The 288358-nt window shown below is 41.4% G+C and overlaps 1 protein-coding gene and 1 long non-coding RNA gene across 2 annotated transcripts; both read right to left on the bottom strand.

The window, feature by feature from the left end:
- Positions 1 to 27100: 27100 nt before the first annotated feature.
- LOC149462201 (uncharacterized) lies at positions 27101 to 27645 on the bottom strand. The gene is made up of 2 exons (XR_016312702.1): positions 27528 to 27645; positions 27101 to 27368 (listed from the first exon to the last, which is right to left on the bottom strand). It is a non-coding gene; the product is annotated as an uncharacterized LOC149462201 (long non-coding RNA).
- Positions 27646 to 99296: 71651 nt separating this feature from the next.
- Positions 99297 to 268704, bottom strand: PLPPR4 (phospholipid phosphatase related 4). Its single transcript, XM_089677287.1, has 7 exons — positions 268207 to 268704; positions 213038 to 213223; positions 172074 to 172203; positions 137644 to 137839; positions 135570 to 135627; positions 112551 to 112724; positions 99297 to 105004 (listed from the first exon to the last, which is right to left on the bottom strand). Exons 1-7 carry the CDS (start codon positions 268282 to 268284, stop codon positions 103661 to 103663), a joined length of 2166 nt encoding a protein of 721 aa, XP_089533413.1. The 5' UTR covers positions 268285 to 268704; the 3' UTR covers positions 99297 to 103660.
- Between the last annotated feature and the right edge of the window lie 19654 nt (positions 268705 to 288358).

The following is a 288358-nucleotide window of genomic DNA, read 5'->3' as shown; positions in this document are numbered from 1 at the left end:
CCGCCAGCCGGCGTGTAAATGGATTTAACTCTTTGAACGTACAATAGTGGTTGTGAAGCAGAAAGTCAGTTTATTTAGCACAATCGGTCAATTGCAGCTTGCCGTTGGCTGGCAACTGTACGTTTATGTCACTGGAATGCACTAATCACCCAAAAAATATTACCGCCACCCGGCGTGTATATGGATTTAACTCTTTGAACGTACAATAGTGGTTGTGAAGCAGAAAGTCAGTTTATTTAGCACAATCGGTCAATTGCAGCTTGCCGTTGGCTGGAAACTGTACGTTTATGTCACTGGAATGCACTAATCACCCAAAAAATATTACCGCCACCCGGCGTGTATATGGATTTAACTCTTTGAACGTACAATAGTGGTTGTGAAGCAGAAAGTCAGTTTATTTAGCACAATCGGTCAATTGCAGCTTGCCGTTGGCTGGAAACTGTACGTTTATGTCACTGGAATGCACTAATCACCTAAAAAATATTACCGCCACCCGGCGTGTAAATGGATCTAACTCTTTGAACGTACAATAGTGGTTGTGAAGCAAAAAGTCAGTTTATTGTACACAGTCGGTCAATTGCAGCTTGCCGTTGGCTGGAAACTGTACGTTTATGTCACTGGAATGCACTAATCACCCAAAAAATATTACCGCCACCCGGCGTGTAAATGGATCTAACTCTTTGAACGTACAATAGTGGTTGTGAAGCAGAAAGTCAGTTTATTGTACACAATCGGTCAATTGCAGCTTGCCGTTGGCTGGAAACTGTACGTTTATGTCACTGGAATGCACTAATCACCCAAAAAATATTATCGCCACGCGGCGTGTAAATGGATCTAACTCTTTGAACGTACAATAGTGGTTGTGAAGCAGAAAGTCAGTTTATTTAGCACAATCGGTCAATTGCAGCTTGCCGTTGGCTGGAAACTGTACGTTTATGTCACTGGAATGCACTAATCACCCAAAAAATATTACCGCCACCCGGCGTGTATATGGATTTAACTCTTTGAACGTACAATAGTGGTTGTGAAGCAGAAAGTCAGTTTATTTAGCACAATCGGTCAATTGCAGCTTGCCGTTGGCTGGAAACTGTACGTTTATGTCACTGGAATGCACTAATCACCCAAAAAATATTACCGCCACCCGGCGTGTATATGGATTTAACTCTTTGAACGTACAATAGTGGTTGTGAAGCAGAAAGTCAGTTTATTTAGCACAATCGGTCAATTGCAGCTTGCCGTTGGCTGGAAACTGTACGTTTATGTCACTGGAATGCACTAATCACCCAAAAAATATTACCGCCACCCGGCGTGTAAATGGATCTAACTCTTTGAACGTACAATAGTGGTTGTGAAGCAGAAAGTCAGTTTATTGTACACAATCGGTCAATTGCAGCTTGCTGTTGGCTGGAAACTGTACGTTTATGTCACTGGAATGCACTAATCACCCAAAAAATATTACCGCCACCCGGCGTGTATATGGATTTAACTCTTTGAACGTACAATAGTGGTTGTGAAGCAGAAAGTCAGTTTATTTAGCACAATCGGTCAATTGCAGCTTGCCGTTGGCTGGAAACTGTACGTTTATGTCACTGGAATGCACTAATCACCCAAAAAATATTACCGCCACCCGGCGTGTAAATGGATCTAACTCTTTGAACGTACAATAGTGGTTGTGAAGCAGAAAGTCAGTTTATTTAGCACAATCGGTCAATTGCAGCTTGCCGTTGGCTGGAAACTGTACGTTTATGTCACTGGAATGCACTAATCACCCAAAAAATATTACGCCACCCGGCGTGTATATGGATTTAACTCTTTGAACGTACAATAGTGGTTGTGAAGCAGAAAGTCAGTTTATTTAGCACAATCGGTCAATTGCAGCTTGCCGTTGGCTGGAAACTGTACGTTTATGTCACTGGAATGCACTAATCACCCAAAAAATATTACCGCCACCCGGCGTGTAAATGGATCTAACTCTTTGAACGTACAATAGTGGTTGTGAAGCAGAAAGTCAGTTTATTTAGCACAATCGGTCAATTGCAGCTTGCCGTTGGCTGGAAACTGTACGTTTGTGTCACTGGAATGCACTAATCACCCAAAAAATATTACCGCCAGCCGGCGTGTAAATGGATTTAACTCTTTGAACGTACAATAGTGGTTGTGAAGCAGAAAGTCAGTTTATTTAGCCCAATCGGTCAATTGCAGCTTGCCGTTGGCTGGAAACTGTACGTTTATGTCACTGGAATGCACTAATCACCCAAAAAATATTACCGCCACCTGGCGTGTAAATGGATCTAACTCTTTGAACGTACAATAGTGGTTGTGAAGCAGAAAGTCAGTTTATTTAGCACAATCGGTCAATTGCAGCTTGCCGTTGGCTGGAAACTGTACGTTTATGTCACTGGAATGCACTAATCACCCAAAAAATATTACCGCCACGCGGCGTGTATATGGATTTAACTCTTTGAACGTACAATAGTGGTTGTGAAGCAGAAAGTCAGTTTATTTAGCACAATCGGTCAATTTCAGCTTGCCGTTGGCTGGAAACTGTACGTTTATGTCACTGGAATGCACTAATCACCCAAAAAATATTACCGCCACCCGGCGTGTAAATGGATCTAACTCTTTGAACGTACAATAGTGGTTGTGAAGCAGAAAGTCAGTTTATTGTACACAATCGGTCAATTGCAGCTTGCCGTTGGCTGGAAACTGTACGTTTATGTCACTGGAATGCACTAATCACCCAAAAAATATTACCGCCAGCCGGCGTGTAAATGGATTTAACTCTTTGAACGTACAATAGTGGTTGTGAAGCAGAAAGTCAGTTTATTTAGCACAATCGGTCAATTGCAGCTTGCCGTTGGCTGGAAACTGTACGTTTATGTCACTGGAATGCACTAATCACCCAAAAAATATTACCGCCACCCGGCGTGTAAATGGATCTAACTCTTTGAACGTACAATAGTGGTTGTGAAGCAGAAAGTCAGTTTATTTAGCACAATCGGTCAATTGCAGCTTGCCGTTGGCTGGAAACTGTACGTTTATGTGACTGGAATGCACTAATCACCCAAAAAATATTACCGCCACCCGGCATGTAAATGGATTTAACTCTTTGAACGTACAATAGTGGTTGTGAAGCAGAAAGTCAGTTTATTTAGCACAATCGGTCAATTGCAGCTTGCCGTTGGCTGGAAACTGTACGTTTATGTCACTGGAATGCACTAATCACCCAAAAAATATTACCGACACCCGGCGTGTATATGGATTTAACTCTTTGAACGTATAATAGTGGTTGTGAAGCAGAAAGTCAGTTTATTTAGCACAATCGGTCAATTGCAGCTTGCCGTTGGCTGGAAACTGTACGTTTATGTCACTGGAATGCACTAATCACCCAAAAAGTATTACCGCCACCCGGCGTGTATATGGATTTAACTCTTTGAACGTACAATAGTGGTTGTGAAGCAGAAAGTCAGTTTATTTAGCACAATCGGTCAATTGCAGCTTGCCGTTGGCTGGAAACTGTACGTTTATGTCACTGGAATGCACTAATCACCCAAAAAATATTACCGCCACCCGGCGTGTAAATGGATCTAACTCTTTGAACGTACAATAGTGGTTGTGAAGCAGAAAGTCCGTTTATTTAGCACAATCGGTCAATTGCAGCTTGCCGTTGGCTGGAAACTGTACGTTTATGTCACTGGAATGCACTAATCACCCAAAAAATATTACCGCCACCCGGAGTGTAAATGGATCTAACTCTTTGAACGTACAATAGTGGTTGTGAAGCAGAAAGTCAGTTTATTTAGCACAATCGGTCAATAGCAGTTTGCCGTTGGCTGGAAACTGTACGTTTATGTCACTGGAATGCACTAATCACCCAAAAAATATTACCGCCACCCGGCGTGTAAATGGATCTAACTCTTTGAACGTACAATAGTGGTTGTGAAGCAGAAAGTCAGTTTATTTAGCACAATCGGTCAATTGCAGCTTGCCGTTGGCTGGAAACTGTACGTTTATGTCACTGGAATGCACTAATCACCCAAAAAATATTACCGCCACCCGGCATGTATATGGATTTAACTCTTTGAACGTACAATAGTGGTTGTGAAGCAGAAAGTCAGTTTATTTAGCACAATCGGTCAATTGCAGCTTGCCGTTGGCTGGAAACTGTACGTTTATGTCACTGGAATGCACTAATCACCCAAAAAATATTACCGCCACGCGGCGTGTATATGGATTTAACTCTTTGAACGTACAATAGTGGTTGTGAAGCAGAAAGTCAGTTTATTTAGCACAATCGGTCAATTGCAGCTTGCCGTTGGCTGGAAACTGTACGTTTATGTCACTGGAATGCACTAATCACCCAAAAAATATTACCGCCACCCGGCGTGTAAATGGATCTAACTCTTTGAACGTACAATAGTGGTTGTGAAGCAGAAAGTCAGTTTATTGTACACAATCGGTCAATTGCAGCTTGCCGTTGGCTGGAAACTGTACGTTTGTGTCACTGGAATGCACTAATCACCCAAAAAATATTACCGCCAGCCGGCGTGTAAATGGATTTAACTCTTTGAACGTACAATAGTGGTTGTGAAGCAGAAAGTCAGTTTATTTAGCCCAATCGGTCAATTGCAGCTTGTCGTTGGCTGGAAACTGTACGTTTATGTCACTGGAATGCACTAATCACCCAAAATAATATTACCGCCACCCGGCGTGTAAATGGATCTAACTCTTTGAACGTACAATAGTGGTTGTGAAGCAGAAAGTCAGTTTATTTAGCACAATCGGTCAATTGCAGCTTGCCGTTGGCTGGAAACTGTACGTTTATGTCACTGGAATGCACTAATCACCCAAAAAATATTACCGCCACCCGGCGTGTATATGGATTTAACTCTTTGAACGTACAATAGTGGTTGTGAAGCAGAAAGTCAGTTTATTTAGCACAATCGGTCAATTTCAGCTTGCCGTTGGCTGGAAACTGTACGTTTATGTCACTGGAATGCACTAATCACCCCAAAAATATTACCGCCACCCGGCGTGTAAATGGATTTAACTCTTTGAACGTACAATAGTGGTTGTGAAGCAGAAAGTCAGTTTATTTTGCACAATCGGCAAACTGCAGCACCAACTGTGCACGACAGCCACCAAAAAAAAAAAAGGTGTATGTCACTTTAAATTTTCGATTCTTTGATAGCTGTGGCCCTAAGTAACGATTCTGTGTCCCTGAGTAACGATTCTGTGTCCCTGAGTAACGATTCTGTTTCCCTGAGTAACAATTCTGTGTCCCTGAGTAACGATTCTGTGTCCCTGAGTAACGATTCTGTGTCCCTGAGTAATGATTCTGTGTCCCTGAGTAACAATTCTGTGTCCCTGAGTAACGATTCTGTGTCCCTGAGTAACAATTCTGTGTCCCTGAGTAACAATTCTGTGTCCCTGAGTAACGATTCTGTGGCCCTAAAGTCTCTGTGGCCCTAACTCTGTCCCTCAATACACAGAGGTCTGTCTCTCTTGAATGACCGGAGGCTAATGGAGAATTCTAAGATGGCCGCGATTTATAGCTCCACCATTACACAGTGCTGGCTGCTGATTGGCTAATGCGATCACATGTCATGATTCATAACTCATGAATGCATTATGGGTCAGCGCGCCTTGTCTGCGCGCCTTCCCAGAGATCCCCGCCCCATCTTCTCTGTCCATTTTCTCCTGTCGCCACACATGTCGCCGCCATTTTTGGGAAAATTCGATTCGTGCATCCGAAGTTTGCTAATCTTCGGATTTGTCGCAAATAGAATTTTTCCAAATCTTCGGAACGAATTCCACTTCGTCATGTTCGATTCGCTCATCTCTATTTGCCACACTCGGTGTGCATCTTGCCCCAATGGCTACACCCTTAAATTGATTATAGAATTTTCCCTGATTCCAGAAGTAGTTGTTCGACATGGCGGAGCTGAGCCCCTCCAACAAGATCCTAATATGTGATTTTTTCAGGTCAGTATATTTTTCAAATGCCCATTGCACTGCATTCAAAGCGTTCACTGTCACCAGTAGGGTAGTCATTCCCTGAAATATTTTGCAACACTGAGATAACATCCTTACTATCCTTCAGGAAGGACCTCCCCTTTTCCGCCAATGGATGGAGATAGATATCCAGATACTCTCCTGAATGGAAGTATAGGGAATCTATCCCACTTATCATGGGTCTGCCTGTAGGTTTATCTTTATTTATGAGCATTTTTGGCAGATAATAGATTACTGGAATTTTAGAAGCCTTCAAAGTAAGATACCTAGCTTCCTTCTTATCAAGGATACCTTTCTTTAGTCCGTTGTATCCCCCATAAGCTTTCTACAAGTATTGACAACATTCAAAATCCTCTGCATTTCGACCTCATAGTCACTTATTATCACAATAATAATTCTGTGTGGATGTTTTTATATTAATTGCCCTCTAGGTGGCAGCCACATGAGTATCCAGTATCTGGTATCTGGTGTGTCTGCTGGTATATTGCTAGCCACTAGATGGCAATAGACTCCTTTTTTTGTTTTAAATAGTTTTTATATATTAAAAACGTTTTTTAAAATGTTACTAAACCCACAATAATAAAATAAGTCTGTATATGCAGTAAAGCATGCTTTTTATACTCACCGTGGAACCTAAGGTGTTAATTCTCCGCATTGTGTAAAAAGGCTGTTTGATCCTGTCTTCTCTCTTCTTCTACTGTCCCCACTCCATCTGCTGATAGTACTGAGCTCTAAGAGTCATTCGGCACATGCTCAGTTTGGTGTATTTTGCTGGAGAGTTTTTTTTTTCTTTGGGAGAGTGCATGTGATCAGCACACGGCCAATCAGCACTGTCCAGACAGAGGATCAGGGATCATGCAGTCTCATAGGACAGTCAGAGGGGAATGAAAACTCCTGCAAGCTTTAACCTGCTCTCAGTGGGACACTGATAGAATTTACAAAACTGCTATATACTGCTGATGAGAAAAGGTATTTAGCAGTTTATATTTACTAGAAAATTGCATTTCCATGTTCTGTATACTGTGGAAGACCAGATAGAGTGAATGCAGGGTCCTTGGTTTAGTAACACTTTAAGCTTTGATAGTAAAAGCATGTTCACTGATATGGTTTTGTTAGTATATGTGAAGCAATGGGGGAATCCAATACAAGATTGCCACTCTCATATCATATCTATCTATTGGATCGATTGGGCATTTTGTAAATTTAAGACATCCCCTTTTGATGTATCGGTATTAAAAGGCTTTCCAAGATGGCCACGGCTGAGCTTCCTGATGACGCAATTCCACAAAATGCGTTGAGGCCCAGCCGTTGCCATCACTTCCAGTTCCTTTTGTATGTTACTTCTGGTGGTTAGATCTTGTCCGACTCAGATACAGCAAGCAGCAGTGCGCAGTATTTGGTTCATCCCATGCCAATTGAAAGTGCCACTGGCACTGTAGCATGCGAGTGCATTATATATCCTTTTTATGCTTTACTGGATTTTAAATAAACTTGCTGCACTAAAGCAGCCTTTCTTTCTTTCTTTGAGTGTTTGTGCTGTTATACCCTGCTTGCAAGACATTGCCATAGAGAAAACTGTGGTGAAGCTGGTCACTCTGATAGAGCTGATTATGATTTGCCTTCTGATATTAAATATTTGGTGAGTTATTACTCTCACTGCACATGGTGAACATATTTGGATTATTGGATCATTCAGTCTTTGCTGGCTTATTTGGGCAGTTACTGTGTGGAATTACTACATGGACTTCTTTCTTTTTTGGACACTTTAACATTTATCTTCTGATGTTGAATATTGTTTATTTTATTAGAATTATTTATGTAATATTTATTGCAACATTTGACACGAGTAGCGCCTTTTCTGAAATTAATATATTCATAGTGTTATCACACTTTTAAGGTGGCTTCTCTGTTTTACCATTGTGGTATTTGAGGTGATGCCTCCGCTTTGTTTGTTTGATTAGGTTAATAATTTCATTTCTTCGGTATTTGTTTCATAAATTGTTATGCCAGATGAATTCAAATTTTAACAGGGATCCAAATTCATTGTGAATAGTTGTGGTTGTTAAGGAGCGGGGGGGTCCGGCTACCTTAGCAACCATGACTCATCTGCTGTCAGTGGGGAATCCTACTGAAAAGTGCCAGTTAAAAAAAAACAATGTCTCCCCATCCTTCGGGTCTGGTATGGATTTTTAAAGGAATTTAAAAAAAATGATATAGGGGCCCCCCCAAATCCATACCAGACCTAAGGGGTCCAAGCAGACTTTTCATATGCCTTTCTTGTGTCTGGCGGTCAAAGGTGTTTACTTGTGACTGCAGATAGAGGTAAATCAGAAAAAAAGGAAACAGAATAAAGTCTGTATGTCTGTAAGTAAAGCCTGAGGAAATCTGTATGCAAAGATATGTATGTATATGGGTATAGGATTATAACTTTATTTTTTTTTAATGGTTGAACTGGATGGACTTTTGTCTTTTTTCAGCCAGACTAACTATGTAACTATGTGTGTGTATAGCTACTTTAAAGCATATCTAAACCCAAAGTAAAACATGTAACATATTGAGGCTTAGCAGTCCCTAGATGAGGTAGCTGAATTAGTTTTCTTTTTCCACGCCATTTCTATTTATTATTAACAAGTCGTTCTGAGAATAACATATTTCCTGTTCATGACTAGGGTACTGCAGAGGGAACACATTACTATTACCACTAGGCCAATATTCTCCCTACCCCTTGTATTCTCCACAATAAGTGTAGACCACGCGGGGTGGAATTTAATGTTCATAGATTCCCTTAATTACGATATTACACCAAAAAATAACAGTAAATAACAATAAATAATAGGAATGAACCAAAGATAAGTTAATGATGCCTGAAAATAAACATCCAACCAGAACACTGTATCAATGGCCAAAATCTATTGATTGCTAGGCCCCAAGAGGAATTAAACCTGCTGAAGAATACCCAATTGTACATCAAACTTGGGTCACAGCAACTAAAGTAGGATGCTATTTTTTAGAAGGACCAAAAACCTCCACGACAGTCAAAACAAAAGAAATAGTAAATGAAGAAAATGCAGGGAGGGTGGGTGGGAAACTCTTTGATTGCTAGTTAAGCTGAGAATGCCCCACCTTGCTCCTCCCCACCGATCAGTTCAGAAGAACATCGCCTTGATGCTTCATTCACCATTAGGTAAGAAGCCATTTTTCTGTTTTTTATTTCCAGAACCCTCTAGTTGCCAGACAACCCTGTCATGTGGCCTCACACACATTATAGGGTGCATGTCCTTTGTCTTTTTGGTCCTGTCCCACCTTTACATAGGGGATTTTGAGATCGGTAGTTTACAGATGAAAGATAACTTTACTTTTTCAGCGCAGCTCTTAGGACGTGACCAAGGGCACTGTATATCATGCAGCTATCAACATGTATTTTTGATACTACTTGAAAATATCCTAGGCTGAAAAATGAAATCTAATGCAGCCACAATCTAATGAATGGTAAGCTGAAATATATTACCTTTCTGTTCTTTGGTTTAGTTAGCCTTTAACCTTTCTAGTAAACAGTAAATACATTATTTATGAGAAAACGCAGTTTGCCTTCTTTGGATTACAATGCACTACATTTATAAAAATGTCTAAAAGATAAACTGTGTTTGCCAAAGGAGCCAAATTCCCACTTTTATTCACTCCCTAAGTGTAAGAAAATGATCATGTGGTTGCCATGGCTAGCACAGGCACTTCTGTCCACACATACTTTGATAAATGAGGCTCATTGTCCTTCATGGTAGTAAGCATGAACAAGATATGATATTATACTTTGTGCTTCAGTTCTTTACACCTACCTTTAGTATGAATAGGAGTGTCATTGTGATATTGTTAAGATCATTCCAGTTATTACCAAGTATTAATGATATTCATTTATACACCCCCAGATGATAGGTTAGCGCTTTCCATGGGAGCTGAAAAAAAGAAAAACTTATAGCCCACTTACTTACAAACCTGTGTGTCTGCTACATAAAGCAAATACAAACCATTCATAATTTACAGGTCAACATTTTACTAGCAAAACTACAATTATTTGCTATAAGGATCTATAGAATGAGGCTTATATAACAAAGAAAGATAAAATTACATGTGCTAGCTAACTTGCAGCCCAGTTCACGGGATACAATTCAAAATGTGTCTCTATGTGCACGCCCTTTACTCCGTTGAGATGGATAAAGGCTGTAACACTGGCAGTCTGCACTGTACCGCAGAGGCGGAACTTTGTGCGGTAAAAATGTAACCACCATAAGACAAAAGTTTGTTCTTCTCCATAGTGCCCTTACAAGGGAATCATAAATAGAAAGTTCTCTCACAGAAAGTATTGAATATGTAAAATAATCATGTGGATGTGTTATATGGCTTATATATCCATATAATATCCAGTTCAATTTTTGTATTGCATTTTCAAATTGATTAGAGAACATTGTCTCGTGTCCCTCTGAAGATCAGTGTTCTCCACAGTAGCACAGTAATCACAGTGAAGGACCACTTACATTGTAAGCCAAAAACAATTCTTGAGCCCATTTATCATTGTGTAAAAAAATGCTATCTTATTCACTGTAATTTAGAAAAATGGATATATTTACACTCTTATGAACCGGAAGAATGTCTAGTCTGATATAGATTTTGGGGGGACCACACGCCATTTTTAAAAACAATTGTGGGGTGGGTTTCCCCTTAAAATCCATACCCAAAGGGCCTGGTATGGATTGGGGGGGGGGGACCTTACACTGTGTGTTTTTTCCCCACTTACAGCAGGTCATGGTTGTTAAGGACTCAGTGACTTCCCACTTCACAAAGTCTGAATGAACTGAATCTCACATATCTAATAGTGTAGTTTATTACCAGAAGCACAAAGTTTGGAAAGATACATGCAATGGTTTTCTCCATGACACATGAATGGTGTTAGCTGTTGTAAATTTTTAGGATTACAGATATTGATCAAGAATGTTAATAGGTTGTTGGCACATGGTTAATACTGCTGTCACTTTTATTTTTTATAATCAAGTACCAGCTGGCGATATAGTGCTATGTCTATAATCTAGAAAAATTTATATATTTAGACTTTTATGAACCAGATGAATGTCTAGTCTGGTATCATTTTTTTTTGGGGGGGGGACCCCACGCCATTTAAAAAAAAAAAAGTGTGGGTTTTCCCTTAAAATCCATACCAAACCCAAAGGGCCTAGTTTGGATTGGGGGGGGGGGGACGGGGGACCTTACACTGTGTTTTTTTTTTTTCTCACTTACAGCAGGTGAGTCATGGTTGTTAAGGATGTAATGGCTGCCCACTTCTCAAAGTCTAAATGAACTGAATCGCACATGTCTAATAGTGTAGTTTATTACTAGAATCACAAAGTTTGGAAAGATACATACTACGGTTTTCTCCCTGACACATGACTAGTGTTAGTTGTTGTAAATTTGTAGGGGTACAGATATTGATCAAGAATGTTAATAGGTTATTGGCACATGGTTAATCAAGTACCAGCTGGTGATATTGTTCTAGGTCTTCAAAAACAAGTGTTGTCCAATAACATTTGTGAGCCCAGATCATTATCTGTAAATGCTAAACTATTACAACAGCTAATGTCATTTATGTGTGACCGGGATAAAACAGTTGTATTTATTGTATGTATTTGTTGTTCCATGCATAAATCTGTTGTAAATAGATTCTGTTGAAAAGTGCTTTAAATATTTCATAATGATAAATAAGAAATGTACAAATTCTTGCAAGGACATTTAGGGTGTCACTGAAGATCTGAATGTAGAGTTTTGCAGGTGGATATAGCCTGAGTGCTCCATCATGTAAATAGTACCCTGGTGGCTTTCTAGAAACCTGACCTTCTCTGACAGAATTCTTATGGAATGGCATTATATACACGGCTCAAAAAAATAAAGGAACACTTTGAAAACACATCAGATCTCAATGGGGAAAAATATCATGCTGGATATCTATCGTGACATGGATTGGGTAATGTGTTAGGAACGTAAGAATGCCCCATCGCTTGATGGAAATGAAAATTATCAACCTACAGAGGACTGAATTCAAAGACACCTGAAAATCAAAGTAAAAAAATGATGCAGCAGGCTAGTCCATTTTACTGAAATTTCATTGCAACAACTCAAAATGGTACTCAGTAGTTTGTATGGCCCCCACGTGCTAGTATGCACGCTTGGCAACGTTGAGGCATGCTCCTAATGAGACAATGGATGGTGTCCAGGGGTATTCCCTCCCAGATGTGGACCAGGGCATCACTGAGCTCCTGGACAGTCTGAGGTGCAACCTGATGGACCGAAATATGATATCCCAGAGGTGTTTTATTGGATTTAGGTCAGGCAAGCATGGGGCCATTCAATGGCATCAATTTATTCATTCTCCAGGAACTGCCTGCATACTCTCGCCACATGAAGCTGGGCATTGTGGTGCACCAGGAGGAACCCAGGACCCATTGCACCAGCATAGGGTCTGACAATGGTCCAAGGATTTCATCCCGATACCTAATGGCAGTCAGAGTGCCATTGTCTAGCCTGTAGAGGTCTGTGTGTCCCTCCATGGATATGCCTCCCCAGACCATCACTGACCCACCACCAAAACCATCATGCTGAACAATGTTACAGGCAGCATAACATTCTCCACAGCGTCTCCAGACCCCTTCATGTCTGTCACATGTGCCCAGGGTGAACCTGCTCTCATCTTTGAAAAGCACAGGGCACTAGTGGCAGACCTGCTAATTCTGTTGTTTAATGGCAAATGCCAATCAAGCTCTATGGTGCCAGGCAGTGCATGCAGGGCCCACTAGAGGATGTTCGGCCCTAAGGCTACCCTCATGAAGTCTGTTTCTGATAGATTAGAGACATTCACACCAGTGGCCTGCTGGAGATCATTTTGTAGGGCTCTGGCAGTGCTCATCCTGTTTCTCCTTGCACAATGGAGCAGATACTGGCCCTGATGATGAGTTAAGGACCTTCTACGGCCCCGTCCAGCTCTCCTACAGTAACTGCGTGTCTCCTAGAATCTCCTCCATGCTCTTCAGACTGTGCTGGGAGACACAGCAAACCTTCTGGCATTGGCACGTATTTATGTGCCATCCTGGAGGAGTTGGACTGCCTGTGCAAACTCTGTAGGGTCCAGGTATCGCCTCATGCTACCAGTAGTGACACTGACCCTAGCCAAATGCAAAACTAGTGAAAAACATTCAGAAAAAATGAATAGGGAAAAAAAAATCAGTGTCCTCCACCTGTAAAATCTTTCCTGTTGTGGGGGTCATCTCATTGTTCCACCCTGTTTATTAGACAATAAATCTGCACCATTACTTCTGTCCGATGGCCAGGTAGTAGCTGACTCAAAAAGCAGTCATGCTAAACTAGAAAGAAGCAGAGTGGTCTTCCTGATCAGTAAAGGTGTATGTATCACAACAGTGGCCGTCCCAGATTACAAATACATTGCTAGGTGAAACAGTGAACATATGTATGAGCATTGTGCACTGTGCATTTAGCTGACTGTAGTTTCACTTTCATGCTGTTGTAAATCTTCACATAATTGGTTGTGACAGGATAGCACTATGTTATGGTGAGAAAATGCAGTTTGAAAGCAGTTTATCATGCGAGAAATCCCTAATTAAGCATGAGACTGGCTGTCAGGGTTGTGGATGGCAATTGTGCCATCTAGATTTCACCCATGGAGGGTGAGGGGCTTGAAGATGTGTGTTTTGCATGTAGAAAACAAACTTTTTGGTCTTCTCAGAGCTTGATAAGTTTTGGTCTGGGGTCCTGTTGTCTGGAGGCTTTGTAGAATTTTAGGTGGGATGTTGTTTTATTGCAGCCTTTTTATTTTCGTATGCTTCACATTTTCTCTTTTAGTGTTCATGGTTTATTTTTGGAAGGGAAGTAGTAGTCCGACAGCACCATCTAGATGCAGGGCATGTCTGCCTTTTCTTTCTTAGGCTACATTCACACTTGAGTGATTTGTAGCTGAAAGCTCCTAAAACGCTCAAACTTAAAAAATCAATTGTTCTCTATGGTGCCTGTTCACACCTGATTGCGCAAACAGGACCATAAAGAACAATTCATTTTTTTTAAGTTTGAGCATTTTTGAGCTTTGAGATTCAAGCTACAATTCGCTCAAGTGTGAATGCAGCCTTAGAGTGGCTGTGCTACGCATTCGAATCATGCGGAAGAGGTAGTTGAGTAGCTGACAAAGCCTTTCTCTTCTTCCTCCTCCCAGGTGCAAGGCAGCAAGTTGTCTGCAACTGCTGCTAATGCTTCTCTACTTCCTCTTCACTCTTTTCTTCTTCTGCTTATCTTGCCATTGCCCTGCAAACTGTCATAGAAGGGTCAGCGGAATCATTTCATCACATGATCAGTCTCTTGTTGCAGGGAGGCGATCTTGATCACGAGTAGAGATGACGTTCACCTGGGTTCAGTGCAAGGCAAATTTGCAGAACATGACTAAAACTCAGGTGCTGAATTCAAACCCCAAATCAATGGGAGCCAAATGTTGAAAAACAGTAATGGCCATTTTCTAGGCTAATAGGCAAGAAATTGTCAAACAAAACAGCTGGGGATTCCTGTGTTCTATCAGACTCCTATTTGGGGTATTATTCTAGATGAGGGAAGTGGTGTATTTTGGTTTTGTGCTGCCCTAGGCAACACTAACATCTGCCCCCCCCCCCATCTAAATTGGAGGGGAGAGAGTGAAGTATAGATAAAGAGGGAGAGAAAGATAAACAGAGAGAGAGAAAAAGGGAGGGAGAAAAAGAGAGGTATAAAAAGAGAGATGGAGTGAAAAACAGATAGAGAAGGAAAGAGAGAGAGATAAGGAGCGAGTGATAAAGAGGGAGGGAGAGAGAAAAAGGAAGGGAGAGAAAGAGCTTTAAAGAGAGAGAAAGATAAAGAGAGAGGGAAAGAGGAAGGGAGATAGATATAAAGATAACAAGAAAGAGAGAGAGAAAGAGATCAATAGAGAGATAGAAAGATAGAGGGAGAGAAATAGAAAGAGAGAAAAAAAGGGAGATAAAGAGGGAGAGAAAGAGATCAATAGAGAAAGATACAGAGGGAGAGAGAGAAAGATAAAGATGAAGAGAGGGAGAGAAAGAGAGATAAAAAGAGAGATAGAAAGAGATAAAGAGGGAGAGAGAAAGATAAAGTAGGAGATAACGACGGAGAGAGAGAGAGACAGAGAGAGAGAGAGTGCGAGAGAGAGAGAGAGAGAGAGAGAGAGAGGGGGGGGTAAAGAGGGAGGGAGAAAGAGAGAGATCTAAAAAGAGAGAGGGAGAGAAAGATTAAGAGGGAGAGAGAAGGGATAAAGAGGGAGAGAGAAAGATAAAGTAGGAGAGAAAGATGGAGAGATAAAGAGAGAGAGAGATAAATAAAGAGGGAGGGAGACAGAGAGAGATCTAAAAAGAGAGAGGGAGAGAGAGAGAAAGAGATAGAGAGGGAGGGAGAGAGATAAATAGAGAAAGATAAAGTAAAGAGGGAGGGAGAAAAAGAGAGATAGATAGAAAGATAGAGGGAGAGAGATATAAAGAGAGAGAAGGAGAGAGATAAAGAGGGAGGGAGTGAAAGAGAGATATATTGATACATAAAAAGAGATAGGGATAAAGAGGGGAAGAGGGGGGGAGAGAGAGAGGGAGGAAGAGAGATAAAGAGAGAGAGGTAAAGAAAGAGAGACTAGGCTGATCAGATAGGATCCCCAGTGAAGCTGGTACTTGTAGTTCCCCAGGCTATATAGATCTGCTCATTATAACAGTATATAACAGCAGTAGGTGTAATATGTGTGTAGTACAATTACAGATCTGTGACTCCATAGTCAGAGCAGACAGGATCCTGGATACAGTTGGTTCTTGTAGTCCACACTGGCTGTGAGCTCCCCAAACTCTATGGAGTAGCAGATCTCATTCTTTTATCTCTCCTCCTTCTTTTCCTTGCTGTGCTGTCTCCTGGTGACGTGTCTAGAAATTCTGAAGTACCCTCTGCACACTGGTATATACCCTTTCAAGCAGATTGTGCAATAAATAGGGATATTTAGTTCACACATATTGCAATACATGCTTAAGCTGGCCAACTGCGTCAAAGTAATCCCTCTATGGTCAGTCCTACTCTGCTCTGCCTATGCAAATGCTACTGTGGACACAATGCTAACATAGGGGAAAAGACACAATGGGGGAGAGCAAGCATTGTGTCCACAGTCAGTGGTGTATTTTGGTTTTGTGCTGCCCTAGGCAAGACTAAAATCGGGCACCCCCCTACATCTAAATTTGTCCCACCCCTTCCTGTTTAAGATCCACCCTTCATCTGTAAACTCTACCCCTTCATATTTAGGCTCCACCTCTTCCTATTAGAGTTCTGCCCACTGACAACAACAATGGGGCGCTATTCCTCTCACTGACACCAATGATGGGGCACTAGTCCTCTCACTGACACCAACGATGGGGTACTATTACTTCCACACTAACACCAATGATGGGGCACTATCCCTCCCACACTGTCACTAATGATGGGGCACTATTCCTCCCACTGACAACAATGACGGGGCACTATTCCTCCCACTGACACCAATGATTGGGCACTATTCCTCCCACTGACACCAACGATGGTGCCCCATCATTGGTATCAGTGGGAGGAATAGTGCCCCGTCATTAGTGTCAGTGGGAGGAATAGTGCCCCATCGTTGGTGTCAGTGTGGAAGTAATAGTATCCCATCGTTGGTGTCAGTGTAGAAGTAATAGTACCCCATCATTGGTGTCAGTGGGGGGAATAGCGCCCCATCATTGGTGTCAGTGGGGGGAATAGTGCCCCATCATTGGTGTCAGTGGGAGGAATAGTGCCCCGTCATTACACCGTGTTCCAAATTATTATGCAAATTCTATTTAAGTGTCACAAAGATTAAATATTTTGTTTTTCAGTTTAACTCATGGATGGCATTGTGTCTCAGGGCTCTTTTGATCACTGAAAACAATCTCGGACACCTGTGATAATTAGATTGGCCGGAGAGCCCAATTTAAGGAAAAACTACTAAAGGAGGGTGTTCCACATTATTAAGCAGAGCACCATTTTCAAGCAATATGGGGAAGAAAAAGGATCTCTCTGCTGCCGAAAAGAGTGAAATAGTTCAATGCCTTGGATGAGGTATGAAAACATTAGATATTTCGCGAAAACCTAAGCGTGATCATCGCACTATTAAGAGATTTGTGGCCGATTCAGAGCACAGATGGGTTCGTGGGGATAAAGGCACATTGAGGAAGATTTCTGCCAGATCCATGCATCGGATCAAGAGAGCAGCTGCTAAAATACCATTACATAGCAGCAAACAGATATTTGAAGCTGCTGGTGCCTCTGGAGTCCCACGGACATCAAGGTGTAGAGTCCTCCAGAGTCTTGCAACTGTGCATAAACCTTCTATTTGGCCACCAATAACCAATGCTCACAAGCAGAAATGGCTGCATTGGTCAGAAAAATACATGAAGACTAATTTTCAAACAGTCCTGTTCACTGATGAGTGCCGTGCAACCCTGGATGGTCCAGATGGACAGAGTAGTGGATGGTTGGTGGACGGCCACCCTGTTCCAACAAGGCTGCGATGTCAGCGAGGCGGTGGTGGAGTCATGTTTTGGGCCGGAATCATGGGAACAGAGCTGGTCGGCCCCTTTAGGGTCCCCGAAGGTGTAAAGATGACCTCTGCAAAGTATGTGGAGTTTATGACTGACCACTTTCTTCCCTGGTACAGAAGGAAGAACTATGCTTTCCGTAATAAAATCATCTTCATGCATGACAATGCACCATCTCATGCTGCAAAGAATACCTCTGCATCAATGGCTGCTATGGGGATAACAGGAGAGAAAGTCATGATGTGGCCTCCATCCTCCCCTGACCTTAATCCTATTGAGAACCTTTGGAGCATCCTCAAGCAAAAGATCTATGAGGGTGGGAGGCATTTTACATCCAAACAGCAGCTCTGGGAGGCTATTCTGACATCTTGAAACAAATTCAAGCAGAAACTGTCCAAAAACTCACAAGTTCAATGGATGCAAGACTTGTGAAGCTGCTATCAAATAAGGGGTCCTATGTTAAAATGTAACGTGACCTGTTAAAATGTTTAAAAAGTTAAAATGTTGTTAAAAGTTTGATTGAAATAGCTTTTGATTTTAGTAAATATGCTGCAAACACAACAAATGACAATTTTCAGTTCTTTACAACCTATAAAGTGTTTTGAAACTTACTGTGCGTAATAATTTGGAACAGAGCATTGGAAGTGTTTTATGTTTAAAAAAAATATTGTTATCATTAGGAGGTTTGTTCAATAAAATGTGAATTGTACTCTTAATAGTTGATAACATGAGAATTATGCTGACTGTTATTTACATCAATTATTTAGGTAAATGAGAAAAATATAATTTACATAATAATTTGGAACACGGTGTAGTGTCAGTGTGGGAGGAACAGTACCCCATCATTGGTGTTAGTGGGGGCAGGGGATTAGTCCCCCGTCATTGGTGTCTGTGGGGGGGGGGGGGAGGGAATAGTGCCTCATCATTGGTGTCAGTGGCGGGGGGAAATAGTGCCCCATCATTGTTTCAGTGGGAGGAATAGTGCTCCATCATTGGTGTCAGTGGGAGGAATAGTGCCCCATCAGTGGTGTCAGTGGGGGGATAGCATCCCATCGTTGGTGTCAGTGGGGGGAGGAATAGTGCCCCATCGTTGGTGTCAGTGGGAGAGGAATAGTGCCCCATTGTTGGTGTCAGTGGGGGGAGCAATAGTGCCCCATCGTTGGTGTCAGTGGGGGGAGGAATAGTGCCCCATCATTGGTGTCAGTGGAGGGAGGAATAGTGCCCCATCGTTGGTGTCAGTGGGGGGGGGAAATAGTGCCCCATCATTTGGGTCAGTGGAAGGAATAGTGCCCCATCATTGGTGTCAGTGGGGGGGAAATAGTGCCCCATCATTGGTGTCAGTAGGGGGAAATAGTGCCCCATCATTGGTGTCAGTGGGAGGAATAGTGCCCCATTATTGGTGTCAGTGGGAGGAATAGTACCCATCATTGGTATTAGTGACACCAATGATGGGGCACTATTCCTCCCACTGACATCAATGATACTTACCTTGCTGACCCCTGCTCCAACCTGGGCTCCCTCCCTCCCTCTCCCATCCACAGCCAGCATACCTGGCTGCAGCAGCACCATTTGAACAGCACAGACACTTACCAGTCAGCTGTCTTCCTTCTCCAGCTGCTCTCCTCCTCTTTACTCGCTCCGGCTCGATCTTCTTTGATCTTCGCGCTGCAGCTCGGCTCCTCCTCTCCAAGCTCCGCCTCCTCACCGGCGATTGTCCGCGTGTGTGCCTTTCCTGAGCTACAGTTCTGGCGGCCAATCACCGACGAGGGAGCGGAGCTTGCAGAGTGAGGGACAAGGCTTTTGAGTGATCCGGGGGTGTGGCCAGATGACAGGGACGGCATGTCATCCCGCTCACAAATCGCGATCCAGGGAAATGAAGACGCTGGACCCGCTGACCGGACAACCTCTCTACCCCTCCTCCAGCAGCACCTCGTGGACCGGATTGACGTGGGACTGGGACTCTGAGTCACAGACCCAGGTAAGTAACAGCAGCCCGCCCCTGTACTAAGTGTCCCTTCCATGGGAAAGGGGGGGGTGGCGTTGCCGCTCCCCTAAAAAGTGCCGCCCTAGGCAAACGCCTTGTTTGCCTCGCGGCAAATATGCCCCTGTCCACAGTAGCATTTGCATAGGCAGAGCAGAGTAGGACTGGCCATACAGGGATTACTTTGACGCAGTTGGCCAGCTTAAGCATGTATTGCAATATGTGTGAACTAAATATCCCTATTTATTGCATAGTCTGCTTGATAGGGTATATACCAGTGTGCAGAGGGTCCTTCAGAATTTCTAGTGTTAATATGTGGTTACACCCCTTTAGCACCTGATAGATAAATGCATGCACTAGCTGTTGGGATATGAGCACAGGTATCTCTTGTCTGCTGACATGTCTGTCTCTCTCTGTTCATACTCCTTTCCCTCCATACACACAACACTGCCACCCAGCAACTGTCATAGCTGCAGCTAGCTGGTCCCTTTCTCTGCTGCTGCGGATCACTCATCGGTCACTCGGGTCAGCCCAGGAGCAAACCTTCTCTGACACCAAGCTCTGTGCTGATCCAAAGTGTAGCAGTGAGTGAGATCAAGCAGTGCCGGCCCTCACCTGGTCCCCATCGTCAGTCACATGCCAGTTGCCTTGCGTGTCCCTTCTTCCCGGGGTCGGCGCTTCCCCCATAAAAAATGCTGCCCTAGGCAAACGCCTTGTTTGCCTTGCGGTGGATACACCCCTGGATGAGGGTCTGATATAGATGTTAATGGGAGACCGCCACACAAAAAAATAGTGTGTAGTTCCCCCAAAAATGATGAAGGCATGATAATTGATGGCAGTATGGAAAGGATGTCAAGAGAGAACCCCGGCAAACAGCCTGGAGCCCTTTAGGTCTAGTATGAATTTTAAAGGGGAGGAAGCCCACCCAGAAAACAAGAATAAAAAAGCGTGCCCCACCCCCCCAGAAATCAATGAGACAGTTATGTGAGCATGCAGCCTAGCAGACCAGAACAGGGGAGGATGAGAAGGTCTCACCCCCCTCCTGAACCATACCCAGCTGCATATCCTCGACATATTGGGGGGGGGTACCTTGCCCATGCAAAGAAATACAAGGGTCTCTCCCCCACAACCCTGGCCTCGTGGTTGTGAGGATCTGTAGATGGGTATCTGGAAGCCCCTTTTAACAATAAGGGGGAACCCAGATATTGCCCCCCCCATGTGAATAAGTAAGGAGTACATAGTACCACTACTCGTTCACAAAAATGTAAACAGTAAATAATAACACCATACCTTTTTACAACTCTTCGCTACAAAAAAATAAAGTAAACCCCCAAAAGTGTCATTATTAATTACACTGTCCATTACGAATGATGCCCACCAAAAGAAAAAATCCTGCTGACTAACACATCTGATCCCATTGCTGACCAGAGCTGACTCACATCTTCTGGACCCTGCCACTAAAAGTAAACCTCCCTGGTGAGGACATTGGCCAAATATGACCACGGTCATGTGGCCATATTTGGTCAGTGATGTCACACTATCTCTGTCATTTTGTATAAATAGACAAGGATTCCCTGCCAGCAAATGAATGAGGCCTGGTGATGTCACTAAGGATGAAGTGGGTGCTGGTATTCGCCTCATCCTAGGCAACCATTGACAGATATAAATGGTAGAAATGCTGCTACTATATATGATGTTGAGTTCTAGCCGAATGGGCTAAAAGTCTGGTGTTCAAGGGAAAGCCCAAAAAGCCAGTGTTCAGTTCTAACTTGTGTATGGACCGACCTTGAACTTACCCCTATTCATGAACAAGAATTCCTCATTTCAAATGTGGAGAATGAGAAAGAGAGAGCTAGGACCATAGAGGTAGTGGACATCAGGCAGGGGAGCAAGCGACAGTGATTTTCCTGCAGCTGTGGTTGACTGCCAAGTGGACTTCAGTAATAGGAATGAGGAAAAGTGACAAGGTGGCAGACCAGCATTATTCATTTCCTGTAACTGCTAAATAACAAAGTCACAGAAATAGTGTAATAAAAGCTGATTGAGGACCTTTTCTTTGTTTATCTCTCCCATTTCCCTTTCATACCACAATTCCAGATTTTTCCAGCAGTTGGCAAGGATTTTTAGATCTATAAAGGCTCCTATCTTCCTGAAGAAATGTTGGAACGTGTGGGTAGAAGGATTTGTTAATACTCCTTCAAATACAAAGATAATTTCCATTTTCGTTGTAAATACCCTTTAAATAAACATAAACGTAAAACAAAATAATTTTATGACACTTTTTAATTTATTCACTACAACAAAACAAAAAAAAAGGGCGCACCAGTCTAGTGCACAATTGAGAAACCATTCCCTGTAAAAATATATAAATCCAGTATACTCACAAAAGAATAAAACTGCAAGCATAAAATCAATGAAGCCCAATGCTGAGCAAATTCCCGTGCAGAACGGTGTGGCTTACACGTTACAAGGGAAATGTCCTCTTCATCAGAGCTCCGTAGGTATACTGGCTTTATATATTTTTACAATATATAGTTTCATGATAATGCACTAGAATTGTGCGCCCTCTCTTTGCTTTTGTTGTAGTTGGTGGTCTATGGATTCCCCTATTTCAAGTGGGTGGCAAGGCCAATGTGTTACAGAATCCCCTGTGGTCAGCTCCTTAATTGGTCTGGCAAAACAGAGGAGGAACAGTACCTGAGATTGTCTTTGTTATATCGAGCTGGTTCAAATATGGCTGTAGTGTGATTTGTAAAAGAGTCCTATGCCGTTTTCTGTTCGGTTCAGGTGAAATTTCCAATGTCATACACTTTAACAATTTGCACTGGAATTGCACACGAACTACTGAGTGAAAGTGTACCGAAGACTTTTACAAATCGCATTGCAAATTACATTGCAAACCGTCCCTGCACATATGTGAACCCAAGCTCAGTTATATTTGTACTTTTTACTCTACTTTACAACTATAGTGCTAACAAGGAATGCCAAACAAGCGTACTTTCATTTAGGAAAGTAAAAAAAACTGGAAGTAGAGATCAATATATTTCAATTAATTTTAGGTTGGGTGACAAGTCCTAGTTAGAGTTTCTGACCATAAATAAAATGTGTGAATGAACCATGAAATTAAAACCAAATGTGGAAAATGGAATAAAGGCCGTGGAAATTCAGTAGGATGCTGTATTGCTAGTTCTAACTGTATATTCTGTACTTGGGGGCCTGTGTGGATGTATACATATATTTCATAAAGAACCTCAGTATATTTAATAAGACTTAGGACTCATTCACATCTCATTTTTTTTGCATGTTTTTCATGCAACATGTATAGGGCAGCCCATTGATTTCATTGGCCTGCCCTACATTTGATAAACGAGACAAGGTAACTGATGGAGATGTTTGGCACATTTCTGGTTTGCATGCTTTTTACTGTGTGTTTTGCAGTATTTGTTGTCTTTTCACATGGCAGAAATGCACATTTGCTTCCTGTGTTTGGGGTCCCATTAACAATTAATTGCTGTGCAACTGCAGCTCACATGTTTGCATGTTTTGGGAACGCATGAAAATCGCATTATCTGCGCATGTTCCTGGAACCCCCCCCAGTTGTCAATAGAGGCTTACAGAGTACATAACAATGAACTTCTCTTATTTGCACCCCCAGCCACCTGTCAGACCTGTAGCACAGAGCCAAGGAGTTTTAGAGCACCACTCCTGGCTCTATTGTAAAGGTTTGACTGGCAGTGGGTGGGTAAGCAGACAAGGACAGAAGATAGCAGCTGCATAAGTGTAATACTGAGGAAACAAAATGGGCTGTGCTTAAATTGGCTTGACTTTCTCCTTCTGCAGGGACACACAACCCATTTGCCCTGAAGACCACTGGCAATCAGGGCAGAGGCCAACTGTTCCTATGTGCTTGCTGGAACAAGGCCTCTTATTTATACTTTTGGATTGATGATCGCCACATGTGCTCACGTTGGCAGGCATTTTTGCATGAAGGGATGGCAGACAAGGTGTACTTCACAAAATTATGACTAATAGCACAAGAATGACTACTGAGCAGATGTTCCATTTAGACACTATGGCAAGCTGGTATTTACTGTAAATAAATGTAATAATATGATAAGTGATTACTGATTTACAGTGGGAATAGTGTGGATATCCTGTCACTTAGTATGATAATGCATAGTATATGATAGGTATATGTGTACGAAGAGATGTGTTATTGCTGCTTATCAATCTCAAACAGATCTTTGTGCACAATGTATGTCATTATTGACTTATGTGTGTTAATTACTCCTGACCCTTGCACACTATGCTGTAACTACTCCTGACCCCTGTATTCTTTGCGTTGATTACTGTTGACCTCTGCAATCTGTCCATTATTTATTCTTGACCCTAGCACTCTGCACTTTTAACTCCCACACAGAGAAGGCTCTTTTTTAACCACATCCCTTTTTATCATGATAATGCACAGTATATGATAGATATATAAGTACAAGAAGATCTCTTATTATTGCTTATAAAATTTAATATAGACGTGTGCACCGTGCATACCCTTACTGACCCCTACAATCTGGGTGTTACTTTTTCTTGACCTCTGCACTCTGTGTGTTACTTATTCCTGACCCCCGGATTCTGTGTGTTACTTATTCTTGACTGTGCAATCTGTGCATTAGGTGCCCTTAACCCTTGAACTGTGTGTTATGCAATTCTGACCCTTGCATTCTGTGTGTTATGCACTCTTGACAAAGAGCAGGGTAGGCACAGGTTTTATTTAACTATACCCCTTTAAACCCTTGCCACCATTACCACCATTTGACCACCCCCACAATTAATTTCGCCATGCTATGTGCGCCACATAATTCTTCTATTCAGGGTGCCTAAAGCATTTTGACTTTATAACTTGAATGCCTGCTTCTTGTTTCAATAGTCTGTAACCAGTGAGGGCATCAGGGTATGAATTTGTGGGTATGGCTGCAAATGGGGGGGGGGTGGTAATTTTGTGGGTGTGGTTAAATGAGCATGGTCAAGTAGGGTGCTCATTTTGAAAATATGGTAGTCTTAGCTTGGGGCTACATGAATGATTAAAACAGAACTAAACTTTCCTCTTCCTTACAGCCAAGGAAGCTACCATCTTAGCCTCTGTTTGATCTGCAGTTACCATGGTGCTGCATATGTGATCAGTTAGAACACCAGCCATTTGATGGTTTGGCAGTTCAGTTAAGAGAACAAGAAAATGTGACAGTTAGCATTTGTGGCTTGCCTTGAATGTAATTGTTTTGGGAAACAGGTAAATGATGGGTTCAGTTCAGTTTTAAATCTCCCAATTACTGAGAGATTGAACTACTTCTTCACAGTTCTTTCATTAGCATCACATTGATTTCAGTGTTTTGCAAATAGATAACTTCCAGCAAATGGCTTCATTTCTTTGTAGCAAGAAACTCCTGTTGCCACTAAAGGGTTAATAGCATTATTAAAAATAACCATTTAATACAGGGTGCATCCAGGACATGCATGACAGTTTTCCGACATACTTGTCTTTCTTAAAAAACAAACACTGAAATAACTATCCATTTTTTATTAAAATCATATTGCACATAGGGTACTGAAAACTTTTTTTTTTTTTAAATGTAATTGAATGGTCTTCTTAGCCCAGGAGTTTCCTACAGTGTAACTAAGAGCAATGAGAACAAACTGCGGGTGCAGCCACATGAACTGAACAAAAACAATATTATTCATTGTTACCATGGAAACTACTTTTAGCTCTGAATTATTTCCTTTATATACTTTGAAAAATTAGGCACAAGAGGTGGGATGGATCTGAGGAAATATACAAAGCTTGGAAAAATAACAGACATGTTTCTTCACCAGACTGGTGGGATAAAAGGAGAAAACTGGGGTTTCTTCATTAATATATAAAAAGAACAATTTATAAACATTAAGATAGAATATTTCAAGTACACAACTAAGCAAGTTCACCTGGGCTCTTAAGCCCTTGTCCTGAATTCACTAGTTCCCTTGTTTATTTTTATTGCTTTTAATACTCCTATTGTTTGTTCAGTGCAGCTTTCATGACAGCTTTCAGAGCTGGAGACCAAACAAACTCTGTTTACCACATTGGTTTATCCATATTGTTGTAGCACTTACCTCCGAAAGGGCCCGTTGTTCTGCTCCGGGTTTTTTTCCCAAGTGCAGCAGCAGCCAGGCATACAGTAACAGTCAGTCTTCTAGCTCAATGAACAGTCTAGAGGTATCTTTTTGATGCTTTATTGAAGGTTGAACTTGGATAGGGTACAGAGAGCTTTTTAGTACTGTTCCTCTAGCAATAATTAAGAGATTGAACAACAAGAAACCATAGAAAATGTCCCAATTTAAGCAACCTCTGGCATTGATGCACAAGGGATAGTAGCAGTACACACTAGGTTCCTACACACAAGTATGTCCTCTCTATGCCCTTGGATACTTGGATGCCTCCTTCCAATTTCAGCTAGACATTTCTCCCATGAACTCTCCAGACTAGGTCCACAGTAAAATTCCTTTTCAGTTCCATTAAGTTTCAACAGATCAGGCCCCCTGGTTATAGCATAGCCAGGACCTCAATGAGTGCATATAGAAGAACAGCTGGACTGGCCAGAAGGGCAGTAGCTATTCAGGCTGGGAATTATCCTCCTGGACAAGAACAGGGCTTATTAAGGCCCCAGACTATTTATGCATTCCTCAGTCACCTACTGGAACCCTCCCCCCAGGGACTGGCCACGTCTGCATATACAGGCTGTGGGTCTGCTTCTTCCAGCCCACCACATTCTAGATTTGTAAAGAAGACAGGGGGAAGCAGTAAAACCCATAGCCAGTGAAGCCTAGAACAGTCCAAAGCAATCACAAACTGCTTCGTTGATTACAGGGAAGCCAAAAAAATCCTAAATTTACCTAGCCTATCTGGCAGCCTATCTAGGAGGGTGCTACACTTCAATATGGTGAAATTTCTTGTTTATCAAAACTGTCAATGGTTTGATATTTGCACTCCAAATCTATATTTCCTCATTTTTTTAGCTTTGGACATTACATTATATAATATTTTTGGAAGGTGAATTTCCATATCTCCCAACAGGTCTTGAATTCTGCTGGACTCTCCCAGGATTTTAACATAATACCAACATTCCGCATATCTGGGTTATGTACAGAAACAGGAGCACTTATTCCAGTCTCCTATCACTTCTCTTTTTTAGCATCTAATGTGTTCCTATTGGAGATTGTCCTGCACCCTGTTGGCACCAGTCTTCCTCTGCAGTGCATAGATAGCACTGAGAGCTGTGCCTCTTTCCCTGCAAGATGTGCAGACACATTTTTGTGCCTTCCTATTATCTCTTAATGCCAAGACTAGATTATAACTTAACAAAGAAATAAAAATGTATTTGGGATTTTTAAGGTGCTAGTAATACCCTCAGGAAAGAATACTCGGACATACATGTATATAAAAATATCAAATTTTATTACAAAAAGTAAAACATAAAAACACAAATGTGCAAGTCCTCCCCTAAAATAATTTGATGATAAGGACAACCCTTCCGTACAGTGGACCCCAAAACACCTCTCCTATGATTTTATCTGTGTAATGTCCATGACAACCAATCAATTGTATGCAGAAGATGATAGAAGTTGGAGAGGCGATATGATGATCAATCCCAATGAGTTTCGCCGGGAAGGCTTCTTTAGGGGCTCAAAAAGGGGGCAAAACACTGTAAATACAGAAGGTGTAAAAAGATATAATCTATACATATTGTCATATGTATTTAACTGTTTCAAACATCCAAAATATTATGTTATTCTATAGTAAATTACATACTATCTATTAAGAATATATACTACATTTATGAATAAATCATAAATCAAATTACCTGGACTGATGATTGTCAACAATTCTGCACCAATCCCAAGGAGGAATAAATGGGTGTACATGGAAAAGATGTGACCGGGAAGCCCGCAAGCAGAGGTATGTGTGGAAATCAAGGAACAGCACAAACGTAAGGGGGGAAGGGTTTAACTCATCACTCACATATCTCAAATAACGACACCTCCTTCCTGAACATTGAAACAGGGGTGACTACTTCACATTACATTTGAAATGATGTTATAACCCATAGATACATGTGCCTAATACAGTAAATGTGGTCCCAGGATCAGCCCATACAAAAAGTAACAGATCTAATATATATATATACCTCAGTAGGTGACAGAGAAAAGGAGATGTCCCTCAAAGATATTGACCAATCCACACTTTAACCCTGAGATGAGGAAATTAACATATAATTATCTCTCCAAAAATCACTGCTCTCTCTGTCATAAATACCAAACCAAAACACCTCCTAATCAAACAACAGTAAAAAAACAACAAACAGAAATCATGTTACCACTATTGATTTAGCAACCAGTCAATCACATAAAGATGAGTGATAAGGCTGTCAGCAGATAGAAGTCGCAGGAGGCGCATCAACAATTAAATTGTTAGATTACAATTTAACAATAATCCTCCACACATTCTTCTGTGCATTTCTGAGATGTAGGAGGGAGTCGGGGCAGCACGGGAATCAGTTAGAAGTTGTGTCTGGCTGTCTTCTATCATGTTGCTTAAGTCCTGTCCCTGTCAATTATTAATCCCCCATCCAGCAGCCCTGTCCTGGAGCACTGAGCTGCCTCTTGGTCCTGCATCATGTTGACTGCTGAAAGTTCTGTTCCCCCACTGTGTGTGGTGCTTGGTATTCTGGATATCTCCAGAATCTTTCCTTCCATCTCCACTCCCTTCATTGACTGGGACTATGGACAAGCAACCCACTAAACACCCCACCCCCAATGTCCCCCACCCTAAGCCCATCAAGCTCCAGTGCCCTTTCCCTCAACAGAGCATCAGTGGCCCCCTCTCCCCCCACAGAGTACCAGTGCCCCCCCTCCTTCTGCAGAGTATCAGTGAACCTTCTGTCCCCCACAGAGTACCTTTCTTCCCACAGAGAATCAATACTCACACCCTCCAGACTAAGCACCCGTACCACCCCCCTCCCCCCCCCCCCGGAGCATTTCTTCTCCCTTTGACCACCTTTGACACCAAGCATTTTCTTCCTCCCACAGACCACTGACTCCAGGCATTTTTCCTTTCATTAACCACCAATGCCAGGTATTTTTTCCTCCCACTGACCACTGCTACTGCCCTTTTTTTCCCTCCTGCTGACCACAGATACTAGGTATTCTCCTCCCTTTGACCACCAACACATTTTTTTTCTCCTCCTGACCACTGACACTAGATATATTTCTACACCCCAATCATCAATGCTTGGCATTTTTCAATCCTGCTGACCACCGAAATCAGTCATTTCTTTTCTTCCATTGATCACAGACACCAGGCATGTTTTCCACCTTTTGACCAGCAATTTAAGAAGAACTATGGAAGATACTGCTGACCAGGGGCGGACTGACAACTCATTGGGCCCCCGGGCAATAGGGGATCATGGGGCCCCTGTGTCCTTGCCCAAACTCAGAAAAGCCTATGAAAAAGGTACCAGGGGCATCTCATGGGGCCCCCTACTGACCCTGGGCCCTCGGGCAGTGCCCGAGTTTCCAAATGGTCAGTCCGCCCTTGCTGCTGACCATTACATTCTAAATAATACGTACGCAACAAAATACTTACCACCATACATTACATATTCCTGACCAAAGTGTTTATTGTCTCAACAGTTGCTGGTTGCTAAGTAGTTTCCAATTTTTTTAATGAGGTTCTTCTTTAAGGTAGACTCAGACAAAGTGTCAGTTCTTCACCCATATTCTGTTTTTTTTTTTAAGACGATCCATTTCCTTTAGGCCATACCCATTATCCAGTGCTGTTTAACTACACCCAATCTTTACTGGGGTGAATATAGAATGCGTCCCTCTTTCTTATGTTGAGAGGTATGGAAATCCATTGTTAAAGTGTAGATGAAATTAAAACGTATTTTCTAACAGCAGAACTGTTTATATTTCTGTCTGTAGCTTACTTTATAAACAATTTTGTCTCTGTTTCTGAAGGTTTAGGAGCTGCTTTATTTCCATTCTATTCCTATCTCCTATTCAGAAATCTATATTCTCTGTTACCTAGGCTTTCACTGCTGAGTCTGTTCACACTGCACTGCATGTGGTAATGCTCTGCAATCAGCGATGAAATGTATTATGAAAAATAATGCAGGACCTATTGTCTGTGCAGTGAAGCATGATTTTAATTTACTCTGTATTTCTACATAATGTGGACCCATTCTTAATGCAGCATATTTTAGTGCAGAAGAACACTTGGGCTTTAATGCTTGCTTGGTGTCAAAGGGCCCTTAAGATTGGTTGGAGCCTAGAGAATTCAATCTAGGGCTAAACATGAAGTATGTGCCAACTGGAAACTGATTGTTGACTGTTTGTTGATTGTAGTAATCAATCAGGATCCTAGCTTTATTTTCAAACCTGGACTGCAAGAAAGACAGTGAGAGGTTATTTAGTTGCTGTGGGCAGCGAGAATATTTCCTGTAAGCACATTATTCACCCATCCCACTTTCACCACTGTATCAATATGACTATGAAGCATATGAAGGAAAGTTTTTCTTAGTGAATGTTTTGTTCCTTATTAAAACTTAGTCAACTGTTCCATGTTGGGGAGGAATGGCCACATGGAAGCTCTATTTTTTAAATTGTATTCATGGGTTTGTAAATACACTATTGAATAGGAATCTCAATCTACCCTAAATAAATCATTACCATAGTACCATAATATAACACACATATTTCACACCCAAGTGAAACTTGGAAACCTATATGTACCAAGTTTAGGAATATGTCACATGCTGACACTCATACAGCCAGAGGCAGAATGGCAGAATGGCATCCAAATGGTAGTTGCTAGGCTTGGCATGACTGGCCTTGGTGCTTAACTGCATAACTTTTGTAGCCGCATAAATATATATTAACCACTTTACAAATGTTAACAGTAGATCTTAATAATAAAGAATAACCTTATCATGACACACATATGCCGTATACAGGATATATGCAGTATACACATGTATAGTATGTCACTCTGTACTTCCAGGTCGGCTTGTGACTGTGGCAGTCCTACAATAATGGTTTTGATGAAAAACAATTGTGTAGTTTCCTAGTAACATGATCACTGTGACAACCAAAGTGCTCAGATTTTCCTTTTTTGAATGTTTTTTTTTATCTGGAAAAAAAGACATACTTGCTACATTAAATTAAAAGTAAAAACTCAGAGGTTGCATAGCTGCTGCAGATATTGATTTTGCCAGTAAAGATGGTGATGGACACATGGCTGAGTCCTTTTTGTTATATTGGAAAACAACAGGAACACAGAGAGAAACCGTACCTGTACGTCAGCCCTCATTGATGGCTCCTGTGCAGCTCACAGATCGGTGTGTTGCTAGTACACAGCAGATAACATTACAGCTGTGTCTGGGTGATCACATGGGGTTTTACCATGTGACCGCTGTGAGCAATCACAGCACTCACATATTAAACAATGGAAAATGAAAGTAAAGATCACTTCTCTCTGCTCTCAGTGTGAGTGTGAGCAGAGAGAAGCAATCCTGCAGTGTGTGAGTCAGGCTGCTTGTACGTTCACAGACTGCTGTACCAACCACTCCAGTGTCCCTGATCATTGCCCCAATAAATACATAATAAACAATGCAGCCAACCCCTGTCACCTGTCCCAGTGTGCACAAAAACACTCCCATACACATTACCAATGTTCTGGTCACCACTGTACCAGTGTCCTGATCACTGTCATACCCCAAATCAACACCATGGTCACTACCATATGCTATATTAGCACCCTGATTACCACTATACCCCATACCAGCGACCTGATCACTGCCATACACCATACCAGCGCCTTGATCACCACCATACCAGCATCCTGATCACCACCATACTCTATACCAGTGCCCTGATCACCCCAATACCCCATACCAGCATCCTGGTCACCACATATGCCATACCAGTGTCCTGATCACCATCATGCTTCATAGCAGCATCCTGATCACCCCATATGCCATACCAGCGTCCTGATCACTGCCATGCCCCATACCAGCATCCTGATCACCCCATATGCCATACCAGAGTCTTGATGACTGCCATACCAGCATCCTGATCACCACCATATCCCATACCAGCATTCTGATCACTGCCATACCTCATACCAGCTTTCTGGTCACCGCCATACCCTATACCAGCATCCTGATCATGGCTATATCCCATACCAGCATTCCGATCACCCTCATACCCCATACCAGCGTCCTGGCTACTGCCATACCAGCATTCTGATCACTGCCATACCCCATACTAGCATCTTGATTACTGCCATGCGCCATACCGGCGTCCAGAATTTTAGGGTCCCAATGTTCTGATCAATGTTCAAATATATATCTCATAGTTTGTAGATACTATAGTTTTCGCACAGGCTAAATATGCACTGTTTTGGGTTATTTTTACCCCCAAAATGTAGCAGAATACATTTTGGCCTAAATTTATGAAGAAAAATGATTTATTTGCAAAATTTTATAACAAAAACTAAGCAAAAAATTATTTTTTTCCCCAAAATTTTCAGTATTTTTTAATTTATATAGCAAAAAATAAAAAACCTAGCGGTGCTCAAATACCACCAATAGAAAGCTCTATCTGTCTCAAAAAATGAATAAAAAAATTTCATATGGGTACAGGGTTGAATTACTGAGTAATTGTCACTCAAAGTGTGATAGTGTTGAAAGCTGAAAAATGGCCTTGACTAGAAGGGGGTGAAAGTGTCCGGAGTTGAAGTGGTTAAGGGGCAACTCCCAACCCCAACCAGCACTTCCTTTACTTCCTATTAGTGATGGGCCGAACACCCGCATGTTTGGTTTGTGGTCCGCCGCCGAAATTTTAAAAAAACCCTCTGCTAGCTGACCTGTCTGCACCCGCCGAGCACTCTCCACAATTTCACATTTGCTGGTCAGATGTAAACAATTGGGCAGAGCTAGCAGTGACGCCATAATGTCCAATTGTGCTGTGACTGGCCAAAGTATTGCACCTGACTTGCGGTCAGGTGCATTGTTTTGGGCAATCACAATGAACTATGAAAGCACAGTGCATTGTGGGGTGCATCTGGTGAGCACATGAACGGCCGATGTTTGAGTCGAACTTATGTTCTAATTGAACATCCAGACCATCTTCTTATTGCACAGATTCTTTGATAGCAACAATGGATACAAGGAACACACACACTTTGCTGAGATACTTTTACACAAACTTCTCAAAGCAGAACACAACTTCTTGATTAGCACTTCCACATGTAGCAGTCTTTCTCCTCAAGGATCTCTGATACAGAAATTAATTGAGAGAAACCATCCTTACTCTACCTTCCTGGGACAGGACTCTGAAGAAAGATTTTCTCAAATCATAATGGAAAAAATGGGGACAAAATATGTACAGTTGCAAGAAAAGGTATGTGAACCCCTTGGGATTACGTGGAGTTTTGCATGAATTGGACATAAAATGTGCTCTGAACGTCATCTAAGTCACAACAATAGAAGAACACAGTCTGCTGAACATAATACTACACAAACATTAGATGTTGCCATGGTTTAATTGCACATAACATGTAAACATTCACAGTGCAGGGAGGAAAAAGTATGTGAGCCCTAGCTTAATGACTTCTCCCAGAGCTAATTGGAGCCAGGAGTGAGCCAACCTTGACTCCAATCAGTGTGATGATATTGGATGTGTTGCTGACAGCTGTCCTGCCCTTAAAAAACACACACCTGTTTTGGGTTTACTGGTTTCAAGAAGCACTGTCTGATGTGAACCATGCCTCGCAGAAAAGAGCTGTCAGAAGACCTACGATCAAGAATTGTTGACTTGCATGAAGCTTGGAAAGGGTTACAAAAGTATCTCCAAAAGCCTTGATGTTCATGTGTCCACGGTAAGACAGACTGTCTACAAATGGAGAAATTTTTGCACTGTTGCCACTCTCCCTAGGCGTGGTCGTCCTGTAAAAATGACTGCAAGAGCACAGCGCAGAATGCTGCATGAGGTAAAGAAGAATCCCAGAGTGTCATCCAAAGACCTACAGAAATCTCTGGCACATGCTAACATTTTTGTTGACACATCTACAATAAGGAAAACATTAAACAAGAATGGAGTACATGGGAGGACACCACGGAGGAAGCCATTGCTGTCCAAAAAGAAGATTGCAGCACGTTTGAAGTTTGCAAAAGAGCACCTGGATGTTCCACAGCACTACTGGCAAAATATACTGTGGACAGATGAAACCAAGATTGAGTTGTTTGGGAAGAACACACAACACTATGTGTGGAGAAAAAAAGGCACAGCACACCAACATCAAAACCTCATCCCCACTGTGAAACAATGCGGAGGGAGCATCATGGTTTGGGGCTGCTTTGATGCCTCAGGGCCTGGACGGATTGTTGTCATTGATGGGAAAATTAATTCCAGAGTTTATCAAGACATTTTGCAGGAAAACGTACGACCATCTGTCCGCCAACTGAAGCTCCGCAGAGGATGGCTGATGCAACAGGACAATGACCCAAAGCATACAAGTAATTCAACAAAACAATGGCTGCAACAGCACAGAATATGCCTTCTGGAGTGGCCCAGTCACAGTCCTGACCTCAACCCCATTGAAATGCTGTGGCATGACCTTAAGAGAGCGATTCACACCAGACATCCCAAGAATATTGCTACACTGAAACAGTTTTGTGAAGAGGAGTGGTCCAAAATGACTCCAGATCATTGTGCAGGTCTGATCTGCAACTACAGGAAACGTTTGGTTGAGGTTATTGCTGCCAAAGGAGGGTCAACCAGTTATTAAGTCCAAAGGTTCACATACTTTTTCCTCCCTGCAGTGTGAATGTTTACATGTTATGTACAATTAAACCATGGCAACATCTAATGTTTGTGTAGTATTATGTTCAGCAGACTGTGTTCTTCTATTGTGACTTAGATGACGTTCAGAGCACATTTTATGCCCAATTCATGCAAAACTCCACGGAATCCCAAGGGGTTCACATACTTTTTCTTGCAACTGTAAGTACCCCTTACTTGACAGTCTCCAAGGAACTTAAGGATAGTGAGGGCTCAGGCACATAAGAACATCCCAGAAGCAGGCGATGCTCTTCTAGGTCCATTTTTAGAAATATGGCATCATTCTACCGTATTATTTCATTATAAAATGTATTTTGTAAGCTCTTGAAGTCACATTTAACCCATTTATATTGTGTTTCTCTGAAGAAATCCATTCCCCTTTCTGAAGTGCCTTTAAATCTTCATTCAAATAAAGAACTGTTACAGCATGTTTTTTACAATAGAACACCAGTGATTCAATATTCAAGAGCATGCTCTCATAATTCATTGCATTTTTTATTGTCTCTATGGGAACAAACATTATACTCAGGATCAGAAATTCCTAACTGTTTACTTCTGAAAGACATAATGACACCTAATAGGATGCTCTCCCTAAAATGTGCTTTTAAATGGAATTGCATACCCTTTACAAAAGACTAGTCAAATTTAAATCACTGAGCTCTTTCTTTAAATACATTGTACTGCCTTTGTTGGTTACTGCCTCTACATATAAAATCATACAGATTTATGTAGTTTATTTTGTTACTTTCAATGTTAGCATGTGCCAGAGATTTCTGTAGGTCTTTAGCTGACACTCTGGGATTCTTCTTTACCTCATGCAGCATTCCGCGCTGTGCTCTTGCAGTCATTTTTACAGGATGACCACGCCTAGGGAGAGTAGCAACAGTGCTAAACTTTCTCCATTTGTAGACAGTCTGTCTTACCGTGGGCACATGAACATCAAGGCATTTGGAGATACTTTTGTAACCCTTTCGTTCTTCATGCAAGTCAACAATTCTTGATCGTAGGTCTTCTGAGAGCTCTTTTCTGTGAGGCATGGTTCACATCAGACAGTGCTTCTTGAAACCAGTAAACCCAAAACAGGTGGGTGTTTTTTAAGGGCAGGACAGCTGTCATTAACACATCCAATATCATCACACTGATTGGAATAAAGGTTGGCTCACTCCTAGCTCCAATTAGCTCTGGGAGAAGTCATTAAGCTAGGGCCTCACTTACTTTTTCCTCCCTGCACTGTGAATGTTTACATGTTATGTGCTATTAAACCATTGCAACATCTAATGTTTGTGTAGTATTATGTTCAGCAGACTGTGTTCTTCTATTGTTGTGACTTAGATGACGTTCAGAGCACATTTTATGCCCAATTCAGGGCATAAAATCCCAAGGGGTTCACATACTTTTTCTTGCAACTGTGTATATATATATATATATATATGTACATATATGCGTCTTCTTAAAGTGCTCCATGCTCAAACAATACCATTAGTGACTGGTGTTCTTTAAAGTGCTCTTCAATCTGTGATCCCCCTTTTTTGGCCACACACACCAAATTAGATGGACCCTTTGTTCTCGCAACAAGGTCAAACAATGCTTTGCCTGGTGGTGGATAATGGTATCTCCCTTCTTTTCTTTACTTCAGATCATGCACTGAACATATGCTACTGTCTTAAGGAAATCAAAAGGAAAGAGGAGGCTCCCATAGTGTAATACTGCTTTTATTATAAGATTAATTTAAAAGTAATGCACTTACAATATATCATAAACAATGCACTTCAACTTGCTGGACAATAAGGACAACCTTGGAAGGCCGCTACTTGCGTGCATGCCATCGGACAGGACATGACGTCAACGGAAATCGGAAGCTCCGTCTAATGGAGCCAGGAGCATCAGCGGGGGACCTGAAAAGAGGAGCTTTGGGGTCACTGTGTGCAAAACTATTGCACAGAGCAGGTATGTCATGTCTGTTATTTTACAAAAAAATTACCTTTAGAATCACTTTAAGTAAATGTGTTTGTCAGAAAAGGATTATGGGACACTGCTCCAAAAATGTTGTAGCTCTCTTCTCCTTCAGCGCAAATGGTGTCTTGCTCTAACTATTGAACATTTGATTATAACAATAGAGCAGATTATTTTTTTCAGAGTGTAGCCAGTCTACCATCTAATGCCTATCCTGGATCTAGCCTATGGTTGTTATGAGGCCTTGAGTTAAAACTAGCTATAGAATCTCAGACAAGAAGGGAAAGGGTTAACTAAAATACCAAAAGCTGCATATAAACTATATTGCAATAAACAGGTTCACCTACTAATATACTGGAAGGTGACCACTGCATACACTACATACATACATACATACATACAGTATCACAGACCTGGCTATCTGACACTGTGCATGTGAGATATTAAGAATAGGACATAATAAATCTGTCACAAGGATTTAGATACACAATCAAGAAACTACAGGCAGTGAAACATTTAGATCGTAGGAATATTTGCTGAATATTCTGCTGCAGGTCTGGGTGACAATACAGCAGCATCTGTGTGTATAAGGTCAAGTGGCTCAGTTCTCTTTGCGCCACCATTTTGCTAGGCATGTGGGTGGATTTTCTGGGGAGCTCCCTCTCTTTATGCAGTTGAATAGTTGAATTTCAGGGATTGCCATGGAGGTGATCTCTCAGATTTTAGGTTCGGTGGTATAGAGAGGCTTTCTCATTCACCTAGAGGGGGTGTGTCAGGGAGCGAGGAGCTAGACACACAAGGAGGTGCAATTAAAGGTAGGTTTATTGTACAAAAACAAGACAGAGTCTATGCAAGTCCAACAGCAACAATGGATGACTTAGTAGGACAGAAGCCAGGAAGGATGGTCGCCAGAGCCGGGGTCTGAAGCCAGGAAGGATGGTCGCCAGAGCCGGGGTCAGAAGCCAGGAAGGATGGTCGCCAGAGCCGGGGTCAGAAGCCAGGGAGGAGTCTTGCCAAAGCCGAGTTGGTATTCAGGAGAGCAATGAGAACTAAACAGGAGCTTGCTGCTGTGCAACAGACAGGACACGAATGCAATGGACAGCTACAAACAGCAGACTTATATGTGATAAGCCGCCACGTCCTGGGGGAGGAGCCGCAGAGGCTGAAAGCATAAAGGATCCCACAATACTTTGCAGACACCTAAAATGGATGCCAGCACATGGAGCAGCACAAGCCCTGAGGAAAGGTAGGACCTTGACAGGGTGATAGGGAGAGGAAGCTTCTTAGTAGAGAGGCTTGGTGGATTCTTAAATTACAGGGGTTAAATGTAAGATGGGACTTGGATTTACATCTGCATTAGATTCCTTTCTGCCATTTTGTAGATCTACATTTGTTGTTAATATTTCAAGGTAACCTCTTTTTTCTCTATCTTTCTATGGAATTTTGCCCTTCAGCCCTCTGTTTTATGTTATTTGCTAGTGCATTTATGAGTTTGGATTTATTTTAAAGTTTTTTGTTGAGCATGGTGGTTTGGATATGATCTGTGGGCCGTGGAGTTCAGCTGTTGGCATTTTCCATCATTATTTGCTTGATTGGCAAATTGGCGGGTGGAGCCTGTTTCCCTGCCAACATATATATGTTTCATCTTACTGTATAGGTTATGACTAAGGCAGCCTACTGTACTTGTGATGTTTTTACTGTGGTCGATATACTAAAAAGAAGATTTTAGAGCAGTGGTGGTAGTGCAGATCAATTTTTCCATTGATCTTTGAACAGATGAGCAACTGTGGATTATGCACCTGCCCAGATCTTGAGATCAGTATTAGACAGGTAGCAGCAACCTTTTCCTTTTTTGCAACCGTAGTTGAATGGTCCCTACACCATATTTGGCACACTGAAGAGTGGCTCTCTCCTGCCAGTTTTGCTCTTATATTCTCTTGTCTTTATATGCTGGGCAACTGGCTGGCTCTCTTATGAGGGTCTGTGCCTTTGTAGGTCATCTAGGCCCTGATCTATTCAATGTTATTCTTCTGACATTGATATCTTGGATGCTTATCTGCATGGTGTGAACATAATCTGCTGGTTGGCTGCATACTTTTGCTACTCTTTATGTTTTGTATTTTGGCTACAATATTATAAAAATGTGCAAAACAAAGTGGATCTTGCGGAAGCTCTCTCTGGGGGAAATGCATCAATGCATCTGCTCTTCGTTTTTCTCTATTTGAAGCACATGTACCTTTTAATTGTACTGTTTTTACAAAAAAAACTTTCAACTCGTATAATAAAAAGAGTTTCTATATTTATACTGAGTGTCTGAGTGCACCTTAAAAATCCCCATCGTTCCATGGTCTCCTTCCTTCTTTCTTGGGGGTGGTTATTATGGAAATTATTTTCTCACTCAATTATCTTTGTGTTCTTCCTGGAATCTCTCCTTTATATAATATCACAGTCCTTCAATCGGGCTTCTGACCCAGTTAACAGGGACAGGAAGTACCTGTCTGTAACCAACTAACTCTCTGTCAATTAATAAGTAAAAGTTATTATTAAATACCAACTGTAGATAGCAGAAGATCCTACAACATAAAACTGCCTAAATCAGTCTATATACTGCCTGACACTTTTTTAAGACATACAGATGCCTAGGGTAATTTGGATCTGGATGTAAAAAAGCAGGAAACCAGAAAATCAGATGTGGGAGGAAGGTCACAAATGTTATAAATTTTTTTTCCAGATTTTAATTACAGCTATTAAAGCAGAACTTCAGTCCACTGCCCTTGGTGGCTCCACCCCCTCTCAGGTGCCACCATTATGGCAGAGCCCATTGGCACATCTGTGCATCTGCAAGTGATTTTTTGTAGTTCCCTGCTATCCATTATTACACATGTGCTTCTACTATGGAGGCATTCAAAATTTATAGAGTTAGGACTGAAGAATACTGGGGTGTCAAGAAGAGGCTCATGCATGTATTTGCAAATGTGTGCAAACTAAACCCCTGTTTTTAACATGAACTGTTACACAGGACAATTAGGTTGGTTGCAGGCTGGTTGGTAAGTTGAGATGGGAATTGTTCTTTGTTGTTGTTTAACATGTGTCGCCCTTCAATATATTCCTGGCTGCGAAGGTCAGTTATAGGTTGGGGTAATTGCCGTTTGTTTGCACTGTTGGTATATTGGTGAGGGATGCACTGGAACACCTTGGCTGCCATTGTGCTATGTGCTGGGTGTCCAGTGCACCCCTGTGCCTTTAAGGAGGGGTGGGCTTCCTCCAGGCTTACCTGTCCTCAATCTATCCGTTATTATATATGTGCTTCTACTATGTAGGCTCTGCAGCTTCCCCATGTATTTACAAATGTGTGCAAACTAAACCCCTGTGTTTAATGTGAACTGTTAGACAGGACTATTTGGTTGGTTGCAGGTTGGTTGGTAAGTTAAGCTGGTAATTTTTCTATGTTGTTAGTCAGGATGTGAGAAGAAATCTCCCATAATGGGGTCATGAAAAGAAATAAAAACCTGGCAGAAATTTTAACCCTACTCTATCAAGAAATTCTGCTTTAAAAACAATTTCACCCTGCAGAGCATAATTCATGTACATCAATTAGCACACTGTATGCTCTTGTATGTCATCAATGAAAAATAAACATTCCATATACAACATATGTTTAGTAAAAGTGCTTTGATATGCATGGAAGCTCTATACACTGTATATAATCTCCGAACTGTTATACTTCAATATTGTCCCCTGTTATGACTAAATAAAAATGGGGGTTAAATCCAGTTTCCTAAAATACCTTCAAGTAGTTTCCCATATTCCTTTTTATCAATAAGGCACAGCTTGCCAGGAAGTGCGGATAATAACACAATGCACAGCTACACAGCATGAATTCCTTTGTAGTTCGTGTCCAGTACACTTTATCAAAAGTGCCATAAGTGTTGTAAACAGCATGACAGCTGCTCCTTAAAAGTGCTGATATACTCCATCAGATGATAGCAATGTAGCATGAATAGTGTATAGGGGTACTGTAGACTATAAATAATATATCTTTCTCTGTCTTAAAGAGTATGTTGACCTTTTACAAAAAAAATTATCAATGCAAATTGTTTTGCAGGTACATTTTTTTTTACACTGCAGTCTGTAGGGCATTGCACCCATGATCAGCAGATCGTGGATGCAATACCTGGATCCTGCAGACACTCAGTAAGTTGTCTGCCCATACCTTGTACTGACAGGCAGTTACTGAATGGCAGGAAGAATCAATGGACTACAAGAGCGCTCCAGTAGAAACAGAAACAACACCTCCTGCGCTCTAGGACTCAGAACAAGGGTGGAAGGGTGGAAGAGAACCTTGAAACAGTTCCACCAATGCATGGAAAGTTGTGCAGCTCTAGAACAAGGCCGGGGAAGCCCGACCGATACTGTAAAGTCAAGCAAAAAGAGAGCGCACCAAACTTGCACATTACCTCAGTAAACTGTGATTTTATTGAATAAAATATATACTCACAAACAAGGAAGTACAACAAGCATTACAGATCCTCAAAGGAACTTGGAAGTGTAGACCCAGTGCAAGTCACATCACGAGGGTAGATTCTGAAAGTGAGTTGACACGTTTCGAAGTTTCGAAGTTTCGAAGTTACTGAGGTAATGCACAAGGTTGGTGCGCTCTCTTTTTGCTTCACTTTACACTACAAGATGCTCACCAGTGCCCTCTCCTCTCCTTGAAAACTACAAGGTGTCAGGCAGAACGACCGATGGTACTTGTAGGCATTCATTTCCAAGAAACTGTGACTGAATGAACTGGCAGTGTAAGCAGAGCCCCACATAACCATGATGTTTTTAAATTGTGTCAGCAGGTGTGGGGAGAAGATCTCCCATCCTCTGTCACAGGGAGAGGAGATCAGGAGGAGAGGAGGCAGGAACTGGAGCATGTTACATGTTCCACCCTAAACACGGGCCTTTAATTCCTTTGTATATAATTCCCTGTATAAGTTCCACCCACAAGAAAGGAAGAACCTAAATGCATACCTTTTACACATGCCCACTGTAGCACATAGTAAACCTTAGCAACCACACCAAGACCCTTGAGTCAAATGTAATATTCATGCAAATGTACATGGAAAAAGGAAAGTATCCTTTGCGATGCCCCATTCCCTCTTTGGCAATGGGGGCAGGTGTTGTTACCCCAAAACAATATGAGGCTATATATTTCATATGTCTTAGGAGGACAATACCCTTGAATGTTCAAAACTCACTTCTGAAACAGCCGTCAGTGACTGGCAAATCCAGATGGGTTTCCTCTTGTAATTGGCAACTCTATCAAATGATACTTTTTTAAAAATATACAGTGAAATGGCTAATCTGTTGCAGTCACAGATTTAGGCAGGGAAAGCAAGGTAACTGGATACTGAAATACGGAATCATAAGCAGGTATGCAACAATATCTATAATTGGTCATACAGAATGACATATGACAGAAATATACTGTATATAAAGATGGTTTCTTATGCAATGTCAACTGGGGAATCTCTTATTTAACCACTTCAAGTCCGGACACTTTCACCCCCTTCCTGCCCAGGCCAATTTTCAGCTTTCAGCACTATCACACTTTGAATGACACTTGTGCGGTCATGCAACACTGTACCCATATGAATTTTTTTAGCATTTTTTTTAGACAGATAAAACTTTATTTTGGTGGTATTTATTCACCACTGGGATTTGAAATGTTTTGCTTTATAAATGAAAAAGTCCAAACATTTTGAAAAAAAAGTGTTTTTCTTATAAAATTTTGCAAATAAATAATCTTTATTCATAAATCTTGGCCAAAATGTATTCAACTATCTTTTTAGTAAAAAAAAATAACCCAAATTAGTTTTTAACCAAAAATTATAATTTTTAAAAAAATTTTTTACAATTGTGTTTTATTTTTTATATTATTATTTATGTTTTTTTTTTTAACATACTGTCACCCTAGCAGTATAGTGTCACCATAGTGACACTGTACTACTTGTGGGGGGTGATGAAGATTTTTTTTCACACTGATTGCTTTTATACCCATAAAGGCTGTAAAAGCAATAATTTATCCTTCTCTGGCTGCATTATTGCAGCCACTGAGAAATACTGTGAGAGCTGTGATTGGTCACAGCTTGTCACATGGTACAAGGCTGTTGTGAATAGCCTTGTACCATGTGACCTCTGTGTTTATTCACAGATTTCACAAGTAGTAAGCAATGATGTCAGGAAGTGACATCTTGTTTACTACTGTTCATGTGATTGGGACCTCACACAGAGGTCCCATACAGCGATCTGTGGGAGTGTGCACAGGCATTGAATGCAGGGGCCATTTATAAACGGCCACCCACTTTGACACTGCTCCCTTCAGGCCGTTTATGTACATGGGCCTATATATAATTGTAGGCGTATATATAATTGTTTTATTTACATCTTATTACTCTGATCTGGTCAGGGCTGCTGAAAATTATTGTATGTGTAGGCCTTCTTAAAGTATAACTACAGGCATTTTTTTAGTTTTGGATAGAGTGGAGAGGAATTAGACCTCCTGTCAGTTTCTATTGCTGTCTGTGCCCACGTTAGGGAGAGTCACCTTCTTTATTTGTCCTGTTTATCATTATCATTGAAAGTGAAAGTAAAAGAAAATCCCAAATTTTGGGTTGTCCCCAGAAAAGTAATAGAGGGGAAATCTCACAATGGGACATTAGTTCTGGTGACCTGGGGGTCCCCAAGGGATTCCCTTAACTTTCAGGGATTTCCGCTCACTTCCTGTTTGGCTATGGGACAGGAAGTGAAGGGAAATCTCCGCAATGGGGCACAGATAGTGAAAAAACAATCTGACAGGAGTTATAACCTTCCTTACTCTATCCAAAATGAAAAACATGTTTTTCCTATAGTTCTACTTTAGTGCTGCAGTCCTATATCAAACTCCTCTGTGGCAGCGGCATGTTAAAGATCTGCTGGTCTCACACAAAATATATCAGTCCAGATTTCTGGTGGGTGGATATAAGCTCTGTAGAATGCTCCAATCAGCATCTTGACTGCATTAGAGTAATAAAAGAAAAGGGATCATTTGGGCATTAACCCCATCTCAGATTGCTTTAATCCAGAACACAGGAACCACATCTCTTTCTTTTACATTATAATCATTAATTTATCTTCGCCATAAATGGCTTCTTTTTTTGTTATTCTCAAATGAAACCTTACACAACCTCGCAATTACTGTATCACTTATCAGAAGCTACTGAGTGGTAATTTTCCTGAAATTGCTTAATCATTTAATGTCCTTGTGACAAGTTAAAATGACCTGTGCACAAAACCTTGGTTGATTGTAAAATGTAAAAATACCAGATGGAAATAAAAATACAGCAAGTGTTACGCTTTAGTGGCTTGACCTTTATGTAAAAGTCCCAGCTACTTTCAGCCCATATAAAGTGCCAAGTCTTCCAACCTAATCCCTGGGATATCCGAGACACTACTGCACAACACTGCATCGAGAGGGGGCTTAGGTTGTACACAGTTACTTCTGAGTGTATTGTGCCGGATGACATCACTTCCTGGCCTGATTCCAAATTTTGCTGGGACATTGCAGCACCTTGACTTTCTCTTAGGGATTGGGGACAAGTGAACACACATATATGGAGTAAAAAGTTTGAAAGGAGCCAAGAGACCTCCTAGTGGGAAGAGGAATAACTCCATCCATACAGAGGAAAAGGATCTCTGGATAATGGCGTGACCCCCTGCTGGAAAAAAGAAAAAAAACTCCATTTATCCATCCAACCATCTTGGATACAGGGATTTATCCATATGTCCAAATCTGAGCCCAATTAAAGACACAAGCTTGTATGACCTCACTTAACGGTTTGGTCATATACATCAGGTGAGAGCACAACTGAAGAAGCACAGCATATATATATAAATTTGGTGGACTATATTTTATTTATTTTTCAATATGCTATAGAAGACACTATAAGATCACAGATTGTTTTGAGGATTTTTTCTGAGGACTTGATATCTGAAGATATGTATGCAGCACTAGCTGCATACATATAAATGGAAATTTATTAAAGACTCATTATATGGTCTTGCACTTATTGATTTGTGTATATTGTTAGTGGAGCGCGACACATATTGTTTTTTTAATTTGTTAAAGACACATTGGTATGGGTATGTGTAAGGTGTAGGCGAACCACTGATTCAATTTATAAATTTATTTATGTATTAAATTAGTCACATAATAATATATTTTAAAAATAATTTTAATTTATTTTTACACACTTAATTAAATTTATCAGTTAATTTAAAATACACCATAGTAGCTCACAAGAATCACACAATTGTAAAGTCTTCCAACCTGATTTCATTCATGTCAGTGTTCCAATACACTTGTATAGCCCACCCCCCGGGCCATAATAGAGCTAAATTGCACAAATTGCACAAAACAAATTTTGACTGATGTTTTTTTCATGGGCCAAAGCCATTTCTTTCCAAAGGACAGTGCCTTCATAAAGGATCTTCTCAATTATACTCACCATACTAATGCACCTGTGCAGCTCCTGCCTCTGTTGCAGCCCGTACAGAAATACAAGTTGTTGGCTGATGTTGAAGCACTTATGGGAGCAATGGTGTCACTCTTGTGGTCATGTGATAATGATCAGACCTAGCAGTGGGCCGCTAGACCCAAGCACTGTCACATGGGAGGAGATCACATGCATCACTAGACCAAGAAGCAACAAAAGCAGGATGCAATGGAAACAGAGGCAGCAATGTGCACTGGTAGGGTGAGTGCCCTTTACAAAGTCATTGTCACTTTGTCCTGAATGGCAAAGTAAGAGTGTCTCTTAAAAGTGAACTTGTCAGTGTCTAAAAGTATTCCAGCTAACAATGCTGCTGAAAAACATGCACTTTGTAGAGCCTGCAAGTAATTCTTTGAGTCTTTCAATTATTTTCTGTGTGCTTGGGAAGCACTTACATTCCACATCTGGACTATATATTGTGCCTTGTCTCCATGTTGGCACTGGCCCATAGATGAGTCAGTTTTTTTTTGTTCAGCCAGTGTGTTGAGTTAGAAAAAGGTTCACAATTTCCCCATCCACACATTCCAGGTAGATAAGGGGATCCTTCCCACTGAGCTATTGTATTCTGACAGCTGGGAGTCTTTCCTGCCATCAGAATATACATATCATTATTGCAGGCTAAAAAAACAACAGTGCCCACTGCTCATACATGAATTGAAATTCAACTGGTCCAGCAGGGACCGGATGAATTTCTATCTGTGTATGGCTGGCTTTAGACACAGAAATGGATTTGAAGATTAACTGAGGCTCTTGCATTCGCTACGTTCACCCTTCAGCAGTATTGTTAGCTTAGTCAATTTTAAGACCTTGACAATGCTATTTTAAAACAGGCATAAACCCAACTCCAAACATAGTTTACATTCCACAGCTGCCTTATCAACTGATATACTAGGAAACATTGCTCAATACTAATCTATCAGAAGCTCTGGGTTTCCTTAATCCAGCCATATGCTAGAATTTTGTGCAAAAAAGTTAATTTCATTAAATTTTTCTTTGGTGGGGTAAAATCAACTTTTGCTTTCAACTCTAGTGATGAGAAAAATCAGAGTAGCAGGATGGAAAATTCTTCTTGAACAAATGAATTTCTAAGAGTGTATTTGGTTTTTGGTCAGAAAATGGCATGGGATTGTACACCTCATTAATGTGATTTTTCACCATGATGAATTGACTTGGTACCATAAGGTGCTATTTTTGTAGGGGGCATGGTGTTATACCTGTTCCCCTGTTTGTTACTGTTGTCCCCCCTTCTTTAGGGCTTGGATGTATAATTAGTTTGGGGAGTAGGGGTGTAATTTGGAATGCCCTGGGACACCTTAAATTCTGTGATTTTTTGATGATGTTTCAACTTCTCATTATGGATTGATGATTTTACCTGACTGGCGGATACTGATATCTTTGGTTGAGGGGTCTCCTCCATCTATGTCTGAATCAGATGCTCGTGTATTTTCATTGGCCTTATATGAAATCACTAATATCACCAACCGTAAATGCTAATAATGTTCATATCATATCTATGTAATATCATTGTAATGTGTTATACACTTATGGTATGTTTTGGGCCTACTTTTGTTTCATTTCAGAAATACATACTTTGTCTCCCTGAGGAAGTGGGCTGTGTCCCGTGCAACACATCAGAGTAACCAACAAAGTATTAATTTGTACAAGGCTATGTCAATTTGATGTATGTGTCAGTAGGCCCTTTTCAGTAGTATTTTCTGTCAATTTTGTCTCAAGCATGGTATGCTTTTTTAAAAGTAATATGTCTATATGTTATGTTCCACCATTCTGGTGGCTCCTTTTTATTAACCTCCCTGGCGGTAAAGTTTCAGTACCAAAAGCGGTAACCCCAAACTACACTCGAGAATACCTTGCAGAGTTGCTAAGGGATTCCCTGCAGCACTTACCTTGTCCTGCACTCCCGCAATGTGTCCCCTGCAGCGTCCCTGACCATCTCCTCCGGCCGATGCCGGCATCTGTCTTCTGGGTTCCGGTCCCTGCGAGCGTCGGGACGTACGGGACGTACGGGGGTCGGAAAAGACGGGAGATTTAAAAATTTTAAAAAGTGACATTCAAAAATACACTAAAATCACATAGTAAAACATTACTAATTCAAAGCATTTCACATACATTTTGTCCCTAGTGCTTTGTCCTGTGCTCTGCCTGCATTTTTACTGTTCTTTCTGTCTGGAAACTGAGAAACGTCCATGGCGTCCAAAAAGCGTCCATTTAGGTCAAAAGCAGTTTTAGACCAGCTAGAGAACAGCGATAGTAAATCAGAACCACTTGCAGAATTGAGTGATAATGATTTGTGGGGAAATTCGTCATCAGACATTGAAAACGATTCTGCGACTGAGCTCAGCGATGTGCAAACTTGGCGCTATATTTCAAATTTCAGTGTTTTTGGTTTGATTATATTATTGAATTAAATTTATTATTTTTTAATGATTATTTATTATATTATAATTTATGATTTCGTTTTTCAAGTTTTATTATACCCGGGATGTTTACTAATGGACAGATTTCAGTGAGTTATTCCTAAAAATTACAGGCCTACAATAAAAAACAACACATTTCCATGCAAAAAAATGTACCGCTTCAGTACAGAAATATTGACAAATATCATACCATTAGGGAGGTTAACCATTAACAGACCAACATGCTTAGTCACCCAGACTCAAGCAGCAATATATTATACCAACCAAATAACAGCGTACCAACCACTGTCCACCCACAGACTGGGCGTCATTACCCCACATAAAGGTAGACCGCAACGAGGGAAAAATTAACAAAGAGGAAGGAGGGTGGGAGAGCCAAAAGATCCAGAGGCTGAGGAGAACCCAGAGGTGAGTCCAGCTGACAGACCTGAGGTAAATGCTGACTCCGCCCAGTGACAGGAGAGGAAATAAATGAAAACAATATTTTTGACTTTTTGCTATTAAACATGTCCAGTAAAATAAAAAAAAAATCAAATTTCGTCATACATTTAGGCCAAAATGTATTCTGCTACATGTCTTTGCTAAAAAAAAAAATCCCAATACATGTACATTAATTGGTTTATGCGAAAGTTATAGTGTTTAAAAATGGCGGTATATATACTGGAATTTGTAATGGCGATGATCAACAACTTATAGGGGGCATTCTGACACTGGGGGGAACTGACTTGATGTCACTGACATCCCCAGTGACACCAATAAAGTGATCAGTGCTAATAAAAAGCATTGACACTGTACTAATGACATTGGGCAGGAAGGGGTTAACGTGGGGTGATCAGAGGGTTAACTGTGTGCTGTTTTACTGTGTGCTGTGTATGTGCTTTCCACTGTAAGAACACTAATTTGTATGGCTGTTGTATGCAGAGCCATACAAAGCAGTGTGCAGGAGCTGACAGGAGAGAGATCTATGTTGTTTATAAACAGGTCTCTTCCCCTTCAGTAATTCTCGGAGATTGCTGGATGGTAGCAGGGGAATCACCAGCCAGGACCGGTAATTGACAGCCGAGGCCGCGAACGGCGGCAGGTATATATATACATGATTTTGCGCACCAGTGCCGCCCTGTAGCAGTATTTCTGCTATAGGGCGGCGTGGAATCGGTTAAAATCAAATTAAGTTTAGAAGTACTTTTAAAATAACGTCAAGTCCCTGTAGATACGATCAAATGTACTTACAAGATTTTCGTACGAATGTTGGTATGGAAATCTACCAGTGGAAGGCCAGCTTTAAATACTTAGGGCCAGTTCACACCACAAAAACACACTTCGGACGAATTCTGGATACATTTTTGTTTACAGTTCACACTGCACTCCATTCCAGTGAAATTTCGATGCTGTTTGCTATGTTCCAGTACAGTTCTGTGCAGAACAAATGCAGCATGTTCTACTTTATTTTTTGCACTGGAAACTGACTGGAACTGACTGCACTGGTGTTAACTAGGGTCATTGGAATATATGGAAAATACAGTGCATGCATTTTTGGATGCAGAAAAAATGCATTGGACTGCGTCTAGTGTGAAATAGCCCTTAGGGCTGGTTCACACCAGTGAAACGCGGTCCAGATGCATTCTAGATGAGTTTCTGCATGTGAGTTTTTGATACGTTCCTGTGCATTTTTTATGCATTTTTTACATGTTCCAGTGTGTTTTTGATGCTTTTAGGTTAATTTTTTCCCATCTCTTTTTCTGCAATTTAAATAGGGACATGTGTGTTCCAGTGCCTTTTTGGTGCCTTTTTGGTGCGTTCCGGTGCATTTTTTATGTTACTGCAGTCCAGTACAGTTCTGTGCAGGAAAAATGCAGCCTGTACTACTTTATTTTCTGCAACTGGAACGCACTGGAACTGCAAGCACTGATGTGAACTATGACATCCATATAACCTACTTTCTGTGCATTTGGATACAGAAAAAAAGCACGCGGAAATGCATGTAGTGTGAACTTGCCCTTTAGCTTTTGAAGAGGTTACCCCCTTTATGACCAGACCATTTTCTGCTATTTAGCACTGTGCTACTTTGACTGGTAATTGTGTGATCATGCAACGCTGTACCGAAATATAATTTCTATATTTTTTTAAATAAGCAGAGCTTTATTTTGGTGGTATTTGATCACCACTGGGTTTTTATTTTTTGTGATATAAATGAAAAAAGACCAATAATTTTGAAAGAAAACCAAAATGTTGTTCTTTCTACTATAAAACATAGCCAATAAAAAAAAAATCTATTTTCTTCATAAAAGTTGGCCAAAATGTAAATCCCAATAAGTGTATATTGATTGGTTTGTGTGAAAGTTATAGCATTTACAAACTACAGTGTATATACTGGAATTTTTTTATACTACTAATGGTGGTGATCAGCGACTTATAATGGGACTGCGAAAGTACGGCGGGAAATTTAACACTAAGTAGCGCTGGGGGAACTGGCTAGCTGCCACTGACATCAACAGTGACATTAATACAGTGATCAGTAAGATTACAATACACTGTCACTGTACTAATGACATTGGCTAGGAAGAGGTTAACATTTAGATCAATAAAAAGAGTTAAATGTGTGCCTACCAATGTGTAATATGTATAAAGTGGGCTGTTTTTTATTAATCGATATCTTAGTTTCTTGTCTGAGTTTTGCAGGGATGAGAAACAGAGAGATTGTTACCTCTGTACAGAGCTCTGTGTTGATTGTCAGCACAGAGCCCTGGGCTGTGACTGTACAGTAGCAGGTTCGGACCATGAATCATTGGCCGGGACTTGCTGACCGGCTCCTGCTTTGCCTGTGCGGGCTGCCCATCCGCAGGTGGGTTGTCCGTAAGCGGTTAACCTGAGCAATGATATGTTACCTGAGCCTTTGCCAAAGGAAGACATTCAAGTAGAGCCAGCCAAGTAGCAGTTCTGGCTGAACACAGATCCCACATTTTGTCAATGATTACCTGTTCTGTTGCCTTGGCTGTGCTTGGGTACCACTAGATGATGGGCGCCTGTAACTCTTGGAAGGTTGGAATTGGACTAGTTTCTCCAATAATAATGAGTAGATCAACATTCATCCATCTTATGAAACCTAATTTAATTAGTTATACAATATCAACACAATTGGCAGCGCTAATGCAAAACTATATACACCTCCTAAACGCAAAATATTAAAAAGTCACAATAATTCATACACTCATGTGGCTGAATGAATAGATGAAAAAAAATATCAAGTATTTCATTGAACACGTTCCACTGACAATCTTTAGAAAGTAGCAGACTCTTCAAAAAACACGTGCAGAGAACAACAGGAACTAGATCTATTCTACAGAAGACGGATGACGAAACGCGTCTGAGTTGGACCGCATGGCAACCGGAAGTGAACTCATACCTACACACACACAGCCAACTACACCCCTTCCCCCACGCACCAGAAGTGACGTTCCACACACAGTCAGCGAGGGGAGCTGGTGAGACACCATGTATGCGGCATACTGGCAGTATGCAGGGGCAAGTTTCATTGCATTGATGGGCTGTTTTTATTCATGATTTTGTGAGTAGTATTTATGAAATATAAGCCATGTATTTTTAGCAATATTATACTATTGGTCACTTAGTTTTTTTTTGTGGAGATCCTATGCTGCATACATTGGTTTATGAGCGTCCTTCTGCTTCTATGTGTGAATAACACATTACACGGGACAAATTGGAGCATAAGGGAAAGAGTGGCTGTGACAGTAGGCAGGTGAAATCACCTGGTTGCGTCCTGGATGGACGATATATTTGTCCAAGGTTCAGGCTTTATGGGGATTTGTACCACTAGAGGGAAGTGCTGAGTCCTTCAGCACTGAGGTAATGAGCCCAGCTGAAGGTAGTGGGCTCATTAAACACCTCTATAAAACCTCCCAGAGTGCTTAGGGAGTTGCTCCACCCTGGAACCAGATCTGTGCCTGAACTGTCTGGGGAGCTGACCTGTTACCTGTGTGCAGAGAGACCAAAGCCTGTGTGGCTAGCCTCCAAGTACTAGCAACTAGGTATAGCAGCAGGCTGTACCTAGTGGGTAGCTAGGGAGAAGCTGTTGTTGCAGTAAGTAGCCAAGTTGGCCAGGATTTATTTTGATGTTTCTTTTTTGTTTATCATTTTTTCTGTAAATATTGTAAATAAATTGCACCTGTTTGTTTTCACCTCCACTATTGTTGTGCTGTGCCTATTTTTTTGTGTGTTGTGCACCCATCCAGGGGGTCACACACACCCGCTGCCGAGCTAACCCTGTTACATATGGTGGAGGACGGCGGGCAGTTGTGGTAACTAAAGGCCAGCATGGAGGAGATAATCAGACAGTTGGCTCTGGCAAATGCCAATCAACAGCAGGCAAATGCAAGTTTCCAGCAGAGCATTGCAGCCCAGCAGAAGGCCTTGGAACAAGCAGAGGTCCGCCATAGGGAATTGCTGGTGCAACAGGACCAGAAACACCAGCAACAAATGGAGGCTGTTTTGAAGCAGCTCCAGCAGAGGCAGCAGACTGAGGCTGATTCTGGTAAAACACCATCATTTTCTGTGGGCCGTTTATTGCCAAAAATGACGGGAGAGGATGATCCGGAGGTGTTTCTAACCACCTTTGAAAGGACTGCTGAAAGGGAAAAGTGGCCTAAAGAACAGTGGGCTGGATTGATGGCCCCATTATTAACTGGAGAGTCGCAAAAAGCTTACTATGACCTAGAGCCGGACCAAGCCAAAAACTATGATGTGCTAAAAGTGGAAATTTTGGCCCGGTTGGGTGTTACCCTCGCTGTCCGTGCTCAGCGGGTACATAATTGGACTTTTCGGCTTGGGAAACCTCCCAGGTCACAGATGTATGATCTCATTCACCTGAGCAGGAAGTGGCTGCAGCCAGAGACTTTGACCGCCCCAAAAATTGTGGAACGTGTCGTCATGGATCGGTTCCTAAGGTCTCTGCCTAATACTATTCAAAAGTGGGTCAGCCATGGAGACCCAGAAACTGCAGACAAGCTGGTGGATCTAGTGGAGAGATACTTGGCTACTTGGCTACTGAGAACCTGACCTCCTCTTCCAGAGACTCACGGACTTTCCACCCTAAGACCAGACCATCCCCAGCGGCGGGTAAGATGACTACAAGGGGTGAGGGTGGAGAGAGTGAGAGGGTGGGAGTATTACCCAATGTCTGGCAAGAGCGGCCAGGAAGGCCAAGGCTGCAAGAAGCGGTGAAAAAACAGTTTGTTACCGCTGCCGGCAAGAGGGACACATTGCAGCTAATTGCCCAGTGGTGGATGAGCCTATGCAGTGTGACTTTCTGAGCAATAGACGTCAGTCGCTGTTTGCGACAGTGGTATGCACGGCCAGCCCGGGCACTGAGAAACATTTGTGCAAAATGACTGTTAATGGAAATAATATTGTGGGGTTGCTGGATTCAGGTAGCCTGGTAACCTTGATAAGAGAGGAGATGGTCACTACAAAGGTCTCTGGGCATAAAAAGGTGGCGGTGATTTGTGTGCATGGGGACACTAGGGAGTATCCCGTGGCTACTGTGTTTTTTGAGACCCCCAAAGGTAACCTGTCTCATCAGGTAGGATTGGTACCTCATTTACCACATGATGCCATTGTGGGGAGGGATTTTCCAAAATTCTGGGAACTCTGGGATTGTTCTGACCCCCCCACTGTCTCCCCTGCAGACCAGGAAGGTGAATCCCAGAAAGCGTCTGAGTGTGGTGAGGTCTCTCCCAAGTTCCCCTTGTCGGTACTAGCTGGGGAGACCCAAGGAACTGAGGAGGAGCCCGCCTCCTCAGATGAAAATCTGCCGGTTGTGGAGTTCTCGGACTTAGAGGTGCATAGGGAAAATTTTGCAACCGAACAGCTGAAAGACCCCACACTGATAAAAGCCCGGGAAAATGTAGTAAAAGTAGATGGTCAACTAGTGAGTCCTGAGAAAACTGCTGCTTATCCATACTTCCTTGTGGAAAGGGACCTACTCTATCGAGTTGCTCAAGGGGCAGAAGAAACCATTGAGCAACTGGTGGTGCCCAGACCTTACAGGAAGTTGGTGTTGGAGTTGGCCCATGGACACATCCTTGGGGGTCATTTGGGGGCGGAGAAAACACGGGAAAGAGTACTGCAGCGGTTCTATTGGCCTGGGGTCATTAAGGAGGTGGAAAATTACTGTTCCTCTTGCCCTGTGTGTCAGAAGTCGGCCCCTATGCCCCATTTCCGTAGTCCACTGGTACCTCTTCCCATCATTGAGGTCCCCTTTGAAAGGATTGCCATGGATTTGGTAGGTCCGCTGGTGAAATCCGCTAGGGGGCATCAGTACCTGTTGGTCATACTCGACTATGCCACCCGCTATCCAGAAGCAATTCCACTCCGAAATACCTCTGCCAAGACAATAGCTAAGGAGCTATTCCTCGTTTTCAGCCGAGTGGGTATTTCAAAGGAACTGCTGACGGATCAGGGAACCCCCTTTATGTCCCGGGTGATGAAAGAGCTGTGCAAACTGTTCAAGGTCAAACAGTTGCGCACCTCTGTGTATCATCCCCAAACTGACGGGTTGGTGGAAAGGTTCAACAAAACCCTGAAACAAATGCTAAGGAAGGTGGTAGATAAGGATGGAAAGGGTTGGGATTATTTAGTACCCTATTTGATGTTTTCCATCCGGGAGGTACCCCAGTCCTCCACAGGGTTTTCACCATTTGAGTTGCTCTATGGGAGACACCCAAGGGGGCTGTTAGATATCGCCAAGGAAACTTGGGAAAGTGAGAGTTCTCCCCACCGGAGTGTGATTGAGCACGTCGCCCAAATGCAAGATAGAATTGCCCAGGTCATGCCTATCGTAAAGGAACATTTGTCCCAAGCACAGTTAGCGCAGCAGAGGGTGTACAATCGGGGGGCCCAGACCAGGTCATTTGCTGAAGGAGATAGAGTGCTAGTGCTAATCCCTACGGTTGAAAGCAAATTCCTGGCCAAATGGCATGGCCCCTACGAGGTGATTGAGAAAGTGAGTGAAGTGAATTACAGGGTCAGACAACCAGGAAGGCGGAAACCGGAGCAGATCTACCACATTAATCTGCTAAAGGCCTGGAGGGACAGGGAATCCCTAGTTGCTGAGGGTTTGTCACCAGCGCCATCTAACTGCTTGGTTCCGGAGGTTGGAATAGCAGTCACGCTGTCTACAGTTCAAAAACAGGAGGCTAAAGAGTTTGTGCTCCGCAACACAGATGTTTTTTCTGAGCTGCCGGGACAAACCTCGGGGGTGGAGCATGACATTATCACCCCACCGGGTGAAAGAGTAAAACTGAAACCCTATAGAATCCCAGAGGCTCGACGGGAGGCAATACGTGGGGAAGTACAGAGAATGCTAGATTTGGGGGTGATAGAGGAGTCCCAAAGTGACTGGTCCAGCCCCATAGTGTTGGTGCCCAAACCAGATGGGAGCTGGCGATTTTGTAACGACTTTCGACAGTTGAATAAAGTTACAAAATTTGACACCTACCCCATGCCAAGGATAGATGAACTAATCGACCGACTGGGAGCAGCCCGGTACATGACAACGCTAGACTTGACAAAAGGTTATTGGCAAATTCCCCTAGCTAAGTCGGCAAAGGAGAAGACTGCATTTGTAACCCCAGAAGGGTCATTCCAGTATAAAAGAATGCCGTTCGGGTTACAGAATGCACCGGCCACCTTTCAGCGAAAAATGGATCAGATTCTTCGTCCCCATCAGAAGTATGCTGCAGCGTACTTGGACGATGTGATTATCCATAGCGCAGACTGGGCCTCACATTTGCCAAAAGTTCAGGCTGTGCTAGACTCAATACGGAAAGCTGGGTTTACGGCCAACCCAAAGAAGTGTACGATTGGACAGGAGGAGGCCAGGTACCTGGGGTACACTATTGGGAGAGGGGTAATAAAACCTCAGATAAACAAAGTGGAAGCAATACAGAATTGGCCACGCCCAAATAACAAAAAGCAGGTACAGGCTTTTCTAGGAATTGCTGGCTACTATCGGCGATTCATTCCCCATTTTGCTTCTATGGCAGTACCCCTAACCAACCTGACAAAAGGGAAGGAGCCTGTCATGGTTAAGTGGTCCCCTGATGCTGAAGCAGCCTTCCAGTCTTTAAAAAGGGCCTTATGTAGCCAGCCAGTCCTATACTCCCCAGACTTCTAAAAAGACTTTGTGGTCCAGACGGATGCATCCAATGTTGGCTTAGGAGCAGTGCTGTCCCAGGTTTGGCAGGGGGAGGAGCACCCAGTAATCTATCTCAGCCGAAAGCTAAAGTCTCACGAGGAAAATTACGCCACGATTGAGAAGGAGTGTTTAGCGGTGAAGTGGGCCCTAGATTCCCTTCGGTACTATCTGCTGGGCAGACATTTTGACCTGATCACAGATCACGCTCCCTTGAAATGGATGGCTCAAAATAAGGAGACCAATAGAAGGGTAAATAGGTGGTTTCTGGCCCTACAGGAATTTACCTTCACGGTGAAGCATCGCCCTGGTGTTCAGATGGGAAATGTGGATGCTTTATCCCGGGTACATGCCTGCCTGGCTACTGGTGTTACAACCCCAAGGTTGAAACAAGAGGGGGGGGTATGTGACAGTAGGCAGGTGAAATCACCTGGTTGCGTCCTGGATGGACGATATATTTGTCCAAGGTTCAGGCTTTATGGGGATTTGTACCACTAGAGGGAAGTGCTGAGTCCTTCAGCACTGAGGTAATGAGCCCAGCTGAAGGTAGTGGGCTCATTAAACACCTCTATAAAACCTCCCAGAGTGCTTAGGGAGTTGCTCCACCCTGGAACCAGATCTGTGCCTGAACTGTCTGGGGAGCTGACCTGTTACCTGTGTGCAGAGAGACCAAAGCCTGTGTGGCTAGCCTCCAAGTACTAGCAACTAGGTATAGCAGCAGGCTGTACCTAGTGGGTAGCTAGGGAGAAGCTGTTGTTGCAGTAAGTAGCCAAGTTGGCCAGGATTTATTTTGATGTTTCTTTTTTGTTTATCATTTTTTCTGTAAATATTGTAAATAAATTGCACCTGTTTGTTTTCACCTCCACTATTGTTGTGCTGTGCCTATTTTTTTTGTGTTGTGCACCCATCCAGGGGGTCACACACACCCGCTGCCGAGCTAACCCTGTTACAGTGGCCTACACATGCGCTTATCGATTTGTAGATACGCCATACCATCTGGTGAGTGCGGATAAGGGGTCTTTCACCACGTGGTGTCTTTCGAGAATTTCTGCATGTGTCCATCCATATTTTAGAGTGCTGTGGATTCACCTGGTATTTATTGGTGCCACAGACTTTATTATTTGTTTATGGAATTATTTCTGTATACAACTAATTTAATTAGTGCTTTTAATATTGGAAATGATTGCATTATTATTGCACCATGAGGTAGCCCTTAATGACCAGGGTAGAGTTTCAGTTTGAAATTCATTACAGTTTCAGTCTGAAAACCACCTAAATGTACAAATAGTCTAATAAGGTGTACCTGCATCTAATATAACAATGTGCTAGGTAATGTTCTATTATGTACTATTATTGTTATTTTATAGTACGTTGTATATGTCATCAGTATTTAATTTCCATAGACTATCCCACCATGGTAATCTCCATATTTATATATAATAATAAAAGAAAAAAAAACTACAAAAGACATAAGATTTATACATGCTAACTTACTACATATACTGATAACACTATTTTCATCTGGCTAATCACAATCAAATAAATCTGGAAAAAACATACAAAGCTTGACAAAGTATATGGATGGACTTTTGTCTTTTTTCAGCCAGACTAACTATGTAACTATTAGAGATGAGCGAATCGAACTTGGCGAAGTGGAATTCGTTTCGAATATTAGGAAAATTTCGATTCGCGACGAATCCAAAGATTAGCAGACTTCGGATGCGCGAATCGAAATTTTTCCAAAAATGGCGGCGACATGTGCGGCGACGGAGCGGGGATCTCTGGGAAGGCGCGCAGACAAGGCGCGCTGACCCATAATGCATTCATTCATGACATGTGATTGCATTAGCCAATCAGCAGCCAGCCAGCCAGCACTGTGTAATGGTTGAGCTATAAATTGCGGCCATTTTAGAATTCTCCATTTGCCTCCAGTCATTCAAGAGAGGCAGACCTGGCTGTATTGAGGGAGAGAGTTAGGGACACAGAAACGTTACTTAGGGCCAGAGAAACATTACTTAGGGACACAGAATCGTTACTTAGGGACACAGAATCGTTACTTAGGGACACAGAATCGTTACTTAGGGACACAGAAACGTTACTTAGGGCCACAGAATCGTTACTTAGGGCCACAGAATCGTTACTTAGGGCCACAGAATCGTTACTTAGGGCCACAGAATCGTTACTTAGGGCCACAGAATCGTTACTTAGGGCCACAGAATCGTTACTTAGGGCCACAGAAACGTTACTTAGGGCCACAGAAACGTTACTTAGGGCCACAGAAACGTTACTTAGGGCCACAGAAATGTTACTTAGGGCCACAGAAACGTTACTTAGGGCCACACACAGAATTGTTACTGAGGGACACAGAATTGTTACTGAGGGACACAGAATTGTTACTGAGGGACAGACACAGAATTGTTACTGAGGGACAGACACAGAATTGTTACTGAGGGACAGACACAGAATTGTTACTGAGGGACAGACACAGAATTGTTACTGAGGGACAGACACAGAATTGTTACTCAGGGACAGACACAGAATTGTTACTCAGGGACAGACACAGAATTGTTACTGAGGGACACAGAATTGTTACTGAGGGACAGACACAGAATTGTTACTGAGGGACACAGAATTGTTACTGAGGGACACAGAATTGTTACTGAGGGACACAGAATTGTTACTGAGGGACACAGAATTGTTACTGAGGGACACAGAATTGTTACTCAGGGACAGACACAGAATTGTTACTGAGGGACACAGAATTGTTACTGAGGGACACAGAATTGTTACTGAGGGACACAGAATTGTTACTGAGGGACACAGAATTGTTACTGAGGGACACAGAATTGTTACTGAGGGACACACACAGAATTGTTACTGAGGGACACAGAATTGTTACTGAGGGACACAGAATTGTTACTGAGGGACACAGAATTGTTACTGAGGGACACAGAATTGTTACTGAGGGACACAGAATTGTTACTGAGGGACACAGAATTGTTACTCAGGGACACAGAATTGTTACTGAGGGACAGACACAGAATTGTTACTGAGGGACACAGAATTGTTACTGAGGGACACAGAATTGTTACTCAGGGACAGACACAGAATTGTTACTGAGGGACACAGAATTGTTACTGAGGGACACAGAATTGTTACTGAGGGACAGACACAGAATTGTTACTGAGGGACACAGAATTGTTACTGAGGGACACAGAATTGTTACTGAGGGACACAGAATTGTTACTCAGGGACAGACACAGAATTGTTACTGAGGGACACAGAATTGTTACTCAGGGACACAGAATTGTTACTCAGGGACACAGAATCGTTGAATTAAAGAGTATGTCAGACAACATGCAGAGGAGTGGCAGAGGAGGCAATGTTTTAGGAGCGAGCAGACATGGCAGCAGAGGAAGGGGTCAAGGCAGCACTAGTCGCAGCCAGAGGCCAGTGCTCCCGGTGTCATCCAGCGGTCGTGTCTCCACCGACAACCCTGCCGTCATCGATTGGTTGGCTCGGTCGTCTTCCTCTTCCCAGGTCACCTCTGACACCTACAGCCAACGGTCGGTGGGTACGTCAGACACAACCGTTAGTTGGCATGGCCCGGGAGCAAGCCCACTGAAATCACGTGTCCTCTACCTGCCCCTGTCCTTTGGTGTTCCCTCACCAAGCGAAGTATCGCATGCTGTGGGCTCAGCCCCACTGTACAGTGAGGAAGAGCTAACAGAGGGCGGTCAGGAACGGGGGGAGACATCCGCCTCTTCAGCAGCCAGGCGAAGAAGTAGTGGCGAGGAGAGTGGCTCGGTAGCCGGTCTAGAGACAGGTCTGTCTCCTGACCCACACGCAGCCGAGGGGGCTAGTAGTGAGGCGGAGACCCTAATTGATGATGATGAGGCTGATCGCACTTGGCAGCCTCGTCGTCATCAGGCTATTGCTTCCGCATCATCAGGAGAAGAGGGTGGCAGCTTGGCAGCGAGCAAAACAGTCGGTGGGTTGCCCAGGAGGCAGCAGGGTCGCAGCAGTGTCAGTGGAGGCAAACGGCCACGGAGTAGAGCACCAGCTCCACTGCAGCCTACCACCACGGCCAGTAGTGGTGCCGGTGTGCATGGAGGAAGTAGCAGTCAGCCAGTGAGGAGTATCGGGGGCAAAGTTTCCTACTCGGCGGTGTGGCAATTTTTCGTCAAGCCGCCCGAGGAAGTAAACGTAGCCGTATGTCGACTATGTGGCCAGAAAGTCAAGCGTGGCCTGGGGGCCCATGTTGGGACTACAGCGTTGCGTCAGCATATGCAGTGTCGCCATTTGGTGGCCTGGGAAAACCGTGATAAAGATACGGCGGTTCTGCCTGCCCCAGCCCCCGCTCCATCACCCGCTCCGTTACTTGCTCCGTCACCCGACGTCAATCGCCCTCTATCAGCCAGTCAAGGCTCCAACACCTCTGCTGAGGGGAGTGGTCGCTCGTTGGCATCTTCCGCTCGTTCAGATGCTCCTTCTCCTGCTACTCCTCTTCACGGATTCCGTCAACAGTCTTTCTTGGAATCCGTTTCCAAGAGACAACAGTTTGCGAGCACGCACCCGACGGTGCAAAAGCTGAACGTCCTCCTGTCCAAGTTGCTGGTGCTGCAGTCCCTCCCTTTCCAAGTGGTGGACTCAGCACCTTTCCGAGAAATGATGGCTTGTGCCGCGCCGCGGTGGAGAGTGCCAAGCCGTCATTTCTTCGCCAAAAAGGCAGTGCCAGCCCTGCATTCACATGTAGAAGAGATGGTGGGCCAGTCTTTGAGCATGTCGGTCTCTGCCAAAGTGCACGGCAGCGCCGACGTGTGGAGCTGTAACTACGGTCAGGGACAGTACATGTCATTTACGGCCCACTGGGTGAACGTGGTGCCGGCACAGCCGCACCAGCAACTTGGACAGGTCACGCTGCTTTTGCCTCCACGTTTGCACGTCCTTGGTCCACAAAAAATGTCCGCCTCTACCACCTCTTCTTCCGCCGTGTCCTCAGCCGCCACCCCCGTGCCAAGTCCCATTACCCGACCGGCATATCACATGTGCAGGGCGCAACGGTGTCATGCTGTGCTGCACCTGGTATGCCTTGGCGAACGTAGTCACACAGGGGAGGAACTTCTGAGTGTAATGAACAGAGAAATCGACAGATGGCTGTCTCCGCGCAAACTGAAAATCGGAACCATGTTGACCGACAACGGAAAGAACATGGTGTCTGCTCTGCGTCAAGGAAGGTTGTGCCATGCGCCATGCATGGCTCACGTGTTCAATCTGGTTGTCAAGCGGTTCCTAAAATCCACCATCCCACTGCAAGACATCCTTAAAATGTCACGTAAACTTTGCATGCATTTCAGCCATTCCTACACCGCAAAGCACACCCTCCTTGAGCGGCAGCGGCAGAACGGAATTCCACAGCATCGCCTGATCTGCGACGTTGAAACAAGGTGGAATTCAACCCTACACATGTTAGACCGCCTTTACGAACAGCGAAAGGCCATCACCGATTTCCTGATGTTACAAGCGGATAAAGGTACTCCCCTGTGTAACTTCGATGTCAGCCATTGGCAGCTCATGCGTGACACCTGCCGCTTGCTCAGGCCCTTTGAGGAGGCCACGCTATTCGTGAGTCGGCAGGACTATGGGATGAATGACGTCATTCCTCTGTTGCACGTCCTTGAACAAATGCTGTTAACAATGGCTGGTCAGGGTGTGGTAGACGTGGCGCACAGATCTCAACGCCACATGACCCCTGTGGGGGCAGGACAGGAAGAAGAGGAGGAGGTAGAGGAGGACATTTGTGCTCAGGAATTATTGAGTGAAATGGGTGGTTTTTCCATTCAGCGGACAGGAGTGGAGGAGCAGGAGCATCTGGTAGAGGAGGAGGAGGAGGAGACAGAGGACCCAGACGCACCGTGGCAGTATGCTGTGGAGATGGAGGCAGCGAGTCCCTCGCATTCCTTGGCACAAATGGCCCATAGCATGCCCGGTTGCTTGCGTAGCGACAGCCGAATAATAACCATCAGACAGAGGGATGACTTTTGGCTGTCCACCTTGTTGGACCCTCGCTACCGTTCAAAAACGGTGGCCTTTTTCACACCTGCTGAGAGGGAGGCCAAAATAACGTACTATAAAAACCACCTATGTAGTCAGTTGGTCTCTGCCTTTCTGCGCCAACGTCCATCCTCAGACACTGTGGGCCCTGTGCGCTCGCGTTCCGCTGCCATGGCAGCAGGGGAGGGGTGAGGTGGTAGGAGCATTGGCAGCTCCACCAGCAGCGGCTGCCTCAGTCTGCAGTCGATGATGAGTAGCTTTCTTCACCAGCACAGTGAGGAAACTACTAACCAGCCGCAGCAGCAGCAGCAGCATCAGGTGGACCTGGAGCAGGACCTCAAACAACAGGCTTGGGCCTACTTGGACAGCACCCTGCCAACCGAGGTAGACAATCCCCTTGACTACTGGGCAACGAAACTTGACCTTTGGCCCCAACTAGCTGAATTTGCCCTTGAAAGGCTGTCATGCCCGGCCAGTAGCGTGGCATCGGAGCGCGTGTTTAGTGCGGCAGGAGGTATTGTAACTCCGCGGAGGACACGACTGTCCACCCAAAGTGTGGAGAGACTCACGTTTGTGAAAATGAATCAGGCGTGGATTAGTCTGGATTTCAAACCACCAGTTCCTGACACAACTGACTAAATCCGCCATGAATCATGCCCCAAACATGTGCCACTTTCAGGTCTCCTCACACTGCTGGTGTGTTCCATTTTTTGTCATAGGGTGCTGGCAGATTACGGGCCTCCCATTGCTGCTGCCAGGCCCGTAATCTGCCTTGGGCCCCTGTACCGCCTCCTCATGCTGCTGCCAGGTCCACAGTGTCTCATGGGTCCCTGTACGGCCTCCCATTGCTGCTGTCTCCATCGCCACACTCTGCCATGTGCCACTTTCAGGTCTCCTCACACTGCTGGTGTGTTCCATTTTTTGTCATAGGGTGCTGGCAGATTACGGGCCTCCCATTGCTGCTGCCAGGCCCATAATCTGCCATGGGCCCCAGTACCGCCTCTTCATGCTGCTGCCAGGTCCAGAGTCTCTCATGGGTCCCTGTACGGCCTCCCATTGCTGCTGTCTCCATCGCCACACTCTGCCATGTGCCACTTTCAGGTCTCCTCACACTGCTGGTGTGTTCCATTTTGTCATAGGGTGCTGGCAGATTACGGGCCTCCCATTGCTGCTGCCAGGCCCGTAATCTGCCATGGGCCCCCGTACCGCCTCCTCATGCTGCTGCCAGGTCCAGAGTGTTTCATGGGTCCCTGTACGGCCTCCCATTGCTGCTGTCTCCATCGCCACACTCTGCCATGTGCCACTTTCAGGTCTCCTCACACTGCTGGTGTGTTCCATTTTTTGTCATAGGGTGCTGGCAGATTACGGGCCTCCCATTGCTGCTGCCAGGCAGTAATCTGCCATGGGCCCCTGTACCGCCTCTTCATGCTGCTGCCAGGTCCAGAGTGTCTCATGGGTCCCTGTACGGCCTCCCATTGCTGCTGTCTCCATCGCCACACTCTGCCATGTGCCACTTTCAGGTCTCCTCACACTGCTGGTGTGTTCCATTTTGTCATAGGGTGCTGGCAGATTACGGGCCTCCCATTGCTGCTGCCAGGCCCGTAATCTGCCATGGGCCCCTGTACCGCCTCCTCATGCTGCTGCCAGGTCCAGAGTCTCTCATGGGTCCCTGTACGGCCTCCCATTGCTGCTGTCTCCATCGCCACACTCTGCCATGTGCCACTTTCAGGTCTCCTCACACTGCTGGTGTGTTCCATTTTGTCATAGGGTGCTGGCAGATTACGGGCCTCCCATTGCTGCTGCCAGGCAGTAATCTGCCATGGGCCCCAGTACCGCCTCCTCATGCTGCTGCCAGGTCCACAGTGTCTCATGGGTCCCTGTACGGCCTCCCATTGCTGCTGTCTCCATCGCCACACTCTGCCATGTGCCACTTTCAGGTCTCCTCACACTGCTGGTGTGTTCCATTTTTTGTCATAGGGTGCTGGCAGATTACGGGCCTCCCATTGCTGCTGCCAGGCCCGTAATCTGCCATGGGCCCCTGTACCGCCTCTTCATGCTGCTGCCAGGTCCAGAGTCTCTCATGGGTCCCTGTACGGCCTCCCATTGCTGCTGTCTCCATCGCCACACTCTGCCATGTGCCACTTTCAGGTCTCCTCACACTGCTGGTGTGTTCCATTTTGTCATAGGGTGCTGGCAGATTACGGGCCTCCCATTGCTGCTGCCAGGCCCATAATCTGCCATGGGCCCCCGTACCGCCTCCTCATGCTGCTGCCAGGTCTAGAGTCTCTCATGGGTCCCTGTACGGCCTCCCATTGCTGCTGTCTCCATCGCCACACTCTGCCATGTGCCACTTTCAGGTCTCCTCACACTGCTGGTGTGTTCCATTTTTTGTCATAGGGTGCTGGCAGATTACGGGCCTCCCATTGCTGCTGCCAGGCCCGTAATCTGCCATGGGCCCCTGTACCGCCTCTTCATGCTGCTGCCAGGTCCAGAGTCTCTCATGGGTCCCTGTACGGCCTCCCATTGCTGCTGTCTCCATCGCCACACTCTGCCATGTGCCACTTTCAGGTCTCCTCACACTGCTGGTGTGTTCCATTTTGTCATAGGGTGCTGGCAGATTACGGGCCTCCCATTGCTGCTGCCAGGCCCGTAATCTGCCATGGGCCCCCGTACCGCCTCCTCATGCTGCTGCCAGGTCCAGAGTCTCTCATGGGTCCCTGTACGGCCTCCCATTGCTGCTGTCTCCATCGCCACACTCTGCCATGTGCCACTTTCAGGTCTCCTCACACTGCTGGTGTGTTCCATTTTTTTTCATAGGGTGCTGGCAGATTACGGGCCTCCCATTGCTGCTGCCAGGCCCGTAATCTGCCATGGGCCCCAGTACCGCCTCCTCATGCTGCTGCCAGGTCCACAGTGTCTCATGGGTCCCTGTACGGCCTCCCATTGCTGCTGTCTCCATCGCCACACTCTGCCATGTGCCACTTTCAGGTCTCCTCACACTGCTGGTGTGTTCCATTTTTTGTCATAGGGTGCTGGCAGATTACGGGCCTCCCATTGCTGCTGCCAGGCCCGTAATCTGCCATGGGCCCTTGTACCGCCTCTTCATGCTGCTGCCAGGTCCAGAGTCTCTCATGGGTCCCTGTACGGCCTCCCATTGCTGCTGTCTCCATCGCCACACTCTGCCATGTGCCACTTTCAGGTCTCCTCACACTGCTGGTGTGTTCCATTTTTTGTCATAGGGTGCTGGCAGATTACGTGTCTCCCATAGCTGCTGCCAGGTCCGTAATCTGCCATGGGCCCCTGTACCATCTCTTCATGCTGCTGCCAGGTCCAGAGTGTCTCATGGGTCCCTGTACGGCCTCCCATTGCTGCTGTCTCCATCGCCACACTCTGCCATGTGCCACTTTCAGGTCTCCTCACACTGCTGGTGTGTTCCATTTTGTCATAGTGTGCTGGCAGATTACGGGCCTCCCATTGCTGCTGCCAGGCCCGTAATCTGCCATGGGCCCCAGTACCGCCTCCTCATGCTGCTGCCAGGTCCACAGTGTCTCATGGGTCCCTGTACGGCCTCCCATTGCTGCTGTCTCCATCGCCACACTCTGCCATGTGCCACTTTCAGGTCTCCTCACACTGCTGGTGTGTTCCATTTTTTGTCATAGGGTGCTGGCAGATTACGGGCCTCCCATTGCTGCTGCCAGGCCCGTAATCTGCCATGGGCCCCTGTACCGCCTCTTCATGCTGCTGCCAGGTCCAGAGTCTCTCATGGGTCCCTGTACGGCCCCCCATTGCTGCTGTCTTCATCGCCACACTCTGCCATGTGCCACTTTCAGGTCTCCTCACACTGCTGGTGTTTTCCATTTTTTGTCATAGGGTGCTGGCAGATTACGGGCCTCCCATTGCTGCTGCCAGGCCTGTAATCTGCCATGGGCCCCTGTACCGCCTCTTCATGCTGCTGCCAGGTCCAGAGTGTCTCATGGGTCCCTGTACGGCCTCCCATTTCTGCTGTCTCCATCGCCACACTCTATGTGCCACTTTCAGGTCTCCTCACACTGCTGGTGTGTTCCATTTTGTCATAGGGTGCTGGCAGATTACGAGCCTCCCATTGCTGCTGCCAGGCCCGTAATCTGCCTTGGGCCCCCGTACCGCCTCCTCATGCTGCTGCCAGGTCCAGAGTGTCTCATGGGTCCCTGTACGGCCTCCCATTGCTGCTGTCTCCATCGCCACACTCTGCCATGTGCCACTTTCAGGTCTCCTCACACTGCTGGTGTGTTCCATTTTTTGTCATAGGGTGCTGGCAGATTACGGGCCTCCCATTGCTGCTGCCAGGCCCGTAATCTGCCATGGGCCCCTGTACCATCTCTTCATGCTGCTGCCAGGTCCAGAGTGTCTCATGGGTCCCTGTACGGCCTCCCATTGCTGCTGTCTCCATCGCCACACTCTGCCATGTGCCACTTTCAGGTCTCCTCACACTGCTGGTGTGTTCCATTTTGTCATAGGGTGCTGGCAGATTACGGGCCTCCCATTGCTGCTGCCAGGCCCGTAACCTGCCATGGGCCCCCGTACCGCCTCCTCATGCTGCTGCCAGGTCCAGAGTCTCTCATGGGTCCCTGTACGGCCTCCCATTGCTGCTGTCTCCATCGCCACACTCTGCCATGTGCCACTTTCAGGTCTCCTCACACTGCTGGTGTGTTCCATTTTTTGTCATAGGGTGCTGGCAGATTACGGGCTTCCCATTGCTGCTGCCAGGCCCGTAATCTGCCATGGGCCCCCGTACCGACTCCTCATGCTGTGACGTTGCAACAAGGTGGAATTCAACCCTACATATGTTAGACCGCCTTTACGAACAGCGAAAGGCCATCACAGATTCCTGATGTTACAAGCGGATAAAGGTACTCCCCTGTGTAACTTAGATGTCAGCCATTGGCAGCTCATGCGTGACACCCTCCGCTTGCTCAGGCCCTTTGTGGAGGCCACGCTATTCGTGAGTCGGCAGTACTATGGGATTAACGACGTCATTCCTCTGTTGCACGTCCTGGAACAAATGCTGTTAACAATGGCTGGTCAGGATGCGGTAGACGTGGCGCACAGATCTCAACACCACATGACCCCTGTGGGGGCAGGACAGGAAGAAGAGGAGGAGGTAGAGGAGGACATTGGTGCTCAGGAATTATTGAGTGAAATGGGTGGTTTTTCCACTCAGCGGACAGGAGTGGAGGAGCAGGAGCATCTGGTAGAGGAGGAGGAGGAGGAGACAGAGGACCCAGACGCACCGTGGCAGTATGCTGTGGAGATGGAGGCAGGGAGTCCCTCGCATTCCTTGGCACAAATGGCCCATAGCATGCTCGGTTGCTTGCGTAGCGACAGCCGAATAATAACCATCAGACAGAGGGATGACTTTTGGCTGTCCACCTTGTTGGACCCTCGCTACCGTTCAAAAATGGTGGCCTTTTTCACACCTGCTGAGAGGGAGGCCAAAATAACGTACTATAAAAACCACCTATGTAGTCAGTTGGTCTCTGCCTTTCTGCGCCAACGTCCATCCTCAGACACTGTGGGCCCTGTGCGCTCGCGTTCCGCTGCCATGGCAGCAGGGGAGGGGTGGGGTGGTAGGAGCAGTGGCAGCTCCACCAGCAGCGGCTGCCTCAGTCTGCAGTCGATGATGAGTAGCTTTCTTCACCAGCACAGTGAGGAAACTACTAACCAGCCGCAGCAGCAGCAGCAGCATCAGGTGGACCTGGAGCAGGACCTCAAACAACAGGCTTGGGCCTACTTGGACAGCACCCTGCCAACCGAGGTAGACAATCCCCTTGACTACTGGGCAACGAAACTTGACCTTTGGCCCCAACTAGCTGAATTTGCCCTTGAAAGGCTGTCATGCCCGACCAGTAGCGTGGCATCGGAGCGCGTGTTTAGTGCGGCAGGAGGTATTGTAACTCCGCGGAGGACTCGACTGTCCACCCAAAGTGTGGAGAGACTCACGTTTGTGAAAATGAATCAGGCGTGGATTAGTCTGGATTTCAAACCACCAGTTCCTGACACAACTGACTAAATCCGCCATGAATCATGCCCCAAACATGTGCCACTTTCAGGTCTCCTCACACTGCTGGTGTGTTCCATTTTTTGTCATAGGGTGCTGGCAGATTACGGGCCTCCCATTGCTGCTGCCAGGCCCGTAATCTGCCATGGGCCCCCGTACTGCCTCCTCATGCTGCTGCCAGGTCCAGAGTCTCTCATGGGTCCCTGTACAGCCTCCCATTGCTGCTGTCTCCATCGCCACACTCTGCCATGTGCCACTTTCAGGTCTCCTCACACTGCTGGTGGGTTCCATTTTTGTCATAGGGTGCTGTATGGCCTCCCATTGCTGCTGCCTCCACCGCCACACTGTGGCTCCACACTCTGGTTTTGGCCCCGTGACTGCCCAAATGAGTGAAGTGTGCGGTGATTCTAAGATCGACGGCACTCATCTGCATGTCATACTGACTGACAGTATTATTTCTCTTCCCCAGCAGACTCCAAGGGCATTTAAATTAAAGGTACAGTGTTCTGCACTAATATAAAGGCTCTCTGAAGCCTAGAAACACCCTTTTATAAGTTAAATTCGCAGCGAATATATTCGCATCGAATCGAATTTATTCCTCGAATTCGCCGAATCAGCCGAATCGAATTTTTGAATACGTCGCTCATCTCTAGTAACTATATTAAGAATATATATTCTTAATAAAATATCCATGTCTTTATAGACCTTGCTTTGTGCACTGGTGCGCAATCATGTTGGAACAGGAAGGGGCCATCCCCAAACTCTTCCCACAAATTGGGAGCATGAAATTGTCCAAAATGTCTTGGTATGCTGATGACTTAAGAGTTCCCTTCACTGGAACTAAGGGGCCAAGCCCAACCCCTGAAAAACAACCACACACCATAATACCCCCTCCACCAAGCTTTACACTTGGTACAATGCAGTCAGGAAAGTACCGTTCTCCTGGCAACCTCCATACCCAGACATGTCCATCAGATTTCCAGACAGAAAAGCATGATTCATTACTCCAGAGTACACTCTACTTCTCTAGATTCCAGTGGCGGAGTGCTTTACACCACTGTACCCGACACTTTACATTGCATTTGGTGATGTAAGGATTGGATGCAGCTGCTCAGCCATGGAAACCCATTCCTTGAAGCTCTCTACACACTGTTGTTGTGCTAATCTGAAGGCCACATGAAGTTTGGAGGTCTTTAGCTATTGTCTCTGCAGACAGCTGGTGACTTCTGCTCACTGTGCGCTTCAGCATGCGCTAATCTCTCTCTGTCATTTTATGTAGCCTACCACTTCGTGGCTCAGTTGCCGTTATTCCCAGCTGTTTCCACTTTATTATAATACCACTAACAGCTGACCATGAAATATTTAGTAGTAGGTAAATTTCACGGATGGACTTATTGCACAGGTGGCAACCTATCACGATATCACGCTTGAATTCACTGAGCTCCTGAGAGCGACCCACTCTTTCACAAATGTTTGTAGAAGCAGCCTGTATGCCTAGCTGCTTGATGTTATACACTTGTGGCCATGGAGGTGATTGGAACACCTGAATCCAATGATTTGGAGGGCTGTCCCAAATACGTTTAGCAATATATAAACAATGGGTTGCAACATTATACCTTACTAGAAGATCTTATTATTTTAGAATTTATATTGAGACCATGGCTTTTCCAACAACTGTATCCACATAACAAGATCATTTTTTTTTGCAAGGTCAAGCAGTAAGTTTGTTTTGATTTCTGAATCTCTTTTATGAATATGAAAGCAAAATGTGCATATGTGACTGAAATCTACCCAGGCAAATACCGACCAGGATAGCTAATTAAATGCTTGTAATGGGACAAAGAGGAAGAGGTAAATTATTTTATTTTTACAAGGATAGAATATTTCTGGAAAGATCTTAGACATTCTGTATCCTTTTACTAAATGTGTGATGACTCTGTGAAGAGATTCTGCATGCAACAGACTTCTCTTGACTATTCAGGAGTTTGTATGTTGGGGAAAGACAATTGACAGGAAGGGAATTGCTCACAAGGTGATAAGTGCCTCAATTTGTTGAAAATAACCAGCAGTGATTTTTTTTTCATCTCCGCTGCTTTTTTATGCACATCTAATATTGAAAATGTTTAGGTATATCAGCATCTTGCACCTCAATGTATTACTGTCAACATGAAAGAGCACAAGAGTTAAAGTGATGTTAAATGTTTGTTTTTTTTTTCTGGTGTAATTTTGATTGAAATTTTACAAAATAAAAAAAAAAAATAGTTAAAGCAAAAATGGCTACAAAAGAACTAACAGTGGTGGAAATACAATATAAGTATTGCACCAAATTTTACATAGACAGATCAAGTAATTCTCTTGTAGGTGTGAATAAAGGTCAGTGAATTCAGTTTTGGTAGACTAGGTGTTTACAGATGAATGAAAAATTATTTATTGATATCAACATATAAACTTACATCCTTTAAAAATGTTGAACATACAGAGAAAGGAAGACATCAGACATTGCGTCTTAGAAATTAAAAAAAAAAGTGAATGAAAGAAAAGAGAGAAAAAAGTGACCTGTACTATAAACTAGACAAAAGATGAATGGCTAAGTTTTGTAAGGAGAAGAGGCATAACAATTAGGTAAGCCAAAGATTGAGTTGTCCCATACAGCCCATTTTTTATAAAAGGATTCAATATTGTCACATGAAATAGTGGTTAAGTGTTCCATAACTCTAATTTCAGCTATGACTGAAATTAGTTGTCTTTGCGGAGGTGTCTCTGTGGATTTCCAGTAACGAGGAATCAGCCTCCTGGCTGCCGTTAAGATGCGTGTACTAAGCTTTTTAGAGTGTTTAGATATTCCAGAGAAAGGTAATCCCAGGAGATAGTGTAGAGGATCTATAGGTAGAGATACCTCTAGAACTAGCTCCAGGACCTTTTGTCCTGAGGCCCAGAATCTCTTGATTTGAGGGCAGAACTAGAATATATGAGTTAACATTTCTTTTTCATCCATACATCTCCAACAGGTCTCCGGAATCACCGCATTATGTGAATGTAATACAGTAGGGGTTTTATTACAATACATCATAACTTTATATATGTTTTCTTTATGTGTAATACAGCGAGATGTTTTAGAAGGAGCTTCCCATATTTTATGCCAGCAAGTTAGTGGAATAGGGCGTTGAAGGGTATCAGCCCATTTTCGCATATATAAATGGGTTTCCTCAGTCAAGGGTGAGGCCTCATGTAATATCTTATATAAAATGCAAATTAAGTGTGTCTGAGCTGGAGTTAATATACAGGTAAGTTCAAAACTAGTAGGTTGATCTAAGCATAGTAAGGGCCTTAAAGTGGAAAAGAAGTGTCGGAATTGTAAACATGTGTAAAAAACTTTAGAAGATATAGTTTCCAGGAACGTCCGGGTTACTGGATGGGTTAAATGGCGCATTTAAAATACACCAGTTTGTGCCTAAGGGAGCATTTGAGAACAAATTAAGCTATCAGGATTATATAATTTATTAGTAAGATGGGAACATGAGGAAGTAGAGCATATTTTTCATTGCCAGTGTACCAGATTTTTCCGTAAATGACATAGGATTTAATAGTTGAGTGTGAGCTTTACTTGTGCTGCAAGTGAAGAGTATAATGCTGTAATAAAAATTAAAAAAACACAGCGCAAAAAAATTTATAAATATAAATAAATAATTTCACAAAACTTAAATGAGAAATATATAAAATAATATTTAAATTAGTCCAAATAAAAGTGCAAAAAATAAGTCCCAATCCAAAAAAATGAAGAGACTTTTATTGTTTGCACTTTTATTTGGACATTATTTTATATATTATTTGATATATTTCTCATTTAAGTTTTGTGAATTAATTTATATTTATAAATTATTCTGCACTGTTTTTTTAATTTTTATTCATTGAAAGAGCAGCAGCATTGGTTTAGGAATTTAATATTTTTGGTACAGGTTTTTTTTTGATTAACAATGCTGTAATAGCTTTGAAAAACGGACCTCGTAGGCCAATGTGGCAGAAGGTTGCTAACATATAAGGCCAGCTCAGTCTATCGAATGCCTTTTGGGCATATAGACTCAGGGGCAGAGCAGGTTTAGCAGATAGATTTACTACATCAACTAAGTCTATCGTCCTTCTCATATTATTGCCTGCTTGCCTGACCAGTACAAAGCCAACTTGGTCTTGGTGAATAAGTTTAGGTAGAATAGGAGCTAATCTGTTTGCCAAAAGTTTCGTAAAAATTTTGCAATCCAAATTAAAAAGAGCAATGGGTCTGTAATTAGCTGGTGCTGCAGGATTTTTCCCAGGTTTCAGAATGAAGGTTATATAGAAATGTAAAAATTGTGAATTGGAAATTTCTCAGGTAAGTAAAGATTTATAGAGAGCCAACAATGAGGGAACTAAGTTAGAAAGAAATAATAAGAATAGGTAAACCCATCACGAACGGGAGACTTATGTAGAGGGAGATCTTTAACTGCTTTTTCTAACTCTTTATAAGTTATGTCACCATTAAGAATAATGAGGTTGGCAGGTTTGAGTTTAGGCAGGGAAAGACTGGACATATAAGTTTCAAAGGCTTTAGCATTAAAAGGTGGATGGAGTTCTGGAGAGCAGCAATTATATCATTTACTATAGAAGGGGCCACAGGTTTTACCTATATTATGAGGGCAGTAAGTAAGGGTTCCATCTGCCTGAAAAGGTAAATCAGAGGTCAAGTGGGGTGGGTTTGCTGGTAGCCTATTCACAAGCAATCTATGGGGTTTATTAGCAAACTCTTAAAACTTTTGTTTTGTTCACAGCATGCTTTTTGCCAAACCATCAACAGCTATTGCCTTAGGCTGATTCTGCAACAGAACTACTTTTCACAGCTTGGAAGTTGAAGGAAAATTCAAGAGACTAGGTTCCGCTTTAGTGCGTTGTTGCAGTCAGTTCTTAATTTTGCGCAATCTATTTTGGAGGAACGAACCTGGAGCGGGCATGTCCGCCTAATTAGGATGGCAACTCCCGCTTTTCCTGTTGAGTCTGAGGCCATATGTACTGAAGAATAATACTTAAGGGCAAAGCTAAAAAACCTACCTTTCTGGAAATGTGTTTCCTGTATCAAAATGATGTCAGCATGAAAGTGTCTAAATTCCTTCAGAGCTTGCAACCTCTTCTTCACAGAATTCAAACCCTTTACGTTACAAGATAAAATATGTAAAGGCATTGTACCATGAAGTAGAATAATAACATATTAATGCAGGCAGGTCCGGTGCCTAGACTATTTTGCACCCTAGGCAAGATCAGATACCTGTTCCCCCCCCCCCCCCAAAAAAAAAAAAAAAATTGAAAAAACAGATATTAAATCAACAAAACATGAAATTGCTAAATTTCTTTTAATTTGCAAAAATAAGTGCCATGAGATGCCTCTAGCACCAATATTAAACACAGACTGTATCTGTGGATGGCAGTGGCATGGTGACAGTTGCAGTGAGTGGAGGATGATGCATCCACATTCTGACAGATCCCAGGCTAGAATTTCCAAGGCAATGGGGGGAGATAAAATGCTGTGACAGCAGGCAGCTCAGCCCATACACACACAGAGAACACCTGAATTGAGTGATCCCACACAATGACAGATCTGACACAACACACCACCTCCAACACTGACACGTATCAGCAGGCCCAGCAGGCACTAGAAGATCAGGCTTTGTGATCGTGATGATGTCATTATTGACTGACAGTTTTCACATGTGGTGGATGGCCAGCCAGCTGGGTCACACTTGCACAGACAGGAGACATCAGAGTCAGACATTACTTTCCTCCACAGGTGCAGCTCCGCCCCTGCTGATGAATAGGAAAAGAATAACTGGAATTCCACAGTGATCAGCAGCTGCCAGCCACCTTGCAGTAAGGGATTGAGTCTGAGAGGAACCCTGGAAGGAGCGGCAGCTCAGCTGCTACACTGGCCCCAGACACCTTGCATCTTTCTCTGTCCTTTCTTCCTCCCCTCTGTCACCCCTCCTCTCAGCTGAATCATTCATGATGTGGCAGCATTACACACAGAGAGAGTGCCAGCCTGTGCTGTGCCCAGGCGCCCCTAGGTGTCAGTCTGCCCTAGGCAGCTACCTAGCTTGCCTAGTGGAAGCACCAGCCCTGAGTGTAGGTCAAATAAACAAATAAAACAAAAACAGGGTGTAGCATACATGAAGAGCATACAGTATGTAAAAAAAGAGAGAAGTCTTGAAGTAAAAACATAAAGAAAGTCTCATCGTACATGAGGGGCCTAGGGGAGATCATTAGTATGATTAATAAGAAACCTGAGAGCCATAGCCTTCACAGGTGTCAATGGCATAAGCTATAGGTAGTAGGAGGGAACATGGGGATATAAAAAAAAAGTGGGGAATCTCCCGGGCCTTCCCCAATTCCAACAGGGTTTCAGTGGGTGTAATCAGTAGAGAGTTCTGTAGAGTGATCCACAAGGGAAAACAAAGGTATCCAATTAAGGATATGAAAAAAGAAGAAATTAAGAAATTACCATGGTAGAGTCCCAGAAGAGAACTCAGAACAGCAGTAAACTCTCACAGACCAGAGAATAGTCAAGAAGTTGATGTGTGATGAGGGACCAGGATACTGGTCTTCATCTTGGACTTAGCTGGGGTCCAAATTTTGCTTGGAGTAGCCTTCCGACTAGGTCTGGGGATTGGCACTGACAGGGCCTTTTCTGGTAATGGGAAAAGTCCCAAATTCTTCAGAAAGGCCTCCCCTTCCTGAAGATCTCGGATTCTAAGCTGAATTCCATCTTTAGCGACTGTAAGTTTGAAGGGGAACTCCCAGTGATAGGTGACACAGTGTTTTTGGAGGTGACGTGTCAGTGGGCATAGGTATCTCCTCTTCGCCAAAGTAATAGGAGAAAGGTTGCTAAAAATGTGTGTTTTCTCTCCCTTATATTCAATTTTGGAGCTGTTCTGGGTGGAGTTTAACGATTTCTTGCTATCATAGTAGTGAAAGCGAACTATGACGTTGCATGGCCGAGCCCCCATTTGGGGTTTGGGATCTAATGAGCGGTGAGCTCCGTCCATTCACCAGTCAATATCAATGATATTTGGGGTCAATTTATTGAAGAGACCTCTCAGGTAAGGTTGCAGATCTACATCTCCCAGTGTTTAAGGAACTTCTCTAATATGATTATTTTGATGCCTTTCTTGGTTTTCTAAGTCCTCCTGTTGGGCCTGTAGCTGTGACATTTGTTGTTTGCGAATATGGTTGTCTTCCTCCAGTACTTGGACATATTGCAGTAAATTGTTAAGTTTAGACTCTAATTGGTCTGTGTGTTCCTCTATGAGAGCAATTTCTCTCCTTAACTCCTGTGCTATTTTTCCCACCTCAGATGATATAGTGTGAGAAATGTTTTGTAACAGGGTGTGTAGTTTATCATCTAGAACATCTGCTGTTAGGTAAAGTGGTGGGGAGTAAGTGGAAACAGCATGATATGACATTACAACCTCTGCTAGTACTGCTGAGCCATCCACATTCGCTGCTGGGGAAGCCACTCCACTAGAGGCTGGGGATGCAGCGCGTGACAGAAATTGCTCCATATTTGTAGACCGAAAGTCTTTGGCTGGCAAGGAAGAGGACTGTTGATGCCCAATTTTACCAATGGGGATCCAGGATGGCACTGTGGGGGGGTCCAGTGCTGGTGCCCCCTGCTGGTTATTGCTGCTAATCGCTGCAGAGGAGCCAGGGAAGATGGTGGTGTGCTCACCAGATTTTTTTCTTAATAATTTACCTGCTCTGTGCAGTGGTTTACAAAGAGCAGCCAAGATCCTCTTCTGCTTGGGTCCCTTGCCGGTGCTCTTGGCTCCTCTTCTTTGATCAGTGCCCCCAATAGAAAGCAGCTTGCTATTGTACACTGGTCCCTGCTCACTCCTGAGCCTTGCTCTATGCATCCATAAGACACATAGAGCCACGGCTCGCCACCCCACACTCTTTCCTCATTAGCTCATTGGCTGTGATTGACAGCAGTGGGAGCCAATGGCTTCCACTGCTATCTCAGCCAATGAGGAGAGGGAGACCCAGAACAGCTGAGGCTCCTGTGCACATTGTTAGATTGAGAGGGGGCTCAGGTGAGTATTAAGGGGCTGTGGGGGGAGCAGCAGAAAGAAGGTTTTTTTTATCTTCATGTATATAATGCAAGAAGGTAAAAACCTTCACTCTTTTCAACCACTTTAAGGGTGCACTGAAGAGAGATATAGAGAGACATGTGAGCAGGGGCAGACTGACAACTCATGGGGCCCCCGGGCAATTGAGGATCATGGGGCCCATGTATCCTTGCCCACACTCGAAACACACCCAAAAAAGCCTATAAAAGGTACCAGGGGCATTTTATGGGGCCCCCTACTGACCCCGGGCCCTCAGGCAGCGCCCGAGAGCTCGAATGGTCAGTCCGCCCCTGCATGTGAGCAAAGACCAGCTGAAACTGTGAACATGAAGCTAGTAAGGAGTTATGTCTGTCTTCTGAGAAGATGGAGCTCTCTTGAAAGTCTTGAAGAGAGGTAGAGTGAGAAAATCTAAACTCTGTATATACTGTTCATATATTTAATTTTACATGCTTCATCTGCTGCAGCCAATGTCCTTGGTATCCTACTAACTCTTCTGCCACAGAGCTGTGCCTGTCTGCAGTTCTCTCCCCTCTCTCTGCTCTTACAAGCTTGGTTGGGAGCACCGGGAACCACTGGCTCCTGCTGCTGTCAGTCAAGTCCTGTTAGGTGGGAGCTGGGGCCAGTCACACACTGTCTATGTCCATGGACACACACAGCCCAGCTTGAGATCATGGCTGCACAAGTGCCCACATAGGAAGTGCTGGAGGAGGAGCTGAGAATACCCCTGAAGAGGATGTTCAGAGCTGCTTTTTGCAATACTCTTGCACAGAGCACGTAAGAATAACATATTTTTTATTTTAGTTACATAAAAAGACTTCACAACCTCCATAAGACCCTGATAGGAAACTGGCCTGTCTATGTACTGCTTACAATTGTAATATTAATGTAATACCTACATAAACATAGTTGTAAAAAAACATCAAATGTGCCCAATAAACAACAGTTATTCAGAAAGATGCTGGATGTATTTTTGATGTATTTTTTTGTATTTGTTCCCTACTGCAGTAGTTATTATTAATTTGGAACCATTGATGATTATTAGGGAAGGAGTTGCCTATTTCTAACATTTCCAATACAAGGTTAGGCGTATATTCCCCTGGGGTTATAAACATAAACTGGGGAAAGGGTAGGGAGTCCTGTTGTTAGAACATGAAGAGATTGTAAAGATGGCCATAGATTATTATTATTATTTTTTTTTAGATTGCCAGACAAGTTTTGGGTACAGCCGATGATCATCAAATGTTTTCCAACATTACTGTTCAACAGAAATTGACCTAACAACTGACCTCTGTCAAATGGGGACTGCCATACATGGATGGAAATTTGTCCCTGCTGAACCACCTATAGCTAGTAATTCTAAAGGTTAGACACAATCTTTGCATTAAGTTAAAAAATGTCCCACTAGTTCTATTGCCCCCTCACCTCCGATCTTGATCCAGCTTGGTCTCTCTTTTTCCCCTCACAGGCTCAGAGACAGCAGTGGGAGCCATTGAGAGGAGTACCAAGGCAGAAAGTTGGGATTTTTTTCTAACAGCCATGATATGCCTACATTGCATAGAGAAGCACAGAGACTCAGTTATGCCATTACTGCATCTACAAAAGGTATGTAATGAAAACAGAAAATGTTATTGGCATGTTGATGAGGAGGTGGGGATGGGGTGGGACCAGAAAAGGCATATGTAAACAAATTGAGCTTCAGGTCTAATGAAGTGCACTATTATGGAAACAAGGAGGGATGAAAATGTTAACAATTGTTTGTATGACCACAGAACTGCAATCATTTATGTTTTTTGTATCTGTCTTGAATTCAGCTTTAAAAGAGGACAATGTTCTCTGCTTTCTCTGAAAAAAGGAAATAATACTTGTACTCTATAAAGTCCCACAGGGGTAAAAACCATGAATTGCAATAGATAGCCACTCCTTAAAATAGCAGAGCAGACTTTAAATAGATTGATGATCTCTAGCTAATAATAATTTTGTGGTTTAATACTACCAGAATATGACTTTCACAGCTTTATGTCCTATATTAAATCATTAACCATATAAATATTTATATGAGTTTTCTCTCATTCATTTCTGTATGTTGGACATTTTTATCAACATCTGTCTTGTATGATTGCTGCAAAAAAATAAATTACTTGGCAAGCTACCTAAAAAGAAAGTTATTTTTAATGAAAGATTGCACAGGACCGCTAGCTGAGGCAGGCTATAGATAATTACATTTTCTTTCCTTCCACCACTGTGCTGCCATGCAAATGCTTCCGCACACCCCAGGTAACCCCCCCTGTGCACCCCTCCCATGTATTATGAGCTACACTTGCCCATCTGTGGGTGCCACCAGGTAGGGGGGAGAGAGCAGGGTGGACCAGGGGCGGACTGACCATTTGCGGACTGACCATTTGCCCGAGGGCCCGGGGTCAGTAGGGGGCCCCATGAGATGCTCCTGGTACCTTTTTCATAGGCTTTTTTGAGTTTGGGCAAGGACACAGGGGCACCATGATCCCCTATTGCCCGGGGGCCCTATGGGTTGTCAGTCCACCCCTGGGGTGGACACACATCAACGCTCTCCACTTCACTGCTGTGGTTACCCGGAAGCGACATGTAAAACGTTACTTGTGGGTCCCCCTGTCAGTGTCCCTGGCCAGCATGAGCAAACAATATAATGCAATGCAATCTGTATTACATTACGTTTAGTGAATCACAGGGGAGACACAGAGGGTCATTGAGACCCCAGATGTCACATTAACCTCTTGCCGACCGCGCATAGCCGAATGACGGCTTCACCGCGGCCGGCCAGTTCTGAGTGGACGTCATATGACGTCCTCCCAGAACGCGCTCTCCTGCGCGCCCCAGGGGGCGCGCACCCGGCGATCTCCGTGATCGCTGTGTCCTACGGACACAGCTGATCACGTGATGTGGTGAAAGGCCGATCCCACCGGCCTTTTACCACGTGATCAGCGGTGTCCAATGACACGCTGATCACAGGGAAATGCAAGTGCCGGTTCTCGGCTGCACTTTCCTCACGCTGTCAGATTGTGAGGAAAGTACTGCCGAGAACCGGCAGTTGTCAGAGCGGGGATCGGCACCGATCATCAGGGCACTGATGATCAGTGCCCTGATGATCAGTGCCCAGCAGTGACACCCGCAAGTTCCGCCCAGCAGTGCGCCCACTAGCCCCGCCCACCCGTTCCCAGCAGTGCCCCCACCTGTGCCCAGCAGTGCCCCCACCTGTGCCCAGCAGTGCACCCACCTGTGCCACTCTGCAGTGCCACCTACATGTGCCCAGCAGTGCCACCCACCTGTGCCCACCCACCTGTGCCCACCAGTGCCACCCACCTGTGCCCACCAGTGCCACCCACCTGTGCCCACCCACCAGTGCTGCCCACCAGTGCCACCCACCAGTGCAGCCCAGCAGTGCTGCCAGTCAGTGCCACCAGTCAGTGCCCAGGGGTTGTGCCAGTCAGTGCCGCCAGTCAGTGCCCAGAAGTGATGCCAGTCAGTGCCGTCTATCAGTACCCATCATCAGTGTCACCTATCAGTGCCGCCTATCAGTGCTGCATATCAGTGCCGCCTATCCGTGACCCCTAATTAGTGCTGTCTATCAGTGCCGCCTATCCGTGCCACCTCATTAGTACTGCCTATCAGTGCCCTTTAGTGCTGCCTATCAGTGCCCATCAGTGCCGCCTATCAGTGCCCATCAGTGCCGCCTCATCAACGCAAATCAGTGAAGGAGAAAAAATACCTGTTTGAAAAATTTTATAAAAGAAACAACTAAACTTTTTTTTTTTTTTCAAATTTTTTGCACTTTTTTTAATTTATAGCGCAAAAAGTAAAGCGCCCAGTGGCGATTAAATACCACCAAAAGAAAGCTCTATTTGTAAGAAACAAATGATCAAAATTTCATATGGGTACAATGTTGCATGACCGCGCAATTGTCAATCAAAATGCGGCAGCGCTGAAAGCTGAAAATTGGCCTGGTAAGGAAGGGGGTATAAGTGCCTGGTAGGCAAGTGGTTAAAGAGAACCTGTCACCAAAAAAAAATCATCACTTAGGGGACTTTTTTTAATTGTAAAAAATTAAAGATGTACGCAAACATATGACCCCCCCCCCAATTTTTGATCCCCCCCCTACATGTATGCACATATGAACGTAAACGAGCTTGTCGGGGGTGCCTACGCATGAAAACGTAGATTGCATTATTGCATTACACACGTTACATATTGCCACGCATGCCAGAATAGGAGCAATATTTTTATCACCAGACCTCCTCTGTAACTCTAAACTGTTGACCTATAGGGGGCTTTTAAAGCATCACCTTAGGAAATATAGAGTACTGAACTTTGTCACCAGTTCACGGACGCATACAAATTTAGGGTTTGACATGTTGGGTATCTATTTACTCAGTGCAACCTCGTCTTTTATATTTTACCAAAAGATTGGGTAATGTATTGCGTTTGTGTGCCCTAAAATTAACTTTAGTGTATTTTTTACTGAAATTTTGCATTTCCTAGAACTTTGTGGTAATATTATGTGACAGAAAAATATGGAACTACCATTTTATTCTCTACAGTGTCTACTTTCAGAAAACAATACAGTGTTTGGGGGTTTTATGTAATCCTCAGGCCTAAAATGCTTTTTTAAACATGTGTGCAAATAAAATTGCAAAAATGTCTCTGGCAGCAAAAGGGTTAAAGTGCGTGTTTAGGAAAAGTTTTGAGTAGTATTGGATAGAGTAGGGAAAGATTAGAAACACCGTATTGCTGTCTATGTCATCCTCTCTGGATGTCCTGGTGACCACTGCCGCTGGGAATGAAAAGAGAGAGACAATATAAAATTTTGGCTTGTTACAGGAACGAGACACCACCTATGGGAACAGTTGTCTAATGGAATTGTCCTTTTGTAGATTTCCTCTAGCTATCTATTCCATCTCTAGATTAGGAAGTGAAGGGCAATCTCCCCAATGAGATGTAACCAGCAAAAAATAAACTAATAGGAGTTTTGACCCTTCTCTACTGAAATAGTAAAAAAGTTTTTTTTTCTATAAATACATTTTAAATGTGGCTGCCTTCATGTAAACGTATCAGCTATAAGTGCACATTTTGGTTTAAAAGCCAATGTCTATATCTGAGATGAAATTTCATGCATACTAAAGTGTTTTTTCATTGTCTCAGCAACAATCATACTGTCCTTGGCTCAGTTAGTAAATATAGATCTGCATTTTAGCCGTTATGCAAATTGTTTCAGTAGATGGACTTTGGAATTAATGGCTTTCACAAGTAATTGTATCCTGCGTGTCCTGTGTTGTGAAGATGGGGAATCTATTCATAAAGCCATTACTGTATTTCATTTTGTTTTATAAGGTCACGCAATGTCTTTTAAATGTGAGGCTTGTGTTATGCTGCAAATTCATCTATCAGAATTATTGTTACTTCCTTTTCACTGAAAAAAAAACATTGGGAAAAGGAAACTAAAAGGATAAAGCTAACAGATCAATGTATTTTGATTTTTTTTGAGGTCTTAAAAATGACTTCAAAGTTAATTTAAAGTTAATTTTGTTGAAAGCCCATCTCTGGGCAAAAAAAAAAGTTTTCCCATGCAGTGGGGCTGTGTCTACACTGCACAGGTTAACTGCACATTTTTGTCTAGGGGAGAGGAGAAAGGAGATCTACTTACCTAATATTGCTATCCTCATCCAATTGCAAAAGACCCATCCGGCTCCCTCAAGCTCTCGTGGTCTTGTGGAGTTGTGGACTGGTCCCGACGTCATTAGGCCAAAAGAAGGCTCCATAGACCAGCTCCGTTTTCCAGTAGAAGGGAGGATCTGGTGAATATAAGCCTTCTCCTCACCCCTATACAAAATGAGAAGTTGACCCGTGCAGTACAGGCATAGCCACACTGCATTGGAGAACTTTATTTTGCCCAGAGATGAGCTTTAAATTTGGGGTAGAGTACAGAATGCATAAAATTACCATCACATTGTTTTAATCATCTTTGTCCCATTGGTGAGATTTTCATTAACTTCGTCCCGTAGAGACAATGGGAAGTAAGAGAAAATCTCTCATAAGTGAGGGGACACTTCTTAGATAGTTGCCACCGGAACAAGTATCCCCATCTAAAGATGTTCATTCCAGTCCTGTTCTGGTGACAACTCAGAATTTAGCATTTTATTTTTCTTTCAGTTCCTATGACAATGGTCACCAGGACAAATAGAGATCATGAATCATCTCAACAAAGACCCATACAGAAATAAGAACTAGAGGCTCTACCCTTTCCACACTCTATTCAATGCTAACAAAAATATGATATATCCTGGCTGACCACAGGATGTGTAGTAGTTTACCTGGGAGCTGTTATTATTCCTCACCGGCTGTCTGGACAAAGATTAGGAGGTGCATGCATTCGCTTTTGGCTGTGTCCGGGCTTCATGATGTAAGCACCTGCTGGTCATTGATTTGTGGATATCCTGTGAATCACCCTTCCAGCTTATGCTGACTTATGAGTGGGAGATGAGGAGGAAATGCCGACTTGCTCTTGGACAGAGATGCATGTGTGTTGGTAAGAACTTGTCTGTATTGTGAGCTGATCCTGTTGTAATTTAGGTTTGGGGCACTAAACAATAATGTGACAGACTGTGAGTAAAATGTAAACATTTACAGAATGTACTGTTGGAGAATTTTATAGTTATTTATGGTTGTACATGAGTGGTTATAATGGTTTATATTTATATAGTGCTGTTGGTGTTGGTTGTTGTTGGTGTTGTTGCTTCTTATATAACATTTTTTCATTTTCTAAGTATTTCTTTCTTTATGCTATGGATGCAGAGTGATAGGGCCTATTTTACTTCTACACAGGGCCCTATCTAGCCTGTCCGATGTGGGGGTGCAGTAAAAAATGTCAGGGGGGCAGGGGATCAGAGGTCAACAGGGGAGAGGACAGGGGTCAATGCTGGCAGGGCAAAAGACAGGGGCACAGCCCCTTCTCCCATACAACACACAGGGCAGTATAGTGTCAGGTTAGAGAAATATAGTGGCAATATAGTGGCAGGTTAAGGTTGGCTTGGAGTGGGGAGCACAACTAAAATATGGGGGGGCATAGCCTGCCCCAGCACCCCCCTAGATCCAGCCATGCTTCTACATCTTATTGGCTGTGCCTCCAGGTGTTCAGTAAGCTAGGCAATGCATTTTTCTTTCTGATACCTTCAAGGCATCTCTCCTAACTATGCATGTACTGTATATCTTGGTGTCTCCAATTTGAAATCTCTTTACGTTGTCTTTATGTTGTCTTTACGTTGTCTTTATACCATGAATGTCTGCCTCTTGCTCTAAACATGTCCAATTGTTTGAGGGTATATAGGGTAAATAGGGGCGTAATTTTGTGGGTGTTGTTAAAAGTGAGCATGGTCAGTAGGGTATTCTTGGTTTTTTTTAGCAAATCTGGTCATCTTGCTGTAAAAATTTTAATCTCCATCTGTAAAGTGTTTGTAAACCTACGAAGTGACTAGCAACAGATTATGCACAAAGCTGAAACAAATTCTCCCACATAAGTTGTACCTGTTTACATGCAGCTCTCTCCTCAACAGCCTTCACACAGATCAAAGGGTTTTTCTCAGCTTCAGAAGGCAGAGTTCAGGGATCTGATATCACACACTGCATAGCCCAGAGAGGAGATCTCAGTGTAATCTGAGATCTGAGTAAATGGAAAAGACACCCCCCATGCACACACTCAAATGGAAATATGCACAGCTGAGGCTGAAAATCACCTGCTGTGTGCTGGGAAAGGGGGGGCATCTCCCAGGATTGCTTAGTTGTGAGTTAGGCTGTAAGAAGTGATTCGTGTAGATTGCAAAGGTAGAAGAGATCAGATAGCAACCACATTAGGTGCTTTGGATTGGGGATAGCACACACTTTATAGGTATATGCTTTGTTCATTTTTCATTTCAGAGGTTTACAACTACTTTAAAGCCTAACTTTGAGAAGCTAAGTAATAATAAAATGTTCTATACTTTGGTGAAAAATTATTTAGTGTTCCTTTTTGCTAGAGAATGTGAAATGTTTACCTGACTATTCTGAGCTGTTCTGTTGAAAAATATCTTGCTGTTTAAATAGCTATAGTATATAGTATTAGCTTATCTGCTCAGTATAATCAACCAGCACCCATGTGACCCATTACAGCTTGAGGTTTGTAAGTAGTGGTCAATGCTGTGACGTTAGAATAGCAATCTAGATAGTGGCAGCCAGATGTACAGTATGGGGTTGTACTGATACTTCCTAAAACCTCTTTCTATAGATTTGAAACAGATGTGCATCCAACAGGAGGCTTAATCTATCTATAGAAAATCTGCAGCTTATAGCAAACTATACATAAAGTCTTATAGTATTCACTTTAAATAACCATATCTTTTTTAAGAAGCTATTAAAGAGCTATCGTGGGAGTTATAGCTTATGATTCAATTTATATTCTGTATAAATTACTAGATTCTATTTATATTCAGCCTACAGACCATGGTTATAGGAATATATAAAATGTATCCACCATGACCCACTGTCTGTCATTGGATATCTTTGCACTCTCTCTGTTTAGCTAAGAAAAATATTTTTTTTCTATAACAGGCTTTGGTGATCTGCTGCACTTTGATGAGGCTGATTCTCAGATTAGGGGCTTAGTCATAGATCACTGGACTATTGCCAGCCTTTACAAAATTTCTGCAAGCTGATTAATTGATTTTTCCTCTTTTTATATGCGATGCAGCCTAGCTCCAACACTGCATGCTTTGTTCTTTGTTCCTGTCAGCTCTGTACAATCATGTTATGTAACTTTCCTAATTATTTTGTGCTGTATCCTCTTCACATTATTCTCTTTTTTTGCTGCTACAGTGTACTGTTTGAGCTCAGTATAACTGATGAATAGATAATAGACTCATTTGACAAAGCTACAAAACTAAACAACCAAATGTTTGTGGACACCTGACCATCACACCTGCTATATTGCCTATGTGGACATCCCTCTAAATTCTTGAGTTCAAATATTTTCAGGGAAGGGTACTGTTAATGCTGCAGCATACAAAGACATGTAAGACAGTTGCATTATTTCAACATTGTGTCATCAGTTTTGAAAAAGCCCTTTTTGGAACTCAAGTAGACTGCACAAGGACCTAACATCAACTCTACTGAACACATTTGAGGAATGTTAGACAATTGCATTTTTCCAACCCTATGCCAACAGTTTTGGAAATGCCTCTTCTTGTCTCATCATGACTATGTGCCTGTACACAATGGCAGCTTTGCAAAGACATAGTTTGATGAGTTTGGTGTGGAGGGAATTGAGTGTCCTGCACAAAGATCTAACCTCATATTGGAACACCTTTGAGATGAATTGGAATATCGATTGTGATCCAGGCCTTCTAATATAAATAAAGCTTTAGCTAAAGGGGCAAATGTTTCCACAGACATGCTCCTAAATCTTGTGTAAAGCCTTCCCAGAAGAATGGAGGCCATTATTATTATTATTATTATTATTATACAGTATTTATATAGCGCCGAAGGGTGTGCTCAGCGTTGTACATTATAGTGGGGGACAGAACATGAGACAATACAGTACAATACAATACACGAGGGGTTCAAAGGCCCTGCTCTTTCAAGCTTACAATCTAGGAGGGAGGGGATAGTGGTACAGGAGGAAGTGGCTGTGGGGGATGGAGTGGTAGGAGGAGTGGAGGAGATTGGTTGTTAGGGGAGGGTGGGGTAGGCTTCCTTGAAGAGATGGGTTTTTAGGGTGCGCCTGAAGGTGAGGAGGGTAGGTGACAGTCTGATAGATTGGGGTAGGGAGTTCCAGAGGATGGCGGAAGTCCTGGAGAAGTCCTGCAGTCGGGCGTGGGAGGAGGAGACCAGGGAGCTGGAGAGTAGGAGGTCCTGTGAGGAGTGAAGGGCACGGGTGGGGTGGTATTTGGGTATCAGGTAGGTTAGGTAGTTTGGGACAGCTTTGTGAATGGCTTTGTATGTCAGTGTTAGTAATTTGAATTTAATGCGTTGGGCAATCGGGAGCCAGTGAAGGTATTGGCAGAGGGGGCTGGTAGATGTGGAGCGGTTGGTGAGGTGGATGAGTCTGGCTGCTGAGTTCAGGATAGACTGAAGCAGGGATAGCATTGAGAATTGAGCATTGAGATAGAGTGAGAAGGGAGTTGCAGTAGTCCAGGCGTGAGATAATGAGGGAGTGTACGAGTTGTTTAGTAGTGTGTGGGGTGAGGAACGTGCGTATCTTGGAGATGTTGCGGATGTGGAGCCTGCATGACTTTGATAGTGATTGGACATGAGGTTGGAAGGAAAGGTTTGAGTCCAGGGCGACACCCAGGACTTTGGCGTGTGGGGTGGGATTGATGGTGGCGTTGCTAGTTGTGATGGAGAGGATGTGGGGGGGGGGGCGCAGGCTGGGGGGAAGACTAGGAGCTCGGTTTTGGACAGGTTTATCTTGAGGAAATGGAGCGACATCCAGTCTGATATGTCATTCAGGAGGTGGGCGATGCGGGCGGAGAGTGAGGGGCTGAGGTGAGGAGAGGTAAATTTGTGTGCCGTCGGCATAGAGGTGATAGTTGAAGCCGTGGGAGTGTATCAGTTTGCCAAGGGAGAAGGTGTAGATGGAGAAAAGGAGGGGTCCGAGGACAGAACCTTGAGGGACTCCAACAGAGAGGGGGAGAGAGGGGGAGGTGGCAGCGTTGTAGGTGATGCTGACGGAGCGTTGGGATAGGTAGGAGGAGAACCAGGAGAGAGCAGTGCCCCATTATGGCTGAAAAGGTGGGGAAACACCAAATAAATGCCTATGGGTTTAAAAATTGATATCCAGCAAGCTCATATACTAGTGATAGCCAGGTGTCCACATACTTTTGGCCATGCAGTATATGCACAAGGATATGTTTTTATTTTTTAACATGTCACTTTTTTGAATATAAGGATCCTTAATATGATGTTTTAGCTTTGTGAATTCAGCCTAATAATTGGGACATAAACCCCTTCTCCAACAACAGGACTGTGTCCAGTATTAAGAAATGCACTACCAAAGTACTGCATATAGTACAGTATATCACAAATACATAATATCCTTCATACTTGCCTTCGGTAGTCACCTTCCAGCAGCAGAGCTGAAAGTGGTGGCAAACGAAGGACTATTTAGACTCATCACAATGCTCTCTGCAGCTCAAATAACTTGCCAACATTTTGTCACGTTTCTACAGGATATTGTGTGAAGAAATGTTCAGTCAAAACATAGCTATGTAAAACAAACAGCATGCTATCACCCATGACATTCTACTGTGTCTTAATAGGAATTGACTAAAATGGTCTAATGTGACATTTTTACATTTGCCTATGGTTTTCTTTAATACATAATAATGACAATACATATATCTGGAAAAAAAAATATGTTGCACCAAGTAACCAACTGTTGGAAATAGAAATAGACCTGTTTGGAACAGGAGTTGTTCATATTCATGTCCATTGTTGGTAAGCTCCAGGCCATGTGGCCCTGACACAGGAGTCTGTAAATGCTATTTTCTTGCAATAGAACTTGAGAGATAAAAATACATTTTCCCATCTTGGTTGCCATCTGTTCCATCAAATACTCTTACAGATTATGCAATTAAAAATATAATGAACCATCACTTATTGCTTAAATAGCTGATTGGAGTGCTGCAGCACAATATTTAACTTGTTCTTGTATCTAATGCATCAGTAAACAAGGCCCTAGTAGCTCAAAATTCAAAACTGATAACCCTTTAGCTTGAGTGTCAGAGGGAATTACTGGCCTGTCAACTGTCTGACCTCACACACTGTGAAATCACTTCAGCATTGTAATTTTTACATGGAGTAATTGAAAAACAAATTACAGATGAACTCTTCCTAACATTTTTAAAGCAGTTACAGTAAAAGTTTTTTTGGGGGACATGGAGGGGGAGGGGGGTTGGTTAGGTTGAACGAATATAAGGTGATGGTTGTAAGTATAATAGTTTGCCCTAACCCCTGTAACTCCTGCCAGACAACCTGGTCTGCAAGTAAATGTGGAGAAAAATATAAAGGCTTGTAACATAGAAATGGATTTAATATACCGAATGCTATTATTACAAGGAGTAACTACATACATTTACCAGAATACAATATTCTTTTGCTATAGTGAACTTTATGCACACTTGGGGGAATTCAATAAATCAATAATAGGAGGCAGCTTTGTCCAGAGCCGCTGCTTGCCTACACAATGTGGCAGCCGGCAAGTAGTTAAAAAAGATCCTTAAAAAAATTATCAATACATTATTTTTTATTTTATTTTTTACATTTTATTTTTTAATTAATTTTTTTTAAATTCTTTCATCAGAGTAGTACAATGTTACCATAGTAACAATGTACAACTCTAGTGGGGGGGTGATTAGGGATTTTTTTTTTCACAATTTGCTTTGCAGGAGCAAGAAAGATTATTATTCTTGCAATGCAAAGCTTGCTTTGAACTTTCACAAATGAGTTAAGTTCATGACAGTTCAAAATAATAGTGATCTGTGGTTGGCTAGAGCTGATCACATGGATTATGGTGCTGTGAGAGCTGTGGGTCAATCACAACTCACCATGAAGAGAGACAGAGCTGTTATGAATCAGACTGATTCATAACAGCTTTGCTAACACTGTGATCATGTGACCGCATAACAATCACATGATCACCGGGTCCTGTTCACCGGGATCTTCATTCTGGACACAGCGGTTGTGGGTGGGGAGCTAAGGCACTCAGCGCCCCCCTGTTCTTGCACAGCCAGAGCTACGTCGCTTTGCCTGTAGCTGTAGTCCGTTCACAGTACATTGTGGGCGGGTGGGCAGCAAGTGGTTAAAGCAATGTTTTATGTGAGTGCATTTTTGTGCTTTGATAAAATTTTAATCTTTTAATATGGTAAAACACAATGATGGCCTTTTTTTAATTCTATTTGAGCCTTGTTTGCTGAAGGATCCATCTTATTGAAGCAGAGTCAGCTGGTGAAACAAATGATATACTATACTAGTGGATTTTCCCCCAGGGTGGGGAAGGCGTGCAGTGACCCTCTGAGGTCTAACATGGAGGTGAGTGCATAGGATCACTGGAGGTGGATTTTACATGGTGCAGTGTTATTGGATACGTATTCATATGAGCAGCACAATTTCAGACGTACTGTTTTTCATGATACAGAGTTTATGTTATCACATTTTACAGTTGGGGAGACATTTTTTATATTGACACAACTGAGGTTCTCACCATCATTCACTATATGCTATATACACTATATTACCAAATGTATTGGGACACCCCTCCAAATCATTGCATTCAGATGTTCCAATCATATCCATGGCCACAGGTGTATAAAATCAAGCACCTAGGCATGCTTTCTACAAACATTTGTGAAAGAATGCGTCGCTCTCAGGAGCTCAGTGAATTCAAGCATGGTACCGTGGTAGGTTGCCACCTGTGCAATAAGTCCATCTGTGAAATTTCCCTACTACTAAACATTCCACGTTCACCTGTTAGTGGTATTATAACAAAGTGGAAGCAACTGGGAACATCAGCAACTCAGCCACAAAGTGGTAGGCCATGTAAAATGACAGAGCGGGGCAGCACATGCTAAAGCGCACAATGCGCAGAAGTCACCAACTGTCTGCAGAGTCAATAGCTAAAGATCTCCAAACTTCATGTGGCCTTCAGATTAGCAGAACAACAGTGCATAGAGAGCTTCATGGAATGGGTTTCCATGGCTGAGGAATACATTGAGGTGCAAGATGCTGATAAACCTGAACAGTTTCAATATTAGATGTGCATTTGTACATCTGTAGGTCAATTTGTAGGTCAAACTTAAAGGGGAGAAGGGAGAGTATCTTGAGCACAAGCACATCTTCTGGAAAGTGATTGTTAAATGCACTAATTTGGACATTCTGTGATTTGGGAGTTGGACTTTTATTGTGGATTTATCTTGCGTGGGATTACTGGAGGATTATTTGATTTGATTTATAAATGTCTGGATGAGGAGTTAGCTCACTACATATTCTTGGTCTATATACATTTTACCTGAGAGTACACTTTGTGGGTGGGTGCAGCAATCTTCCTTTGTTTATTTTTATTTAGGGTGTAGCAGTGCACAAATGTGAGCCTTTTCACAAATTGAGGCACTTATCACCTTGTGAACAATCCCCTTCCTGTCAGTTATTCATTCCCCCACATACAAACTCTTGAATGGTCAGGAGAAGTCTGTTGCATGCAGAATCTCTTCAAAGAGTCATCACGCATTTAGTAAAAGGATACAGAATGGCTAAGATCTTTCAAGAAATATTCTGTCCTTGTAGAAATAAAATAATTTACCCCTTCATTTTTGTCCCATTACAAGCATATGAAATTTAATTAGCTATCCTGGTCAGTATTTGCCTGGGTAGATTTCAGTCACATATGCACATTTTGCTTTCATATTCATAAAAGATATTCAGTAATCAAAACAAACTTACTGCTTGACCTTGCAAAAAAATTATCTTGTTATGTGGATACAGTTGTTAGAAAAGCCATGGTCTGAATATAAATTCTAAAATAATACGTTTTTCTAGTAAGGTATAATGTTACAACCCGCTGTTTATATATATATATCTATATATATCTATATATATATATATATATATACAGTTGTGTTCAAAATAATAGCAGTGTGTTGAAAAAAGTGAATAAAGCTCAAAATCCTTCTAATAGCTTTTATTTCCATGCACACAAATGCATTGGGAACACTGCACATTCTATTCCAAATCAAAACATGAAGAAAAATATATCAAATTTGTGTTGTTCCTCTAAAAAATTGAATAAAAGCGAATATTAGACTGTTCAAAAAAAATAGCAGTTTGTATTCTTCTTTACAAACTCAAACATTTGCTATATAAACTGAAAAATGTTTGAAGATTTTGCTTTCCTTTGAATCACTTAATGAATATTTAGTTGTATAACCACTGTTTCTGAAAACTGCTGTACATCTGTGTTGCATGGAGTCAACCAACTTTTGGCACCTGTGAACAGGTATTCCAGCCCAGGATGATTGGTCTACATTCCACAGTTCTTCTCTTTTCCTTGGTTTTGCCTCAGAAACTGCATTTTTGATGTCGCCCCACAAGTTTTCTATTGGATTAAGATCCGGGGATTGGGCTGGCCACTCCATAACGTCAATCTTGTTGGTCTGGAACCAAGATGTTGCACGTTTACTGGTGTGTTTGGGGTCGTTGTCTTGTTGGAACACCCATTTCAAGGGCATTTCCTCTTCAGCATAAGGCAGCATGACCTCTTCAAGTATTCTGATGTATTCAAAGTGATCCATGATCCCTGGTATGCGATAAATAGGCCCAACACCGTAGTATGAGAAACATCCCCATATCATGATGCTTGCGCAAACATGCTTCACTGTCTTCACAGTGTACTGTGGCTTGAATTCAGTGTTTGGGGGTCGTCTGACAAACTGTCTCCGGCCACTAGACCCAAAAAGAGCAATCTTACTTTCATCAGTCCACAAAATGTTGCGCCATTTCTTTTTAGGCCAGTCAATGTGCTCGTTGGCAAATTGTAACCTCTTCAGCACATGTCTTTTTTTCAACAGTGGGACTTTGCGGGGGCTTCTTGCAGATAGCTTGGCTTCACATAGGCGTCTTCTAATTGTAACAGTACTCACAGGTAACTTTACACCTTCTTTGATCTTCCTGGAGCTGATTGTTGGCTGGGTCCTTGCCATTTTGGCTATTCTTCTATCCATTCGAATGGTAGTTTTTCACTTTCTTCCACGTCTTACAGGTTTTGGTTGCCATTTTAAAGCATTTGCGATCATTTTACCTGAGCATCCTATCATTTTCTGCACTTCTTTATATGTCTTCCCCTCTCCAATCAACTTTTTAATCAAGGTACGCTGTTCTTCTGAACAATGTCTGGAACGACCCATTTTCCTCAGAATTTCAGAGAGAAATGCACTGTAACCAGCATGTACAACATTTGCTGCCTTCCTTCCTTAAATAAGGGCAATAATTGCCACCTGTTTTTCAAAGAATGTATGACCTCACTAATAGAACTCCACACTGCTATTATTTTGAACATGCCCCTTTCAATTAGTGATTCAATTACACAGAATCAGCAGCATGCATGTCATGACTGTTGGGTCTGTTGGATTTCTATTACTCTACTACACCTGCTAGTAAATTATTTGCCATGTAGAAATATCATTTCTACCAAAAACAGTGATTGATCAGGTTAGTGATGTCTGACTGCTATTATTTTGAACACAACTGTATATATAAATAAATAAAAGTCCATATGAGAGTAATATTATATCCTCAATTGGTGATATTAAGTGAAGATCCTGTGCTCAAGTAAAATTACATTCCATGTGATACTTATTCCATTCGGTGAAGTGCAAGGAATATGGTAAAAATGCACACACCAGATGCGCATTTTAAATACAAATAAATATCAAACACATAGGCATGCAGACTGCTTTTAGAAACATTTGTGGAAGAATGAGTCGCTCTCAGGAGCTCAGTGAATTCAAGCGTTGTACCGTGATAGGTTGCCACCTGTGCAATAAGTCCATCCATGACATTTACCTACTACTACAGTTGCAAGAAAAAGTATGTGAACCCCTTGGGATTACGTGGAGTTTTACATGAATGGGCATAAAATGTGCTCTGAACATCATGTAAGTGACAACAATAGAAGAACACAGTCTGCTGAACATAATACTACACAAACATTAGATGTTGCCATGGTTTAATTGCACATAAAATGTAAACATTCACAGTGCAGGGAGGAAAAAGTATGCGAGGCCCTAGCTTAATGACTTCTCCCAGAGCTAACTGGAGCCAGGAGTGAGCCAACCTTGACTCCAATCAGTGTGATGATATTGGATATGTTGCTGACAGCTGTCCTGCCCTTAAAAAACACACACCTGTTTTGGGTTTACTGGTTTCAAGAAGCACTGTCTGATGTCCATGCCTCGCAGAAAAGAGCTCTCAGAAGACCTACGATCAAGAATTGTTGACTTGCATGAAGCTGGAAAGGGTTACAAAAGTATCTCCAAAAGCCTTGATGTTCATGTGTCCACGGTAAGACAGACTGACTACAAATGGAGAAAGTTTAGCACTGTTGCTACTCTCCCTAGGCGTGGTCGTCCTGTAAAAATGACTGCAAGAGAACAGCGCAGAATGCTGCATGAGGTAAAGAAGAATCCCAGAGTGTCAGCTAAAGACCTACAGAAATCTCTGGCACATGCTAACATTTTTGTTGACACATCTACAATAAGGAAAACATTAAACAAAAATGGAGTACATGGGAGGACACCACGGAGGAAGCCATTGCTGTCCAAAAAGAATATTGCAGCACATTTGAAGTTTGCAAAAGAGCACCTGGATGTTCCACAGCACTACTGGCAAAATATACTGTGGACAGATGAAACCAAAATTGAGTTGTTTGGGAAGAACACACAACACTGTGTGGAGAAAAAAAGGCCCAGCACACCAACATCAAAACCTCATCCCCACTGTAAAACATGGCGGAGGGAGCATCATGGTTTGGGGCTGCTTTGCTGCCTCAGGGCCTGGACGGATTGTTGTCATTGATGGGAAAATGAATTCCAGAGTTTATCAAGACATTTTGCAGGAAAACGTACGACCATCTGTGCGCCAACTGAAGCTCCGCAGAGGATGGGTGATGCAACAGGACAATGACCCAAAGCATACAAGTAATTCAACAAAACAGTGGCTGCAACAGCATAGAATACGCCTTCTGGAGTGGCCCAGTCAGAGTCCTGACCTCAACCCAATTGAAATGCTATGGCATGACCTTAAGAGAACGATTCACACCAGACATCCCAAGAATATTGCTACACTGAAACAGTTTTGTGAAGAGGAGTGGTCCAAAATGACTCCAGATCGTTGTGCAGGTCTGAACTGCAACTACAGGAAACGTTTGGTTGAGGTTATTGCTGCCAAAGGAGGGTCAACCAGTTATTAAGTCCAAAGGTTCACATACTTTTTCCTCCCTGCACTGTGAATGTTTACATGTTATGTGCAATTAAACCATGGCAACATCTAATGTTTGTGTAGTATTATGTTCAGCAGACTGTGTTCTTCTATTGTTGTGACTTAGATGACTTTCAGAGCACATTTTATGCCCAATTCATGCAAAACTCCACGTAATCCCAAGGGGTTCACATACTTTTTCTTGCAACTGTAAATATTTAATGGTCAGCTGTTAGTGATATTATAACAAAGTGGAAGCAACTGGGAATAATGGCAACTCAACCACAAAGTGGTAGGCCACATAAAATGACAGAGCGGGGTCAGCACATGCTGAAGTGCACAGTCTGCAGAAGTCACCAGCTGTCTGCAGAGTCAATAGCTAAAGACCTCCAAACTTCATGAGACCTTCAGATTAGCACAACAACAGTGTGTAGAGAGCTTCATGGAATGGGTTTCCATGGCCGAGCAGCTGCATCCAAGCCTTAAATCACCAAGTGCAATGCAAAGAGTTGGATGCAGTGATGTAAACCACACTGCCACTGGACTCTAGAGCAGTGGAGATGTGTTCTCTGCAGTGAATCATGCTTCTATGTCTGGCAATGGACATTTCTAGGTTTGGCAGCTGCCAGGAGAACAGTACTTTCCTGACTGCATTGGGCCAAGTGTAAAGTTTGGTGGAGGGGGGATTATGATGTGGGGCTGTTTTTCAGGGGTTGGGCTTGGCCCCTTAGTTCCAGTGAAGGGAACTCTTAAGGCATCAGCATACCAAGACGTTTTGGACAGTTTCATGCTCCCAACTTTGCGGGCACAGTTTGGGGATGGCCCCTTCCTGTTCCAACATGACTGCGCACCAGTGCACAAAGCAAGGTCCATAAAGACATGGATGAGCGAGTTTTGGTGGAGGAACTTGATTGGCCTGCACAGAGTCCTGACCTCAACCCAATAGAACACCTTTGGGGTGAATTAGAGTGCAGACTTAGAGCCAGGTCTTCTCGTCCAACATCAGTGCCTGACCTCACAAATGCGCTTCTGGAAGAATGGTCAAACATTCCAATAGACACACTCATAAACCTTGTGGACAAGCCTTTCCAGAAGAGTTGAAGCTGTTATAGCTGCAAAGGGTGGGCCAACTCAATATTGAACCCTACAGACGGAGACTGGGATGCCATTAAAGTTCATGTGCGTGTAAAGGCAGGTGTCCCAATTCTTTTGGCAATATAATGTATGTATAAGAAATTGTTTTGAAGTACTGTTTGTTATTACATGTAATAAGTTTATTTCATATTGCACATATGGCACTTTGCAGTTTTATGGTGTTCCTTTATGCATGAAATATATACTGTAGATTTATTTATGTGCTATATATCATATTTACAGCACACATACTTATTTCATTTGAGTTCTATACCAGTTATTAAGGTTTCAGCAGTATACGTTGGATACAACATTCTGCTGATTCATGTTCACATAGGGAGTTTTCACCACTATTCACATATGTTAGTTTTCTAAGGGGGTAGCACTACGCTTATTGATTATTCACTTTTATTATAGTACGACTCCTTCTTCTAATTCATGAAAGCTGTTCACCAGGTTTGGTAACGGTACAAAAACAAACCCCAGATTCAGGTTGTTCTTGCTACTCTCAATCTTAGAATCTGTTGTAATTCCTGCAAGAGATTCAAGAATTACATCTAGCTTATAGTTTACAGTTAGGCAGACTGGTCATAATAATACAATTTTCTTATACAATTTTTCTTTAGATTTACCAAAAACCATATAATATGAGGTCAAACCTAAAAAGCCGGAAGTATGAGGTAGCTTGTTGGCTGACATCATTACAGTGACCATATTTGAACAATGACATTGATTGCCACTGCTAGCTGCACAGCTGACAATGTCCTAGCTAGCCACGGTCTGAACACTGAGAATGGAGTAACTGTGGTATGAACACTCCAAGCTCAATGCTGCCTGTAAAGCCAGGAACCATGAGAAAAACAGGAGAGCTGAAAATGCTGGCTGCTGCAGCAGGAGGAAGGAAGAACTAAATGTAGATACGTTGGGGTGGTTCCAAGAGATTGTAAACTGTACTGCAACTTGCTGTTATCTTATTTGTATTTCTAAAATCATAGATTGGATTGGGAACCCTATTCCACACTGACATATCAGTGGGAAAACTTCTGTCTCAATTATGTGCAATTTTTCTGTGTTATATTGAACTGCATCAGGTTATTATAGTTCTTTAGCATGCTAATATCTAGTGGTGGTTAAGAGCCATTACAACTGGTTTACATATATGATTTGGTATCTCCCTCTGTTCTCCCCTCCTGTTTGGTGCTAGTTAGCTCAGCCCTAGCTAGCTGTAAAACATCCTCCGTATAGCAGTGATTTGAAGTAAAATTATGTCAGTCTACTTCTATGTTTTACTGAAGAGTTAAAGTGGAGTTCCACCCAAAAGGCGAAGTTTCACTTTATGGCTTTGTCCCCCGCTCCCCGTTAAGGATTGACATCTTTGGGGAGCGGGGGGTACCTGAATTTGACAGGTACCTGCTCCCACTTCCACTGTGACCACCTAGCAATCAGAAGTGGATGCTGTCTCCCCCTGTAGTCTTCTGGGACACATGACAGGTCCCAGAAGACTACGGGACCATTCTCAAAGCGCAGTGCTATTCGTGCATGTGCAGTGAGCACCCCGGCTGTTAAGCCTCAAGCTGTCACAGCTGGGGGCCCACACTGAAGATGCCAGCACCAGGGATACAGGATGGCTGGTGAACCTGGTCAGCGCGAACACACCATAGGATTGAGGGACAGATAAGTGTCTGTTTTTTTTAAAGTCAGCAGCTACAGTTTTTGTAGCTGCTGGTTTTTATTTTTTTTATTTTGCCTGGACAACCACGTTAAGCTCCCTGTGGATGGTGTCAAGTTGGCAGATGATCATACTGTCTGGAGAAACTGGATCTAAGGAGGTATGCAAATGCATACGACAGCATTTGAAACACAACAGAGACGTGTATACTATGAGAACAGTGATGATTTCAAAAGCTATTGAGTATGTGTTTGTGATGACTCCACTAACATCCCTTTCATGCTTTTGAGTTATAAATTGCCTAGCCATGTTGCCATATAGTTTAAAGGGATAATGTTTTCACTGGGTTCAAGTATATGTGTATATTTGAGTGTTATAACACTACCTTTGGTGAGAGGTACATTGCTTTCATTAGAAGTAAAGTTAAGGTGTAATAAGAGGTGGTGTGAAGAGTGATCACTGGTAAATAATTGCTTGATAGTGTTTAATGTGTACACATCTAGTAGTGCTGGTTATTAAACCCAGTTTTTAAAATTAAAATGCATTGTCACATTGTGCGTATGCATTTTCAATGAATGCAAAGGATCATGGGACTTGTAGTCCCGATGTCAGCTGTGAAAGAGAAAGAATGTGTGTGTTCCCTCACTGGAAGTTAGCAGGAAGTACTACACATGGAAAGGCCATCAGCATCAATCTTATTAAGATAAACCATAGATTTAAAAATAAGTACTTTTTTATTGCAAGTGTATAAGTAGAGATCTTACTTGAAATATTAGGGTTTAATACCTTAAAGACTAAAAAAATTAAATGATATGCAAGATATTTTCCTTTTAGCTAGATAATTGATAGATATTGAATATCATATTTGATAGTTACATTTCAACCAGCAGATGGAGCTTCAGGCTCCTTTTTTTCATGTTAACCTGTCAATTTTTAGCTGTTTTTTTTAAAGGTTGTTATTTACAGCCGCCAGGGCCGGGTTTAATGCAACTGATGTCCTAAGCCCATCCCAACAATGGAGCCCCCCTTGTCCCCTTCATTGCTTAACTGACAAGACGTCAAGTGATTGATTTTTTTAATAGACAAATAGGCTGCTCACTTTGCAAAGGAGTTTTAACTTGCTGAAAATGCATTTTGCCAAGAATACTCAACCACATTCAAGGAGAATAAAAAAAAAAAAAAACACTACTTTTGTTTGTACATGATTGGATGATGGAAGTCAGCAGAGCTTTTCCATATTGAATAAGCTAATGCAAAATTCCCTTGAAATGTGAATAGCCTGTTTACCTTTAGTATATTAACCCCCGAGGCTCAATAAATGCTCAAAATGAAATAAAAATTTGAAAATTTCTAAGCCTCTTTACTGACAAATTTGCCACAAATCCAACTCAAGCAACTTACAGTATTGTATTTAGAAATGATGAGGGAAATCACTATTTTGATAAATGGTAATTCAAAATAATTATTTTTTTTCACACTTTGTTGTTAACAAACAACAAAAAATTTGCACAAAACCCCTTTATACAAAAAAACTCACTTTCATGTTAATAATTTTTCACTTTAACCTTAGAAACTGTAAGCAAATTATATACTTAGATATATATTTTTTTCATTTTTAAAATTTTTTCTGCTGGATTTTTATCAAGCTCTCAAAGTTAATTCTGCTAAACAAATCTGCTTCCACATTTAGCAGTTGTCTTGTTGCATAGTTTTTCTATTGAGATTTTCAATATGCTTGAGTTGAGATGCTCAGCTGTGCATTTTAGCCAGGAGAAAAACTCTGCAGTAACCCTTTTCCTTGGTGTGCTAAGCTAGTGCTTATTTTGCTTAATGGTTAATCCAGCCCTGTCAGAACCCAATAGCTTAAAGTGGAGCTCCACCTTACCCCCTCCGTCCCCACAGTCTTCTGGGACATGGCCCAGGTCCCAGAAGACTGTGTGATCCATCACAATGCGCAGCGTGGCTCACACATGCGCAGTGGTCACCCAGCTGTGTAGCTGCAAGTGTCCATAGTTAGGATGCCGGGGACCGAAGGTGGTTCCCGTCGCCCCCTCAAGTGAGCTCAGCATTGGATCCAGGGACAGATAAGTGTCTTTTTATTAAAAGTCAGCAGCTAAAGTTTTTGTAATTGCTGAGTTTTAATTTTTATAAGAACTGGTGCTCCACTTTAAATGTATATTTACATACAGTATATAACTAAATTTAGAGCATGGACTTATCTTACTCCATCCCTGCTCTGGTCAGCCAAACTTATGATCATTTCAATCAGAGAATGAGTGTCTAAAGAAAAACAGCTCCTAATCTTCTCAATGACACCAATGTCATAGGTGTGCCCTGTATTTTCTGTTAAGCACATAATAATCTAGAACATGAGTTTAAAAACATAAAATTACCCAAATACTATAATTCTTCTTTAGCTATGGATATTGGTAAATGTGTCTTGAAATACAAGTTTTTTTTCTTGCAATTTTACAGATGGGAGCACGAAAATATATTGGAGATTGTATCTTTATTTTTTGTGATGTTTTACACAATAACTCACACAGTAGCATTGATTTTTACTTAGATAAAATACATTTATAGCAATTTACAAATTTTTCGGTCTTGAAAACATTTGCATAACATTTTATTAAACACAATACTTTACATCCAAGTTTTCTTCTTTTTGAAAAAAACATAGTTGTATTTTATAGTCTTTTTTCAATAAAGCACAGCCTCACAAAGAAATGAGTGCCCATTTTAGCAAGTAAGAAAATTAGAAATTTAAAAAGATGTCATCTGGTACTTGATTGTTTTGAAATTAAGGTATTAGTATAATGTAAACAAATGTCACATTTACAAAAGGCATTTTATTTGTATCATTATCAAATATTCATGCAGATGTTCATTTCAAACATGTGATGTCCTTTTAAATTGGTGTTTTACAATATACTATTATTATATTATATACTCTACAAAATAAAAAAAGAAGTCAGTTTTGGCACTTTAAGTATAAAATGACTTACACGAACAAAGTCCATGTAAAGAGCACAGTTTCAGGGATTACTGAAACAATCAGAAATCTTGTTTAAGACTTTGGAAAGTTTGAGTAGAAAAAAGTCACATACCTGTACTAAGTTTTCATATCTGTGAAATGTTATAATATTTAACTGTTAGCTTTCCAAAAAATATGTGAGTGTAAAGCATTGATGAGAAATGGGAACTTGACAAATAGGTATACAGGGGTGAGGATATAGTTTTTGTTAGTCTTAAGATGGCACAGATGGGATAATTTTTCCAGCCTGTGTGTGAAAGTTGTGAACCTCACTTAGGTGGTTAGCAAATATAAATTACATGATGCTTTGTGAAATAGAGCTTTTCTTAAAGTCTAACTTCAAGCAAAACCTTGGTTTGGAGAGAACAGAGTAGGGTTACAAGCTCTGTCAGATTTGGTCTGGGTGCCCCTGCTAGGGAGATTTTCTCTCGAATATCTCCAGTAGGGGAACTGACAAAAAACACAGACACAATTTAAGTAGAGTGGGGAAGAGTTAAAACTTCTGCCAATGCTTTTATTGCTTTCCATGCCTTCCTGTCCTGGTAAAAAAGATGCATCCCATATTTCATGTACGGTTGTCACCAGGACAGGACGTAAGGAGATGCAGTCACAGATAGAAAAAACCTAGTAGACATTTAAACATTTCCTCACACTATCCAAAACTAAAAAGAATTCCGGCTGAAACTAGGCTTTAACATTTGCAGATAAATATGAAAAGTTATAAATCAGCCAAGCTTTACAAGTGATTTTGAGCACCAATTTCGATTAGCTGTCTTTTTCAGGCCACTTGGGTGACGATGACAAGATGCTCGTTATCATGCAAGGGAAATCTCTGGTTGGAAAATTTAAGAGTGGCCCCAATGTTTTTTTCTATAGAGATCATCAAAACACACCATCTTGGCCACTGTGACCATCTTGTAAGTATTGCAGTGGGTTCTGAAACTCCGATAACTGTGCAAGGATGGCCAGATATTTCACTGTGTGTCATTTTCAGAGATATATCTGTATGTTGCCCAGATTAGGGACCTATTAGAACTTAGGTGGAACTAAAAGCTTCAAAAAAACAATTACAAACAGGCAGGCTGTTTATTGCAGAAGAGACATGCAGTGTCTCTTCTCCAATACAATATCCTTACCTGCCTGTTCACAATTTTCTGTAAGACGTACATGGTGAATTGTTTATATTCTGATACAGTGCCTGTGTGCTGGGATGACTGCTCTTCAGCACATGTGTGGGAATTACATCATTCCACACCAGCCAAGTAAGATGACCAAAGACTGGTACCTGGAAGATGCTGGGGAGAAGACGCTGGCACCAGCAAGAGACCTCGTGGGCATTGGCCCTTTGGAGCATAGGTGAGTGTTCCTGCCTTTAATTCCACTTTAATATATCTGAAATAAAGTTTGCATTTTTGTAGGTGTTGGTTGCTGAATTTACGCAGCTGACTTGCAACAACTTGTTAGATGAATATTGCTGGTTGTATACAATGTCAACTATCTCAATGCATAAACATGGGTCTCCACACACATATCTGTAAATGTTAATAGCTATTTTTATTGAGTAGATAGAATTTTAAAGTTTTATATAAACCCTATATATAAGGCTGAGTCACTGTTCCATAATTATTAGCAGCATTGTCAACTTGCAGTACGTGCTTCTTTATTTTGCGATTTGACTGCCTATGAGGACTATCAGATAGACAGCCAACTGAAGGACTATGCACAGCCAGCTGAGAATGCTGCTGCTGTTCAAGAGTTTGTAGCTTAATGTTGTCAGCCTGCAACAGGAAGAGCTAATGATGGCAGGATCTCTAAACAAGAAACTTTGCAGTAGATTTACAAATTGAAAACTGTATACAGTAAAACATACTGAAAATTAGATTTTGGGTTTACATACACTTAAGTTGATTGATGCAGCAAAAGAGAGAGACCTAAAATATTTCTAGCTATACCAAAATGTAGTGGAGACATTTCCACTACTTTTGCAGTTCACTTCAGTGGTCTCCGACATCCAAATAATATTTCCAGTGGTGAGCATACTGGTTGAACTACTTACTGTGTATCTAATTATACTTTACAATATGAACATTTTTCGTTACTGGCAAATAGGAGACAGGCCTATTATATTGCTTTAGGAGCTGCTTTTCCAACTAATAGAGACCATGAATATTTGTTGTATGCCTCAACCACACCTGTGAACCTTGTAGAGGAAACAGTGGACTGGGTATAGGTGATTTCTTTGAGAAGAAAAGGAAATATTGGTAATTTTAATTTATTGGAAGAAAAAATATAATTCCCATATGTATTTCAGCCCTCCTAATTTATCCTGTAAAAAGCCACTGTGTACGCAATACTTGGTGATAAGAAAGAGAAAAGTGTGTTGAACAATTCACACTGCTTTGGCACAGGTTTGCTGGTTATGTATCTCCAACTATGACATCAGTAAAGATTTTATTATTTGATGGTAAGTGCCAAGGATGCCTTATCAAGAGGCATCCTCAATACAAATGCAGTCTATGTAACAAGTTGATTGAAACACAAAAAGTTTAAAAAAATGAAACTCTTATTAGATAAAATATTTCTTCTTTCTGTTAAAAGCATATTTCATTTGACTTTCCATTGGGATCTAAATATGATCCAAACCACTAAACTCAGACAGTCTATAAAGTTGCTCCAGTTTCATATATACTATGGATTACAAACTATTCTTCTTTAAACCTCTGTATGTTTGCTATAATCCTCTGATCATAATGGCTGTGCCACCATTTTCAATATGCCATGCCATATTTCTCAATAAAAACTTTGTATGGAAAATAAAATCACATATTCACATCTTCGCATTTCTTTTTTTTTGGTCCGGCAGTGTTGTACATAATAATTTTTAGTACCCAATAGACCTGTAGCCATATCTACTCTAACACACATTAAACCCTGTTCAGTGTTAATGAAATTATGAAAAAAGAACAATCATGGAAAGGTGGATGAGACATCCATAAATCTTGGATGCCCCCACCACTTGAGCACCTTTTCTTTAGTACAATCTGCACTTTTAGTTAGAACAAAATAATGATCAAATTACAGAAGTACTAACTAACAAAATGAAACAGTTATATCATTGTAAGTGAATTACACCCACATTTTGTCAAAGTTGACTGTGAGGACAGATCTGCACTAAATTATGGCAAGTCAAGTGCAATTATTTCACAATAACAGAGCTGAATGTCATAATCTGTACAAGGGCAGTCACTGTTGTCCTAGCAGAAGCAACTGGACTGTTGAAAAAACTATTATATTATAAAGTATTATGTGCTTGTGCAGATATGTTTTTTAGATTTGGACCAAGCATCACCTCTTCATGTGTGCATAAGCTGCAAATGTAAATATTTTACATGAAAGAAATTTTTCCTATTTTTTTTTAGGTGGAACTCATAATTTCATAGGTTAAGGAGAAGGAAATGTTGATGTTGGCACATTCATCAAATCAAGTGTCTAAGTTCCTTTGTTCCATTGTATTGTTCCTAACAGTATCTCTTTTTTTTCTTGTTAGCCACTTTTGCTTAAAGAAACTGATTGTATGATGCTTTTTGTGTTATTCGCATTGGTTAGAATTCTTTGCATTGTGCTTTTAGTTTAGTCCCATTCTGCACAAGTTAGTAATGTTCTATTGTCCATACTGGTAAATAAAACTGCAAACCATCTGATCATGTCTAATTTTGGCACATTTAAGGTTGTTTTCTGCTTCATCTCCAAACTAATAAGAGCACAAGCTGTATGAAATTAGAACTGTTTCTGGTAGAAACTAATGGAAACAGAATATTGTTTTCATTCTTTGTAGGTACGTGTTGGTGATGTTCCTTTGTAGAAGATATTCCGAGTGCTTTCTGGACTGTTACTTCTCTCTGGGATTAAGATGATGTTACCCTTTCTTCTTAGAGTAGAGTCACGGCTTGATGAAATAGATACAGTCTCTGAGCCAATTTCACTGCCCTCTACTGGTGTCACCCGTATTGTGGTTATTCCATGAAGGAGGTGATCATTATCAATGTTGCTTCGTTTTCTTTCAGTAGTCCCAAAAGTGTCTTTTAATGACTCACAGCTTTCTGAGTCTCTGTTGAGGTCATTCAGCTCATAAGCTTGACGCAACGTTCCTTTCTCAGGAGCTTTCCATTTCCAGGATCCACTCCCTTCTCCTTCTAATGGCATCTGGATAATCGGCCTGTTGTTTTCAGGATGGGCCTCAATCCGTACTATATTTGTGGGTTCGTGTTCTGTCAGGGCCTTGTATCTGATGGATCCAGTGCAACTAACTGTACTTCCTTCTGAGCTTTTAGGGCTACCCTGCAGCATTCCTTGCTGTTTTGACATAGCTATGACCTGCATAATCCTTGGCTGACTATTACTTCTACAGGAAACACTTTTCTCTGCGACCTTGAGCCACTTTGATCTAGCAGAACTGCATTTGGGTGAAGTAGATATGATATTCTCATGGGTTTCCTCTGGGATATGTACCAACTGAGAAGATCCAGGACGTGACTGTATAGACACTCTGGGTCCACCAGGAATACCTGTGTTGTTACAACCTGGCATACTGCCAGGCTGTAATTTAATATATGGGTTGCCAGGGCCAATATGGTCTCCATTAACACCAACCCTAACAGGCTCAGAGCTTGATCTCATTTCTATTACTCTTTGTGGAGAAAGACCAGACTCTGTCTCAATTACCTGCAAAGACAGCTTTCGACTTTCATTTTTAGTCTTCCACTGAGAAAGAAGTTGCTTTGACCGAGCTGAATCCATTGAAGCATGGATTGTAGCATTCCTCCTAGCTGAATCTTCCATTGAAGGAGTATGTACTCTGGGAAGAGTATTGCTAAATGTGACCATGTTTTCCTTGCCCATGGGGCTTCGAGGGGTTATTACTTCTACATCAGTACTTGCTCTTTTTATATTGGTAAGAGAGCTTGATTCTCTATTGTTTCTGTTCAAGATATTTTCAGAGGGATGAGATGAAATACCATCATTGCTGCTGCCATTTTTTCCTGGTAGTATCCTACTGGTGTCTTGGCTAATGTCTGTTAAAGACCTTAATGGCTCTCTGAGAGGTGGAGGAGGCTTCTGTGGGATGTTGTCCTCGCTGGGCTGAAAGTTTCCAACAGCATAAAGGCCCTAGAGTATAAAGATATATGATAAAAATAATGACACAGAGGCTTTTAGCAAAAACATCCTCACAAGTATGCTATTAAACTATATTCAGTTATGGAGTAATGGTATTGCTTATACTTTAATTTCCTCCTTCTCCTTTATATACTCATACATGTAGGCTTCTAACTCTTCCATCAACAACCATATAATAGTTTTTTTTATCTGACACACGGACTCTCTGGATATGTCAAATGACCCTTTTGCAGACAGGCCTTGAAAGTAGTTGGGACAAGACTTTATATCAAATGATTGTTGTGAGTGCAATTTACATAGATGACCCATCCCAATCTGTTGAGTGGGCTTACTTTTAAAAGAATAGCTGTCAGGAACAATCTTGACAGCTGTACTGAGACCGGTGCCTATAATGACAGTATTTTGGTCATGGATTTAAATTTTTAAAATGTAAATGCCTTTACTGTCTTTGTCTTTTTCCATAAATATAAGAACATGTCAAGAACCTGTCAGTATAAGTGATAGAATTTGAGACAAATCTTTACATTGCAGCAGGGCTTTCCTTTATTTACTTTCCTTTATTTACATGGCTTTAACCAGCTTTTAAGAAAACACATTTTAATTCATTGAAATACTGTATCTGCATGGTGCCATTATAATTAGTTTATAATCATGCTGTATATGGACTTCATGCTACCCTGGATATACCAGATGCTTGTTTGCACAAGTTCCACTCCTTTGTGATTATTTAAAATAATTCTAGGAAGTGCTTCTTGTGGTGTTTGTTTTATAGGTAAAGATTTAATTAATTGCACAGACCACCAAAGAAGAGAAAGGAGAGATGTTTCATGTTTCCTATACTCCTAAGAAGCTTGTGACTTTCTTTTGGTGTTCGTTGTATACCATATAGCTCCCTTGATACATTAGGTCATAAAAGGCATATAGAAATGGGAAATAAAACAAGGAAAACCTTGTCACAATTTATGTGTTTTGAGGCTTAGGCAGGCCATAGACGGGCCATTTATTGGCCAAATTTTTGCCACCCATGTCCGTGAAAATCGGGAGTTTTTCGCAGATTTTCCAGCATGACCGATAAAAAATAAACGAGGAGATCCGCGAAAAACAGCCGACGGGCTGGCCCCACTAACGGCATGATTATCGGCCGATATTTCATGCGGACGAAAATTCGGCCAATAAGTGACCCGTCTATGGCCTGCATTAGTGTGGCTTACATTAAGTTTGCTGCCCTAGGCAGTAGCCTTTGGTTACCGTTATTTAAAAAAAAAACCCTGCTTATAATAAGTATTTTACTATCTTACAGCCAGGGATGAGCCAATGCTTTAGTTCAAACCCAATTCTAGACCAGACCTGGATGTTCCGTCCCTTAGTCAGTGGGAGCTGAACATCATAGATATAGTCAGGTCCATAAATATTGGAACATCGACACAATTCTAACATTTTTGGCTCTATACACCACCACAATGGATTTGAAATGAAACGAACAAGATGTGCTTTAACTGCAGACTGTCAGCTTTAATTTGAGGGTATTTACATCCAAATCAGGTGAACGGTGTAGGAATTACAGCAGTTTGCATATGTGCCTCCCACTTGTTAAGGGACCAAAAGTAATGCGACAGAATAATAATCATGAATCAAACTTTCACTTTTTAATACTTGGTTGCAAATCCTTTGCAGTCAATTACAGCCTGAAGTCTGGAACGCATAGACATCACCAGATGCTGGGTTTCATCCCTGGTGATGCTCTGCCAGGCCTCTACTGCAACTGTCTTCAGTTCCTGCTTGTTCTTGGGGCATTTTCCCTTCAGTTTTGTCTTTAGCAAGTGAAATGCATGCTCAATTCTTCTTCACTTCTTTCCCTTAAAAAACTCTTTGGTTGCTTTTGCAGTATGCTTTGGGTCATTGTCCATCTGCACTGTGAAGCGGCGTCCAATGAGTTCTGAAGCATTTGGCTGAATATGAGCAGATAATATTGCCCAAAACACTTCAGAATTCATCCTGCTGCTTTTTTCAGCAGTCACATCATCAATAAATACAAGAGAACCAGTTCCATTGGCAGCCATACATGCCCACGCCATGACACTACCACCACCATGCTTCACTGATGAGGTGGTATGCTTAGGATCATTAGCAGTTCCTTTCCTTCTCCATACTCTTCTCTTCCCATCACTCTGGTACAAGTTGATCTTGGTCTCATCTGTCCATAGGATGTTGTTCAAGAACTGTGAAGGCTTTTTTAGATGTCGTTTGGCAAACTCTAATCTGGCCTTCTTGTTTTTGAGGCTCACCAATGGTTTACATCTTGTGGTGAACCCTGTGTATTCACTCTAGTGAAGTCTTCTCTTGATTGTTGACTTTGACACATATACACCTACCTCCTGGAGAGTGTTCTTGCTCTGGCCAACTGTTGTGAAGGGTGTTTTCTTCATCAGGGAAAGAATTCTTCGGTCATCCACCACAGTTGTTTTCCGTGGTCTTCCGGGCCTTTTGGTGTTGCTGAGCTCACCGGTGCGTTCCTTCTTTTTAAGAATGTTCCAAACAGTTGTTTTGGCCATGCCTAATGTTTTTGCTATCTCTCTGATGGGTTTGTTTTGTTTTTTCAGGCTAATGATGCCTTGCTTCACTAATAGTGACAGCTCTTTGGATCTCAGCTTGAGAGTTGACAGCAACAGATTCCAAATGCAAATAGCACACTTGAAATGAACTCTGGACCTTTTATCTGCTCATTGTAATTGGGATAATGAGGGAATAACACACACCTGGCCATGGAACAGCTGAGAAGCCAATTGTCCCATTAAGTTTGGTCCCTTAATAAGTGGGAGGCACATATGCAAACTGTTGTAATTACTACACCGTTCACCTGATTTGGATGTAAATACCCTCAAATTAAAGTCGACAGTCTGCAGTTAAAGCACATCTTGTTCGTTTCATTTCAAATCCATTGTGGTGGTGTATAGAGCCAAAAATGTTAGAATTGTGTCGATGTCCCAATATTTATGGACCTGACTGTAGGAGTGCTACTTTTACCACTTCTGTATATGGCAGCTTCCATTGATTATGGTTGCTACAGAAGGGGTGGGCGCTGGCATTTGTAAAAAAAAAAATTGTAAGAAAAAGATTTTTTTTTTATTAAATTGTAAAAAAAAAAAAGTGCTTTATTTGTTATTTGGGATATGTAAATTATTACACATTTCATGAGCAATTTAAAGGGGCAGCGCACCTATTTTTGTGTTTAAATTACATTTAATTGCTGACCCTTATAAAGGTCCCCAGAAATCAAATGAGACTGTGCTGTATTTTATTTTTTCAGCCAACAGGAAAATGTACTTTGCCAACAATTTAAATCACATTTTTCCTTTGTAAGTGTCAGTGCTTTTGTAGAACTTTTAGTACATCACAAAGATTTACCCCTTCACAGGCAGAATTTGCACCCCACCCCACACCCTCTAGGTTTTGGGTCCAGCATCTGAACTTCTTAATGTTTTACAAACCCAATTTGAGCCGAATTCCGAGCTGTTTGGTTCATACCTGCTCTACATTAATATGATGCAATCTCCATCTTTTCACAAACAGTCTGTTGAAATAATTCTACCACCACAGATCAGTCTCTCAGGACTATATGTGAATAAGAACTGCCCTTCACACTTCTCGACTGGCCTAAAAAGTGCTGAGAGTAGCAGTCAGGATATATGTGTGTGCATCAGGGGCGGACTGACCATTTGGAAACTCGGGCACTGCCCGAGGGCCCGGGGTCAGTAGGGGGCCCCATGAGATGCCCCTGGTACCTTTTTCATAGGCTTTTTTGAGTTTGGGCAAGAACACAGGGGCCCCATGATCCCCTATTGCCCGGGGGCCCCATGAGTTGTCAGTCCGCCCCTGGTGTGCATACTTTATTTAACTACGAATGGAGTGCTCATATCTGGTTATTTGTTAGGTGCTGATTTACTTTCAGCCTTTTACTGTAGTAGGCTGCTCAGTGATATGTCAGGATGGCTGGTATTTATGGATCACCGCATGGGAGTGAACCAGACTGATCTACAGCAGAACAATTATGTTGGCTGGCTGCAATGGGAGCATGTAGAGATTGGAAACACATGATAACATTAAACAGGCTTTAAAACATTAAAAAAGACTAATTATAGGCTAATAATAATATTGGCATGTAGGTATTTTCATTAATCGAAGACTGTGCTGATTTCAGTTTGTTTTTTTCTTAAAAGGAGGTCTAAGCTATCGAAATAAAAGAAAGCAACCTGCAGTATACTAAATTGACTAAAATGGCATCAACTGTCACTTTCTCTGGACAGTTTAGTGTGCACCTAAATGGAAATGAACATAAAATTAAAAATGTTTAAGAACGCAATGCATGTTTTGAACAATTCATTTTTCTTACATAAAATATAGGTAGCTGGAAATTTTCATTTCATATGTTCTGCAATAGTTGTCTTTTAATGCATATCCAAAGTACAACCTTTTTGTATATGGTTTAAACCTATGTTAAGATTTTTTTTTTGCCATCTGTGTCCCAGTAGGGAGATCATCATTGACTTTTTGTCTCAAGATGAAGGAAGTGAAAGGAAAGCACACCAAAGTAAGTGAAATCTACTCTAAGATAGTTGTCATAGTAACAGCTGTCCTCATTGGAAGATTTCAACTGTTCCAATGATAAAATGGCGGATTTTCCTTCACTTTTAGAGCTCATGTACACGGGGCATTTGGAAAACTCTTCTGAATGATGGAAACTGACTGCTGGAAAATGTAGGGTAAAAACGTCAGTTTAACCGCATTTGCATACCGTGTTTATGTGCGTTTGCATTTAGAAGCGGTTTTAAAAGATAACCTCAGGAGACCTTCCCAAATGCCCAGAATGCACTGAAAAACAGTAAAAAATTAACTATTTCAGACATTTTGAGAGAAATAGAGCAGAAGCAGAGAGAGCAGTATGTGTTTAGATTACCTATCTTTTCTGGTTGTAGTCACTATGGATCCCATCATGAGCATAATGCAGCGTGTTCTACCATTTTTTCCTTCACGCGAAACCTGGAACTGACTGCACTGGTGTACTAGGTCCATATGAATACATAGAAAATGCTTTGCATGCATTTCCGATGATGAAAAAAGACTCCGGACAGCAGCTGGACATAAAACAGTTAAAAAACAAACGCTTATAAACGTGGTTAACAACATTTATAAGCGTTTACACGTGTTTACAAGCATTTGGCGTTTGAAACGCCAGTAAAGTCTACTCCCGAACGCAAGTTTGGTGAGTTCAAAAAAACAACTGTAAACTCAACTGCCTGTAAACGACTGTAAACGATGATATGTACATGGACACATAGGAAAACATTAGGGAGAGTTCAGGGGCTGCTGAAAAAAACACAGAAAAGCTCCCGAATGTCAGTTTAGCAGCTGCAGTGTACAAGAGCCATTAGTCTTGAAGACTGTGGTAACTGAGCCAAATAGAAGGCTGAATCTCCCTAGTGGGGACACAGACAACAATAACAGTCTTACAAAGGTACTAACCCTTCTATACTATTTAAGAAATGCCTTTAGATATTTGTAATAATAAGTGTTAAAAAAAAGATACACCTTAAGATTATGGAAACATGTTCACTGCAAACAAAATTGTTCCTGATGCATGTGGCTTCTTTATTGCTTCCCAATCTGCTGTCAGACATATTCTCACCAGTGTGGACCTTCCAGGGAGATCCATCAAAATTTACAGGACTACGTCTTTAATTTTTGTTTGATTGAGGTGGAGCATTTGACTCAGGCTGGAAGGAAACGTTTGCTAAGTGCTTGTGTGTGTTGAACGATTCATCCAAAACCCTCTTTCTGGCCCTGGTTTTTAACTACTTTAATACTGGGCACTTTCAGCTCCTTCCTACCCGTGCCAGTTTCCTCATTCAGTGCTGTTGCACTTTGACAATTGCATGGTCATGCAACACTGTACCCATATGAATATTTTATACTTTTTTGAGATTTCTTTTGGTGTTATTTAATCACCACTGGGGGTTTTATTTTTCTGCTAAACAAACATAAAAAGACAGAAAATTTTGAAAAAATCCCTTTATCTTAGTTTCTGTTATAAAATGTTACAAATAAGTATATTTTCTTCTTCACTAAAGTGTGCTGATGAGGCTACACTGATGGGCGCTGATGGACTGCACTGATGAGGCTGCACTGATGGGCACTCATGAGGATGCACTATTGAGGCTGCACTGCTGGGTGCTAATGGGCACTGTTGAGGATGCACTGATGCCCACACTGATGGCCACTGCATTAAGGTAAAAATTTCACAGTTGCAGTATTGCCCCCCTCCCCCAAATACTTATGTGAGTCCTCACTTGATCCTCCAGTACTGTGCCCATGTGTAGCGACTGTAGCTGGATCTGCCTAGGGGAGTATGTAGATTTATTTTTTTAAAATCCCACTCCTCTCTATTATAGTGTTACTAAACCCACAACAGTAATATCAGTCTGTATATGCAGTAAAGCATGTTTGTTATACTCACTGTGGAATCTAAGGGGTTAATCCTCTGCATTGTTTAAAAAGGCCGTTTGATCCTGACTTCTCTGCCCCTCCTCTTGTTCAAATGTCCATGTCTTATCTCCTGATAAGACAGACTGAACCGTAGCCATTCTGCACATGCTCAGTATAGTTTGTATGGATAGAGAGGTTGTTTTTTTTTTTTGGTAGAGTACATGTGATCAGTACAGGGCCAATCAGCACTGTCCAGACAGAGGTCAGGGATTTTGCATCCTCCTAGAGCATAAAGAAAACTCCTACTACAAACTTTAACCAGTGCTCTGCTGAACACTGATAGAAGTCACAAGACTGATCTAACTGCTGATGAGAAATGGTATTTAGCAGTTTCTGTTTACTAAAATAATTGCATTTCCATGCTTTGTGTACCGTGGGAGAACAAATATAATGAATGCAGGGTCCTAGGTTTAGTAACACTCTAACTATCTGTTTAACTGCTTGGCGGGAGCTCTGCTTTTCTATAATAAAAAAAATCTCCCCCCCCCAACACACATAAACACTAATGTAAAACAAGTTTCAAAGAAATACATGTGGCTGATACATGACACATGAAACATGTACACATGGGTGATAAATGACACATAAAATCCTGTACATATGGCTGTGTACATGGGGATAATAGATGCACTTTTAAACCGTACCTGTCAATAATAAATGACAGATGAAAGCTTGTAGACATGGCTGATAAGATAGGACACAGGCCCTGCACATGTGGCTGATAAATGACACATACAAGCCTGTACATACAGCTGATAAATGCTGCAGAAAATCTGGCACCTGTGGATGACAAATTTCACATGGACACCTGTACACATACACTGCCTTTTTATAATATCTGCTACTTTCTTATGATATGAAACAGTCTATGGGACTGAGGGTACTGGTTACAATTTGGTAAAATGGCGCATGTTATCATAGAATAAACATTAGTCTGTCTTTTTCTACATGTTGGGTTATGTTAGCAAAAGGTATGTGAAAGGCCAATTCAACTTACCAGATAAATGGCTATTCCTCCTCCCAACAGAAATCCGCTGTAAACATCAATGGGATGATTCTTGTACTGAGTTATACGGGTGAGGCCACATATTATTCCACATATGATAAAGGAGAACACCAGCAGTGGTTTCAGTAACTTAGATGAATCTGTCAATGTTGAATTGAAATACATCTGTAAAGCAAAGAATGTTTTACATGAGTGTTATAGCTGCTCCAATCAAATTTGAGTATAGTCAGAGTACACAGGGATCATTGTTCAAACTAAACTAAATATGTCATACCATACAATTGCTTCATTCAATGGAAAGGATGGTTCTTTTCCATTGTTTTTCCCTTGATCACATAACTGACTGCTGAAAAGTCAAAACTAAAGCTGGTCATACCAATAATTTTTTTCAGCCCTATGAATAAACAAAAAAAAAAACAGATTCACAATGTAAGTGGATGGAGGAATCCCCTCTGCTTGGACCTTGTACACTGGTCAGCAGCTGTAGCTGACTGGCTCCAGTCACTGACCAATAGAAAATTTTCCAACATATCCTTTCAACAAAAGTTGATTAAACAAGCAGGGAAGTCCACACATTGATCAACATTTTGGCTGGTCCCTGCTGGCAGAATTTCGATCAGTGTATGGCTAGCATGGATTGGAAACTCCATCAGCTTTAACTACATTCTGTGTCCCAGCTGGGGAGGCTACCCCTCATTAGCTGGGAGGTACAAAGTGAAGGGAAGTTATTTAACTAGGACACTAATGGCAGTAAATGATCTTTTGTTTAGTAAGTTGGGAAGGTCTAACATCTGTGTCAGACTTTTACTGCTGTTTACACCATCACTGGAATTCCTCCTACTTCCTGTGTGATCACTAAGACGGGAAATTAGTCTAAATTGTCACAAACACCAATAAGAAAAATCCACAGGAGGTTCTAATCCATGGACACTCTAACAAAAATGTTTTCGAATGTTCTACTTTAATTGCATTAGATTAGAATTGTCACTGAGTTATGCTGACAACAAATACATGGTTTTAATTTCAGCCAGTTATAGATGGTCCTATCAGCACTACCTGGCTGGACAGAAAAACATTGATCTGAAAATCAAAGGAGCTGGGCAAAAACTTATCAGCTGAAAAGTGTCTGCAGCCAATCAGATACATTTTCCTGTTCAGGAATTCTGACAGCTGCAGGAGCAGTGGCTGCCAGGATACAGTAGCTGGAAGGAGATGTCCTTTCATTCATTATCTATAGAGTTGACAGGAAAATTGATTGATTTTTCTTGTTCAGTCTATGGAGCTGAGTATGAGAAATCCTCTAGTGACCTGCAAAGGAACCATAGAGCACAGCAAGAGACAAGCAGTGGTGCCCCCAGCTTACAATGGACATTTTAGTGAAAATGGTTTCGTAACATATTACAATAGATGACTATGAGTTTCAGCTCATAGAAATCCTACTCTGTATAGATAGTCTTCTTGTATAAGGCTAGCCATACAGAGTAGGATTTCTATGAGCTAAAACTCATAGTAATCTAATGTAATATGTTAGGAAAACATTTTCACTAAATTGTTCACTGTAAGCTTTGGGTTCCACTGCTTGTCTCTTGTTGTGCTCTATGGTTCCTTTGCAGGTCCCTAGAGAACACAGTTGTAAAGTAAAGGCTGACAGGAGGAACCACAGCACTCAACAGGGTACATACTATCTAAGTGGCATCCAGAGGATTTGACACACCACCCACCAAAAAGGTAAGTATTAAGCTTCTTCCTTTACAGGGTGCCTTTGTTTTACTTTTTTTTCTTTGGCAACAAAGTCACTTTGAAATTGATATGTATTAACTAAGGTTAGGGAAGCCTGATTTCCAGTAACGCAATGAGGAATGCTTGATTAGATGCATCAACAATTAGTTTCCATATGAAGACTCATTTCAGCTCTCCTGGAGTAATAATCAATGGCTGGAATAGTACAGGTTTATTTCTCATTAACATTGCCTTTACTGTGGACTTGCTAATTAAGGAAAGAGATTTACTCCACATATATACATGGCTGAGTTTATAAAAAAAGTATTCTGATTAAAAAAATATGACTTTTAATGTTCTCCCAAAGGATGTGTTAATCATCTACTCTAACTGGGTTAATCATCTACTAACTGAGTAAAGTTAATAGCTCTTGACATATGATTAATGTACATTGTAAGATATCATAGCATGTAATTGTTTCTCCTAGATATTTTGTGGCTTAATATCTAGAGTCTGTCTAATAACAGTATTAGGTGTTATGTCATCAATACTATTTCTTTAAAGGCTGAATTTCAAGGAGATATAAGGAAAACACAGGGATATATTTATAAAGACTTTGAACTACAGACATAGTGAATGTGCCATCAATCCAGAGCTCTGTGCTGCGACTGTGACTCCCCTGTGCACGCCGTTTAAACAGCCAGAGCCCACAACCCCAGAAGGAAGACCGGGTGAACATGGAAGTTGATGCATACTAGCGCATTATGACATTAACCTGCAGGGGGGCCAGATTTGTTTTTTAATTAGATTTTACTACCTCTTTAGGTTTTGGCATATAGGAATAAGCTGTAATATTTACATTGTTCTTCACTCCAGCAGGCTTTCTTTGTGTTCTGTGACTGCTCCCAAAAAGGTTTCTATGGTGCTCCAACCAGCAGTCGCATGCTGATGTCACATAAAATACAGGGCCGATAGTCTTGCATTGTACATGAGGATTAGGAGGGCTTGCCAACAACCTAGAGTGTCTCAGAGAAGAGGTGAGTGCTGCAGTGTGCAGACTCAAAACTTAAGGTAAGTATTACAGCCTTTTCCTCTAGACTTAGAGAGAGCAGTTAACCTTTCCAGTAGGGGGGTACTGCAAGGGTATTTTTTTAATAAAAATCCCTAAGTTTAGCTTTAACACAATAGGATAGTGATACAATATATTATCAAAGCACTTCAAAAATGGCTGCGTGTTCACAGTCACTTCTTGCTAGTAAAACAAAACCTGACACAAGTAAAATATGGAGGCTACCAATGCTGAGGACGTCTTTTTCAAAATGTCAGTTGCTTTGCTGTCATGTTGATCCTCTGGCTTTAATACTCTAAGTCACTAACCTGGAGCAAGTATGCAGGGAAGAACTTCTGATTTTTTTCCAGCTTTTCTGATCTGCATATATGTTGTTGCTCCGTGTATCAAAAATTATAAAAGGCTGGAGAGGCAGCATAACAGTCGAACAATTAGCATATTTAGAAAGATGTTAGCACTGGCAGCCACAATAGATTTCTCACATCAGGTTAAAATTAATGTTGTAGCACCGTGTAATCAGAAAAAAAGACTCCAGTAGCCAGATGGTCTTTGCTTAAAGCCTAATATATCAACAATTTTAATGTCTGATTTGAATAAATTAGCTTAATTGCAATAATGGGTGCCTCATTTTGCCTTTTTTCCCACATCTTTTTCAAGGTTACATACTATCTTCCATGTACACCCAGACAACATTTGTTTGGGATGCAGAAGGTATAGTATAGAGCTGTGGCCCTGAGGAAGGGGGCCAGTTCCCTAAAATGCGTCAACTGGCAGAAGTCGTCCATTCACCAGTTGGAGTTGGATAGAGGATGTTTTTACCTTGTGCCTTGTTCATTATACATGCTATCAGCCCACTTAACTTGTTAGTGTAATTTATGTCTATACCCTTTAATAAAGTGCTAAACATATTGCACTGAGCGTTTGCGCACTCTGTGTGTTGATAATATGCCTATGCCTTAGTATTATAATTACCATTACTGGTTTGAACTTCTTTTACACAATCTTGATCACTGTCTCTAGCAGTCTCACTCCTGGTGCTATTGAATCAACAGTTGTTCCATTTAAAGTGTATTTATACTCCAAACATGTTTTCATTTTGAATAGAGTCAGAAATGATAGCTGCCTTTTTTTTTCAATAAGTTTTTATTGTTATAAAACATAAAAGTAGTACAGAGTAACAATCAGTAGGGCTCTCAGTAAGAAAAAACATTGATAGAGGGATTGAAATGAACGTATGTTACAAACATAATGTGTAGTCAACCAGTAGGCAGCTAACTAAGTATTTACAGGAAAATACTATGATCATAAATGTATTATTTGAACAGGCCCAGATTTTAGGGCGTTTAGAAATATTCCTCCTGGCTACATATGTCAATTTCTCCAAGAGTCAAATATCATCTACTTTACCTAACCATTGACTTAATGTGGGAACAGCTTGTTGTCCCCAATATGTTGGAATAAAGATTTAGCTGCATTCAATAGGTGGGAAATAATTGATCTCTTATACTGAACTATTGGTTCTGATGTATAATGAAATAGTATTGTCCAAGGATCACATTGAAGACCTTATATGAATTACATTTAGCAAAAATGGACAAATAAATGGGCAGTCCCACCAAATGTGGCCATTAGAGATGAGCGAATTATTCAAAAATTCGGTTCGGCTGATTCGCCGAATTCGCCGAATAAATTCGCTTCGAGCCGAATATATTCGCTGCAAATTTAACTTATAAAAAGGGTGTTTCTAGGCTTCAGAGAGCCTTTATATTAGTGCAGAACACTGTACCTTTAATTTAAATGCCCTTGGAGTCTGCTGGGGAAGAGAAATAATACTGTCAGTCAGTATGACATGCAGATGAGTGCCGTCGATCTTAGAATCACCGCACACTTCACTCATTTGGGCAGTCACGGGGCCAAAACCAGAGTGTGGAGCCACAGTGTGGCGGTGGAGGCAGCAGCAATGGGAGGCCATACAGCACCCTATGACAAAATGGAACCCACCAGCAGTGTGAGGAGACCTGAAAGTGGCACATGGCAGAGTGTGGCGATGGAGACAGCAGCAATGGGAGGCCGTACAGGGACCCATGACACACTCTGGACCTGGCAGCAGCATGAGGAGGCGGTACAGGGGCCCATGACAGATTACGGGCCTGGCAGCAGCATGAGGAGTCGGTACGGGGGCCCATGGCAGATTACGAGCCTGGCAGCAGCATGAGGAGGTGGTACAGGGGCCCATGGCAGAGTGGCGGAGCGTAAGCAGCTAAAATTGAAGGCCATACAGAGGCCTATGTTAAAAAGTCCCCCCAGCAGCAGTGTGGGGAGACGACTATCAAGAGTCCAATGGCAGAGTGGCGGAGCAGAAGCAGCTTCAATTGAAGGCCATACACAGGCCTAGGTTTAAAAGTCCCTCACAGTTAATTCCAATAACGAACGCTACTCCTCCGTGCAATCTACTTAAGAGACCCTGGGCAGGTCTGGGTCCAATTTGTGGTAGAGACTGGTTTTGTTCAGCCATGCTTGAGCGAGTAATAACAGGTCTGTGCTGCCCTTTGGTGTCTGGCTTAATGCGCACAACACTGAACGTCCCAGCGTTTGTCAACGATTTGCCGTTAAGTGATGCAAACCCGCTGAACCACGTTCATGAGGAGCCGGTACAGGGGGTCATGAATCAGTATGGACCTGGCAGCAGCGTGAGCAGACGACAGAGGCACATGGCGCAGGGTGGCGGTGTAGGCAGCATTATTCTGAAGCCATACACAGGCCTAGGTTAAAAAGCGGAAGCCGTCAGCAGCGTGAGCAGACGACAGAGACACATGGCGCAGGGTGGCGGTGGATGCAGCAGTATTCAGAAGCCAAACACAGGCCTCGGTTAAAAAGCGGAAGCCGTCAGCAGCGTGAGCAGACGACAGAGGCACATGGCGCAGGGTGGCGGTGGAGGCAGCAGCAATGGAAGGCCATACAGCACCCTATCACAAAATGGAACCCACCAACAGTGTAAGGAGACCTGAAAGTGGCACATGGCAGAGTCTGGCGATGAAGTCAGCAGCAATGGGAGGCCGTACAGGGACCCATGACACACTCTGGACCTGGCAGCAGCAAGAGGAGGCGGTACAGGGGCCCATGGCAGAGTGGCGAAGTGTAAGCAGCTTAAATTGAAGGCCATACAGAGGCCTATGTTAAAAAGTCCCCCCAGCAGCAGTGTGGGGAGACGACTATCAAGAGTCCAATGGCAGAGTGGCGGAGCAGAAGCAGCTTCAATTGAAGGCCATACACAGGCCTAGGTTAAAAAGTCCCCCCAGCAGCAGCGTGGGGAGACGACTATCAAGAGTCCAATGGCAGAGTGGCGGAGCGGAAGCAGCTTCAATTGAAGGCCATACACAGGCCTAGGTTAAAAATTCCCCCCAGCAGCAGTGTGGGGAGACGACTATCAAGAGTCCAATGGCTGAGTGGCGATCCGGGAAGTCAGCGTTGTGATTGCAGATGCAATGCAGAAATTCTACGAAGTAATGCCGTGGGTGCGAAGAAGATCATATACCGTCGTACTTCCATCCATAAGACGGAACAACCTGCGAACCGGGAGCTTTATTGCCCTGACCCGCTGAGCAGCTTCTGGGATACCCAAGAGGCCCATGGCAGAGTGGCGGAGCGTAAGCAGCTTCAATTAAAGGCCATACAGAGGCCTATGTTAAAAAGTCCCCCCAGCAGCAGCGTGGGGAGACGACTATAAAGAGTCCAATGGCAGAGTGGCGGAGCGGAAGCAGCTTCAATTGAAGGCCATACACAGGCCTAGGTTAAAAAGTCCCCCCAGCAGCAGTGTGGGGAGACGACTATCAAGAGTCCAATGGCTGAGTGGCGATCCGGGAAGTCAGCGTTGTGATTGCAGATGCAATGCAGAGATTCTACGAAGTAATGCCGTGGGTGCGAAGAAGATCATATACCGTCGTACTTCCATCCATAAGACGGAACAACCTGCGAACCGGGAGCTTTATTGCCCTGACCCGCTGAGCAGCTTCTGGGATACCCAAGAGGCCCATGGCAGAGTGGCGGAGCGTAAGCAGCTTCAATTAAAGGCCATACAGAGGCCTATGTTAAAAAGTCCCCCCAGCAGCAGCGTGGGGAGACGACTATAAAGAGTCCAATGGCAGAGTGGCGGAGCGGAAGCAGCTTCAATTGAAGGCCATACACAGGCCTAGGTTAAAAAGTCCCCCCAGCAGCAGTGTGGGGAGACGACTATCAAGAGTCCAATGGCTGAGTGGCGATCCGGGAAGTCAGCGTTGTGATTGCAGATGCAATGCAGAGATTCTATGAGGTGATGCCGTGGGTGCGAAGAAGATCATATATAGAGATGAGCGAATTATTCAAAAATTCGATTCGGCTGATTCGCCGAATTTGCGGAATAAATTCGATTCGATGCAAATTTATTTGCTGCGAATTTAACTTATTAAAAGGGTTTCTAGGCTTCAGAGAGCCTTTATATTAGTGCAGAACACTGTACCTTTAATTTAAATGCCCTTGGAGTCTGCTGGGGAAGAGAAATAATACTGTCAGTCAGTATGACATGCAGATGAGTGCCGTCGATCTTAGAATCACCGCACACTTCACTCATTTGGGCAGTCACGGGGCACGACGAAGAAGATGAAGAAGAAGAAGATGAAGAAGAAGAAGAAGAAGAAGATGAAGAAGAAGAAGATGATGAAGAAGAAGATGATGAAGAAGAAGAAGATGAAGAAGAAGAAGATGAAGAAGAAGAAGATGAAGAAGAAGAAGATGAATAAGAAGAAGATGAAGAAGATGAAGAAGATGAGGATGAAGAAGAAGAAGATGAAGAAGAAGAAGAAGAAGAAGAGGATGAGGAAGAAGAAGAAGAGGATGAGGATGAAGAAGAAGAAGAAGATGAGGATGAAGAAGAAGAAGAAGACGAAGATGAAGAAGAAGATGATGAAGAAGAACATGATGAAGAAGAAGATGATGAAGAAGAAGATGATGAAGAAGAAGATGAAGAAGAAGAAGATGAAGAAGATGAAGAAGAAGATGATGAAGAAGAAGATGAAGAAGAAGAAGATGATGAAGAAGAAGATGATGAAGAAGAAGATGATGAAGAAGAAGATGAAGAAGAAGAAGATGAAGAAGAAGAAGATGAAGAAGATGATGAAGAAGAAGATGAAGAAGAAGATGAAGAAGAAGAAGAAGATGAGGATGAGGAAGAAGAAGAAGAGGATGAGGATGAAGAAGAAGATGAGGATGAAGAAGAAGAAGATGAGGAAGAAGAAGAAGAGGAAGAAGAAGATGAGGAAGAAGAAGAAGAAGAGGATGAGGATGAAGAAGAAGAAGAAGATGAGGATGAAGAAGAAGAAGATGATGAAGAAGATGATGATGAAGAAGATGATGAAGAAGAAGATGATGAAGAAGATGATGATGAAGACGATGATGATGAAGAAGAAGAAGATGAAGAAGAAGAAGATGAAGAAGAAGAAGAAGAAGATGAAGAAGATGAAGAAGAAGAAGATGAAGAAGAAGAAGATGAGGAAGAAGAGGATGAGGAAGAAGAGGATGAAGAGGATGAAGAAGAAGAGGAGGAAGAGGATGAAGAAGAAGAAGAGGAAGAGGATGAAGAAGAAGAAGAAGAAGAGGATGAGGATGAAGAAGAAGAAGAAGAAGAGGATGAGGATGAGGATGATGAAGAAGAAGAAGAAGAAGTAGGATGAAAATAAGAAGAATTCCAGTACAGCAAAAAGTGTATCTGCAGAGAGCTCCGCTATTTCTGACAGTTCTCTGACAGTTCCTTCACATTTACAGCAGTTGAAACATTGTATCTATTTGTTTCCGAATAAAAACATCTGTATCCTAAATGGAAACAAATAGATACAATGTTTCAACCGCTGTAAATGTGAAGGAACTGTCAGAGAACTGTCAGAAATAGCGGAGCTCTCTGCAGGGACACTTTTTGCCGGCTGTAGAAGGGATGAAAATCGGCCGATCGGGAAAAATTCGATTCGTGCATCCGAAGTCTGCTAATTTTCGGATTCGGTGCGAATCGAATTTTTCCTAATATTCGAAACGAATTCCACTTCGCCAAGTTCGATTCGCTCATCTCTAATCATATACCGTCGTACTTCCATCCATAAGACGGAACAACCTGCGAACCGGGAGCTTTATTGCCCTGACCCGCTGAGCAGCTTCTGGGATACCCAAGAGGCCCATGGCAGAGTGGCGGAGCGTAAGCAGCTTCAATTAAAGGCCATACAGAGGCCTATGTTAAAAAGTCCCCCCAGCAGCAGCGTGGGGAGACGACTATCAAGAGTCCAATGGCAGAGTGGCGGAGCGGAAGCAGCTTCAATTGAAGGCCATACACAGGCCTAGGTTAAAAAGTCCCCCCAGCAGCAGTGTGGGGAGACGACTATCAAGGCCTCCCTCTCAGCAGGTGTGAAAAAGGCCACCATTTTTGAATGGTAGCGAGGGTCCAACAAGGTGGACAGCCAAAAGTCATCCCTCTGTCTGATGGTTATTAATCGGCTGTCGCTACGCAAGCAACCGAGCATGCTATGGGCCATTTGTGCCAAGGAATGCGAGGGACTCCCTGCCTCCATCTCCACAGCATACTGCCACGGTGCATCTGGGTCCTCTGTCTCCTCCTCCTCCTCCTCTACCAGATGCTCCTGCTCCTCCACTCCTGTCCGCTGAGTGGAAAAACCACCCATTTCACTCAATAATTCCTGAGCACCAATGTCCTCCTCTACCTCCTCCTCTTCTTCCTGTCCTGCCCCCACAGGGGTCATGTGGCGTTGAGATCTGTGCGCCACGTCTACCGCACCCTGACCAGCCATTGTTAACAGCATTTGTTCCAGGACGTGCAACAGAGGAATGACGTCGTTCATCCCATAGTCCTGCCGACTCACGAATAGCGTGGCCTCCTCAAAGGGCCTGAGCAAGCGGCAGGTGTCACGCATGAGCTGCCAATGGCTGACATCTAAGTTACACAGGGGAGTACCTTTATCCGCTTGTAACATCAGGAAATCGGTGATGGCCTTTCGCTGTTCGTAAAGGTGGTCTAACATATGTAGGGTTGAATTCCACCTTGTTGCAACGTCGCAGATCAGGCGATGCTGTGGAATTCCGTTCTGCCGCTGCAGCTCAAGGAGGGTGTGCTTTGCGGTGTAGGAATGGCTGAAATGCATGCAAAGTTTACGTGACATTTTAAGGATGTCTTGCAGTGGGATGGTGGATTTTAGGAACCGCTTGACAACCAGATTGAACACGTGAGCCATGCATGGCACAACCTTCCTTGACGCAGAGCAGACACCATGTTCTTTCCGTTGTCGGTCAACATGGTTCCGATTTTCAGTTTGCGCGGAGACAGCCATCTGTCGATTTCTCTGTTCATTACACTCAGAAGTTCCTCCCCTGTGTGACTACGTTCGCCAAGGCATACCAGGTGCAGCACAGCGTGACACCGTTGCGCCCTGCACATGTGATATGCCGGTCGGGTAATGGGACTTGGCACGGGGGTGGCGGCTGAGGACACGGCGGAAGAAGAGGTGGTAGAGGCGGACATCTTTTGTGGACCAAGGACGTGCAAACGTGGAGGCAAAAGCGGCGTGATCTGTCCAAGTTGCTGGTGTGGCTGTGCCGGCACCACGTTCACCCAGTGGGCCGTAAATGACATGTACTGTCCCTGACCGTAGTTACAGCTCCACACGTCGGCGCTGCCGTGCACTTTGGCAGAGACCGACATGCTCAAAGACTGGCCCACCATCTCTTCTACATGTAAATGCAGGGCTGGCACTGCCTTTTTGGCGAAGAAATGCCGGCTTGGCACTCTCCACCGCGGCTCGGCACAAGCCATCATTTCTCGGAAAGGTGCTGAGTCCACCACTTGGAAAGGGAGGGACTGCAGCACCAGCAACTTGGACAGGAGGACGTTCAGCTTCTGCACCGTCGGGTGCGTGCTCGCAAACTGTTGTCTCTTGGAAACGGATTCCAAGAAAGACTGCTGACGGAATCCGTGAAGAGGAGTAGCAGGAGAAGGAGCATCTGAACGAGCGGAAGATGCCAACGAGCGACAACTCCCCTCAGCAGAGGTGTTGGAGCCTTGACTGGCTAATAGAGGGCGATTGACGTCGGGTGACGGAGCAAGTAACGGAGCGGGTGATGGAGCGGGGGCTGGGGCAGGCAGAACCGCCGTATCTTTATCACGGTTTTCCCAGGCCACCAAATGGCGACGCTGCATATGCTGACGCAACGCTGTAGTCCCAACATTGGCCCCCTGGCCACGCTTGACTTTCTGGCCACATAGTCGACATACGGCTACGTTTACTTCCTCGGGCGGCTTGACGAAAAATTGCCACACCGCCGAGTAGGAAACTTTGCCCCCGCTACTCCTCACTGGCTGACTGCTACTTCCTCCGTGCACACCGGCACCACTACTGGCCGTGGTGGTAGGCTGCAGTGGAGCTTGTGCTCTACTCCGTGGCCGTTTGGCTCCACTGACACTGCTGCGACCCTGCTGCCTCCTGAGCAACCCACCGATTGTTTTGCTCGCTGGCAAGCTGGCACCCTCTTCTCCTGATGATGCGGAAGCAATAGCCTGATGACGACGAGGCTGCCAAGTGCGATCAGCCTCATCATCATCAATTAGGGTCTCCGCGTCACTACTAGCCCCCTCGGCTGCGTGTGGGTCAGGAGACAGACCTGTCTCTAGACCGGCTACCGAGCCACTCTCCTCGCCAGTACTTCTTCGCCTGGCTGCTGAAGAGGCGGATGTCTCCCCCCGTTCCTGACCGCCCTCTGTTAGCTCTTCCTCACTGTACAGTGGGGCTGAGCCCACAGCATGCGATACTTCGCTTGGTGAGGGAACACCAAAGGACAGGGGCAGGTCGAGGACACGTGATTTCAGTGGGCTTGCTCCCGGGCCATGCCAACTAACGGTTGTGTCTGACGTACCCACCGACCGTTGGCTGTAGGTGTCAGAGGTGACCTGGGAAGAGGAAGACGACCGAGTCAACCAATCGATGATGGCAGGGTTGTCGGTGGAGACACGACCGCTGGATGACACCGGGAGCACTGGCCTCTGGCTGCGACTAGTGCTGCCTCGACCCCTTCCTCTGCTGCCACGTCTGCTCACTCCTGAAACATTGCCTCCTCTGCATGTTGTCTGACATACTCTTTAATTCAATAAGCACCCCAAAAATAAAACCGGATTTAACTCTTTGAACGTACAATAGTGGTTGTGAAGCAGAAAGTCAGTTTATTTAGCACAATCGGTCAATTGCAGCTTGCTGTTGGCTGGAAACTGTACGTTTATGTCACTGGAATGCACTAATCACCCAAAAAATATTACCGCCACCCGGCGTGTAAATGGATCTAACTCTTTGAACGTACAATAGTGGTTGTGAAGCAGAAAGTCAGTTTATTTAGCACAATCGGTCAATTGCAGCTTACCGTTGGCTGGAAACTGTACGTTTATGTCACTGGAATGCACTAATCACCCAAAAAATATTACCGCCACCCGGCGTGTAAATGGATCTAACTCTTTGAACGTACAATAGTGGTTGTGAAGCAGAAAGTCAGTTTATTTAGCACAATCGGTCAATTGCAGCTTGCCGTTGGCTGGAAACTGTACGTTTATGTCACTGGAATGCACTAATCACCCAAAAAATATTACCGCCACCCGGCGTGTAAATGGATCTAACTCTTTGAACGTACAATAGTGGTTGTGAAGCAGAAAGTCAGTTTATTTAGCACAATCGGTCAATTGCAGCTTGCCGTTGGCTGGAAACTGTACGTTTATGTCACTGGAATGCACTAATCACCCAAAAAATATTACCGCCACCCGGCGTTTATATGGATTTAACTCTTTGAACGTACAATAGTGGTTGTGAAGCAGAAAGTCAGTTTATTTAGCACAATCGGTCAATTGCAGCTTGCCGTTGGCTGGAAACTGTACGTTTATGTCACTGGAATGCACTAATCACCCAAAAAATATTACCGCCACCCGGCGTGTAAATGGATCTAACTCTTTGAACGTACAATAGTGGTTGTGAAGCAGAAAGTCAGTTTATTGTACACAATCGGTCAATTGCAGCTTGCCGTTGGCTGGAAACTGTATGTTTCTGTCACTGGAATGCACTAATCACCCAAAAAATATTACCACCAGCCGGCGTGTAAATGGATTTAACTCTTTGAACGTACAATAGTGGTTGTGAAGCAGAAAGTCAGTTTATTTAGCACAATCGGTCAATTGCAGCTTGCCGTTGGCTGGAAACTGTACGTTTATGTCACTGGAATGCACTAATCACCCAAAAAATATTACCGCCACCCGGCGTGTATATGGATTTAACTCTTTGAACGTACAATAGTGGTTGTGAAGCAGAAAGTCAGTTTATTGTACACAATCGGTCAATTGCAGCTTGCCGTTGGCTGGAAACTGTACGTTTGTGTCACTGGAATGCACTAATCACCCAAAAAATATTACCGCCACCCGGCGTGTAAATGGATCTAACTCTTTGAACGTACAATAGTGGTTGTGAAGCAGAAAGTCAGTTTATTGTACACAATCGGTCAATTGCAGCTTGCCGTTGGCTGGAAACTGTACGTTTGTGTCACTGGAATGCACTAATCACCCAAAAAATATTACCGCCAGCCGGCGTGTAAATGGATTTAACTCTTTGAACGTACAATAGTGGTTGTGAAGCAGAAAGTCAGTTTATTTTGCACAATCGGCAAACTGCAGCACCAACTGTGCACGACAGCCACCAAAAAAAAAAAGGGTGTATGTCACTTTAAATTTTCGATTCTTTGATTGCTGTGGCCCTAAGTAACGATTCTGTGTCTCTGAGTAACGATTCTGTGTCTCTGAGTAACGATTCTGTGTCCCTGAGTAACGATTCTGTGTCCCTGAGTAACGATTCTGTGTCCCTGAGTAACGATTCTGTGGCCCTAAAGTCTCTGTGGCCCTAACTCTGTCCCTTAATACACACAGGTCTGTCTCTCTTGAATGACCGGAGGCTAATGGAGAATTCTAAGATGGCCGCGATTTATAGCTCCACCATTACACAGTGCTGGCTGGCTGCTGATTGGCTAATGCGATCACATGTCATGAATGCATTATGGGTCAGCGCGCCTTGTCTGCGCGCCTTCCCAGAGATCCCCGCCCCATCTTCTCTGTCCATTTTCTCCGTCGCCACACATGTCGCCGCCATTTTTGGGAAAATTCGATTCGTGCATCCGAAGTTTGCTAATCTTCGGATTCGTCGCGAATAGAATTTTTCCAAATCTTCGGAACGAATTCCACTTCGTCAATTTCGATTCGCTCATCTCTAGTGGCCATGTTTTGCTTTGCTGCCAAAATTCTGCCAACATAAGGGGAGTTGGATAGGAAAATGGTATGAAGTTTAGTTCGTGTGTGATGCCAGCGTGTGAGGAGTTTGAAATTTACTTCTTGAATTTTAGAGGATAAGGAAGATACATGAGAGAGCTGCATTATTGTATCTCTTTGTTTATCCGTGAGTGAGGTTTGTATATCTATTTCCCAGCTAGAGAGATAGGATAACACAGGTCTTGTAATGAAAGAAGAGCCTGGTAGAACTGTGAGACACAATGTAGCAGGGGTTCTCTTGGTCTGAAGATGGCCTCAATTGGAGTCAAGTCTTGTATGGATCGTATTGGTTACAGTAAAGATCTTAGGAATCAGGATAACTGGGTGTACCTCTAGTGGTTCATTATAGTAGTACATGATGAGCCACATAAAGTCTGCAGGGGTTTGATGGTGGTGTTCTAAAAAACATAATGTAACAGTGGTATAGGATCCAAAAACCACTGTTTAAAAACCCCTGTCCATAGAACCTGGAAGAAAGTAACTGTGGTTGAGTAGAGGCATGAGTGGAGAGTTGTGTGCCCATTTAAGGTGGTTATGGATTGCATCCTAAATTGATAAGGTTGATATTGTGAGTGGAGAAGCCGTGGGCACCAAAGATTGGAAAGGAGCCATGATATGATAGAAAAATATGCTGAGGCTAGGGAAGATTCCAGATTAACCCAGGTCTTAGAGATAACTGCTTTTGAGACAGTCTTGCAGAGATTCATTTCATTTCCTGTCTGGTAAAAATGTTGTCTACAAGAGAGAAAGAACTTTCAGTCAGGGACTGTGTGCTGTTCAAGTCATTGAATAGTCAGAATCCTCATGCCTCAGGATTATATGTCGCATGATTCCTTCCACCTTGTCCCTAATTTGTGGCCATTCTCAGAGATCAGCTGCTGGTCCCTCCTTCCACAATTTTGATCATTAGAGGACCAGCAATCGAAACTGTACTCCTCTCCATGCACAAACCTGCTACGGTGGCTACAGTGAGACCCTGCAAAGTAGCAAGTCCTCCTACTTGGACTGAAAGATTTTGCTTCAAAGCTGCACAGGCAATTGGGATAGCTATAACAGAAGTGTACACTATGAATATTTTTTCGTCAACGCAGGTTTGATAACACCTTAAGAGAAGGGCTAGAACCCTTTAAACTTTTTATTGTTGTCTGTTTCCCTGTTGCAGATTTTCCTTCACTTCCTGTCTGGTAAAAAATTGTCCTGGATGTAAATAAAATAAACTGACAGGGATTCTAATCTTTCCCTATTCTATCAAAAATGAAATTAAAAGATTTGAGGTACAGTGGGACAAAAAAGTATTTAGTCGGCCACCAATTGTGCAAGTTCTCCCACTTACAAAGATGAGAGAGGCCTGTAATTGGCATTATAGGTAGACCTCAACTATGAGAGACAAAATGAGAAAACAAATCCAGAAAATCACATTGGCTGAATTGGAAAGAATTTATTTGCAAATTATGGTGGAAAATAAGTATTTGGTCACCTACAAACAAGCAAGATTTCTGGCTATCACAGACCTGTATCTTCTTCTTTAAGAGGCTCCTCTGTCCTGCACTCATTACCTGTATCAATGGCACCTGTTTGAACTTGTTATCAGTATAAAAGACACCTGTCCACAACCTCAAACAGTCACACTCCAAACTCCACTACGGTGAAGACCAAAGAGCGGTCGAAGGACACCAGAAACAAAATTGTAGACCTGCACCAGGCTGGGAAGACTGAATCTGCAATAGGCAAGCAGCTTGGTGTGAACAAATCAACTGTAGGAGCAATAATTAGAAAATGGAAGACATACAAGACCACTGATAATCTCCCTCGATCTGGGGCTCCACGCAAGATCTCACCCCGTGGGGTCAAAATGATCACAAGAACGGTGAGCAAAAATCCCAGGACCACATGGGGGGACCTAGTGAATGACCTGCAGAGAGCTGGGACCAACGTAACAAAGGCTACCATCAGTAACACACTACGCCGCCAGGGACTCTGATCCTGCAGTGCCAGACGTGTCCCCCTGCTTAAGCCAGTACATGTCCGGGCCTGTCTGAGGTTTGCTAGAGAACATTTGGATGATCCAGAAGAGGATTGGGAGAATGTCATATGGTCAGATGAAACCAAAATAGAACTGTGTGGTAGAAACACAACTCGTCGTGTTTGGAGGAGAGAGAATGCTGAGTTGCATCCAAAGAACACCATACCTACTGTGAAGCATGGGGGTGGCAACATCATGCTTTGGGGCTGTTTCTTCGCAAAGGGACCAGGGCGACTGATCCATGTACAGGACAGAATGAATGGGGCCATGTATCGTGAGATTTTGAGTGCAAACCTCCTTCCATCAGCAAGGGCATTGAAGATGAAACGTGGCTGGGTCTTCCAACATGACAATGATCCCAAACATACCGCCCGGGCAATGAAGGAGTGGCTTCGTAAGAAGCATTTCAAGGTCCTGGAGTGGCCTAGTCAGTCTCCAGATCTCAACCCCATAGAAAACCTTTGGAGGGAGTTAAAAGTCCGTGTTTCCCAGCGACAGCTCCAAAACATCGCTGCTCTAGAGGAGATCTGCATGGAGGATGGGCCAACATACCAGCAACAGTGTGTGCCAACCTTGTGAAGACTTACAGGAAACGTTTGACCTCTGTCATTGCCAACAAAGGATATATAACAAAGTATTGAGATGAACTTTTGATATTGACCAAATACTTATTTTCCACCATAATTTGCAAATAAATTCTTTCCAAATCAGCCAATGTGATTGTCTGGATTTTTTTTCTCATTTTGTCTCTCATAGTTGAGGTCTACCTATGATGCCAATTACAGGCCTCTCTCATCTTTGTAAGTGGGAGAACTTGCACAATTGGTGGCTGACTAAATACTTTTTTGCCCCACTGTATGTCCCATGCCATCCCATACTTCCTGCAAATCAATATCACTTAAATGCCAACACATTTTAGTGGCTCCATTGTTCAAATATTCAGTGTTTCCACTGGGCTTTAAACCTCATCAATTTCAATAGTGGATGGAAAAAGGTTTATAGTGTTTTGGACACTTTCTCGATAATAGAGGTATACTGAGCCTTGGACACTTGAACAGCTCAAAATGCCTTCCTCTGAACTTCTGTCACATTTTGCATATATTAGTAATATTACTACAAGAACCAACTATTTTCTGCTATCTTTACCAAGCTACCTCATTTGGCTTGGAAGACAGACTTGGCCCCAAAGATAAGTGAGGAGGACTACATAGAATACATAGCGAAATACTTAATGTGACTATCATAGAGACCAGTTACAGTATAAGGTCCTCTCTGACTGGTATCTGGTTCCCACCAAACTCAACAAAATTTACCCTAAGATTTCTCTTTTATGTTTCAAAGGGTGTGACCAGATGGACCCCATGTTCCACATATTGTAGACCTACCTCAAAATTAGATGTTTGTGGTCAAAGATCCATTCTCTGATACATTCTGTTAACATGATAAATATCCCTAAGAGCACTCGCCAGGCTCTCTTAAATAAATCAATTGATGACATCTCTGGGCACTACCAGACAATTAACTACATGTTTATGGCAGTGAAAACATAATTTGTTAGGGCATGGAAGACCTCTCTGGTCAAAACACAAGATCACTTGAATCATGTCTAATAATAAAATAGTAAGTAATGTGTAGGAGATGTTTGAGAGACTTTGGAATCTGTGCATACTTTACTGGCAGGCCCCTACTCAAGCCTAAACACTGGGGAATGGTTGGGATGAGTCTTTGACTGGGGTGCTTGCTTTCACTCTTCCTATTCTGTTTCTTCACTTGCCCCTTTCTCTGTTGATTTTGGAATTGATGTGCTTTAAAATGCTCTATGAAAAACTAGGAGATGCCTTAGTTTAAGTATTACCTCATTGTCTGCCATAGATGGATTCCAACGTTTTAAAACTGCCATCCGTAAAATGTGCAATCTGATTTCTATTTGTATCCTGCTGACATTTTATGTGACTGTATGATTCAGTATTTTGCTAACTCATCTCCACAGTTAGTATTCAAATTGTGCTTTTACTGTATATCTTGAGCAATGTACTGGAAAGGATGTGCAAACTTCTGTTTGTATGCCCTTTTACTGAAAAGGTAAACGTTTGGAGTATAAATACTCTTTAATTCTTTAGGTAAAGATCCACCTACAGCTAAGAAGGACATGACACCATGAACTGTTGTATGATGACTGTAATCATGATCTGTAATCATACACTGTAGCTTTTGAAATAAATGCAAGATTGCAAGAGCAATAGCGGTTGTGCAGATCATCTTAATGGGATATTGTTTACAGCTGAGCAACTGTGAAACGGGTACCCGTAAGCTTTTTCTGATGAAGGACTGAATAGGTTGTAGCATCAATACTTGTTTTGTGCTATGAGAGTTGAGGAGTGCTCAGTACAAAAATTCATGACACTTAAAGTCCAATTCTTTATCTGTATTGATTAAAAGAAGCCAACACATTTTGGTGGAAATGCCTCTTCCTTCCTCGGGGCTAATATACAGGACTTTCTGTACATTAGCCCTGAGGCAGAGGGAGGCATTTCCCTTGAAACTCGTTGGCTTCTCTTGATCAGTAAAGATCTGGACTTCAACTTCTTAAGTGTCATGAACTTGTACTGGGTGCTCTTCAACACTCACATTATAGCTCGATATTCATTGGATATCTTCTTTTAAAACCATCAGTGAGACAGCAGCCCAAGGCCAGAGCAAGGACTAATATATACGGCTTGTTCACTACCTTTCAGCCACTTTAAAGGAGGACTGACTCTGGGTTATACCCCAAAGTACAAATACCCCACTTCAATTGGGCCAGCATTAACACACATACACACATCAACTCCCACACACTAAAAACATGCTGGAAGGTAAATTGGCTTCTGTCTAAATTTGCCCTACTATATGTTTGTGAGGTAGAGACCTTAGATTGTAAGCTCCTTGAGGGCAGAGACTCATACAAATGTACAGTGCTGTGTAAATTGTTGACACTATATACAGTAAATACCTATAATAAATAAATTCACCTATCTGGATAGTCAACTAGGGACCCAGTGGTTATTTTCTTGGTCTTAGTATTAATTAAATACAGTTAGCATTGTCTGTACAGGATTTTTCTTGTTTTTTCTGTGGGGAGGCGGATTAAATGCTGATTACAATAACAGAGCTTACAGTTTTGACAATACGGAAAGTTGTCGATTTGCGCTTCAGGCAAAGCTCAATAGGAGAAACATGTACATACAACAGCTCTGATCATCCAGGTGCATAGCTGCAGTGCACAGTAGTTTGTACAGAAAAAAATAAACTGGTGCATTTAACCAGGGTTAGATGGGAGATTAGAAAGGGTGAATAGGGGGTGCAGGTGAGTATTCCTGGGTTATAGGACACGGGGAGGCTGCTCCTAAGCTCTCAGTGGCAAAGCATAATTGGTTACAGAGAGATAAGTACAGGATTTTCTAATATCTACAATATGATAAGGTTCTCAGTTTTGTTATTGAAAAGCTTTCCTGCAGGCATGCATTAGTTAATGTGTGGGAGTACACAGAATATGACTGCCTTCCCTGAAGCATTAATTGATAGTTAGCAGGTTTGGCTGCCTGCCTCTCCTGCTTGAGCTGTTCTGTCTGTAGGAGGGAAAGAGATGTATTTTCAGCACAGCTAAAAGCTTGTCGTTATGTCAATCAATGTCTGATTTTGTATGGCTTCTAAAGTTAAAATAATGTTTGATATGCAAAATAAGGTCTTTGTCCAGAACCTCCACAAGACAGGTGCAGAATGAACAGACCTCACAGCATCACTTATCCTACATGCTTACTTGCTGATGTTTTGATGCCGTTGCGGCTAACTGTTGTGAGTAAAGTGTAGCCCTCTATACTGTATATCTGTATACTGACATTTGTTTAAAGTCACCATGTCAGCCACCTAAAAAATTCAAGATGAAAGTTTGCCTTCTACCTTAGCTCTATAACAGTGCTGTAGCCTCCATTAGTATGAAATAGAGGGAAGATAGGAGGCAAGGCTGCCAGAAAGGTGAGTATAATAATGCTTTACCAAGTAACCTTTATATCTAAGGGAAAAAAACACTTAATAAATTATATTTTCACTTTAAAGCAAAATGTGTGAAATGGTTTGTGGTGGCACTCCAAGCTAGAGAACAAGAGGAAACCACCCCGCTGGTATAGGAAGAGGGAGTAGCATCTGTGAATGATTCCAGTGACATCTATGTAGTGGAGAAATGGACGCCGCTCAAACCAGCGTCGACTGAGGCCATCCTTCACACTGGACTCCTTGCAACTTCAGATACAGTACAGTTAAGTGAGCACTGTTAGCCTAGGACACAGATGATTTACTAAAACTGGAAAGTGCAAAATATGGTGCAGCTGTGCATGGTAGCAAATTAGCTTCTAACTTTAGCTTGTTAAGTCAAGCTTTAGCAAAAAAACCTGGAGCTGCACCCGATTTTGCACTCTCCAGTTTTAGTAACTCAACCCAAATGTGTTAACAGCAAGATCAACAGGTAACCCCCCCCCCCTAAAAAAGTAGGATTGGTACAGTGCAATATTTAAAATGTTTATTTTTTGATTTGGGTACTCTTTAATATGGCAGTGAATCCAGATTAAGAATTATTTTTCTGATTAGTGAACAATCTAGCTTTTGAAGCCAATCTTTTTTTTAAAGTTTTGGATACAGTAGTGAGGGTTTAGAACCCCTTTCAGATTTTTATTGTTGTCTGTGTTGTAATCAGGGAGATTGACCTTCTGGTGACCATTGTAATTGGAAGAGAAAGTGATGGGAAAATTCAAACTTTGAGTCACCAGAACAGAATTAGAAATCTGTTCCAGTGATAACTGTTTAGCTGGGGACTTTCCTCACCTTGGAGAGCTTAATTTCCTGTTGTGTTTACAGAGCAGGTAATGACAATGTGACACAGATGGGAAAAATAATATTAAAGGTTTTAAAGTGTATTTGCAAACCTTGTATTTATATGTTTTGGAGAACATAAGGAAGGGTAAAAATGACTATCAGTTCATTTTTTTTATGCCCCTTTCACACAAGGGTCCAATCAGGTCTGCCTGTCAGTTTTCAGGTGGACCTGATCGGATCCTTCATTCATCCCTTGTGTCCGTTTACACCCGCTTACCTCCAGTCAGATTCGGTCTTCCGTCCTGGCAGATCGGATTGGAGGGTGCAGTCAGGTGTAAATGAACAGCAGAGTCCCTTTACACCTGACTACTTGCAGAGTAAGCTCTATCTATGTATGCTCTGCAGAAACTGAGGGGACACAGACCTGTCAGGCACCAACTCTGCTCTGATCAGCAGGGAATCAGCAGACAAATCCCCTGCTTATCTCAATGGAGCCTGTCCCGTGTGATAGGGGCCTTAGGGAGATTTCAGTTCATTTCCTATCCTGAAAATATAAAAGGAACTGAGAGGAAATCTCTCCAAAAAAAAAATAAATTCTATTCTTAGTTGTGATATGCACAAGTCTCTACATTAGAAGATGTATCCTTATCTCTTGTTCTGGTTACAATTGTACAATTTTGGATTACCCATTATTTTCTGTCTTGTGACAATGGTCATCAGGACAAATAGTGTAGGTAAATCTTTAACGTGGGGACAGACAGCAGTAAAAATTGACAACGGTTTTACCCTTTCCTTCTACATCAATATCAAAATCAAAGTTTTACCAGTGTATACACATTGACCATATTCTTTACAAAAAAAGAATATAGAACTGATTGGACTTTAGATATACAGTGCCTTGAAAAAGTATTCATTCCCCTTGAAATTTTCCACATTTTGTCATGTTACAACCAAAAATATAAATTTATTTTATTGGGATTTTGTGTAATAGACTAACACAAAGTGGCACATGATTGTGAAGTGGAAGTAAAATGATAAATGGTTTTTGAAAGTTTTTACAAATAAATATCTGAAAAGTGTGTTGTGCATTTGTATTCAGGCCCCCTGATTCAATACTTTGTAGATCCACCTTTTGCTGCAATTACAGATACACATACAGCCAGAACTACAATGAAATGGTTTAGATCAAAGCATATTCTTGTGTTAGAATGGCTCAGTCAAAGTCCAGACCTAAATCCAATTGAGAATCTGCGGCAAGACTTGAAAATTGCTATTCACAGATGCTCTGCATCCAATCTGACAGAGCTTGAGCTATTTTACAAAGAAGAATGGGCAAAAACTTCACTCTCTAGATGTACAAAGCTGTTAGAGACATCCCCAAAAAGACATACAGCTGTAATTGCTGCAAAGGTGGTTCTACAAAGTATTGACTCAGGGGGGAATGAATACAAATGCACACCACACTTTTCAGATATTTATTTGTAAAAAATTTTGAAAACCATTTAGCATTTTGTTTCCAATTCACTATTATGTGCCACTTTGTGTTGGTCTATCACACAAAATCCCAATAAAATACATTTATATTTTTGGTTGTAACATGACAAAATGTGGAAAATTTCAAACGGTATGAATACTTTCTCAAGGCACTGTACTTGAAGTAAATTTCCTATTCTGAGTGTGGGGATGACAGGGTGATGACAAAGCTGAGCTAATAATTTATGACATACATTGTAATTTTAAATAAAAAAGATCCTTTTAGATTTAGAAGCAAAAAAAAAAATTACGTTTGACCCTTCTTACGTTAACTCTTAATTAATGTTACATTTGTAGTCTATGATTTTAGGATATAGAAAATGACTATGGACTGGCTTTGAATATATATAGTTTATCTAAAAAACAAACAAGCCATTAAATGTCACTTTAAAAATGCAAAGTAAAATATGTTTCTGCATTTAAATGAGAGAAGATTCTACTCACGGAAATGTAAACAGCTGCGAATGCTGCCAGGGTGGCATGTTGAGAAGGGAAAGATTTTCTGCCAACAAAAGACAAGCACAATTATAGTGTTTATTAAAGTTCCTTTAGAGACATAACCAATTACATAGCAGCAAGAAAGCTTTAATTAGTTTACATTCCTTTCTCAATTTAGGAGCAAAGTTCATGATTTAAACCAGTTTACCTTCCGGTAAACTCTGCTCAGAGAACTGTCATACCGCCATCATGTAGTGAGACTGCTGGAAGTTGTAGTCCGCTCTGAGGAATACTGACTCATTGGGGTTTATTTACTAAACCTGGAAAGTACAAAGTCAGGCTCACTTCTGCATAGAAACCAATCAGCTTCCAGGTTTCATTGCCAAAGCTTAACTGAACAAGCTGAGATTAGAAGCTGATTGGTTTCTTTGCAGACGTGAGCCTGACTTTGTACTCTCCAGGTTTAGTAAATAAACCCCATTGGGACACCGTTGACTTCTGCCATTCTAGACTTTACCAATAATGGATTCTACCCGTGCAGGTATGCTGGGGCAGCCACAACTACAGTTGGGGTTATTTAGGGAAAATACTTACTGTTCTGCTAAACTGTTGCACTGAAGTTTTTCCCGTAAAGACTTTAAAAGTTGTTCTGCCTTTCCTCAAGTTATTCTAAATGGGGTGTATGAAAGTAACCAGCTCACTACACACAGACATCTGAAGCTTGGGTCAGTTAAAGCACATTGGGATATGGAGTCATTCTCTTCAAGAGTTAACCTTGTTCAGAAGAGAAGGACGTGGTTGTCAAGAGTAACAAGGCCAGTAGTCAGTACAAGCATCCTGTTGTTAAGTGTGGTAACTGCACTGGGTGAGGTTTCCTCGGGGAGGGAGAGGATTACCTTTGGGGCCCCTTTCCCAGTAGCCCATCTCTTGTAACAACAGGAGTAGATCAACGTTACACTCTTCAAATATGCCTGTAAAAGCCCATATGTGCACTAACACATAGGCTATAAGCAGCATTTTTTTCATGCCCATTGTGCATGAGGTCTTACTCTTTTTTTTAATGGTTAATATATACTAGGTGATTGCATTTACAATTAGTTGTAAAACAGCTTTTCATCAGGCCATGAATTTGCAGATATCTTTTTTTATTTTTAAAAGACTAAAGAAAGTGTGCCTTCCCAGACAAACACACACCAGTTATGGTATCCCTATTTCAAGAGACAGCGAGTATTCTGTCCCCAGCTTTGTTGATATTAGCGTGCATAACTTTTGGGATTAGTGGTCTTTGAAGAGAGGTTTCCAGAAAAAAGGGGGTCCCCTTCCAAAGTACATATGTTAAAACAGGAAAAAATTATCGTTAGAATTAGCATAAGTAAAAACAGGAAAAAAAATATTAAATACCTAACAAAGTTCATACCAGGACATCATATGTGTCCAGAGCAAACATCCTGAAGACCTTTCCCCATCTCACAATACACTCAAAATGATCTTACCCTGGAGTTTAGACAGCAGAAGGTTTGTTCTGGGTCTTCTAGAAAAAAAACTCATTTTTAATTTACTGAATATTAGGTGGTTCCTCCCAGTAGTAACATTGTAAATGTCGTTGTCATGGGTTCATGTCACGATCACAGTGTGGTCATTTTGATACCTCCTATTATTTATTCCCACTAACTGACCTTTTGATATCATGTTACATCTGTAGTGATGTTTGGTTTCCCAGGGGCTAATTGCAAAGTGCATGTTATAGCTTATCTTATTTACTGTATATCAACATTAGGTATCCAACTATCTTCTTTTATGTTCCCTCTGATATTGTGCTTTTTAGCTTAAGGGGTGTATGATTTACAGGACATGTCTAACATTTTATTTATAATGCATTAAGAACCTATTAACTATAACAAAAATCATTCTGAAACCAAACAAGTTGCTTGTGGCAGGACACTTTTATATATGCAATATATATGACTGTACTTGCTTGTCCTAATAATGAGCAAGGTGCCATCACCATTTTTCAAATACAAGACAGTCATCAGGTTTTTCCACATATCAAAATGCCGCATCATATATATTCAACCTTTACCTGCCAGCATTAATGACAGCAAGATCTTGCCCTGAGCAAATGTCTTCCAGCACGTATGGATTTTCTTTGCAGGACACATTTAGGGATGTGTAGTTGGGTTTACAGACTGTCAGGAAATAAGGGGTCTGGTATCCAGTGGAGAGCTGGATGATATCTGTAATGAGAGCTGTAGAGCAAAGTCCGAACACATGGACACCTTGGAGGAAAACCAAAAGTAATTGTTAGTGAGAGGTCAGATCCAAGCTTTCACTGCAACAAATTTAAAACTGAAGGAAACTGTAAAATCTTTAAACCTCATTAAAGGCACACAGAGACATATGATAATAGTTACCATATCCAGCCATTTATAGTCAAATTGGACATTTTATGTCAATGGGTACTGTAATTAGACACCCCTAGCTGATTGTTTTTAGCAATGAAGCAATCATTTAGTTTCATTTCATAGTTGATTGCTATTGTGTAAGACTGAAGATAGTCCCTTTCAGTGCGACCCCTCCCTTCATCATAGGTATAAACATACACAGTCAGGCATAGCTTTTTATGAAAAGATCTCTTTGTGGTTGGTCATACCAGTGTCTTTGACCTCCATATGACATCTGTGGGGTCTATTAATCAATGTTTTTAGATAAATGTAGATTTATACAATGTTCACCCAACATGCACCCAGTTTGAACTTAAAGTGATATTAAAGGCAGATCTTGTTTTGGTTTAAAAATTACAAACATGTCATACTTACCAGCTCTGAGCAATGGTTTTGCACAGAGCAACCCCAATCCATCCCGCTGGTGCTCCTGGCCCCACTCTCCTTCCTAATGCCCTCATAGCAAGCAGCTTGCCATGGGGGAACCCAAGCAAGCTTGCTCCTGAACTGCTGCTCTGTGTGTCCATTCACAAATGCAGCACTGCTTGTCCCCATCCCCTGCTCTCTCCTCATTGGCTTGCTGCCTATGATTGACAGTAGCGGTAGCCAATGGCTTCCACTGCTGTATGAGCCAATGAGGCGAGAGAGACCTGGGAGAGCTGAGGCTCTCATAAACATTGCTGGATTTAAATGGGGCTCAGGTAAGTTTTAGGGGGGCTGCGGCACACAGATTTTTTTTGCATGAATGCATGAAAGTAAAAACTTTGAGTCCTTGCAACCACTTTACTATACTTTTCTTTACTCAGCTATAAAATGTGTGAATCTTGAATAAAAGTTGTGTAGATGTTGGGTGAAAACCTTAATAATTAGACCCGATAGATGTCATATGGAGGTCAGACACACATGTACAACCAAACCACCAAGATACATCTCATAAAGATTTATGCCTGAGTATGTATGTTTGCAGCAGCCTGAGACCCCTTTCAGATGGGGAGGACTTGTCAGCTGACCCGCCTGCTCAGCAGGGAACTCTCCACTAATCCCTGCTGAGCAAGCAAATGACAGGACTGTGTCCTGCAGAGCAGACACAGCCCACTGTTTTCTATGGGGTGATCAGATGGAAACGGACCTCCTGTCCGTTTCCACCCGACTGTCATTTGATTCAATCTCCTGGATGGATGGGGAATGGATCCCCATCCATCTATTTTTAGTGCACAGGATCAGATCGGATGCCGGCGGGTGTCAATGGACACCGCCGGTCCATTGAGGGCTATGGATGGTCAGATTGGGTCTGCATGAAAAACTGACAGGCGGACCCGATCGGATCGTCGGTGTGAAAGAGGCCTAAATCATTTCATTCTATCCATCAATAAGATGTACAAAGCACTGATGTTCAGGACCTTGAACAGTCCAATCACAGATCAGCATATATCTGTTTTAACAACTCAATGCCATGCATCTATATTTAGACCATATGGTTTGTTAAAGGAAACTTGTACTGAGGACCGAAACTGTCATTCCTGACCCCTCATCTCTATATACAAATTCCCTGCCTGTCTTGCTGATCCTTTGATTCTAGTACATCTGAATCACTTGAATCACCAACCTAGAACAAGTAGGCAGATGAGGTCAATAATAGCAACTTCTATATTTTTTTCTGTACAAGTTTACCTTAAATACAATCCAGTTTTGCATTTTTGTTATGTATGTGTTGTAAAATCCCTGACTTGGGATAGAACGAGAAAGCGTTAGACACACAGGAATCTAGAATATAGTACATGTCCCTGACAAGAACACATACAGTACACAAATAAAATCCAGCAGATTCTGTCCATTCCCAGCGCTATCCATAGCTACAAGAAAGCTTGCACTGGAGTCCCACATAATAAAGCAGGTTGAAAGAAGATTGTTATCGGTATGAATAACAAACCACTGAATAGTTAATCCTCAAGATTTTTGCTTGTTTCGTAAAAACAAGCTTTTAGCATAAAATCTTAAAGCATTCTGCTTTTGTGGACAGAACATTAGTGTACAGTATATACTTTTATTCAATAGGTGCAATAAGACCATGTAAAAGGCCTTAGTCATAGCAACCAACCAGGATAAAATTTGATCATTTAGAAAATTATTTTTGACTGGTTGATATTGTGAATGCCCTTTGCACTCATTGGTCTCTTGTGAATAACCCCCCTTTTTTACTTGTGTGAATGATATTTTATCGTCAGTTATACTCCAAAAAGCCCATATAGACAATACAGAGAGCAGCAGGTAATGATAGCTTTAGAATTCAAATTATCAGTATATAGAGAAAAGTGAAAAGACATATTAAATTTACCTAAATGCTGTTTTTAATAACAACATTGGGTATATTTAAATTGGAATGTCTACTCACTCTAAACATGGTGACAAATTTTATCTTTTAACCACATGCCCTCCGGAAGATTTACCCCTCCTTAATGACCTGGCCATTTTTTGCTATTCAGCACTGTGCTGTTTTAACTGGTAATTGTGCAGTCATGCAATTCTGTACCCAAATTAAATTTATGTCCTTTTTTTCCACACAAATAGAACTTTCTTTTAGCGATATTTGGTCACCAATGGGTTTTTATTTGTGATATAAATGAAAAAGACTGAAAATTTGGAAAAAAAAACAAATTTTTTTCAGTTATAAAAAAATATATAGTAAACTCTAAGTTAGTCATACATTTAGGCAAAACTGTATTCTGCTACAAGTCTTTGGTAAAAAAAAATTCTAATACATGTATATTAATTGGTTTGTGTGAAAGTTATAACGTCTACAAACTATGGTATATGCAGTATATTGGAATTTATGCTTTCTTTTCTGACTGCCTATCACATTTCATGAGGTGCTAAAATGCCAGGGCAGTACAACCCCCCCCCCCCAATTGACCATTTTTTGGAAAGTAGACACCCCAAGGAATTTGCTGAGAGGCAAGTTGAGTCCATGGAACATTTTATTTTTTGCCACAAATTTTTGGAAAATTACAATTCCCCCCCCCACAAAGTTGTCAAATTATATATTGCTTATGCATACCATGGGTATATGTGGAATAACACCCCAAAACACATTCTGCTAAAGTATGGGGATACCACATGTGAGAGACTTTTTGGCAGCCTAGCCACATATATGCCCGCAATAGCCAATGACCATCTCAAGGCTTTCAAAGGGCATATATCCTCATATGACTTCCTCACTACCTATCACAGGTTCGGAGGCCTTAAAATGCCAGGATAGTACAAACAGCCCCCCAAATGACCCCTTTTTAGAAAGTAGACACCAAAAGAAATTTGATAAGAGGCATGGCGAGTATTTTGCAGATATCATTTGTCACAGGTTTTTGAAAATTATGTAAATTCGTAATATCCTAGGCGACAGGTCACCAATTTAGATTTACACAAGAGGTCTAGTGCTAGAATTACTGACATATCTGACATATGCGGTGATACCTCACATGCATGGTTCATTCTGTTTACATATTGCCATGGGACCGCCGCTTGCGTTTTTGCCTTTGTGTGCGAGCACGGGGATAGGGGTGACTTTTTTTAATTATTATTTTGCTTTTTTTTATTATTTTTACACTGTCCCTTTCATTTTTTTTATCACTTTTATTGTTATCATAGGGAATGTAAATATCCCCTGCGACAGGAATAGGCAGTGACAGGTATTCTTTTCTGAGAAATCTGTGGTCTATTAGACTCTAGATCTCTCCTCTGCCCTTAAAGTATCTGATCACACCAAGATCGATGCATTCCCAATTTTAAAATGGCGCTGCTTATATGAAATGATGAAATGCTAGTAGCTCCCAGTCTCTTAGACCATAGAGATGATTGGAGGCATTCCAGTATCCAATCAGCTCAATTGTCAGACAGCGGAACTGCGGGCTGCATTTTTGGATTTCCAGATGGGACAGGAGAGCCCAAGAAAACCTTGGAAGGTGATGGGTGGGGGAGTCCCTTCCTGCTGTTTGTAACAGTAATCCATCTGCCAATTAGTGGCTAGGATTGTTTTTACATGAAATCTGACCCCCAGCTGAAAAAAAAAAAATTATACCAGGATGATGTCTGTAGGTGCAGGTATCATCCCGGTATAACCAGTCCAAGGCTCCAATGCTCTGCACCAAGTCCAGCGGCGTACCAGTATGTTTCTGGTCCATGTTGGACATATATGTAACAGCAGAGAACATGGGCATATGATGGTTTGGGTCTGTGGGACAATATAACCGCAATTCATTATTTTTTGCAATACCCATGTTTGGGGTTAGGCCCCAAAAAGTTTTAAATTCAGAAGCTGTGACGGGTTTCCATGTGAAATGTCTTGCAAGAGCTGAATTTGGGATGGTTTTGGGATGAATACTGAAAGGGATGCCTCCATCTAGGAACAATATCAGAAAACCATGCTTAGATAAGCCATTTTAACTAAGTGGAACGCCAAAAAAAAAATTCTACTAGTTTTGGGGAATGGAGAAGAGTTCAAACTTCAATATTTTCTTCCTGTTTGTCTTGCCTTTATTTCCTATCCCAGCAACATAGGAGAAAGTAAGAAACATATCCCTGAAGTGAAAGAAATTTCACTTTTAAGAGGTTTCCCACTGACACAGATGTCGATATATGGAGTGTTCTCCCTATCGCCTGTTCCAGTAACAACTAAGTTGTAGTAACAGCTAAAAATTTAAGATTTAGCGCTGGTTCATACTGCTGCGACTTATCATGTGACTTGCGACACATAAAGTTGCACAACAAGTCAAAACTCATTCATTTCAATTGGTGCCGTCCTAATCAATGCAACTCAAGTCGGAGCGCCTTGGCAGAAAAACAGTTCCAGCACTACTTTTCTGCGACTTTGGTGATACTTGAGTTCCATAGACTGTTAAGTCACAAAAGTCAAAAGCTAGTTGCAAGCAAATTACAAGAAAGCTGCAAGCGCGTCGCACAGCAGCGGGAACTGAGCCCTACTCTCACTTTCTGTCATGGTGAGAAAGGTTAACAGAAAATAAAATAAGAGTGAATATCTTCAATTATGGCACAATCTAATAAAACGTGGTGGAGATTACAACCCTTTCACAAGTGAGCCAAAACCAAAAATAATATTTTAATTAGAAAAAATTCTCAAGTCTTTTCCATGAAGATCTGTATAAGTTTAGCATAGATATGAGTAAGGATCACTATGGTTGTCTCATAAGCCTGATGGGAAAGCAAACCACTTTCACACATCAGTCACATTGAATCCAACTTTGAAATCATGCAAATTCAAGTGAAGTCGTACAATTTCAAAGTCGGATGTCAGTGCGACTTCAGCTGCAACTTGGAAGACATCTATGTGACTTCATGCACAGATGTCTATGCAAGTTGCAAAAAGTAGTGCATGAACTACTTTCAAAATCGTTGCAACTCTGACTCCATCACATAGATTTGAGTGCTTCCATTGAGGACAATAGGGTGTGACTTGTCATGCGATTTGAAATAATCAAATTGCATGACAATTCACACGGGTATAACTGGGGACTTAAAAATGTTACACACAGTACAAGGGGACATTACAAAAACCTGTGATGGACGACCTGACACCCCGCAGGAGTGCCTTCATCAAAGAACTGCTTCTTCCTGGAAATCAGGAACAAGGTAATATAGCTGCGCATTGCACCCAAGAAAAAGTCGACTCTAGCTTAGGTGCAACTGGAATTCTGTTTACTGTCAACTCACACAGAATTTACACCACATGGAATCAGGTAACAGCTTGATCACATTATCCTAAACAGTGCAAACTGTAAACAATAATATCATCAGTACATCTAATGAACAGCTAACATCTAACAGTGATCTAATAAAATAGTAATCTAATTAACAGCTAGCAGCTAACAGTGATCTAATTAACAGTAAGCTAATCAACAGCCAGGCACCAAGGCTAGCCAGGAACCCACCCCAGACAGTTGGCAACAAGCCCACTCCCCTGATATACAAGGTACATTACACATGCTGTCTTTCTCCATGTGATCAGAGGCTGAACTGAGCTCTTTTCCATGTTCTACTCAGGAGAAGCAGACAATATCCCCAATCTCCTCCATGGGCCATAATCAGTGGGTAGAAGGCTAGCCCCTAGTCCTCTCCAGAATACCCTGTCCTGACTGGGTCTGTCACAAAACCTTTCTCTTGTTTTCAGTTGTTAATATCTCACTTTTTTTTACTTTTAATACAGATTAACCTCAAATTTGCACCCAAAGATTCATACCAACATATTTTTCAATCAAAATGCACACACAAACATGAGATGCAATTGCATTACCAGGGCTTTTAGGACAGGAGATGGATGATCTTCATTATAATTTATGCTAAGCTTACATTTACACCAGACATATTTAGCCTTGTCTGTGAAGTGCCGGGATGTTTAATCTGGACTTTCACTATACTAGGCAGCTCCACACTAATATATAAATGAAGGATTTTACAACCCTTGGCTACCATAGGAGCTGGACTCCCTGGCACAACAGCACTATTGACTAATACATCATAAATGTGCCACAGACCTGTTCTAGCTAAGTCCTGAAACTTTTCAACTAAGCCAGCCATTCTTAACCAAGGTTCCCCCAAAGGTTGCCTGGGGTTCCTTGAGTTGTTCCTGACTGAGCTCCCATTAGATGGTGTCTGCAAAGTTCCAGGTCTAATGCCATTTGGCAGAGCAAAATGACACCAGTGACCAGAGGCGGACTGACAACTCATGGGGCCCCCGGGCAATAGGGGATCATGGGGCCCCTTTGTCCTTACCCAAACTCAAAAAAGCCTATGAAAAAGGTACAAGGGGCATCTCATTGGGCCCCCTACTGACCCCGGGCCCACGGGCAGTGCCCGAGTTTTCAAATGGTCAGTCCGCCCCTGCCAGTGACCATTTTAGCCATCTAGAAGGGTGTAATTCTGACCGCCATGGTAAGGCGGCATTTTTATCTTGAGTTGGTTTTAACTACTTGCTACTACGTCCCCTTGTAAAAATACTATGTGCCGGCTACTCTCCTGCATCAAATCACATATATATATATATATATATATATATATATATATATATACTGTATATGTGACCTGGCAGTGCAGGGTAGGTGGCGCCCATAGCCCTGGCTATATTGCCATTCGCCCCAGCACATGCTGAGCAGTGGGTTCTGGCCAATGATTTATGGCTAGGACCAGTTGATAAGCTGAGCAAATGACAGAAGAGAACCCTGTGTTGTTTACCAACACAGGGTTCTCTACAGACAGTGGCAATGTGCCTTTTTTTTCTCCCTACAAAGCACATAGCTTATTGAGAAGAGTACACAGTAAACATTGTTAGGCACACCGTTAACCTTTGGATTTCATTACTACGATGGTAATGGTAAATATTATTAGCACTGATCACTGTTTTAGTGTCACTGGTGATGTCAGTGTCAGTTAACCAGTTCCCACAAAGTGTTAGTTAGTGTCAGATTGCTTGCTGCACTATCACAGTCACATTATAAGTCCCTGATCACTGCCATTGCTAGTATAAAAAAAATTCCAGTATATCATAGTTTGTAGATGCTATAGCTTTCGCTCTTTTTTCATTTATATAATAATAAAAAAATCCAGAGGTGATCAAATACCACCAAAATAAAGCTCTATTTGTGTGAAAAAAATTATATAAATTTAATCTGGGTATAGTGTTGCCTGACTGAGCAATTGCCAGTTAGAGTAGCGCAGTTCTAAATAGCAAAAAATGGCCAGGCCATAAAGGAGATAAAATCTTAAGGTTCCCAGAGACCTGAAAACTATTACAAGGGTTCTTCTGGGGTAAAAAAGAGAAGCTGCATTAAGAGCTATCACCATGTCGCTGGTGTATGCTGGAGTGGCTAAATTTTTTCGAGCATTCCAGGGGAGTGAATAATCTTTTATTTCTGGAGTTAGAACAGTTCCTATATAGACTGTAATATAAAAAGCAATAAAAAGTATGTATATCAATAATTATAAGGATATCAAAATAGGGTTTAGAATAATTTTTGGGGCAAATATAACATTTGCTCCTGCATTTGCTGTAAGAAGCAGTAGTTATCCTTGATTTTATCAAGTGTCACAATGAGAATACACACCAAAGGCTGACATAACACAGCATGTATTTTATTACCTTCTGCTTGACTTTGTGTCAGTTTGCCAGTAAATATCTGTCAGGAGACTCCAATTATGTGCTTTACCACAGTCTACATATATAGTATGTTTTAACATACAGTATGTTTGTCATTCAGATAATAGATCATGGTTTTTGAATCTTCTATTTAGTACAACAAACCCCGTGGACAACCGCAGGGACAAAACGAGGTCCTTGCTTATGTCATGACCCATATACTGCACGATTGCTCTCCATGGGGACAATATAATTGAGAAAATGCTGTGTAACTGTAGGCACTATGGCATTAGCTGCATATCCTACAGTGTTGGTCTAGATTATTTCACCTTAAAGTTTTCTTAAATGTTTAAATAAAAATTGGAAAAAACAGATTTCTTATAATCACTAAACTGGCGGTCTTTCTAGATACTTGTAAAGAGTACCTGTCACCAGTATACTAAAATCATACTGAACAATTACCTCAAGTAATGGCTTTTTCGTTTCAACCATGTCCTATAGCTGTATAGTTACTTTTAATAATATCAATTTCATGGGCATATAAAATTGTTCATATTGCTCTTAAAGATCACTTACAGAATTAAATGAAGGCACTTAATTTGCATCATTTTAATTGCGTTAATAACAGAAACAGAAGTACTGGGTTATAGAGGACATATATCATGAATGGTTTGTGCAGTAGGTATTAGACAGTGTTTCAGTTTTAATCAGGCTGTAGTGTTAAGATCTAAATCCTAACTAGATGACATTTAGTTTACAAAATCACTGTGTATGATAAACAGTTGCCATGCTTTTTTCTAATATAATATATTATGTCAATCTTTTTAACCCTTTGTGGTCTTTCAGTGCTGCTGGTCTTCTACATACTTTTGCCATCCCTTCCTGTCTACATGCAATTGCTGATCTACACCAGTTAAATAATAATGACAACAATGAACCATGCCCAGGGGCCGACTGACAACTCATGGGGCTCAAGGGGCCCCTGTGTCCTTGCCCAAACTCAAAAAAGCCTATGAAAAAGGTACCAGGGGCATCTCATGGGGCCCCCTACTGACCCCAGGCCCTTGGGCAGTGCCCAAGTTTCCAAATGGTCAGTCCGCCCCTGACCATGCCCATGCAATATGTGTCAGCATGCCGGCATGCAGTTTTAACCAAGGAAGCATGTGACAAGGTGATAACTCAAGAGCATATTTGGGAGATAATTGCTCCCTTATAAGAGGAAGTGCTTGAATAATGTATTTTATGGCAAGATAACCAATTTTTTTTTTTTTAATGAATGCTGCAGATTTTAATGTGTGTTAGAGCCTAGAGTATTGGCTTACTTTTAAAGAGCAGTAAAAGTCTGGATTTACACTGTAACATGTGCATGCAGGGAGCTTGGAAATGCACACGTGTAGGTGTGATTGTCTCCAAAGCCACATAGGAAAAAATTGGATATCTACTTGATCTGCATTTCCATGCAGAAAATACATGGTTTTGCTGCACCAAAATGAACACATGTGAATAGGCCCTAAAACAAGCAATTCCTGAGCTCTTTAGCTGCTTGTAATAAGAAAGCAAGTGATTCTCAAAGTTCCTTGGTTTCTAACAGCGTTGAAACATTGCCTTGAAGACTGCCAAGTTTTGCTTTTATAGAAGATAGCTAAGATTTTATTGCCTGTGTTGTGAACTTTGAGAATTAATTTGACCCAATTCCTATAGGTACAAATTTGATAAGAAGTGATTAGCTACCCCTTCACAAATGCCCACATCGAGGGGCCAGCCCAGCTTGCAACTGAAGAAACTTGATAGGAATACATGGATGGCAGCACACTCTACCAAGACACTTCCAAAAATCTTTATTATGACAATTGGGAGGTAAAATACATCACAGTACAAGGATACGCAGAAGATCTGTAGGTGCGTTTTCGTGCTAAAGAGGTGCTTTCTAGCTTGAAACAGATCAACAGATCTTCTGTGTATCCTTGTGCTGTGCGGATCAAGCGAAAAAAGAATGGGTACTGTCACCAATACCCAGCATGGCTGTAGGTAGCACGCTGCACGCGGGTGCATGAATGCATGAATCGGTGGGAGCGCATGTGCGGTGGCTTGAGCAGGACGCGATAGTTTCTAGCACCCATTTGCCTTTAAAAGGACTGCAGCTCTGACAACTAGTTGCTGGATGATCATCAGCACCCTGTGTTCCTGTGCCTTGTGATTATCTGATTTCCCATTGCCGACTCGGATTGCCTCTGACCAGTCTGATCTCTCCTGGCTCTGACCCCTGGCTTGTTCTAATGACTCTGCTGCTACCTGATCACAAAAGTATGACCTCAGCTTATTCTCCTGTCCTTGCTCCTGCATGATCTCTTTTGTTTGACCCTTGGCCTGCTCCTGACCTTGCTTCTTGCTTCGGCTTCTGATTGATCTCCTGTGCAGGACATCTGGCCTGATTTAGACTCTGATCCTTGCCTGCTGCCAAGTTCTGCCTGCCACATCTGGGGAACATATACCTGCTGCCAAGTTCTGCATGCCACGTCTGGGGAACATATACTTTCTATCAAGTTCTCCCTGCCATGTCTGGAGATCATCAGCTCTGCAGCTCTTCATCCCAGCTCTTCAGGCTCCAGACAGCTGGCAACCCATGCTTCTCTGGGCCGAGCATCCTCTGTTCCTACCTACAGGAGTGTTTCACACTCAGCTAGCCATGCGTGTGGCCATCCATGTATTCCTAACAAGTTTCTTTGGTTGCAAGTCGGGCTGGCCCCTCGATGTGAAAAGGTATTATGTGGACCGACGTGGCGTGGTGCTTTACTTTTGTTGGACTTTATGAATCCTATAAATACAAAAATGAATTAAGGCTTATTTAAAGTAAAAGTTCACCTTTCGTAACATGTTACATGTTACACCCATATTTAGGATCAGACTGGCCCCCGCTTTCCGCTTTAACAGCTAGCGGGGGATCATCCCCCCCTAGCTAGCTGTCAAATTTAAAAAAAAAGCAGCCTCTGTCCTCTGTGAATGATAGACTACAAGTCCTGACAGCCTTAGCGGCTGTCAGGACTTGTAGTTCTCAATGAACTATGACGGTGCTGTGGTAGTTCATTGATTTTTCCTGTCAGTATATCTGCTTGCCCGTACATCCCGCAAGTAGATATACTGACAGATCTGCAGGAGACCTGCATGGCACTACTGATCTGCTGATTGCTAGTGCAATGCTTTACAGGCTCCTGCAGACAAAAGTAATAAATGCACATTTTTTTGCCTGCAAAAAAATGTGCATTTATTATTTTTTACTAAAGGTGAACTTATCATTGCCCTGCATGCTTAGGATGTAAAATTACTTTAAAAAATGAAACACTCTTCGAATAAAATTTTAAAATGTACCGTATTTTTCGCTCCATAAGACGCACTTTTTTCCCCCCAAAAAAGGGGGGAAAATGTCAGTGCGTCTTATGGAGCGAATATAAAGCGGCCGGTCCGGTATTTCTGCCGCCACCATGTCAGAATACCGGGCCGGCCGCTCAGCTGTTCTCTCCTGCAGGGCCTTACCTGTTCCTCGCTCCAGCGCTGCACAGTCTTCCCGCGCTGGCTTCTGTGACAGCCGGGTGCCCACTGCGCATGTGCTGCGCTTTGTGAATGACCCGGTGTCTTCTGGGACACATGACAGGTCCCAGAAGGCGCCGGGCCATTCACAAAGCACAGCGCTTCTTGCGCATGCGCAGTGGGCACCCGGCTGTCACAGAAGCCGGCCCGGGAAGAAGGAAGGAAGGACAACTCCGCGGAAGTGGGAGCGGGTACCTGTCAAATTCAGGTACCCGTTCCCTCTCCCTCCCCAAAGGTCAGCAGTCTCTGGTCATCCCCTGCACTGTCTGCAGTCTCTGGTCATTCCCTGTACTGTCTGCAGTCTCTGGTCATTCCCTGCACTGTCTGCAGTCTCTGGTCATCACCTATACTGTCTGCAGTCTCTGGTCATTCCCTGCACTGTCCACAGTCTCTGGTCATCCCCTGCACTATGTCCGCAGTCTCTGGTCATCCCCTGCACTATGTCCGCAGTCTCTGGTCATCTCCTGTACTGTGTCCGCAGTCTCTGGTCATCTCCTGTACTGTGTCCGCAGTCTCTGGTCATCTCCTGTACTGTGTCCGCAGTCTCTGGTCATCCCCTGTACTGTGTCTGCAGTCCATTGGTTCAGAATATTTTTTTTTCTTGTTTTTCCCCTCTAAAACCTAGGTGCGTCTTATGGTCAGGTGCGTCTTATGGAGCGAAAAATACGGTATATGAGACTGATTGGGTTTAGATCTACTTTAACCCCCCTACTTTAACCCCCTGGCGGTATTCCCGAGTGTAGCTCGGGGTTAACATTCAGTACCAGAAGCGGTAACCCTGAGCTACGCTCGAAATTACCCTGCAGTGTTGCTCTGGGATCCCTCTTGCACTTACCTTGTCCTGCGCTCCCGCGATGTCCCCCCCTGCAACATCCCCGGCCATGTCCTCCAGCCGATGCCAGCATCCGTCTTCTGGGTTCCGTTCCCTGTGAGCGTCAGGACGCACGGGACGTACGGGGGATGGAACCGGCAGGAATTTCAAAAATTTAAAAATGTGACATTCACTCAATACACTAAAATCTGATAGTATTACATTACTTATTAGTGAGTTATTCCTAAGAATTACAGGCCTACAATAAAAAAACAACATATTTCCATTGAAAATAATGTACCGCTTTGAGCACAGAAATACTGACATAATCAGACCGCTAGGGAGATTAAAGAAATCTGGGTGTTTTGTAGAAAATAATATATGAAGGCAATTTCAATAAGCAAGTCAATACCTGAGTAAAATGAAAACTAGATCCAAATAATATTATTATTTTTAAAATTATACTTTGTATTTATTGCTACTGAATACACATTAGATATGCTAACGATATTTACTAAACCTAATTGCAGAGACAATATTTTAGTTATTTTGAGAGCCAGATACCATTATATGTACCACTATCCCTGTAGAACCCTTATGATTCTGTACTAATTATGAAGCATTTTCAATAAAAAAACATTATGTTACTCACTGGATAGTGCATTATAGCTTTAGCATCTGTCTTGTTTGTTTTTCTCTGGCGGCTGTTTGAATTTAAACTTTGCTTCTAGTCTATTTATGCCTCTAGGAAATTGTACTGCAATGAACTACATAACATGTTCTTCTTTCTACAGCACTGTGACCCGAAAAGGCAGACTCTTATGGATATGCAGTCTGTTAGTAATGATGTTATGCCTACACTGAAATCCTCATCAGTTACTATGACAGATAGGGACGGTTTATACTTTTTTTTTCTCACAGTACAAAGCAGTTTTATCTTGTCTATTTTGTCTGAAGGTTGAAATAGAATGTCAGAGTTTATACCCAACAATGTACTTTATCTTAGAATTCCTTAAAAATGAGCTCCAGGCAAATATAACAGACACATATCAAGGCATCTCAGTATTCATTATTAATTCAAGGTTTTGTTATTCAACCAGTTCAAGTACTTTGTATCAGTTTTTGTAACTCTTTAAAGCAGCACCTAGATGGGTGAGTGGAGTGAAGGGCTGGGATCCCGTCAGGTGTGGTGCATGTAAATATATAGAGAAAGAAGAGAATGATAGGATAGGCTATTTCTGACAGTTCTGTGACATTCACTCCATACAGCGGTTGAAACATTGTATCTATTTGTTTCCATAAATGGAAACAAATAGATACAATGTTTCAACCGCTGTATGGAGGGAATGTCACAGAACTGTCAGAAATAGCAGAGCTCTGCAGATACACTTAGCGGAGCTCTGCAGATAGATACAGCGGTTGAAACATAGGCTATGTTTCAACCGCTGTATGGAGTGAATGTCAGAGAACTGTCAGAAATAGGCTATTTCTGACAGTTCTCTGACATTCACTCCATACAGCGGTTGAAACATAGCCTATGTTTCAACCGCTGTATCTATCTGCAGAGCTCCGCTAAGTGTATCTGCAGAGCTCCGCTATTTCTGACAGTTCTGTGACATTCCCTCCATACAGCGGTTGAAACATTGTATCTATTTGTTTCCATTTATGGAAACAAATAGATACAATGTTTCAACCGCTGTATGGAGGGAATGTCACAGAACTGTCAGAAATAGGCTATTTCTGATAGTTCTGTGACATTCCCTCCATACAGCGGTTGAAACCGCTGTATGGAGTGAATGTCACAGAACTGTCAGAAATAGCCTATTTCTGACAGTTCTGTGACATTCCCTCCATACAGCGGTTACAATGTTTCAACCGCTGTATGGAGGGAATGTCACAGAACTGTCAGAAATAGGCTATTTCTGACAGTTCTGTGACATTCCCTCCATACAGCGGTTGAAACCGCTGTATGGAGTGAATGTCACAGAACTGTCAGAAATAGCCTATTTCTGACAGTTCTGTGACATTCCCTCCATACAGCGGTTGAAACATTGTATCTATTTGTTTCCATAAATGGAAACAAATAGATACAATGTTTCAACCGCTGTATGGAGGGAATGTCACAGAACTGTCAGAAATAGCCTATTTCTGACAGTTCTGTGACATTCCCTCCATACAGCGGTTGAAACATTGTATCTATTTGTTTCCTTCTCCTTCTTCTCATCCTTCTCCTTCTCCTTCTTCTCATCCTTCTCCTTCTCCTTCTTCTCATCCTTCTTCTCATCCTTCTCCTTCTTCTCATCCTTCTCCTTCTTCTCATCCTTCTCCTTCTTCTCATCCTTCTCCTTCTTCTCATCCTTCTCCTTCTCCTTCTTCTCATCCTTCTCCTTCTTCTCATCCTTCTCCTTCTTCTCATCCTTCTCCTTCTCCTTCTTCTCATCCTTCTCCTTCTTCTCATCCTTCTCCTTCTCCTTCTTCTCATCCTTCTCCTTCTTCTCATCCTTCTCCTTCTCCTTCTTCTCATCCTTCTCCTTCTTCTCATCCTTCTCCTTCTCCTTCTTCTCATCCTTCTCCTTCTCCTTCTTCTCATGCTTCTCCTTCTCCTTCTTCTCATCCTTCTCCTTCTCCTTCTTCTCATCCTTCTCCTTCTCCTTCTTCTCATCCTTCTCCTTCTCCTTCCTCATCTCCAAGGGCATTTAAATTAAAGGTACAGTGTTCTGCACTAATTTAAAGGCTCTCTGAAGCCTAGAAACCCTTTTAATAAGTTAAATTCGTAGCGAATTAATTCGCATCGAATCGAATTTCTTCCTCAAATTCGGCGAATCAGCCGAATCGAATTTTTGAATAATTCGCTCATCTCTAATTATTACCATAATTGTTCTTGAAGAATGATCTCCCTATGTTGACTGTCTATGGAAAATATGGAAAATTCTTTGATCTAGTAGTTAGGAACACTATTGCCTTATTTGGATCCTCAATTGCCGAACAACTACTTTATTTGGAGACGCTGAATGTTTTTAAGTGATTTTATTATTACCTGTTTACCATATCTATGTCTAACCTCTATATGATCCATGTGATCGAATAAAGTTTTTTGAATGATAATATTACTCCGCTTGGATTTTCAAGTAACAACTTTTGTTTGAGCAGTACTGCATCTGTCACGCTGCTATTTTTTTTTTCAGAGGTATACTTACCTGATCCTCCGATCCTCCCAGTACAATACCAGTCTGGCACCCTGGAGCTCCAGTGGTCTTGACTAGTGGACTGTTCCTGATGTCATCATGTCCAGAGCAGGCTTCGTAGACCAGGAACAGTCCACTGGTGGACTGTGGGTGAGTGTTGTTTTCCAGAAGATTGAAGGATTGGGTGAGTACAAACTTTCTGCTGTGCAGGGAGGCTCACTCTGTTCCTGGGATAGAGCCTGGGTTGAACACAAGGGACAAACAGCTAATAAGCAAGACTGTTGGCAACTATGCACAGCTTGCACTTCCTCCTTGCTCCCAGGGCTGAGCTGACAGTAGTGATGTTTCTATCCCTACTCCTGTCAGCTGCGATGCCTTCCTCAATGCGTTGATTGGTGCATTCACCCCCCCCCAGTTTCAGTCCTGTAACTGAATGTACAGAAATACTAATCCTTTGGCATGTACAACAGCTCTCATATTTGTACTGTATGTAGCACTAACCCCCAAAACGGCCATTGATTTGTTTCCTAGGTTCTTTTCTAACTAGTATAGCTGCGGCCAGACAAACAGCAACATTCACTCTTCTGATTCATTAAACGGTCTAGGGGTTGCCTTTTTAAATGTTATTGCAGATTAACTTGGATGGGGTTTAGGGAAGCTGTGGGATATTCCAGAACACTGAACAAGAATGTGAAGACACTCTTCCCTTTGCAGCTACAGTATTTTTCAGAACAGTCCCTTAAGCAGTAGGACATAAAGTGTACAGCACTAGGACACCATCAGCAATGTCCCATTCCAAGTAAGCCTTGAAGTAGAAGTTCACCCAAAACCTAACTTTAAACCTATTCGCAGTCACATTCTAAAACTAATCTACCTAGCCCTGTAAAAAAGAAATCACTAAACGTATCTTTTCTGAAGCTGATACGGTCTCCAAGAGCAGATGCTGTCTGCAGGAGAGAATGGCTGTGACATGCCTGGGAAGAGACGTCACCCATAGACTTACTATTGGCCTTCTGTTGTCGGCTGCCTCTCCTGCACACGCCTACATACTGAAGCTGTCGCTGAGACCCCTAGACCAGAAACCCCTCTCTTTACCTCCCAAAGAATTTGCAGCAGAATAAGTCCCCAGCTGTGCACAGCTTCAGCTAAGCTGCCTAGAAGGACAGCAGCCCTTCTGGTTGGGAATCTCTCCTTCTGGAAAGAAAAGGGCAGCTTCATGATTCAAACTATTTATGTTCACCCTCAGCCACCATCTGGGCACCCTCCCCCAGGGATTGACTGAGAAAACAAAAATATTCAGTAGCTGATTTGCTTCATCCAGCCAAATACTTTCCAGAAATATCCAGGGGGAAGCAGGGGGAAGCAGTCAAACCCATTGCCAGTGAAATTCAGAGCAGACCAGAGCAATCAAAAGCAGCTCCACTGATTACAGGAGAGCTAAGAAACTAAATTGACCTAACCTACCACTTATCTAGGAGGGTACTACATGTATTTTATGTATGCAAGTTTGACTAGCGTTTACCTTCTGATGCAAGTGGTGCTTGAGTTAAGATTATCAGCCCTTAGAACTATAACAAAAACTTATTTTGCAAAAACAAACTTCTATTGTGTTCTAAAAAATAAATAGATTGGATGGGAACAAATGTAAGATATTTGCAGAAAAATCAGCATTTTGGAAAAACAAGGTTTTGAACTTTAGTTCTACAGCTTGTGATCTATTAAAACAATTTACTTTTTGTCAGCTCCTGAACCCAATAAAAATATTGTATTTTAGCAAAACAGACCCCTGAATATTCTGAGAATATTGAAAACTAAAATCCAATACAAAATAATAATTATCTAAAATCCTACAGGGCTAGAGCAGGTAAACCTGCCAGTTTACAGTTTTTTGGCAACATTATTTATAAATTCATCCATTGTCCCCCTCAACTGCTTGATGCCTAATAAGTAAATGAGAAAATTGTTCTGTAATTTAGATTTTCATGTTACTGCTCCTTATTATGGAGCCTCTTTTCCTGTCCCTTTGTATTTTGTTCTGGCAATGTGTGGGTAGCTTAAGCCAGGCAATATTGGAGCTGACTCATTCCTTTTGGAATTGGTTTCTGACAGCTTAATAGGTGCTTGGAAGCCATGACATTGCACTGATCATGCAGCTTTGATTTGATCTTTTATAGAACAGAAATCAATCAATGTGCTGACTGCCCATGACTTTATGGCTTCAGACCATCCCATGGTAGCAGACTGGTGACATCCCACACAGGTGATCTGAAAAACAATGTGATGGTCAAATGCTCATTCTAACCCCCAAGAAAATCACTGCTATGTGAATAATTTGCTTCATTTAGTTAAGAAGGTATACGACTGATTGCCCTTTAATGTTTGAAGCAAGGGAAATGCTTAAACACACAAATTAAATACAATGTGTTGTCTGAAAAAAGGATTGCATCCCTATCCCACGAGTCCTGTGTTTTTCACAGCCCCGTTAAATAGCATAATGGTACCCCTTTGTTTTTTTTTTACTGAACCCCCGACCTGATGATTGTACAGGGAAACAGCAGCAGAAGATGGATAAGGTAATCTTTCTGCTTACTATTCTCTCTGTCTTTCACCATGTTTTGTGCCAACACATTTACAAGCAGCACACCTGATTGCCTGATTGGTGCTCATGCTTCCACTCCCCCTTTAAGTTCAAGTATTGTTTACAAGAGATTAAATAAGATTTAGGTCAGTTCAGATGTTTACATTAGTTGTGTTAAAAATGTGCTTAATGATCTGTTACAGAATACAGAGCTGCATTAATTGGTCTTTTATCTATGCCTGGAGGCCTGTCTGCCTCTAAAGCTTGTCCTCCTTTTTATGTTCAGCACTTCAATTGCAATGGCCAGTAATTTGCTCATTCTAAAACAGAGCTGTCATATAAAATATTAAAAAAAAAACTTAATTAATACTTCAGCCCTTGTAAAAGGTGAAATGCAATCAGGGTGGATTTGATTTAAATCAAACTGATTTAAATCACTATTTAAATCACAATTTAAATCACTAGTCAGTAAGGCTTGATTTAAATCCTAGTTTTCTACATAAAGACTAATTCTTGTTGGTATAACTTTAATAGGCAAGTAGATGAAGATTTTTAGAATAACATCTTTTCATATTAGTTTTTTTATCCCCAGTTTAATAGGTTAATCATTCGTATTTGGACACCTTTTCTGTTGTACTTAGGAAGGAGAAAAATAATCATTACCTTAATAATAATTTAAATAGATTTATTCATCTGAAACAATAACATTCCAGCATATGTTATTTGCTTAAACAAACATCCATGTTTAACTAATTTGGCTAAACAAAATATATATATTTTAAGAAACTTAGACTGTCAGCCCCTTCCTCCTCACACTTCGTTTCACTTTCTTCTTGTGCAGATCTATTCCACTCCAAACAATCAGAAAAATATTGTTTCTCTTCTATTCACTTAACTTCTTGAAACATAGCACTGAAGGGGTTGATTCTGTATTCATAGGTTTGTAGAAGTTAGGATTAAGGTCTTTTTCTTAACTCTGTTCATGTTATAACATTTTTGCTGTGAAGAAGAGGCATGTGATCTCCGCTGAGTCAAATTCAGTTTTGAGAACTGCAAAGGTAAACCAAGCATCTGTGATAATATCTTGTAGGCAGAGAAACTGCCCAATAATCTTACAAAAACCTCTGGAAGAGCATGACATTGTGAATGGATTAATGGAATTTATTTACCAAAAAAATTAAACATATACAGCCTTATTCTACATAATTAAAAAACTAATCTTTATTTCATGATGGAATAACCTTTGGATGGTAATATATTTTCCTCAAAAAGCATTTTATTTAAAAAAATCTGATTTAAATAAAAACAATCTGATTTAAATAAAAAAAGCTGATTTAAATAAAAAAAATCCGATTTTTTAAAAAAAAAATAATTGATTTTTATCCACCCTGAATGCAATGCATAGTTACTATGACATGTTTCATGGTAAATACCAGAAATTCTGAAGGACCCTTTGCACACTGGTATATACCCTTTCCAGTAGACTTTGCAATAAAAAAAATGGGGATATTTAGTTCACAGTTCACACATATTGCAATACATGTTTAAGCTGGCCAACTGTGTCAATGTAATCCCGCTATGGCCAGTCCTACTCTGCTCTTGTTTGTTGTATTGTAGTATTGTGGTTACATCCCTTTAGCACCTTATAGATAAATATATGTACTAGCTATTGGAATTTGAGCACAGGTACAGTACATCTTGTTTGTTGTATTGTGGGTCAGTAGCCAGGCCTAAACCTAATAGCTCTCCCCCACTTTCTCCTTTCTCCTATATTAGCATTGTGTCCACAGTAGCATTTGTGTCGGCAGAGTAGAGTAGGACTGGCCATAGAGGGATTACATTGACACAGTTGGCCAGCTTAAGCATGTATTGCAATATGTGTGAACTAAATATCCCTATTTTTTTATTGCAAAGTCTACTGGAAAGGGTATATACCAGTGTGCAGAGGGTCCTTCAGAATATCTAGTGTTAATATGTGGTTACACCCCTTTAGCACTTGATAGATAAATGCATGTACTAGCTATTGGGATTTGAGTGCAGGTATATCTTGTTAGTTATACTGTGGGTCAGTATCCAGACCTAAACCTAATAGCTCTCCCCCACTTTGTCTTTTCCCCTATGTTGGCATTGTGTCCACAGTAGTATTTGTGTAGGCAGGGCAGAGTAGGACTTGCTATAGAGGGATTACTTTGATGCAGTTGGCCAGCTTAAACATGTATTGCAATATGTGTGAACTAAATATTCCTATTTTTTTATTGCAAAGTCTGTTGGAAAGGGTATATACCAGTGTGCAGAGGGTCCTTCAGAATATCTAGTGTTAATATGTGGTTACACCCCTTTAGCACTTGATAGATAAATGCATTTACTAGCTATTGGGATGTGTGCGCATGTATATCTTGTTGTTTGTTTCATGGTAAATACCATCTGTTCCATGTGTGCAGTACCGGGGCATGAACTTTGACATTAATCTTTATATGACCTTTCAGAGCCAATCATGAATCTGGCCCATGTGCTGTTACTCTATGCAGTTCCATGTTTTTTTTTTCAAATACAACTTGTATAAACAGTCTTTCAAGGATACTCACGGTATGTCTAATACAACCGTCTGCAAAGCAAATGTAAAAAAAATCTAAATGTAGAAGAATGTATGCAGACGTAAAACTAATAAAATTCAGCATGGATTATAGTTTTTACTTATTTTTTACATGGAATAAAATCACTAGTAAAAGACAAATATAAGGTCCATACTTCCCTTCGATGGCTGAAACCTCCCAGCCCAGCCAGTAAAAATTGACATTGCAACCACAATACAGATAAACAGGGCCGTATTTAGGTCTATAGGAATTTAGGGCACTGGTTTGGACAGCCTGGTGTTGGATATTAACCAGGAGGACTTTAAACAGTACAGAAGGTTGCTGCAATCAGAGGAGGCAAGGTCTTACGGGGAGAGGGGGGGATGTGGAGGATAGGTGACACAGCTTTGGGGGTCTGGCGGAATTATTCCCAAAAGGTGAACTAGTCCTTTAAATTATTGACTGGCTTTATTTAGGAGCAAAAATATTGCTGTGAAGTAGGTTAGGGGTGGTAAATCTACTCAAATAAATCAATTAAAATTCACCTAAAAGCACATGCTAAACGGTGCTTAAAAAAGAAGCCATCGTAAAAAAAAAAAATGTGTTTTGAAAACTTTGCACCATTAATTCATGTCCTGATGGCATTTAGTGTATGTATTTGTTTTTTATTTCACAAACCTTTATTTATATCCCTCTGCACATTTGCATGCAAGCCAGTAGTTGCTGCAACTCCTTAAGCACCCATGCAGAGTAATAATGTATACCTATCTTGTCAAAATCACTTTGATGGAAAGCTTTGTTTGCATGTCAGAAATGACTATACAAAATATTATATCATAATACCATACATTATTCTATGTGTATTATAATAGGGCTTCCTTAAAGTGGAAAATCACTCACTCAACCAACATTGACTAGTTTTAACCCTTTCGCTGCCTGATCCATTTTTGCATTATTTTTTTTTTTTTGCACACTTGTTTAAAAAATCATTTTAGGCCTGAAGATTACAAAAAAACACCAACATATTATATATTTTCTGAAAGCAGACACCCTAGAGCAGAGGTGGGCAACTGTGGCCCTCCAGCTGTTAGTGAACTACAAGTCCCATCATGCCTCTGCCTTTGGGAGTCATGCTTGTAACTGTCAGTTTTGCAATGCCTCATGGGACTTGTAGTTCTACAACAGCTAGAGGGCCACAGTTGCCCACCCCTGCCCTAGAAAAGAAAATAATGGTACTTTAAATTTTTTTAAGGCACACAATATTACCGCAAATGTCTAGATAACTCAGAATTTCAGTAAGAAACACACTAAAGTGAATTTTAGAGCAAAAACCATGATAAATTGCCCAAACATTTGGTAAAATATAAAAGATGAGGTTGTGCCAAGTAAATAGATACCTAACATGCCAAACTTTAAATTCATGTGTGCCTATGAAATGGAGACAAACTTCAGTACCCTATATTTTCTATAGGCAACATTTCAAAAGCCCCTATAGGTCATCAGTTCAGCGTTGCAAAGGAGATCTTGCACTAGAATTATTGCTCTCACTTTGGCATGCACGGCGATGTAACATGTGTATCACAATCAACATTTTCACGCATAAGTGCCTTGATGTGTGCATTTATGCTCGTACGTGCGTATGTGTGGGGGTGAAGGGTCAAATTTTTTTTCTATATTCTCTATAGGCGACACTTCAAAAGCCCCTATAGGTCATCAGTTTAGCATTGTGGAGGAGGTCTTGCACTAGAATTATTGCTCTTACTTTGGCATACACGGCGATATGTAATGTGTATTGCAATAAACATTTTCACGCATAGGTACTGTGATGTGTGCATTTATGATCATATGTGCGTATGTGTGGGGGTGGAGGGCTCAACATTTTTTAGGGGGGAATGTTATGTGCTTGAGTGCAACCTTATTTTTTTTCAATTAACATAAACATTTTTTACTTACATTTTTTTTCATCACATAGGTGGCTAAAAGTCCCTTATGTGATGATTTTTAGGTGTCAGGTTCTCTTTAATGAGACATGCAGGGTCTAAAGGACCCTGAATGTCTCTTCTGGGCTCCACTGGATGTATTGCAATGCAGATGTATGCTCGTACATGCATATGTGTGGGGGTGGGGGGCTCAAAATTGCTTCTCGGATGTGCTAGCCAATAAAGGGACAGGGGTGACTCGGAAGTGACGTCACACACGTTGCCTTCAGGGTCACAGAAAAAAGGGGAGAAAAGCGGACTCCTCTCTCCCCTCCATCCGCCTGGTTGTGAAAGGGTTAATCCTTATACTGCTAGCATTAGTAAATAGATAGGAAAATACAGTATACCATATTTACTTGTTTTAACTTTTCTTTTTACATTTCTTCAACTACTTTCTGGTTTTCAGACCTAGGCAAATGATGCCATACATCCCAGGAGTCTTCAGGATGGGACGAGAGTTTTTGTGAGCTAAGCTCACGCATGAATGCCTGAGCTAAGGAACGATGGATTTCAGAAAGTAAATGCTATATTACTCATATGACCTTAATCAAGGTGGCCATGGCCAGGAAGGCTAGGTGGTATTTTTTAAAGTGATTTCTCATAAAAATAAAGCATGGAGACATGGAAGGAGGGGTGAGTTTGCTTTGAATATTAAAAATTAATTTAATATAGTTTTTGGTTTGTGGTGCTTAGATGCAGTCTAATTCCACATAAGGTATGCTAAAATAATACAAAATAAAGAATACATTAATATTGCCTAAAATGCTACTTCAGCACCCCTTCGGCACATTTTGCTGTGACATAAAGTGTAACTAAAGCAACACATTTTTTCACAGTTTTGGAAAGATTGGTGAAAAGTTAGAACAGCTGTCAGGTGTGTTGTGTTGTCTGTGTCCCCGTTAAGGACATTTACTGTCTCTAATTGTCCTGCTCACTGGGAATAAAAGTGAGGGCAAATCTATAATTCTGAGTTGCCACCAAAACAGGAATAGAGGGTAAATCTTCCAATGAGAACATTTGTTTGTGTAACAGCTGTCTAAGAGGGGTCATTCATCACATTAGAAACATATTCTCTCACGTCCTGTTGAGTTTACTATACAGGAAGTAAAGGGAAAGCTTATTAATAAGACACAGATCTATAAAAATAACAGCCATTCTAACTATCCCCTACACTCTATGTCAAAAAAAGAAAAACATTTAGCTTTAGATACACTTTAAATGTCACCGCAGCTTGATGACCCAAACCATTGGACATCTGACTATTTTGAAATGAGTTATCATGGACACAAAATGATACTTTGATAGGAATAAGCTTAAAGTGTTACTAAACCCAGGACCCTGCATTTACTAAATCTGATCTCCCACAGTACACCGAACATGGAAAAGCAATTATTTTAGTAAATATATACCGCCAAATACCTTTTCTTATGAGCAGTATATAGCAGTTTTGTGACTTCTATCAGTATCCAGCCGAGCACTTGTTAAATCATGTAGGAGGAGTTTCCATTCTCCTCTCACTGTCCTATGAGACTGCAGGATCCCAGACCCTCTGTCTGGACAATGCTGAGTGGACTCTCCCAAGAAAAATAAAAACTCTCTAGTAATACACATCAAACTGAGCATGTGCAGCTTGCTCCCAAGGCTCTGTTCTATCAGCAGATGGATTGAGGACAGTGGAAAAAGAAGAGGATTAGAGAAGACAGGATTAAAAATCCTTTTTACACAATGCAGAGGATTAACCCCTTAGGGTCCACAGTGAGTATAACAAGCAAGCTTTACTGCACATACAGATTGATTTCACTGTTGTGGGTTTAGTAACACTTTAATCTCTAGAAGAGACAAAGGTTAGATCGTGTTTTGTCTGGACACATAACGTAAGGCTAGGTCTGTGGATGCGATCAGTCAGGAAATGATCTGGATTGGTTTCAGAGAGAAGAGCAAGTGAAATCCAAAAAACAGTTATGTTCAGTCCCATATGTTCACCAAAGGATAAAGAAAAAAACATTATGAAGAATGTACTGGGGCTGGAGCAGATAGAATCTGGAGCAGTTGTGCTTGTCAGCCAATCAGCTTCTATGTTTCATTTTCAAAACTTAACTGAACAAGCTGTAGATAGAAGCTAATTGGTTATTATGCACAGATGCTCCTGATTCTGTCTTCTCCAGTGTTATTAAATTCTCCACATTCTGTCCCAATGAAATAAGCAGAATTTCTCTTTGCCACTTAGCAACACCTTAATTTGCCATAAATTCCACCATATGCATGCATGAAGAAGCTACAAATGTCATGTAAGTGTGAGTTAGTGGTTTACTACTGTCTTTCATGTAACTGACAGAAAACCCTTTATAACCTAATCTCATTACAACTGGCATATATAAATTTGTACTTAGCTGAAATAGGGCAGGCTTAGAATTCAATCTTTAAAGCAACCCTAAGCTCTAAAGTTCGATCTGCTTTTATTGATTAATCAGTCATTAAGGAGGCTGGGCAAGATCAATAAAGGCAACAAAAACATACTTATCAGCTGTAAAAAGCAGGTCCCCCATAGCTCTATTTGCCGTAATACTTTGAGTCAATGACTTGGAACAGCTCAAATTAGCACAATAGCCAGTCAACTATCATTTTCAGAAAAATATCAGCAATGGCAGCTCCTATATTTCTTATAAGGGGTTTCCTATATTTCTTATAAGGGGTACAGTTAGCCAACACCACCACAATTTGCAGCCAAAGTCTATATTGACATTGATAAAAACAGAAAGGAAATACACCAAATACAAGTAAAAATGTAATGAACAGCTGCACATTGTTCTATAATGGATTATCCCAACAAACGTGACGTAAAGCAGTCAATTAGTTGCATGTACAGGTGTCCGATAATCAAATGCATAGTGCAAAACATCCTCAACAGGGTTATAGAACAAATACTATCATGCTGTACAATATATGACAATAAGCCAAAGATCCCAAATATCAATGAGTTGTGTACTGGGTCTTGATATCCCACCACTTAGCTTTGCCTAAAAAAGATGTTCATCAAGGATGCATGTTAAAAACTAGCCAACTTTCGATCCCTAGAATCCATTGTTTCTGAAATGTTCATGGGCAACATTATCAGTGTATATCAGTGTTTCTCAACTTTTTTTTTCACTCAAGGCACCCTTTAAAGTTTTGCACAATCTTGAGGCACCCATTACAAAATGTAAAAATTAAATGAATAGTTTTACAGAATGCAGCAACATTTCTACTTGTAGGACACCTAACATTAGAGTTGAATTATTCTTCCATAGCAAATATACACACTGGTACCAACTAGTATTCCATTGTTTCCTTTCGCCCTTAGTTTCTCTCTCTCACTCAGTTAGTGTGACCCCAGTACTTATGGAGAAGGGAAGGGGCAAGCAAGGATGCTCTGCAAGTGCAGGATGTCCTTATTATCAGCTGTTGACATCATTGGTTGTTATGTCGCAGACCACTAGTTTTGTAATGGTCCACAACAGGGGTGGACTGACAACTCATGGGGCCCCGGGCGATAGGAGATCATGGGGCCCCTGTGTCCTTGCCCAAACTAAAAAAAACCTATGAAAAAGGTACCAGGGGCATCTCATGGGACCCTTACGGCCCCTGGGCCCTCGGGCAGTGCCCGAGTTTCCAAATGGTCAGTCCGCCCCTGGTCCACAATGAAAACCTGTGGTTTTGTATATCTAAAAGGCAAGCTTGATCCACCTACTGGCTTATATGCAATTTTTGGGCAATTTTATGCATTTTGTCAAGGCACCCCTGAAGAGACCTGAAAGCACCCCAGGGTGCCTGGGCACCCTGGTTGAGAAAGGCTGGAATATATCATCTTTTCCAATGAGATAATGTATCACATCTCTTGAAATAATTCTTCTATCATGGGAGGGACCGGGGAAACCAATTTTTAGAAATTAAGTTGATCAATGAAGAGTGCACTGCTAGCATCATCTATGGCTTATTGGTTCAAAGAGGATAAGTCAAAATGGCCAAATATATCCACAAAGGGGTTCATCTCTGAAGTAAGACTGTGGAGAATACTTTATGCCAGTAACAGAAAAGATTTGGACATCTCCATAAAATATAAAAAATGTGCACAAGCTATTTTAGAATTATTGTTACCAAAGAGAAAAAAGCCCTGAGGAGATCTGCCTCTCTCCTAAAGTACATCTCATTGGAGCAAATATTCTGCAATCTCAAATACTAGCTATATGGAATGCTATCAATCAGGGGTTTGGGAGAGCTTGTGGCATGGAGTACAGTATTGCCAGCCATTTCCTTTCGTAACAGAGTAGCCTCCAGCATTCCATCTTCCTGAATCAAAATTTGAAAATCCAAAAATGATATCTACTGACAATCAAACCGCATGGTGAAGTTCAAGTTGAATTGGTTTTCCTCAAGGCTCACCATGAACTCTATGAGTTCCTCAATTATTCCTGTTCATAACAATAGGACACCATTGATATAGTGACTCCACATCAATATGTGGTTCCAGAACTTCATACAGTATATTTCTCTTCTGAGAACAATGTTTGCTCCCATCCCCCCCAGTACAGGTTAGCATACGATGGGGTTGGGTGTTGAACAGTATCAGACATATTGTGTTGTTGATGGTGTTGCATCTGTTTTTTTGTCTCTATTTTTAGAGATTCATTTGTACAATTTTGAGGCTGTGGCATGGTGAGGGTCTATGTATGTGTCAGGGATCTCAAGGTCCGCTGCTGTGCACGGGTCTGTGCATGCACGGAATACCAATGCGCACCAGCATGCGGGCGCTAGGACATAGGCGACTGCAGCAACAATCGCGGCCGCACATGCACACTCGCGCACACGGTTCAGCGCCTGGCACCAATGACAGCGCAGGGCGCACTATTTAAATCGACCCCTTGCAATGCTCAAATTGCCTTAAGGTCTTTTTCCTGTTGTTCCTGCTCATTCTGTTCCTGATATTGCCTTGTTACCGACCTAGCCTGACCCTGGTTGCTGTTGACTGTCTCCTGCCCTGACCCCTGGCTCATCTTGACTTCTCTTCTGCCTGTTCCTGATTATCTGACCTCCTGCTGCTGAACCTGGCCCGTGACCCGTTTACTCTCTTCCTACTGCTCTGTATCGTTTGCCTCCGCTGTTACCGACCTGGCGTGCCTGACTTCGCTATCTCTCCACGGTGTCATCCGTCCATCCATCCTGCACGGATCCATCCGCTACTGCCCAGATCTGCTCCGCCTCTTCACAGCAGGCTCTTATCCACTACGTGTTACTGGCATTTACCTCCACCGCAGCTGGGTGTACTCGGGGGCCGCGACCGGGTCCCAGCCTGCTCCAAGTCCATCCCCACCATCAGGGGCTCTAGTGAATAAGCAGACTGAGGCTTAGACTCCGCGCCCTGGGGAATCCCAGCCTGTGGAGTCACCGCCAGTCGGTACCTGACAGTATGTTTCTGTTTAAAATATTTGCTTCGCCTCTCCATCAACTTTTACAATTTGAATTAGTATAAAACAAACACGAGAAGGCGCCTCCATCTCGGTGTAGATATCTATTAAAACGAATAAAAGACAATGAAAATGCACTCACTAGTTAAAAGTGGATCACGGCATAAGGTAAAGTGAATCAACCCATATAGAGCTCCATAGGATCACTTTGAGGCTGCAGAGCTTGGCAGGCAAGCTGCTATCTGAAGCAGAGTTCTTGGTGGAAGTACAGCTATCAGGCTTCAGGCTGGTATATAGGCAGCAGCGGCTTCCAGATGTAGCAAGATGTCTGATGCCTGACAGCTGCACTTCCACCAAGAACTCTGCTTCAGATAGCAGCTTGCCTGCCGAGTTCTGCAGCCTCACGGTGATCCTATGGAGGTCTATATGGGTTTATGACAAGCCTTAATCCTGATCCCCTTTTGACTAGTGAGTGCATTTTTATTGTCTTTAATTTGTTTTCATAAATCTCTACACCTAGATGGAGGCGCCTTCTTGTGTTTGCTTTATATATGTGCATTAGGATCTCAAGACCTAATCTGAGAGGAGCTGTATCTATTTCGCCTGGTGTTCCCTACCACTCTCCTGGCCCTCTTATGTGTCCTATTACATGACGGTCAGGGTCTAGTTGGCACAATGGCTTATTCATTTTCTTTGGTTTACAATTAGAATTAATACGTAGATCAATATTTAGTATGAACTGAGGTGTAAAATATGTCCTATATAGAATACACTGTTAAAATACCTAAGTGTGTCTGAATCAATTTGGGTAGCACATTAAGAATGTGTTTCCATTGCTCATCTGATAATGGTACCATGTGGTCTCAATCCCATTGGTATTTACTTTGTTTAGGAAATGTATCCAAATATTTAGTAAGTATATGTGTATATAGGTGTGAGATTAAGCCGCTGGTGATAGTTTCCTGGACTAGAGTAACAAGTAGCGGGGGTGGGGTCAATCTTGATTGAATTTTATACTGGGCATTAGGGATTGGCTTGATGTTCAACTCTAACATCGGCCATTCATGTGTTTGCCGAAAACATGAACGGTAAGAGCGTACGGTGGGCTGTTCACTCCTTAATGCACTGTGCTCTCACATTGCATTGTTATTGAACTGTTGTTTTGTTTTTGTTTAATAAAGGAATTTTTCAAAAGTCTGGCAACTATTTTTTACTCAGTGTAACCCTTTAGTGAATGGGTAGGGGTACAAGTACCCCTTACTCATTCACAAGGGGGTAGCATCAGGGTGCTCCCTTATTTAAAGGGGTACTCTAATGCTAATGATCTCCCCTGCCCACAAAGCCCCAAACCCACCAGGTCAGGTTTGTGGGGAAGAGGCCTGTGCTCAGATCAAGGGTCTGGTAGCAATTTAGGGGGGGGCACCCACATTTTTGTCCCCCATTTTTTGGGGTAGGGTTCCTCTTAAATGTTCTACTAGGCCTAAAGGGCCTGGTATGGCTTTTAGAGGGAACCTCATGCACTTCATCACAATTTTTGGGAGGTGGGGTTCCCCTTAAAAGTCCTACCATGCCTAAAGGGCCTGGTATGGCTTTTAGGGGCAACCCCATGCACTTTAAAAAAAAAAATACTGTTGTATGAATTGGGGGGGATCCCATGCTTTTTTTTTTTTTTTTTTAAATACAAATTTCCTTTTTTTTATGGCAGTACTGCTGCAGCAGGTTCTGTACATTGTAGAGAAGTTCAACTTTGCAGGTAGTTTAGGGGACCCCCCAAGCATGATATTTAAAGGAATTTTTTTTTTTACTTTAACCAATAAAAAATGACTGCCCCTTTAAAAACGATACTTTTTGAATTTTTTAATTCACTGATTCATCTCCCTCAGGGCAGTACCCGAGTCGCCATACCCCTTCTATGGCCAATATCTTGCATACAATTATTCAAAATGGGCACTTGTGAATTTAAAAGTTTGAGTCCCATAAACTTGCATTGAGTTAGAAGTTTGTGGTCGAAAATTCATTAGGTTAGAATGTTTGACCGCAAACAAAACACGGGGGTGCTCGGCCCATCACTACTGGGAATGAAAGGCATTGTCCAAACTCAGTTTACAATTGTTTACATATTTCAAGCCATTATTTGTGTATAACATGGTTACTGTATCAACCCTGGCCTGCTGCCACTGGGGGGAACACACAAAGCTTAACAACTTGTAGATGCTGTTCTACACATGCCCAAACAAATTCCATCAAAGTACCAAAGGTCTATGTAATAAGGCCTGTCTTTCTGCCTTACTGCTGCTCCATGCTGCTTGCCAGCAATTTCCAACTGTCACAATGATAGCCAGAAGTTGCTGTGTAAATACTGTAGATGTTGTTGTTGTAAAAAAAACAGCTTGTTTGATACAGTGTTTATAAAGACACAAGATAGAGAGATACAAAGTAACACTTACTTTTATATCCATTCTACTTCATTCATCTGCAGATCAAAGGGGTGCACTTAGATTTGCATATGATGGCAGTTAAAGCAACATGACAAGCAAAAAAACCAAAAAAACTAAACCTAAAACCTTTTCTCTTTTTAATAGAATTTGTTCATATTTAACCCTATATTAACCCTTAGTTTTTCCCAATCAGCCCTAATTAACTCATTCTTTCCCTTCTCCATTTAACCATTATTTTCCTGTCTAATTTTTATTTCTATTTTTAAATCATTACTGTTTATTTTTGTTTATTTTTTTTGGACATTTTTGTTGCATTAAGAATGGAATGGAAAAAAAATCCTTTATTTCATTTGAAAATAACTTTGTACTGTTTTGTATCAGAATCATGAATTCTACTGTCATTTTAAATTTTATTAAGAGTAACACTATTTTTTTTAGTACTGGTCAAAAAAGTGATTTTTGTTAGTTTTATCTTTTATAAATTAATTTATACAAGACAAAAATAAATCCTTATTTGTCCTAAAGAGAAAAAAAAGATATACGTATTACATTGTTATTTTAACCACTTCCCAACTGTCCATTGTCAGCTACAGCTTTTGTTCACCGTGTTATGGCCGGAGATTCCCCACTGGCACCCGGCGATCACTGAGTAACACTGACAGGGGAGAGACCTGTATGTAAACAGCACAGGTCTCTTTCCTGTAAGCAATAACATGCTGTTGTGTATTTCTTTGCACAGCAGAGAAATACACAGCAGCATGTTTCACTAGTAAAACACACACAACACACATAGTAAAACAGCACTGTGAGGGACCGCCGAGCGGCACCACTAGCACTCCACTGGTCAGGCGTGCCCAGAGCGCGGAGTCTAAGCCCCAGGGTACTTGTTCACCAGGGCCCCTGATGGTGGGGATGGACTTGTAGTACCCCGAGACCAGGTCGCCTCTACTGAGCACACCTGTCAGTGGTAGGGTTGTTCGCCAGGGGCTCCAACCAGGGAGAGCCAGATATGAGGAGGTCGGGTGACCCCGATGGGATGGATGGATGGCTGAGCAAGCGCGTAGTCAGACAGGCCGAGTCGGTAACGTAGAGGACGGTAGGGTACAAGGGAGCAGGCAGAGAATCGTCGGGTCACACGCCAGGTCAGCAACAGGAGGTCAGATCTAATGAGGGGCATCCAGGGAGAGAGGTCAGGCAAGCAAGGGTCTGGGCAGGAGAAATCAGCAGGTCAATAAACAATCCGGGTCAATAAACTTACTAGGCACAGGTACAGAATCACAGGAAGCAGGTAAGACCAGAAGGCAATGAAATGACAGCTCAGGGACCTTTAAATATCCCGCCCTGCGCTGCCATTGGTGCCCAGCGAGCGGCCGCGGCTTCTACTGCGCATGCGCGAACTCGAACGCCGCGGCCGGCCCGGACCTAGTGCCCGTGTACAGGGCGGAGCAGTGCGCCTGCGCCGGGACCATCGCGGCAGGGATCGAGGAGATCCCTGACAAGCACACAGCACACAGTTAATCCTTTGATCGCCCCAGATGTTAACCCCTTCCTGTCCAGTGTCATTAGTACAATGTCAGTGCTTTTTATTAGCACTGATCAGGAGCAGACTGACCATTTGGAAACTCGGGCATTGCCCGAGGGCCCGGGGTCAGTAGGGGGCCCCATGAGATGCCCCTGGTACCTTTTTCATAGGCTTTTTTGAGTTTGGGCAATGACACAGGGCCCCATGATCCCCTATTTCCTGGGGCCCCATGAGTTGTCAGTCCGCAACTGGCACTGATCACTGTATTAGTGTCACTGGGAATGTCAGTGGCAGTTAGTCAGTTCCCCCCCAGTGTCAGAATGCCTGCTGAAGTCCTGCAGTCCCGTTATAAGTCACTGATTGCCGCCATTATTAGTACTGTATATGAAAAAAAAATTCCAGTATATATACCGCCATTTGTAGACGCTATAACTTTCATGTAAATAACCAAGTAATTTACATGTATTGGGATTTTTTTTCTTTTAGTAAAGACATGTAGCAAAATACATTTTGGCCTAAATTTATGATGAAATTTGATTTTTAAAATATTTTTATTGGATATGTTTTATAGCTAAACATATATTGTTTTTTTTCAAAATTGTCAGTCTTTTTTTGTTTATAGTACAAAAAATAAACGCAGAGGCAGTCAAACGCCGCTGAAAGAAAGCTCCATTTGTGGGGGAAAAAAAGTACATAAATCTAATTTGTGTGCAGCATTGCATGACCACGCAATTGTCAGTTAAAGTAACACAGTGCCCTTTGGCAGAAAATGGTCTGGTCAGGAAGGGGGGTAAATCTTCTGGAGGTCAAGTGGATAATGCCAACCTTCCTGCCGAATCAATAGACCTATAGCAGGAATGTGAAAATTGCTCTAATCCATTGGGTGTGTACAGGGGTGACAGCTAAACTAGTTAAATAACTTCAGCAGAAGGTAGTTATGCCACAGAGGGGGTATATTTAGATGAATTTCGTATGCTCAGTAGAAGCTTGACTTCATTCCACACTCTTCCCACAAAACAACACTGTAGTGTAGTTGTTAGTTTCCTGTTGGTGCAGTGGATTTTGACCCTTCAAATAGTAAGAGATTGATTTGCAGAAGAAGAAATAACAATTACCCTCCTCCCAACCAGCCATATGTTGCTGGAAACAAGGAAATATATCCAAGCGTTGGGGACCACAAGACCTCTCAAGACCTTAAAGCAGAACTTCACTCTCTCAATCAACATGGATTTGTTTTAATCCTTATGCTGCTATCATTAGTAAATAGATAGGAAATTATATCATATTTACTTGTTTTAAACTTGTATTTGACATTTCTTCAGTTACTTCCTGGTTCCCATGCCTAGGCAAATGATGTTACACACCCCAGGAGTCTTCAGGAGGGGAGAAAGGGTTCTCAGCTTAGCCAATGCCTGAGCTAAGGGCAGATGGATTCCAGAAAGTAAATGCTACATGAATCATCTGCCATAAATACCAGGGGTGTTTTACAAAATGATTTCTCAGCAAAATAATGCATGGAGATATGGGTGGATGGGGGAGTTTGCTTTGAATATTAACAATGAATTAAATAGCATTTTTGGTTTGTGGTGCTCAGATGTAGTGCAGTTCCACTTTAAAAAACTATACATTTAAAAAGATTAATTCTAGGAGCTCTTTTCTTCCAAAAAAGATCTCAAAATACACCATTAGGATTTTTTACAAAAAAAGCTTTGAGGGATTCAACATGGGGCAATATGAAACATATAAAGTAGATGTGGTATCCATACTGATTTTTCATATTCAAAGGAATGTATATGTTACATAAAAGATAATCACACCTATAAACCTGACAGCTCTTCTTAGAAAGGAGTTGAAGTTGCATCCTCCAGCATTGATATTTGCTTCTGCTCCCATTCCATTTTTTCTTTTGGACAGACAGCAGTATAGGACACCTTCACCAACCATTATCTAAAAAGAAATGAAACACCGTAAATGATTTATGCAAAAACTGCTGTCATAGCAGATAAGGTGTAACTTTCTATTACATATTTGTCGCTTTCCTATTGGATTTCTTTGGCTGCAATAGGTGTGAAAGTGGGTTTTAATTTCTGCAGACAGACCAGTAGACTTTACTTACTGACATGTATTAATGTAGAATTTCAGTACTGAAACATTTTAAAGCAAATTTCTTTAAGGCCCCGTTCACACTTGAGAATTTTTCAGTTTGAAGCTTGATGCTCAGAAGCACTCTACAAGAAAAATCCCCATAGACTAGGATGGAAAATGCTTGAACAGCAAGAAATGAGAGTTTTTGAGTGTTTTTTTAAGCCTTTTTAGATCAAATAGCAGCTCCCCTCTGCTTTTCTAGCATCACTCTGCACCTAAGAAACACACATCTTGTGATCAAAATGGAGGAGGGTCTGCTTCTGGAAGCTGAGACATTCTTGCTCTCATTTGTGGCCACCCCTGCATCTATGATCCCAGCGATCCCCATTGGAAGAGCCAGGCAAGAACCAGCAGAGCCTGGGAGGAAGTGGGAGGAAACCTGCTGCCCCAGTGGAACAGCTACACTGCTCCCCAGATCGAGGAGAAAGATACAGAACTGTGTACAGCAGCCATGTGCTTGATTCTGGTTTTCCTGTTGTATGTGCCTAGGACACATCTACACAGGTTTCTATTGGCCCCAGTAAAAGCACCTAAATGAAAAATGCCTGAAGAAAATGCTTGTAAATATGCTCAAAAAATGCTCAAACATGCCTGAAAAAATAATTGAAAAACACCTGAAATCACTCAACTCAGTTTAAATGTAGCCTAAGTGTGTGAAGAACCTGTCTGTACTTCTATAAAATGAAAAAATATATACTGTATTTTAACTAATGATTACAGAAAAACGATAACATAGAACATAAATTGTGATGTGAAAAGCATAGTAATCAAAATATAGTGAATCGTTTGTAAAAATCATTGGTAAAAATTTGCTTTAATTTCAACTTTTGATAAAAATTTAGAAAACAGAGAGAAATGCTAGTCGCAAAATGTTCTATGTGTCTATCAGTTTGTGTGAATATGTGTAAGTATGTGTGTAGAAGACTCCAAGAACAGAGAAGATGTATAGAACATAATGTGACTTGAATTTCTTTGTCTTTCAATGATGAAATAGCTCACCTTTTACTATTGGTTAAAATGTAACTTCTGTTTCTTGCGGTGCATTCTTATATCATCATTTGAATCAAATACAATTACAGACTCTAATAAAGTCAAAAGTCAATAAAGACAAAATCAAAGGAGAACTGAACTGGGAGGCCAAGGGGCATTGCCGCCTGGGTCAGTACTAATAATATGTTGAGCTGGTGGTCCTGAGTGAGAGAGATACAGTGCTTCACCCTTCAAATATCATCGGAGCGCTACCAGCAATTGGTTACACATTAGTTAGATGCCTGCTCCCTATTCAGACCTGCAATTACTACATCTAGCATTGATACATCATCTGGCACCAACTTCCTCTGAGATGTTGTGTGACTGAAAACCAGAAGCAGCGGAGACAGCTGATGCTGAAAGATGTGTGAAAATAAAACATGTCCTTTAAGGCTCCATGCACACCAGCGTAAAAAAATCTCCTAGCAGCAGCATTTAGCATTTTTTTCTCTGCCTCTAGAAGCAACTAGTGTTGTCCTATGTGTCCATGCACACTTTGTAGTCTAGAGGCATTTTTTAAACTCAGCATTTAGGAGCAGAAAAGAAACCCCTTCTGATTTGCGTTTTTGAGAGTGAATTTCTGGCATAAAAAAAGGTTGAACGCTCCTACAGACTCCTAAATGCTGTCAAACACTGCTAAGAGCTGCTAATAGTGGGTTATTAAGGAGCTGGCAGCAGCCATGTCCTTAACCAATGACTCATCAGCTGTCAGCTGAATTCCTGTCTGACAGCTGAATATAAACAAAAGAATGCTTGCATTAAAAGGTAATAGGAATAAAATGTGTGGGGTTCCCCCTCCAATCCATACCTAGGGGTCTGGTACTGATTTTAAGTGGGACCCCATGCCAAACATAAAAAAATTGTGTGGGGTGCCCCAAAAATCTATACCAGACCTTAGTGTCATCAACATGGCATGTTGGGCAGATTACATCACAAGAGAGCAGGGTCACTCTGTGATGTCTCTGGGTGGCCCTGCCCCCTTAGTTTAACGGCAGTCAGTGGCAGTTGGCGGGAGCCAGCAATGAGTGCAGTCTTCTTTTTTAATGTGGGTCGGCGGAACGGCGTTCATCGTGATTGATGATGGATCTACACAAGGGGACATTTTTTTTTCAATTTGTATTTTTTAATAAAGGACTTGTCAAAAACTGGCTTCTGTCTTTATTTACACTACTCTTTTTTTGGAGGTGAGTAGAGGTACTATGTACCCCATGCTCATTCACATGGGGGGATGAGATTTGGGGTCACCCTTGTTAAAAGGGACATCAAGATTCTGATAAGCCCCCTCCCCACAGACCTCCACAAGCACCGCCTATGGTGGTGGGGAAGAGGCCCTTGCCCCCCCCCCCTTCCTGGCCTGCTCGGCTGCATTCTCAGATAAGAGTTTGGTATGGATTGGGAGAGGACCATTCGTAATTCAGGACCATTCATGTTTCTGGAATAATGACAACTGAGGTCCAAGAATTCTGTGTGTTTTCAAGGAAATCAGATACAACATGTGTAGTAACAGCTGGTAGATTATACTTTATCTGATTTGTAGCTGTGAGCAACATAGACAGTTCACTTTCCAGAATGCAGACCAATGCAGGTGATAGGAACACATAAATGTAATACATGCCTAGATATAGCTACAAGTTCAGGACCATGGACAACTATTAGATGCAAATTACAGCGTGATTTCCAGTGTTGTAATAAACTCAGAGGTTGATTTACTAAAACTGGAAAATGCAAAATCTGGTGCAGTTCTGCATTGAAACCAATCAGCTTCCAGTTTGTTTTTTGTCAAAGCTTAATTGAACAAGCTGATTGGCTACCTTGACTAGCTTCACCAGATTTTGCACTCTCCAGTTTTTTAGTAAATCAACCCTAAAGTGAATTACATGTAACAAACACAAAAGGTCGCACTCTGGCACGTCAGTTTATTTTGTCAGGGCATGACAAAGGGTAAGCAATACAACCTCATTTAAAGGCTGTGCCTCTCTGAACTGTTTCACTTGGAAAGGCTTAACCATACATATTCTCTGTATTTATCTCTTCCAGGTGAAAGAGGTTAATAGGAGTAGCCTTTAGGCGTGGTTATGTGCTTGCCAGCCATATCTAATAAACGACATGCCAGTATCTTTAGACTTGTAGTGCCTTCTTCTGTACATTTTAATGTTTTTATAATCTTTAACTCTACTTCCAGGCACAGTTGTAGCAGCATTGTTTTGACTACTAGGCATAAAATTGCATCAGAATTGCACAGAAGCAAAATTGCAGCAATATTGCTCACAAATTACACTACATGATTGCTCCTCAAATGTCCTCAAAAACACACTAATGTGAACCAGGCCTTAGTAAATGAACCCCATGTGATATCCACAAAACAAGCATTAAAGGCTGAAGCAGGTATCCTAAGCCATTTCTGAGCTGGACAACTTCCAGCATCATTAGAGCCCTCTCTCCCTGGCTGACTACCCACCCATCAGCTATTTGCTTTTTGTTCAAGCAATCATTTAGGTCATTCTGCATGAAAATTAAATCTGTCAAGGAACCCTCAAGCCTGAAACCGGTATCCTAGTGGCACAGAAACACCACACTATCACCTTGCAATTGCTGCTAGGTATTTACATAAACCCTTCCAAGAATGAATGTATTTACATGCTTGATAAAGTTCTCTTAACTATTCTGTTTGAGGAAGACATGCTCTAATCTGATGTGAATAGAGGTAACTTTGTAACTGAAAAGCAGGTCAGAGGGTTCAGGAGCTTGAGATACCATTGTGCTTATCATGATAATTGTCTGGTCACTTTAACAGCTTAGGTGTGCTCTTGAAAGAAGATCCAAAGCAGCGTTCTGTGACATTTATAAGAAGATATTATAGCATTCTGACAGCCCTTCCCACCAAACACAATCTTACGGCAAACTAAAGACAAAAGAGACCCAGTGATAATGTCATTGGGTCTAAAGAGTGGCGTATATTTAAAACAAAAACATTTGAATCAAAGTGTTTAATTGTGTGTTAAGTCGAGGGAACAAGGGAAGATATGATATATGCATTTCTTACACTTTAGCTTTAAAACAGAACTGTATCATGAAAGATAACAAACCAAAACCAGAAATTATTTGAAAGTATGTCCTGACATATCATCCAACCTAAAAACAACTATTTCTGTGCAGCATTTTTCCTCCAAGTTACACTTTCCCCATTTCTCTAAAACAGGTGTCAGGTTTTCTCAGCAGCCCACATTTTCCTCTGAAGGTGAACCTGTTTCTAAATGGTGTGGAACAGAAAATACCAATGCACACCATTTCAGGATGTATGTATGTTCAAGATATAGAAGCAATCCCTAAAATTCTCTTCATTTTGCAGTGACCACAAATGCTCAACAAGGTAACAACTGGGCTGTGTTGCCATTGCCAGTTTGATCACCCAGATGTCACAGTGATAGGGAATAATGCTGCTATAGGGATCTTAATTTATCTAGGGTCCTAGAGACTGACAGAAAATAGTGTAACTGGGAACTCAGAACTACATCTCTTTCTAGGATGAGCTATAATGGCTGGTAGAGACCACTAACAGGTACTAACACTATGGAAAGTGATACATTTACAACATTGCAGCACACAGGGCAGTTTTTTTTTACACTGGAAGAGCCACACACCTGTAGGTTAGGGAGCAAAAGCATAATTTTATTGCTGCTACTTTCTTTCATCATAATAGTATAAGCATAAAGAACAGTAAGATCTTGTCATAATGGCAGGTGGACAGACTTGGATACACATTTATAGAAGTCTGGATAATGGAGTTAAAGCTGGCTAATGGATTTCCCCACAGATAAAAGAAGGTGGTGTGCAAGTTAACCTCAAAGTATCTATTCAAAACTAAACCATATAATACCTTAAAGATCAGTCTGTAGAATGTAGAAGTCCATTATCACCAATTGACAATGTACTCTGTGGACACTTTCCTTTATCTAAGTGAATAGAATTGTGCTTGGTTCATAGTTTACTCTTCAAATCCTTTTAGAAAAGCTATCAGTAGGAATATAAAGGTTCAAAATCTGTTCAAGCACAAATACACATGTGAACTGCTTTTGAACTACCAAAGAAATGTGGCTGTCAAGAAGATCAATGAACTTCATGAAACCTGCTTCCGACCTGAGGCAAATCAAACATGGGTGACCAGTGTTTGAACTGTTTATCTGGTCGAAAGTATATATGAAATTTTGTATAACATGTAACAAGATTTTCAGATTTGTGGTCCTCTGGCATGTTTACTGCTTTGGGAGGCTCTATTAGAAACAATAATTTACCAAACGGGAAGACAAGATAACTCTCCAACAAAAACACATTCAGAAAAAAAAACGTTATTTATAGTAAGGGAAAGCTAAACAGTTAGATTTTTATTGATGTCTGTGTCTTTTTTGGGAATTTCCCTGATTTCTTCTATAGTATAACTGTTGTTGAGGCAAAGACAGTCTTGCTAATACAGTCCTGGATAACAGTTCAAAAACCTAACAGAGATTTCAATCTTTCCCCACATTATATAATACTTCCAGTGTTAATGGTTTCTTCAAAATTGGCCCAAATGGGTTGTGTGTTAGAGAAGTCTCCCCTTCTGGAAGATTACTTCAAGATGCTTGTGCCTTTAGGTACCACCTTTAGTTGTTTTGAAAAGAGGTGGTGAGTGAATGGGTGATGGACCTGTTCCGCACAGGAACTTTTTCAGCTGTTGAGCTTCAGTAAAGAGCTTGCCAAGATACCTCTTGAACCTTGGATTTGGATGAATGCCTGAGCATTTACCCACTTGGCAACAGACGAATGTCATGTATAATAGTATAATTACTACTTCTGTTATACATTACAGCTTCCTGTTGTCAATAGTTGTTAAGGACACTGGCTGGTCCTGGCACTGCTGAGTCTTTAACAACCAGTAAAATCACCAGCCCCATTCACTTACAAAGGGGATGGGGAACAAAACAGCATGAGGGCTCCCCCATAATTCATGCAAGACCCTTCAGGTGTGATATGGATTTTAAGGGTGTACACCATGCATAAATCAAGAAAAAGATTAAAAGACCCTTTTCCTAGCATGCAGCATGGCAGACCAGACTGACGTATGCTCCCAATCTAGAACCATACCAGGCCATACCATGTCCTAAACATGGGGGCAAGGAGGGTACCTTGCCAGAGGGAGCCCCCCTGGCAAAGCACCTTGTCCCCATGTGGATGACCTTGGTCTGGCAGTTGTGGGGGTCTGCAGGTAGGGGGTTTACAGGAACACGGAAGCCCCCTTTAACAATGTTAATGAGTAATGGGCCCATAGTACTCCTACTCATTCACAAAAAAATCTAATGTGTAAATAAGCACAAAGACAGGTTTTTACAAGTATATTAAAAAAAAAACAAAATCATTATGTACATCCATCATCAATCATGTCATCCATTGATGTAGATCCACAACAATCATGATGTCCAACACCTGCCGACCCACCAAAAAAGAAAATAACCTGTTGACTGCTGACACATCCACCACCAATGTACATCCATCATCAATCAAGTTGTCCAGTGACGTAGAATGATGTCAGTCATGAAGCCCAAAGCCTACCAACCCATCAAAAGAAACAAACCTTCACTCCTGCCAAATGACAGGAATGGCAAATGACAACTAATATATACAAAGGGTGAGGTCTCCCAAGTGATGCCTTAACCATATGTGGTCATCAGCATTATGGGAATCAGCTGTCATCTGCCAGACCTGTCATTTTTCAGGATAGAAGCAACAGGAACAGACGTACTGCATAAGTTCTGCACACCAGTCTTTTCTTCTTTTTTTCTTTTAAGTGATTTCATCATGATTTAAATGCATCTACATCTCTGAACAATGTGAATAATGATGTATGCACATTCATGGGATATTTTTTTTTGTTAAAGAACTTGTCAAAATCTGTCTCTATCTTTCTTTATACTTTAGATTTTTTTTTTATTCGAATGAGTAGGACATGTGGTCTGGTATGAGCTACATACTTACCCCTTCCCCTCTTTCCTTGCCTGCCAGGCTGGATCTCACACTTTTTTTACTTGATTTTTGCATGAGCTTCCCCCTTAAAATCCATACCAGACCCAAATGATCTATTGTAGAATTTGGAAGGGGACCTTGTGCTTTTTTTTTTATTAATTTATTTTTTGCATGGGATCACCCTTAAAATTGATACCTGACCTGAAGAGCATGGTATGCATAGGGGGAAGACTGTTTTTTAATATATACAATAAGAGCTTCCTATATTTAATTTTAGGTGAGTTATGCTTTCTATTAGTAGAATGTAATTTAAGAAAACAATTCAGGATATATTAAATGATTGTAAGAGTCCATAGTCTAAAGCAATGTCCTTCTTCTTCCATTGGACTAGCATTTTTCTTATACATAAAATAGCAAAATATATCTATATTGTTTGAAGTGCGGACCTTTTTTCTTTTCAGTATGCAATTGTGTGTCTTGCTCTAACTCAGATTTGTACTCTCAACTTTTCTACACACTGTTTATCCCATGTGCATATGTATCCTTTCTATGTGACCTCGTATCTGTAATCTGCGTATTTCAGCAAAACTTGTTTCATTGCAGCAGAACAGTAACAGCATGAGTCATCTTCTGTGCAGTTTAGACAGCACTATTTGCTCCCGCTGGGTCTGTAACCAACACTGTAGCTGTTACTTTGCAATAACCATAACTGACTAATGTACCTAAAAGTGTCACAGGAGCACTCTGTAGTGAAAGTCGTACATAGGGACTTAAATAAATTTTACAAATAATTCATGAAGTTTTAAGTGGCCACTAAGGCATTGCAAATGCCAGTAAGACAGGGTTTCCTTCATTTGGGCCTAAATTTTACTCTGCATTTGTGAAATTCAGTTTTTCTTGCCCAACTAACAGACTTATTACTATAGGATATATTTGTAAAGTGCAGAGTGATTGGTTCACTCATTTATTTGCATAGAGGAAATAATAGAAAATCTGCTCTGCTGGTGATTTGGTAGAATGAACCACCATTATTCCCATTATTAAAGACAAGTATTGAATATCCCCAGCAATGCTAGTGAATTAGACTGCTTCCCGGTCAATATATGCAGTGTGTGAAGCAGTCCTCCCAAAGAACAAAGCTACACTCAAAAATAGCTGCAGGTTGGGTAAGAATCTCTTACCTGGTTTGTTTGGGATTTCCACTTTTAAAGCTACTAGGGGTTATGAGTCAAAATCTCTGCCTCCCTGTGACCTGATGGACTAATAAAGATAAAGCAAATCTTCTTATTAGGTGTTGTCCTTATTATTAGTAGTATTATTATTTCCCTAATAGGCCAGTGAAGTCATGCAACTTCTGATTCGCATACAAATATTTGTTGATCTTTGCTTATAAACCCGTTTCTTACACATCTGGATTTCCCCTCCCTAATGTAAAATTCATGTCTCAATAACACTTACCTAGTTATATTAAAGCGAATGTTACAGCATTTGTACTCAATCTTCATTTAGACATTAAAGGTATAATATAGATAGTATACAATGGTATATATTTATTGGAATATGGGTTCACATAACAATAACACCTTAACCTATTTTATCTCAGACCCTCATTCTTAACCTGCAGCTCAGCTACACAAGCTTCTATGGCTACCCTTGATTCAGGTGCCACTTGTGTGACTTTGACAAAGTGCATAATAACAATTTTTGGTTTTAGCAAATAATACAATAGACTTCAGTATAAAATTTGATTTAGTTACATCACAGATGTCAGCAGCATTTTCTTATTAGAATACATGGTTCCAATAAAAAGAACACAAAGAGAAAAGCTCCATTGCAAAGTGAACAACTGTTTACCTTTAGTAAACCAACCCCAATATTGTAAAATAAAAAGATGCAATACTATAGACAGATAGTATTATTTTCACTAGTACCAGCAAAGTATAATTGGCATTGTGATTGTATCACTGGATAAAGGATCATGGTCAAATTTAGATATAGGAGTAGGGTTGCAGTTTAGGGTTAGAAATTATTCTGAGGTAAAGTGTAGGGATGAGCTCAGTGTTCAGATTGAACATCAGTTCAGAACATTTAGGGCATTTGGGTAGATGAACGTGATATATTTGGCTGTCAAAAGTTACTAAGGAAGCAGCAGCTGCTTGCACCCACTGTATGCTTACCAACCACTGGCATTACCCGGCCCTTTCACATGGCCAGAAATTCCTGGTTACATAAGCAAATTGGAAGGGAATGGAGTGTGTTAAATCAATGCCTAACTATGAAAATAAAAAATTAAATAATGAAGCGCTTAAACCATAAAAACTATTTGCAAAATGTGCTACATATACTGATATTAAAAATATATAGAAAACAATCAATGAATAATTAACATATAATATTCAGTGACACCCACTGTGATAATCCTATAAAGTGCATATAAATTCCTTTAAAGACCTAAAGTGCATAAGTGTCGTAGTAATAAATAAATAAACTAAAAATAAGTGTACATCACATTTAACAAAATATTACTCTGTTGAGTAATAAATGGACAACATAAATCACACACTGTGATAATTCTATAAAGTGCATAAAATTCCTATAAGGACCTAAAGTGCATAAATATCAGAGTGATAAATAAATATACTAAAAATAAGTGAACACCACACTTAACACGATAATTAATCTGCTTGATAATCGACAGACAACACAAATCATAAGTGCAAAAACAGTCCATGCACCACACTGGATGAGATGATTACTCTGTCTGGTAATGAACCGGACAGCAAATAAGTCATAAGTGCAAAAACAATCTGTGCATGTGCAGCTGTGTATTCAACTCAAACGTGTTCCACTTCTAATGTGAGTTAGATCCTCCAAATGGCAGCAATGCCTGCTCACCTCCCCTCCTAGACCCACACAGGGCCAAACAGCAGTTTCCACCTCAGTGGTATCTCCTCTCTTGGCAATCTCCTCCTTACCGAGTATCTTCTCTTGTGTCACCACTCACAGGTATATAAGTGAATACAAAAACTTGCCATAGTGTAGTATTTTATTAATAAACGACAAAATGAACAAAGAATTGCACTCACATTAAGCTTCTTCCCATTCAGGCCTTTTTACCACATCCCATGGGTAAATGTGTATATTACTGGGGGAATCCAATATGGCCACGGCATCTGGACATGCGTCACCGGAAATGACGTACCAACCGACGCGTTGCGTCTCGTGCGTCGTGACCTCATCAGGGTTCCTGCCCCCCGGTGATTCTATTGCTTTAATAGGGAAAAACTTTCCATTACCTCCCATATTAGGGGCGGACTAACAGCGGCCATTTTCTTGAAGTCCGGCGCTGCCGACACATATGAAATTAAACAGTCCCTCTCAATGTGTAGATAATGCGATAAGAGCGGCACTCTCCCCACAGCAATAATCCCTCATTCTCTACAGGGATCAGTACAAACTTGAGCATTGTGTTTGCTTATAGGGAGTAATTAAAAACTAAATTCCACTCTCTCTCTATACCAATACATGTGGTCATGAATGAAAAACTGTAATCAATTCAAAATTAGATTCAAACCAATGAATCGCTATTATGAGTAAAAAATTTTTTTTTTATTTTAATAATAAAAAAACTAAATAATAATAAATAATAATAATGATAGGACTACTAAATCGCCTCCTTAAAAACATAGAAAAAGACAAATCTTAAAATATTAAAATGTATTGTGTGGGGCAAAAAATGAATTTAATAAAATTATAATATTTAGAACCCTCAACTCCCTTAAATATAATCTCTCTACCCACTAATCGTAATATGCACAATTACCCATAGCTTGGGTTTACAAATAATCAATATGTATTAGTCCAATGCAAACTATATATCCCAATTAATACATCAAAAATCAATATCACTTATCAATAAATTAATCTAAAAATATATAATAAAGATAATTGGTTAAAACCTCTTTTCTATATCACCAGATAAGGCTAAAAAAATTGAAATTCTAAAATAAAAATTCATTATTAAGAATCACGAAAAGGCCTTTGTGGAAACGCATGAGGGAGCATGTACAAAAAATAAAAAAAAGGCTTCCCTAAACATAGCGTTTCCAGACACTTCCTTAAACAGCATAATAAAGACCCCTCAGGTTTAAAGTTTTGGGGGATACAAAAGTACGTTAGTCATTGGAGAGGGAGCGATAAAATTAAGTCCCTCAGTCAGATGGAATCCCGATGGATTTATATTATGCATACTCAAGCGCCATATGGTTTGAATATCGAGTTTGACTTAAATTGTTTTATTAGCGACTTTTAAGTGATTCTTAATAATGAATTTTTATTTTAGAATTTAAATTTTTTTCTTTTTTTATAACAAAGGGTGGGGGGCTGGGATGTGGGGGCTCCCTTTTTTATTAACGGGGCTTTCAGCTTCTAATATGCTCTCTGCCTGCATACCTTCACAACCACTGGGCAAGAGTTTTGGGAATGAGACCCTTGTCCTCAGTGGGGTAAAAGGTGCTTTATCAGAGGGCATGGCTTCCCCCCATGTTGAGGTCACATGGCCTGGTATGGTTCAAGTGGGGGGGGGGGGGGGTGCATGCTCTTCAGATTATAAATCTGGTATGGATTTTTTTTGTTTTGCATGAGGTACTCCCTTTAGTGCATACCAGACTCAAACGATCTGGAATACAATTTGGGGGGGGGGGGGGCTTTATGCTATTTCTTTTTTCATGCTTGCTGTGGGATGTGCTACAGCAAGAATGAAATTTACAAAGAAAAAATAGTGACACAGTTTAAATTGCTGGCAATTAAAACTTCATTGCTGGTTTCTTAAAAAAACAACATACAGGCCCCTCCAAGTTTCCCCACAATTCATAAAAAACGTTTAGGTATCTTCTATGTGTTTTGGGGGATCTTTGTGGTCTGTGTACCATTTTTTCTTTAAGAAAAAAGGAGGGAGATGTCATCTTTTTTTTGCATTGTTCCCCGGGGCAGAGCTTAAACCCTCTCTCAACATGTTATTTTTTGACCCCCCCTCTTGCCTATTAGCCCAGAAAATGGGCATTTGTAATTTGACAGACTCAACTCCCTTTAATTTTAATGGGCTTTGAGTTCAGCATCCAAACCACCAAAGTCAAGTTCATCAAACCATGCTTGAGCCAAACCCAAGGCAGTATGGCTCATCACAATTAAAGAGTATATTTAAGGTTTAGACTGAGGTTGACTTAAAGATTAGGGGTTATACAAAGGATTAAGGTTATGGGGTCTGAGTTAGATGGTCAGTGTTAGGTGAGGGCTATGATTAATGGTAAGAGTTATGTTAAACTTGAGGGATGTCTTTGTTTTAGCCCCTGTAGTAAGCTCCTGTGTCAGGTGTTGTCAGAGATTATTGATTATTTGGATGGTTTCTGTGACAGTGTTGTAGTGAGGACTCGGATGAAGGCAGCAATGAAGAGCAGATAGGGGAGAATACCTTGCCTGGGGGATGAGTGATCAAGAGGCACTGTCACTTTGCCTTGCATGAGCAAGTGACAGAGTTATTTTAAACATGTCCTAAAAGTTATAATTCTGATTAGATTAGATTAGAAAGAACACACTTATAAGCAGGCCCCAGGCGCCCCACCCCAGATGGTGGATGGATGATACAATCACTGGGGGAACATACGTCAAATAATGTGGAACAAACTGTTTTAGAACAAAATGCCCTCAACTATCTTGACCGCATGACCAGATCACTTTCTCTGTTCCCTCATCTATCATCCTATCATTATATTACTTTTGTTCCTGAGCTGCTTGCAAAAGATGAGCCATTTAAGCTTTCAAATGTAATCTAGAGCAACAGGCTTGATAGACTATTATCTGCAGCCTGTCATGCTCTGCATCATCCCCATGAGCCTTTTTTGTTTCTTTTGTCTGTCAAGATTCTAAACTAAAGGTAGTCATCTTTTTTTTCTGTAGATGTTGACCTTTTTGTCACCCAGAAAAATCATTGGTTTGTGAAATGCTGTGATAGCAATAAGACAAATACTCCATTATCAACATGCAAGGCAAAGGAGATGCTGTGATTGTCAGAATGTGATTTACAAATAACAGTACGGTGATGAGAGAATCAATTCATTAGATTCAAGATTCCATATCTCACAAATTCTCATTAACACAATACTTGCTCTGAATATTTTTCACCATTTGATGAGGTGAAAAATATTTGGTGCAAGGGGTGAGGGGACTATTTAGGGTGCATGGTCACATGAAAACTCACATTTTAAATTTAAAAAAATGGAGTGGCAGGGCTAGAAAATCTAACCCGAAATTAAAACATGGAGAACGTAATATACATATCATTTATTTTATAAAAGTTAGCAACATAGTTATACTGTTGGAATATTATTTTTAAGTAAATTGTACTTCAGGGGTTGGCAACCTCTGACACACATGTCCAGGTGTGCAAGGTAATGCATTCTGTACTGACATTTGATGGCATTGACTGTAACTGACAACCCCCAATTATGAAGCCTGTCCCACCCATCTCCCTAATGTCAGTGAAAGCCCACTAGTGACATTGCCAAGCCAAGGTGTTGGGATGATGTGCTGAGGTAACCCACTTACATATCTTCAAGCGGTACCCTGCATTTCCAACGGTACAGAGTTACAGGCTAATCTGAGGTTTGAAATATGAGGACTGGGGTGATCTTAGGTTTGAAATGAATGGATTGGGGCTGATTTGAGATCTAAAATGTGTAGACAAGGACTGATCTGAGCATGAGCGTATGGAATGGGGCTGACCCGAAGTCTGAAGTTTACAGATTGATCTAAAGTCTGAAGTGCATGCATGCATTGGGGATGCTCCGATGTCTGAAGTTCATGTATGCATTGGGGCTGATCTCAGGTCTATGTTCCAAGGTGCATGCATGCAGTGGGTCTGAAATGTATGGATTGGGGTTGATCTGAGGCCTGCAATGCATACATTAGGGCTGATCTGACGTCTGAGGTTGTACAAACTGGGGCTGATGTGAGACCCCTATGTAATGCAACAAGACTGTGATAATGTCAACTCTGCAAATAATATTCTTTTTCTATTTCTTTCAGGCTCCCTAGAAATAGAGGTCTGATAGCAACCCACAGCCCACATGCTTCCTTGCTTGAAACTTGAAGCATGTATTTGGACTGATCTGAGGTCCGAAAGTGCAGAAATTGAGGTTGGTCTGAGATCTTTCTGTATTGCTGCAGGGCTATGAGAAAGTCAAGTTTTCAATGAATACGCATTTCGTATAGCCTTCAGGCTCCCACATCACACAGGCAAGTCCTATACTCTTTTTTTGTTTGGACTCTGCAGAAAATATATAAAACCCTTGGATTTTATGAGGTGCGAAGTACTGATCTGAGGTCTGAAGATGCAAAAATTAGGGCAGATCTGATGTCTGAAGGTGCAGAAATTGGGGCTGATCTGAGATGTCGATTTGACACTGCAGGGCTAAGAGAAATTCAGCTCTGCATTTAATGTTCATTTCCTTTCACCTCCAGGCTCCATAAAAGCAGAGGCCTACAAGCAGCCTACAGACCAAATGATTATATATTATTATTATACAGGATTATATAGCACCAATAGTTTGCTCAGCGCTTTACAATATAACGGGAGACAATACAGCAACAATACAGTTCAATACAAGAGGGATAGGAGGGCCCTGCTCCTTGGAGCTTACAATCTAGGAATGGCCCATACATCTAAACTTTTCCTTGTTTGAACCCTGCCCCTTACATCAGGGCTTGATTAACAACAATGTGAATAGACTGGAAGTTAACTGGACCTTTAATGTTATTTTTTCCTAAGTGAAATTACAGAACTTATCAGCAGCAAATCAACTGCTTGCAAAAAAAAAATAGCATTAACCACTTGCCTTCCAGAGGATTTACCCCCCTTAATGACCAGATCTCTTTTTGCTACTCGGCGCTGCATTAATTCAACTAATAATTGCGTGGTCATGCAATGCTGCACCCAAACGAAATGTACGTCCTTTTTTTCACACAAATAGAGCTTTCTTTCGGTGGTATTTGATCACCTGTGCACTTTTTATTTTTCACGCTATAAACAAAAAAAGACCAAAAATTTTGAAGAGTTTTCAGCTATAAAAAATATATAGTAAACTCAAAGTTAGTTATAAATTTAAGCCAAAATGTATTCTGCTACATGTTTTTGGTAAAAAAAATCCCAATAAATGTATATTGATTGATTTGTGTGAAAGTTATAGCATCTACAAACTATGGTATAGATACTGCAATTTACGCCATTTTTGTTGCTATACAGCGCTGTGCTAGTTTAACGGACAATTGTGCAGTCATGCAATAGGGTACATAAATGAAATTTATGTCCTGTTTTTCACATAAATAGAGCTTTCTTTAGGTGGTATTTGATCGCCTGTGCGTTTTGTATTTTTTGCGCTATAAAAAAAAAGGCTGACAATTTTGAGAAAAAAAATATTTTGGACTTTTTGCTATAAAACGTGCAGTAAAAAAAATTTAAAAATCAAATTTTGTCATAAATTTCAGCCAAAATGTATTCTGCGACATGTCTTTGCTAAAAAAAACCCAATATGTGTAAATTAATTGGTTTACGTGAAAGTTATAGCGTTTACAAATGGCGGTAAAGATACTGGAATTTTTAATTTTTTTCATACTAATAATGGCGGCGATCAGCAACTTATGGCGGCAATCAGTGACTTATGGCGGTGGTCTGCAACTTATGGCGGGACTGCAGGACTGCGGCGGACATTCTGACACTGGGGGGGAACTGACTTGGGGTCACTGACATCCCCAGTGACACCAATACAGTGATCAGTGCAAAAAAAACAGTGACACTGTACTAATGGCACTGGGGAGGAAGGGGTTAACCTTTTTATTTACTGAAAGGGTTAACTGTGTGAGGAGAGTGTTTTACTAGGGGGCGGGGGTGTGTACTGCACAGGGACAGCTGATAGGGAGAGAGAAACTCTTCTCTCCGGCTCAGCATGTCAGGAGCTGACAGGGAGCTGACAGAAAGCAGAGCTACTGCAGCCCTGCTCTCTGTCAGTGATTGCCACTAATCGGCGGGACACAGCCGGTAACGACTGGCTGTGACCCGGCGACTGACATCCGCTGCCGTGATCGGCATACCAGGTAGGGTGGAGGCGCGCCTCGCACGCGCCTCCTACCTGTTTTGCAAACACACGTTTTAAAACGTGGTTTTGCCCAGCCGTGCCGCCCTGCCAATGTATTTCTACAGTGGCTGGGCGGCATGTGGTTAAAGGTCCAGTGCAAGTCTAATCTGTTTACATTGTTGTCAATCAAACTCTGATGAAGGGGACACTCTTGGACTCCCCTGACTTTTATTGGAAAAACGTTGTAGCTGGTGTGGTGCGGCACTTCTATTTCAATTTTTGTTAGATTACACTGGGGGCACATTGTTGGCCAGCACTACAGAGGAAAGGGATTTGGGGGTACTTATTTAAGATAAATTCAAAATGAGCAAACAGTGTGGCCAGGCAGTGGGGAAAGAAATTAAAATGGTAGGATGCATCACTAGAGGGGTCATCAGCAAGAGTAATAAGGTCCTGATTCTCCTATATAGATCTTTAGTTAGACCTCATTTAGAATACTGTGTCCAGTTCTGGAGACCTCACTTACAAAAAGATATTAATAAGATAGAACAAGTCCAGAGACGAGTAACAAAAATGGTGAATGGTCTGGGGGATAAAACATATCAAGAGAGACTTCAGAAACTTAACATGTACAGTCTGGAGAAAAAAAGGGAAATGGAGAGACATGATTGAAACCTTTAAATACATCAAGGGAGTAAATAAGGTTCAGGAGGGCAGTGATTTCAACATGAACCCAAAATCAAGAACACAGGAACATGACCTTAAACTAACTGGAGGAAAGTTCAAAACTAATCACAGAAAGTACTATTCTACTGAAAAAATAGTTGGTGCTTGGAATAAATTTCCAGCAGAGGTAGTGAGCCCGTCAACAGTAAATAGCTTCAAATATGCTCGGGACAAGCATAGATCTATACTCAGACAAAAAAGCTGTTGAAACAAAAACAAAAACAAGCAAACAAAAAAACAAACACCCCCCCCAAAAAAACAAAAAACAAAAAAAAAACAGGGCAGACTCAATGGGCCACTCGGTCTTTTTCTGCTGTCACTTTTCTATGTTTCTATGTTACACTACAAGCCAAAGACACCGTGGAGATCCTGTGGGTGTAGAAGATCAATACTTTAAAATAGCAATTCTAGTGAGATAACCCTATGGGTCCAGAACTGTTTTTCTACTTTCCTCAGTTGTTGCAGTATATGTAAACCCCACACATTTCTGAAAGTGCAGGATATGGGGATGATTCAAAATTCAAGTGAAGGTTTTGGGGCTTGTCTAAGGTCTGAAGCTGAAGAAATTTGGACTGTACTGGGATCTTCATGTGATGCTGCAGAGCTGTCAGAATGTCAGCTCTGCAATTAACATTGATTTACTATCTCCTCCTGGTTCCTACAGTATTCACAGTGCCCAATGGGAAAAGTATTGCTTACTGCCAAGCAATGATGAGTCACACACACAGTGGCAATTACCACCCATCCAGAACGTGCTAATTGAGATGATTAACATAGTGTTAATAGAGTGCAAAATGGTAGTCAAGTGCAGTAATTGTTTTTTTTCAACCAGTATGGACGTGAAGAGATGGAGCCAAAATGTTGTGTGCCCATCATTAAAGGTATGGTGTCAATTTGAAATGAAACATGACAAAAAGTATAAAGATGAAGCAGACAGAGCAGAATGTGTCAGGAAAGCAGTAGCAAAATATAAGAGGCAAAGAAGCGTGTTCAAAGACCTATGCAACGTAAAAACTCTGGCAACAGAAGTCAACTTTAAACTGTAAGGATGTATTGTAAAACTTGGAAAACAATTTACAGCTGAAGAGTATTTAAAAGATGTTTTAATTGATGCAATGCTAAACAATCATTTTGAGAATTATAGATTTGCCTATTCCAGCAAGAAATGTAGAAAAGTGAATTTCCAAAATGGTAGAAAACATGTTTCCAGAAGGCAGTTAAAGTGATTGATGCACTATTCCTCTTTGAGGCTGTGAACAAAAGTGTGAACAACAATGAGATTTCAGATCTAGCTGTTGTTGCAGAACACTGTGATGTAATTAGTATAAGAAATACAGAAGTATAGTGATGAAATACTCTTCAGAATAGCACTTGGTAGCCACACTATGAAGACTCTTGACAAAGTCTTCAATGGCAAAGAAATTACACTCAAGATGAAGATCAGACTCGTAAATGCACTCATCTTCTCAGTTATCAATTACAGCTGTGAAAGCTGGACACAACTGAAATGGGACAGAAAGAAGTTTGACTCGATTTTATGCATGCCGTGGACAGCCGATAGAACTAATATTTCAATTTTGAAAGAGATCAAACCGGCTTTGTCACTAAAAACCCAGATGATGAAGTTGCGACTGTCCTATTTTGGTCACACTGTTAGAAGAGAGATGTCACTGGAGAGGGAAATAATGTTTGGGAAGATCAAAGGCACCAGGCGAAGAGGGAGACCAGCTTCTAGATGGTTGAACACATTGACTACAACTGTGGGGATGACTCTGGCAGATCTCACCAGACTAGCACAAAACCAACTTCTTTTTAGAATGCCTCATCAACTCTCTAGGACTTGGACCTGAGTTGACAGCACTTACATAGTTACACAGATACATAGTTGGTAAGGTTGAGTAAAGACACCAGTCCATCCAGTTCAACCTGTGTGTGTTTGTGCACATGTGTGTGTTTAACTCTTTATCATTTCCCATATCCTTGTATATTGCATTCACTAAGATGCCCATCTAAGAGTCTTTTGAGACTATTTATACTTTCCACAGACACCACTGCTTAGGAGATGTGGCAAGAGTGTTTACCAATCATTTTGAAAAAGACAAATACAGTAGGAATGAATAGGCATGGGCAAAATGAAAAAAAAAAGTTTCATTTCATTTTGTTCATTACAATTACTTTGTTTAATTAAATTCATGTAATTCGTTTTCGATTCCATTCAAATTCCAAACATTCATATTGGCATTTGAATTTGAATTGGCATTTCTAATTAATTCTAATCAAAATTTGAATTTTGGAAGATGGTTATATTCTATTTTATTGTTTTTTCTGTTCTATTCTATTCTTTTTTTTTTTCCAATGACAGTTTATTGAAAGAAATTGTAAAAACAGTAATGAACAGTGTACATCTTATATAAAACATCTCAAAGTAGGCGTAAATCAACATATGATCAATTAACAAGCATCAATATACAGTTTCAAAATGCAATACAAATTAGTAAACAAAGAGAGCAGCTGTTCTTGTCCATAGTGTATCTTTAGGGCATAAGAGGAAAGAGATACTTGAGTGAGTCTCTAGAGAGGGGAAGGGGAGCGAGTAGAGAGCTATGGAGTGGCATAGGAGGGGGAGGGGCATGGGAATAGGGAGTAAGCACATGTAGGGGAAGGAAGAGGGATAGAGGGGAGAAAAAATGGGGGGGGGTGGTATGATTAGGAGGTAATAGGGTAAGAGGGGTAGGGTATGAGAGGGAGTAAGGGGTAGTAGAGAGATCAACAACCTGGCAATGTAGGGCCCTCTAGTGACGGTTACCTGCCAGTTCCAGTCTGTCCCAGGGTGAGAGTGGGGACAGGGGGTATGTGGCCTGTGGTCTTTGTGTTGTCAAGTGAGCCTACAGTAAAAGGGTAGGTCTATAAAAGAGGTATGTTTAAGGGTTGCTTTCCATCAAATGTTGGAATTGGCCAGTTGATTTGAAGTGGGACCAGCATGTCCATATTTTTTAGAATTTCGAGGCGGTATCTTTTGCGATGTGTATTAATTCTTCCATTTCTTTTATTTTACATAATCTAGTTAACCATTCAGACACAGAAGTAGGGCGGGTTGAATTCCAGTAGATTGTTGTGCAGTGTTTGGCTGCATTGACCATGTGCATTGCTAGCAATTTGCAATATAGCTTGGAAGGGAGAGAAAAGTGGTGTAAGAGGAATTGCGCCGGGGTATAATCTAATGTGTATGTGGTCACTTGGGAGATAATGTTGTGAACTGCTGTCCAGTAGAATTGGATAATTGGATATGTCCACCATAGGTGTAATAATGTACCCAGTTATTACTGGGTTGTTACATCTCCAACAGAGGTTGGTTGTCTCTGGGTAAAATCTATGTATCTGTGTAGGGGTTCTATACCAACATGACCAAGTTTTGTAGCAGTTTTCTTGGGTTGTGTGATGTTTAAGGAGCATTTATGCTTGTTAGTAAATATGTGTTCCCAGTGGTCTTGGGAGAGATCCAAGTGTAGATCCCTCTCCCAAGTTTGGCATGTTTTGCTAGAGTCGGGAGAAATGTCTGCATAGAACAATCCATGCACTTGGGAAAGCACGTGTTGTTGGGGTGGGGATTGAGAGCATAGGGACTCAAAGGGAGTCAAGGAATGAGAAATGGATAAAGAGCCATCTATATCCTGGAGAAAGTGGCATATTTGAGTGTATGTCCAAAAAGGGAAGGGGGGATTATTCATTTGGGAAGAGAGAGTTGCACAGTCGAGGGGGCACCCAGCTCAGAATGAGTGAAAAGCTTGAATTTTTGGGTGAGGCCAAGAGTTTGCCAGGAATTGTTGGGATATTCCAGGGGCTGGTCCCGGTATGGATGAAAGTTTGAATTTGGACGCTGCTTCTAAGAAACTGTGTAAAGTAGAGTCAATAATATGATGTTGTCAGAGCCATGTTGGTATGTGTTCAGTAGAGATCCAGGGCATTGAGTCTAGAGATAGCGTAGTGAAAGAGGCCTCAAGCCTAATCCAATCCTTAAGCTGTGCATGTACATTCCGGTCTACAATTCTAGGTAAATGACAGGCCCTATAGTAGCTGTGTAAATCAGGGAGTCCAATCCCACCTTTTGGTTTAGGTAGGGTTAGTTGTGTGTAGCTTATTCTTGGGTAGTGTTTTATCCATAAGAAAGAGGTACATGCTCAACGATAAGTTTTAAAGAATGTCAATGGAGCCAGATTTTTGTATAGGGAGTAGATTCAGACAGAGTCAGAGTGAGTGAGGCAGTGTGGTGATCCGATAGGAACAGAGGTTCTATTGTGGCATTGCTGAGGAGAGGGAGGTCCTTTTGTGATATAAAGAAGTAGTCGATACGTGAATATCTATTTTGTGGTGTAAAAAATAAACTGTAGTCTTTATCCACTGGATGTAGAGTCCTCCATGTGTCGTGTAGGAGAAGGTCCTGCAATTGTAATTTGATCTGGCGTAGAGCCTTGTATGTTAAGGATGACTTTCCAGAGGAGGTGTCTAGGATTGGGTTTAAGGCCAAGTTCAAGTCTCCTCCTAAAATGAGCATACCGGATTGTAAGCCAGATAGCTGAGCTGAGCAGTGTGAAAAAAACCTACCTGAGTGACATTTGGACTGTAAATATTCACCAATGTCACTGGCTTCCCCTGAAGGGAGTCCTTAAGAAAAACATAGCGTCCATCCACATCAGACAGTGTTTCTATAGTCTGCCATTTTAATCTTTGATGAGTATAGAAACCCCTTTTGTTTTTGAAGACGCACTGGTGGCATGGACAACTGTAGGGTAAAATATGTTGGATAGTTTGGTTATGGAGTCTGTACGAAAGTGTGTCTCTTGAAGAAAGATAATATCTGCTTTGAGACTACGCAGAGACGCTAGTATTTGGGAACACTTTTCTGGAATGTTTAGGCCTTTGGAATTCAGAGAGATTATTTTTATGGTAGCAGGACGATTTGTCAGTATATGTGGTGCCATAGCTTCTCTCTTTGTGGGAATGGATGGGGATGGGAGGGTTGTTTTCCTCTAGATGTAGGACAAGAGAATTGGGTTTAGGAGAGACTTTTCACTTTGATAAAAGGTTGCGAGGGGTTTTACGATATAGTGTGGGGATATGGGAGAGAGGGATAAGAAAGAGAGGAAAAAAGGGGGAGGGGCTGGAAGTAGGGAGGAGGTGGGATCTGGAGAATGTGAGGGGGTTAAAGAGTCAAAAGAAGAGAGGGGGGATGAGTGTAGTGAAATCTAGTATTTCAGGGGGCAAGTGTAGATCAGTTAGCTTGCCCTAAAAAGGTGCATTGGGACCAAGAGGGGTCAGTCAAGATTCACATATTCAGCTGGGTGGAGGCGTAGTAGGTAGCGGCCAAGAATAAAAGTTTGTCTCCATCCTATAGAGGTCCATTATGTTGCTTAGAGGATCTGGTATGTGAGGTACCATGTACGTATATATATATATATATATATATATATATATATATTTTCTCTTTTTCACCTACTGTTTTCGTTTTTGGGGGGGAAAGGGGGATTTCCTTGCAGAGTATAGGGGTGTGGTGTTCAGAGTCAAGATATCTTCCTCCTCCCTCCCCTGGCAACATGGGCATGTTTCCTAGAAGGTCAGATAAAGATTAATGAAAAGTGTAGGGTCCTATACAGGAGAAAGGCAGAGAGAGGGGTAAGGTAGTTTCAGAGGTAATAGGTTAGTTTTAACAATCTCAGCTGTTCAGGTAGGTTTCCACATCGTTATTGATAGATTGTTGAAAAGGAGGAGGGATTCAGAGGATAATGCAGAGGGGGAGGAAAAGGGTAGTGGATAGAGGAGGAGTTATAGTAAAAGTATCATCCCTTTTTCTTGGGTATAGTTGTGAAGAAAGTACATGGAAATAGGACAGGTCAGCAAGTTAACAAGTTAGATATGCAGATTAACCTTGATATGGGGTGCAACGTGTGGTGTCCTATACCGTTTGGATAAAAACATATACAAGTCTAAGAAAAGGAGTTACCAGATGAAGTGGTTGGGATTGTGTAGAATGATGAAGTCCACTGTGGGAAGGAGATGATAATGAGCGTAGGAGTTCCGTGAGCGTACTTGTCCAAACAAGACATGATAGCGGAAAACAGTGAGACCAGGTATACGGAGATTCTGATTATCATTTCTGTTGATGTGATCAGTTGAGGATTGTGGTTATCGGTCTGATCTAAATCAATAATTGACACAAGGGAAAGTTTGAGGAGGGATGGAGCGAGTGCATAGACATGGGAAAAGATAAATTACTGTACCCAGAAGAATACTTTGCTTGGCCCGGATTAATCATACATGTCGAGCCTTTCGGTGTGCCAGGGAGGCCGTGAGGCTGCTACCTCCTGCAGCTCCATGTATAGAAGGAGGTGGAGAAGACAGTGATCCGATAATCACCTTGGGGAGCTGATGGTAGTAGCGTCAGTAAATGTAGAGAGCTATACCAATCTGGCACTTTGATTAGAGGTATGTCCAGCTGCTCGCAAAACTGGTCTTCTGGAATGCGTAGATTAGCAGTGCGGCCCATATGTGTGGCAGAGAGACAGAATGGGAATTTCCATCTATATGTGATATTCCTGGAGCGTAACAGCTCTAGAAGAGGTCGGAGATCCTCCAATGTTGTAGAGTGATATTAGATAAATCTTGATAGATTTTGTTTTCAGCGCCATTATACGTAATATGGTTGTGGTCCCGGGCTCTCCACAGAATTTCTTCCTTGAGTTGAAACTCACCAGACAGCAGACTACATCTCTGAGGGGATCTGTGTCCCTGCTTCTGGGCCTCAAGGTGTGGTGTAGGTGTTCATAATCTATGGGGGATTCCTGGGGTGTCCCTAGAAGATCATTAAATACAGCTGAATTGACTTGTGACAGTTGGTTTGGTTCAACTGTCTCAGGGACACCTCTCACCTTCAAATTATGTCTGCGTCGATGATTATCCAGGTCTTCTAGGTGTCTGTGCAGTTCATGAATATGTAGGGCATGAGAATCTGTTGTTTGTTGTACTCTGAGGATTGCAGTGTCATTGCAGGCTGCAGTTTCTTCTACATCTTCGAGTCGCATGGCGACAGCCTGCATATCTAGGCGAAGATCTGAGATGGGGGCAGAAAGTATATCCTTAATATCTGCTGCGATCATGTGAAGGTTGTTCAGGTTCAGTGGTTTGCCAGGTCGCAAGTCAGGTGGGGGAGATTGTGCCTTGTGGCTGTCAGGCTCATACTTGCAGAGCGGGTAGAGGGGGATGCAGCCTGTGATGACATGGCAGCATCTCTTGGCTGAGTCCGGAAATGTTCAGGTATGTTACGGCTCAGTTGGGTTCCCGGGGGGAGCGTGAACGGGTAGAGGAGGCAGTTTCCAAGGATTTCCCCATCTTTTAGGTAGTGATCCTCTGCTTACGGTGTGTGAAAGGACCTCTATGAGCAGGAGCTCGTCCGCTATGCAGCCATTATAGACCGGGACCAGACCACTCCCCCTCCTATTCTATTCGATTATTTTCTATTCTCTTATTTTGTTATTATTTTTTATTCTATTCTAATACAGTATATTCAAATTGAACTTTATTCTGTTCAAAATTTGAATTTTGAAAGACGGTTATATTTTTTCTATTCTATTCCATTCTATTGGTTTGTTCTATTCTATTCTTTTCTATTCTATTCTTATCTATTCAAATGTATTCTATTTGAAATTTGAATTTCGGAAGACAGTTATATTCTTTCTATTTTATTCTATTCTATTGTTTTTCTATCCTATTCTATTCTTTTCTAATCTATTCAAATTCAAAATTCAAATTTGGAAGACGGTTATTGTTTTATCTATTTAGTTCTTTTTTTTTTCTATTCTATTCTTTTTTATAACATTCTATTCTTTTCTTTTCTATTCTACTTTATTCTATTCTTTTATATTTATATTATATTCATTTATATTGTATTCCATTCTATTCTATTCTATTATTGTCTATTCTATTATTTTCTTTTCTATTCTGTTCTTTTATGTGCTACTCTATTCTTTTCGTATTCGAGTTGAATTTAATTAAAATTCGAATTTTGTGAATTTTGTTTCTTTATTTTGGATTTTTTTTCTATTGTAATTCGGAAATTCAGAGGCATTCGAATAACTAAAAATGTGTCCACATTCAAATTCAGAATGAAATGAACCACACATGTCTAGGAATTAGAAAAAATGTTTCCATTATGACAGGTGCCCTAGGAAAACCTATGTTTCGAAATACTGAATTCTGAATTGACCGGTATTACATACAAAGTCATTAGAATTTTGAACTTTCTTATTGTTTGCTCCTCATTAACCCGTTGACAGTTTTGAACACTACTGAAGGAGATGGACAGCATCTACAAGGATTTCCTTCCCCACTGCCCTGTGAAATGTGAATTTGTGGAAGGTTTTGATGTAATACAAACATTTTTAAAAGAAAAGGCTTACAAAAGAAGAGTATGAGCAGTGGCTGATAAACCGTAAGCTTTTGACAGACACAGCACATCCTAGCACACTCAAACAACAGTTACAAAGTACAGGCCAATATGTGCTAGCTTTATTTGGGGCACAGAGCTAATTTGTGGTAAAAATTCTAATAATAATTTTAATTTGATATACAAATTAAATTCTTTCATTTTTTTATTCACTTGAGGGGTTGATATCACCTCAACTACTTTCAAGAACGTAAAGTCTTCTCCAAATTTCAAAACTTTGAGTAAAATGCCCCAATGTTGTGTTTTTTTTTTAATCACCAAAACTTTGAGGAGAAAAAGCATCTTTAATTGTGTATGGAGATTGGAAATCTGAAAATACTTAGACTTAGCTCAAAACATCTTTACTGTGGACATATAAATTCACAAAATTCTGCAAAAGAACTTGAAAACATTGAGCAAGCACCATCCATTGTGGACTGTTGGGAGAATTTACAAGACACATTCATACGTTTCTAAAGGTGGCTTTTGTAATCATCTCTGCATGTAGAATCATATGTTCGAACAGATTTTGCACACATGATGTTAAGTCTATCTTGAAGCTGGCCTACAACAAATAACTCAGCAGCTGAAATTACCATCCAACAGGCCAGACATAGCACAAATAAGCTGTGAAAAACAAGGGAAAGGATTACACTGAAACTGTAAGTCCAGTTCACTTTTAACTTCCCTGGCGGTATTCCCGAGTGTAGCTCGGGGTAAACTTTCAGTACCAAAAGCGGTAACCCTGAGCTACATTCAGGAATACCCTGCAGCATTGCTCTGGGATCCCTCTTGTACTTACCTTGTCCTTTGCTCCCACGATGTCCCCCTGCAGAGTCCCCGGCCATCTTCTCCGTCCGATGCCGGCATCCATCTTCTGGGTTCCGTTCCCTGCGAGCGTCGGTACGTTCGGGGGACAGAACCGGTGGGAAATTTAAAAAAGTTAAAAAGTGACATTAAATACACTAAAATCACATAGTATAACATTACTGTATCAAACCATTTCACATACATTTTATCCCCAGTGCTTTGTCCTGTGGTCTGCCTGCATTTTTACTGTTCTTTCTGCCTTAAAACTGAGACAGGTCCATGGCGTCCAAAAAGCATCCCTTTAGATAAAAAGCAGTTTTAAAGCAGCTAGAGAACAGCGATAGTAAATCAGAACCAGTTTCAGAATTGAGTGATAATTATTAGAGGGGAAATTTGTCATCAGACACTGAAAACGATTTTGCGACTTTGCTCAGTGATGTGCGAACTTGGCACTATATTTCAAATTCAGTGTTTTTGGTTTGATTATATTATTGAATTACATTTCTTCTTATTATTTTTTATGATTATTTATTATATTATAATTTATGATTTCGAGTTTCAAATTTTAGCATACTCGGGATGTTTACTAGACTCTTGTTCGGACAGATTTCAGTGAGTTATTCCTAAAAATTACAGGCCTATAATAAAAAAACTAAATATTTCCATGCAAAAAAATGTACCGCATTGAGCACAGAAATATTGACATAATCAGACTGCTAGGGAGGTTAAGTACATGTTTTGTGTGTACCAGTTAATCAATGTTCACACTAATAGTTTTGTATATAATATATACAGTGCATTCATGAAGTATTCAGGCCCCATTTACTTTTTCAGTTTTGCTATGTTGCAGCCTGATATTACAGTTGTTTAAATTCATTTTTTTTTATCATTAATCAACACTCAGTACTCTATAATGACAAAGTGAAAACAGAATTTTAGAAATGTCTGCAAATTTATTAAAAAGAAAAAAGTGAAATATCATATGTGCTTAAGTATTCAGACCCTTTGCTAAGTACCTTTGGCAGCAATTACAGCCTTGAGTCTTTTTGGGTATTACTCAACAAGCTTTGCACACCTGGATTGGGGGATTTTCTGCCATTCTTCTTTGCAATCCTCTCATGCTCAGTCAGGTTTGATGGGGACCATTGGTAGAGAGCCATTTTCAGGTCTTTCCAGAGTTTTTCAATAGTGTTCAAATCAAGGCTCTGGCTGGGCCACTGTAGGACATACACAGAGTTTTTCCAAGCCACTCCTGTGTTGTCTTGGCTGTGTGCTTAGGATCATTGTCATGTTGGAAGGTGAACCTTTGGCCTAGTCTGAGGTCTTGAGTGCTGTGGAACAAGTTTTCATTGAGCATAGCTCTGTACATTTCCCTCAACCTTGACCAGTTTCCCTGTTCCTGTTACTGAAAAACACCCCCACAGCATGATGCTGCCATCATCATGCTTCACTGTTGGAATGGTATTGGGCAGGTGATGAGTGGTGCCTGGTTTTCTCCAGACATAATGTTTAACATTGAGGGCAAATAGTTCAATCTTGGTTTCATCAGACCAGAGAATCCTTTTAGTCTGAGAGTCCTTTGGGTGCTTTTTTGCAAACTTCAAGCAGGCTTTCAAGTGTTTTGCACTGAGGAGAGGCTTCCATCTAGCCACTCTGCCATAAAGCCCAGATTGGTGGCCTGCTGCGGTAATGGTTGTCTTTCTGGAACTTTGTCCCATCTCCACATAGGATCTCTGGAGCTCAGAGTGACCATCAGGTTTATGGTGACTTCCGTACCCCACAATGCACTGCGTTTTCACAGTGCATTGTGATTGGCCAAAGCAATGCACCTGACCACAAGTCAGGTGCAATGCTTTGACCAATCACATCACAACTGAGCAGAGCTAATGGTGACATCACCGCAGGCTCCGCCCAATTGTTTCATTTTACTGGCAAATGTCAGATTGTGACGAGTGCTCGGCGGGTGTGGATGGGTAGGCGGGAGATGGGTTTGTTTGTATTTCTGCGAGTTGGCATTGGTGTGACAATGCTGGACGCTGTGATTGACGATGGATTACAAAGATGGAACCATTTTTTTTAATAAAGGACTTGTAAAAAACTATTGTTTTGTTTTCCTCAATAAAGGAATTTTTCAAAAGACTGGTTTCTTTATTTTTTATATTTCATTATTTTTATTAAGGAACAAGCAAACAATAGCATAAAACGAGATGGCATTAAAGTCCACCCACACGGCGGAACAACATATAGAACACAATCAGAACACAGATAGGCACGCAAAAAAAAGTGACTAACAATGGCTATAGTGATATACCCAGAGAGTGCCAATACCATCAAGATATTCAAGTTTCAGTAATCAATAAAGAAGAAAGGGAGGGAAGAAATAGAGAGAAAAAAGAGGAAACAACTCTTAAGGGAAAAGGAAAAAGAAAAAAGAGGGGGGGTCAGCTGTAAGACTCTCATGATACAGAAATATAACTGATCCAAGGCTCCCAAGTTCCCTCAAATCTGGACACATCGTTATTGACAATACTTGTAAGTTTATCGTTCACCATTATCCAATTAAGTTTTCGTTTTAACCAGTCTAACGGGATCAAAGACTGTTTCCAACTTCTGGCTATGGTAATACGAGCTGCCAGCAAGAGGTATAGAATTAGTTTAATCGATTTTTTGGGAACGTGAGCGGGTAGTATATGAAACAAGGCCACTTCCGGTGATCTACGGATATTAATTCCTGTTACTGAATATATAAAATTAAACATGCGGATCCAGAGCCTACTCACTACTGGACATTTCCACCAAACGTGGAACATAATACCCTCCTGACCACAGCGTCGGAAACAGCTAGATGATACTGAGGGGTACATTTTGGCTAGACGAGTAGGAACCAAATACCAGCGGAGTAGCGTTTTATAATTGGATTCAATAAGATCAGTGTTAATCGAGATCTTTGATAAAGTATGAGCCGCATTCTGCCATATATCCAGATCTAACAAACTATTTAAATCCCCCTCCCATTGGGTCATGTAGGACAATTTAGTGAGGGGATCAACAATGGATGCATAGATAATGGATAAACGACCTCGCATCATCCCACTTGTCCCACAGGAGACCTCAAGGGAAGTAAGCGCACAAGGTTCTGGGAGTAATCTAAGTTTGCTAGTGATAAAAGATCGAAGTTGGCGATAACAAAATATCTCTCTGGGAGGCATCTGATATTTTGTCAAAAAATGTTGAAGGGACCGAGGGTGAAACCCATCTAAATAGTCTCAGATACGCAACAAACCCTTATTCAACCACCATTGGAACACCGATGGAGATAGACCCGGAGCAAACTCAGGATTACCAAATACTGGAGCTAATTTGGTATGTGGAGAGAAGAAAGGTTTGCGCGCTCGCCATCTATCCCACACCGATAACAAATAAGATAAAGTAGGGCACAAAATAGGAGGACGCAATCCACTGGGAAGCCACAGGAGAGTACCGATAGCATATGCATGGCATGATAGAGCCTCAATCCCAACCCACTGGGGGATATACCCCCTGGCCATAGTACACGATAACTGTGCTATTTGAGCCGCCTGAAAGTAGGCCAAGAGATTGGGGAGTTCCAAACCGCCCTGCTTCTTCAAGGAGTATAAGGTAGACTTGTTAATCCTAGGGCGTTTTCCCCTCCATATAAATCTAGAGACTGTAGTTTGCAGTGATAACAGTTCCCATTTGGGGACCATGATCGGTAACGTCCGGAAATAGTACAATAGTCTTGGTAAAAAGGTCATTTTAATAGAGTTGATTCTACCAAACCAGGAAAGTGGAAGATCCTGCCAGTCTAGTAAGTCATTTTTAAGTCGTTTGAAAAGCGGGAGATAGTTGGTCTTGTATAACGTCGAGATAGATTTCGAAAATGAATCCCTAGATAGGGGAGAGAATCAGAGGCCCACTGAAAATTAAAATTTACCTGGAGGAAATGAACCTCCGAATCAGGTAACGAGTTATTTAGGGCAACCGTTTTAGACGAGTTAAGTGTAAGACCAGAGGCCTCAGAGAACCAATGAAACAAATGGAAGAAACCAAGTAGAGACGTTCGAGGATCATTTATATATATGAGAACATCATCAGCGAATAAGGCGCATTTATGATCTCGTTGACCACAGTAGACGCCCGAGATAGCTGGATCAGTGCAGATAGCAATTGCAAGTGGTTCCATTGCCAAAGCAAACAATAATGGAGAAAGAGGACATCCCTGTCTAGCTCCTCGTTCTATCGAAAAAGGGGCTTATTTATATCCACGAATGGAAACCTGAGTGGACGGATTAAAATATAAGGCTCGTAACAGCTTTGTAAAATGAGGGCCAAACCCGAACTTGTCTAACGTCTGAAACAAGTAGTCCCAAGACAGACTGTCAAACGCTTTCTGAATATCCAGTGATAGTAATAGAATTTCCCTCTGTGATGACCCGTCCCAATTGGACTGCACAGTCCAATCAGGACAGCATTGCTAGAGTCCGACGAATTTGATCTGATGTTTGTCGACCGCTTATGAAACCAGGCTGGTCATCATGAATAATTAGGGACAGAAATTTATGGAGACGTAGGGCCAAGATTTTAGTAAGAATCTTTAAATCGCAATTAATCAAGGAAATTGGCCGATAATTGGAGACCATAGAGGCATCTTTGAGAGGCTTGGGGATGACACTGATGAACGCCCTATCCCGCAAATAATTAAAATAGAGGGCCATATGGGGCATCAAAATATCAGGGTAAGCTTTATAATAAGTATTGGGAAGACCATCTGGTCCTGATTTGTCGCCTGATATAGGCCGTTCCATCATCTCCCTGTGGGCCTCCTGGAGGGGGGGAAGCGAGACAGACCCCAAAAAGGTGTCAATAGATAAAGAAGTACCCCCCTGGGGCGAGCTATAAAGTTTAGTGTAGAAAGACTGAAATTTGTGGAGAATCTTACCAGGGTCCTGGGATAGTGAACCATTTTCCAATCTGAGTTTGGGGAGAGCCGTCTGGGAATGCCTGGGAGTCAGCTTGCCTGCTAACAAAGTGCCAGGTCTGTCCCTCCGAGTAAAGAATTTATGATCAGACCAACGAAGCTGTTTGTCAGCAATGGTAGTAAGACATAAATTAAGTTCCAGTCGGGCCTGGTCAAGTTTAAGTAACAAATCCGGGCTGGGATTTTGCTTATGTTGAGCAACCAGGTCATCGTAAATTTGAGTTTGAGTAGTAAGTAGGTCATTTCGAGCTTTTTTAAGTCGAGAAGAAAGTTGAATAAAACATCCCCTGACCGAGGCTTTATGAGCTGCCCAATTAACTGCCGGGTTCGTGTCCTCTGCTTTATTGAGATCAAAAAATGCTTGCAAGTGTGAGGAGATTTCCCGACAATGAGAGGGATTACCCAAGATTGAGTAATTTAGACGCCAATGAAAAGCCGTCTTACCAGGTGTCCCGGATGACAAAGTTATAGAAACTGGGTCGTGGTCAGACCAGGGCGTGGAGAAAATTTTAGCAGTAAGAAGTCTGGGGAGTGAATGTGTATGAAGAAATATATGATCAATGCGGGAGTAAATGTTATGAGCCCTGGAGCAATGGGAGTAATCACGAGAAGTAGGATTAGCTTCTCTCCATGCATCAATAAAGTCATAGCGATATAATAGTTGGGCAACTTACGGCTCTAGAAGGGGGCTGAAGCGTAACAGTTTGGGAACAATCCAGAGTCTGGTCCAGTGCTAAATTGGAGTCACCGGCCAGAATAACATCACCCTCAAATTCCTTGGCCATAGAGTGTAGCAGGGACTGAAAAAATTCTACCTGATTCGTATTTGGAGTGTAATAAATTAGAAAGGTGGTTAGGTTTTCTCCCAAGTGGCTTTTTACCAGAAGATAACGTCCCTCCTTGTCCCAGACAATTTTAGATTCGGTAAAGGACAGTCGGCGAGAAAAGCAAAGAGCCACCCCCCGTTTCTTCTCCGTAGCATTAGCAAAAAAGCAGACAGGGTAGTTTTTATGGATATATCGCGGAGAGAAGAAGGGGGGAAAATGCGTCTCCTGCAGGGCAACAATATCCGCCCCAAGGGCATGGTATGAGCTAAAAGCCTGTATGCGTTTGGAGGGGGAATTGAGCCCCTGAACATTGTGGGAAAGTAGACGAATCACTCCTCTAGTAGACCGTAGGGAAGTCATTATAAACAATCAAGGAACTAAGTAGGATAGAGACCCTCCATTCCTGACAAGTGAAAATATTCTGAAGTGTCCCTAAATGTCGCCAGCTGACCCCAGAGGAAAACAAAGAAAGATAAGAAGAGAAGAAGTGGAGAAAAAAAATGAGAAAAGAGAAGACATGCGGAGCACAAAAAACCGCATGTCGAGTAACCCAAGAGCGGTACACGGAACAATACTAAATAAACAAAGTAGACTATGTACCAAAATGAACAGAGCAATAGCCCTGTAGTGGAATGGATATGCCCAGAGACGCGATCTTGGGGAAGAGTCTTCCAGTCAAGGAGAGCGCAAAGACACTCTTCGGCACCAACAGTAAGTAACCCATCAGCAAGATATCAAAACGTGTAGTGCATATAAATATAAGAGCAAAACAATCGAACCTTCTTAAATTATATTCAGCAAACAAATGCCCACCCCACAACAACAAAGCAGCAGCGGCCAACGCTCCCCAGGAGCCACAGAGAGGCCACCGCCTATCAAAAAGCACAGTGAAAGGACCCCAAAAGGATAAGGAAGTTCAAGAGGCCTTCTCAGGTGGCTTCCGTGACCCCCTCTTTTTAGAATTTGGCGTAGTCCACAATGGCGAGAGCGGCAAAGGGTGAGAAGCCGATCCCGTAGGGGAATGGGATGCTGGACTGCGAGAGATAACACCCAGCTGAAGCAACAATTCCTCTCCATCCTGGAATGTAGAAAACCCATAGGGCTTGCCATTTAGAGTGAACTGCAGGCTAAATGGGTAGGCCCAGCGATATCTAACGCCCTTCTGTACTAAGTGAGAGAGTAGTGGCTTGAGGGATCGTCGCTTCTGGATAGTGGCCAGAGAGATATCGGCAAAAATTTGTATCTTGTGCCCCGCAAGCTCCAGGTCCGGATTCTCCCTGCCATACTTCATAACAGCTTCCTTGACCCAGAAAAAATGAGGCTTGACAATGACATCCCTGGGAGGCCCCCCCTGCCGAGGGGGGATCAATGCTTTATGGATACGATCTATCTCAAGATGAAGGTCATAAATATCGGGAAAAGCAGACCGCATGAGGGTTTGTGCGCAGCTAGTGAGCTCCTTAACTGACTCAGGGAGACCTCGAATGCGAAAATTGTATCGTCTGGCCCGATTCACCAAATCATCAATTCTAGAATATGCTTCCTCCAGGTGATCTTGCAAGTCGGTAATCATGTTGGAATTTTGAGAGACACTATGGGCTGTCATATCACCTTTAGCCTCGATACTGTCCAGGCGTTGGCCCAGGGCCTGGAAATCCTGCTTAAGGTCAGCCGCCAACTTTGAGGTAGCTCTATCTAGTTCGCGTTGCAGCAAATCTGCGAACCGAGCTATCAGGGTTGCGTCACCTGAGTATTGTGGCAGGTCTGGAGGAATTGTTGGCGAGGAGGCAGGGCTGTCATCTGGGGGCTCTGGACCGCTATTCTGGCTGGAGAAGATGGCAGCGATCTCGCTACTCAATGGTGAGGAGACAGGGGAGTCACGGCCTATGGAACAGGCTGAAGCCTGGGATTCTGGTGCTACAGGGCTGGAAGGTGACCGGGAAGCTGCAAGGGGTCACTCACCCTAGCCGGTGATGCTGGCAAAGTCCTCCTCAATCCTGGTGGGGATGAAGTGTCTGATTTTCCCCTCTGAGGGAGAGGTGCTGCTGTGGAAGAGGCAGAGGAGGTGACAGAAGCCACGGGCTCCGATCCGGGCGCCATCTTGGGCCGCCCAGTCCCCGCAGGGAGCAGCATCTGAGAGCCTCCACGCCACTTCCCCGCCGCCTTTCCCGGCATCATGCAGGTGTCCGAGGTCCGGTAAAGGTCCGGGGGGGGCCCAGGAGCTGCTTCACACCGGAGGTGTGCGGAGCTATCGCCGGGACATCCGATCCCGGCGGCCGCGCATGCGCCCTTGGTCTCTTTATTTTTTACAAAATGTAACCCTTTAGTGAATGAGTAGGGGTACAAGTGCCCCTTACTCATTCACAAGGGGGGAAGCATCAGGGTACCCCCTTATTTAAAGGGGTACCCTGATGCTAATGAGCTCCCCTGCCTGCAGACCCCCACAACCACCTCACAAGGGTGGTGGGGAATAGGCCCTTGTCCCCATTGGCATGGGGACACCATCCCTATGCCCAGGGCACATGGCCTGGTAAGCTGCAGGGGGGGGGGGCGTTCATTTGTCCCCCCCCTTTCCTGACCTGCCAGGCCTGTGCTCGGAGGTAGGAATTTGGGGGTTCCCACACTTCCCCCCCATTATTTTGGGGTGGTGTTCCCCTTAAAAGTCCAGCCAGGCCTAAAGGCCTGGTATGGCTTTTAGGGGGAACCCCATGCACTCCCCCCATTTTTGGGAGATGGGGTTTCCCTTAAATGTCCTACTAGGCTTAAAGGGCCTGGTATGGCTTTTAGGGGGAACCCCACACACTTTTTGGGGTATTTTTTTATTGTGGGGTCCCTCCTAACCTTTCTACGAGACCTAAAGTGTCTGGTTTGGATTGGTGGGGAGGCCACACTATTTATTTTTTTTTTTATAAAAATGTAATTAAAAAAAAATGTCAGTCCTGCTGCAGCAAGTTCTATACATTGTACAGATGTGCAACTTTGCAAGTAGTTTAAGGAAACCCCCCAGGCATGATATTTAGTTTTTTTCTTTTCCTTTTTTTTACTTTAAGCAATGAAAAATGATGGCCCCTTTAAAAACTGTACTTTTTGAATTTTTTTTTTCACTGATTCGTGTCCCTCAGAGCAGTACCCGAGTTCCCATACCCCTTTTACGACCAATAACTTCAAAATAGGCACGTATGAATTTGCAAGTTCGAGTCCCATAGACTTGCATTAAGTTCAAAGTTTGCGGTCCAACATTCATTTGGTGTCACGGGGGTGTTCGGCCCATCACTACTCAAATATATGTGTTTCTATATTTGTGCCATTAAAGCGAAACTATACTCCCCTTGGATCCAGCAATGCAGTGTCCTGGATTTCCCTGCCTGGCCAATGACATCTTCAGACACCAGCTTCTGAGTCTGTATCGCTGGCCGCTGTCATTGGCCGGGCGAGCATGATGTCATTCTCGCGCATGCATGGGAGTTCAGTCAGATTCTGCATTGCCAAATTTCTACAGTGAGCTGTGTGTGTGCAGCTCACTATACTAGGGCAGAGAGGCAGGTAAGTAATTTTAATGCAGAAGAGACAAAGCTTGTTTCATGTTTTCTGCATTAAAATTCCTGCTTGTTCGCCGGTTTTTATAATTTGACCTTAAGTTCCACTTTAAGCATCTGCTATCCTTACAATAGATATGAATGATTTAAACCCGTGCTTCTGCTGATATGTTGCTATAATTTGTCTTTATGTTACACATTTTAGAATCTATGTCTACTGTCAACATCCATCAGAAGAATAAGCTTTAGCTGGAAACAGTTTGCTTTGAAATTGATTAACTGTCTGAGGAAAAAGTTAAACTGGTGATGGTTCAATGCATGGGTAATTTACAGATGTTCATAGCTGAACTGCTGCACCCACTATCGGCTGAAGTTATGTAAAAGGAATAAGATTCTAGCAGTTTAGACAATGATACTAAAATCATCCAATCAATAAGACAATCTGTGGGTGAGGAGTTTTATGAGTTGGAGAATTGTCTGCACATTATACATTTAGTGACCTCTTCCTTGTCAGTTACCCTTTTAAAGATTATAAGATCTGACTCAAATTGTTTTGATAGCTGATCTCTTTTTCACTAGCTTTAGTAAATTTTGATTGCAAACTGACAAAGTGCCTTAAATAATAATTCACCTTTATGTAATACAAAAAGAGTAAAATGATAAGTACAGTAACTCATATCAACCCAACAAACAGTCATCAATCTTTCTTTTTTTTGTTCTGAATATTCTTAATTTCTGAAAGGTGAAAAACATTTGCTTTGAGTTATTGTATATCACATTACCATTATCAGCCTGGTTTAAAAAAATAAGAAGCTGGTAAATTCCCTATATACAAATAGTTATGAGCCCAACTCTCAAGGTTCGACTTCAGGATAGGTTCAAAAATTTACCAGAAGTTCGGGTGCAGATTCCAAACCCCATTAAAGCTGAAGGAAGCCAAATGTTACAAAACATTAATGGCCATTTTCTAGGCTAATTGGCAATGGATTATTAAATGAATGGCCTGAGGGTTGAAAGGGGCTAGGTACTGCACCTGTACTAAAGCAAAGAAAAAAAAGAATTCTGTTTACGGAGGAGCAGCAATTTCAATAATATTTTAAATGCAACATTAAAAATGCAAAATGCCTCTAAATAATATGTCTGTGAAATTACCTGAATGTTCCTGTGAAGTGCACATCTATATGATGTATACAACCTACAACAAGAAAACTGACATTTACAAAAAAAAAATTCTGTTTAAATTGCTGGTAAATGACAACTCCCGGCTGATTTGTTCTGTTTGTAAACAAATGGCCGAGTATTCTCTTTATCTATACCAGAACCTTGCCCTAGATGGGAGTCTGGTATAGATTTTAATGAGGGGACCCCACTAAAAAAGCTATTTAAATTGCTGGTAAATGACAGCTCCCCAACTGCTTTGTTCTGTTTGTTAAAAAAATGGATGGGAATTCCATTCACCTATTCCAAACCCTTGTCCTAGATTAGGGGCTAGTATAGATGTTAATGGGGTTCCCCCAAAAAATTGCATAGGTTCTCTCTAAAAAAATACATATCAAACCCGTATCCTTGATGAGGTTATGGTATTGCTGTCACAAAAACAAGCAGGTCCCTCTCAAAATGTACATTAGACCCTTATTTGAGCATGCGTGTGCCCTGCCCCCCCCCCCACTCCTGAACATACTAGGCCATATGCACTGAACTTACTAGGCCATATGCACTCAACATGTGGGGGTAGCTTGACAGGATATTGAAGAGGACAAGGGCCTCTTCCCCACAGCTTTGTCCTAGTGGTTGTGAGGGTCTACAGGTAGGGAGCTAAACAGAATCTTAAAGCACTAGTTGTGCACTGAAATTAAAATTCTGGTGCTGAAACCGAAATTTTAAAATGCACTTGGCTGAAAACTGAAACCGAAATGCTCAGTTTTTAAAAATGAATATTTTTTTTGGAAAAAAATACACTTTGATTAAAAACTAAACCACAATATATACCCCAATTTTTTTAAAACATGAAAGAGGATGCTACGGCGAGTAAATAGATACCCAACATGTCACGCTTTAAAATTACGCACTCTCGTAGAATGGCATCAAACTGTGTTACTTAAAAATCTCCATGGGTGATGCTTTAAAATTTCTACAGGTTAGCAGTGTAATGTTACAGAGGAGGTCTAGTGCGAGAATTATTGCTCTTGCTCCGATGGTCGTTACGATACCTCACCTTTGTGGTTTGAACACCGTTTACATATGTGGGCATGGCCTATGAATGTATGCACCACTACATGCTAGCACGGGGGGACAGGGGCACTTTAAACTTTTATTTTTCAATGTATTTAATGTTTTTTTTTTGCACTGTTCCTTTAAAAAAATAAATGTAATCACTTTTATTCCTATCACAAGTAATGCGTGCAAACAATTAGTGACAGGTCCTCTTTATGGAGAGATATGGGGTTAATAAGACCCCACATCTTTCCTATACAATGTAAAGCATTAGATCAAAAAAAACATTGATCTAGTGCTTTAAAAAAAAAAGGCCTTGTTTACAAGGCATCAGAACCAGAAGTGACATCATTCCGGTCCTCCAAGGGCATAGAGATGTAGAGGCCATCTTTCCTTCACTCATCTCTATGTCCAACACCGGGATCGTTCGATGGTTTCTCAGGTAAGGCTGAGAACTACCGAGCGGTGGCAGGTGGCAGCAGCAGCGAGTGGGAGGCGATGAGAGGCGGCAGTGGTGAGGGGGCGGGGTTTTTTCAGGACCTGTATTGGTGATTTTTTTCATATTGGGCGATGGCCGATATAGGTGTTTTTGGCCGAAACGTTTCAGCCACCGAAATTTCAGTGCACCCTTAGAAAGCACCCTTTAAAAATAAGGGTGCCTCCAGACAAACCCTACATACATGAATGATTAAGGGGTACATGGTACTCCTACTCATTCAAAAAAAAAGTAAATTGCAAATTAAAACACACTTTCTGACAAGTCCTTTATTAAAAAAAAACCTAAAACCCCTCAAATTGTTCCACTATATAAATCCTTCATCAGTCATTATATCCATTGATGCAAATACATGTCAGTCATGATGAATGACTCCCATCGCCAAAACAAAGAACCCACTGACATGATCTGCTTGTGGTGACTGCTTGTTGCAAATGACAGCTCCTAGTCCCTGCTGCAGAATGTAAACAAGTGGACGGAGTTGACTGGGTGAAACCATTGACCAAATATTGACATGACCATACCTGGTCAATAACTTCACAGGGATTGTGGCTAGCAGTTGTCAGGAACAGATTGTGCCAGCGGTAGATGGGTATTTTCATTCAATGGGTCATTGGGCTTCATTCATCATGATTGATATGACATGACATTGTCACACAATGTAATAAATAAGGGATTTACATTGTGTTTTATAGGAACAAAACTATAACTCACTGACTTAGAGAACTAGTACATTCAGTAACATACTTTCATAGCAAGTTTTCTATCAAAGGAATAGCAGGACAGCATTTGGGCTTTAATGACTTATGGATATGAAGAGTTTACTATTCAGGCTCTAATGATGAAATGTGCCAGATGGAAAGTCTGTGCTGAGCTGCTGTCATAGCCACCATTGCTACATTTTGATTTAGCATGACAGTCAAACCCCAGACCTTGAATTTTCAATCCATGACAAAGCATCAAAAAATTGCCAATGGCAGGTAAAGGAAGTAACCCCTAAACCTCAGGGAAATTGTATGATTTGTATCTCTTTCATGGGCAAAAAAAGCAGGGCCCTGCCATTATAAATGACACCATTTGGCAGCAGTTCCTTGTTGTTTAAGGTGCCATCTTGCTGGAGAAATCATATTGACAAAGATGCCATCTACCATGGATGCATGTTACAAGTTATCGTGATGATGCTGAAAGTGTCATGCCATCGTTGCCAGCATATTTAAATAGTTTCAAAGGACCCTTGCTTCTCTGCTGCTGTATTGATGTCTGTAATACACAATATGGGTTCAGAGGTCCATAATTTAACATATATACAGTTAGGATATATAGGTACTGTATTTATTCATTCATAATCATATCTTCAATATATATATATTTTTTTAATTCCTATAGTTTTTGGAATTCTTGAAATTTAAAGAGATTTAAAAGAAAATTTTAATGAAAAAAATTACTAAAATCTTTTAGCTGAATGCACGGTGCTTTCAATGAGTTAACATGCTGGATGGAAGCATTGAGACAAGAAATTTTACAAAACATATACTAAACATATGAGATATAAGTTTAACAGGGAAACAGAAGGACCAGCCAGTCTCTGGTACAGGTAAAAGGAGTAGTTTAAATTAAATATTTTTTTAAAGGCAACAGATAACACTAATTTGTCATAGCATGCATAGCACCCTCTTCAGCTCTACACTGCAATCTTGTGTGTAAAATCAACACTCAACTTTCAGAAATGGCTTACAAAGCCTACAAGGCTCAGGCATCTTATTTTTCCTTTATCAGCTACCAGCAGTGCTTATCCCCATAATGATGAAAAGTGTGCAGTAGGGTTCCAATCTCTGATCGACAGCCACATCAACTGGTCAAAGTGTGGACCTGCAAAATATAATTCTTGGAACCAGAGGAATATGTACAGGATGGAGCCTCTTGTGGAGAGGATGAAAGATGGATGTTTCAGTGAACCTGCCCAACCCTTTCTGCAAAGAAAGATATTTATGAAGTTGGGGAATTTGGTATTAGGGGAGCTGACTTTATTTAACACATAGCAGAGAATTAATTTAAGTGAAGGAGTTTAGCAGGACCAGGCTTGTCCTTGTTTTGATGCATGGAGAAAACAGACAGCTCAGGCCTTGTTTTTCTTTATCTAATCACATAAGCTAATATGGACTGCCTCTGCTTTTCATTTTTTTCAGGGCTAGAAGTGTGATCTCAGTGGGGCATAAATTATAGTTATTAAAAGATTCATCTTCTCCATAGTGTTCACAGCCTATTAGAGTCAAATCCATATAAATCACATACAACACACACTAAGGCCCCTATAAAAGCTGAAGACAACTGAGAAAGAAATCCACCTGAAAAAATATGGAGAAAGCACTGTTCAAATAATAGGAATATATACACTTACTGTTGCTGCTGGTCCAGCAAATGCTAAGCAAAGTAACATCAAAAATGGAATTGATTCTTGGTGGGGTTCGATGTAGGGCATGCTAAGGCTCCTGTCATAGCAGCTAAATCCTGAATGAACTGGTTTAAAGACATCTGTTAACTCCAGGAAGTAGAGGCTGACCACCGATGAGGCCAGGATAGGTAGCTAATATAAAGAAAAGAAAAAATGTTAAATATTTGTGCTACAGTGAACTTCAACAGCAATTTTGTATATATTATTTTTCTGAAAATGGTCAGGAATAACACAAAAATATTTAAAATATTGCATTAATATTTTGTATTTTTACCAGCAGCTAGAGATATAGCTTATTTCTCATGTTTGCCATTTTCTTATTAACTCCAGTTACAAAAATATTTAGTTATATTTATTCCAAAGCATGTAGGAACAAAAAAAATATACAGTATATCCATACAGAAGTCTACCAGAAATGACAAGGGTAAAAGTGTTTGCTCTTGCTCTTAGTGCAGGAGACACTGAATTCTCTTCCCCAGCATTAACCTTAGCTAGCAATTCTGCCACACTCGCAAGTTAGTTATCATTGAGTGAATCAGGGAATTCCAAAATTGTTTTTATCCACCTAAATGAAATCAGACTTTTCTAGTCTTCAGACAATAACACCCGTCATGATTCAGGATTATGTGGATTCCTGAATTGCAAGTTTTTTTGAAGACCAGACAGTTCTGTTTAGAAATATTTGAGTGAATTAAAGATGTATGATTCACTGAATCTTTCCATTTGTGAAATGGCCCACTCAAACCTAGTGCCGGTGTTCCACAACATACTTCATATTATAAATTATTCAGGTCCACCTGAATATAAAGCTGTAAAAAACATTAATGGTGTCTATACATCAGAATGAAAGGACAGGGGGCCTCCAGGCAAGTGTGCAAAATGCATGAGTGATTTGACACAAATTCTTTTAGTAGTTTACCTTAAGGATACCAAGTCATACCAGTCACTTGATAGACAATGCAAATTTTGCAGGTATTTGGTTATCCATGAATTAGTTGGATCCAGAATGAACATCTGTTCCAAAAGGATTAATTTGATTACACTTTTATCTGCCACCCATGGCAAATCATTAAAATCATCTATTTTCTTCAGTGATAAAGCATTGTAAATTAGCCCGAAACAGTATCTCGGTGTCTCAAGAAAAAAGAACAGTCCATTTTGGTATGAAAATGGGAGGGACTCATGAGAGGAACCTATATGAAGGAAGATTGACCTGCATTTGAAGATTAAGTCAAGATTGAGAAGTAATAGCTACAACAGGGAGATGGTTGTATTAGGTTACTCATTCAATATAGGTGGTAACTTAAAGTTAATTTAAACTCTAACTGGATGATATTTAGATTGATAAACTACATGTATTTTAATCCCTCCCCACCTAGCCATGCCATGGCAACTTTTTAAGAGGGTCTTAATGCCTGGGGGTAGGACAAGCTACCTGATCCTGTGACCACTGTGTTTAGCTGTCACATGATAGGGCAGTTAATCCTACTGGCTGCTGATCATTTACTAGAGACTGGGAGCAATCTATGATAGCTTGTCCACTGTGCTGGGAGCATGCAGTGAATGGACTCTGAGAACAGAAACCTCGACCATCCAGGGATGTCTGAATGTAGCATGTAGGCATCAGATATGTGTTACATGGGTGGCCAATGTTTTTTTTTTTTTTTAGAAAATGCTGTTTTCAGTTTTTTTATTTCTATTTATCATTATCACTGCTGATTTTTTCTAGACCCCTTACAGCAAAGTCTTGTCTACATTTACGTTCTCCATTTCATTGCTCAGGGTAGGCCTTTGATGGTGGTAACAACTGAAAATGCCTTTGACAACACAGGAATCTGACAGTTATGACCCCATAACAGGAAGCATCCGAGTAAGGATCCTCATGGCACCAGGTATTATGTTATTGAAAACTATAGATTTGAAAATGAAATGAGCATGCCTTTTGAAGTTAAATTATTATATTAAAGAATATATGTGATCTTTAGTCATTGGGTCTACTTTATTAGCACAGGAAGGAAATAATCTTTGAAAAAGTCTGTAATGGAGGTTTCTTCTTTTGGAAAACACTGAAGTAGCACAAAATAAAATATTTAAGGAATATTCAGACCTACAGCACATAATTGTGACCATGGCCTCTTTTTACATTTTGAAAATTAGCTTTGGAATGTATATTTACTGAGGGTACATCAAAGGAAGTCAATCTAGGTTCTAGAGATATGGCAGTAGACAACCAGTTTATTTACCCAAACAGCAATAGAAGGTTTCATTTCACCTAAGCACACCGCTTACAAAAAATGCAGCTATTATACAAAAAAGGTACAAAACGTGTCAAGAGATACTTTTAGTATGTGCATAACAGACAATGAAGAGCAACTGCTTACAATATGCCAAATAAATTCATTATTTGCAGAGGACAGTTTATGTTATTACTGGGAACACTGCAGTCCTAAAGCTTGTGGGGAAACTGCATGCGCCAATCTGTCACCAGCTATTGGTTGGTATAGTATACTAGAACTTTTGGTTCCGCAACAGATGGAGAACCATACAGCACCCAAGATTTAGTCATATACCATGAACACAGAAGATGACAGTTCACATATTGCTGGAAAAAAGTAAGGCGTTAAAACAATAACATGGTGCAAAGACCAACAAAATTTTGTAATATATAGCATCATACTGGAAAAAAAAGCATTTGAAGCAGTAGAATAACCAGACTAATGAAAACCAATACTCCTTGATTGCTTTAAAGAATCTGTGGTATTACATCACTGAACATTACTGAGAAGAAAAGTAAGAAGCAGTAGACACTTGGCTTATTCACAAAAACTGGGGGGGATGAGAAGTTTGGAATCTGCCCATTCTAACCAATTGGAACTCACAGGTAAGAAACCTGGCAGGTTTTGGTCCTTAACTCCACTTTGGTTTTTTGTTTCCTCCAATTTTCATATTATTTTGGGTTTGAAATCTACTCTCAGATTTCTATCCCTACCCTATCTATCATGCATGTTACTAAAGCAGAGTTAGGTTATAGAGTTGCCACTCCTAAGATGTTGGTAGGAGAAGACACTGCAGAGAAGAAAATAAAAAATAAGACTTTTTATATGCTTTGTAGCCATCATCCGCTATCCAGCTTTTTAACATTTCTTTAGTCTAACATTCTACTGCTACATTGGTATCACGCTTAGTAAATGATTCACTTCAAATACATACTGCAGAAAAACAAAGCAAGATCAGTTTTAACTGTTCTTGTAGCCCTAAAAGTTTAAAGCAAACCCCCAGCCAGGGTTCTTATTTAAGCTTTGGACAGGTTTTGATCCTAAGTTTTTCACTGCTGACTTTTTTGGCTCTCTCAGTAGATTGCAGGTGCAATTTTAGGCTCTTGCAGACATTCCTGACAGCTGTCTGCTTGTACTTCCATAGGGGCAGATAGTTATTCAGCTGCAGGAAGTGTCAGTGAACTATGAGGCACTGATGAAGTCACTGGTAGTTCATTCAAAACTTCAAGCCGTCTGCCGAAGTGGACTTGTAATCCATTCAATTACAGATTACTGTAAATGAATGAGGAGCCCTGCAGGGGGGTGTGGCCAGCTGTGGATCAGGATGGCCGCATACTCTGTGAGCTCCGGGAACCCGAAGCGGCTCACAGCGATGGCAGACAGTGGGGAGCAGCCCTCTCATCCCTGGCAGCTGCCCTGAAGTGTCCAGACCCAATTGCCACCTATGGGGAAATGGAAGATCAAAGAGGGGCCCCGCAAATTAACTTCACTCTGGTGGGTGGCCCCTCCCCTCATGATGGCGCCGGCCCCAGCACCTCTCCCTCCGTGTAGCTACATATAGCAGAGGAGAGGCCTCACTCCCACTCACCACAAGATAGCCCTGCACAGGCTATGAGACCTACACCTACCAGCAGCCCCCAAAAGGCAAAGCAGCACTGTTCTCAAGACCTTCACATCCAAGGTGAGCAATCCAATGATTCTAATTCTCATAATCCCACCAGAGAGTTTATTGAACATCTGGAAGATTACCCTGCTGAAACTCTGCCTTTGACCGCATCAGTCATGAAGGATATGCTTGTTACCCTTAAAGGGTCTTTACAGAAATATATGATGAGTTTTGTGTCACAAGTGAATGCAGAGGTTGAGAGTCTGGGGGAACGTGTCAAGCATGTGGAATCAAAAATGGGCGAGTTTGCGTATGCTCACAACGAGTTAGTGGATGGCGGAAGCGTAAGAGGAATTAAAAGCGCTAAAACTAAAAATGGCGGACCTGGAGGACCGCTCATGCAGGAACAATATCAAATTTAGGGTTGTGAGCAAAACTGTCCCTGCTGCAGACCTTAGACGGTATATACAACAGATGATAAATACCTTGTTACCGAATCTGTCAGAGAGAGATGTTAGTAGATAGAGCCCACAGACTGCCGAAGCCTTCCTTTCTTCCTGATCATGTCCCTAGGGACATTATTGCTAGAATCCACTTCTACCACATAAAGGAGGAATTGATATTTGCGAGAACACATAATCCATTACCGATGCCATACAATGGGATATCCCTTTATATGCAGATCTCTCCCAGTATACCATTATTGTTTGCACAAAATTACTCTCCTTTACGAAGTTACTCCGCAATAACAACATGAAATACCAATGGGGCTTCCCCACTAAATTGCTGATAACAAGGGATAATCATTTGCTGACTGTCAGCTCGGAAGAAGAAGGATTTCAGCTTGCGAAGAAATGGGGGATTGTCCCGTCAGGAGAGGAGATGACGGCCGCCAAATCTTCCCCTAGGAAAGTTACTTCTGAATGGGACAAAGTGGTGGGCTGATGCAACTGTTTGTTTGTTTTTTGGCTTGAGAGGGTGCCTCGCTAGTCTAACACCGCAAATAAAAAATTTTTTGTTATATTTAATAAAGTTTTTTTTTTTATATATATTTTTTTCATATTTTTGTTACCAAAAATATTTTTTCTTTTGATAATACTTTGGATTTTATTATTGGCAATTTTAGAGTTGATTAATAATAATTTTTAGTTTTTATATTGATCTTCATCAGTCTAAGCGTATGGGATAGTGCTTCATGGGACATATATTGCTATATTTGGGGCCGGTTATTGTTTAATGTTCTTAATGTTTTGTTTTTATATGGCTGATATGTTGTTTGTGAAGGGATCTCACGGCGTCCGGCATAGGATGACAGGTGAGTGGTGGTTTGTATAGTAGAGGGGTGATTGACCTATTGGAGAGAAGGGGAGGATCCGTGTACAGCTATTTATGGGGTTGAGGACTGGAGGTGTGTATCTTGAAAACGCCTGGTGGGAGGGGCGAAACGTGTCGACGCACTTCCGGTCCAGTATCTGAACGTCCTGCGCAACTTCCGGTGAGTGGAGCGCACGCCGAGCGGTGCGTTTCAGTGGCCATATTGGGATCTGTATTACACACTGTCATCCTCTGCAAGTCGAGCTGTGAGGTCTCTGAGATCTATTTGTGGAAATGTATGGTCTCTTCCCTATCAATGGAGGATAATAAAACATGCTTTTATTCTATTTGGAAAATGTGAGTGGTTTGATATACATTTCTAAGGGTTGGTGATAGTTTGGCAATATTACACTGTATGATATTTTCTCTTTGACACAACGCTGGAGCTGGTTTGAAGGTCCTGATTTAGAGGGGAGTGGAAGGACAACGCTGGCCCTGTACGGTGGAATGTTGGTCTGGAGGTTATAGAGGGGGAAAATTCCTAAAAGGCTTACTACTCACCATTATCTGGTGAGTGCGGTTCATGTTGGTTTGCACTGGTGGAAGGTGGAAGCACATTTGTACAGAAGATTTTTTTCTTTCTTTTTTCTATACACTGTGAAGGCTGGGAAAAGGATCTGTGGACTTTTCAAATTCCTTTATATATAATCTTTATGCACTAAAGTGCTATGGGCACATTCACATTTGTTATTATCATTGTATATACTTTTTTGTTTTAAGAGTGTCACATTTATTGGTAATTTTCTTCACATTTATGTATTTAGTGTGATTTAAGTGATTTGGTATAGGTATTATTTGCGCTGGCTAATTTTGTTTTTAACACCGCAAATAGTTATAGAGCATTGATGTTCGCGGTTCCTGGAAATTCCCCCAATATGTTGAAGTGATTTGGTCCACTTGCATTTATTTGCTTTTTGTTTCTATTGTTATAAGCACATAGTGTTCCATTAAGTAATTCCCAACAGTTGCTCAGCTCCCTCCAGCCTATGAAAGTCTGCAGTCTCCGGTGCCTCAAATGCTGCCAGTGTTTATGGGGATAACTGTTTTCTCAGTTTCCTCAGGCTGGCACTGACTCCTAATTAGTCTGTTAGGCACAGGAGAGGGGGTGTGGCGACACGCATTTTTTTTCATGTGTTGGGTTTTTTCACTGTAGGAAAGCAGATGACAGATGACTTCTGCTGCTATGCTGTGTGAGGTAGACTGGTCATTTCAGTTTTGATTTTTTTGGGTTTACAACCACTTTAAGAGACCCAACGGGAGAAAAATAAGAGACATTTATTGTTAGGGTTTATATACACTTTACATATTAGTGCATAAAATATCACCAACAGCTCACAGTGCTGCTTCTAGATCAAAGACATGTAATTACACAATAAGTACCTCTGGCAACTTATATTCAAGCCAGGGGAACAATGAACCACACTAAACATTGCATGAATATTAACTGTGTGACTTATCTCAACTGACAGATATGAGAACATGTTTAACACTTTGGGCTAAACAAGCTTTCACTTGTCTCGGTGTCTGTGAGCACTGGGGCCAAATGTGATGTAATTATAGAGAACATATAAAAAAATTATGTAGTCTCATACTTCCTCCTACACAATGCCCCAACCTCAAGAAGCTTTTAGGATTCATGTACAGACATTTTCTATCTTAGTCTTATCTAAGACTAGCCATACACACATAGAATTCTCTCATTCAGTCCTCAGGCTGAACAAGAGAAATTTAATAGATTCTTCCATCCATACTAAGCAGTGTGGATAGAGAAATTTTCCCTGTCAGTTATTATTACTATTCAGACAGCTGTCTCCTGAGGCCTGAACAACCAAACAGTGGCTATATCTGATTGGATACAGTCACTGTTTGACAGATCATTTCAACCCAGCTCCTTCATTTTTTCAGTTGCGATTTGTTGAGACGGGTGATGTCAACATCATGAATCAACCAAAATTGGAGCCATGTTATTGAACCCACAACAGTAAAATTAGTCTGTATATGCAGTAAAGCATGTCTGTCATACTCACTGTGGAACCTAAGGGGTTAATTTTTTACATTGCATAAAAAAGCAGTTTGATCATATTTTCGTTGATCCTCCCCTTCTTTTGTAGTCCCCAATACATCTGCCATATTTGGTGCAGTGTGGCAAGTCTGCACATGTTCAGTTTGGTGTGCATTGTTAGAAAGTTTTTTTTTTTGGGGGGGGGGGTGCATGTGATCGGCACAGGGACAATCAGCTCTGTTCAGACAGAGGGTTAGGGGGTGTGCAGCCCCAAATAAATGAAAACTCCTCCTACAGGATTAAGCAGAGCTTATCTGGACACTGATATAAGTGACAAGACTGCTATATACTGCTGATAATAAAAGGTATTTAGCCATTTACATTTATTCATAATTTAATTTCCATTTTCTGTGTGCTGTGGAAGACTGATATAGTGAATACAAGGTCATGGGTTTAGTAACACTTTCAGTTCCTGTACTGTAGTGTGGTTGTGATTAGTTGGACATGTTCACTGTCCTATATATCCCAGTTCAATTCAATGAGCTTTAAGTGCATTGCCATCTGCACTCGTAAGAACTGATTTCCAAATTTGGTTGCTAATAGCGTGTCTACATACTCAAATCTAGACAGCTGGACATAACCCTAGAATATAAAATGCATTAACTACATTTATGTACTTCATCAGATTTCCTGTATGGAATATGTTTATGAAGTAACATCTCTCCTACAGGAAAAATGGTATTGGCAATCAATAAGAAATCAATAAGCTACTCTGAACTTTGCTGTCACATTAAAAACAATGATGGCTACAGCTAAGTATCCAACAGGAGTTCATGCCAGTCCAAAAAAAAACTCAGCCTTGTTCAATAAACACAGCAGATAATAAAGTGCTACCTTTGACTGGATTTACTTAGAATTCACTCTGCTGAAGTGATATCTGTACACAAGGGATGTGTAGTTATCAGTTAATCAGTCATTTACCATTGAATGCTTGTTGAGTTGTTAGCTGTTGTCCACCACCAGCACATCCTCCCAACTGTGTCAGCGCTCATCACACATCTGTATTTTCCATTTTTCAAAGCGAAATCCAAGCCTGGTATGGTTCATCAAGTATGGTGAACGTTAGAGCTGCCAGACCCAAATTCCATTTGGAAAAAGCAAATTACTGATTTTATTAGTGTTTCGCCTATTGAATCTCTAAGACTAACTCTTGCTCACCATCGTGCACATTCAACACCTTGTAATTTTAACCTTAAAATCCTAATTTGCATTATTCGACATTCACCCTTTGTCGCTGATCCCATGTGTAGGATAAATGTTGGTATAAATTTGGGGCCTGTATAACTTCTGGAAATGGGGATTCACTCACTAATAAAAAATTTGCCCCAAGTGATAGAGCAGTAGAAAAACTAAGAAGCATAGATAGATAAACTGGAAATTAGTCTACAGAAAACCTACATTGACCCCTTGATGCCGACTGCACGCAAATTAGCGGCCTCACAGAACTGGACTTTTTCCATGGGGCTGCTAACTTGCATACCTGTCTTTCTGCTGAGAACGCACCACACGGGTGTCACTGAGTGCTCCAGGTCTCGTTTTAATGATCTCGATTCTGGATCACCTGATCGTTGTGATAGCCTCTGATTGGTTATCACAGTGAGCAGTCACTGTGAAGTCTGTCCTCCTTGTTTTCTCTGTTTGAATGTCTCTGTTTGTCCTTTCAGAGAGAGAGAGAAAAAAAAACACGTGTGTGTAAAAAATAAATAAATAAATAAAAAATCAAGGTTTGATTTTTAGTGTTTGGGTCAAAGGTCAGTGTCAAGGGTCAGGGTCAGGTTTTTTTTTGGGGGGGAAGGGTTTCTTTTTTTTACATTTTTTAATTAGTATCAGTGTGGCATAGTGGCAGGATAAAAAAAATAGTAAATTGGGCACTATTGTTTCTGGACTGTACGACAGGTACAAAAAACAAACTAACATACACACATGTGGTATCACTGCAATCGTCAGGAGCAGGAGAAATTATTTTGGGTTCTTTGGTGGTAGATTATGGTAGTAGCAAGAAATATACAGCTAAATTTATATTTAAAAATATATCTATTTTGGGACAGTTTTTCTTTGGTAAGAAAAAAAAAATCAGGAGATATCCATTACCATTTACCACCAAATGAAAACCCAATTTGTCCTGAAAAAAACAAGGTATAATCCACTTGGATACACAAAACAGTTGTGATGATATGTACAGTTTTGCTAACACATGTCAAAGTTGCAAAACTGTGCTTAGGCGTTTTACCCTTAGGCACAAAGGGGTTAATCTGCTATTGTCTCCTTAACATTTTCCTCAAATGGTTTCATACCATACACAGACTATACATTAATATATTACTAGTTTTTCTTTGAAATACGATAATTAATTAGTTACTACTTTGAAACTCTTGATATCTTCTTTCAACTATAAATGCGACCTCCAGTCGATAGCTCTGAAAAGGAAGCAGTTTTTAATATTTTCAGGATGCAAACTTACATTAAACAAAAAATGGTGACATATGATACATAGAGTATTTAAATAGTGTCCAAGTGAAGTATGTAATTAAATGTACAGGTTGGCACTGATGCTTTTGAGAATACTAGATGCCTAGCTGTCCCTGACTTTAATACTTAATAGTGTGGATTGGCTTAAAGGATATTGTAAAAAATAATACATGCAGGAAAAAATGTGCATTTTTTTTTTTTTTTACAGGAGCCTGCAAAACATTGCACCCATGATCAGTGGATTGTGGGTGCAGTGTCAGGCTCTGGAAAACACTTCCTACAGCTCTCTGCCCTTACCTTTGTACAGCGCTATGAGTTGGAAAGCTGGAGGAAGATTCAATGGAATCTGACTGCACTGATTACCACTCTTGTAGTCCATTAACCTCTTCAAGTCCAGACACTTTTACCCCCTTCCCGTCTAGGCCAATTTTCAACTTTCAGCGTTGTCTCACTTTGAATGACAATTGCGCTGTCATGCAACACTGTACCCATATGAATTTTTTAGCATTTTTTGAGACAGATAACACTTTATTTTGTTGGTATTTATTCACCACTGGGATTTTTATTGTTTTTTGCTATATAAATGAAAAAGTCCAAAAATGTTGAAAAAAATGTTCTTATAAAATGTTGCAAATAAATGATCTTTCTTCATACATCTTGGCCAAAATGTATTCAGCTATCTTTTTAGTAAAAAAAAAAACCCAAATTAGTTTATAACCAAAAATTATAATTTTTCAAAACTTTTTTTACATTTTAATTTTATTGAGAAATACTGTGAGTGCTGTGATTGGTCACAGCTTGTCACATGGTACAAGGCTGTTTTGAATAGCCTTGTACCATGTGACCTATGTGATCATTCACAGATTTCACACGTAGTCAGAAATGATGTCAAAAGTGACATCTTACTTACTATTATTCATGTGATCACTGATTGGCCAATCAGTGATCACATGATCCGGACCTCACATAGAGGTCCCATGCACACACTCCCAAGGAGTGCACACAGGCTGAAAATGTGGGCGCCGTTTATGAATGGCAACCCGCTCCTGCACTGCTTCCATCCGGCCATTTATATACATGGGCCGGACGGGAAGTGGTTAAGGTCTACAAGTCAATCTGCCATAGTGGAAGATGGACTACTCTCTTGGGATTACCCTTAGTCTCTACAACTAAGCCTGTAAGGGTGAAATGGGTTGGAGCAGGTTGATATGGCAGACAGAATGTGGCAGTGTGGATTGTGTGACCTGAATAAATTAGCTATAAGCACAGTACGGTCATTGGTGTTCTGTCCTTTTTTTCTTTTTGGTGGTTTTCTGAAATTCCGAGTGGGGATGTACTCTTGGAGGATGGAGAAGAAGTGAACGACTTGGAGTGACTATATCCCTGTTTTAAAACTTTGTGAATTAAACCTACTGTGGAGAAGTTTGTATGCACAACTAGTTTTGCCAACCAAGCATCGTGGGTGCTGTACATGTCTAAAAATGAGAATAGGAATTTTTCTGTCAGTTCATTAGCACATAAAATAATTGTTGCAAGTACAAAGCTATTCAGTTAGCAAAAATACTTCTGAATTTTATTTTTTGAGTGGTGTTATTAAGAAGATATTGTATTCCTATTACTGTAGGTGATTAATGCATGTAATAATAACACTCAGTATATGAATTCTCTTGTAATAATTTCACATGACTTTGCCATCATCTGATCTCCACTTTTTTTTTTAATGCAGATCAAGCTGCCCAGAACTGACTGTGGTGTTTACAACCAGGGGCGGACTGACAAATCATGGGGCCCCCGGGCAATGTGGGATCATGGGGTCCCTGCGTCCTTGCCCAAACTCAAAAAAGCCTATGAAAAAGGTACCAGGGACATCTCATGGGGCCCCCTACTGACTCCGGGCCCTCGGGCAGTGCCCGAGTTTCCAAATGGTCAATCCACCCCTGTTTACAACTGTCAACTTTTATGGAAATGGTTTAAGGGCTTTGGAAGCAAGATTTTAGAGCTTATTCACACCACAGCAATGCAATTAACACATGTGCAGAATGTTTTAAACTGTGTACTGCATTAAGGCAGCCCATTAATATGAATGGAATTCCTAATGTACTGCATCAAGTATGGCTAGCGCAGTGCATCACAAAGCATGGTATGGCATTACCACAGGCTATGGGACACTGCAATAGGAAGGTACTTGGATTGCTAATCATAATAAACAGCACTGCAGCACACCAATACACGTAATGTGTGTTAGTAGGTTTTGCTGTAACATAAGAGGGACTATAGTGTAGTGATGTGAAGCAGTCATTAGATGCTTTCGGCTAGCCCTTGAGATTAGTTTGACATGCTTTTAAGTTCATCCATATGTGTATGTACCCTATAGCTGACCTTCTTATGACTTCATTTTTTCTTCTTCTAAGCTGCTTTAAGTTGCTTTAGCTTTTCTATTGACTTACATAGGTAGAAAAGCAATTCTGACATGAAAAAGATGTATTCACAGGCACAGAGTCTTCTTAAAGAGTAAATAAATTAATGAATATATTAATTAATTCATAAACTAGTGCTCATAACATGACAACATGGTCTGCATGTAAATTTGCAGAAAAACATAAAAAAATGTGGAATAAAAGAATACCTGTACTAAATATTATTTTTAGAACCATGGCTTCCCATTAATACTATGTGTTGCAGCACATTATTATAAGTGGATTTGCATTATTATTATAATATTTTTAAGTAAAAAAATTCCCACTGCAAATCCTACACATGCTCGTTGGTCATGCCAGCAAAGTACACCTAATGCAGCTTTCTGTGATGGAGTGGCAACAATTCTGCACTGCTCTTGAATTCAGAGAAGAGTTGCCCTTCTCATGTAAGCTGTGCCTGCTTGAACTGTGGTTGGATGAAAAAATGTTGCATGTTGGCTATCAACATTGTGACTGCCAAATAACAGGTCCTGATCACTAAATAACAGGTCCTGCCAGCTGCTTTCTGAAATGCCAGCACTGCTTTTGTTGCTCAAACCCTCCTACTGTGAGCTGCAGTACCTGGGAAAGGAAGCATGTGAGACACAATAGAAAGAGGATTTGTCTCAACTAGGAAACCTTAAGGAAGTTCACCACACTTGTAGTCCTTTGAGAACTACAAGCCTATCTGCCATGACTTGCAGTAGATAGGATTTGTAGTTTATTCATTCGCAGATCTCAGAGCCTTTAAAATGGTTATAAAGCCTGGAGGTTTTTTTACCTTCATGAATTCTATACATGAAGGTAAAAAACCTTCTGTGTTCAGCTCCCCCCTCAGCCCCCCCTTTATATTAACCTGAGCACGATCCCGATATAGCAATGTGCACAATAGCACAAGCTCTCCCAGGTCTCTGCCTCCTCATTGGCCATGGCTCCCACTGCTGTCAATCACAGCCAGTGAGAAGGTAGCGAGGGCTGGTCCAAGCTGCGCTCTGTGTGTCTCATAGATGCACAAGTCTCCCCAGAGCAAGCAGCTTGTTCTTGGGGCACTCAGCAGGGGGTTGGAGACTTGAGCACCAGCAGGGAACCCGAGAAGAGGAGGATCAGGGCTTCTCTGTGCAAAATCATAGCATGTTTGTTATCTAAAAAAAATTCAGAACCTTTACAATCACTTTAAGCACATGCAATTATCAAATTGCAAACATTTACATAATAGTGGTCTTTTAACGTTGAAAAAATCCTTAACAAATTGCAAGGAGGTATATATTTTTTTAACAGTGCTCTCAATTAAGTCATCTGGACGTATTTGCATTCTGGAGGATCAGGAAGGAATTTATTTTACCTTCACTGGAGCAAATTGGTTCATGCTTTATATATTTTTTTCCTGCTTCTGGATCAACTTTGTCTATAGGATTCTGTATATGGAGGTTTACTATTTGATTATGCTATTTATTTATTTCAATTGGTTGAACTAGATTGGCTTGTGTCTTTTTTGACTAAATATGGAGTTGGAATCCTGTGACGTCAACATGCTTTATGAGGGGGGCTGAGGTGGGACTAGGGAATAGTGTCCGTATAAGTTTGAGCGAATATTCCCCACTAGAGGGTGTAAGTGCATTTTCAGCTGTTTCATTGAAGTTTTAATAAAGATGTCTGCACAATAAGCCTTCCTCCTTTCCTCTTCTTTCCTGCACGTTGGGCAAAAGTTATGTGAAAGGAGATTAGTTGCTATTCATCCCCTTGGCATTTCCTGTATGGCCAATGGAGTATATTTACTACTGCTTAGTTTGACCATCCTATTAGTTTATGTGGTGAAATATATGAGGTGAGTTTACCACCAACCAGGCACTTATGGGAAGATGATAGAGGTGTTTAGAGGAATGGAAGCTGGGTCTATTTCACCTTTATAGTCTCATTTATATTAATGGACTTTGCACTGATTATTTAAATTAAGAAACTTTACATTTATTAATATGACCTTTATGAATTTTGCACTCTGTGGTTATGACACTGCACATTATTGATCATCAGTATATTTGATATAGGATGTGTTATTATTAGTTTGATGTTTACTAGTGTAAGTTTTTTTTTATTGTTGTTGTCCATTTTTTTAAAATTATTTGTAAATCCATTGGGATTTAAAGCCGCCTTTAGCTATAGGCCAGACGGGACTTTCGTCATTCCGGGTGGACGTCATATGATGTTCTCCCAAAACATGCCTTGGCGCGATCTATCACTGGCTGTGTCCACCATGTGATCAATCACAGCAGATCACATAACAATTGTAAACAATGAATGGCTTTTATTCACGGTATTTATTGTGTACAGCTGTGTTGCTAACTGTTAACTGTGATTGGTCACAGTGATCACATGGTACAGGCAGGCCCAATCACAGTCCATTTTTACCATGTGCTTAGCTGTGGCCAATCACAGCTAATCACAACAATACATACTGAATGTATCTATTTCATTCAGTAAAAATGCTTGCTTATAGCAGTGAAATTCACTGCTATAAGCGATCATAATGTATAATAAAAAAGAAAAAAAAATATTACTTTATTTTCATATTGTCACCAATGTCCCTGATTATCACAGCACCAGTTATATGATGGCTCTGTACTGCACTGGTTACAGTATTAAAAAAAAACAAAAAAAAGTGATTTTTTTTTTTCATTTCTTCATTTTCCAAAAAAATTATGAAAACAAAATTACACTTAAAAAGACTACAGTTGCAAGAAAAAGTATGTGAACCCCTTGGGATTATGTGGAATTTTGCATGAATTGGGCATAAAATGTGCTCTGAGCGTCATCTAAGTCACAACAATAGAAGAACACAGTCTGCTGAACATAATACTACACAAACATTAGATGTTGCCATGGTTTAAATGCACATAACATGTAAACATTCACAGTGCAGGGAGGAAAAAGTATGTGAGGCCCTAGCTTAATGACTTCTCCCAGAGCTAATTGGAGCCAGGAGTGAGCCAACCTCGACTCCAATCAGTGTGATGATATTGGATGTGTTGCTGACAGCTGTCCTGCCCTTAAAAAAACACACACCTGTTTTGAGTTTACTGGTTTCAAGAAGCACTGTCTGATGTGAACCATGCCTCGCAGAAAAGAGCTCTCAGAAGACCTACGATCAAGAATTGTTGACTTGCATGAAGCTGGAAAGGGTTACAAAAGTATCTCCAAAAGCCTTGATGTTCATGTGTCCACGGTAAGACAGACTGTCTACAAATGGAGAAAGTTTAGCACTGTTGCTACTCTCCCTAGGCGTTGTCGTCCTGTAAAAATGACTGCAAGAGCACAGCGCAGAATGCTGCATGAGGTAAAGAAGAATCCCAGAGTGTCAGCTAAAGACCTACAGAAATCTCTGGCACATGAAAACATTTTTAGATGTCTCCTAGATTGTAAGCTCGAAAGAGCAGGGCCCTCGATCCCCTCATGCTTTGCATTGTATTGGTATTGTTCTGTCACATGTTCTGTTGCCCTCTGTAATGTACAGCGCTGAGCGAACTATTGGCGCTTTATAAATACTGTATAATAATATTAATAATTTTTGTTGACACATCTACAATAAGGAAAACATTAAACAAGAACAGAGTACATGGGAGGACACCACAGAGGAAGCCATTGCTGTCCAAAAAGAATATTGCAGCACATTTGAAGTTTACAAAAGAGCACCTGGATGTTCCACAGCACTACTGGCAAAATATACTGTGGACAGATGAAACCAAGATTGAGTTGTTTGGGAAGAAAAAAAGGCACAGCACACCAACATCAAAACCTCATCCCCACTGTAAAACATGGCGGCGGGAGCATCATGGTTTGGGGCTGCTTTGCTGCCTCAGGGCCTGGACGGATTGTTGTCATTGATGGGAAAATGAATTCCAGAGTTTATCAAGACATTTTGCAGGAAAACGTACGACCATCTGTCCGCCAACTGAAGCTCCGCAGAGGATGGCTGATGCAACAGGAAAATGACCCAAAGCATACAAGTAATTCAACAAAACAATGGCTGCAACAGCACAGAATACGCCTTCTGGAGTGGCCCAGTCAGAGTCCTGACCTCAACCCGATTGAAATGCTGTGGCATGACCTTAAGAGAGCGATTCACACCAGACATCCCAAGAATATTGCTACACTGAAACAGTTTTGTGAAGAGGAGTGGTCCAAAGTTACTCTAGATCGTTGTGCAGATCTGATCTGCAACAACAGGAAACGTTTGGTTGAGGTTATTGCTCCCAAAGGAGGGTCAACCAGTTATTAAGTCCAAAGGTTCACATACTTTTTCCTCCCTGCACTGTGAATGTTTACATGTTATGTGCAATTAAACCATGGCAACATCTAATGTTTGTATAGTATTATGTTCAGCAGACTGTGTTCTTCTATTGTTGTGACTAAAGATGACGTTCAGAGCACAATTTATGCCCAATTCATGCAAAACTCCACGTAATCCCAAGGGGTTCACATACTTTTTCTTGCAACTGTAACTTACTTCTAAAAACTACTAAATACTTTGGACTGTCTACTTTCCAAAAAGGGGTAATTTGGGGGATATTTGTACTGTCCTGACATTTTTAGGTTTCAAGAAATGAGATAGGCCATCAGTACACCAGGATTGATCAATTTTCATATATATATTATTATATTATTATTATTATTATTATTATTATACAGTGTTTGTATAACGCCAAAGGGTTTGCTCAGCACTGTACATTAGCAAGGGGGACAGAACATGAGACAACACAGTACAATACAATATATGAGGGGTTCGAGGGCCCTGCTCTTTCAAGCCTACAATCTATCCTACAGACTAAATAATAAACACAGATTTGGGTAATTTTCACCAAAGAAATGTAGCAGAATAAATTTTGGCCTAGATGTATGAAGAACAATTATTTTCTTGCAAAATTTTATAACAGAAACAAAGAAAAAAGCATTTTTCTCACATTTTTCAGTCTTTTTTGCTTAGCAAAAAATAAAAAACCCAGTGGTGATTATATGCCACCAAAAGAAAGTTCTTTTGTGTGAACAAAATGATAAAAATTTTGTTTTGGTACAGTGCTGCATGACCGCGCAATTGTCATACAAAGAGTGACAGCGCTGAAAGCTGAAAATTGGCCTGGACAGGAAGGGGGTGAAAATGCCCGGTATTTTAGTGGTAATATTATTACATATTTTATATCTGCTTGATAAATGCACAGCTGGGGTGGGATTTAAGGAAACTTTGTAGGGTATTTCAGATTTTTGTACAGTTTATCCTCTGTCAGAAAACCCTTTCCCATTTGTCCTATCATTTTTTCAATGTGTACACTGCTGGCAGCACATGAACAGTTGCAGTGTGCATTCCAATCCCACTTCTGTCATCTGTAAGATGGTAAGCTGCATACTGGGCAAATGGAACGATGTTTTGTTTCCGTTCCGTTTGCCACATTTCATTGTTCACTGTCCTCTTTGCTCCGTTGTGGCTCCACTGGCGTGATCAGTGTTACTGGTATTTCTTCTCATGATATTAACATTTCAACATTAGAGTATCCAGTTCCTGCCACGACCTTAAGGACTAGTTCCCACATGGGGCAAACATAGCTGATCCTCTGAACTGAGCTGATTCGTTTTGCTACTCATGGTGCAGCTTTAATGGTTAAGAATCTATCACCAGTTATCATGTCAGGGAATGGGAAGATCGCTGCGGCGATCGAATCCGCACATGCGTAGAGTCCTGACAAAACGTACAGGCAGGTGGGCACTAGAACCCAGACGTGCCTGTCACCAATGACAGCGCCGGGCAAGCACTAGGACCCAGGAACGCCTGTCAGGAGTCGGGCGGGCTATTTAAACCCAGCTCTTGCAATGCTCAAGTGCTGTATGGTCTTTCCTGTGTTCCTGTGAGTTTACTTTGCTGCTGACCCTGCCTGATCCTGATCTGCTGACTTATCCTGCTCTGATCCCTGGCTTACCTGACCATTCTCCTGCCTGCTCCTGCATTTTTGATCTTCTGTTGCCAAACCCGGACCATGACCCGTTTATTCTTCTGCCTGCTGTTTTGTACCGACCTGCTCTGCTGTTACCGACCCGGCCTGTCTGACATCGCTTACTCTACCTCCTCACATCAGACTCTCACCTGCTGCGTACCACCGGCAGGTGCCTCTACCACAGCTGGTTGCACCCAGGGGTCGCGACCTGGTCTCGGCTTGCTCCAAGTCCATCCCCACCATCAGGGGCTCTGGTGAACAAGCAGGTCGGAACTTAGATTCCGCGCCCTGGGGAATTCTGGTCTGTGGAACGCTAGAGGCTACCACTGGCTGGTCCCTAACATATCACCACCTGTGATGGTTCACTTTTCAGAGAGTATTTGTCAGGTGATGAAGAGGAAATATGTCACCTCCTCTTTGCCTATTTAACCTTCAAAATGGGAGCCTACCATGCTGCAACCATGCACATTGTATGTGGTTGCAGGGAGGTTGTAGAGCCCTGTTCACTTTAACGGGTTGCATTTGGTGACGGTACTTTCAGCCAAAAGTGACATTCTGTTTAACTTTTGCCACAGCTGCAGCATGTGTGCAGGCCTGAGTGGCTGTGTACCCTTGTTAAAGTGGTGGTCTCCTGGTTGTTCATGTACCACCTGGACACTCATGTCAATGAGACCTAACAAAGCAAGACATCATTACTAGAGTCAACTTTGGCTGCTGTTGTTCCACACTGTTCTCTTTTGTCATTTTAGGCCTCTATGCAGTAAAACAGGCAGCCCAGTGAGTTTGTTGACTCTTGATAGCTATCAGGCAAACGGGACCAATTATGATGGCTGACTTTTTTTATTAAAGAATTGAATGATGATTTTATTATTCTTATTTTATTATTGTCAGGCCTTTATAATAAAATATTTAAATATTGTTCTTTTTCAGATAAATTTGTTTCATATTGTTAAGTATTATGCAGTCTTCCATTCAGTCAACAGATGAAGCTCCAGCTATCTTTTCACATCGTTACCACGGTTACTTTTCACCTCCGCTAAAATGACCTGTTGTTTTCCAGAACTGGAGGGAGTTATCACATCTGTGACTCATTCCCTATTAGAAGGCTCAGTATTACCTTTTAATCACACAAAGGGAACTGCAAAGCAAGCGGAACTGTATTGTCAATTTAGCTTACCATAGTGCTTTACGCTTTCATTAACCCCTTCATAACCAGAGGTAATTGAAATCTAGATGACCAGACCACATGAATGCTAACTTGTCTATAACCCTGTAACTCATTTGATAATTAAAAAAATGAGCGGAATTGTTTAACCGCTTGCCATACGCCCTATAGCAGAAGTACTGCTACAGGGGAGCACTGCTGTGCAAAATATATGTGATTTGCATTTCCAGGTATTGGGGATGACAATCACTGCGTCTCGGCTGGCGATTCCCGGCTGGCACTTGGTGATCGTCGGCAAGCTGACAGGGGAGAGACCTGTTTGTAAACAACATAGGTCTCTCCTGTCAGCATGGACATACTGCTTTGTATCTCTCTGTACAGCAGAGACATACAAAGCAGCATGTCTCCCAAGTAAAACAGCACACAATGTAAAACACACACAGCACACTGTTAACCCTTTGATCGCCCTTCCTGCCCAGTGTCATTAGTACAGTGATTAGTACAGTGTCTGTAATTTTTATTAGCACTGATCACTATATTAGTGTCATTGGAGATGTCAATGGTGCTCAAGAAGGCACGACGCCTACAATAAACACACACATCAATATACATTTTATAACTAAAAGGTTTTTTCAGTGTAAACAATATAGTAATCTACAGTGTAATTATACACTTACATGATCCCATGTGGGGTAAGAACCACCAAGGATGTTGTAGGCATCATGCCTTCTTGACCACATATGAGGAAGAGATTGCCGTTGGTCTCGAAATGCATCAAGTGCGATTTATGCGTGACCCATTTCTATATTGGAAATACCATCTTTGATGACACCACCATAATTTGTATTGTAGTTTTATGTCTGTTTTTTAAGATTGTAAAAATAAAACTGCATATCTTTTAAAACTTTTGAACTGTTCAAGTTTATCATATAAGAGAATTGTGCCGTTAAAGTCCCACCAACAAGAGGAGTCCCCCAATGCACCCCCCGATGCATTTCGCCCTGCCCACTGAGGCATACTCATAGAGGACCTATGATTCATAGAATTTTATAATTCTCCCGGTGGGTTGAAATGCGTCAGGGGCAAGGCTCAAGAGGACCTCAAGGATGAAGCTGCTTACATTCCTCTCCACCTGTTGAGCTAGTAGTGTGCGATATCTTTCATTCCCTCATGCTTCACTGTTACCTGGATCAATCAAAAGACAGCCTGCCCCCTTACATTACTGTGAGACTCTGGATGTTTTACCAGCAGAGCACCTTGAGCGGCACTACAAATGGTCATAGAGTTAGGAAGCATTTGTACTTCGGGCCATATTGGGCAGCTGTAAAACAATATATATAATGATAGACCTTCTTTAACCTGTTTGCGCTGACAGTATGCATATATGCGGCCTTTTGGTTGGTGGACCTTAACCCTGAGAGGCTACATATATGCATACCAGAATGTAAGCACAGCTGTTCCAAGAGCGCACCCTGTGCTCTCCTGGCACAGTTACCAGCAACTAACGGAAAGTTCCCGATCGCTACTTGTGTTAGGGAGCTTTCCGATTATGTGATTGCTGTGACAGCCGATCAAGGTGGTCACATGATTAGAAATCCCGATCTGCCTCCCATCATCAGAAACTGGCATTAAGGAGTTAATAAATGCATTTTACAATTTTAATACTTGACTGAATTTCACTTTAATAGCTGCAGTCATCATACACATTGACAGCTGTCTTATAAAAATCCATTCCATTACCATTATTGGTCATCATGGTGGTGATCTGATCTGGCACCAATTTGTTTGGCTCTTGATCATTCATGTAGGACCAGCACTTTCAGTGACAGTGTGACCTCACTGCTGGCAGCCTGCTCTGCTGCGTGTTCTCAGTTCCAGTGGAATATAAGTTAAAGTGGAACTAAAGGTAGCTAATAAAAAAAATTTGAGGCAGGCAGCTCTTTAGCCACTTCAATACCGGGCACTTTTACCCTCTTCCTGCCTAGGCCAATTTTCAGCTTTCGGCACTGTCATGATTGTCAGACCCCAGACCTTCTCACCAAACTCGTGACCGAAGGACTAGCCAATCTGAAACCACGTTGTCACGTGCGTAACAATGCCACACCCAGCTGCACCTTGCACAATGATTTTCCAGCTAATTGGACCACAATCGATGTATCGGCAGCCTGAGTTATTGTTATGGGGTCAGGTTAATTACGCAATTAACCCTTCACACTGCCACCACCTCCTTCTTGTACAGAGAAAGAGGAAACTCGGCAATCTCAGCAATAACACTATAATGGTTGAGATAATCGTCTGCATAACACGATTATACAGAGGGTTAAACAAACACAGTAGCGTTCTCTTTAGAGGCAGGAATTCGTAAATTGCAATAAAGTGCCATAGAAACAGTTCAACACTTTCAGAAGGAAAGATTTATTACTAAAAGGTCAAACGGGTGCAATAAAAATATTTACAGGTAATATTTACAGGTCTCCCCAGGTGGTATTGATGTTAAAATGGGAGACGTTTTCAACACCGACACTTAGGCCTGACAGCCTATTTTGTAGTCCCCAGCAGGGGGTGTTTCTGAATTCAAGAACCAATACCCTGCTTAGGGCGTGGAGGTATGGGTGGATACCTCAACTAGAGCCAAAATCTCCCGTAATTCATATTTTGGCCCATAACTTTCCAGCTGCACAAGTGACATTCCACCCGTGGGTAGATTATTATGCAGAGAAGTCTGAGGATTGATTAGATATGAATGATGAAATTATACACTGTACGGTTCACGAGAGCTACGTTTCTGTTTTCCTATGTATCCGAGACAATGTGAGTAACCTATCAAACTGTTTGCCTTCTCGTGGGCAATCTGACGATAGGTCCGGTTTTTATGTAAGTCTCTCATATTCCAAGATATGAGACATAGGGGAGAAATGGATTTTGAAAAGTGTTTATCTGATTCTGTCACCTACGCTGAGTTAGGTTTATTAGGTTGGAATCTCTTTCAACTCCTGGGAAAGCTTGCCTTATCTCTTCCGAGGTGTTACAATTTGCAGGTTCTTTGGACAGGGAGACCCCGCTCCCTCTAGGGGCTTTATAGCTCCTATGACCCTCCTGTGACATTCCTAACTCACAAACATACTGGCCACATGTCGCTTGTCCTGTCAGGGAGGGAGGGGGGAAGAATGAAGGAGAAATATATTTGTCAGGAGAGTTATGGATACAGCCAGTGACGGATCTCACAGCGCTGCGGCCCCGCTGGCTCGCGCAAGGCTGCAAACTGGGAGAAAGTTATATGATGCACACCCGGATCTATGAAATTCCCGATCTGCCATCATTCTTCTATAGGCTAGGCAGGAACTGGTAATGCAGAAGAGACATGGAATGTCCCTTTTGTAATACCAAACACTTACCTGCCTGCTCGCAGTCTTCTATCTGATGCACACTGAATTGCGCTTTCCAGTGTTGCCAATCTCCTGCAGCCTTTTTTATTGACAAAATATGGAAAATTTACTGATGGAACACATTTTTTTACTGACAACCTAAAAAATTACATTAAAAACTCACACAATCAATATTTAACTAGTATGAATACAATATGGAAACACTGGCAATACCCATAACAAGTAATTTGACTGGTTTACACTTACAGAAGTCAACACAGCATGACAAATTATCAGCCCCTGATATTTATATACATTTTTAAAAATCACTGATTTTTACAAGCTCTCCGTAAATTTACTGACATTTGACAACCCTGGCGCATGCACAGCTCACTGTGCATTCCAAGCACACTTCAGTTGTGGTGGAATGACAACTCCCATGCACATGAGTGGGATGATGTAATTTTGCCACTGGGCAATCAAGAGGCCAGAAACCCCCATACCCCGAAATAGCCAGGGAGAAGATGACAGCGAGGGATTTAACTGCTGCATTGCGGGAATAAGGAGCTGTTTCTTTCAGTTTAGTTCTGCTTTAAGCCCTGGTTCACATATATGCGGCCGTGCGGGCCACATTTTGCACGGACACGAGAGCCCATTCATTTGAATGGACTCCCATGCCCTGTCACACGCAGAGAAGAAGTCCCCGCACTTCTTCTGAAAACACAGCCCGCACGGGAACCACGGTTCCCAGTATGGTTGCATTTTCCAGTGCGGGCGGCATGCCATTAGAAGTAATGGCACCCACCGTGGGTCCGCACAGATGTGAACCTAGCCTAACTGTACCCCAGCATGGGGCATCATGCTGAGGATTGTTAATCTACAGGATGTAGCTGGGATCTGGTTAAATGTTTATATGTAAAACAACGATTGTGCACTTGTAATAAAATCTAACATTACAAAACATCAATTAAGAAATGTAGTTGCAAAGCAAATGTAAATTTTGATACACAGGGAAATTAGATTTTATTGTCTGTAATATAACATCTAGAGAAAAATAATATACCCATAATAGATGCACTGCTTGCATGGCAATCATTGTGCTTTTGCATTAACATTTTGATATCTCATATGGCAAGGAAGCATTTCTTTTTAATGTTTCATGGCACTTTTAGAGCTCGAGCTGGCAGACATCTGCAGATGGTTGCTTGTAGTAACAAATAGAACAGTGTTAGAACAGTGTTAGGAACATTGTTATATTTCTTACACTCCATTAAGCCACTCAAACTCTCAGCTGCACATTTAAGATTTTTTCCTACACTGGGTCAATCTGTAAATCAACATAAATTATGTTTTTTTTTAACCAGATTGAGTGGTTTTGATTGTGGATTTAATGCAAGCTTGTTGGATCTGCAAACTTTGTAAACTGTTTTTCAGGACACTAGGGAGGCTCAAATCCTGGCGTTCTCTATTACACAAACTAGAGTCAATAACTGTGGTCATGCTCTGTTTTGTCTCCAATGCCCTACATCTTTCTTTTGGCCAGTACTTATGATGACAAGCAGCCTCCGTGGCCAGTAAGGTGGCTCAGGGGGCCACTCCATAATCATGTACATTTTAGTCACAATTGTATTAATGGGTTTTGAGGTTTTTGGGGTTCTCTAAAATAGTGTAGTGCAACAATAGGGACATATACTGTATACAATAAAATATCTCAAAATCAGTCCTGTGAATCAACTTTTGATTGCAATTCAATTTGTAACTCGATATCTTCATTCTTCATCATATATCATGCGTGCCTCCACCAAACAAGTGAAAAACAAGCTCCTTCAATTATCCTCCTTTGGGTCTAAATTCAAAGCAATCTCCCACATTCAGTGTAGTCAGACATCATTAACATGAGTCCCATAAAACAGAAAAGCAGATCCATAGTGCTCTCTATTTTAAACTTTTATTTTGTGCCCAAAAAAGATTATAAAACTTTCAAGATATAAAAAACAGCAAGGCTTCCAGTGTTGACAAGGATGACATCAAAGTAGACCTACTGAGGAAGCCCAATCATAGGGCACAATGTGTATAGGAGGGAGGGGCCAAGCCCCTGACATCAGCCCACTGCTATCTTTGATTGTTGTGGTGAGCCTTGCTGTTTTTTATACACTGGATGTGGGAGATTGCTTTGAATCTGGACCTAAAGGAGTATCATTGAAGGAGGTTTACTAATGAGCACAGTTGACAAAGTTCCCTGGGAGTATGATGAGAGTGTTTTGACCTGTGCATGAGGTCTGTTATGGAGGCACACATTGCATGTGATGAAGATTAAGGATATGGTGTCACAGATTGCACTGTGGTGTTTAATGTTGTTTCACACGACTGATTTTTAATTTTTTTTTTTGTTATATATGTCACTGTTGTTGTGCGACATTATTTTTGTGGTCATATAATATTTGTAGAAGGTGCTGTGGAATCACCTGCACAATGTTTTAGCAAGCAACTCAATTACTGTTTTTAATTTTTTTATTATTTCTTATTAGTATTTGTTTGTACAGGTTGCGCTGATTGCATTTGTTTTTTATTTCTGGGGTTCTCTGGCAATAGAGACTGAATCTGGAAGGGCCTTCTGTAATCTCCCATGGTCAGCTTATATTGTTCGAAGGTACAGGTACACTTTAAGCCTATGAATATATTGATGTATTGATCTGCAGTTGTTCAGTTGGCAAAATAATGAGTGAATTTAAAATGTAACAAGTCCTCACTGCTACTCCCCAAATACTAACCAACCATCTGCTGTATCAATATCACAAGTGATATGAAAAGAAATGCATACAGAACTAAAATAATAATCCATGAATAATAAATAAATGAGTAAATGATAGTACAGAAAATGTGGAAACCATGCTGTATATCCTGTGTATAATCCTATTTGCATAAAAAGGCATATTATATGATGGCATATATACAGTGTATATATATATATATATATATATATATTGTGCAAATAAATTTTGCTATTCAGGATAAATATAAACAAGTGTCCCAAAAGGAGAATAAAGAAACAATCTCCAAGGTACAAGTCTCTGTTCAATCAAATCACTTCCAAAGGTTTTATTCTTCAAACCATTGTGTCTACGCCTTCACCAATACAATCCCATATAGAAACAAACTCACCAATTGCCCTTGGGCACTTAGTTCAATAAGATAGTCAAAAAGTGCTATTAAACTTAATAATGGTATCCTTCCTCCTCAGGCTTTCCAATATACTCCATAACTGTCATCTTCGCTGGAAATACATTTCAAGATATAACAGGCATTGATGAAACCAGCGAGCTTTCTGCTCTTATGGAAAAAAAACTCTTTTATTTGCTGATGGCATACCATTATTATGTTTAAAGGTAAACTCCACAAATAATTTTTTTTTCAGATATATTCTTTTAAAAAATATTACCACTAATTAGAGGTATCCTACATGTGGGGATGCCACAGAAAGCACTCACAATGGTGGTTAGGAGCATTCTAAATTTATTCTACAATCAGCAAAGACTCTTGTACAGCTAAGAGATAAGAGTAGTTCAGGTGTCATGTGCCTGAGAATCATGTGTAAAGTTCTATCCTTAAAAAGGTCATATTTGCCTAGAAAAAATGGTGCCAAGGTGCTGAATCAATAAAAGTGCCAAATTTTATTCAAATGATAAAAATCCAAACTTACACTAAGACAACAGTACAACAGCATCAAGGTGGAAGGCGACAGCCACAACACATTAACAAGGACCTATAGAGAACAGTGAGCTCCACTCCTCCAATCACACTGGGGTTGATGTACTAAAACTGCAGAGTGCAAAATCTTGTGAAGCCGTTCATGGTAGCCAATCAGCTTCTAACTTCAGCTTGTTCAATTAAGCTTTGACAAAAAAAGCTGGAAGCTGATTGGTTTCTATGCACAGCATCACCACACTTTGCACTCTCCAATTTTAGTATATCCACCTCACAATGCCTTGTTTTCTGTGAAAAGAATACAAAATGTTTTGTGAATGGATGAAATAGAGTGCATGAGACCCATTGTCCTTCACTGCATGCACTATGCAGTACCCGCACCCACTTCTGCTGCGATCACCTAGGTGTTCGGAAGTGGATGTTGTCCTCTCCCAGTAGTCTTCTGGGACATGTGCGCATTCGCAATTGGCACGTGGCTGTGAAGCCGCAAGCTGTCACAGCTGGGTGCCCACACTGAAGATGTCGGGGAGAGAAGATGGCCGGTGAAACCAGCCGTGGTGAGGACACCATAAGAGAGGGGTAAGTGGCTATATTTTAAAGGTCAGCAGCTTCAGTTTTTGCAGCTGCTGATGTTTATTTTTTTTTTTTTCAGCTGGAACTTTGCTTTAATGTGTGGTTGAGCAGGCAATGCTTTGTGCTTATCAAATACTGTAAACCACATACACAGCCATTTGCTCATACTTACATATGCATTTAAGTAATGATGAACATGTAACTAGACCCTATTTCTATTTTGTGCTAAGCTAGTAAAACTGACATTGGCTATGCTCTCAGCAAACACCCAAGCATGAATAAAAGTGAGCCATCACCAACAAAATCACTAAAGACATTTTCCAACTGTAGTGGGCTACATTGTTATGCCTAGAGGTGCTATGCTTATATATTAGTTACCTATCATAAGTATACAGTACATTTAACAGAACTTTATAAAGGAGATTGAATCACACATATAATTTCTGGTAGCAGGTGAGCATATAGTGTAATGAACCTGCTACAGTCAAACAGACATACTGACAATTCCTTATTCTCTGCTCCCCCCAATGATCATACTGCAACATTGTAAATTTGCAGCTACCCACAAGAAGAGAGACTGCAGAAGAAGTTGATGTGTCAGATAATTGCGAACACAGGTAAGAGCTCCGCAGGGTTGATTTACTAAAGGCAAACAGACTGTGCACTCATTTTCCCCAGAGCTTAGTGAATGTGGTGAAGCTCTGCTATGATTGTCATTTCTGAGGCCAGAAAATAAATGCTGGCCCTAGATAATGCTTGAACAAAGATGACGCCATACTTCTCAAAGTAAAAACAGAATGCTGCATTGTCAGAAGTCCTGTGATCCCTGATAGGTAATAAGTACCTGTGTTACATTTACTCATTACTTTTTTATTCAACATAAAAATATACACTCACTGGCCACTTTATTAGGTACACCTTGCTAGTGCCAAGAAAATATCCCCCACACCATTACACCACCAGCCTGAACCAGGGGCGGACTGACCATTTGGAAACTCGGGCACTGCCCGAGGGCCCGGGGTCAGTAGGGGTCCCATGAGATGCCCCTGGTACCTTTTTCATAGGCTTTTTTGAGTTTGGGCAAGGACACAGGGGCCCCATGATCCCCTATTGCCCGGGGGCCCCATGAGTTGTCAGTCCGCCCCTGGCCTGAACCATTGATATAAGGCAGGATGGATCCATGCTTTCATGCTGTTTACACCAAATTCTGCTCCTACCATCTGACCCTACCATAGCAGATGAACCAGTCTGCTCATTCTCCTCTGACCTCTTACATCATCAACAAGGCATTTCAGTCCACACAACTGCATATTTTCTCTTTTTCAGACCATTCTTTGTAAACCCTGGAGATGGTGTGCATGAAAATCCCAGTAGATCAGCATTTTTTTAAATACTCAGATCAGCCTGTCTGGCACCAACAACCAAACCATATTCAAAGTCATTTAAAACCTCTTTCTTCCCCATTCTGATGCTTGGTTTGAACTTCAGCAAGTCTTTAGCATATCTACATGCCTAAATGCATTGAGTTGCTGCCATTTAATTGGCTAATAAGCAATTTGTGTTACCAAACAATTGAACCAGTGTTCCTAATAAAGTGGCGTAGTGCATTTCCAATACTAGGTCTATGTTAATAGCACAAAAATGTATATACTGTAAATAAATACGCAAAATTGGAATTTCATAAAATATTTGCATACTGTCATGTTGCAAGGAAATGCATCTTCCACTAGGCGATCTCTCAAACATAATTCATGCTTTAGCAGGTCTATAGTCTGCGCTAACTGTTTTTATTACACTTGGCAGAGGAAAGAAAAAAAGTGCATTTGTAAATGGCATGCCACAGGGGCTTTACTGTCTGATAATAACTTTGCTCTTTCTTCTACACACTGAAGATAGAAACTGGCTAATGGAATCTCTCTCCATACCAGTTTAGTACTCATTTATATTTAAACACAAATATACTTTGGTCAGGGCTTCTTATGTGATAACAGGTTGTAGAAAAAGTTATTTACATTTTTATTTTTTTTTCAAAACACACTGTGGGTAGTAGACCTATTATCTGAAGAAACTGAGACTTGGTGGGGTGTATTTACTAAACGCAAATAGACTGTGTGCTTTGCAACTGCAGTTGCACTAATGTGGTGAAGCTTAACTTTGTAAAGAATACCCAATAAGGTGCAAGCAAAATAAAAAAAGACATCCTTTTTTTCTTGTGGTGTGACAAGCTTGCAGTGCCAATCAAAGTCAGGCAGTGTGGATTAACCCCGCCAGTACTCTGAAGATGAAAGCAGGCATCCCGACACTAATCCAGAAGTTTGGAGACACAGGGGAAAATGGACTTCACTCAGACCGACCCACATGGTTTCAATGAAGAGTATCTGTGTTGGCCTCAGCCCTCACCCCAGCCACACTGACGCATTTTGCCTCATCCATCAGGGCTTGGTCACAGAGGTAGGAAAGCACACTGAGCCACTGATTATATGTGCATCATCGGCCATGATGAGAACTAGAAACAGGTGTAGTGTGTGAGAAAGTTATATATAATGAAAAACAAAGAAGTGTATAAAGAAAGAGATGTCTGAGAGATGAGAATACACTCAATATGAAGTAAAAAATAATAAAAGTGAGAAATAAATCATAAAAAAATCAAAAATTAAAATAAAAATCAGAAATTAAAACATTATAAATGTAAAATGTATGTAAAACAAAAATACAAAAATGAGAAAATGAAAAAAATTAAAAAAGGGTGTGAATGTGGAACACAATATAGAAATGAAAGTTTTATTTTTTGATAGTATCCCATTATGGGCTCAGTAAATTTTGCTGAGAAAACCCTGAAAAATTTTGTTTGATTGCCATGCCAATGTTTTGAATTCTACATTTGATTTTGGGATATATGGGTACATTACAATAGGTATGATATTTCCCAAACAAAAAACACATTCACGGTTAAGAAGAAAATTCCATCCTCTGATTTTCCTTCCCATTATGGTCGAAAATGATTGCCAATTTGACTGCATTAACTAGAGTTGGAATGAACTTTCCAAAAAATAATTATTTCAACAGAAATTCTACATTATAGCTCCCCGTATCCCAACACTAACCCTATAGTGCTTTGCATTGTGCTCGTGCATGTAGAATTTGTTTTGCTCCAATCTACTAGCCCCATGCCAATCTATTATAAGAATGACAGTTTAGCTAATAAAGGTCTCCTCCATTTTCTCAATTTCTGCTCTTCTATGTTGGTCTCTGTACTGCTCTCCATTGCCTACACTTTTTTCTTATATAAGAAACCTTAAAAGGTTAAATTACTTTATGGCCCCTTTTAAACTGCTCCGGTGCGGTTTCCCCTCAGCATGCATGCCGGACTTTTGGTGGTCAAAAAATGCATAATAACCACCTGATCTAATAGAAGTGTATGGGAAAGTGCGGGTCACCCGCATGAAAACGGCTAGTACACTATGCTGTACCCGCGGTATGGGGAAACTGCACTAGAGCAGTATGAATACTATACTATGAATACTATAATGACTCACACTTTGGCTTTCATTTACAAAAGGCAAGCAGTCTTTTCACTTTACAAGGGAAGTATCACTTTGCAAAGGAATCTTCCCTTAGCTTAATAAATGCGGTGAAAATTTACTTTGCACAGAATACCCAATCACATGCAAGACAAAAAAACATGTTTTTCTTCATGCACGTAATTGGGTGACGGAAGTCAGCAGAGCTTTACCACATTCAGTAAGCTAAGTGAAAATTCCCTTGCAAAGTAAACAGCCTATTTGACTTCAGTAAATCAACCCCTTTGTCTGCAGGTACACACAGACAAATTTCATAATCCTAGCTCTCAAATTTCATAATCCTAGGGGGCGTGTCCAGCCGGCAAGGAAGATGGCCACCTGAATCAGAGCTCCTGCTGTCTCCCTTCTCATAGCGGCTATCATAGCAACAAGGGGGGATTCCTATCACCAGATTTTTGTCCCTCTGCTCCTCTGGAACACACCTGCATTATGTCCAAGAAGAGGAAACAGTCCAAACAGCCTCACGGACTTCTATTCTGCAGCGGGACACAGAGGGAAGCAAGATGGCGCCAGCCCTAATCCCAGTGAGTGGTCACAGCACCATGCGGCCTCGCAGAGGGGAGCGAGCAGGGATCAGACCCCCATGGGAACCTGGGTAAGTATTTCCCTCCTGATACTATTACCACCCACAGCCCAGCCAAATCTAAGCAGTGCAGGGAGGATGACCCTAACGGTAGTAACCAGCGGCTTGTTTTCCCCTCAGAATCCCCAGAACACATTATGGATGAGCACCATATCGAAGAATTTAGTTAAAGTTTAGAGGTATCCTGAAATCCGTCGCACTGTTTGAGTTAACCACAAATATTCAGCGCCTTATGAAAACTTTAATTCCTACTCTGAGAGACATTGAGCTATTGACAGAGCGCATTATATTCCTAAACCTAAATTCCTTCCAGATACAGCACCAAGAGATACCTGGGGGGAATTCACTACTGCCATGTCAAAGATAGAATTATGGCGGCCGCCAAACAAAACCCAGTAACCTCAAATGAGTTTGCAGGGATCTCTCTATACACAGACATATCACAACAAACTGCGATTAACTGAAAGAAACTTGCACCACTCACCAAAGCTTTACGGAACTATAATGTTCCCTACAGATGGGGATTCCCCAAGAAACTACTTATCACATGGAATGGTAAGATAAATTACAATACACAGTGTTTACTCCTCTCTGGAGCCCACCTTAATAATCCCACCCCACCTGAGAGATTGGAAACATATTAGACCTAGGTGCATAGATGTCCCCTTTAAGGACTCAGGAACTGCCCACTACAGCTGAATCACATTTCTAATGAGAAGAAAAGAGCTCATACGCTTATTTCCCTTTATAAACTGTTCAAGAGATGGTGGTTCAAGAGACTCACTTTGCAGCTTCTAAATGCCCATACCTATTGTTCCGACGCTACTCTGATTTATATATGGCTAATGGCCTGAAAAAAACCTGTGGAGTCCTGATAGCAATCAAAGACTCATCATCCTTTCGTCATATCCGTACGCTCTCAGATCCGCTATGTAATTCTTATATGTGAAATTAACCACTCTGTATTTACCATTGTGAATCTGTATGCCCCGAACAATAACCAACATAAATTCCTGGACACCCTCTTTTCTAAGGTATTAGATCTACGTCAAGGATCTCTTCTTATTGGAGGAGACTTTAATTCTATAGTGGACCCTGCTATGGACTCCATAGAGATGGAGATCCACACAATCTATATCTTTGCTACTCAATAAGTATAACCTATATGATGTATGGAGATTCTTCCACAGTTCGGAAAAGGACATTACGTTCTTTTCCTCACCGCACTTATCCTATTCTTGGACACCCTCTGGACACCCTCTTTTCTAAGGTAATAGATCTACGTCAAGGATCTCTTCTTGTTGGAGGAGATTTTAATTCTATAGTGGACTCTGCTATGGACTCCATAGAGATGGAGATCCACACAATTTATATCTTTGCTACCAGGGGTGGACTGACAACTCATGGGGCCCCCGGGCAATAGGGGATCATGGGGCCCCTGTGTCCTTGCCCAAACTCAAAAAAGCCTATGAAAAAGAATGTAATGTCTATGAAAAAGGTACCAGGGGCATCTCATGGGGCCCCCTACTGACCCCGAGCCCTCTGGCAGTGCCCGAGTTTCCAAATGGTCAGTCCGCCCCTGTTCGCTACTCAATAAGTATAACCTATATGATGTATGGAGATTCTTCCATGGTTTGGAAAAGGACATTACGTTCTTTTCCTCACCGCACTTATCCTATTCTCGTATTGACCTTTTTAGCTGATAAGTTTTCTTTACAATATGTCTTACGATCCGACATTGGTACAATCGCTTGGTCTGATCATTACACTTGAGTTTGATGACAACCTCCGCAGTACACCTCCATCAATCTGGAGAATCAACTGTTCCTTCTTAGTGAACAAACGACTGTACCAATGGATCAAACAAGAGCACCATAACTTTTTTCAGAATAACGACAAGCCTAAAACTAATAGGTTTACACTTTGGAACACCTATAAAGTTTATATGAGAGGCATTCTGATCAAATTAGCAGCCTTGGTTAAGAGACAGAGAACAATGCAGATTGATCACTTGCTCCTTTCCATATCTTCCCAAGAACAAGCAAATAAGCTTAACCCAGATCCCCAAATATCCCAAGCCATACATAGAGATCGCTACTTCTTCACAAATACGAAACCCACCTTAAATTTCTGAAGGCTAACTCGTATGGTTTAAGCAATAAAGCTGGCGCCAAGCTAGCCAGATGAGTCAACGCTGAACAAACCAAACAACAAATTTCCTCTATTACACACCCTCAATCCAACTGTAAGCTTTTTAATCCCAAAGACATTGTTAACGCATTTAGTGGCTATTATTTATCACTCTATGACCTACGTTAGTAAAAAAAATATTTGGAAAAAAAAATTTCATAAACCTCTCTTATCGACACCTCAAATGCACAACCTGCTCCATTTCTCTGGAACCCCTTCTGCTTACCATCTGTGGTTTATTAACGCTTTCAGGAAAAAAAATTCTTCAAAAATACATGTTTTTGTTTACAACATCTCTTTTCCACTGTTTTATGACACCCCCAATCACTCTAAACCCCCCCAAAAACTATCACTGCTCCATGTTTTTTTTTGCTCATTATTATTATTATTATAATACATGATTTATATTGTTCCAACAGTTTGTTCTGGAAACAACACAGTTACAATACAATTCAATATAAGAGTGTTAGATGGTCCCTGTTCATGAGAGCTTACAATCTAAATTGAAAGGCAACTGAGTTGATGCAGAAAGTAAAATTCCAGTTGTTATATAGAGGTGGGATAGATTTCCCTAAAGAGGTGAGTTTTTAAGGATCTCACGGACAATTCTACAAAAAAACTGGCATCTACTTTGGGAACACCTCATATTGGTTAAATATACCAGGGCTCAACCTGCATTAGTCTTGAGGAGGGTGACCTCCCTTTGGGACAGATTCACCCACAACCATTACTCTTCACATCCCTCTCTCGGTAACCAAAGAAAGGAGATTTATAGATGTTGTCACTGTAACCTTTGCACTTGGGTACAACCAGGGACATGTGTCTTACTCTCCAATGGGGAGACATTTTGCCCTAAATTTTATGCAGCTTTCAAAACAGAAGTTCTGGTCTTAATGATGATATGAAGGTGTGGCACATTTTATGTTGGGAAAACAATCAGGAAATTTAGGCAGTGACTCAATGAATATGTGCATTATTCATCCAATGTGAAAATGATCACCCCAGTCAGTAGACATCTGGATTTGTATTACAAGTTTGACACCACCTGTGTTTCTTTCATTATATTGGGAGTAATCCCAAGACACCCGAGGAGGAGATTGAGATAAGAGAATATTGCAAAAAGAAACATACAGGATTGAACAGCTTAATGCCATCTATCCACCTGGCATTAAGGAGGTATTGACATTTAAATCCTTTTTGTAGCCAGATGTCTGTCTGGTAAAAGTCCCTTGGTTGGTAGGGTTGTCCCTTTATTAGGGCATTTATTTAAGTTGGGGGTTGGTCCCCCTCCTCCCTTCCCTAGGGTCCATATTAAGTTTTGACTGTTGAAGTCCAGGATATGGTAGGTAGAGTTTGTATAATCATTGTTACTTAGTGTACCCATATATACTGAGTCTAGTAGATTAAGTTGGCATAGCTAATATAGATATATTTTTTGAGTATTCTTATATTATTTCTGTACTGATTCTGTATTTCAAGTCAATCTGTCCATGCTTGTGCCTTAGTTTGCAATCCATTTGAGCTTTGCATATATGGGCACACTGAATATAATAGATTCAATGCTGTTGTCTGTATAGCAGTGTCTTAGAAAATTGTATTGTTATTTCTGGAGCATAACAATGTATTTTAATTATTTGTTAGATTTTCATCAATTTTAGCATGCACGGCAGAGGTTATGTGGACTGCTGGTGTGGTTAGGCCCCTCCCCCTCTGGGAAGATGTGCGGCTAGTGGCAACAATACACATCACGGGGTTTTCCGCATCTGTGGCCTGTCCCTCAGGTGTGTGCAGCGCTGGAGGTTTCCTCTAGGGGTTGCTCCCTCCCCTCTGCAGGTGCCTCCCTGGCTGTGTAGGCTGTCCCACTATCCCCCTATGACATGTCAATCTGGTAGTCCTTTGACCGCCAATGGAGTTGCACGGTGCATGCGTGTAAGATTAGGTGCATGCACGGTTGGCTAGCCATGCTGGAGTGGACGTGCTCGGCTCGGGCTGGTATATTGTATATAGGAGGGCCTTGTGTTGCAGGCAGTGAGTAGAGGTGCTGGATTTATGAGCGGGCATGTAGTTGGACATCTGAATGATGGTATGTTCACTTGGACAGACAGCTTTTTATGATTCTTTAAGGAACACATGATCTGTGTGTACAGCCCTATGCACTACATTTACGCATTACTCAGTATTGGTTGGTCTATTCCATTTCATTGTAGGATCGGAATAATGGCTAAAGTGATTATGGAGTGGTATTCAGTGTCATCTTGTCCTCTGCTTGAAATCATTGCAACTAGCAGGGCCACCTCTTTATCTATCTTTGACATTATTTGTGGAAATGCTTTTTGTGTGGTGATTGTGAACACGGTAGTCATACCATATGCTTTATTGTGCTAGTAGGTTATGCCTATTTACATCTATTTTCTTTGACTTAAGGGGTCCTTTTGACAATTTGGGATTACAAATAGCTCTCAATATTACCCTACCATTTCCTTTTGGTCCACACAAAATCCAGTTTGGGACTGTGATTATCTTTTTGTGAAGTGGATTGGTTTGTTATCGACTACCCTTGTTACCTGTGAGTAGACAATGGGGGGATAATAATTGCATATGTTAACATTTAATCTTAGTGTGGGTGTCATTTATTGGAAGTGAACAGTATTTTACATGAAATATTTACCCCCTTTTTGACAGATCCTCAACTCTATGCCGGTCCCCACATTTGTTCTGGTGTCCATAATTCCACTGGTTCGTACCATCTTTCTCATCCATTATATACAGTATGTTTTTGTCCATTTATGTAAGTGTTTCTAAATTAAGATTTTTGGTATAGAAGCTATGACTTATGTCTATTTGATTACTGATATTTCTTGCTTTCACTCATTTGGAACACGTATACCAAGCTCCTGAAGAAGCAATCTTCATTGCAAAACATGTAGAGCTCATGATTGGTTAACCTACAGTGTACAGAGTAGGTGAAGAATGTACATATTGATATTCTCTTTCCCCCTTTTTAATGTTATCATCATTGGGGGTTGTATCGATGTATGCTATTTTATCAACTGCTGTACCTACCGATCTGCCATTGTTTAAGTATAGAATAAGGAAAGAACAAACAGAGGGAGCACGGGCCTAGTGCATTACCATAAAAAATGTTTAATAAGAAATAAAAATAGAACTCACAAACAACAGTAAAGTCAAAGGCACATCATAAAAGAACAGCTTGGTCAACTAAGTGACAGTCCGCAATAGGGAGTGTAGACATCCAATAGGCTGACGTGTTTCAAGGACTTGCCTCTTCCTCAGAGCCACTGATATTCCCTTTTACCCCTTTTTTAATTTTAGAATCATTGGGGGTTGTATATCTTTAATAATATTATTATGAACATTTTAAGAAAAAAATTGTGTATCAATAAAAATATGTTTTTCTTGGAATACAGTTGTTGTCTATGGTGTCTATAAAGTCCATGCCTTTCTACTATTGGATAAGTGGTAGTAAGATCAACAAGTTGGGCAGCAGGGAGAATCAGATTTGGGCAGGGAGGATGATCATTGCGGGACAGAAATTACAGGAACTAGTCCCCTTTATGGCTCTCTCTGCAGCAGCTGAAAGCCAGGTACATTCAGCTTAAACTTGAGATCAGTGTGAGAAGCTTCTGAGGTGCTTTACATAAAATCAGTTCGGATGTGTCAATGTGTAAATAGGATTTACACAGTGTTAGAATTTGTAGGCATAGATGAGCAAACATGTCTAATTCCACTCTGATGGGGATTCCTCCAATCACTTCCCTGATATGCATGGGTATGTTTGAATTTGAGCACCCATAGTTTTTTTTCCTATTTTAAATTCTCTTTTTTAATTAAAAATGTTATTCAGGTCTCCTATTAGACTTATAATACTCAATATGTCCTTCTGCATTAAACTGTTACTTTGACTAGAAAAGGCCCAAAACAAACTCTCTGAGAAGGTACCAGTGTTCCACTATGTGCAGTGCTGCTCCAACTGTTTTCAGATTGTGTTGAAAGGAACTCAAGCCAGACAGAGCACATCAGCAGTCCACCTGTGAACATTTGATCAGTAAAACAACTTATGTCTGAGTTTATTCTCCCTAGTTTTTTTGTGTTCATGGATAAAAGGCTGTCTTGATAGTTGAGTTCTGTTCCTCTTCAGGAACAACTTGAGTAGAAAAACTGTTTCTGTAAGCACAGTTTAAGTATCTATCTAAGTAGGTGTAAACTATCTTCACCTGCATTCATTTTATAATGATTACTAAGTAGGCAAAACTGTTAAGTATGGTAAAATCACAGTAAGTGCCCTTTTCTGCTACTATACCAAACAATTGTCAGGATCATCTACTGGTGGTACTCTGCTTCCCAGACTGGAAGCTTGTAGTTCCAGTGCCCATAAGTGGGTGTCTCTCAGCAGCCGGCAGATCCCAGTAAACAGTCTTCACCCAATGCTAGCTGCTGGGAGGGTATTTAGTCCCTCTTCTGCTGATATAGCTTGCTCTAGTGCTTTGCTTGCTGCTGCCAGATACTGTTAGCCATTATCTTGTTCCTGCTCTTTGATTGTACTTTACCCTGAATCCTGCTGCCTTTTTCCTACTCCCCCTTGTTCCTGATGCCAGTTCTGGTTTCCCCTTTGTATATGTTTCCTACACCTCCAGTTTTACCTTGCTTTCCTGTGTTCCCCATTTGTGTATATTGTATATAGATAGTTTGAGAGTTAGGATTTCTGTTATTCTGTTAGGCCGTTTAGTTAAATATTTTGTCACAGGGCTTTTGCACACTTACATCTTTATGTGTGCTGTTTGATGGTGTTTGGGTGTCTTTTATTTTACTATTAATACATTCACTTTAATATATATATATATATATATATATATATATATATATATATATATATTCTGGTCCTAGTTTTAGTGTAACTAGACAGATCTGGTCGTCTCCGCTTCTGATTCCTGACAAGAACTTTGTTGGTTTAGGTAATAAAAACATAATTCACAAACATGTTGTCCGCTGATCATCTCAGCACACAGATGGCCAGTATATGAAGGAGCGATGTCAGCCCTTCACTGGCGATCTGTGTTCTCCCTCCAGATTCTCCAGCTCAGAGCTGGAGAATCGTAGGATCCGCAAACGAAGCAGCGATAATTTACCGCTGCTTAGTGAACGGTGTTGACTGATCTCTTACTGTATTCTCACAAGATTATAGTAAAAGCAGCCATTTTCCAGCGTTTGTAGATCGCTTCTCCCTTCATTCAGAGAACTGATCTACACCGCTTCATAAAAAGGCTTTCAATGGAGAACTGTGTTCTCTGAGAATGCTGGGGAACTTAGTAGCGGTCATTTACCGCTGCAAGATAAAAGGGCACCATATGAACTGGTTTCATAGATAAGAATGGACCTTCATGTGTTACCAAGCAGCAAGGCAGGATCTCATAAATTGCAGATACAGTATAGTGTGTACTGTTTTAAAGTCATTTCACCATTAATTGCACTTTCTTTTATTCCCTTTCTCCAACTTCTCTTTTACACATATAATTTTTTTTGTGTATAGTACTGTATATACCATATGAGAGTAATGTGCCCTGAATCTCCCACAGCATCCTGAGAAATCTACATCACATATCTCAGAAGGTTGCAGGTCAGTAAAATTTTAAATGGGACAGGATTGTGTACCTAAACCTATGTATAGATGAAAGCTTTGTAGGTGTGAAATCTAACTGACCTTCAGCCTTTTGGAATGTGGTGGAAATCCCAGGAGGCATTGGCAGCTGAGGCTACTTTACTCTTTCCTAAGCAAGAATTTAGGTAGTGGGAGATTGTTGGAGTGGAAATTAACCACTTGTCAACTGCGCCCTGTAGCTTTACTACTACAGTGCGAGCCATGTATGCAGAATCACATATATATATATGTGTGATTATGATTTTCCAGGGAGGGACGCGCACAGTATTACTGGCTCAGTTATATGCCGATCAGTGGGCCCTGGCCAATGATTCACAGCCGGGATCCGTGGATTGTTGGAGCAAGTGACAGGAAAGAGATCTTTGTTGGTAAACAACACAGATCTCTCTGCTGACAGCAGGTATGTGCCAGTTTTTGCTTTGCAGGGAGACAAAAACGGTCACATCCCTTAGTAAAACAGCACATATTGCACACATTACATATAATTAGGCACACAGTTAACCCTTGGATTGCCCAGGATGTTAACCTCTTCCTGCCCAGTGTCATTAGTACGGTGACAGTGCATTTTATTAGCACTGATCACTTTATTAGTGTCACTGGTGATGTCAATGTCAGTTAGCCAGTGCCAGAATGCCCGCCGTACTATCACAGTCCCGCTATACATCGTTGATCACCGCGATTACTAGTATAAAAAAAATTTCAGTATATATACCGTTATTGGTAGAACTTTATCTTTCACGTAAGTCGATTACTGTACACATTTTGGGAATTGTTTTTTAACAATGACATGTAGCAGAATACATTTTAAAACTAAATTTATGATTTTATTTTTTACATTTTTTTATTGGATATGTTTTATAGCAAAAAGTAAAAAATATAGTTGTTTTCTTGAAGTTTTTGGTATTTTTTGTTTATAATGCAAAAAAGAAAAAAGCCAGTGGTGATCAAATACCACCAAAAGCTCTATTTGTGTTAAAAAAAATGATATAAATTTAATTTGTGTACAGTGTTGCATGGCCACAAAATTGTTAATTAAAGTAGTGTAGCGCTGCATAGCAAAAAATGGCCTGGTCAGGAAGGGGGATAAATCTTCTGGAAGGCAAGTGGTTAAATATATTCTATACAAAAATAATAAACAAAAAATATTTAGGATTATATAAGAGAAGTGTGAGAGGAAAGGAATACTATAAAGTGCAATTAATGGTAAAAGATCTGCTTTAACCAGGAGCCCTCAAGCAGATATGGTTTACCTGTGTGACACTTACAGGTTTCAACCTGCCGACAAGCAGGTTTACCCTGATCTAATGACAGTAGTACTTTAACAGTGCATTTTCAAAACCAAAAGGACCAGAGTAGTAATTGTATAGGAAAACAATACAATTGTTCAGGAGATGGTTTGGGGTCAAAATCAGTGTGGAAACAAGTATAATTTAGTACTGAAGCACCACAAAGGGACAGGAGAAATGTTTTCTGAAAACTGAAAAAGCTCATAATAGATTACTGGGGATGTCACATGCATGTTTTAGTAAATCCATGCTGCATCTTGTGTTTTTTTAGACAGCAGATGGTGAAGACCTAGGAAAACTTGGACCAGCCCACATGGAGGAAAAATATATGTGAAATATATTTTAAGAATATTCTTCCCAAATATATTGCCATATATTTGAAAGTACAATTTTGGCCATATTCAATATATTTAAAAAAAATAAAAAAATTATATATATATATATATATATATATATATATATATGTTGAAATTAGTTTTTATTACACAATATATGAAAAATATTTAAAAAAATACATTTCAAATATACTGTATGTGTTTAAAAATACAAATCTACATTTTTGGAATGCATTTACAACTAGAAAAGCTACAATTTCTGGTGAAATTGTGTGAAGTGTTCTTGCCTCAACCAGTAGTTTATAACTGGAGTGGGCGGAGTAACTGGGTGGAGTGGCTTGAGTAACTGTTGTGTGGCTGGAGTAGCTGTGAAAAGGTTGGACTGGGCAGAGTAACTTTATGGAGTGGGCAGAGTAACTGTGTGGAGTGTTTGGAGTGAGTAAAGATAGTAAACATTACACTAACCAATTGATTGGTCAAATTTAAAAAGTGCACATGGAGTGAGAGTGAGAAATGCATTTCAACTTTTAATTATTTATATAGCACATTTAATTGCAATGTTGTTGCCCAAAGTGCTTCACAGTTACATTAAAACATACATTTATAAAAACATTAGCAGCATTATCACCTCAAATACTCTCTACTGTAGAAAATTTATTTCCAAACCTTAAACCAGAAGCTGGCCAAACTGTCACAAATTCAAAATTAGATTTCAAATAGGGCAGAGAAGATCGGTTAAAAACAAACTGCTCCAAATTGCTCACTTCACTGGCATCTTCAAATGGTCTTAGTTGTAAAAACTATAAATCCTACAGCAAAGAGCTTTATATTGTGAAAATCACAAGACCCGGACCTACATTTTGATGCATAGTATGTCTCTGAAATATTAAAAATGAAGGCACAGTCGCAGTTTAGAAATTGCCCTTCAAATTTGAGGTGGCTAGAGTGGAGTTTCAATGAATGTCAATGGGCGGCGTGAGTTGCAAACAAATGGTCATATTGTGAAAACTATCAGGACTATGGCTTAGCCGTGGACATTCTTAGTGGTAGCAGGGATAGCTGAACGTTTTGATATAAGATTTGTCTAGGTGGGCTTGAAAATGAGGGAGTGATGGCAGTTTGGAAATCATGTCCTGATTTTTCATCTCACACTCTAGCTTTTGTCAGCTCCCACTCTAGTTTTGAACATTCCGCCATTCATTCCTATGGAACCAATTTCACCACAAAAACGCCAAAATTTTGTGAACCATTTGGCGAAACGTTCCACAAAGTAATAGCACACCAATCAGGAACAATCTTTCGGCACGTTTCGGTATATTACTGTCTATGTAGTGTAAAAACTGTAGGAGGAGTTAGGGTGGTAAATTTGGCTATAATAACAAGAATATATATGTGAGATAACAGTAAGTGGTCTTGCCATGCAAGAACACTTAAATATATGTACAAAATATATGTTAAAATGACTTTTTTATATGTTAAAAAAAATCTGAAGAATGTATTTTAAAAAAATACATTTTTAAAAATATATTGTTAAAAAATATATTCTTTGGATTTTTTTCCAGACAACTTCCAGACAAATTCAAGCAGACCTTCAGTCACAGGGTACAACTGTGTTAGCTTGCACTATATGTAGCAATCTAAATGAAAAGGGATGTTATGTTAGAAAACCCAGGAGGACCCCACCCCACTGGTGACACAGAAACATAAAAAAGCCAGACTGGAATTTGCTAAAACTTATCTGAGGAAGCCAAAATCCTTTGTGGGAGAATGTGCTGTGCACAGACAAAACAAAATGATAGCTTTCTGGTAAAGCCCAATCATTCTACTGTTTTCATAAAAAGAAATGAGGCCTTTAAAGAGTAAAAAGTACAATTAAAATTATTAAAAAGATTACAGCCCCTACAGTCAAACATGGTGGAAGTTCTCTGTTTTGGGGTTGCTTTGCTACTTCAGGCACTGGATATCTTCACCTTGTGCATGGCATTATGATATCTGAAGCCTACCAAAGAATTCTGGGGTACAGTGTAAGGCCCAGTGTCAAAAAGTTAGGTCTCCATCAGAAGTCATGGGTCTTACAGCAGGAAAATGACCCAAAACACATGTCAAAAAGCACTCAGAAATGGGACAAAGCGTTGAAGAGTATGGAACTGGCCAGCAATGAGTCCAAACCTCAATCCCATAGAGCATCTGTGGAGAGATCTCAAAACAGAAGTTGGGAAAAGGAACCCTTCCAATCTGCGAGACCTGGAGCAGTTGGCGAAAGAAGAGTGGTCCAAAATTCCAGTAGAGAGGTGAAAGAAACATTGATGTTACAGAAAGTGATTGATTTCAGTTATTTTTTCCAAGGGGTGTGCTACCAAATATTAAATTGAAGGTGCCAATAATTTTGTCCAATCCATTGTTGGGGTTTGGCCTGGAGTGGGTCAGATTTGGCTTTTTGTTTCTCCACTTTTTTTGTGTCATACCAATACAAACAAAAGAAGTAAACATGGGAATGCCTAAATATTTGTAATTGCAACAATTTTCTGGGCGAAGTGGTACATTATCTGACAGAAATGGAGAGGTGTCAGTATTTTTGGTCATGACTGTATCTATCACCTGTAAATTCTAAACCTTTGTATCTTAAATCAATGGCAGTTTCTCCTCTTGGCAGCTCATGCAGGGTATCAGAGGATGTCTGTGATCACTGTGTCCAGAAGCCTCTTTGATGTAAAACAGCCAAACCACCAGTACACCCACTCTTCTCATCTAAAACAACATTACATCTATATAACATGTAGTAGGTGTTTAGGGTGGGCAGAACATAGATTGTGAGCTTGAACATCTCCCCCAGACCATTTCCTATATTACAACACTGTATCCAGACATCTTGGAAGAAGTCCGTTTTTTTAACAGAAATTGTAGCCAGTTAAAGAATTAACAATGGGATTCTGCATTACATGACATTTTCTGAGAACTTTCAGAGAAAATAAATAATCAATCAGTGATGTATTTGTAGGTACAATGCAAGCTACTGGGCTTAAAGTGGTTCTAAAGCCTTAAGGTATTTTACCTTAGTGCATTCTCTACATTAAGGTAAAAAACCTTCTGTGTTCACCCCCCCCCTCCGTTTTTTTTACTTACCTGAGCCCAATCTTAATCCAGCACTGTGCATGAGATCAGTGGCTCTCTCCGCTCTCTCCCTTCTTACAGGGCAGATTGATAGCAGTAGGAGCCATTGGCTCATGCCACTATCAATCAAATCCTATGACAAGGGAGTGTCAATTGATGAAGGCAGCGGGGCTCAGTAGTGAGCCTGCATGAGTACCCCCTTATCAACTGGTTTGTTAGGAGTGGCTAGGAGTTCCAGGGGGGACCCCAGAAACCAGTACATAGCAGGTAAGTATAACATTGTTATTTAAAAAAAAAATAAGGGTATAGATTCACTTTAAAAGGCTGGGTGGTTAAGAGCTAACATTGCTAAAGTTGTAGATAAAAACAACTATAAATCTCAGTGCTATGTTCTTCTATACCTAATTTAGCTAACGACACATACAAAAAGTGAGCTGGTATACTTTTTTTTAAAAACAAAATGGCATTTCCAAATATTTCTGTATTTGAGAAGTTACAAGACGCTTTTGGTTTTCATAATTTCTTTACTGATTATATTCACAGTATATGGGCTTTGCTATAATATTTTTCACTAATTCATGTGAACAATAAGTGATTAGTTCTCTCATGTCATTTGTCTTCAGCAATTTGATAACCTGCCAGTTGTCCCTGTAATAAATTCCTTCTGTGTATGCTATATCACAGAAAACTTGTCTTATCTATTCCTTTTACTTTGTACAGCATAGGTGTCAGGATTGATGATACTTTATGCCTATATCAGTAATAATAAAAACTCTTTTTGATTTTGGAAAATCAGCAGGGCATCATTTGTTTCATCATTTAGTGGACCTATGGTCCAGTCATTATAAAGCAGGCCCTACTTGGCCTGTAATTATGAGTAAGACTTTAAGTTTTACAGAATGAAAAGATCTATCAATGACAAATCAGGAAAATATGAACCTATAACAGCTTCTTCCAGTGTCTTTCACATTCAGAGCATATTCAGCATACTGAACCAGTGTCACATTGGTAAAAGTAGACATCAACCCCATTTTTTAAAATGTAGTGGCAGCACCAGTAACTGGATCCAGAAATTAAAAGAAATATACCCACAGAGGTTACAGACAGCAATAAAACTTGACAATGATTCTAGTTCTAACACTTTAAAACTGAACTTCTGGTAGATTTCTTTTTTCAAATGCAAGTCATGTAAGTAACCGGATTAAACCAGATGTCGCCTTTATGAAGACCCTGTATAGCAGAGCTCATAGTGAGAGAGGAAGAAGCAGAACAAGGAGGCGGCAGCTAGTTCATATGCTGACAATGAACATGCTGATAGGAGGAGAAAACAGGGTGACAGAAAGATTATCTCATCACTGTGCTTCCTGTCCTTCACTATCCAGGCTGGGGACAGGTCATAAACAGCTCAGAGGAAGTGAGTTAAATAAAGCTGATCATCATTGAACTTGGCAACTGGGGAAATCCTGTGGTGGAAAGGAAATACTATGAAGGGAGCTCTGGTGTGGTGAGTACCACAGTAAAAGCTGCTTTTTGTTTTCAGCTGAAGTTATGATTTAGGTGTTTTTTTATTTTGGTTTATGCTCTTTGCCCCTCATTTCCTATTATAGATGGCAGAAGTTAGCAGAACAGAAGGAAGAGTACATATTCCTATTGAAGAAACAAATGAAAATTAAAAATTATGTTTTGATTTGTCTTGTAGATATAGGTACACTAGCTTGCTTTTTGTATTAGTGTTAAGTCAATTCTGGCAAGTAATCGAGCTATGTTAAAATCAGCAATGTAATATAATAAAATAATAATTAATGTATATACACAGAAATGATGAGCCTGTGAAAAATATCTTATTTTTTGCTGTGGCAGTACTGCCAAACTTTAAAGAATGATATTTGTTCTAAGTACTAGGATAAGATATTAAAGTCTCTAATAAGGTCCTCAGTTTTCTAGGAGGTGTCATGCTATACAGAATAATCAACATTACTAGCTTGAAGATGCTGCTTTGAGAAATATGCACTGAAACCTTTTTTCTATTCTCTTTGGGGAGGGGGCAACAATGGTTCTAAATCTCCTTTAGCATGTTGATAAAAAGGAATCAGTCTCTACAAATAAACTGTGAAATTAGACTTGCATATTCTGTTATATCAGAAACTACATTAATGATAACATAAAGCTTAACCGAACCCCAGCAATGAAGTCTCTTATTTGTTATTTCTGTTATGTTAAATATACATTTGAAAGCATTTTGTTATATTTATTTGATAAGTTCCAAAAATACCTGCTGAACTTGCCAGAAATCTTTTGAGCTGGTAACTTCTTGTGTCTTCTGCTTGATGTTTACTATTTTTTGGTCTGACATGCTGTGTCCTATATTGATTCAATACAGGACACAGTTTGTACCATATTTCTACATCTGCACTCTCTTTTGCTGCATCCTCAATCAATGAGCGCTGTGATGGCGTGTAATAGCGTGCGCTGTCTGTCCAGCCTGGAAGGCAGAAAATCTTGATGTAGGTGTTGAAGAGGGAAACAGAACAGTGTTGAGTGGCTACGCTATCTGTGATGCTGCTGGTTGGCCAGTACAGTTTGGGGAAGACCAACTTCATCAGGTAAGAGAATGATATGCTGAGTATCATGTCTTCAGTGCCATGCTCCTGGAGTGGCATGGCTTCCACCCTCACTGTGCCATACATGCTGGCTAATTCTGTGCTCTGTAATGGTTGTGACTCTCAGCCTCATTGTGCTATGCATTACAGCTGCCCCTGTACTGAAAGGTTTCCCACTATTTGTTGGGCATAACCCTGACCCTTGTTATGTCATACATGCTAGCTGATAGGTATCCTTATGTGTGACTTGTAGGCAGGTAGAGCTAAGCTTATGTCTCTTTAAGTGTTGCTCCTCCTTTTTTGGAGGACTTCTGGGAGTTCCTTTTTAAGGTGGGTTGAGCTGGGGCTCAGGAACCTTGCGGAGCAGGGAATCTTAAGAGAAGGAAGGCCTGCTGTAGGTTCTGTTGCTCTCTTCCATTCAGAGCAGGGGCTGTAAAGGGGTCCCCCACACTGATCATTAAGAGGGAAAAGGTGATCCCCATCTGGGGATGGAGCAAATCTCTAATTTAGACAGTAAGCTAGGAGTTAGTGTTTCCCTTAATTCCCCTGGAGAAAAAATGGTGAGCTAGTGGTCTGACAGTGGAGAATAAGGAGAACCACCAGCTTAAATTCTCATCAGAGGTACAATCACCTTCAAAGATGAAACCACTTTATACCTCTTGCAGTGGGTATGAAACTGGATAGTTTCATTTTTTTCCCTTATATGGATTCCTCTGTATCAACTACTGCTTTAAAACAGCAAAGGAAGTTTATTGCAAGATCTAGTCTCTATTTGAATATTAACAGAGAGGCACCTATCTTTACACACAATTCTTGTAAAGTAAGTAGTTGCTGGTACAAATGTGGCCTCTGAGTCCTGGAATCTGATGCTTGGACTTATTGTGTGGGTACTCCTGGGAGTTAGGAGGTTAACCATGAAAAGTTAGCAGGAAGGAAAGGCTAGACCTTTGACTACCATCTGTGCAATGGGCAGTCTGGAGTGGGTTGTACAGTTGGTACAGCCTGGATATCTTAATGTCTTTTGGGTGCAGCCACATGTGACCACCACGTATGAGTAAACCAGCTCAGCCCACATTTTGGCATAGTCAGCAGTTTTGGCTGTTGCAACTTCAAGAGACAGGACTGAGGCCAAGGAATTGCATGAGAGTTGGGCCGCCGACCAAAGTGCACAATAAAATTGGTTGTCATTTGAAGAAGGGGTGTTAGGTTTTGAAAGGTGAGCTGTATGCCATGTAGAGCACCTATCATCAGGAGTATGTGAGTTGCTGTGCAGATACTATGGCAAGCAATGGTGATGTGACCTGCAAGCTGGACACAGGACTTCAGTTCCAACCAGTGTCAGATATAGGCTGTACCAAGGGCTTAGGGAAGATTTTCTACTGCCATTGTGTGGAACTGTCTGAAGTGGTAAAGGCCTGGGCTCGGTGTGAGTTGTGTGGAACCATGCTGTTTGAGTTTCTGCCTGCTTATGGAATGGCTCACAACATTGCCAAAGCCTGGTTTAATGATAGCCTCATTCTTTCTTATCAAGTGGCTGGTGTCAATACCGGACTACTCTGTTGGACCCCTGCCTGACACGAGTGCACCACTACCTAAGTGTCAAGAGAGCCAAGGAGAGGTGGGTGTGGTCCAAGTTAAACTTGAGGAGAGTTGCTGTCAGGAGGAGCCAGTGAAGGATGATGTAAAGCCAGGAGACATGTCAGAGAGTACAAGCGTAGTGGAGCTCCATAATTGTAGTGTGGTGGATACTGCTTTGAGTGGCACAAGAGCACCACCCAACCTACGAAGAAGACAGTGTATAGTGAGTGATGCTGCAGACAGGCACCACGAACTTACCTAGTGCAGGCCAGGAAATCTGGCGTATGTGCAGCTTACTCCTTTTCCCAGGTATGCTGATTATACAAGCCACCTGGACTATGGCACTCCTGTGCCCCTTTTCAGAGATCTATGACTATTTCTGCCACCAGGGAAGGCTTACAACAAAAGGTTGACCAGAATGGCCTGTCATCATAGTGTTGGTTCTCCAGTACAGTATGTGAAAGAACACCTTCATACATGCTTGCTGATTCTATGCTGGTATGCTTCCTTCTGTGTAATGTTCTGTGTAATGTTCATGGCTCTCACCCACATTGGGGTATATATTACAGCTGCCCCTGTACTGACATGTTTCCCTGTATGTGATGGGCATGATTCTGACCCTTAGCATGTCATACATGCTGGCTGACTGTTTACTGGTATGTATCCTTCTGTGTGACTTTTAGACAGGTAGAGCCAAGTTTAGGTCTCTTTAAGGGTTGTTCCTCCTTTTGTGGAGGGCTTCTGGGAGTCCCTTTTAAGGTGGGTGCAGCTGGGACTCAGGGTCTTTGCTGACAAGGAAATCTTAGCAATGCCTGCTGTAGGTTCTCCTGCCCTCCCCTATTTGAGGCAGGGTCTGTAGAATGGTTTATATTCACAATGCCTCCTCCATCATGCATGCTGGCTGCCTCGCTACTGACATGTTTCCTTCTTTGTGACAGACATGTTTTTTACACTCACTATACTATCTATGCCATATATGCCACCTGGGCCTCTACTGCTATACTTCCTTATTTGTGGAAGGTGGGGCTCTGATGTAAAGAAAGAGGGGGTGCATTTGATGTAAATGGGGGTTTTTGATGTGAAAGGGGAATTCTGATGTGAAAGGGGGAGTTACACTGCTGTGCCAAGGAGAGGGTGACATTATTATTCAGTATCCTTCAGCCCAGTAAACACAGTTTGGCGCAATTCACTATGCACTATGCACTATTATCCTCACCCCTTTTCTGCCCCATCCCTTATTTTGCCACAGCAAAGGAGGCAACCCTACTGCTGGGCCTACAGCCTTATAACGGTATATCTGCACTGTGGGATCTGGCTTCTCTGCCTTTGATTGCTTGTTTCAAGAGATTTGAAGTGAGATTTGGGGATATTACTAATGTGATGCTCACTTATCTCCTTGTTTGAGGCTCTAATATGAGGGGAAAAAGGCCTGCCTCTACCAAAATGGCCACCTCTACTTAGAGATACAATGTGAAACAAGTCATGGTAAGTCAGTAATGAAGAAAAATCAGCTGCATGCAGGGAGACCGCTGGCAACACAGAGGACTAAACCGCTGCCCTTTATCTGACTTTTTTTTGGCACAACTTCCAGAGTTTAGATCCTTTTTAAGAACAAGTCTGGGTCATTTTCATTAACAACAGCCATGAAGTCATTGAACTAATTTAGCAGAAATACATATCATGAGTTTTTGAAGGTACTTTACAGGGCTTTTATTCTCAGAGAATAGGTGCAGGAACTCCCCTCTTTTGAGTCACACCACTCTTCAAGCACGTTCCCTTGGTTCCACCCCCTACCCACCTCCCAGTACTGCCCCTTTTTAAGAATACACACCTAGTATCATTTTGTGGTGCTAAGTAATTAGTTTTGGAATTTGTTCATCATAACAAGGAAAACAGTAAAATAGATCCTAGAGAAATAAAGGTGCAGTGCTAAGAGCTTAAGTGCAAATAACAATAAAAATATTATGTGCAATATGCAAAACTTATATGAATGCACAGAGTGCAATGACGATTAATGATCACACAAATGTCCAGATCACAAGGTATAAATCATATAAATCCTTTGGGATCCTGTCTGTAGTGATAATGTGCAATCCAGAGGTGAAGATTGTTAAATGAATAGAATGCGCACGCACCAGAAGTGCGTATTAAATACGCATGAAGGAAGTGTCTTTACTCTTCAAACACCTAGGTCATCAGCATTCTGGTCAGGCCACACTCTACATCATCCTCTGCTTCCCTGTAGTGATAGGGCTCCAAGGATCATCAAGCAATCACAGGCATCAGGGGTCCCCCTTATTAAAGCAGGCACTGCAGAAGGTGGTGCTCTCAAAGAGAGCCCAACAAGGGACGCCACATAGTGTAATATTGCTATGATGTGTTTTTATTAGATCAATAATATAAAAAAATATAAAAAAATAGTACTGACCAAAAATTCAGGATGGCTACCAGCGGTGGTTAGATATCCGAAAGCTGTAGCCCCCCTAGTACTGAATTTTTGGTACTATTTTTAGTACTATTATTAGTACTATTTTTTCTATATTTTTTTCTATTAATGATTGAAGAGTAAAGACACTTCCTTCATGCGTATTTAATACGCACTTCTGGTGAGTGGGCATTCTATTCATTTAACAATCTTCACCTCTGGATTGCACACTATCACTACAGACAGGATCCCACAGGATTGATATGATTTATACCTTGTGATCTGGACATTTGTGTGATCATTAATCGTCATTGCACTCTGTGCATTCATATAAGTTTTGCATATCGCACATAATATTTTTCTTGTTATTTGCACTTTAGCTCTTAGCGCTGCACCTTTATTTCTCTAGTATTTTGGAAAGGTTGGTTGGTTGCCTTTTTGGTGTTCTAGTGGCTTTATAATACGTTAAGTAGCGCTTGCTATATTCTTTATACATAGTAAAATAGATCCCATGCAGCCAGCAACAATAGACACTCCCAGCAACAATGGATTCCCCACGACAATAGACTCCCCCAGCAACAGAACCTCAGCAACAAGCAACAACAGATCTCCCAGTGGCCAGCATCAATAGACCTCTCCCTCAGTGGTAGATTCCTCCCAGCAGCAACTGACTTCCCCCAACAAAATAGGACCCCTCCCCCAACAACAATAGACCTACGCAGAAACAATAGACCCCCATACAAGAATAGATCTCCCCCAGGGACAATAGATCCCCAGAAATCAATAGACCCTCCAGCACCACTTGCAATTACATACATTCAGTGCTGGAGGTACCGAAACTGTGTTCACCCACATTCCTGCTGAAAAAAAGAGCTGGTGCTTTATAATCCTTTTATACTGAGTGACTTAATGAGTGGTTGGAACACTGTTAGGCTTGGTTCATACCTTTGTGATGCATTAACACAAAGCGCACTGATTTCTTTGCCCACTAATGTGTATTGTATTAGGACAGTCCATTAAGTTGAATACTGTAGATGTCATAACACACTAAAAAGCCCCCCAAAATGTGCACATACATTTATTTCAAAGGCAGTGCATTACTGTAAGTCATGGGGTGCTAAAACGCACCTGCATTGATAAATTGCGATGGGATTCCATTAAGCACTGCAACACCCAAAAGCTCAACACACACACTTTTCTTGTGTTCACGCTAATGCACACCTTTCTAGAGTGCAAAGGTGTGAACCCAGCTTAAGATATATTCCTTGTCACAAAAACACTTTAATTTTATCATGTCTTTGAATTGGATGGTAAAGACTAAGTCATGTAGGTGAACTGGACACATTTCTTTCAAGAAATGACATGCCCAGCTATTATAAGAGCTTATTGGTTGGATTATTATTGGATAACATTATTCACTTTGTCATGGATAGCATCAGTAATTAATTTCTTATTGGCTGTTAGCTAAATGATACTCAGTGGCCAGAAAGTGAATGTATGGACAAAACGTTTTTACATTAGTTTTGGATAGAGAAGAGAAGGGTTGAAACGCCTGTACATTTACTTTATATTTCTTGTGTCACATTGGGAAGATTTTCCCTTATTGGTTGTCTTGGTGATGCAACAGGAAGAGAGAGCAAATCTGAGAGGAATTCCCCTTTAAGGGAACTTCCCTCAGAGCAGGTGTCAACTTTAAAAAAGATTTTGCCTTGTCTCCTGTTTTGTTGACAGCTTTAGAATTCTAGATTTCTCATCACTTTATGTCTTATTAACAATGTTTACTAGGACAAACATAATGGGTGAACCTACCCGACTGAGGTTCTAATCCTTCCACACTCTATCCAGAACAAAAAAATAATAATTTTGGCAGTATATACACTTTAATAGCCATTAAACTTACTTTAGGCCCTTTTTATCAAAGCGTCTACAAGAAGAAAATGTATTGTTGCCCATAATGCAGTGAAAGAATGAAAGAGAGGTTGCTATGGGCATCAAAAATATGTGTTATCTTTGACACTTTAAAGTAAGACTAACGTCCACCACAACTGCTGTCTGTTTCAATGAATCTTAGTCAAAGACTGGAAATATTAGTACAAACTTGAACATTTTCCATTTAATCTAAATGGGCCCTTTGCACAGCTCTTGAAATGCTATTAATTCACCTTCATACAACCTGCAAAAGAGGAAAACCAGGCCATAGACATTATTCACCAACACGGACATAACAAAATACTAACAAATGCATTTGCTATCTTGTCCATATTGTATTAACAGGTCAGATGTTTATTAGTTCATTATTTATCTTGGTATGATAATATGGTATGTAATGAGGAACTGTACAGAATCATAAACCTTGACAGTCTGCACAGTCTACAGGTTTCAATTTTCATAGATAGTTCTTTCCTGCAGCTGCTCCTAGGTCACACACTATTCTTTTCCAGATATCACATGCACGCATATGGCCTACAGTACCAGACATTTGCCAACCAGGGCAATGAAAGCAGCCACACAGTATGTACTATAATTCACATTGCTGGACTTTCCATTACAACCAGTCTGTGCCCATGAGGTTATTATTAAAGCTGGATATTGGGATTCACCTACGTATGTGAAAATTATTAGAAATTCAGTTATGCCATTATCAAATTTATCTGCATGATGTCCTAAAAACATATTTCACTAAGGGTTCCTCGGCCTTATCAAAACATGTTGTGGCAGAAAAGATGAAAGTTGAGTATGTTTACCCAGCTTAGTGTTCACTTCAAATATCAAGTAATGTGCAAGAAAATCTTGATATTTTCCTGCTTGATTTATTTTCTCTTGCACATGATTGAGTATTCAAAATGAACATATCTTCATATTATCATCTGAATGAACATTCACTTTTCAAGGTGAACATTCGCTAGTCAACCAACTACAGTGAGTCAGTGGTGGCCTTGACTGACCTACGTCTTCCTCCTGTCATTGACAAGTAATACATTTGTTTATTTCCAGTATTTATAAAGCCTATATATAGCCATATTGAGTATTGCTTTTTATAGATACTAGAACTATTAATATCAGTCTTTACCCTTAAATAAGCTTATAATCCAATATTGATATCACACTCATATAATCACACAAACCTTTTAGGTCCAATTTGGACAGATGCCAAAAAAACTTTTTCAAACTTTTTGTTTTTAGATTGCTGAAAAAGGGATTAAAATGGAACAACCAGAATAAACCCCAAAGCAAACATATGTAGAACATGCAAACTTCATAAAGAAAATATGTGTAGAGGTGAAATAGAAACCCAGACCAGAGATACAACAGAAGAATGATAAACATGTACCACTATACATCTACCATATAACACCTATGAGTCTGTAGTAAACCACCACTGGCTCAAAAGTACATTTATATTCCCTGGAATTATGTGTACATCTAATCAAAATGGGTCTAGACGCCAACTTCTGTTCTTTCATGCTCCCTTTTTAGGGCTCTTGCAGTGGGCCTACTTGGTAGATTAAAGGTTTTTATGTATCACTTTCTAAATATATATGATACGCGAGATGACTAACTGTTTTTTAAAATGTTACACATTATATATCCAACACTTTTCTTTTGCCAGTTGTGCAAAAAATAAAGCATATGGTTGACAACGCATGAAGTTTGGCTTAAGGTCTGTCTTTAACTGGCAAGGCCACACAACCTACGGAAATTTGACATCACAGTTGCATAAATGACAGTAAATGTGCCCTGTTGCTGAACTCTACAACACGTTGCAGTTACCATCCTATAATTACTAGGAACTGTACAGAAGATTAAGCATGGCCTTCAAAACAGGAAAACGTTTGTGACCTTCATTACCTGCTCTATAAACTCATCCTTTTCTACTAAACCATAATATACTAGCCTTTAAATTAAAGATTATCATCAACTCTGTGCCATCTTATGTGGGCTATTGTCACCATTAACCAACCCAGTCAAGTCTTCAAATACATAACAAAAAAGGCTCTCTGCCAAAAAAAAACAAAATCCAGCCAACTGAATGTGTATTGGCTAAACAAGCTTCAAATGTTCTACTATTATCAGCAACAGTATATTATCAGCAACATATCAGTAATTATATACTATTACACAATATGTGATATTAGCACTCACATTTCCAAAATGACGATTCAATTGGTAGGTATCCTTTAATAGATTTACTTTGATAAATTCATGAATTTACTAATACTCAGCACAAAATTTGCATTTTAGCCTTTCTAGCCGGTTACATCATTTTTTAGCTGCATATATTAAACCAAGCAAAATAAAGCATAAGCCAATAAAAAAGGACTGACTTAATTTGTAAGTGCATTTTATTACATGAGCATTAAATATATATATATATATATATATATATATATAAATATAAAGAAAATGAAGTCTATATCATACCATTAGCTATGACATAATACATATTTCTCTCTCTTTCTCTCTCTCCCTCTGTCTATATATATTTTTTTAGCTAAAGATCTGATAATATTACATCACTTTATTGTACATCTTCTGCTGCATTATGTTGGTTTTGACAGCAGTAATGATAAAAACCAGCGTTGCTTGCAATCTACAAAAGTGGCATGCACATACACCATTTCTATAAGCAACATTCACTGTACACACATAATTTAAAATATTCTACAATATATAGCACTTGCAATAAGGAAGAAAAAAAGAGGATATGATTTTCACTTACCTCCACAAAATAAAAACATGGGAGTAATGTGACGCTGTCTTTTGTGACTCTCATCTTTTGTCGTTCCTTTGCAGACATGTTTGTTTTTTAATCAGCAGAATCCTCTCTTCCAGGCAGGCTGATTCAAAATGATTTTCCTTTTGCAGACCTAGAGCGTTGATGTACCATTCCCTAGTGCCACCTATGGAGTGTGCAGCATTTGGTGCTTTTTTTTTTCCTTCTCGCCTTCTCTCTCTCTCTCCCTCTCTCCCTCTCTCTCTCCCTTGCAGCAATTCAAGTTCCCACACAGTCAGAGAAAATTATTCATTATGCCTTACAGAAACAGTAATGGCTCCTATACAAAAACACCCCTCTTGCACTGCTCAAGCTCCCAATAAGCTCCTATTCACTTAAACATTAGAATGCACAGCTTATTGTGTATAAGTCTGACGTCAAAGGAGCTACAGAGAGCAAGAGGAAAAAAAATCCAAGGGTTTTATATGCTAGGAGGTTGGAGAGAGGCTTCAGTCTGATCAATCTTTCCACCTGACAGATGATGTAAAATATGTCACCGAAGACCAGAGAGAATCAGTTGGTTGTCAAGTGACCTCATGAGATGACACTGTCTTATCAATGGTGCATTTACCTTCTTTTTGCTAAACAAGGACTGACATTATATATATATATATATATACAGTCATGGCCGAAATTGTTGGCACCCTTGATATTTCTCCAGGAAATCATGTATTTCTCACGAAACGTATTGCATTAACACATGTTTTGCTATACACATGTTTATTCCCTTTGTGTGTATTGGGACAAAACAAAAAAAGGGAGGAAAGAAAGCAAATTCGACATAATGTCACACAAACCTCCAAAAATGGGCTGGACAAAAGTATTGGCACCCTTTCACAACTGCGGATAAATAAGAATGTTACAAGCATGTGATGCTCCTGTAAACTCACCTGGGGCAAGTAACAGGTGTGGGCAATATAGAAATCACACCTGAAAGCAGATAAAAAGGAGAGACGTTCACTTAACCTTTGCATTGTGTGTCTGTCTGTGCCACACTAAGCATGGACAACAGAAAGAGGAGACGAGAACTGTCTGAGGACCTGAGAACCAAAATTGTGGCAAAATATCAACAATCTCAAGGTTACAAGTCCATCTCCAGAGAACTAGATTTGCCTTTGTCCACAGTGCGCAACATTATCAAGAAGTTTGCAACCCATGGCACTGTAGCTAATCTCCCTGGTCGTGGACGGATGAGGAAAATTGATGAAAGATTGCAACGCAGAATAGTCCGGATGGTGGATAAGCAGCCCCAAACATGTTCCAAAGACATTCAAGCTGTCCTGCAGGCTCAGGGAGCATCAGTGTCAGCGCGAACTATCCGTCGACATTTAAATGAAATGAAACGCTATGGCAGGAGACCCAGGAGGACCCCACTGCTGACACAGAGACATAAAAAAGCAAGACTACAGTTTGCCAAAATGTACTTGAGTAAGCCAAAAGCCTTCTGGGAAAACGTCTTGTGGACAGATGAGACCAAGATAGAGCTTTTCGGTAAAGCACATCATTCTACTGTTTACCGAAAACGGAATGAGGCCTACAAAGAACAAAACACAGTACCTACGGTAAAATATGGTGGAGGTTCAATGATGTTTTGGGGTTGTTTTGCTGCCTCTGGCACTGGGTGCCTTGACTGTGTGCAAGGCATCATGAAATCTGAGGATTACCAAAGGATTTTGGGTCGCACTGTAGGGCCCAGTGTCAGAAAGCTGGGTTTGCGTCCAAGATCCTGGGTCTTCCAGCAGGACAATGACCCCAAACATACGTCAAAAAGCACTCAGAAATGGATGGCAAAGAAGCGCTGGAGAGTTCTGAAGTGGCCAGCAATGAGCCCAGATCTAAATCCCATTGAACACCTGTGGAGAGATCTTAAAATTGCTGTTGGGAAAAGGTGTCCTTCCAATAAGAGAGACCTGGAGCTGTTTGCAAAGGAAGAGTGGTCCAAAATTCCGGGTGAGAGGTGTCAGAAGCTTATTGATGGTTATAGGAAGCGACTGATTTCAGTTATGTTTTCCAAAGGGTGTGCAACCAAATATTAAGTTAAGGGTGCCAATACTTTTGTCCAGCCCATTTTTGGGGTTTTGTGTGACATTATGTCATATTTGCTTTTCTGCCTCTGTTTTATATTTGTTCCAATACATACAAAGGGAATAAACATGTGTATAGCAAAACATGTGTTAATGCAATACCTTTTTTGTGTGAAATACTTGATTTTCAGGAAAAATATCAAGGGTGCCAACAATTTCGGCCATGACTGTATATATACATATATATATATATATATATGGTGTTTGTATTTTTACAGTGTTTATCTCTTTAATACAATTAATTGCCAATACGGGCTGGGCTGATTGTCATCTAACATGTGTTCTTTTATAAAATAACAATCCAAGTTGCAAACTGACTTGCATCATGCCAATTATAGAAAGAAAGATACAAAGACATATACAAAGATAGATAGATAGATAGATAGATAGATAGATAGATAGATAGATAGATTGATCTGATGTACTGTTTGAACTGGGAGAAGGGCATGAATCTCTCAAAAGCTTGTTCTGACAAATGAACCATTAGTGCAAAAGCAAAAAATATCGTGTACTTGAATACAATAATCATCAGTGTGTTTTGAATTTCAATAATATGGCTACAGTGGCCTTATTCAACCACATACACATATACTGGACTATCAACTAAGCTACAAGTAGGGCCAGGACAAGGGGTGGGCAGAAGGGACAGCTGCCCTGGGAACAACAGTTTATTGCTAGCATGGGGGCACCCTGTCCTGAGTTCCTACAGTGACATCACTACTCCTGTCAGATCAGCACTGGAAGCAGCAAAGAGAAAGCTGGGAAGAGGTGCTGGTTGTGCACCCCCTCGGCAGATGCCCAAAGCTTGCACATCATGAATGGGGGGGGGAGGCACACTTTGGCATCACTGTCTTGGTTGCTGGATGACCTTCTCTCTGGGTATGCTACAATGTGTCTTTAGCACTAGGAAAGGTAAGTGGGGCATTTACTGAGAAATGGGAAGCACCTACAAACTCCATACCAGAAGCACACTGGTATCTTCAGCACACCAAGACAGCAGTGGCTTTTCTCAGGCAGAGGAGCAAACAGTCTCTGGCTCTCATGTTAATAATTATAAGCCTCTAAAGCATGCTCACTGATTTTGCATTGTGTTTAAAATGTATGGCCACTTTTTTTATAGCTTTGGATAAAGTTGGGAATGGTTAAAAACTATTAGTTTATTTTTTGACATCTGTGTTCCACTTTCATCCCCAAGATGTACCAGGAAGGAAGGGGAAGTATCTACAAAGTAAAGGGAACTGGAACAGAGGTACCCATTAAAAGATTTACCATCATCTCTTGTTTTGGTGATAACACTAGAATTTTGCATTTCCCATCACTTTCTATCTTGATGGCAATGACTGCCAAAACCAATAGAGAATGTGACTCTAACTAGCGAGGACACAGACAGCAATATAAACTTGATATAATTTCAAACTGTTTCCCACTCTATCCAAGACTATGAAATAATATGGTTTTTATATATATATGCACTTTAATTAGAAAGGTGTCCCAACTGGAAGATATACCCTCACCTTCTGTTATTGTAACAACTGTAAAATAGATTTACCATTATTTACATTTTCAGTGACAAAGGTCACCCCGTCAAACTGAGAGGGTGAATCCAAGCAGAGACACAGATAGCAATTAAAACTGACAGAGGCTCTAACTGTTCACTACTATATGTAAAAAAATGGCTATACATACACTTTAAAGGAAGCTTCTATTTAAAGAAATACTGACATTGCTCCAATTAAAAACTATTTTTTTAATTAAATGCTAGTTTCCTGGCCATCACTGGATTTAATACTTTCCAAGTTACCGACCTGGAACAAGAATGCGCCAAATACAGCAAGATTGTAATTATATCTCCCAATCTGCATGCTCGTTCTGGGTTAGTAACTCAGTAAGTAATGAAGTTACTGGATTTGCATGCAAGCCAAGCCATTTGCATTTTTATAAGTAGAGGTCAGCTACAACAGCCTCCATATTCTATAGATATACAGTATAGTTCCTATAATAAGAACTTTATGCAATTAATTCAGCCTTTCTTAAATGCAAAATTAGGGCTTGTCAATGAAAGTCTCACGTTCACCATCCTCTGACATTACGATCATGGATAAATAGAAAATTATTATTACACTATATTTAATTAATACACCTTGAACAACACAGTAGTGGCAGATTGGTTTAATCTGTAATTGGTTAATACAATCTGTAATGAGAGAAGAACAGAGGCTAGCTACCATTGCTTGCCTCTTTCTAAAATATGAGTTTTTCAGTTGTCATGCTGACGCTTTTTTTTCAATGTTTCTTGCGTGACTCAAAACCAACAAAGTGAAAAGAAATTATGAATTTTCTCTTTCATTGTCTGCATATTGAGGCTAAACACAGGCAAGTAACTGGTACTTTCAGAAGGAAAACAGAAATGGCTTCCACTATATATTGCTCATGACAGGTGTACTTTTTGAAAAATGTTGAGCTAAATTTCCATAGTTTATGCTAAGGCGAAATATAAAATACAAATGTCTATGTACAAAAGATTATAGATTAAATTAAAGATTGACAGTGAACTTTGCATATTAAGAATAGCTGAAAAATGTGCATTGCACAATAGATTGTTATACCTTCATCAAATGAAAATATGCGTGTAGGAGATAAACAGTGAAGAGTCCACTCAAAGATAATATTAAAACAGATTCTGTAGCAATTTTCACCTTCAATCCAGAGATTTCTTACATAGTGTTTGTTTTCTGCCATTAGTTATCCAGTGACTAGATAGACAGCATCATTCAGCCCACTTCTCTGGGCCAGTCATCCTAGTCATCCTTCCTAGCCGGGACTGGACAATGAATGGAGAAGCAGCACAATGATGAGCTGACCTCTCTATCACTATGAATTCTATCGCTATCAGCATTCTTCTTGACAGCACATGTTATCCAAAGTCTATGTTGGAGAGCTTGTACTGAGTTTTGTTTTCTCGACAAGAAAGGGGAAATTCTTTGAAGAGCAAGTCCATGAGGGTCCCAGAAAGGGACAGTGTTGAAATGTAATTAAGATGTGTCCACAGGCCTCTCACTATTCTGAGGTCTGTCTCAAGATTTATCCCTTTTCTGGGCTGTCAGGAACAGTGTCACTGAATATAAGGGGCAGGCAATCTGTTGCAGTCTCTGACGATGATGGCAGAAGTGCTGAACACAATAACAATAACAGTAACCCCAGAAAGAAAAACATGGATACAGGCACTCTTTCTCCCACAGCATGCTAAAGCTAACCATCCAACAGCAATGCAGGTATGGGCATCACAACTTCAGCAGGACCCCCACATTGGCAAGAATACAGAGAAACAGTCTCTCACCAACTGCAGAACACAGTTCTCCAGCACAACCTCATGGGTCGCTCCGCTATTGGTGCATGGCAGGGGCGAACTGCCCGAGGGCCCGGGGTCAGTATGGGGCCCCATGAGATGCCCCTGGTACCTTCTTCTTAGGCTTTTTTGAGTTTGGGCAAGGACACAGGGGCCCCATGATCCCCTATTGCCCTGGGGCCCCATGAGTTGTCAGTCCACCCCTGGTGCATGCTGCTCTTCACTCACACAGAAGTACATTCCCCCTTAATTTCCCCTTCAGCAACACTGAGTGCAGCACTAACAACTCACAGTAGCTTTCAGAGCTTTAGGCAGCACACCTTCTCTACCAACTCTCTATATGAGACTCTCTAGCACAGCCCTGCTTCTGAGGCTAATAGTTTCACACAAGATAATGTTAATATTCCCATCGCACATGTTCCAGGAACAAGCTCAAAAATAGCGGGTGCTGGAGCAACATCCAGCTGGAGACTGAAAACAGCACAGGTCAACGTACATATTTTCCAGCACACCACAGATCATCAAATATCCTTTGAGAAGTTTTGGTTTTTCTTACTGAAGAATGATAACATCACAAAGAATAAGGTGCAATATTTTGGAGCCATGCAGGACCCCTTCACATGCCTGACTAAGGGGTCCTGCACGGATCTGAAATGCTGCACCTTATTCTTTGTGATGTGATCATTCTTTAGTAGAAAAAAATCCCTGGATGATATTTGATGATTCGTGGTGTGTTGGCAAATATGTACATTACAGGGGCGGACTGACCATTTGGAAACTCGGGCACTGCCCGAGGGCCCGGGGTCAGTAGGGGGTCCCATGAGATGCCCCTGGTACATTTTTCATAGGCTTTTTTGAGTTTTGGCAAGGACACAGGGGACCCATGATCCCCTATTGCCCGGGGGCCCCATGAGTTGTCAGTACGCCCCTGGTACATTAATAGTCCCACACAGTCTCTCTTTGTCTGACACTATCCTCCATGGGGACCACATCCCTCAACAGCACCAGCAGCACATTTAGAACAGTTAAAAACAAAATCTTAATTACCCTGAAGTATTAGCGCAGTTACCAGTATTATTTATTTTCTGGACATTACTGCAATTTGAGATTGATAATACTTTTTACGTGTAGTTGTTGCTCATGTTGAACAAATTGATGGTAAAGTGGTTGCAAACCTCTGAAATGTCCTCCATATCCGTATATAGTGTGTACTTGCCTCAGTCCATAGCACTTAGTGTGGATCCTATTTGCTCTCTCCTTCCTCTGTTATCTGCATTAGTCAGTCACTTCTGGCAATTTTTCCAGACACCAGGCAATCCTTTTAGATGCCCCCCAGCAGGGGGGTATTTACCACAAAGCAAGCAAGGCATTTGCCTTGGGCGGCATTTTTCAGGGAGGGGAGGTGCCCCTCCCTGATGAAGGAAAGGGACACATGTAGCAGCCGGCAGGAGACTGAGGATTGATCCGCTCCTGCTGGATGAGGTTCTGCAGGATGCTTGCAAGTCCCCGCAGGTAGAGCATCATATTTAAGCTACAGCCTAACTTTTTCCTGGGGGAAGGGTGGATTGCAGGACCCCAAATGAGTATACCTCCCTTCTCCAGGACCAAAGTCACAAAGGAATCTCTTAGGGGACAGCCAGCCGGGTCTCTGGGATAAAGGGTCATTCCCCAGCACGTTAAGTACACACTTTGCGTTTGGGCTGTACTTGGATGAGAAGGTCCTGCTTGGGATGTGTCACCGATCTCCCAAACTGTGCATGGATTCCTCCATTGTCAGGAGGACAGCTGTGCCTGCACACAGGAGAGGAGGGTCAGGAAGGCATAGATGAAGCAGCTGACAGTCAGGAGTCCTTTGTTCCTGCTGGGGGTCACTACTAGCCTATTGCCCTGTACAGGGCTGTGATGTCCCAGCACAGTGAGGAGAAAAATAACAGCACTTGGATCAGTCCCGGACAAGGAGCATGGAGCTGCAGATGAGATCAGGACACAGCAGTGCAGTGCTAAACTCTGGAGAGATGAATGTCGGGACAGTGCAGGTACTAGTACTAGAGGATGGGGACCAGGCGAGGCACTACATGAGATTTAACAGAGGCTGCAGGAGAGTGCAGGCAGAGGCCGACTGTTGTTCCAGGGTATGTCCATATACCTGGCTGAATGCATGTACAAGGATGAAACCGGCCTTTTCTGATCATGACTCCGGTATGGCCATCTGGTTTCATTCAAGAAAGCTGTGAAGGTGAGTGGTGGAAGAATCTCTCTCCCCCCCCCCCTCCCCCTTGGGTGCACAATTTTTTAGTTGCCTAATTTTCAAGTGAGACTGTGTAGAGGAGGATGTGTCTCTTTCCTCCACTCAGGTCTCAAATTAAGCTCAACTCTGTGCTCTCTGCTGTGCAGTGTGAAACATCAGATCCCCACTCTACCTCCTGGAACCTGAGAAAGCCATTTAAACTGTCTAATTTGTAAGGCTGTAGAGGATAGAGGGCTGCAGACAAACAGGAACAGCTTATGTAGAAAAATTTAACTATGCATTGTATTTGATTTACTAAAATTGGAGAGTGCAAAATCTGGTGCAGCTGTGCATTGTAGCCAATCAGCTTCTAACTTCAGCTTCTTTACCTTGGTTACAAACTTCAGTTTGTTTACATGCTATTTTCTTTATTTGTTCATCTTGATTATATTATTGCTCACCTTGACCTGAGTACTTTATTTCATTCATTTCATGTATAACATGTTTTTGGAATGACAGTCAAAATATCCTTATCCTAAACACAAGAGGAAAGAGACATGTTCAATGAATGTAGTTTTTTTTAAGGCATTTATTTTTGGTTTTAGTTTTTTGTAAGGTTACAAAGCAGAAGCTTTCTAAACCAGGGTGATGGCATGAATGTCGGCTGTGCAGAGCCCAACAGCCAATTAACAAGACAACAAAATTTAAGCCGTCTGTAAAGCGGTACAGACTTTAGCAGGGATAATTGGATACATCAGTACCACATATAGTAACAGAACAATGCAGCCAACATTATAGGAAAAACATACACAAATACAATCACCGACACTCACTCACACATACACTCACAAACACACCCAATGCTCTCTCCAGACTCAGGAAAAGGACATTTAGGGGTTTATTTACTAAAGCTGGTTCACTTAGAATCTCATGCACTTCTGCATAAAAACCAATCAGCTTACAGGTTTTATTGATAAAGTTTAATTGAACAAGCTGAGGTTAGAAGCTGATTGGCTACCATGCACAGGTGCATGAAATTCTGAGAGAACCAGCTTTAGTAAATAAACTCCATAGTCGACCCTTTTTAACCGCTTTCTGTCCAGCTGCTGCATATAAACGACCGGACGGTGGCAGTGCAGGGGCGGGTTGCCGTTCATAAACAGCACCGACCATTTTGGATTGTGCACGCTCACGCTGTATGGGATCTCGGTGTGAGGTCCCGATCATGTGATCACTGATTGGCCAATCAGTGATCACATGAATAGGTGTAAGCAAGATGTCACTTCTGACATCATTGCTTACTACGTGTGAAATCTGTGAATGATCACAGAGATCACATGGTACAAGGCTATTCACAACAGCCTTGTACCATGTGACAAGCTGTGACCAATCACAGCTCACACAGTATTTCTCAATGGCTGCAAGAATGCAGCCAGAGAGAAGGAGAAATTATTGCTTTTACAGCCTTTATGGGTGTAAAAGCAATTGGTGTAAAAAAAAAAAAATCTTCATCACCCCCCACAAGTAGTACAGTGTCACCATGGTGACACTGTACTGCTAGGGTGACAGTATGTTAAAAAAACATAAATAATAATATAAAAAAATAAAATAAAAATGTAAAAAAGTTTTAAAAATTATGATTTTTGGTTATAAACTAATTTGGCTTATTTTGTTTTTACTAAAAAGATAGCTGAATACGTTTTGGCCAAGATTTATAAAGAAAGATTATTTATTTGAAAAATGTTATAAGAAAAATAATTTTTTTCAAAATTTTTGGACTTTTTAATTTATATAGCAAAAAACATAAAAATCCCAGTCGTGAATAAATACCACTAAAATAAAGTTTTATCTGTCTCAAAAAAATGCTAAAAAATTCATATGGGTACAGTGATGCATGACCGCGCAATTGTTATTCAAACTGTGAGAGCACTCAAAGCTGAAAATTGGCCTGGACAGGAAGGGGGTAAAAGTGTCCGGACATGAAGTAGTTAAATGGGGGATTATAAAGGAGCCAAATTCACCATTTGAGAGGCCAAAATACTCAGCCATGGTTTCCATACTTTACTAAATTTTGTGGACAAGCATGGCCTCTGTATATAAGTTTATATATAGGTAATACCAGGTTGATCAGATGGCAGACATATGACGATGCATGTGGAGATGGATCTTTCCAGAGAAACAAAATTGCTTTTTTGGCTTAAAAAAAGATCAAATGAAACAAAACAATTACAAGTTAGAGGGACATACTTATCAAGTATGCCCATTAGACCAGAGTCCTGGGAGCATGCAAACCAAGATGAGCTGCAAACATATTAAACAATTCAGCGAAGACAATCTAGGGCAGGACCAAAACACGTGTAAAACATTAGCAGAGACTTCCCCACATCTAGGACAGCAGGTTTGCTTCATCAACCCTATTTGATTCAGCTTGGCTGGGCTGTAGTGAAATTGGTGCTAATATCATCTTCTAGAAAAGTTTCAGTAACTTCCTCCCAATCTTCATCTGTGAGATCAGAAGAATAAGCCTGTCATATCTCATAGGAGGAGGCAAAGGGATGCAAACCAGCAGATTGCAGTACATTTTAAAAAGTGGTGACTAATTTAGTAATATCGAGAATGGCATAGAAAAAGGCAAAGAAGAATTTATTAGATACACAAGTCCATTTCTTAAGAACATCAAAGGAGATGAAAATACCATCCACATACACTTGGAAAACATGTTTAACACCTTTAGACATCCACCAGGGCATACAGTTTATGGATGATGGCATAGTTCTTTAAAATAGGGATTCCACAATGGCGCATGTGGACTGACATGGGCCTTATCCCTAGACAGAAGCTTTTCAGTTGCAGAACAGGCTAGGAAACATACATCTAAGGGAGACATTTTCTGACACATAGAGGGTATCTGACAATGAACCTCATCCCTGAGTCTCCCAGAAGTACATCTGAGAGCTGACAAGAGGCTGGTGGAGGGATTGGGAGCGAAACTAGTTGTAGATGTAGGTCAGCTGGGAGGCCAAAAAACAAAGACATTAGGACAGGTCAGGCCACCAAATGAAGTAGATACCTGAAGGAAGGCCCTAGCAAATTGTGGGTGGGAGTTACTCCAGTTAAATTCAGATATAAGGGAATCAATACGTCCAAACAGACATTTTGATGGAAAGATGGGTGAGGTCCTAAGAACATAGAGAAGCTTGGGGAGAAAAATAATTTTTACTATGTTCATGCGCCCAACAAGATTAAGGGGTAGGGATGTCCATGCACAGATCTTCGATTCCATATTAGAAGGTATGGGGGAAATGTTAAGAGATTCATACTTGGTGAAATTGGCAGTAACATTAATCCCACAAGTATTTAAACATAGAGGATGCCTGTAACATAGAGGATTGTACATAATCATAAGAAATAGGAGGGCCTAGTGGGAATGCTACAGATTTGACCCATCCAACCTGGAGACCTGAGACCATACCAAAACGCTCTACCACCTGCATAAGCCCAATGAAGGAGGATTCTGTACCATTTGGATAAATCAATGCATCATCTGCATGAAGCAAACTTTTCTCCGCCAGTGTGCCCCAACATATACCCCCAACCACTGGGATCCCTCTAATTGAGATAGCCAACATTTCAATGACCAAGGCAAATAGGAGAGGTGAAAGGGGGCAACCCTGTCGAGTACAATGCTGGAGACAGAAAATGGGAGAGATGTCCTGATTAATATGTACCCTATCACAGGGATTAGTATAACGGAGTTGAATCAATTTAAAAAACTGAAGGTCAAAGCCAAATCTGGATAGTGTTTCCCACAAAAATGACCACTTAATGGTGTCAAATGCCTTTTTAATGTCAAGAGCCAACTCCAGTTCACTGTGTTTGTGATGCCTGGTCCCATAGATCCGCAGATAAAGTCATCTGATATTGTCAAACGTACTCTTGCCCGGCCTAAAACCCAATTGATTGGGATGTACAAGTGAAAGAATGACTTTAATTAAATGACGTGAAAGAAAAATGGGCTGGATCTTAATATCACAGGTCATCAGAGAAATTACACAGCAGTCTATCATTGCCAGGTTTTGCCAGCACTACAATAAGCATCTCCATCAGAGAGGGAGGAAGACCACCCACCTCTAGTGCTCTGTTGTAGAGTTTAAGCAGTTTGGGGGGGCCAGAAGATCAGTGCAAGCCTGGTAGGTAAAATTGGGTAAACGAGCCCTAGAGACACCAATAATAAATAGCAGCTGGCATAAAAGGTATAACCTCAAACCCTCATAAACATAGATTATTATTATTTTTTTATTATTATTATACAGTATTTATAAAGCGCTAATAGTTCGCTCAGCACTGTACATTACAGAGGGGGACAGAACATGTGACAGAACAATACCAATACAATGCAAAACATGAGGGGATTGAGGGCCCTGCTCTTTCGAGCTTACAATCTAGGAGGGAGGGGATGGTGGCACAGGAGGAGATAGCTGTGGGGGATGGAGTGGTAGGCAGAGTGGAGGAGGTTGGCAAGTTAGCAGGGGGTGGGGTAGGCTTCCCTGAAGAGATGGGTTTTCAGGGTGCGCCTAAAGGAGAGGAGGGTAGGTGATAATCTGATGGGTTGGGGCAGGGAGTTCCAGAGGATGGGTGACACCCTGGAGAAGTCCTGGAGGCGGGCATGGGAGGAGGAGACCAGGGAACTAGAGAGAAGGAGGTCTTGTGAGGAGCGGAGTGTGCGTGCTGGGCGGTATTTGGATATTAGGTCAGTGATGTAGTTCAAGGCAGTGTGGTGGACAGCTTTGTACGTCAGCGTTAGGATTTTGAATTTGATCCGTTGCGCAATCGGAAGCCAGTGGAGGGATTGGCAGAGGGGGGTGGCGGAGACAGAGTGGTTGGAAAGGTGAATGAGTCTGGCAGCCGTATTCAGGATCGACTGAAGCGGGGACAGCCAGCGGCGAGGCAGGCCAGTGAGGAGGGAGTTGCAGTAGTCGAGTCGTGATATGATAAGGGAGTGGATGAGCTGTTTAGTGGTTTCTGGGGTTAGGAACGTGCGGATTTTGGCCATGTTGCGGAGGTGGAGTCTGCACGAGTTTGTTAAAGATTGGACTTGGGGCTGAAAGGATAGGTTGGATTCCAGAATGACACCAAGTACTCTGGCCTGCAGGGCGGGTTTGATGGTAGCGTTGTTGGATGTGACAGAGAAGTCAATGGGGGGTGGTGTCCGGGCTGGGGGGAAGACAAGAAACTCGGTTTTGGAGAGGTTCAGTTTAAGGAAGTGGAGCGACATCCAGTCTGATATGTCGCTCAGTAGGTGTGTGATTCGGGCTGAGACCAAGGGGGTGAGGTGGGGGGTTGAGAGATAGATTTGTGTGTCGTCGGCATAGAGGTGGTAGTTGAAGCCGTGAGAGTGTATGAGTTGACCAAGGGAGGAGGTATAGATGGAGAAGAGAAGGGGCCCGAGGACAGAGCCTTGAGGGACCCCAACAGAGAGGGGGAGTGAGGGGGAGGTGGTAGCATTATAGGTAACGCTGAAGGAGCATTGTGACAGGTAGGATGAGAGCCAGGAGAGAGCAGAATCTCTGAGGCCAAGGGAGTGTAGTTTTCTGAGGAGGAGGGGGTGGTCGACTGTGTCGAAGGCCGCAGAGAGGTCAAGGAGTAGGAGCACTAAATAGTGGCCATTCGCTTTGGCGGTTAGCAGGTCGTTGGAGAGTTTGAGTAAGGCAGTTTTGGTGGAGTGTAGGGGACAGAAGCCGGACTGTAGGGGATCGAGGAGGTTGTTGTCGTTGAGGTGAGAGCATAGGTGGGTGTAGACTAGGTGCTCGAGGAGTTTAGATGTAAATGGGAGCAGGGAGATGGGTCTGAGGTTGTTCGGGTCATTGGGGTCCAGGGAGGGCTTTTTAAGTATGGGGGTGATGTGTGCATGTTTCAGAGGGGAGGGGAAAGTGCCGGAGGAGAGGGAGAAATTGAAGATGTGGGTGAGAGAGCGTAGGATGGAGGGGGAGGGAGGTCGTAGGAGTTGTGAGGGGATAGGGTCGAGGGGGCAGGTGGTGAGGCGGGCATCAGAGAGGATCTTGGAGACTTCCTCGATGGTAGTAAGGTCAAAGGTGCGGAGTGTTGGGGGGGCTTCAGTATGAGGAATGTAGGGTGGGGTGGAAGAGGAGGTCAGAGCAGTGGTGGGGCCGTGGGAGAGGGGTGATGAGGGGGTAGCTGAGTGAGGGTGAAGGGGGTTGGAGAGAGTTTGAGCAGCGACGAAGTCCCTGCGGGTTATGTCGAGGGGGAGGGGGGATGAGGGGTAGCTGTGTGAGAGGGGACGGGTTGAGAGGGCGTGTGAGTTGCGGCGATGTCCTTGCGAATTGTGTCAATCTTGTTTTTGAAGTGATTGGCAATCTCAAGGGCAGTGAGTGAGGTGCTGGGTGGAGGTGGGGGTGGAGAGAGTAGAGAGTTGAAGGCGGAGAAGAGTCGGCGAGGATTGGAGGAGAGGGCCTTGATGAGGATCAGGAAGTAGGCTTGTTTGGCAGCATGGAGGGAGGAGGTGTAGGCGTGGAAGGCAGATTTATAGCGGGTGAAGGCTTGTTGGGATTTGGTTTTGCGTCATAGTCGCTCCAGGGCACGACTGTGTCATTTGAGGGTTTTGGTGTGATCAGTCTGCCAGGGCTGGAGCGGTCGGGGTTTGATGTTGCGTGTGGTTAAAGGCGCTAGTGAGTCAAGGGCTGTTGAGAGCACGTTGATATATAAATATGCAGCACTCTAGCAAAACATAATAATAAAAGATTATAAATATATAAATAAAAGTTCAAAAGTGAATGCGTTTACGTAAACGTACATGTGGAACCACAAAGTGATAAAAGCTAGCATATTTAGCAGCCAGACCGTGCACAGTCCCACCAGAATTAATAAATAAATGCGCTATGAGGTACCACAGTGAATGTGTTGATTACGTCTGAGTATGGCGCAAATGGTGTGTAGGTGATAGCAAATGTCCAATATACAGGTTGGTGACAATCCGTGCTCCAAGTGAGGTAATGAGAATATATTGCACTAACCAGATAACGCAATATAAAGCGCCTTTGAGTAACTCATCATCCTAGGGTAACCACGGGGATCATCTGGCATACATCTGCACATCAGGTGATCATCCACTGCTACAATCCAGACTCCAGGAAAACTCCATTCCAAATGTGTATGTACCCAATAAAAGCACTTATGAAATCCACCTTAATAGCTATAAGTAAGAATGTTCCACATTGTGCAGGCAGCTGAATCCTGTAGAAATCTTCACTGCAGGGATGCCTGTCCTCTTCCTGGCTCTGAACTTCCAGCGCTACAGTGCTTCAGAGGTTTGGGTCTTCAGGCAGTACAGATGGCCTTATAGAGACACATCCCAACTTACTGCCTCTGTTGAGAAAAGTTCTACTTGTAACACGATCTTTCAGCTCTCCAGACAGAACTTGTCTGATCCACAGGCCGAGAATAGTCTGAGTTACTCAAAGGCGCTTTATATTGCACTATCTGGTTTGTCCAATATATTCTCATTTCCACACTCACTTGGAGCACGGATTGTCACCAACCTGTATATTTGACATTTGCTATCACCTACGCACCATTTGCGCCACACTCAGACGCAATCAACACATTCACTGTGGCACCTCATAGCGCATTTATTTATTCATTCTGGTGGGACTGTGCACAGTCTGGCTGCTAAATATGCTAGCTTTTATCAATTTGTGTTTGCACGTGTACGTTTACGTGAACACATTCACTTTTGAACTTTTATTCATATATTTATGATCTTTTATTATTATGTTTTGCTAGAGCGCTGCATATTTTTATATCTAAGTACAGGCCTGGTACCATTCAGTGGGAAGGCCATCCAGTCCCAGGCTTTTGTTACGGGGAAAGGGATTAATTGCAGTAGCAACCTCATCAATCGTCAAAGGTTTGTCCAAGAGTTGTTGGTTAAAGTCAAATAGTTTAGGAATGGTAATCAATCCAAAAAATGACTCTAGCAACTCCTGGGGAGGGGTGAAAGGATCAGTGTATAAATTTTGATAATAAGAGGCAAAGGCTCCGTTGATCTCTGTAGGATCAATAGATACCGAGCCATTCATCAGTGTAATGCTAGAAATAGTGGTGTTGGGGGAGTCCAGTCGAGACAGGCACACCAACAACTCCCATTCTTTCCACTATGCTCATGAAGCTGGGCAGACAGATATAGCTGCTGTTTACGAGTCATTTCCACAGTATGTGGTTGGAGGACTCTATTGGCCACCACCAGAACACTGTGAGAAGATGAAGAAGGATGCATAGCATAGTTAGATTGGGCAGATTCCAGGTCCACCTCCAATGAGTGCAATGAGTGGTAGAGGCACTGTGTGAATTAATATGACTAATATAAGTACCACAAGTTAGCGCCTGAAAGGCATCCCAAATGGTAGTTACAGGTGTCGAATCCGTATTATATGTCCAGTAATCAGTCAAATTTTGTTGCACACGTTCAAGTATCTCCTCAGAAGACACCCACAAAGAACTCAGCCACCAAGTCTTAAATGCGGGTTTGTGTCCCAGTGCTTAGTCCAATTGAAGTGGGGAATGGTCTGAAATGACTTGAGATAGATAAGAGACAGATTTTACCCAAGGCAGTACATCAGAAGTGGCCAATGCATAGTCAATTCTGGACATGGCCCTATATGTTTAAGAGTAGGCCAGAGTATCAGGAAATTTCCAACGCCATATATCTACATAGGTAATGGCCGTACACCAACTATTTAACAATTTACTGTCAGTAGAAAGTGGTTTCAGTCTATCTAGCATAGCATCCATTACTGCATTGAAGTTTCCCAATAGTAGTGTAAAGCAATGTGGAAAAATAGTTAATGCATAAAAACGTCTGCAAGGATTGTGGCTACCCACATAGAAGGTGCATGTATTACAACCAATATACTGTATGCGGAGTAGCATAGATAGTAGCATGAAAAATCACATACTTGCCCTATGGGTCAGAAAGGATGTGAATACAGACAAAGGGAAGACCCTTGCAGATCAGTATAGACCAGGGGCGGACTGACAACTCATGGCAATAGGGGATCATAGGGCCCCTGTGTCCTTGCTCAAACTCAAAAAAGCCTATGAAAAAGGTACCAGGGGCATCTCATGGGGCCCCCTACTGACCCTGGGCCCTCGGGCAGTGCCTGAGTTTCCAAATGGTCAGTCCGCCCCTGGTATAGACACACCACTGGCAACATTGTAGTATGTGGAACCGCCCATGCCATCCAATGTTTTTTCAAGGCCATTACCTTTGATCCCATCAAATGCATCTTCTGAAGACAGAGAATGTGTGGTTGGTGGGCCTTTAGAAACTCAAAGAGTTTTGCGTGTTTACATTTAGAATTAAGGCCTTGCACATTCCACAAGAAAAAGGTAACATTAGCCATTGGAAAAATTTGAAAAAAATACAATGCTAGGGCATGTATCTGAAAATCACCCCTTATAGGAGGGAGCCACAGTCCAAGACCTGCCAGTAGAGAGAGCACAACATACACACCTCACACATACAATAGTCATACCCACAAACCATCAGACAACAAAAAAAAGTAAAGCAAAAAGAGAATAATAGTCCCAGAATATACAAAGGCAAAACATTTTCCAAGCCCCTACCTTACTCAAAAAACACAGAGTGTGCTTCATCCCAAAATTAAATCCTAGGTCGAGGAATATGACCTAGGGCATACAATGACCGTCAAACTACAGGAAAGAAAGTAAATACGAAAAAAAAATGTCAAAAAAAGCTAAGTAGGAGGTTCTTCCCAAAAGGGCAGCAATAGGCAAATGATCCTTGATGTCCTAAGGGGTAGAATATGGAAAACATGTAGACAGGTGCCTTACCACACTGTACTAGCAACACAGAGAGCCACAAAAAAAAGAACCCCATCAGGTTGTAGGAAATGTAGCAGAAGATCGCAGGGTGCGACAAGCAGATTCCAGCTATTTGAGAACACTCTCTGGGGTGGTAAAGAGGTGTGCCTGGCCTGATGGGTCACCCATAATCTAGCAGGAAACAGCATTGCATAGAACAGAGTATTAAAATTGAGCCCATGGGGGGAGGGGCTCCTCCACTCACACAAGTCATCCTCCAATGCCTGCTGGTGCCTGCTACTTCCCAGATCCTCCACCATGCCTAGATGCAAGAGGTCCACAACAAAATGGCAGCAGGAGCCAGCCTAATGAGGGGGCCGCCAGTAATAAATGAAGCTGGGGCTTCAGCTCCTAGCCTCCCAGCTGCTTATAATGGCTTTGGAGCATCCATGTCCTTAACTAGGAGCCCTGTCAAGTCAAGACCACTAAGGGACTCAGATCCCTCAGAAAATGATGAACAGTGCATGGAGGCCCATATCCAGACATCCCTTCATGCTGCAACACCTGCTCCTGCCGATCCCATTGATACATTTCCCACATCAGGTCAGCCAGTATCAGACACCAGTTGCCTCTATTTAATCATATAAACCTAACAATTACACCGCACTCACATGCATATGTGCCTAGATATTGGCACTAGGTACATACAGCACTTGTTGTTAAATGGTTGCCACCATCCCAAAACAGAAGCTGGCTTGCGCTCCAGGGATGGGATGGGATGTATCGGCTGGGGAACACTGCTTCAACTAGTTTTGTTTGTAATTGGACTTCTTCAAGAAGCAACCATTATTTGAATGGGACTTACTGATACATTGGACATTATTTGTATTTTCTTGTGTTGTACATTGATATAATTTTTTTTCCATTTTTTGCATTTTCACATGTGGCATTTATAGGGCTCACTAATGTGGAAGGTAGACACTGCAGCAGCATACTCACTCTCATCTGTGTTTCTTTATTATTGGTTTTGCCTGTGGAACACAGCTTTCATTGTTATTTGTTTGCACACTATCAGCATCGTCACCTGGGTATCCACCTGGAATCTGCTATGTTGAGCTTCAGACCTACTGTAACTGCACTTCTATCCAAGTTTTCCCTACATCAGGACTGCATGTGAGTCCAATTTATATCTATGCTGTATCAATCACCATGACACTCAAACTAGTGTCCATTAACGCTCAAGACTTCAAATACCCAGCGAAAAGATTACCTCTTTAGAGAGAAGCCCAATCCCTCTGAGCTGATGTTCTAGCTGTGCAGGAAACCCATTTCAAATCTGCTGTTGTGCCTATGCAGTCACAAAGACTTACCCCACATATTTCAGTTCACTTTCTCATCCAAGAAAAGGTGTGTACTGCTCGGAATTAAAAATACTCTGTATTGTGTATATTCATATTCCTTGCATGTGATATCAATAACAAGCCCTATACCTTAGCAAACGTATATGCTCATAATTGTCATCAGTTAAGATTCCTCCGCAAAGTGTTTAAGAAACTGTCTTCTTTTAGATATGGAAGACTCATCCTATGTGGTGACTTTAATCTAACAGCTGATCCCCATCTAGATATGACCTCCTCACCCAAAGGCCATTCCCCTTCCCTCCGCAATTATTTTCATCATGAAAATGACTATGATGTGTGGCGTTGCATGCATGCAAGTGAAAAAAACTTTACCTACTTTTCTCCATGACACCAAACATAATCTTGCATCAATCTATTTGTTGTCAATAAATGGTTGTTGCTACAGTGTCCTCCTCCACTATCCCAGATATTACATGGTCTGATCATGCAGCTATTACTATCAGCCTAGTGGAGAAGGATACCTGTCTTCCTGTTAGGATATGGCGATATAACACCAAGATAATACAAAAAACAATGAATTGCTATCTCAACATCTCTGTGACTGTTTTCTGCTGAATGATACTGCTGATACAAATGAATTTAATCTTTGGAATGCCCATAAGGCATATACGATGGGAATAATTCTCAAATTGTGTGCTACTATAAATAAAAAAAACAACTCCCAAATTAGCACCCTCTTAAATGATATCCACAGCCTGGAACTCAAAATCAAGGCAACACCCACTTAATCCACTTCTGCAGATAATACGTTGAGAATGAAACTTTGAGAGACACTCTGTGACCAGTATGATAACAGCCTATGCTATCTGAGGCTTAAATCTTATGAACATAATAATACATTGGGAAAATTCCTGGTAAACCATTTAAATTTCTCACATCCCTTCATGTGTGAAAACATATTGCAGATGCTTTTGAGGACTATTACGAGTCTAAAAAATTACTCCTCCACGCCGCAACCATCTGAAATAAATATTCAAGCCTTTTTATCACATTTGACGTTGCCTAAATTGTCCCCTACTCTATTGCATCAACTCAATGCTTTGTTCACTACACTGGAAGTTGCCCATGTTATTAAATCATCACCCTCTGGTAAATCCTTGGGCCCTGATGGGTATACCAATGAATACTATAAAACCTTCAGTACAATTCTATCTTCCCATCTCACTAATCTTTTTACATC

Source organism: Staurois parvus, unplaced genomic scaffold (assembly GCF_062004578.1).
Source record: "Staurois parvus isolate SC_StPar_1 unplaced genomic scaffold, SC_StPar_1.0 ptg000183l, whole genome shotgun sequence".
Classification (NCBI taxonomy): Eukaryota; Metazoa; Chordata; class Amphibia; order Anura; family Ranidae; genus Staurois; species Staurois parvus.
This window is presented reverse-complemented; position numbering and strand designations above follow the sequence as displayed.

What these genes read in the sequence shown, in the direction of transcription:
- PLPPR4 (XM_089677287.1), bottom strand. Translation starts at nt 268,284, where the DNA reads ATGTCTGCAAAGGAACGACAAAAGATGAGAGTCACAAAAGACAGCGTC. An exon ending in CATGTTTTTATTTTGTGGAG is followed by an intron (nt 213,224 to 268,206) that starts GTAAGTGAAAAT and finishes TCTTTATATTAG; the next exon opens with CTACCTATCCTGGCCTCATC. An exon ending in TTGCTGGACCAGCAGCAACA is followed by an intron (nt 172,204 to 213,037) that starts GTAAGTGTATAT and finishes ATTTCTTTTTAG; the next exon opens with ATAATGGTTGGTGAAGGTGT.